At 40.2% G+C, this 288,358-nt stretch overlaps 1 protein-coding gene across 1 annotated transcript; it reads left to right on the plus strand.

The window, feature by feature from the left end:
* The first annotated feature begins 26,634 nt into the window (after positions 1-26,634).
* plxna1b (plexin A1b) lies at positions 26,635-224,244 on the plus strand. The gene is made up of 32 exons (XM_053497844.1): positions 26,635-26,770; positions 60,417-61,786; positions 84,849-85,031; positions 130,591-130,728; positions 143,395-143,495; positions 146,032-146,155; positions 153,561-153,714; positions 154,211-154,310; positions 160,568-160,682; positions 175,814-176,014; positions 184,396-184,492; positions 184,607-184,797; positions 189,003-189,154; positions 192,417-192,537; positions 195,596-195,732; positions 197,921-198,088; positions 201,709-201,802; positions 202,509-202,748; positions 204,426-204,569; positions 206,558-206,792; positions 208,342-208,484; positions 209,779-210,035; positions 212,022-212,088; positions 214,551-214,697; positions 215,103-215,262; positions 215,363-215,466; positions 216,328-216,424; positions 216,875-217,065; positions 218,243-218,412; positions 218,600-218,812; positions 219,946-220,096; positions 220,740-224,244. Exons 2-32 carry the CDS (start codon positions 60,632-60,634, stop codon positions 220,833-220,835), a joined length of 5,646 nt encoding a protein of 1,881 aa, XP_053353819.1. The 5' UTR covers positions 26,635-26,770; positions 60,417-60,631; the 3' UTR covers positions 220,836-224,244.
* The last annotated feature ends 64,114 nt before the right edge of the window (positions 224,245-288,358 follow it).

Below are 288,358 nucleotides of genomic sequence, written 5' to 3' on the forward strand. Positions count from 1 at the left end.
ACAAAACTTTAACCCCAGAACAAACATCCTTAAGTGCTGTTTGGATGAGATAGAATTGCGTTATTTTCAAGCATAAATGTGATGTTGGCTGATGATTTCTTTAGAAAATATGTCTCATTTACATGAAATAAGCAAAATGTTTGTATAGACAAAAATTTAGGCTTTAAGAATTTCTGAAATGAGAAATGCAGCATTACTGGTAGGTCACATGACTGTAAAGTACAGTAGACACTCCCCTATGTACTGTACGTCAGATCTTTTTGCATCATTAACAAAGCAATATCTCATGAGAGGGAGTGCTGTTGTAATGAATATCAGCACAGCTGTGATGGGGTCAATAACATGACCATAACTGTGATTTAGCTTTTATCCAACAGTTCTACAAATAGCACTTATTGAAAGCAGTTTATGATTCTCAATGGGTTGTTCCCATCTTGTGTGTGTGTGAGCGAGTGTGTGTGGAGTCTGAATGTTCTCCCCATGCTTGGTGGGTTTCCTCTGGATACTCTGGTTTATTCCCACAGTCCAAAGACATACAGAGTAATCTAATTGATGTTTCCAAAATGCCTGTAGTATGTGAGCCAGTGTGTGTGTGCTTGTGTGCCTTGCGATGGATTGGCACCCTTTCTGGGGGGTACCCCGCCCAGTACCCTGAGTCCCCTAGGATAGCCTCCAGACCTCCTGTTGATGATTTGTTTGTTTATTTAGGCAGTTATTTTGCTCTGCCAACATATATCTTACGACTGATGGAACTAGTATTGAGCTACCACCTGACAGTTAGAAACTTGACAGTTAGTGTAATTAACTGAAAGAAGTTTTAAATTCTTACTGGTACTATGTAGCCAAAAGAGGAAGGAAATAAACCATGGAGGCCGCAGGCAATCCTGTAAATCTCGTTAAGTTTCTCTTTATGTCTCCACTTATTACACTTTTTTGAATAGCCTCAGCTAACTTACTGTTCTGGTATTTCAGTTTAAATTCTAAAGACTTCTAAAGACATTTAGAAATCCCGGCAGAACGCATTTTATTTTTTTTTTGTCCCAAAAAGAGGATATATCCGGGGAAAAAAGCTGTATGGTCACCCTAGTAAAATTGAAATCTAGTGTGCTATGTATGGTGTAGATTGCTTTGTTCCACACACTAAGTAGTGCCCTTATTCAGGGGTTAACGATTATTACTACACTTGTGAAGTAGGGTCATGCATGTAGTTAAACATCACAGTGCTGTTATACAGGGTGTGTGAAAAGTAACTAGGAAATAGAAATTGGTAATAATGTCCATATTCCAATAATACAAATTATGAGCAGGAGGTGTACTGGACAAAGCCTCACACACTAGAGGACTTGGAGGCAAAACATATACATGTATAATTTGTTTTAATAAATTAGTATTGGAAATATGGCATTTATTACCAATTTTTAATGCATAGTTACTTTTCACCCACCCTGTACTTATTTAATTCAATTTTATTTGTATAGCGCTTTTAACAATTGACATCGTCGCAAAGCAGCTTTACACAATCAAAAAAATTATTTAAGTTTGTATGAAATGTGAATGTGTATGAATCAAAACGATAAGACTGTCCCTGATGAGCAAGCCGAGGACGACGGCAACAGTGGCTCCCTGAGATGGTAATAGGAAGAAACCTTTAGAGGAACCAAACTCAACAGGGAACCCATCCTCATTTGGGTAAAAAACGGATAGCAGGGATTGATCTGCATAATACTATGTGAGACTGGAAGTTCAGTATAACAGGAGATGTGTTAAATTAATTACTTTCGTTCTAACAAATTACTTGGTAGGAACTAGCTGCTGTATAATGTTATATTTCACCCAACTAAATTCAAGTGGAAAGCAAATAGAAATGGTTCTATTTGAAAAACAGTACAGTACAAAAATTTATATTAGAGAGAAAAAAGGCAATAGCTTGGTTGGATAAGTGTGTACACTGTTTTATAATGGGCTAGTGACTGTACTCGTAATTTGCCAATCACATTCAAACTTGTTCAGTAATTAAGAAATACTTATCATCGATAAAGTAATTCACAACATTAAAGACATTGATGGAATATACAGAATGGCATGCACATTCTTATGGCGAAAAAAAACAAAACAAAAGGTTACATTTTTAGACATAAATCAGAAAGTGTGATTTATGTATGATGCAAAAAAGACACCTAAAGAACACCATACATAGTAAAACATGGTGGTGGCTGCATCATCCTATGGGCAGATGACATTTACTCCAGTGTGTTGGTGACTGGTGAAGAAATAGTCGCTCTATTACCAGATTCTGGGGAAGACGCCAGCGACTAGGATGAACTTGGCATCGGAGGCTCTGCCTCTGGCCTCTGATGGGAGACTGGCTTGGATTCCTTTATAAACTTAGAGTGAAAAGTCTTACCTGCACTAATAGTACTTACACTTCTTGATTCATCTTCTGTGTTCTTATCTGACTTTTGTGATTGTATCTGCCTCACTGACATTGTCAAGATAGGAAAAGTCACAGATAGCTCAAAATACCATTCTATTTTGCGTAACAAACTGCAATTTAAACATCTGTGTTTGTCATCAACACCTAAAACACTGACTGAACCTACAGTAGCAATTAACAGATTTCTTCAGCTGTTGTTGAGCAGAAGAATCACCAAACTGGCTTGGACACTTTCCATAAAACTGTGAAATTGAAAATTTCTGTTATACAGTATATATCCTGTTGTAGGCCGAGTCTGTGCCTGAAACTCAATAATTGACTTAGAACCCTAATGAACCTTACTTGTGTGATGAGTCCTTCTGGCACAAAATCCCTTTTCCCACAGGATATAATGCAGTCTTTGCCAACATTTCTGTATATATTACTGACCTGATGGATTCAGATGGGACAACAATGAAATCCCAAAGATACTTATTTATTAATAATTACATTAACTAGCCTCCCATGCAAAACTAATCTATTCCAGATACAGCTTTATTAGTTTATGTGCATTAGCGATGTACTGTACCTGAGCATTTGTAATGAAAAATGCTCAAAACCAACACAAATGCAGATAATTTCTGTTTGTCTAATGCTTTCACTGTTGGATGGTTGTGGTGTTGCTCCAGAGCCAAGCTCGAGTGGCAAATTTACCCTGCCTTTGATCTTCCACTGATGATGAGTCGACAAGCTGTGCAAATATGATTTTCTTTTTAAAACATCCCCCTGTCACTTCCTGACAGTGCGGCCACTCCATCAAGCCCATTGCGACCACGAGAGTATACCTCAGCCAGGTTTTTCAAAAAATAATCATTTAATTGTTTAAAAAATAATAATTATATATACTGTGTGTATATATATATATATATATATATATATATATATATATATATATATATATATATATGTACTTGTATGTTAAATCAGCATGAATAATTTCCTTAGCCAATCTCCCTAATGTTGTTGTAGCTAGATGGGAAAATGACTCAGCCATGTTCCAAAATCTAGTAGTAATCAAATCCAGAAGAATGAAGCAAATTTGGAATGGGATCTTCAATAATTAAAAATGGGTATTATAGTCTGGTATCAGAAATGAAGCATGATACAGACTTGTATAGTGGCACTGTGGTAATAACAGTGTACTAACACACAGTAACACACAGTAGCAATGGACACCAAAGAACTTGGTGTGTTTTTCATTTAAATGTATTATGAAAGTCAAAATTGAATGTTTAATGTAACATAAATGAACATTTGGTTTAACTTTAATGTGAAACTGCATAATAGGTTTCCAGTGTGAAAGATGGCTGATGTGTCTTGGAGGAATTTGAAAAGAACCTCTGAGTAGAAACAGGAAAAAGGGACATATTTCTGACATCAAGTAGACCTGACATCATGACGCCAGTCCTCCATGGCCCTGCCCACTTCTGGACAGCAAAAGGGTTGTTTAGTACCAGAAGCCGGTGCCAAAACCCACATTCAAAAGCAACCACGAAAGCACTTTTAGCAAGGAAACACATCTGATATAGTTATATCATCTTATGCAACACTTTGTAATTGTTACCAAGTAGTTAAGAATTACCTCTGAAACGTCTGTGTTGTGTGTCCTGGCTTACTTTACGTACAAAGCTAACTAGTTTTAACTTTATTTTAAATCCCCTATTTAATTCCTGATTAAGGGCACTACTTGGTGTGTGGAACAAGAGATTGTAAACTACACCCTACATAATGCACTATTTTTCTATTTTATGCTACTTGGGATTTAACCTCAGAACAGTTATTCAGCTGTTATTAGAAATGTCAGTATTAGTTAATGTTACTCGCAGATCATTTTATGAAGCCTAATATGCAGAATGTTTCATCTCATTTGCAACAGGAACACTGAACAAGATAATGCTACCAAAAGCCACCAGATCCAGAAGGAATCACATAATACTACACCATCTGAGAAACAAATCAAACTTTTGCAAATTAATACCCTTATAAACCTTCCTCATCCATTTTACATGCTTGTTTTACTTTTTAATAAATTATGAAGTACACAACATACTGCATATGAAAATAATCATCAGAACAGAAGCTATCAGCTGCTAATTTGCGCTTTCATTTATTTTTTTCTGTGTGACAAAGCATCAGGTAATCCGGTAGATCATCTAGTAATCATTGGGTAATCTTTCTGTTTAAAAAAAAAATCTGTTTTACTTGGTCTCTCGAAATAGTCAGTTCATTTACCTGAGGAGCTCTCTCCTTTAGCTGCAATTTTTTGTTTTGCAGAGCTTATGTGGGCTTCTAGGTCGCTAGCACCTTTATTTGCCGCTGACACGTACTGTAATGTACGTGCCAGCTCTACAGGTCATGCATTTTGCTTCAAATGGATCCCGACCGAGACGGAAACGTAAGAATTTTCTTTGTAACTCATCTGTAAATTTACATTTGCGTTTGGGGATCCATATGCTACCCACTGACAGGTAAGCTGCTTCTCTCTCACGTGGCTGTTGCTGAGATGCTTAGTGATGAGTCATTCATGAACGATTCATTCTTTTCAAACTGAGAAGAACGAGTAGTCACAGAGAGTGATTTGTTTTTCTTTTTTTTCTTCTTTTTTTTTATTTTTTATTTTATTTTTTCCCGATTTTCTCACTAATTTAGTTGTGTCCAGTTCCTCCCCGTCACTAGGGGGCTCCCACATTGGAGCTACTACTACCACTCAGTCTGGAGGGCCGAAGTCTATCACTTGTTTCCACCGAACCACGTGACGCCAGCCAACCGCATCTTTTCGAAACTGCTTGCTCACGCACCGTTGGGGGCGGCGTAACACACTCGGAGGACAGCGCTATCCGCTGCTTCTGCTTGCATGAACTCACAGACGCCCCTGATTGGCTGTAGAGCCGTGATTAATGTGGGAGCACAAGGTACCTCTCATCTCTCCCCTCTGAGAGAGCTTAGCCAATCAGACCTCTCTAGACCTCTGGCTGCAAGAGGTTACAGCATGACCCGGGAATCGAACCAGCGATCTCATGATGATAGGACGAGCACTTTACCACTGCGCAATTTGTTCATTTTCTACTGGGCGCGCATGAGCAAAGCAACGCAAAACCAGCATAGGTTATGTGCAGGAAACAGAAATGAGTAGTTTACCTTTGAGTCTTCTAGTCTAAATTGTTCGTTCTTTTGTCACATAGACGCTCAGACTAGACTAGACTAGACTAGACTCGGTCCCAGGAACGACCCGGACTAGAAGACTCATGAGAAGATTCTGTTTCCTGTGTAATGCATTGCATAGCGTCTATGTGAGTCTTGTGACAAAAGAACGAACGATTTTGACCAGAAGATACGCGAGGTGAGCTGCTTATTCTGTTTATTATAATATGTCATTAGCTGCATGTAATATTTTCATTACTGGAATGATATCTATTTTATATGTAAAATTTGTGTTGGGGTTTTGATTATTGAAAATGTAACATTTTATTTCATTTCTGATCAAAAGAACGAAATGACTAAACTAAACAAAAAAAGATTAATTCATTTTGATGAATGAGATTTAAAGAACCGAGTCACTAAAATGATCCAAACTTCACTAGTGGTGCTGAGGGATTGAGACACACTGGCCAATGTTTGCGTACGTACATGACCAACCAAAGGCGTAGCAAAATTAATGCAAAAACATAAAAAAAAAGCATACAATTAATGACGAATGTAGAAAGCAAAAGCCGAATCCTGGACATTTTACGAGATTTAAAAACAACTTGGCTAACCACATTTGTAATTGAATCAAGAATCATTGATTTAGAAACTTGTGCTTTTTAAAACAAATGGTGTACAGTATATCATGCACTTCACTTAGTAACTAATTTAATGATTGTAAATGAATCATATGAAATAAAATAGTATTGTTTCTAATCAATTATATTAAAATTGAACATTAAGAATGAGTTTGGTAGAGAGGCACTTTGGGACGTTTAGCACTAGCTTACCACGAGTGTTCTGGGGCTGATAGTGTTACGGTGGCCTGAGGGGGCCATTAGGGACGGCTGTCATTCCTCTTGATCAGTTCAGGTTGGAGCAGAGTTCGTACCTTACCACTAGAAGAAAAGCGTGGAAAAGACATTAACCTGTGGCCCCCAGCACTGCTTGTGAACGTGTATACGTGTGATCATCTGTCACTTTTCTTCTGAGTGAGCGTGTGTGGTGTGTGTATATAAGAGAGAGAAAATAAGAGAGAGTTTGTCCTTCTTCTAACTCTTTGGTGGGTATGATTACACAGCCTGAGGGCTGTACAAACATCTAACTCACTGTAAGCACATCTTCACACACACACACACACCTAAGCAACCTGATACATCTCTTCCCCATATCGTTATAGGAAGTTATTTTGAGATTAAGTCATTCCCACAGTGTTAGTGCTTCTCGCCTCCTCCAGGTAGAGGGCTCGAGTGTGTTTTCTACCTTAGGCAGAGCTCACCTTTTCTAAGTAAACCCTACCCTCTATAGTTGCAATAGCCCAAGGGAAATCAGGCTCGTTTTCCCTGACTTCATCCCAAAATTAATCCTCTCTAATAGGACAGGAGCGCCCAAAAGAGCTGATCAGAGAAATGGAAGATTATTAAAGCGTTATAGACCTTGACTGTTTGTCATTTTTGTGTGTGTGTGTGTGTGTGTGTGCTGCTGTGTGTTCATTGCCACCTTTCAGACTAGCAGGATAAAGAGTAGGTAGATGACAGTGTACTCAAACGTGCTTATATTCCAGGATTTATACATTTTGTGTGTATGTGTGTGTGTTTGTGTGTGTATATGAAAAGATGCAGAGAGAGAGAGTGCAGATTGGTGTAATGTCTTGCCTCATTGGGGATGTGATGTGTCGGCAAGCAGATGATGAGTATTAATGAGCAACCTTTCTGTGTGTGTGTGTGTGTGTGTATGTGTGTGCTCTATTTGGCATGCGAATAAGGGCTGCTGAAGTTCATCAGTATGATTGTCTTGTAGCTCTGATCAGATCAAAGGCATGTTTCTTTTCATCATTACCCCAGCTCTCGCACGGCACTCGCTTCCTTTCTACCACTCAATTACCAACTTTCTATTTTAGCATTCCATTTTTCACACGTTTTTTTTTCTCTCTCCCTACCCTCCTTCCCGCTTGATTGATTGTTCACAATACACTCATCCTGATTTTCCATTTTGCTTGCATACAAGTGTGCATTAGATGCCCTGGTTCTCCTGATCTCAAATACTCAGGTACTTTGTCTTGTGTTCTCATGGGGCCGCTCCACCTATCACATCCGTTTCATATTTCATCAACACATCCCAAGAATTTCTCTAGGACTAAGCAGCACTACTTCATCTCCAGCCCTGACACGTTTATTTCACACAGTAATTTGGCATGGTGTCCGCACAGCGCTGGAAGTCTGTCATGACGGCCCCTGTGCCAGCATTACTTCGGGGTCCTTCCCACCCGCCTCTCGAAATTAAATGTACAATTTGAAAGTGCGTATACTCCCATATCCTGACAATTTCAGAAGCAGTGAAGCAACAAGTAAACAGCAGCTGAAAGCGAGCAATGCGACAGCTTCATTTCACAAACCAACTACAACAGACCATAATAATGACCTACACAATAAACACGCACAGCTAGACATGCTGTTAGCAGATCAGCAGGCTTTCAATAAACGTTTGAAGGCTATAATAGTTTCATACAGTAAATGAACAAAAAATGGTAGTGACCTCCTTTTTAGAAGATTGGACGAGTCACTCTAAACTTTATAAAACCTTTTTTTTTTTTATCCTTTTGGTATTAAATCCTTGAGAAGACTTGTCAAAAATGCACTGAAGCAGATTTGTCATGTTTTTTTTTCAGCAACTGAGGGAGGTGAAACTCTCACATAAAAACCCTTATGTAGGATTAAACACATGGCAAGCATTAGTGTGTTTAAACTACTGTAGTCCACATGCAAATGCAGATAATGCAGCACAGCTATGGGTAGTGTACTGTACTGTATATAGGGATGCTTTCATTTTAATCATGATTTTCTAATGACACCCTAATGATACATTTCATTATGCATTTCTATTAGATAATGACATTTATTGGTGAAGCATCCAAAACTGTATTATTCAGTATAACATCAGAAATATTAAGCTAGTTTTGGGTGAAACATACTGTAACTCTTGTAGTATTATAGGATAATCAAGTGCCTTGTTTATTATCTTATTAAAAAAAAACTAGTACAATAAAACATTTAAGGAAAATAAATGCTGCACAGCCAAAAAAAAAAAAAAAAAGTTGCTGGTTGGATTTAAATAAGCAAATGCTCCTCTATAATGTGACAGGAACTTCCAGGATTTGGCCGAAACAGCTGTGTGGCCATAAGAAAACCACTTGTTAATTAGACTAATCAGAAAAAAGGCTTCAGCTTGATAGAGAGCATAAAGATTGGAATTTGGAGTAACAGAAAAAGGTGATGTTGTCTGATGAGACATACTGTATTAGGTCCAGATAGCCTATTCCAGGAACGTCAGGGTAGGAAATGAAGTGCTAGAAGCAATCATAAATAGAGGCCACTGTACAGGCCTCTGGAGGCAGTGTTATGATCCTGGGTTGCTTCAGTTGGTCAGGTCTAGGCTCAGCAACATTATGTGACAATAAAATGAAGTCAGCTGACGACCTGAATGTAATGAATGACCAGGGTATTACATTAATGGAATTTTTATTCATTGATCTAAAGAAAGAGTGATTCTGGAAATATGACTTCCAACAACACTTACATTGACCTCAACAGCACTGAAGGTTCAGGGTGTGCTGGAGAAGACTTTAGTCAACATCAATACAAGACCTTAGTCACAAACGTGACGGTCACACACATGCATAATCAAAGCTGAATTTGAGTGCACCTTTTTTGGCCCTAAAATTTTTATTTTTTTATGTCAGTTTAATTTAAAGGATATTTCAGCATAAAAGTAACAAAAACAGTAACAAATAGGCATTATATTGTTGTTTTTAATAGTTCATGTCAGTTCCCACTCACGCTTCATTCTCTCCTACGCCAGGGGAAGGTGGAAGCTATCACATACTTCCGCCGAGACACATGAAGCCACAGATTTTTTTTTTCAAGCTGCTCCTGGTGCAGCATTACAGGACAGCTGAATGCACTCGGAGAAAATCTCTAACTGCCCTGTTCTATATACATGAGCTCACAGATGGCCGAAATTTGGCTAGTGCAGCTCTAATTGACAGGGGAGATAGTAATGCCATCAATCCTACACATAGAGCAGGGCCAATTATGCTCTCTGGGTCTCCTGGCCACAGATGGCTACGGGGTGCAGATTTATTTGGTTTTGATGGTTTATATTTATAAAAGGTGGGGTTACTATGCTTACACTTCTTGCTGTGTGTAAATATGGATAGGATTCCCACATTGCTGATTGAAGTATAGTAGTTTCAGCATTTTGCCTCCAGAAATGTCTTTACAAAAATTTGTGTAATTTGCACAAAAGATTAGTGATGAGCACTCGCGCATTGTGCTGTCCAGGATTAATAACTGGAAGGCTACGTAGGCTTAGCAAAATTGTTCTCTAGACAATTGACTAATGGCTCCTCTTAGGCTTTATGAGACTATTTTCCACACTCATAGGTCTGAGTAGCAGCTTTTTATATCAAACAGAAGTTAGGGTCTAAATGAAAACTCTGCAAGATTCGAATTTTCATTTAATTGAGATCTATACTGTATACGTTTATCTATTGCGATATAAAAGTACTAGTATTATTAATATAAGTATATGCAAATGTCCCGGCATTTTTGATGTACATTAGGGAGAAACCGAACACTTGGGTCATGTAGGACACTAGATGTACGCTTTAATGTCATCCATTTCAAGGTCACACTCCCATGGCCTTCATCAGCATGAAAGTGCATATGTCAGCTCCTTTCTTTCTCCTCTTTTCTCTTGTTCCTGCTCTGCTCTTCAATTATTCAGCTGAAAAGAGAGTTGGCCCCTGCGCTTTAATTACTGCACTGAGAGCCTTGGGAGGAAGGAGAGAAGCAGCAAATGAGTCCGCAGCCTACAACCACAAGCAAACATGGCCTCTCAGGCACAGCGGGACATTACAGATACCTAACGCTTATGACTTCTTCATCTGAAATACACTGCAGACTGCGGAGTGTTAGGAAAACTAACACCTAGAACAAATCCAAGAGCTTCAAAATGCAAAGGAAATACAGCCATACAGCACTGTAAGATGATTTAATGTGCAGTTGAGATGTTGTTTAATGCATCTCTTGCTGTGTTTTCAGCACTTGCTTTGGTAGCTTTTGCAATATACAGTGTTAAACATGTAAAATAGTGTTGGTGTATTGTTTAAATATCAATAGTGAGCTTCATACGTAACGAGGAATCTATGAGTACTGGATTGCATCACCCTGTCGATAGTTGACCTTGTCCTGCTAGATCCATTAAAGCCTTACTAATCAAACTAATTTAGAGACAGGCCTACAAGGGGGAAATGTTCTATGCTTTCAAATCAATGCAGAACAATAGCTCCTCGGAATAAAGCCAAGATTTCAGGAAACTGAACTTATAAATCATATGATATGGACAAACTGTCAGACTTATATAACACATTATACTGTATGTGTGAAGATCTGAAAACATCCATCATACCTGTAGGAGAAATGTGTAGCCTACATATTTGCAGTTGAGTGAAAGACTTTCAAGCAATTCGAGGGTTAAGGTACTCTCTTTAGCACATGTGTCCAATTTATTTATAGCAGATTTATTTATCTCACAGCAAGACAGTATAGCCAGCGGTTTTTGACCTGATCACTTCAGAAAGATACACAGCAAGAAAGGTCAATAATTCATAAGTATACAAGTCCTGACATTTCCCTGTTTCGTTTCTCCATTTCTCTCATTGCTCTCCAGGCGTCCTCTCTTCTTTAACATTCTTAAGCAAAGTCTCTCCCCTGATCTGCTTCCTCAAGTAATAATTACACCACCACATTTAAAAACAAAATCTCTTCAAAATTACCTCAGGTTTAGTTTCTTGTTCGCTCACTTATGAAGGTTGAGTCATGCCCTTCTTCCTCTTCTCCCTTATTGCTGTCTGACTCTGTCTTTTCATTAATTCCTTTCAAGTCATAAAACAGGTTGTTATCTAGTCATCTAAACACTGCTTTAGGATAATACAAAAAAAAATCTTAGTGATGTTAATTTAATATCTTTTTAATCAGATCCTCCGATACAAGTGACTTACTGGCAGAAGATATTTTTTAAAACTAAGGCAATGATGTTAATAGAGCAGGTGTAGGAACTCATAACACTGGTTAAGCTAGCAGGCTAGTCAGTCGTAGCTCAATGCCATATCCTAATATGCTGTGTATAAGACTACTTTCTCATTAGTGATATCGTGAGATAAAAAAAATTGAGGAACTTGTAGCTACATTATGACTATTATGAAAGCACAACTGTTACACTAGATTTAGAGTGTTCCACCTTTTCACTTTTTGAAATGAAACTCAAGGACATTTTCACAGAGTTCTATAGAGCCCGTAATAACCTCCTGAGGACTCTACTGTTGTGTACACTGCATATTCTCCTCACTGAATTTCATTTATTAACACCTGTTAACTCTGAACATAAGCAAGGTCCTCAAACTGGAAGATATTTGGCAAAACAACAATAATTAACAATCCTCATATGAGGATTAGGATAGATAAACAATGTAATTATAAGAAAATGTCATGTCCACATATACAGTATGTGGATATTCGGTTCTCAAAACATCGTGGTGGAAAAAGTTATCCAGTGATCTGGGGTTTTGGATGAGTGAACTGTAACTGCATAATGTGTGAGAACTTCTGGCTTGGGCACCAAATAAGTTGACTGGTTGTTATTGCAGATGAGGGGAAATACAACTGATATGTGGTGCACTGCAGAATCATTGGCACCCATGTTAAAATTGAACAATTAAAAAAAGAAAATAAGATAAAATAAGCAATACTAATATTATATACTGTAATATTTATCTATTTAATTAATTATCTATTTATACCGACCGATTAGGCATAGCATATAAATCATCTGCCTAATTTTGTCTTGACCAAAACAGCTCTGAGCCATCAAGGCATAAACACCACCTCTGAAGGTGTGATGTAGTATCTAGGATCAAGACTTTAGCACCAAATCCTTTAAGTCCTGTAAGATGTGAGGCAGGTCCCCATGGATTGAACTTGTTTATCCAGCACATCCCATAGATGATCAATCAGATTGAGATCTGGAGAATATGGAAGCCAGGTCAGCACCTTGAACTCTTTTTAGTGATCCTAAGACCATTTTGAACATTTTTTACAGTGTGACAGGAACCATTATTCTGTTGAAAGAGAGCACTGCCATTAGGGAAAACTGCTGCCATGAATGAATGTACTTGGTCTGCAGCAGTGTTTAGGTAGATGGTATGTAACAATGTAACATCCCCATGAATGGCAGGACCCAAGTTGTCCCAGCAGAAAATTGCCCAAAGGATTCACCTTGGTCCCATCTCTTCCCCCGGTAAGTGATGCAGACACATCCAGCTATCCAAATGATTCATTAGACCACTCCACCTTTGCTCTATGGTTAAGTTCTGATAATCACTTTTTGATCCTAAAAGTACTGCAAAATTAAGTTCTACATACTGTATATGAAAACGTTTATAGGAATTGGCTCATAAGCACGTTGTAAACTCACACAGTGACTATGAGGGTGAAGTAGAGAAACAAGAGCCCAAAATTAACAGTTTAGTTGATTATTTTATATGTCAAGTTTCCTTAATACATTTAGTCTATTCACAGCATCATTAGAACTAGAATTGGAATTGGGTATTTTAGGCAAATGAGACCAGAACTTTCTGGTCATGCAGACTGGCATAAATATATTTAGTCACATTCTGGGACTGCATACAAAAAAAAAAAAAAAAAGATACACATTGTAACTTGTGGTTGTGGTCATTAATGCTTTGGGCTAATTTGGTACCTAGTAGTTCAGTGGTAGTTCTTTATGGTCATAATCACTGGTTGGGATACACTAAATGGCTAAAGTTGAGTGTAGTGTTGAGTTCACCCTAAGCTTCCTAGCCCAGCCAGACTAATTCTTCATTGTCCAAATGAACAAATTTTTTTAACAATGCCCCAAAATCTGAGGGCAAGCCTACCCAGAAGAATTGGATGTGCGACACAAACACGGGTGTAATGGTCATGTATCCGCTAATGTGATATATATATCAGGATATTTTTTACCCCAATCCTGGTTCCCTTTTTCAGTAGGTCCATAGACAGACTTGGTCAATGACATGCTAAACATGCTTTTAAATCAAATATAAGAAACACAAAATCAAAATTTTGCAGTGACCATCCCCTACGAATACCTACAATATAAAGAAGTTAAAAATGGGCAGTTTGGGAAGAGTTTACCAAGGTTGTTTACCAACATGTGTCTCTAACCGTAGACATTAGAGGAAGCGATTCAGTTTTGTTCGTTTTTCCAAGTTGTTGTTACAAATTGTTCTAGACACTATGTCTTTGTAGGAACAATTGGTCAAATATCACATTGGAAGATAAAGCTTTCAAACACAATTGAGCAGAATTCATGAAATATTTGATTTTTTATTTTTTTTACATAAGTACTGTAAATAAGAAGCTTCTTTTCTGCAATAGTAAAATCAACCAACCAACCAAACAAAGATCAAAAAGTCATTAGCCCTAGAAAGCTATATAAGTCACCTGGCTATTTTGAGAATGAGATGATTTCCTCAACATGTGTATTCCACTAATTTAACATAACATTCACAGTCCTTACTTACCCTGGCCTTGCCCCTTCACTCTCTTGGACCCTTTCGAGCCACAAGGTTCAGCTTTAGTTACATTGGTAATGTGGGCCAAAAGTGGCCTAACTGTAAAGACTTTTATTGAACAATACCATGCAGTAATTTGTTAGAGAAACCACTGATGAAGCTAAAATATTTGTCATAGATCAGTCTCATACTAGCACTTTACTCTTGAATGCTTGCAGCCATGCACTTTTGTAGAAACAATGGCATTACCTGAAAACAGTTTGTATTAATTAGTCATACAATATCTGTATATATTAACAGATATATCATTTTTATAAGGGGTTCCGGTTATTACAAAGCCCACTGTATGGGACAAAGAATGTTTTTACAATTCATAAAACTTTTTTCTTTTGTAAAGTTTAAAACATCAAATATAAATTTTAACAGATATAGTCTTTTTTTGTCCTCAGCAACATAAGGGTCTAATGTATTAGGGACTAATGTATTATGAGCCAATAGTGCAACTTTTTCAATTTTTTATGCCATTTGGAATTTGCACCAAATGTTGTCCAAATCCGACCAACCGTGTCTAATGCTTGTGCAGAATTTCAGTTTGGTGCCAAAGTTAGCCTGACTGTTAGTTCTGGTCCATATCATATCTGAGAGATGGTCTCGTCAAGGTTGAGTTGGATTAATTTGGTTTCATTACTGTTGTTCCATAGCAATATGTGGGTCAGATGAAAGTGGAAAGTGAGGTCCATATGGGCAAACACTTAGTTGCTAGTTAGGTAGAGACTCATCTTCCATGGAAAAGCTGCTTCCTCTTTTTAAACATACATATTTAAAGCAGATAAATTAATAGCTTATATAAAAGCATATAAATACCTGTGTTGCTACGCCCTACGACTTGATATACTGAAGTTTTTAAAGTGAGTGAGGTGGAAAAGGAGAGCCTATTTTAATAAATCTTGGTGGGACAAACCTCTGGGGGAAACAGTCATGGCGCAGGGCCAAAAGCCAACTCCTAACCACAGCGATGATGTATGAAATATGATCATTCTGACTGCTTACATGTGTTGTGTTCTCTTTTGTTCTCTGCCTTGTGAACATCATTAGTGTTTCTAGGAAGCTCAAAGTAAACAGTTGAGCGAGGAAGGCAAAAAATAATGGTGAGTAGGTGTGAGCGAGTGAGTCAGAAGCCTGGGAACTGAGTCTCACTGCGTCACAGGGTAGGGCAGGGAAGAAGATTACAATATTGTAATCCATTACAAAAGACACTTTGGGGGCTCGAATATTTGACTGTTCCAGCAACAGATCTGTCTGGATCCTAACATCAGTCAAGAAATATTTGATGAGTGGGCTATAAAAAGGTCTTTTGTGCACTAACATGCAGGGGTCAGTCTCAAACCAGTACTTAGCCTTTGAACACTTGCTCTTTTCTCAATGACTGAGTCTTAATAGAATCACTGGGCTTAGTCCCAATGAGATTCTTCAACACGTGTCCTCTTAAGACCACAGCTGTTCAAATATTCCACCTGTTAAAAGCATGTGGTGTAACCTGAGACAAAAGCACTTTGTTTCTAAAACTGACCTTCTGGGAGATGGCTTATGGTTGAGTAGGCTTTAGAAACACTTTAAGGAGTTGTTCCCAAGAGGACACAACAAAATGTAATTAAGTTAACATTTAAATAACATTTTTAGACAGACAGAGAGACAGACACACAGTCAGAACACACTGATCAGCCATAACATTAACACTGATTATCAGTTATTTACCAATAAACTAGTCACAGGATCATAGGCACCCAAGGCTCACCCATGTCCACGGGGACCAAAGTCTAAACCATCCTGTCCAATCCCAAAATAGCCAAAAAAGTCAATGCTATAATAGCCTCCAATCCTCCAATCTGATCAAGTACCCATTGAATACCTTGGAAAAAAGTTCAATCTATGGAGGCCCCATCCCATAACCCACAGACCCCAAAGGATCTACTGTCAACGTCCTATTGCCAGACACCAAAGTACGAGAAGCCAACCCCTGAGGGGCCAGAGCTGCCCTGGTGGCACAAGGGGAACCCACAAGCTGGGTGGGTTTAATAGTAATGGTTTTAACCTTATGGCTTATGGGTGGACACTCAGTACAAATATTATACTGTACTTTACCTTATCACTGGTGTTTTCTAACATGTAATATTTTACATTTAAAATGATAAAGGTTTATCATTGCTTCTTATAGACCATTTTTGGAGCTTTAATGAGCTTTTAAAGTAATACCACACACAAAAATACATGCAGCTCCCCCCATGACAAGGAAAGGTGCATTTCTTTCTTTCTTTCTTTCTTTCTTTCTTTCTTTCTTTCTTTCTTCATTTATTTATTTGTTTGTTTGTTTGTTTGTTTGTATTCATTTTTCATTCTTTTTTTTTTTTTAAAGTGAAAGACCCTGACTCCCTTTTCACCTAGGACAACAACTTTTTTTCCACTTCCCTTTATGGTCATCGTTTCCTTTTTGTTTCCTGGAACTTGTTCATTTCCTCTTCTTGTTTTTTTATGCGTAAAAGTTTATCATATCCTGCAGGTCATATCTGTGTAATTCCTTATCCAGTCCCTTATTTGGAGATTTGCCCATAATATCTTCGTGCATTGTGCTTTGCGATTGTGACCCATGCCTGTCGGACCTAAACTTGGATTACACGGAGTACATGCCTATCATAACCCATGCCTATTTGCCTTTTCACTCTTGCTATGTTCCATAACCAAGATTATCATATTGTGCTCAGTAAACACAACATCAACTCTATGTACTTGCGTCCTGTGCCTTCCATTGAGCATTAACCTCGAAGAGATACTCTCAGTGTTTGCGATTAGCGGGGGCTGTTGGTGTATAATAAATCCTTGTAATGCATAATTAAACTTGCTGAAGAATAACCCTGCTTTAAAAGCTTAGCACTACTCCATTAAAACAGAGCAGCTAACAGTTTGAAAATACACACAATTTTAAAGCACACTGGTTGTCTTGTTTAATTATTGCATACCTGAAGAGCCTTACACTTATAAAAGCGTGCCTGAGGCTTAGTCCTAATACATGCTATGAATACTTCAGTTTAATTATTACAGCACTGGTCATTTTTTTTTATTTAGATTATTGTATAATGGGATGTTTATATAGTTGTATGTATGATGGTTTTATATTTTTTATTAGTTATTTTACATTATATCTATGTTATTAAATAAGAAACACTATATGTTTTAGAATGACTTTGTAAAGAATCATATATGTTTTTACTGGTTTAAATCATTTCGACTGTTAAAGTATAGTGATAGTGATGCTATATTTCAGTATTTTAGAAATCCTTTGCCTCTATTTCTGATATCTCAGAACTCTGCATCCAACAAACCCATACATATTTGTGTGTGTGTGTGTGTGTGTGTGTGTGTGTGTGTGTGTGTGTGTGTGTGTGTGTGTGTGTGTGTTTTTAATACCTGGTTTAATCCCAGCAGGCCCAGACAGTCTCTCTTTTCAGATCTGAGCCTAGCTTTGTGGCTCTGTCTCCACTAACAGGATTTCACAGAGCAGAGCAGTCTTAGCTGAACGATGACCTCTGTGTGTGTGTGTGTGTGTGTGTGTGTGTGTGTGTGTGTGTGTGTGTGTTGTTCGATAATGACTTGCTGCTGTGATTGTGTTGTATTTTTCTGCTGATTTTAAGTGAAATGCCTGCTGGTATGGGCCAAGGTTATTACTGTTCATGAAAACATGCCTATAACATCATCAAAGTCAAAGGAATATAGAAAATGAGAGGATGCATGTCTAATAGATTATGCGACGTGCCGGTTTTACAAAGTTAACGGTGCTTCGCTCCCAAATGCAAGCCGCGCATGCTGCTAGAATTAACGGGTTGATTAGACTTCAAATGGTCGAAGAAACACAGCATGTTAAGGGCATTGTCAGGGAGGACACCTTGAACATGTTTGCCCATTAAATCATGTTACACACTGTGCACTGTGCATTTCTTCATCCGTCTGTACAGATCAGACGAGTTTGTCCCCAAAGTGCACACATAAACAGATATAATTACTGACCAGAAACATGTTAGCGGCCACACATCACTCACCAGATATCATCTGTGTCTGGTAGAGAATCATCCTCACCGAGAGTGACCACAGAAGTTTTTTCTTACATTTCAAACCACAGCAAACACAACAAATTATAGCAACATTTCTTTATTTAAAACCCCTGAACGAGCCAGCCTCTGTAACGTTCTAGATAGCATCCTATTTTATGTGTAATGTGAATGAGTAAGCAAATAAATAGTTAATGTCCTTCTTATAGGATTTACTTTTGTTTTTAAGAAGTGATATATTCCAGAAAGATCAGAAAAGTTTGCAGAACACATTATCAGAATGGATTACAAAACTAAGATGCATTTACAGTCCTGCTGAGAGTCAAACTGGGGTAGATCCTTTAAGCTCCATCTCATTATAAAGTTGAAATGTTTTTGTTTTTTTTCGGAACCCAATTAATAACCATGGATAATTATCCTTTATAACCAGCACAAGCTTTTTATTGATTTAATGCACACCTTATACACTACCACTAGGCCAAAAAAAACAAAAAATGTTGCATACTCAGAGATTTAGTTTAAGCCCCTTTAGCTTTGATTACAGCATGCATTGTGGTGGCCTCATCATTTGTGAAAAAGATTCCTCATGCTCACAGAACCACCCTGGAGTCCTGGAATATATCTGTCCCATCAGGGAGGAAAAACTCCATTGATTGGATACGTTGGTCATTCAGTACATTCAGGTCGTCAGCTGACTCCATTTTATTGCCACACAACGTTGTTGAGCCTAGACCTGACCAACTGAAGCAACCCCAGGTCATAGCACTGCCCCCAGGGGCTTGTACAGTGGGAACAATACGTGATGTGTGCATTGCTTCATGTTCTAACTTTCTTAGCCTTCTTACTCTGGAATAGGGTCAAATTGGACTCATCATACAATTCATTCATTTAGTACACAATCAATCTGAATAAAGTATTGGTATTTTATTACTCTAGTGTATCAGACGAAGGTGGAGAATTTCTTCACTAGACCCTTCTTGTCATGTGTATTCATCCTCCTCCTAAACACACCCTCCTCTTCCTTCTTGTCCATCAAAGGAGATGTGACAGTGTTACCAACCTCTCAGTGATCCATTGGAATTGGGCTACTGTGAACTGCTGATTAAATTGATGCTTTTGGCAGTGGGGTGGAGGTCAAGTGTTTAACATACATTATATTATATTATTTAGATAGCGTTATCACTGAGTCTTTTCACTTTCATGCCTGTGGGAGTGGGTGGTCAGACATGAAGCTCACAGGACAAAGAAAGTCAATGTTCATTACCACGTGAGCATATTTACCACATTCATTCATTTTCAGTTGCCACTTTACTGGAGAATGTGAGGAATCTGAAGCTAGAAACATGACCTAAGGTCGGAATACACTCATTTTGCAACTCACTGTTGGATGGGATGCCAATTTTTCACAGTTATATTTGGTAACTGGTAAAGTTCACTGTACATTAAATTATAGGTTTGTCAAACCAATTAAAATATAAATTAAAAAAAATATCAAATAGAAATCTAGCAATTCCCAGGATTGTTAAAGAGACTGAAAAGAGTCTGCTGGAGTGGGATTGGGAAACCTCGAGAGCACATTTTTATTGGTTGTACTAGGCAGTTTCTTCGGATTGATTTTGATCAGCCATTGTGCTGTTCCTGTCAAACAAATGTTGCAACCTTGAAGGTGACTTCAGCAATGCACCGAGAGCAATAATAGAGTTAATGAATGTTTCTTTGTTGAGTCACCAATGTACTGTAAATGTACAATATGCTTTAATGTATTCATGAGGAAAGCTTAAAAAAAATCTTGATTCTGTTACTAGCATGTTGATCCAAAGCACTACAAATACCATCTGGCTTTAACATAGAAATTCATGGTAAGATGTTTGTTTAAAAAAAAAAAGACAGAGAGAAAAAGAAGAAGAAAAAGCAAATTTAGAAAAATGTGTTTCTTATTCAAAAGGATGAGCGCTAAGAGGCAGGTTAATACAAAAGGCTACTTTGTATGAGAGTGAGTTAAAAATGAGCAGCACTCTGGTGATATTAAAACTTCTCTTGGCCCCACTATCTTATCAGAGCTTTCCGTTCAAGGCTACTGTCTCCCCAGTCACTGCTGTGCAGGTGTGAACGTGTTACATCAGTTCATTTGTAACTGCGGTGCGAGCAAAAATGGATGCCCCACTTGTGATTTGCACGAAAGAAAAGCAGCATGCAATGAGTCTTTTTTTATGATCTTACTGTGTACCACTAAGGAGGGAAAAAGTATCTACAAATAAAATTTGGACCAATACTCTAAGGAAGGTGAAAGTTTCTTAAAGAGAATCATTACTGGTGATGAGGCATGGATTCATCACTATGAGCCTGAGTATGAAATGGAAACGCAGACAAGGAGAAAGCTCAAAAGTCAACCATAAGCTGGAAAATTGATGCTTACAGTTTTATGTGATTCTCATGGGCCAGTATTGGAACATCATTAGGAAAAAGATTCAACAATCAACAGTGCTCATTACAGTCAAATGCTTATTGAAGAGCTGAAGAATAAACTTCAGCACAGGACTGCTATTCAAGGGCGTTGAGATCTTGCATGACAATGCACATCTGCAGGATTATGCTCACACTGTCGACATTCTGTGATAACTTTATTTTGAGGATTAAAGCATCCTTCCTATAGTCCTGATCTTGTGCCATCTGACTTTTACTTGTTTTCTCCCCTGAAAGCAGCCCAACGAGAACAAAGATTCGCTTTTGATGAAGAAGTGAAGACAACGGTGCATTCGTGGCTTGCAGCTCAGCCTAAAGCATTTTAATAAAAGAATACAAAAGCTTGTTGACAGATAAACAAAGTGTACTAAAAAACAAGGGGATCATGTCGACATATTATGTATTTGTCTTTTGTAAAAGTTAATTTTTAAAAATCCGGAGTGTGATACATTTTCAACTCACCCTCATATTTGTTGAAAAAGAGTGAAAAATCTGACTTTCCCACATTTTAAGTGTCTTCAGACTACAATATACAATATACAATAGCTTTTCTACTGTATTATAATGTTCACTAGCAGCGTAAACAAATTAAGATTAATTTAGGCACCCTTACATATACAGCTCCATTTATACTTTCAGGACAGTCAGGTCACATTTGCTAGTTTTCACATTCAGGTCTCTGCATTTCCTTCTTGTTGGGTTTTTGATGTTTGGTGATTTTTGTTTTTAGTTCTAGATAGCATGTCTTTTTTAAACAGTTCATGTTACATATGATGTCATCAGGTGTCATGTTGTTTTAGTACAGATTTCATTTTATAATTATTATTTTTTTTAATTACTTGACTCGCATTGGATGCCTGTGATGACCCACACTCTCCCAGCCTCCCCAGTAACCTTATACGAGGATTTGAATCATTTAGACCAGTTACTATGGAATATATACCCTGAATATTATGAGAATTGTTGTTAATATTTAATCAGATGAATTTGTTCTAATGTACGAGCACAATAATTTTATTGTTTTCATCCATCATGAATAGTGTTGTTCATGATGAATGAATATTAAAACATTATTGTGGTCATGGTAGAAAACAAATCACTGCATATATAGTCTATGCCATAGTAATAAAGAAAGATTATGTGCATCAAAATGCACATATTACGTGTAATTACAACATGTACTCTTTGTGCCATACTTTTTAAATGTAATTTTAAACTGCATTTGCCACTCAATGTCATATTCTATTCAGCGAACAAATCTAGGAAGCCAATTAGGATTTTGCCAAAATGGAATTATGAATTCAATTATTAAATTTGAACAAATGGAGTCCTGTGTTGATGAGTGTGGAATGAATAACAAAGACAGCAGATGGATTTGCCTAAAAGTGTAACATTTGGCTAAATATCAGTAACAAGACAAACACATTAATCTGACACAATAAAACAAGGTTTATTATAACATTGACCTCTGAATACAGATAATAAAACAGTGTAATGCTATGCTCATGTTATTTATCCCTTTTAAGCCATCAGACATTATGACCTCATTAATATCACTAAATATCAGTAAAATAATAGCCTTTTTTCAAGAATTGAGGTTACGAGCAACCCTAATGAATCTAAGAATATATTATATTCCTTAATCTCTACTTGCCATCAATGATGTTATCAACAAACAGAGATTATTGCAGATGGTATGACTGTTCATGACAGTGAAGTGTAGATGGTTTTGGGTGGTATCTTCTGCCATAACAACATTTATCACTACGCTTGGACAGGCCTAATAGCATAAACGCTTAAATACGGGAGAGCAGGGAGTTGTGGGTGTTGCCAAGGGTGCCATGTTGCAGCAGGAGGGGATATCTCCGCAGCCCCCAGATGATCACTCAGCTCTCATTCCCTCCCTGACATAAGGCGGTGTTTGTTCTGTTCCCAAACCTCTTTGCATTAATAGTGTATGAGTGCTCACTCACACAAAGCATGCAAAAGCCTGTGTTGAAAAATTCTCTTTTCTGCCTTGCATGCTTCATAATAGAGAGATGGCTTTGATTCAGAGAAACATGCCACGTTCGTTGCTGAATTCTAATGCGTTGACAATGTTTGCCATGACAGAGCTTACCAATAGATTTCTTTCTTTGGTTTTTATTTAATTATATATTATTTGTAAAAATTTTACCCATATCCTGGAGTCCAAAGACTTGATAGCATTGGATAGTGTATAACACCGTCTTGCAGTACACTTAAAATGTGATAAGCAGTAATATTCCTTTACTTTGAGATAGCAGTTTTCAGTCCATCATGAACAGCCAAGCTTTGTATGCACTCACTTTGTTCTGTGGACTTTGATGCATTAATAATGATAGACTAATTATGCAAAGATCAAACACACACGTGAGTTCTGTGTTTAAAATTGGGATAAATTTATTAGCTCAATGGTCTTAGCATGATTAGGCTATTCACTTTTACTTAAACAGAATCCCTGTAATATATGACAAAATTTTACAAAAGTTTAGATGCAATTGCAACTAATTAGTCAAAATAGATATTTTTTGACATATTTGATATTTTATATTTATTATGGTGAAGACTACTACAGTAGGTTATTATATTAGTCATATATACAAAACATATTGCCATAGATAAAATAGGAAACATACCTAAATGCATGTTAGCATTCCTGTAGGAGGGAAGTAGTGCTCCCTGCTAGTAGTGTGTACATAGGGTGGCTGTTTTTTTGTTTTGTTTTTTGGGATACCTGACTAATAATATACACTATTATGTTATAATGTCATTAATATAACGATATACATTATTTTATATAAATAATACACATACAGTTATTCAAAGCCCTTTGATACACATGCAGTATGAATGCTCTATCCTCTACACCTACTTCAACTGATTAGTATTTATTAGATATTCATCTAACAATTAGTCCATGGTCGACAGGCCACATAAACCAATAACAAAATGTTCATACATGGTAAAGGTTTCTGTCTGTGGACATTTATTTAGCATTTTTGCTATCCATCATCAGTGATTTGTTTTAGCGAGAGATACAGTACAGCTGCTCCTTCAAGTGTGTTCCTTCACAGGAAAGTCTTCAGCACATACAGACTCACAGTTTCTCGTTTATGTGACAAGCTGCATTTTTTTCCTTATTAACTTCAAGAGCGAGAGAAAAAAACAGAGAAGCTGACTGGGGAACGATTACATTATTTGCTATAATCTAACTGAGAACTGGGACTTATTTGTCATGTGGAAGTCCCAAACGTACCTGTGTACACATAAATGTCATTTTTAAAACAGGTAATATGATGTTAACTGTGACAAATTGATGTAGTATAAAAGAAATAAAACATTTCAGGATATGCTGTTATACATCAGGCTGTCCTGTTAGTGATTATTTTCCTGAAACGGCAGGCCCCATCATGGTTTACTCTGTAGTTATGACACTGTTAGCAGATTAAGATTCAGATAGAACTGTTTTAGTACATAAAAAGGTAGTGTGAATTGTATTCTGTGGAGACCAGAATGTTTAAAAATTTTTTTTTTTTTTCATTTCTTGTGGTTATCTCTAAAAAGGGAAGCCTTTTACAAGTCCACATAGGAGCGCTAAGCGTCCCCCAGTGTAACTGTGAAACTTGATTTATGCTATACCTGTTATACCCTTATTTTTTCACATAAATTGTGGAAAATCAAGTATTATTTGGATGGTTCTAGGTGCATATTGCTTTTGGCAAAAATATATATATTTATAAATCATGAAACTGTGTTTTGTGTGTGCTTGACTGTTCATGTGCTACTTGCCACATGCAGCTGGTTTAAAAAACTGCTTTTGTTTGAATATGAGCAATACACCATGGTGGTGCTGAAAAATGTTCACACTACAGTAGGAATTCAACAAAATGTTCTCAGTTTGAGCAACCACTTGATTCTGGTCAGGCTTGCAACAGATGCTGAGCCTATTCCAGGAGCAATGGGGATGAGTTGGGAATACACTGTGGATGGGATGTCAGGGTATGGTGCACACACTCAATCACACTACTAATCCGCCTACCAGGCAGAAGAAATGGGAGAACCTGAACAGAATCCACAGAGACATGAAAGGAACATGCTCAGAAAGAGTAGCCCAAGCTGGAACTGTATGGCACCCATGCTACCTGCTGTTTCACCGTGCCAAGCCAACAAAATGCTATGTACTATAAATACTCGGACCATTACGTAGAAACTTTGAAAATGCTGGGTGCTTTTTGTTCTCAGCTGCCATAGTTCAGTCTATGTAGTGGTGAAGGAGGGGGCCTGCAAATGCAAGATAGGAGACGTGTAAGTGTAAGGTGGACAGTGCTATTGTGCTGTATGGTGTGGTAAGTTGTCATTTTTGGGCAAAACAATTTTAGACATTTCACCACACTACACAAACCTCAGTCCTGCTGTACTCTGTCCTGCACATTTAAGTGGTTCCACTGCTCTAACATGCTCACTATAACTCAGGAAGCGCTGTTAATTAGCTGATTTGCTGCATCAGGGGTAGCACAGTGGTACAGCTGGTAATGTTGCCGCCTCACTGCTCCAGGGTCACTGGTTCAGTCCTGATTTTGGGTTACCGTCTGTTTGGACTTTGTGTTTCTGCATGGTCACCTGTCTCTGCATCGGTTTCCTCCCATTTTCCAATAACATGCCAGTAGCTGGATTAAATATGATTAATTGCTCAGGTTGTGAAAGTGTATGTGCATAATGTCCTGCAACTGACCGGCATCCCATCCAGGATGTATTCCAGACTCGTGCTGAGTGTCCCCCAGCATAGACCCCAGATCCAATGCGACCCTGAGCAGGATAAAGCTGTTAGTGCGAGAGAGCGAGAGAGCGAGAGAGAGAGTTAGATTAGGTGTGTTAGGGCAGGGAAAACATTAATATGTGGAAGACAGGAGGCACTGCAGTGTAGGGAACCTGCAGGTGGTTAGGGAGTTGGTTGACAGAGTTCAAGGATTAAAACTTGTGAATATTTGAATATGTTAAGTTCAGTCTTTTTTTATTCATAACACACATATTACTGCACAATGAAATTTTTTATTCTTTGCATATCCCAGCTTTTGTTAGTATCCTGGGGTCAGAGTGCCGTGTCAGCCATTACACAGTGCCCCTGGAACAGACAGGGTTAAGGGCCTCAGAAATCAGTAACTCAGATCCTTAACACACTGAATCACAGGGGCAGTGCTGATGAGGGTGGGCATTCAAGCCCCAGCACTGTCACTGTTCAGCCCTTGAGCAAGTCCCTTACCCCTCGGTGCTTTAGGGCCACTATAGTGTATCAGGGCTGACCCTGCATGCTGGCACAGTGGCGGCTTAAAGGCGCTCGAGCAAGACTTAACCCCTTGTACATGTATCATGGCTGACCCTCTGCTCCAACCCCAGTTTCCTAAAAAGATGTCATATGCAAAAATATATAATAATTTCTCTATGATTTAATATATACATGACAAATAAAAGCTTTGGTGCAGTTCCTACCTCTAACCCTAACCATGCTGTTGCACAGCTTGTTATTTTCTCTTCTCTAATACACCCACGTCGACTTTTAATTATCTGATTAGTTGTATCAGGTGTGTTAGAGGAGAGAGTGAGACAGAGAGAGGGAGAGAAAAGGTGCAGAACGGGGGCACTCCAGGACCAGGTTTGGGAAGCACTCGTTTAGTGGCGTCTTTGCAGCGCTCTCTAGTGGACGCGCATGTTAGTGCGCAGGCGCGCGGCCAGGATCGAGGCTCTGCCCCCTTTCCGCCAGCCAGAGCCGCATTCCAGCCCGTTCATTACGGCGGGGAGCCGAGCTAGCACGCGCTCAGCACGGCGGATACGCTCTCGAGGTTTGAGGGAATTTTAGCTATGGCGAGGACGCGCGCTCTGAGGATCACTTAAAAGAAAGTAAGTTCATCACCGCGTTTGATTGTTTCCCTTTTTCCCTTTTATTTACAAACGGTAGAGGATTGCGAAACGCGGGATCGACGAGGAGCCGCCGGAGTGTATGTGCTTTTTCATGGGGAGAGTTTGGTTTGGTTTGGTGTGTGCGCGCGCTCGCTCGCGCTCGCCTGCCTGCATTGCTCTCGTGGATCTTTATGCGTTTAACGCTAGGCATAACCCATTGGCTTTCGCGGTGTGTGTGTGTGTATATATATATATATATATATATTTAAGTCGGACTAGTTTCTGAAAGTTTCATGATGCTCTAGTGCTATTATTAAAGAAGGTGAAGTTGCTGCTTATGGAGACTGGAGGTGGTTGGAAATCTGTGTATACACACACACACACGCAGAGAATGGGAGTTCGAGCGGAATGTTGTTCACATTGCTTGAAGTGCTGAGAGAAAAGCATGCAACTCGTAACACTGTCTCCTTGTGTTGTGTCCAGGTCTCCGGTCATTAAGCCGCAGTCCATACACCGCGGAACACTGATTAAGAACGTGACCTTATACAGTATTTAAGAATGTTTTTGTTCTCGTGGAAATCCTGCGACGGCGGATCTATCGGAATAGAATAGACGAAAATCACCAGCAAGTATTACTCAGTGCAAGAGGAGAATGCGAGAGATGAAAAGGCAACTCCCGAAGGTGTGTGTGTGTAAGGGCAGTGCTTGTTGAGAATATTGCTGTGGGAATGCTCTCCTCTCCAGCAGGCAGTTACAGAGAACACTTCTCGCGGCCATATGTTGTCTGAAGGGGCTTTTCCCCCTCTATAACCCCCCTCCCTCTAACAACCCCTAATACTTAACCCGACTAAGGGGAGAAGTTATCTCAAGGGGGGGTCGCATTGCTCTGAAAATAAATACCAGAATTTTTTTAAACCGATTAGTGGTACCGTTCATGTGTGTGTGTGTGTGTGTGTGGAAGGAGGCTCTGCGGTTTTAGAAAAGCCTGACTCGTGTGTTTGGGAAGATCTAAGCCGCCTCACACACACTTTCTCCTCGACAGAATTCCTGGATGCCATGTCTGAGTGAGTGAGGATGTGAAATATCAGCGCTGGCTGAATGGAAACAAGAAGAAAAAGTTGCACGGAGGTGGTGTGATGATGTTTTGTTGGTGTGTGTGTGTGTGTGTGTGTGGCTGCTCTTTTTTTTTTTCTTCCCCGAGCCCTTTCTCTCAGCCATTCAGGATGGTGTGAAGCTGCGTTCACTCACACGCTCAATGTTTAATGAAACACAGCCGTTGAAAACCGATTGGCCTCGTCATGTTCAGTCCCTCCCGCCCCCGGAGCGGCTCTGGTCCCGCACCCGCCGCCATTCACGCAGGAGGGACAGAAGAAAGCGCGCGCTCATGCGTGACTGAATGGTTTGTTCTGCACGAGGCACGAGACTAACGGAAATCCCTTTTCGTAACAAAATAACGACCATGATCAAATAAATCCGTCTATATCCACTGAGCTTGGGTTGGCGGTGCACACTCTGAAAGAAATGACATTCAGGCCACGTCGCGTCGGCTCGACCTTCCTTCGGCGTCCAGAGCGTAATTGGTGTGGTCACGACGTCTGAGAGAATGAGTCATTAATGTCCACGTCCTGCCGTATCATCAGCGCTACTTCAGGCCTGAATTCCAGGGGACGGACAGGATAAATGTGTGAAGTTTGTTCAGTTGCGCATGCGCACAGCCGCTGGTAGTTGGCCATGGTGTCGTGGCTAAACGGCGGCCAAACGCTAACTAACCGCCGGGCAGAGCTTGAGCTTATCCCCGGCCAAAACTCATTTATCTCTGCGACAGAAGAAAATGATTGGAAAGAAATTGCTCAAGTGGGACGTAATTACGGCGAAACCGAGATATGGGCATTGCTATAAATTGGCCACAAAGGGAGAAGATTAGGCTTTTGTTTTGACTCAGGCCTAAATGCTTATGAGAGAAGAAATGACAGGATGTGGGCGAAATGAAGATTATTTGTGTTCTTCCAACTCTGACACTGCGCTTAATTTCCCTATCAGACCCTGAGCTGCGTCCTCCAGAGGTGATTTTAACGCCTGACACAATCCTTGTCCAAAAAGTTAGTTTTTTTTTTTTTTCATGGATTAATTGAACGCCTCAGAGTCTCTTTGGTTGTTGACTAAGCCAGACTGTGTGTGTTCCTGCCTTATGTGGGAGTAAGATCTTGGCAAGATGGCTGCTGTTACGGCTGGCTTGATTGGCAGACATTTCTAACTGCTATGACAGTGTCCTCCTTCAAGCATTTCTCTCTCCCTCGTCTTCTCCCTCCTCCTCCTCCTACACCTCCTCCATCTCCATCCTCTTCTTCCCTCACTTTACTGCACACGCTGTTGTCGCATTCTGCGGTTTGTATTTTCCTATTTCCGTTTGTTTGGTTCACTTTGGTCTGTATACAAGTATAGGCATCTCAAATCGGGACAAAATTAAACAAACATTTGCACAAAAAGTCCAGAAAGTTCTTGCTTTATGGTGTTCTAAAGCAGCACTAGCTCTAGGCCACTTAATCTGTTATGAAGTATATATAGACACAAGAACATCAAGCCCCTTTCATATATTCACTGCTTCAGAATCTAATGGCATCTGAACGTTTTGGTGTCACGTCTGAATAAGCACGATGGTCACCCTGGTACCGTAAAAAGGCGACACGGCAATCGCAAGTCTAAACTGTATTAATCAATAAGCATGCGCGAGATTACGGCATGCTGACGTAAAACTGACAGAAATCAAATGTAAAAAAAAACCCTGCTATTTATTTAATAATAAATAAATATTCACGACAGGGCCTTTGCTAAAAGGAACACTACATTTTAAATCCGTCTTCGTGCTCTAGGCCTGGCTTGCATTTCACGTTATGGAAAAATCTAACCAATCATAAACCACTGTATTCCTGTCACCACGGCTTTATCTGTCGCAGTCATGGTTATGTCTGAATGCAGTCATGAGGAACATTAAAGTGATAGTCATCTATGTCTAAATAACAGGTTGCTTACCCTGATAACTTGCCCATATCTGAATAGATAGCCCACCTGGCAAGGAGAAAACTCCAGTGTGCTGCCATGATCACCAACACATTTTAGAATCAAATGGCAAGTTATATTAAAGCAGAATCTTTTGATTTAATGCATGAGTGAAAATAAATTGATATCAGCTCAGTGTTGGATAAGCTATTTAAAAAATAATGCAGTTATCCTAGCTACGTTAAAGTGCAAAGATACAGAGAGCTTGGAAATATTTGTAAAGCACAGGTGGAGCTGCTTCTGACAGGGTGGTGGTGATTTTGCCAACCTAGACCTAGTAACCTAGAATAACACTTGGTTATAAAATGGGAGAAAAAACTATTGGGTAACCCATCACCATTCTTTTGTGTGGCGAATCTTATAACAAAAATATAATCCAAAATAAATGCTTAAAATTTTTTTTTTTTAAATTTCTATATGTTTGCATTTGAGTTGGTAACATTTGTATTTGAGTCCCTCTAAAATCGTACTGGTGGCATGCTCTAAACGATTCAAACATCAGCAGGCAGCACACCACTTCCTGTGTGGCAGGAGCGAATTATTTGCTAAGTTTGTTTAGAATTACAACAACAACCAAAAAAGAGAAATACCAAATTGGGATATTTATAAGCCCGTAAGTATGGTGATATCGTATCTAGTCCTTGGTAATCTGTCACGTTATGAGGAATGTCCCAATAAACTGTTTCTAATGAAACATAATAACCACAGTTAAAAACCTGAGTAAGTTACTGTATTTCTATTGTATTTTCCAGGTTTATAAGTAGTGGTTTACATTTCTAAACAGTCATGAGGCATTGTTCAAGTGATATTAAACATGTTGACTGCTATAGAACAGGAAAATGAGTCAATTGACCTGTAAATTTAACAGCTTATAATCTTTTTTTGTTTCCTCCGTGCTAACTGCTTTCTTCATTATTCTAATGTAAATATGTAAATAATAACACTGTTGAGAACAGGCATTTAAAAGAAACAGTAGCAGAGAAAGCCTATTGCCAGTAAGGTAATTAGTCTGTTTGTCCAACAATAAAGAGCACAAGTTGTAAAATAATGCATTTTATTCATTATGAAGATGATACATGCTTACATAAATCTTATTTCTTTAACTGCCAGTGGGTTCCTGTTTTTTTTTTTTTTTTTTTTTATATAAGCTCACTAAACCCAAGAAAGAAAAAAGAATAGGCTCCACCTTATACCTGATTAACTGGTTATTGGGGATGGATAAATGAATGACCATAAATTTCTTAATTTAGAAATAGTAAGGGTAGGTGCTCTGGGAGTGGAACTGTAGTATGTTACCTATACCGTCTTACAGATGTAACATTGAATATGTTGTTTTTGGTTGGGAGATTTTTATTTTTATAGTTTATTTAGGTGGTAAAGACTTATTGCTTGGCTGATTGTTTTAACTTTATAACTGAGCATTCATTAATGTCAATGTGAGTGCCTGTGTAATGCATATACTATTCTGTTCATCCTTAAAGCAGGGTCCAGGCATTGATGGTTTAAATTAGGCTACTAATTTGTTTAGCTTCTTTTTTTATTGTGAAGTAGAACAGATTTAGTTTGTTGCAAAGCAACTTTTTTCAAGCAGGTAGAGCCAAAGATCAAGAACCCTAATGGCATTTAAAATGGTTCTCTTTGAGCTGGGGTTGAGAAACTCAAAGGCAGAAATTCCATACTATGCTACTACCTTTCGGTAAAAGAAAACTGCTTCCAGTTAAAGCCATGCTCACCTCAAGGTTAAATCTAGATACAGATGTGAATATTAGGAGCAACAAAAAAAGATACAGATCTAGAGAGTGGCGTTGTATTACGCTTGTATGAAGGTCATTTTTAAGTTTGCTGTTCTGGCAGATTTGGAGTTGATAGCAAGCCCTGTGATGGCATATGATGAAGCCAAGGAAAGTACCATGTGGAAGCCACAAAGTGAAGTGTGGTAGCTGACCTGATAACATGTTATGTGTAATCTAAGTCCAGGTTGAGGGTAAGAACCTGCCAGATGTACTCTGGCTCCCCGAGGAAAGGAATGTGAAAACAACAAACCGAACAGGATGGTGGAAAAGTCCTCCTGTTTGTCTTGTGTAGTGTTTCACTGTTACTTCTCCGAGGTGCATTCAAGTCAAACCGGAAATTTTGGTTGTGCAGAATAACAGAACAAAGTGATAAGTTTTAAAACCTTCTTTTATTTCTCTATATAATCTCCTGCTACACAAATGCAAGCAGTGTTTCACTTGTGCTCCGATACCATGAAGGTAGAAAGTTTCCCCAGTACGCCGGAGTTATGATAGGACTGCCCGCTTCATGTCTTAAACACTGGCCACCCAGGAACCCCTTTAGGGCGTTTTCACATTAGAGCCCTAGGATCGTTTCAGAGAACACTTGTCCCCAAAGTCTGGTTTATTTTGAATGACCAATCATTCCAGGCTTGGGAATGGCAACCGAGTCCACTTAAATAGGTGGTCTTGGGCTCAGCACAACACACCCTGGCACAGATGGAATTATATATGGAAGCCTATCGTACCTGAACACTGCAGTTTAAATGCTGCGTCAGCAGTGCCACTGTTCTCCCTTTTAAAAACCTTTCTTCCAGAAATATCTTTAGTATTATGCATAACACGAAGAATAATGTACATCCTTGTTCTCGTGTTCTCTTTGTGTTTAATCACAAACCATGTGGGTGCATACTGCCACTGGCTGCATTGGTGAGTGTACAATGCTCAAGTGTACCAGAGTACACAGTACAAAAATAATGTGATTGCTGGCCAGTTGGGAGTGAGGAGGGGGAGCACTGTGGGAACTGTGAGATTGGTACAAATCAATTGTGCGTAATGTGAAAATGTCCTAAATGTGGAAATGGATTGGAGCAAACTCGGAACTCTCATGAAGAGGTGACAGAAACTCTGAACCGCGTTCCTGTAAGCTGCAAGTGGTGCAGTGGGCAGTATGACATGTCCTGCGCTGACCTGCAAAAACCGAACGCCTACAGAGATCAAACCAGGATGTTTTTTCTTGAGTGTTTTACTCACTGAATGTTCACAGGAGCTACTGCAGCGGGATCTGAGTCACATCGTCATTCACAGACTTATAGGCTTCTTTAAAACATTTGCCTCATTCAAATGTTTTACTGCAGTTAAGAGTCTCATCACTGTTCTGTGCTTGAAGTCTTCTATAAATGTCGATCAGTTTTACGCCTTCATTCACAAGAAATTACATCACGCAGCACCATTTCGACCCCCCCTCCCCCCATACTGTTATAGTTACTGCAGTCTGTATTAATTCTGGTCAGTTTATTTTGCGTAAGGGGTGATGTGTATGTGTATACTATGTATTTGGCATTCTAAGATATTACGATTTTGGATGTTAATCGTGTTAAGTGAAGCAATGAGACAAATCCTAGCTGGTATTCCTGGGATAGGCTCTACTGTCACCACTCTGAAGAGGAAATAAATGTGGATGAATGAATGAATGAATGGTTTGTGAGGTTCTATGGAGAGATTTTATTTGTTTTAAGATTAGTGTTTAGAAGCTACTTAGAAAAAAACTAAGAAGAGTTTTTTTCTTTATTTAGAGCAGCTTGATTATCTAACAAAATCTCTATTTTATTGGATTAATTGGGTCACAGCCCATCTCCTTTAAGGCTGTATGGACTGCGATAAAATAAAAACCTTATTGAATTTTCCCTTTCGTTTAGCTTCTAGGATAGAATCTAATATTGGTAGTATACTGTGAGGTGAGAGCTTCTCATCATCATGTCAGATGTTTATGGAGAAGCTACCACTTTCTCTCCCTCACACCACACATTCTCTCTCACTCTCTCTCGCTCTCTCTGTCCTTAGGCATGTGGTGATATTAAAACGCATTTAAGAGGACTGCTGCTTCCAGTGTGAAGTGCTGGGTCATAAAAAGCAAACAAGAGTTCCCGAACATACGCATCAGCACACATGCGTACACATGTGTATAACGCCAACTGTGCTTCTCCCCGAGGCGCTCGCTATGCAGGGAGATTGACCTCCCATGAGGGCACATGTTCAAAAACACCAGCACTGCAGACGCATACAACAAGCTCACTTTATTCACACATGCTGAATGGACAGGTTACGTGGAACACAGGAGGTTTTTACAATGCGGCGACTGTGAAAGAATTTAGCCTTTTACCGCAATAGCATGTTTATCATTTAGTGCTCTGCAGTGCAGAGGCCGTGCAAGGGCTGCATTTTTACAAAACCATGTAAAACAAATGCGTGCAAACTAAGACAATCCAGGATCCACAACCCTGCAAAGTGTTAAAAAAAAACACTCTCCGGCGAAGTGTTCGGTGCTTGAGAGCGGGGATGAGTAGGATGTAGATCTGGACACCTGTGCCAGCTCGCCCGCTGCCATGACAGCGCTCGTAGTAGTTATGTATTATTAATACCCGGCTTTCTCTGCTGTTATTTTTAGCTGTTACACATTTTCCCATTCTTCAAAAGACTCCCTGCCGTTCTGTCGTCCAGCAGGCTTTGAGGAAATATGTTTGATGAAGTCCACGTGTTTGAAAGAGTGCTTGAGGAACGGACGCTTCTGCAGTTCGGCTATCAGCACTCGGGAGTGTAGATTAGAATTATAAATGGAGTGCACTTGATTTGGGCTGTAAGTAGTGTGTTTTTTTTGGGTCAAAAGAATTTGGTTTAAATAGTTGGAGGGGTTCAGAGTGCAGAGTGACTGTGACTAGTGCTTAAACATATGCCTCACTCAACAAGTGGTGTGTGTGTAGGGGGGCTTAAAAGAAGATTCAAAAGGTATGAGCAAATGTCACATTTGAAGAGATGACACAGGCTATTGAAGTAAGTGTGTGTGTGTGTCTCTGTGTCAAGCATGTTCTGGCTTGAGCTGCTTTCTTTCCAGCGTTTCTGCTGTTATTCTATGCCTAATGTCTTTTTTTTCCCCCAGTTATTTTTCTAAACAGTCACTCCGTCAACAATCTATCGCTTGGGCTCTCTTGTGAATTTAATAAGGCATGTCATGTAACTGCAAATCTGTCCATCCTGAAGACTGTCTTTTTAGTTATAGCTTTAACTCTGACTGACGCTAAAGACGTCTTCGCACAAAAAGCTCCACTACATTAACCATTACGCACGTTTTTAATCCGTTTATGTGGAACGTCCACCACTATTAAAGTCCCCGTGTAAAATGTTGCTATAGAAACGTTTAAGAATGAGCGCTTTAATATAAGCCTTGCAGCCGGAGCCGCCGTTATAGAAAATGAGCATGCTTTGTCCAATTAAAATTGAACTTTTTATTAATTTATTATTTTTTTTTTCCTTTTATTTATTTGAACCCTTTTCTATGGGTTATTGCCACAGGGTTTTATGCCAGGTGTCTTTTCTGCCACAACACACCCATTTCTCCAGGGTGGTGACTGGGGATCCACTGCTTGTCCAGTGGCTAAGTATTAGATATGGGTGGTGCCTGGAGTCGAACTTATGCCACAATGTAGTGACGAACAAGCTGGATTGAGAATGTCATAGGTATTCTTTAAAAACGTAAATAATGTTTAATACCATTTATTCAAATTACTAAGCAGTTATTAGATTTTAGATCTTATAGAATTGTATGCTTCGGTTCCGAAATTGCTGTTTTTCCAACATTCCTGATTTTGATTCAGTGCGGTATGGGAGATTTTAACCATACTTTAAATCTATTTACTGATTAAAAAAACAAAAACACTAGCAATGTTTACATCAACCCGATTAAAATCATTCACATTAGAGATTCCAAATGAACTGTTTCCAAATTAACCGATGTGATAAGATGTGTACTTCCATGTTCAAAGCATTCAATCAAAATATAACTTTTATACAAAGTGGTTCTGCTCGCTATGAAGCATTTAATCTATGACTTTGAAATTGTTCCGTTCTTTTTTTGACAAATCCTGCCTTCTGCTTAATGATTGGCGGCAGGAGTTCAGTCACATCTATGATTGGTTTGATGCTTCACTACATGTGATGTTGAGCCAATCAGATCCCCTTTCTCAGCCAGAGAGCGAAGTGGCGGATGAAAGTGAAGACTAAAAGACAGTGCTTCAGCCAGAATTGACTGAGAATGGAAGCAAAATTTTCCCTTTCGCAAACACGTCACCTAATGTTACTCCCACATAGGGCAACATATATAAAGAATATACAGAATATACAACGTCTAGGATTTACAAATATGACAGATAATCAAAAATTTACACCCGTCTAATTACCATTATAACATGTATACCAATTGGGTCGGATCGGGTTGGAGCATTCACATGAATGTGAGGGTCGTGATAAAACACTTATTAAAGCGGTAAAAAAAAATCTCATGCAGGAGGTGGAACAAGACCACTGAAATGGATAAATCCAACCATGCACACTAAACTGCTGGACAGTAAGCACTAATGGACATACAATTCAGCAGGTTCATAAACTGACTGGTATCTAAAACACATATCCAAGTCAGGGTTAATACACGTCTTGGCGATTCATAGCGCATCGTGATGTGTAGTTGGTATCTTGTAGGGAAGTAATCTATATCTGTAGAAAGTTTGCATTAGTGCTGTGAGCTTGTGAATGATTTTGTTGTAATTGTTGGCTTGTTGTATCATTTTGTAAATAATGCGTATTCAAATCATAGGAGACTTAAAGCATGTGATGTTACGGCTTTGAGCGACCGAGAACCGTCCACAATTTAAATTCTGGACAATTTGGTGAACTTTGGCAGAATATGAGGTAGGGGTAGCTCAGCGGTTACTTATCTGAAAGTCCCAGGTTCAAGTCCCAGCACCACTACGTTGCCACCGTTGGGCCTTTGAACAAGGCACCTAACCCTCAGATGTAACATGAGATAAAATGTAAGTTGCCATGGATCAGGTCATCTGCCAAAGGCCATAAATATATATGTATTTGGGAAAATGTGGGAGAATGTAAGTCAGTCGTGCGCATGAAACTGAAACAATTTTGGCCAAGAGCAAGCTTGTAGCTACAGAATAGTTGCAGTTCGGTTGAGCTAAAAATGAACATTGTGTAAGCTTCCAAAGTATTCAGTGGTTTATTGTGAGGATACTTGAAGGCCATATCACCCAGCGCTAGTTTCAACCCAGTACCTTGGCTTGGTTTGTTATGAACAGTTTCACTACCTAGCCCCAACAGTGACGCACACACTTTACTGCTGAATCACCCCAGCTCACAATAGCGCACAGTAGAAAGCCTTATTCATTCTCTTAACTGTCCCTCCATCAATCTTTTCCATCTCTAGTATCCTTCTTTTATTCATACGACAACGTCTCCAGGTCGTCGTTTTTGTCGTTCGAGGACATGTTTTCTAGGCAGGGGCGTGTGTGAGTCTCGAGCCGAATTGATCAGTAAGTGAGAGCCTGATGTTATCCACAGAACGAGTGCACGCCATTACAACACCAGCACACGCTCTGAGCCCCGGTTTCACAGCCTATCTCGTTTAGAATCTCGCGCACACACTTTTTCTCTCCACAACGATCTCTGTTGTGCACTGTTGTGCACTTCTCCTGCAGTGTGTAGCGAGTCTTGAAGTGAATAATTCAGCAGCTTGACTCCAGCGTGGGAATGCTGCTAGCTCACCAGTGGCCTCTTGCGCAGCAGACAGACTGATAGAAACCTGCTGAAATGTGACAGATGCAAACCTCATGGCTATGAATAACCAAATCAATTGAGCATGCATATGATTACGCACTGGAATAGTGACAGAGGGAGAACGATGCGCAGCATTAATTTGCTCCGAACGCCTCTTTCGGTAATGGATTGTATCTCGTTTGGAATTCCGGATTCCAGCTACGATTCTGCGCACGTAGCAATTACGTAGTGACCTTAAGATATCCGCTTTGTCTGAAAGGAATTCACTGGCTCATTAGTGATGTCACTGGTTGCCACGGAGCTGGCCAGGGTATTTAGGCCGAGGTGAAAGGTCATTGCTTTGGCTCTGACTGATGAAGCGCACACGAATGGGTGTGCGAACACGCTCCATCTTTCCTTTAGGGGTTTCTTTTCCTGTTGTTGTTGGTGAGATCTGTGCACGTGTACGCGATCACGCTTAGTATTAGCCCAGATTTCTATGCTTGCGCCGTCTCTAAGTCGCACTGGAACGAGTGTGTAAGCTCCAGCTGCCTTTCTTTCTTCATTTATTTAGCTTGTTTACCTTGTGCTTGCAGAGTGGACTGGCAGTTTTTCTGCAGTATGCTTCTAGCTTGCCCACTCACAGACCTTTACATATGGGATAGTGTCTGTGTAGGAGGATCAAGAATGTGTGTACATAATATATATCGCGATAGTAATGCTATTTAATGAGCTGGGGTATATATGTCCCTAAAGTCGATTTGCTACTCGGATCAAATTGTAGGTACTTAGTCCGGACGTAATCCGGTGTAATCTCGATGCCAGTAGTATCAGTGAGTAGTTTAATCTAAAATTCCTGCCCTTTAATGTTATCTAGGTTCAATCTCTTAGCTTGTCTTTGGAACAGAGTTATTGAAGGTGTGTGTGAGAGAGAGAAAGAGAGAGAGAGGGAGGGGGGTGTAGGAGGCGCAGAGTCGCTGCAGGCTTTAGAAAAGAGAATCGGAGCATACGCAAATCCCACTGGAATGCAGCAGCACCCACGCCATCTTGGCCGTGCCCCGTGCCCCATCTGCTACGCCTTTGACCCCTCCAAAACCTCAACCTCATCCATCTTTCAGTCTTTCAGACACTCTTTCTTGCTGTCCCCTTGTTCGCAGCTCTTTTTGTATCAGTAACCGGGCCAGCGTTCGATGATGGTGGGCTTTGTCCCTCATTGTGAATGAGTGTAGATTAGCCTTTGGTACGTGTTAAACAGACCCCATTATCCAAAGCTAGGAGCTAAAACCTAATTGCTGTATCCATGTTTCGCTACGAGGCATAACTTATTTAACCATGCTAAGTGCTTCTGTCTTGTCCTAATCAGCTGTAATAATCAGGATCCCTGATGGTAATGTGCTGGATATAGTTTATGATGACTTTTTAGGGCTAATTTGTTCCATTAGGTCTATTTGATGTTTTGGGGCATAATGGTCTAGCAAGAGGGAAAGGCCTAGTCGATCACGTTTGAGTATAAGATGTGTGTATAATCAGGAATGTTTTCTTCAGTGCCTTTAGCTAGCATGACTGACCTGCCACAAGATGCCTGTTACTGCTTAAAGTTATTGGCTATAAATAAGAGTTCTTATTCTTCATGAATAAACATGCATTCAAGTCAAACCGGGACTCATGGAGCGAATGGAACACCTGATCGTTAAAAATATGATGGATAACTTGTCGCTAACTTGAAGAGACGCATCTATCTGTGGGAGCTGTCCACACAATCATTGACAAACGTCACTTGCACAGTATTGTCACATCCCCCCCCATACAGTCCTCACCCTGCGTGTATATTCATATACATCTACTTATATGATTATATGACTGTATAGATCTTGAATTGTAGTAAGCATCTCTACCCTGAAGCTAGCTTCTGGTCCAGTGAGCTGCCTTGAGCTTTATATTATTATAAACGCGTTTGATCGGATTAAGCGCCACAGAGGATCTGCTACACGAGCCGAGCCGATTCATGTGTAGAAATCTAACTTGTTTTTCTTGTGTTTATAACCTGATGTAATGTATATTTTTCTCAGCGCTCGGTTTAGTCCACTAAAATCCTCACATCTGGACTGCGGCTCACCAGATGATGACCTCTGCTTTAGTCTCTCCACAATGAATGTTAAAGACGAACATTTTTTCTCTCTCTCTTTTTTGCACAATGTGTGTCTGCCATTTTAAGTAGAAACACACGTGTACGCTCGAAACTGTGATGTATGGAGCAGACGTGGCCGGGGTTGTCGGTATGCACGGCATCAGAGTCTTCCCTCCAGCTTTCGTTTGCATGCACGCTCTTTCTTTCTTTCTCTCTCTCGCTCGTGGCACCCCGCGTACCGGCGATGGGCTAAAGGGGAACAATTCCAGCCAGCCAAACACCACTGCACCCCATGTGCTTAGTTTTGGAGGGGGGGAGGGGAGGTTTTGTGTGCCAGAGGTTAAGTCATCCCCCACTTTAGATTCCTTCCCTGCTGGGCGAATCAAAAAAGTTTTAATAACATTATTGACTAATTAAATTCTAATTGCTGCGCTGTGCTTTTCGTTCGAGGCGATTTTCTCGGCCTAAAAAAAGATCCCTCCATGTTATAAATGGTACTCTGCAAGTCTGCATGCAAAGCCCGGTATTTTTTTCCCCTTCCTCTTCCTTGTTTAGAACCTGAGCAGGGGGCTTCCTGGCTTCATCTCTGCTTTTTACGGCCCAGCGTTCTGCCCTTTGACCTGTTAACCCCCCCTCTGTCCTCGTTCTGAATAGAGTAATCCACTTGTGCAGTCTGAAAAACAGGCCATGACTGTACCAATCTGATAAAGAGCGTGTAGCGACAATGATACAGAGTGAATTTTTATGGAGATGAGATTAGATCTGAGAAGACACGTGATCACAGAGAGCTGGCGTTGGAGCTTCACGACTGCAAGCTTTTGCTGCCTCTTTTTTTTTTTTTTTTTTCTTCGCGCGACGGTGCTTCTTTCTCCCGGATAACACTCGTTCTGGTACTTCATTACCTTTTATGTCAGATGCCGAGTGATTTGTAATTCAGTTTCCGTATTGTTCAAACCGAGTGCTTGTGTTTAGTCTTTTTAGAACTATCTACCGTTGCAGTCGAGATCACCTTCAGCGTCGCCGTCGTCATGTTCGTGAAGATAAGACGCAGGCGGCAGGCGCTGCTCGAACCCGAACGAGGAGTCTGCGGCCTTCTAAATTTATCGCCGGTAGCCGGGAAGACGAAATGCGCGGCCGTGATACCGATCCTAAATTAGCCAGGGTTATTAAAGATAACACTTCAGTAGCTCTGCGAAGGTTTTGATGTTCATCGAGAAAGAACCGGAAGATTAAAAAGATTGATCGTAAATCTTTCAGCGCCATAAACATCGGTACTGAAACGTACTCTGGGCTCACCTAATTGTCTGAGGATTTATCAAGCGCTGACAAGTCTCGAGTCATTGATGAATAATTAAATGCATTTGCCCGAGTGTGAGTGAGCGATAAAAGAATCCCAGGCCTTTTTGTTTCTGGCTTGCGCAGGAGTTTAGCGCTGTGGAATCTCGCGGATCTTGTCGGATCGTCGCACGTTTATTCTATTCTCTGCCTGTTTCCTGATGACTTGATGACTCAGTCCCTCCTTCCCCCTTCTTGTTAACAGTCTGACAGGTTTTTTCACCCCCCCCCCCTTTTTTTTCTCGCCATCGTCAACTGGATGAACTAGTCTGACCGGAGTCAAGCGGAGATCAAGGCTAATCCTTTTAGTTCTTGGCAATAATCCCATATAAGGTTTTCAGAACTGATACAATGTTCTTCTGGAGGAAACCGGCGCTATCCTCGCTAACTGCGCTTCAAATCCGGTTAGACAACGTATTTATTTTTGCTAAACGCGCGGTAAAAATAAGCTCCTGCTTTAAGGGTAATTCAGTTTGAGTGTTTCTGGTGGGGTGATTCAGTTATGGTTGTAGTTAGTGTTGAAAGCAGATGGCGAAACAGGTTTACGTCCAGCTCTTAACAGTATCGGTTTATGTTGCTTTCAAGCTTGTTACATACCTGCTACATATGCTGTTACATCTGTGTGTGTTTTTTTTTTTGTGTCTCTGTTTGTCTGTGTATCTTTTTCTCTCTCTCTCTCTCTCTTTTCTCTTTTTTTCTGGCTCTAAAACGACATCCTGGAGACCCGTGTCCTCCACATTCTGTGTGTATTGTTGTTTTTTTCCCCCGTCCTGCCAACATCATGCGAATTAATACAGGGAAATCACGACGTCTGGCTTCACCGTGACCCCAAACGAAAAGTGATGTGTTGATGATGGATAAAGAGGATAGGGTGCGAGACCAGGTCACGATCTGCCTCTCGTCTGTCTCTGCTCGGGTGTGCAGAGTTCCTCTGCTCTGCTCGCAGGACAGTGAGGAATTTACTAAACCTACGCCCTTGCTTTCTCTGCCAGAGGAGAGCTGAGGCGAACAGGGGAGAGGGGGAACAGAGGTGTGTGTGTGTGCGCGTCTGTTTATTGCTAAACATGTGTTTTATGGACTCATAGGCTGCAGAGGAAGATAGCTGGAATGAGCGATTGAGGGAAAGAGTGAGTGATTGAGCTGACTTAGATTTAAATTAAACTCCTCGTGTCACTGTATCTCTCTCTCTCTCTCACTCACACTCGCTTACACACACACACACTTTTTTTTGCGCACTCATTCTTGTTCTGTGACTCTCGGTGTTCTAGAAGCCAAACAGCTGTTTTGGGTTTACCTCCTCTCTCTCTCTCTCTCTCTCTCTCTCTCTCTCTCTCTCTCTCTCTCTCTCTCTTTTTTTTTTTCTTCGGCTCTCACTTCTTCATCCTCATGCTCTCTTCTCTTTTCATCACTCTTTCGGCCTCCTTTAGCAGGACAGCATATGGCTCAGTTGATGCTGATTTCAAGGATTTAGAGTTTAATTTTGTAGCTTAGACTGCTGATTACTGAAGATCTGGGCTTCATCATCAGCTCAGTGCGCACATTGATCTCAGAATGAGCCGCGTTAAACATGTTCCCGTTCTGAGGAACTTGTGTGTGTGTGTGTAGCATGGGGATGGCAGCCTGTGCTCCAGAGGCAATGATTAGCATAATATAAATATATCATTTCAAAACCAGGCCCGCATTACATTTTTCATCTCGCCAACGAGAGCTCTTTACCTGCTCAGAGTGTGTGTGTGTGTGTGTGTGTATGTGTGTGTGTGTGTGTGCATACCCTAAGTGTGGTCAGTAAGTAATTGGGCTGTGGCTCTGTACCTCAGCATGTTAGATTGGAAGTGAAAGCTAGAACAGTGCATATGAAGATAAAGTGCAGAGCATCAGATTTAATTTGAAATGGTGAAATATTATTGATTGATTTTTTTTTTTTTTTTTTTGCTGCCCAGGTACATAAAATTCACTAGATGGCATTGCATCAAGACACTGACTTAAAATGCTTAAGTACTTGAATACAAATTGCTATATAATTATATAAAAATGTGCTGCTAAAAACGCCCCTTTAATGGAGTTTTCTGTATTTTCTAGTCAAGTTCGAAAGTAGCAGGAAATAAAAGTAGAACTTTATCAGCAAACACACATACAGGAACTGGCGGTGTTTATGAGACACTAATTTCCCTGCCTGCAAAGTATATGCAAGCAAATACTTAACATCATTCATTTCTTTTATGGTGTTTGGCAGCGATGTGTAAAAGTGCTTGTGATCACGCTACGGTGCACCCGGTGTGTTCGTAATTACTGTTGAAATAAAACCGTCTTCATCCGCTTTCAGGGTGCACTTTTGTCATTTTAAGACCCCCCCTCCCCCACCCATTAAAGATGGATATCCTCCTTAACCCCCATGCCCCTCTCTCTGACCCGCCCCTTGTGTTGACACCCTGTATGCCTATTGAGACGCTTTTTAAAGAACGTACTTGGACATCAGGAGCTCTGTTTTGGCACGTGGCGGTTCTGATGCTCTAAAGCGTTTCCATATCGGGTGTAATTGCTTAGTAACGTGCCTGAGTACGGTTGCATTTCCCGTTAGTATTGTTTAGGGATAAACAATATCGGAATTTGGTACATTGGGAAATAAGAACATACAGTATGTATTGCGATACGCTTCTTATGATTCTTTTATTAAGAGTTTATTGTTAAGATTACCGCTTGTGCATCCGAAACGTTACATTTTGTTAAGCTCATCAAATATGTCTACAGTCCATCAGTATTCAAAACCACATTTAAAGCTACAGAGACATGTACCGATCAGCCATGACAGTACAACGTTTTGGGGGAAAAATATCCATTGTTGCATATATGTTTGTTCTTTAATAATTTACCCAAACCAGTGCCAGCAAATGGGAATAGATCACTAGTATTTACATTTAGGCGTTTGGCAGACGCTCTTATCCAGAGTGTGCTTTGAAGTTTCCGCCATTGATTAGATACTTGCACTGGGTTACAAGGTTACTAACCAAGTGCTATCAGTCAAACACAGTTGTAAAGGGGATTATTTTTTTGAAAAATGTATCGTATTGAACTTAGCGTATGGTGATCAGGCAAGTGGAGCATATGTAATGTTGACTATAGTTCAGTGTTGTGACGAAGTATACGGATATCACTCATCACAGTTAGCTAGCTGGTTAGGATTTGGCTAACAAAAGAGAGATGTATCCGTCCCTTCTTCTCTCAGTTCTGTGTGGCAGCGGTACATTGTTTATGTAACTGTGGCTTCTTAGGACTGTTGTTATATTGTCATTTTAACTTTCCAGTTACATGCACCTATCTATCGTGCACTACACACGCTCCAGTATGCACACGCATCATAAATAATTACAGACATCCACACATGTTTGCGTGTGCGTTTTTATTTTTTACTCTTAACATCGGTTTCTTGTTTACTTTCCTCCTGGCTGTTTTCATTGAAATGGATGTGTTGCTATGGCTCCAGGAAGCTGGCCAATCAGAGCGCAGGTTGCATTTCTCTGCTGGATATTGCAGTGAAAAATCAGCTTCCTGATTGCACCGCTGTCAATCATTTGATTGGCAGAGACGTGCGGAGGGCTGCGGTACCGTGACCGGAGTCTGCCTCCTGAGAAAGAAGGCGCGTTGCAGACACTGCTTCCGTCTGCGTCTGGCTCCGTCTCAGCGTGTGTGTGGCAGGAGCTGTTACACCTGGAGCCAGTTCTATGATACTCTAACCTACAATGAATTTTAGTGTAGAGTCGTACGCGCGTGTTTTGTCCTAGGGGTAACAACAGTAATGCTTGCCTGTCATGCCTGAGTCACAAATTATAGCTTGTCACTACTTCTCCTTGTGTGTGTGTGAGCCTGTATCGCAGGTGGTTTTCTTTAACATTGAAATATGCCATGTTTGGTACATGGTTTGCCGTGAAGGCCTGCGCATATTGTATATACAAACCACTGTATACAAGGCTAACTTATCCACTCTGTGACATAGCATGATTATAAGTCCGATTTTTTGCTCATATGTGACACATATCGGATATGTTTTATGTCCGTGTAAACAGGAAAAAAAACGCATGCATTCCGATATTTCGAGATCGGTTTCAGGCCTCCTTTATATGTAGAAATAAATCAGATATGTGCTAATGTGATTGTCGTGTAAACAGACGGATTGGATTTTCGGATTGGAGTCATTGTGTTCTGTATGTCATTGAAACTGCGACTTCTTCGCTATTTAATGGTGTAATGTTATTCTTTAATAAAAGCGCGTGTGGAATTATAACATCGCAGGTGCATTGGAAAAGGAAAAGCACCCAACCCTAAATAACATTAAAAAGTCAGTATTTGGTGAATAAAGCATTTGCACAGGCTGAAATTATACAGGTTTTTTCCTCCTCCTCCGTTTTAAAACCATGGTGACGTTTCGCGAACTTTGCATATATCGCAGAGCGTCAAGCATACTTCACCCTCGTCTATCTTGGCTAGTGTGTAGCGCAAGAACCTCCCTTTAAGTATGCGCGATGTTTTAGATGGTATGGCAAGTGTAAACACGTGTATCGGATACGAGTCATAGTTGAAAGAACGTGTAAACAGACGGTCAAAAAAATTGACTACAGGCAACAAATCAGAATTGGGCATCGAGACCTGCAGTGTGAACGTAGCCTGTGATTTCAGTGTGTGTGTGTGACGTAGCAAGTTGTTTTAGCGGCTGCTGAAGAGCTCATAGTTAGGATAACTCGCCCTTAATCTACTAATCAGGACCGTACAGCTCGGGGAGAGGTAAGGCGGCAAAACACACATTTACTTGTTACCTCGTGTCCTTTAAAGGCCACACTGCGTCTCGCTTTATTTGTTATAGAAATAGGACTTTTCCTGTGTGTATATGTGTTGTTGTTGGTTTTTCGGCTGCTCCCGTGTGCGTGTGTGTATATATAGATGATAAATATAGATGTGTATGTATATTAAAACCAGTATTTTACTTGAACTGAGATTTACATGCTTTTTTCGGCTCTCTGTAGCAGATTATGGAATATTCCTTTCTGTAGATGATGTGTTTGTACAAGTATGCACTAAGAACAGCTTTCCCTTTGACATGTACTGACATTGGTGTGCAATTTTCTGACCCGCAATTATGGTCATAGAGGATGGGTTCAAAGCGAGGTCGTGGGCAAGCCCTGCATGTAGGGAAGTGAAAATAGAGATGAATGTATTGTTGATTTTATATGAGAAAAGTGTAGTAGACGATGTTACTGAGTGCTACTTACAGATTACACGGCACAAGGTTAATGTACACCTCTGTGTTTTACATTTCTCCTGCTCAGTATGGGCGCAAATTGATCCTTTGGTACATTTGTAGCTCTTCTCCATTTCCATGCTCTTATTCATAATAATTCTGTAAAATCTACTGGGACGGTGCAGTGCGAGAGCGAACAGGCCGAGAAGAAGGATAGAGAAAATGATTTTGTTTTCTTACCCAAGGACATCATGATCCGCCTTGATGAACCAGTCAGCTCCTACTGTGTGGAAAAGCTAAAGTTCCTCTAGTTCTGTGAAATAGAAAAGCATTTCGCCCCTTTCTCTCTCTCTCTCCCTCTCTTTCCCTCTCTCCCTCTCTCCCTCTCTCTTTCTCTCTCTCTCTCTCCCTCTCTCTTTCTCTCTCTCTCTCTCTCTCTCTCTCTCTGAGACATACCCACACAGAATCTACAAAAGCCCAAAATCTGCAATTCAATTAAGAGATTAATTTGTGTTTAAGATGCAAATGTACCCTTTCTAATAATGAGAATGCTAAAGAGTGACAGAGGGCATATTTGGTGTGTTAGTGCACTTATTCATTATCTGAGTCTCGCTTTGTCAACACACACATGCACACAGGAAATTAAATTATTTGTCTGTAAAGGTCAGAAAAGGAAAGTTTTAAGATTGGTGTAGGAAGAATTGGGGAAATTCATTCTTCTGTATGATTTGGATGCGCACACACACACACACACACACACACACACACACACACACACACACACACACACACACAGACACTGGTGGACCTGGTCACACAGCCAGTCAAGAGCATGAATCGCGCGTCATCGTTCCAGCTTGGTTTACTGTATTAAAGGAAACAGGGGTGGAATTGGGATCACTCCTGACTCGTCTTTAATGAGCGGAACGGAGGTCGTGAGAGGTGAGACGAGATCCATGTGGTATCATGCAAACAGTTACCAGCGGATCAACGGGTATCTTGTTTAGAGTAGTAGTCACTGCACTTAATTAGTGCTAAACCTTCAGTGCATCAAAAACAACGAGCAGGTTTTTATTTCGGATTGCATTAAAAACATCTGTTATGTAAACTGCAAGTGACAGCATGAGACTTATTCTAGTTATTAATAGATAAAATGAGATGTAAAAATAACCATGTTTCTACAAATCCTGCATTGTGATCAGTTACAAGAATTCAGGTTTATCTGTGATTGGTTAGGCATGGGACATAGGAGCCAACCATAGAGCCTGAAGGCGGGGCTTTTTAGGTAGCTCAGTTAAACATCTCGCCAGTGAGAAATGGCGGTGAGATCCGAGCGGAACGCTGTGCGTGGTGAGTGATGTAAATGTGAACACTCAGCTCACCTGCCCTTGTTGTTCTGAAAGCAGTGAGGTGCACAGGATTCTCCACACACTAGGTACTTGTCGCACTAGACGCTGATGCTGTTGGGTAAACGCCACACTTTACACGCTGTAATAGCGGAGTTCCACACACTGCTCGAAAGCGAACCCAGAAGCGGCTTGGCACAAAATCCGTGGGTTCTGTGTGAATTACACAACACGGGAAAGTCGAGCAATATCGAGGGGGTCTCATTAACACCTTTTCAACGAGATTTGTGTGAGAACACGACTTGTGGTTCCTCTGGATCGTTGAATGTTTTTGCTCCAGGTTTTGCTGATTTATTTATTTCTTTTTTGTAAACCTGGAACGATTTTAATAGACAACTCACGATGTGTTACCGTAAAGAGATACAAAAGTTTGGGCGACTTTTGTTGTTTCAACAAGGGATACGTTTTCTAACTACATAGATTTCATTCATCAAAAAAGGAAAAGCTTATAGGTTTATAGTATAAGCTCGTAGTCCCTCCCTTTTAAACACATTTAACAATGTTTATGAATGTAGCTGGCACAATCTAGCTCTTGACTACTCGCGCTGTGTAATGAGAAAGCTGGGCCAACTTCGTGTCTCGCTATAGCTTATTGAAGTCACGAGGCGTAGTTTATAGTGCGCATTTTCATCGCAACTGTTTCAGCCGACCTGCATCAGCATACACATCTAGTTGAACCTGCTTCACAACAATAAGTGCTAGCGAATGGTACCGTTTGAACAGCTGGGTTCATTAGTTTCATCGACTCCACGGCGCACACTGCAGCAGTACAACACAGCAGTGTTTACTTAATGGATTTATGCTGCACTATATAACATTTATACTGTCCGTAGCAAGAAATCACAAACACCCAGAAATAAAAAGTGCACACTTCAGCTGTGCCATTCACATCAGGTGTGAAAAAGCCAATTTGATGAGGCCGTGTGGTCTGCTTGGTGTGGAAGCCCAAAAATGGTATGTTAAAAAAAAAGCTTTGCAATTAATTGTGTAAAATCATATATTGTGATTTAGACCTAAACAATTATTAAACTACAAAAACCTGCAATTTATTTCAGCTCATATATACGCATTTTTTCAATTTATATAAAGCTTTGTTAATTATTTAAGTATTTGTTTATTTTAAATAAATAAATATTGACACATCATTTTAAGATTTGTGCCATTAATTGGTGTTAGCTATTTAATAGTTCAATCTCGTACATCTCGTTACATGGTAGTTATAGTACGTGTCAAAATAAATGTCATTTTTATTTATTTATTATTATTATTTTAATCATCAAAATCTGCAGCCTTAGTTTAAAAAAAATAAGAAGGAGAAAGGAGATGGCTATGTAATGGCTCATATCTCACCAGTGGTGGCGTAATAGCTGAGGCTAGGGGTTACTGATCAGAAGGTCGGGGTTCCATCACTTCCGCCCTGGTGCTCTTGGACCCCTGAATAAGGCCGTTAACCTTCACAGCTCCAGGGGCGCTATACGCTGGCCGACCCTGCACTCTTGACGCCAGCTTTCTAACAAGCTGGCATATGCGAAGGAATGAAGTGCATGTGACAAACCAAACATGTCGCTTCTTCGTTTTTGTTTAACTTTTCAGTTCACTACTCCTCTGGAAGCGTTTTTTTTTTGTTTGTTTTTACTTTTTTAATACTTTGAACTGAAATTACATATAAAAAAATAAAAGAAAAGAGTCACATGACTTGTTGATGCTCAGAGTGTAAACGCACTGAGGAGAGAGGGGATGGAGACTATACTTAGTAACACTGCATGAGCTTCTATTGCATCAGTTCCTGGTCCAATAAATGTCTTAACCTAGTAGTTGCAAAGTCAGGTAATACATCAAAGCTGATGAAATATGATTAAATGCAGGATTAATCTCTGTCTGGAACACTGCAGTGTTCTCGACTGCATGCTCTTTCAGCACTGGAGATCAACCGAAGGGAAAAAAAATAAAATAAATGAGCTTTCAGATTTTTCCAAGTGTAACTTGGCTACTATTTACGTTTGCGCGTACATGTCAGAGTGGTAAAATCTAGTACCATGTTGAATTGTGTTCATATCAAGTCTTCTGGAGCTCTAGCCCTGCTGTTGGTGCCTGGTCATCTCACTCTGATCGTTGTTCCATCTTAGAGGGGATGTAACCTTTCACTATGAAGGAAAAGATAAGGATGTCTGTTGTGATGAGGGAAACTTGGGCTGGAAGAAATCGTCCTAGGTTTGTCATAAAGTTGGTCTATGTATATGTTGGGATATCAGTACCAGAAGATCTTCAAATGATATCCAGACTCTTGACCAAATCAAATCAAAATTGAGATGCATGTAAGTACATTTCCAGTAGGTCCTGGTGATTGTAAATTTTCCTGTTCTGCACACCGACCGTGAAGTTTGTCAGGTCAAATTCTACAACCTTTGCTCCATGTGAAACAGTGTTCCAGAGTTCAGCTGAGACTCTCAGGAAGTTTCTGCAGTTCCATCTGACCTAAACTACCTAAAAACCAAAATCTTTCAGAGTTAAAGCTAACAAATATCTGTACAAATCTCTTTCTTTCTTTCTTGCTATATTGGCTAGTTCTTGCGGAAAGGAAAGAGTTAAATGTGAACTAAATACAAAGAGCTCAAGATGACGTACTTCAGTGGGACTGCGGAAGCTTCATGAGTTTCAGCTGTACTTTGGAATGCATTTATGTATGAAACGAGGGTTGTGGAATTCAACTCTGATTACCTGCATTGTACTCGCGTTCCGGGTGACACACTTCGCGGCCTGTGTGCAGAGCGGGGGAAACTTGTAACAACCAAGAGCTATGCTAATGTACTTGGATGCATCTCACTTTGGATTTTAAGACAGACTTAAAAAAAAAACACCCCGATCTATCCCTTCAGTGATGCGACTCAAATAGACTGATTACACTGAAATAGACATAACAGGTTTGGCTTGTTTGATTTTTTTTCCTCTTTTTTTCCTTCTCCCTCTTTCTTCCTTCCTCTTTCTCCCTCTCTCTCTCTCTCTCTCTCTCTCTGCATTCCTGTCCATCTTCATTCCCAGCGGTGTTCCATCAGTCCCTTCTTTGCTTATCTCTCAGCTCATGTTTCTCTCTCCCTCTCTCTCATCACCCACCCCTTTCAGCTATCCAATGAAGAAAGACCCTTTCAGTCCGTAGGCCTCGGCACAGAAAATAGGAGTCGCCTCTGTCTCTCTCTCTCTCTGTCTCTCTCTCACGCGCATGCGTGTGTGTCTGAAATGCTTTACCGCTCCTGTACGTGTGTACCGACCGTCCGTGGAAACCAGCCCGGAAGCCCGGAGAAGAATGCGTGCGCTTGTGTCTGCGTGAGTGAGCGTTCAGACAGGCCACTCCTTCGCTTGTCTCCCGTCCTCTCCTCTCCTCTCTCCATTCCTTTGCTTTCTTTCAGACAGATCCACTAAACAGGACCCGAACGCAAACGCCGTGGCAGGTACGGGAATCAGGTCCACAGCTCAGGGAGTTCCAGAGGGATGAGGCTGATTGATCGGCGCTCAGCAGGACAGTTTCATGATGATCGAGGGCTTTTGGTTATATTTATTCGAGGCCCTGCACCAGGCCTGTGCGCGTGTTTCGAGCGCGAGAGGCAGAGGTGCATAACTGGCCTGGCTTCCAGCCGAAGTGGTGGAGATAAGCCACGGAATGCAAATGATGCTTGAATGTGTGTGTTGTGTTGAACACGCTCACCGTTCCGTGGTGGAAATGCAAATCTCTCATCTGGACAGTGATACATGTGCCTCGATGAGGTCATGTGTACATATGTGAGAGAGAGAGAGAGAGAGAGAGAGAGAGGAGGGTTCTGTAGATTGACCAAAATGACAGGAGAGGCAATGGGGCAGTGATAACAGAGTAAATGCTAGGGTCACCCCTAAGATTGATTTTTAGAGGATGTCTGTGTCTCTCGTACTCGCCCTCACAGTGTGTGTCTGTCTCTCTCTGTGTCTCAAATTCAGATTTCTTTCACTCTATCTGTTTCTCAGTTCCCCCCCTCTGTGCCACATACACAAACACATGGTATGAGTTTACTGTAATGAAAGTTGGGAGTGTGTATGTATATATACACGTGTGTGTGTGTGTGTGTGTGTGTGTGTGTGTGTGTGTGTGTGTGTGTGTGTGTGTGTGTGTGTGTGTGTGTGTGTGGAAGGCTGCGGTTTGCAGATCCGCATCCCAGCGGCAGTGTTCACATCACATTTTTCATTCGTTTCCCACTCTCTGACGGTCCTGTCCTCACTCCCCTCGGGCCTTGTGTCTCTTCTGCACCACATGTCCATAAAGAGCGGCTTCTAGAGCCCGGACGAAAGCGGCTTTGTTCGCCAGCGATGAATGAAAGCCTTGAGCGTGATGCACATGATAGCCGAGTGAGATAATGATATTACACAGATTTGAAGGGTCAGGATGAATAGTGCCCTCCTTATGCTCCGGCATTTCTGTCCGCACAATAAAAAAAAGAGAGTTCAAGCAGCTGTAACTCGGGCGCAGTATACGCACACACACACACAGAACGGCACACACACACACACACACTCATTTAACGTAAATCCATGTGAGGACAAAGACAAAAACAATTCTAGAAAGAGAATGAGGTTCAGTTGATGCTTACATGTACGTCGGCGTGGGCGGCGTGTGTATACAGTGGTTTGTGGGGCGCACACACACACACACACACACACACACACACAAGTATGCATGTCCTATTTGTGTGCGATTGTGCAAGTTCACAAATGGAGGATAATTTTGTCGAACCAGACGCACACTTACAGTCTCATTGTTCGTTTTCTTGCTCTTGTGCATACTTGATGCGGGAGCTGTTCCTCTGTGGTGGATGGAGGAAGTGCAGACGAGTGGAGACGCTCTGTAGGGGACAGAGGAAGAAAGTGGACATAGAGGGAGGAACACCTATTCAAATCTTTTCATAGCCTTTATTTTCATCTCTGACTCTGTAGATCTTTGTTCCTCTGTTCTTCTCGTGGACACCATGTACGCGCACACACACACACACACACACACACATAAGTAGTCTGTATTTTACTAATATTCATTTATTAGCAACCATTGGACTAGAAAAAGTTCACCTGAGCCACATGTGTTGGTTGTAGAACTTAAATAAAGTCTTAAATAAAAACATTCAACATAAAGTTTAAATAAAATCTTAAAAATAAAATACTCAATTGTTGAATCAAAGTGTGATACAAGTCATCATTGTTTTTATTTTATTCTTTCTTTGAAGAATAATGAATAAAAAAGTTGAGCGCTTTTTATCTTAAAGACTTTCTGCGTATAATTAGGCTACAGTAGGTTACAGGTTTTAGTACATATGTCATTATTATTGGTACTTGGTTTTTACTGGAGTTTTACTCTGCACAGGGGGATTTGTCTTTAGGGTCTGGCAACCCTGCACAAAGCATGTGGCCAAAAGAGTGTTTGAACAACCAATAAACACAGCAAATTAATCCACGTGTTAGAGGAAATATAATATGTTTTTGCTCCCTCGGGAATGGGCCCTAATGTAATGCCATACAGCGGCAGTAATACAGAGGGGCCCAACACAATGTATACACACTTCAAAAGGTGTCATCTGTGCCCTATTTAAATACTCTACTAGAATTATGGTTGCAATGTGTAGTATTATGTTCCCTCTGAGAATATCAGTAGGCACACCATCATCGCTGATACGATCATGTGTCCGGGATTTTTTTAAGATCTATTTTTTATGTTGAAGTGTGTTTTGGGACCCTCTGTATTTTATTTCATGCTATAATGGTTACGCTTGGCACTTAATCTGTGATTTACATATGTGCTGAAAGTTGTGGAGCGATCCGTACAGATTTCGCAGATCAAATCCGATTCATTACACTACTAATAGCTAACGTTGATGGCTCACTTAACATAATGACGCTTGGTGATCCAGTTAAGTGAAATATTTCAGATGAGTACATGATGATAATGATGAGTATTATTATTATTATTATTATTATTATTATTATTATTCTTTTCTCATGGAGTGACTAATGTAGTAGGTTGTGTTTGCGTTCTCTGTGAAAATAATCAGTAAGACATTTGCCAGCATGAGTCGTGGTGTTCATCACGCACAAAATACATAAGGTGTATTGTACAGCATTGATTATTTTTTATTTTTTTGTTGATAGATTTAACGTTTTTGACAACCACAGGTGTTGTTGATTATTTCACCAGACCTGAGCGTTAATGAAATCAAATACTCATACTCTTGCTTTATTTAAAAATTTTTATTCAGACCATCAAATCTCCTACCTCGGCATACGAACACCTCCGAGTGGTGCATTGGTAAAGTGCTCCCCCTATCATCGGGGGATCGTGAGTTTAATTCCCAGGTGATGCTGTAACCTCTCGCAGCCAGATGTCTAGAGAGAGCTGATTGGCCGAGCTCTCTCAGAGGGGAGGGATGAGAGGTACATCACGGCTCTTCAGCCAATCTGGGGCGTCTGTGAGCTCACGGAAGCGGAAGGAGCGGATAACATTGCCTCCAAGTGTGTTACGCCGCCCGCAATGGTGCGCGAGTGAGCAGTTTGAAAAGATGTGGTCAACTGGTGTCACATGGTTTGGAGGAAACACGTGGTAGTAGTAGCTTATAGTGGGAGCTCCTTAGTGACGGGAAGGAATTGGACACGACTAAATTTGGGGGGGAAAACTTCCAATTTGTTTTAAATATAAATTTGCTTCAGCATACGAGACATTTTTGGCACACGAGTGACCGAACGCCGCCTACTGTAAGTTGTGTGTATGCCCGGCGCTGTTCACAACAAAGGGTTTACTTCATTTTACACATGTCTTTTCTAAATGTTTTGATTGTTTTATATCCAAAAATATAATAATTGTGTTGGAAATTGGTAATATTTTTAGGTGGCTGAAACGGATTATCTGCATTTATATTATTTCCTATGGAGAAAAGCGTTCCACAATACAAATGATCGCCTTAAGAACTAGCCTCCTGAATGGATTAAATCCGAGGTACAATTGTAATGATGACTGCAATGGTGAATAATTCAAACTTCAAGCAGTTATGTTTCCTCAGACAAAACAGTGTATATATGCTTAAAAACAGTTTTATGAAAGTACAAATAGTTAACTTTCATGTCAAAACAATCTTTTCAGTTTAACTTTACGTTTTTAACCAAGTTAAAAAAACATTTATTTTTTCAGAATAACTTTTATTCACCACCTTTATGGCGACACAAACTTGTTCTTCGGCACAGCTGCATATTTAGAAATGTCCGTCCGTCCCAGCACCAATTTGTTACCCCCTCACCCTTCGTGCCTCAGAGATGGATCAGAAGGGCCTGTGTTACTGCAGTTAATACTGTACAAGATATCGTTCAGCTCTTGTGTATGTACACAGGGCACACGGTCTGATCTGCGACACGCTGTGTGTCACACTGTAATCCAGTTTACGACTGCAAACACAAGTGCTACTACACAAGTGTGTGTGTATGTGTGTGTGTGGGCGTAGGCAGACAAGACAGCTGCCCTAAATATCCCTAAACAGATGCACTGATGTTTTGTTCCATGTGACTCCCCATCATCAACGCTTCTCACACACACACACACGCCGGTCATGCCGGAAGGTATACAGTAGTTGTGCCCTGGAGACTTCTCTCTGTGTGTGACAGATGAGGACAGCGTTCAGTATTTTTGTGTGTTTCTCCCCTGCGCTCGTTTAGTTTAATTACCGGGATAGTGAGCTGTGTAACGACCGTCTCATTGCTGACCAGCCACTTTCTGCGTTTGCCACGTTCATCTCCCTCCCTTTCTTCCTCATCGCTCGATCGAGATGTTGTGAATCTTATTAGGCCTATGGAATGCTGCAGAGGTTTACGATCTTATTAACTGTGTGTGTGTGTGTGTATGTGTGTGTGCATATATAGAAGTGCGTTTGCATTTCTGTTTGTCTGTGAGGTTTGAACTGCTTCGAACTGGTGTGTGTGTGTGTGTGTATGGAAAAACACATTGTTTATCTATATAGCTCTGTATGTGAGCATAGCATATAGTGTTACAGTATGTGTGTTTCTGAGCAGTATTTTTCCCTCCCTCCTTCTCTCTCTCTCTCTCTCTCTCTCTCTCTTTCTCTCTCTGAAGCGAGTGCTGTAATTGATATGCCACAAGCAATAAATCAGCAGCCGGCCGTGCCACCACACCCCATTATCTAAGGAGACAGGTTTAGCGGCCTGTCCAGGGGCTCCGTCTGGGTATATGAGGAGTTTTTGTGAGTGCGTGCGCATCGGGAGGGGCGGTTCGAGTGCTTGCGAGAGTACCTGGATGTTGAGCCAGGGCGACGTCCTTAGGGTCAAACAAATGGAGAAGGGGAAAGGAGGCCAAATAAAATCGTTCCCTGCCAAATTTCAGTGTTTCCCATCCCCTGTCCTTCGTCCTCCAATTTGTGCCCTTGTCATCTATTATCTTTTTTACTTTTCATCAGCCACTTTTTTTCTCTCTCTCTCTCTCTCTCTCTCTTTGCTTTGTATGAAATTTCATTTGTGTTTTTGACTCCCATCTAGACTTGCAAATAAAATGTGCTTAAAAAAAACGAGGATGGAAATTGAAATTTGGCGAGTCTGAAGAAGCAAGAATGCCTTTATGGAAATTGAAGAAGGAGAATTTGATATATATATATATATATATATATATATATATATATATATATATATATATATATCCAGGGAGGAGAATTGACCATTTTCCCAGCTGTCAGTCATTCTCCAGGCACTGTAGCATAGCGCGGGTTTGATAACTACCCCGAATCCGTTTCTCTCTGCACACCATTGTGCACTAACTCCGCTCGGTATAAATGGTTGTGTGTGTGTGTGTGTGTGTGTGTGTTTGTTTGTTGGGCTCGAGCGCTGATAGCATTTCGCCCATTACTGTGCCAGATAACAACGCGAGTGCGCAGATGCAATTTGTTGTGAAATTTACGGTCTGCTACGTCAAGACTGATCCTCTCAAATGAAGAGAAATGAGTGTTGAGACAATCTCCTACAGGTTTCTGCCTCTCCCCATTTCCCCCCTCTCTCTCTCTCTCTCTCTCTCTCGCTTATACACACATTCGCACAGTCACGTTCAGTGCGCAAATGGCATGCCTAAATGAGCTTGCTGTCTCTGTGCTCTACTGTTGTTTTTAAATTGACATCTGTTCTCAGTACATGATGTGATTTGTACAGTTGAGAGCAAAATTAGATTGTGTGTTTTTTTTGTTTTGTTTTTGTTTTTTTTTTTCCTGGCGAGCCCATTATTTGATTGTAGTTGAGTCTGCTTGTATCAAGAATGTATTTACTGATCTCAAATCGAACATGTTTAGTCAGGTCGTTTGGATTAAAATCTTAATCCTATCGGTTGCACATGCTACACATGCGAACTGCAGTGGTGAGCAGAAAAGCATCTCGGGGTGTACAGTAGGGATGGGAATCAACATGGGGACCTTGCAATATGACGAGATCACCATATTTAGGTGCCGATACGATAGGTAACACAATAGGTAACTGGATAAACTGAATTTTTATCCCCCCCCCCATCTCTAGCATAGAGCACACGTAATAGAAATCCGAAACAGTTATTGCTAGACATCAGAAGATGCATGCACTTTTTCTAACAGTGTGTGTGAGTTCCTGTGAAGTACTCCGGGAGTTGTACTCTCGTTTCTCATCTGAAGCTTTTGAACCTGTATCCGCATGATTTCCCGCACCGCACAGCTGCCACACGGTCCTCTAATTAAATAATAGTCTAAGTGATGAGGGGTACTTGATGTTCCTATTAAAGTGACCAGCGAGTTAATATGCAACATTAAAGCTTTATTCTTAAAATAATGCTATACTATTTTTTTTTTCCACATCAATCCTAGACGGATGTCACATGCTTCCCATTCCATCTTGTCCTGCTGGCTATCGCGCGTCTTTAATGAGGTTGTATCTTCCTCTTAAACGCCATTGTGATGCGCTCCAATGGCCCGGCGTTCCTCTGCTTTTTCCGCTAAAGGAATGCCATCAGTCGTTCTCTCTTCCTCTCTCTCATTCGCCGGAGCTGTATAGAGTGACGCCACTTCCCCTCCTCTCGTCCTTGGGGATGATGGACAGATAAGAAGACCCTCAATCAGCCGCCGAAGGGAAAGAGGCCTCCGAGATAAGAAACAGGCAAAGAAAAGAAGTGCGAGAGCGAAAGAAAGAAAAAACATTCCCAACTCCTCTTGGCTTTCTTTCTCCTGGTCAGATTTGTCTCGTTATCTCTTAGATTTCTCCCGCCCCAGCTTTTAGTCCAGTTTAAAATTTCTCCATTTCTCAGTTTGTTCCATTTCCTGGGAAGAGTCGCTGATGTTAAATACAGCACTAGAGCCAGAGCTTCGACTTCAGATAGACGGATCGCTCCAGCACTCACATCTTAAAACAATCACCCTGTTCCCGAATATCAGAGCTTGATGGCCTGCTGGATTGTTTCCTCAGTTAAAAAAAAAAAAAAACTGGATAAAGTCCAGTTTTTTTTTTTTTTTTGCCCAGTGATCTAATGAGACTGCATTGACCCTCTTCCCCTGAAGAGTCTCGGCTCACTAGCATGGATATTGAATATGATGGAGGATATGAGGCATGGCATTTAGCTGCACGTGAAAATACAGGCCGAATCTAATGGATCATTTATACACTTTTGACATGCAAAATGATTAGTGTCCATGGCCTAGATGGATCAAACCAATTCACAGCGAAAGCGGTTTAAAAATAATGTCAAGTGGTGTGTTTTACTCCAGCAGAGCCCTCCTTTTGTGCTTTATGCGCTTTGTTAGTCCTGTTTAAGAGTGAACAAATCATACATTCCATTGCAGTCCCACGAGGCAGTTAAAACTGTATTAACACAGATGAAGAGAAATGCATGGGTTTATGATGACTTCCTTTTCTTCAAGCAGAATCTAACGCTGCACTTTAGATTTCCACCTAGTTAAGAATAAAAGGTTGTACTGTAAACTAGGGCTGCACAATTCTTGCTCAAATGCGAATCATAAATTTTCACAAAGTACTTTTTCCTTATTTTAGAGCCTTTAAGTGAATAACTTAACCATGAATAGAATGTCACATAGTTTGTGGGTAGTGTGAAATTAAAATACATGGTTTACAGTATAGAATTCATTGTTTACAGTTTACGGTTTACAGTGTAGAATTTGTCTTAAGGTTTGTTGCTAAATCTTACTTACTTGCGTTTAGTTTAAACAGATCAAAAGCTTACTTACATAAAATTAGAGTCTTTATGTAACAGCTAGAATCAACACGTCAGGTTTAATCAACTAATACAGTAAGTTATTGTCATTCAATTACAACTGAACGTGCATGTCTCTGTTTAGACAGCAGTGTGTATTTAAGTTTATAGGTGTGTGTGCATGTGCTAAATGCACTGCTAAATACTCACTGCTAAATGCAAGAACTGAATAAAAAAATGTAATGCTCGGACACCTGCACGTTGAGGGACACCGAGAGCACCAAAAGCAGCCGATCAGAAACAGGACGTCACAATGTGCTCCCCTTTCAGGGTCTGATTGCCTGGTATTGTCCTCCCTCTGAACAAGCGTTGGGATACTGAGCGTGCAATAATATTGGAACACCGTAAAAGAGGAAGTGATCGTGTTGTATGATGGAATCATTCGCTTCATTGAATCATAGTCTTTTGTTTTGCACCGTGTGAATTTGGTGTCAACCAGAGACTAGAATTCAGGGAAATGCATGCAATTATGAATCACAGAAATGAGATGCATGCATGTATCAAGGTTTTTTTTTTTTTTTTTTGGCAGCTCTAGTGTAAAAGGGATTTTCTACGTTGTCTGAAGGTTGCAGTGCTAAATTCTTTCTCACTGCTGTGATATGCATATAAGGAATAAAAAGTGCACTAATAGTGCAGTGTTCTGCATAAACTTCTTTCTATATCCTGAAGACTTTTTCTGTTTCAGGACACGGGTACAAATCGAGCGCAATTAAAATTCCCTTTTGCAAACCGCCACCAATTGAACACGTACTAGTTTAAACAGAATGTTAAAAAGAAGCGTTTATTATTAGTATTAGAACGTCTGCTGTACAAGCTCCTGTGTATGAACTGTTACTATAGAAACAACGAGGCATTAATATTAACCTATCGTCCATGTTCCAGCCAGAACTACAGTGCAGAAATCCTCCTGCTCAGGAAAGATGCAACACTCGTGTAATTATGGTGGAAAAAGGATAACTACCGTAAGAGTTCATCCCTTGCTATAGATTATGACTTTTGGAAGTGTCGGTATTCACATCCGGTTTCGGTTGTCGCATCTGGACCCTCTGAACATTTAAGGGACATCGTTTTTAGAGGAATCTTAATTCTTTTTGATCAAACAATACTGAAATAGTAATATTTAAATCAAGAAATATTCCAGGTGCTGGTAGTCATAGACATGCTGACCAGTGCAGGAAGGTGCAGAAGTTTTTCGTAAGCTTGCATATCACTGAGAAGGGTTTGAGAGAGAAAGAGAGAGACGGGGTGGGTTGGGGAAGCCAGGGAGAAAGAGAATACTTAATCTGCAAAAAGCTTCTCTCAGACACATTGTGATAATGGATGTGTTATGAATTCATTGAAGAGAGCACCATGGTGTGTCTGCTGTTGCAGGGGTATCCGATGATGAGTTTATGTACAGTGCGTCTCCTAATCCATCCTGAACCTCTTCACCATCCGTCTTAGTAATTAAATGTTGTCAAGGTTTCGCCCCCTTGGACCACATTAATTTGAACCATTTATTTAGCATGGATGGTGTCGTTGCTTCTATCTGCTCCTTGCCTTTCAAGTGTGATGCATAATCAATAGGAAATGTCACATTTGTACTCATGTGTTTTTCCTTTTTTTTCTCCCCTTGTCTTGCAGGCCCTGTGAATGTACAGTTGTTGCATATGATGCGCTAAATGACTGCTCTGAGAAGAGGAGAGAAAAGGACACCGGATCAATAAGAGCACTATTTCTGCAAGCTCCTGTTGTTTTGGATTTATATCTCTTTCTCTCTCTATATCTATAAGGTACAGTGGTAGTCAATAGGAGACTGACGCAGAGCCCGATCTTTGCCCGTGTGGAATAGAGCTGATATGTGGTCTCAGCCAGGGGCACACTGTGCCCTCATAGGGCTGCTTACCCTCTCCTTCATCTTTATTCCTAGTGGAAGAGCTACGGAGCCTTTCCAAACCTCCTCCCTGACAGAACATGGCCTGACCCACTTAGCCATTCATAACACCACTGGTGAGGTATATGTTGGTGCTGTTAACTGGATCTACAAACTCTCAAGCAACCTGACCATGTTAAGGCATCACATGACTGGCCCAGTTGTGGACAATGAGAAGTGTTACCCTCCTCCGAGTGTCCAGTCCTGCCCCCATGAGCTGGCTCCCACCAACAATGTCAACAAGCTGCTGCTGGTGGATTACAGCCAGAACCGACTCATCGCCTGTGGAAGCGCATCACAAGGCATCTGCCAGTTCTTGCGCCTGGACGACCTCTTCAAACTGGGTGAACCCCACCATCGCAAGGAGCACTATCTGTCCAGCGTGGCCGAGTCAGGGACCATGTCAGGGGTCATTATTTCTGAAGGGACACTCAGCAAGCTCTTCATCGGCACTCCCATCGATGGCAAATCCGAGTACTTCCCGACCCTCTCGAGCCGCAAACTAATGGCCAATGAGGAGAACGCGGACATGTTCAGCTTCGTCTACCAGGATGAGTTTGTTTCTTCGCAGCTCAAGATCCCTTCAGACACACTGTCCAAGTTCCCAGCATTCGACATCTACTACATCTACGGCTTTAGCAGCGAGCAGTTTGTGTATTACCTAACTCTGCAGCTAGACACCCAGCTGACCTCACCAGACGCCAGCGGGGAGCAGTTCTTCACGTCCAAAATTGTGCGGCTTTGTGTCGACGACCCAAAGTTCTATTCCTACGTGGAGTTTCCCATCGGTTGCACCAAGGACGGGGTGGAATATCGCCTGATCCAGGACGCCTACCTGAGCAAGCCAGGCAGACAGCTGGCTAACTCTCTGGGGGTGTCCGAGAATGAGGACATCCTGTTCACCGTCTTCTCTCAGGGCCAGAAAAACAGGGCCAAGCCCCCGAAAGAGTCGGCGTTGTGCCTCTTCACACTGAGACGCATTAAAGAAAAGATCAAAGAGCGGATCCAGTCCTGCTACAAAGGAGAAGGCAAATTGTCTCTGCCTTGGCTACTGAACAAGGAACTCGCATGCATCAACTCGGTAAGTCCACACTGTGATGGAAAAAAAGACTGCAGGGGTAGTACCATTGATTTGCATACAGAGATAAATAGATGCGTGGGTAGTTGCTCTCCAAGGAACTGTCCTACATTAACATCCTGACATGAGCTCAGAATGCAGCTGTTCTGTAGACATATCTATTTCTGACGCGTGCTGTTTTGACTGGATATAGGCTACTTAGAAAAAACAAAAAACAAAATCTTTGTGCAGTTAACAGCATGACTCAGCTCTGCATTGTTGATAATTAGGAATCAGGATTTTAACTTAGTTTTATTAACTACTTGAAATGACTGCGTGGGGCCTCATTATGCTGAGCTCATAACAGATTGTTTATTTTTAGTAAGTCAGTGAACAACATGAATATTCCTCCCTGTATTCTGGTTAGGAATGCCGTTTCTGTTCCTCAGCCTGGCACACTTTGTTGTTCCCACCTGTTGAATTCCGCATGCCGTGCTGTGATTTTTCTAAGTGCACTCAGTCCAAATTGTTGACCTGAAGTGCCAGTCACTCGGGAAAGCAGCGGCCGGTAACGACGTGATTTTGGTCATAAGGAGATGAAATCAGTTGGACGATCCAAGAACAGAATGGCTGAACATGTGATCGAGTGTTGTACTATCGTCTGAATGAAGGTCTCTCGTTTACAGTGGCAGCCACTTAAGCCATAATGGACGAAACATTAATGCGATCACATTAATGCTGAACTCTAAATCCCCAAGCAATGAGTTTAATGCTTTTAAATATTTTATTTTGATTACACCATAGTGATATTGAACTCTCAGTCCTGATTGGTCGGTAGGTGGCGATTAACGTTCTGCAAGGATAATATTAATGCGCTCGGTTTAATGTTTTTCTTGGGTTTTCATACTTGGGCTAGTCAGGAAGACAGTGCACATGAAAGGATTTATAATTCCCCTCCATTTTGTTACAATTTAAAATCTTTAAAAACATTTAATGAACACAATTAGCCCATTGCTTATAACATTAGTTCTCTCATTTTACTTAAAATTAAATGAAACAAAAAAAGCTACCTGTTATCTACCATAATTTCTGAATGTAATGTAATAGTTCAGAATGTACCTCCTGTAGGATTATAAAGCAAGAGCAATGTTTTACCTCCTCAAACGCTTCCAGCGTCTCAAAACTCAACTTGACATGGGGTGTGTGGCTTCTAACATGTGGACGCGGGACTTCTATTGCACACAATTTTTCGACGAATAAGAGGTCAGTGTTTTGGGACTTGTATAATGAGTGGGTTTTAAGACCAATTCGCTCACAGTTTGCTGAAAAAGGCGGATCGGAGGCTTTTAACGCATTCAAGGTTTTATAATGTAACTCCATAAAAATGCTTCTGCACTCGGTAAAGAATCTTTTATATCGGAGACTGATGGGATGACCACCGGTCACGCCAATCAAACTGAAATCAACCCAGTTCTGCTTCCTGTCTGAATAACCGGTTCATCTCTATGATAAATGTAGAAAACATCCCTATTATAAATGTTTTTTTCAAAAAAAATTTGGAGTCAGTGTGAATGCGTGAATTTCCACAAAAGAATCGCGATTCATAACTAAATCGATTTTTAAAATCGATTCATGTTTTCCCTTCTTCCTCCATCTCTCTATTTCTCTCCCAAACACATACACACACGTACACACTCCATCTTGAACCCCTTACATCTAATTAACATGCATATAGCTTACTATACGTATAATTCGATCTGACTTCGAAATGAAGTCTTGCATTTCATTCTTTTATAATAATAAAAAAAAAAGATGGTGCTTTGCTATGGTACAAGAGAAATCGAAGCACAGTGTTGGTAACAGCTCTTCGCTTCCCATCCCAACCCACGGTCTTTGACGCTTTTTCTAAACCAGTACGCCCCATTGCATTTTGCTCTTTGCATTTCGAATGGTTTGATTTCTTCAACCTTTTTCATGCTTCATCAGCGCTGCGCCTGCATCACGACGGCAGCCTTTTGTCTACGGCACTGTCGTTTTGTTAGTCCCATTAATTTTTTGGAGACTTTGGGGTAGATTTTTCACTTAACCAGGACCGTAGGCTTTTGCTCACACATCCCCTCTCTCTCTCTCTCTCTCTCTCTCTCTCTCTCTCAGCTTTCATTATTCAGTCAGACAAGAAACATCATTAGTTCAACTGACTAGATTTCTCAAGTCACTCTTTCTCTTTTGCTCCCTTGCTCACTCACTTAATTCATTTAGAGGATCTTGATCTCGTCTTCTCTGCCATCACAGTCCTTGGGGACCGGGCTCGGTTGTCGTCTTCTCTTTCATTCACCCTCTTAATCTCTTTTTCTCCATGCTTCCCCCTATAAACCCCCCTGCACACACACACACACACCTTTTTCCTCTCGTTGCCCGCGTTTTTTTTGCGTGAGATTTAACTCGGCGTTCAGAATTTCATGTGATTTTGTTGTTTTTGTTTTTTTTGCATCTGGAAATGCTGGGTTCATTTCATTTCTTTGTACATTTGCAGTTTTTCAGGAGCGTTTGTTTCTCGCTAGGGAAATAACCACTGTGTGACATTTTGTCACAATATATTTTGGATGTTAAGTATGTGAAGGCAGTATAGGTGGGGGTGGGGGAGAAAACCCCTTAAATCACAATACTTGAAGGCACTTCCCGATAGTTCAGTATTTTAGGCTCATCATGAAAGGAGAGAGCAGAGGGTGTAACTTTTCCTCCCCTTCTGCCAAATCCGTACTCGTGCCCACCCATCCTTCCCATCTGCCCTTTCCCTACCTGCAAATAGTTTCTAATCAGTCCTGGAAACGGACTTTCTCTTTAGCTAGCCGACACACCGTCCAACAATTGTGCGACTTGTCCAGGCTGTAACACGCCAGGAGCGATCAGACCAAGTGCATAACGTCTCCAATAGGTCAGAGCTGAGGAATGCGAGAAAAGAATTTCCCTTCCTGTAGCTGCTGAATGTGCCACGTTACCGAGCTTAGGCATGATGGACTGAGGAGGAGCTGTATTATTTATTAGAGCTCGTGTCCACTCGGTGCTGTTGTTCTTCATTCTCATTCCTACCTGAGGAATCCTCCTTCCTAAGGCTTCTGCTCGCAGCTTTTTCCTTCGGCCCCAGAGGGGACGCGCAGATCCCCGGCTCTGACCCGGAGTGCCACGTTTGAACGGAAATCTTTGCACTGCCACAGTGTTTAAGGTCTGCCAAAAACAAGTTATTTCAAGAAGGAAAAAGGAAAAAAAAGCGGTTCAGCTTGTGAAGGATAACGTACAGACTGATGTTTCGGGTCGGTGATGTACAGATGTGTAAAACTGCAGTCAGTCTTAAAAATAAAAATAAATAAAAGTATAATTTAGTAGTTATAGCAGTGTTCGTGTAAACGCGCCTCGTGTTCCCGAACCCCGTGATCATTAAATTATCCATCAGCCGCTAATGCAGTGTATCACATGACCAGGATAAGAGTAGAGTTGAGTCCAAGACCAGGCTTCATCAGTATAGCAGAGCAGGGCCGAGGACGCGCGGTGCAGAGACAGCCATGATGGACGGCTCTTCAGAGGAGCTGAGTACGCGTCAGGACTGACTCACACATTTCCCACGCCGTGTGGAGCGTGTGATGTCCTGACCGCCGCAGTGTGCACCCGCAACACCACGCCGAATCGCGCACATCAGACCAGCGGGTATCGGCGCGGGGTTTAGCTCGGACTGCAGCGCTGTAAATTACCCAGTCAATAGGTCAGAGGTCAAGCTGTGCTGCGCAGACCTCCTCAGGCCACTGACCCATAGATGAACCTGGACTGAACTCTGATTAGCAAAGCACTGGAGTGTGTGTGTGTGTGTGTGTATACACGTCTGTGCCTGAATGTGTTTTATCCTCCATGCCTGAATGAGTATGTGTATGAGTGTCTTTCTCAGTGTATATCAGTGTGTAAATGCATGAGGTCCTGAATTTATTTTTATACATGTATGTACAAGTGCGTGTGTGTGTGTATTTGCGTGCGTGTGTGTGAGACTCTTAAAAGTGTGCGTGTCTGATTGCGTAAATGTGTGTGTGTCTCTCTTTGCATAAGTCTATATATATATATATATATATATATATATATATAATGTGTGTGTCTAAGTGAGTGTGTCTGCATCTGTGTGTGTGTGTGTCTGTGTGTGTGTGTACACGCAGGTGTGCATGCTATAGAGTGGAACATGATTAATTGCCTACTCCGTACAGCTCCCACTTTGGACCCTTCTCGCGCGAACACACACACACACACACACACACACACACACAGGCAGGGATTGTTAGTTTATTATTAGACACATGACCTTCTTGCAACAGCAGTGTATAGGCAATTCCTGTTACCCGAGAGAGAGTGTGTGTGCGTGCGTGCACGTGTGTGTGTGAGAGAGATGGAGAGATGCAGAAGGATTTTGGGATGCAGGTGTTTGTGTGTTTGCACCATCATTTCTTCTACAAGGCAACAGATTTGTGTGTGTGTGTTTGCATGCAGTTGCAAGTTGGCTGCTGAAGTGCTTATCTGCTTCTCACACACTCTCTCGTGTGCACATTTGGAGCTTTAATCTGTTAAATTGTTTTCTGTAACACAGGCCACTCAGCTAAACGCTCCAGATTACACTTCTTTGATTGCATTCAAATCCATACTTTACACACTCACACACTGATGGGGTCTTATCTCACACAGCCGTGACTACACACACACACGCGTGCACGCTCGCGCACACACACACACATGCAGTTATGAAGATGAAATACCTGTCCTGGCTCATCTATTCCGAGTCCTGTACTTTTTCACAGACTCAGGATGCTGGTACTTGTACAGATTTTCCCTTTTCTCTCTCTCACACACCCACTATCTCTGTTCCTATTACACGCACACGCTCACACACGCTCACGCGCGCGCACACACACAGATGCCGCGAGGAAACAAGTAGGCAAACGGAATGATGATAATAGAAAAGTGCAAGGCGGCGATAGCTGCTCGTTCCATCAGGAGTTAATCTAGATTTGCAGCGTCCGTGTGTTACACTCGTGCTCCGGCACGCTCATCAGAACAGCAGCTCTAATTCCTGTTTACTCTCTTATTCGATTAGATTTAGGCTCATAATGATATCATCCCCGCATGATGTTACATCACCACAATATCCAGTGATGTCTATCGCTGATTATATTACATTATTATTTATACCGAATAAAAAACCTGCATGTGTGCCAGTGAGGGGTAACACGCCCGAATGTGCCAAAAGCAGTGTTTCTCTCCTCAATAAGATGTGAGATGGAGCGATTATAAAGTTTCCAATAGTAAGAGACTCCTCCCGGAAGCCCCGCCTCTTTACTCCATCTCTCAAATTCTTTCGAAAATAAATGCACTGTGCAAAAAAAAAAACACAGACGTGCAAGACGTTAATAAATGCGCATGGTTTTAATAAAATATCTTTCAGAAAGACGTGGTTATGACCACAATATTATTTTTCTATTTTTACGTCTAGACTTAAACCGGGCAATAAGCAGCATCAGATAAACCACTGGTTTTTAATGATTTAATCAAAATGTTATGTTGTGTATATGTATACATGTAATAAACATGTATATTTTCCCTATAAGATCGATTAGCGTGTGACCGGAATCTGACATCTTTTTTATAACCAGTGCCACCCTTGACTGGCACAACAATGAAACATTTGCTCCATCATCTGGAGACTGAAAGTTTAAATCCCGCTACAGCCATCTGTAGCCATGAGTCCATGCAGCAGATGGGCCGTGCTCTCAGGGGGAAGAGTGCGTACTCGCATCAGTCATAGCAGCGCTAGCCAATCATGGACATCAGTGCTTCATACGGCAGTTAACACAGCCCGTGTCCTAGAGGAAGCACACAATAGCCTTCAGCCTCTCTGTTGAATAAAGAAAAGAAAAGAAAAGAAAACGTTTTTAATTGTAATCAGTAACCTGGAGAAAATTCTATAACCTTGTGCATTCTTTGGAAAAAATGTAGAAGCTGATTAATAGTAAATGTTTTATCGCCAAAATATGATTGAAGTTTTCATTAAAGCAGAGTTAATGTGTTTATGCTAAAAATTATAGTCTAAACAACGGAGCAATGGAATCAGCCCAAACCAGCAAGAAATAGCAAGTCAGGTTTTATTTTATTTTTTTTGGGGTGGGGAATTGATATCAGCCAAGAAAATTGCAATCGGTGCATGTCTAATAAATATGTGGGCAACTCCATGCAAAGGTCAACCTTAGCATTAGAGGGAAAAAATGGGAATAATTCATAGGATCCTTATCAAAGCTGATGCACTAAAACTGCTAGACAACTATATGGATTTCCACTAAACTTAAACAGTAACGTTTACAAAGAACAAAGAGAGAGGCAATAGGAAAAAGAGTGGGAAAGGACCAGGAAAAAGTCTTTAAAATGACCATTTCAGGTGTTTCATGTTTCACTGTTTAAACATGTTCGTTATGTGGTTTGTAGAGGGATGACTTGGAAACGGTTGCATCCATAATGCCAGTTTATTAGAAACTCTTTAGTCCAAAAACATTTTCAAATCTACAATTTTGTGTTCCAGTCTCTTACATGGTTCAGGTATAATGCTTTATTCAGGTAGAACAGTCTACAGTAAACCTGTTCTATCCTATAAAGGTTTGTCCATCGGTCAGACGCGGGATGCTAATAAAATGTTAAATATTTCCAGAAAAAACGCTAGGGAGCATAAGGATTGGGCTTTGGAGTCATGGAAAAAGGTCATGTGGTCTGATGAGTTCAGAGTGATCCGGGTAAGATGGGAAGCCATCATGTACAGTATGTATACAGTATATAAACAGTTTTCTCTGTATTACTGTCTAGTCCATTTCAAACCCACTGAGTTCTCGCAGTTACCTGAGGAGTGTTCCACCTCTTCTACCCTCCTTAAACCTTCAGCGGTAGAATTACTCATTTTAGGCATCAGCCTTTTAAATGCATTTACCATTTTCTGTTGTGCAATTTTTAAAAGGAAAAGTCACAATCAGCTATCGCACTAGTCTGGTTCTGCTTTCAGGTTGTCATTACAATCCTGTCTCTCCACACATGTATAATCCTATAAATCTGAATGAGCTCAGTTTTATTTCCTTGTTCTGCGAGGGCTGGTCCTGGAGGTTGTTTTGCTCAGGGAGCCAGTGAACAATTAATAAAATAAAAAAAGCTCTTATTCGCTTGGGTGTTTCATAAACAGATGAGAAGGATTCCTAATGTCCTAATGTACAGTACACATCCCTCAGCAAAATAAAATGATGTTCTACAGAGACGGATGATCTAACCAGGATATAGCGTGGTACTTAAAGACATTTCTATCGATCAGACTGTACAGATTTCGCATCACAGCCGACAGGTTTTGCTAACAAAACTATAGTTTTGTCGTAGTGCGCGGGAAAAAAAACTGTGAAAGTCACTGCGTAATGATTGTTTGATTTAATGTCTACAAAATAAATGACTTGAGCCTGAAAATGAGAGGAAAAAAATCGTTCGGAACATTTAAGCTCTCATATTTTTTCAGATTCAGTACATCAAAAGTTTTCTTTTGTACATTTTTATATCAACATGTCACTGAAAAGTGTAACAAGACCCAACTTTATACGATAATGATATCATCCCTCCATCACACGCAAGCACAGTTTATTGCTTTCAGCATTTTATTTGATGTGTGTAGCTGCTCAGAGGAAGCGGAGCATTAACCCTAGCATTAACAATGTGTTTTGTGTTTACTTTGTTGCATTAGCTTGCCGTTTCCACTTTCAACCAGCGATTCACTGTTGCAACATGACTATTCAAAGACCAGCCGTGATTCTGTTGTTTTGGAACAGCAGTCTGTAAGCAAGCTTGAGATCTTGGTGATGAAGCAGTGATGTCCCAAACCTTCTGGCCTCCAGACCAGCAGCGTGTTGGCGCTGGAACCCAATCGATTTCTGTTCGGCTGAGAGCTGGCCCCTTTTTTCCTTCTCCCTTCAGCACGAAGGTGTAGAAGAGTTTCAGATTAATGACCAGCTCCTGCATCTTGATTGTAGAAAAGCGTAAATGAGTCTGCTCTCTAGGGACATTGAGTGTTAATCTTTTAAATGTTAACAGTTAGACTCCAGCTTAAAATATTCAGTCCTAAATATAAATCTGACCCATAATATTTGGGTTATTTATTAAGCTCTTGGAAAGTTTATTATTATTATTATTTTTTTTATTCCTGAACTTTCTACGCACAGAATAAAACTCAATCAATGACATTATTTTTAAGCTTGCTTGTTATTGAGTTACTGAGGTTCGGGTTAAACCCATTCACCACCGCTGTTATAAAAGAAACCACCTGAAAACTCATGGACACCCAATTGAGATTGGCCGGGATGCATATAGTGCCTCAGGAGATTTCTACTGTTATTATGGAGTTCTATGCAGATTAACTTGGCTTGCGTCATATTTTAAGATAAGAAAATTTCATTAGTCTTGACTAATTATTTAATTTGGAGTTTCCTTTAAGCCCTTTTACACCAGACCACAGCGGCACAGAGTCCAACATACTCAGGTTAATTAAAGTAGCCTTTTCCCTTCAGATGCATGCTACACACACACACACATACACACACACACACACACACACACACACACACACACACACACACACACACACACACACACACCCACACACACCATACACCAAAGTTAATCAATTCTGCCGACAGTAGACAGACACCAGGACACCCAGTATAAGCCTTGCCTTCCCATGACCCAGTCACTGGTTCTCCAGTTGTTCTTCCACTTTTGGTTCTAAGTACCAACCACTCCATTTCTGTAACTCCCTACACAACGTTTTTGGAGATGCTCTGACCCAGTCCTTTAGCCATCACAACTTGTCTTTTGTCAAAGTTGCCCAGATTCTTCACACGTGCCCATTTTTCCCGCTTCCAGCACATCACCTTTGAGAGCTGACTGTTCACTTGCTGCATAATACATGTATACCCCCCCCCCTCCCCCAATCAAAACCCCCACCCTCAAAGGTGCTGCTATAATTAATGAGGTAATTAATGCTATTTCCTTTCACCTGTCAGTGGTTTTAATGTTCTGGCTGATTGGTTTATACACACTATAAGAGACTGTATCAGTTATTGCGGGCAGTGTAAATTGATATTGCAAGCAGTGCATGGCCTGTAGTCATCTAGTAGTCTACCAATCTCATCAGATCTATTACTAAATTACAATATTATAATATTCAAATATTTCAAATATTTAGACTGCCTTTAGGTCATATTAGGTCATAAATTCTTCACACTGTGCATACGTGACATTCCCGGTGTAGAATAGTGTTTAGTGACACCACATAAGCCCCCCCCCCCCCATAAAAAAAAACAAACAAACCAGCAACCGTTACCAACAATACAATTTTCTAAGCATTTATTAAAGTGAAACAGGCTCAATATCTATGTGAGCTGATGCAAGTTAACTGAAATATAATGCACGCTTTAAACATCTTCTGACTTTAATAAGCTCCCGTTCGACTCCGACCCAAGCCAGTCCGCTCATTAGACATGACGAGTGCCAACTGCAAGCTTTTACACACACAGCAATTTATAAACGTGAAATATGTGAAACAAGAAACCACATGTGAGCTTTCGCTGTGTCATAGATGACAAGTAAGTGAGCTTAGGAGTGGCAGTAAAATTAATCCGAGTTCATTTTAGACATCAAGACAAATTACAGTAATGCATAATGAATATTCAAGGTAGAAGGCCTGTACAGTAACTCCAGGCTTACTGGGAAAAAAGTTTTAATATGCTAAGGAATAATAGTTACAAAATAATAAGAAAATAAAAATAACAAAAATGGTAGAGTATATAAACAGAATTGAGTTTTATTACTGTAAGTATTAGTAACAATAGTATAACTGTAAAACATACAGATGAAAAACAAGGTGTGCATAAACAGCTAGTTTTATCCTGCTGTGTAATGGCGAATGAATTCAGTTCCCCTGCTGATTCCAAACATACAAGAATCCTACGTAGTAACAGCATTACCAAAGGTGTCTAGACCTCAGTGTCCCCAGGTCTCCAGTTCCAAACTTAGTGGTTTTATTGTTTTATTGTTGTACACTCAGTTTTATTGCAATATCTTTCTGTACGTCGTAATTCAAGTTGTCTCACATTGTGTAGAAACTGGTTTTTGACAGCGACTGTTCTTTATCTTTTTTTTCCTTTCTTTTCATTCCAAACTGGAAGACATATCTCCAGGATAACGTCACAGTGAAAGCTTGTGCACGCACACGCGGACACACACACACACACACACACACACACACACACACACACACACACACACACACACACACACACACACCCCCAGACCCAGACGCATGTACCCACTGCCTCACACACTATGGTCCTTTGAAAGGCCTGAGCAGAGCCACTGTGTGAAATTTGGTGTGTGTGTGTGTTTGCGTGTGTGGCTGTATGCTGCTGTGACATTCTTCAGCTTTAGTGCAGTTTGGAAGCTGTTTTGGTCTCACAGTTCCACGTCCACCTTACAAGCCAAGCGCTTACTGAAACTGAACGGATAAATCAATATAGTATTAAACAATTGGTGATTGTGTGGAATGTGTTTTATATTACTCTCTCTCTCTCGCTCTCTCTTTGTGTGTGTGTGTGTGTGTGTGTGTGTGTGTGTGTGTGTGTGTGTGTGTGATGTAGCCAGGTGTATTTGCTCGAAGCTGTACTGCTGTGTATTTATAGTGCTTGGCCTTCCTGGGCAGACACATAATAAGCAGTCTGTGCCTTTGAGAAAACAGCGTGCATGCATTAATGCTTGATTATGTGGGGTTGTGTGTTTGGGTCCACCCCACATAAGCGTTCATTTTAACTGCTAATTTGGCATCAGTTTAGTCTTAGTATTGTGGCGAAAATAGACAAGTCGTTTTCTTCATTTGTTCATTGTTGGTCTTTGTTTGGATTTAGTTAGCTTGGAAAACTATAGCAGATTAAACACCTTAAAAGGGAGCAATACATTTAGGTTTAGGCATTTTGCAGACGCCCTTATCCAGAGCGACTTAAGGGCCTAACAGTGGCAACTTGGTGGTTGTTAGGTTTGAACCTGCGAGCTTCTCACTCATACAGTCTTCTAAAATGATTTCCAGATCCTTTCTCCCCTCCCCCCCTTTTTAAATCAAAAGCTAGGTTTTGTTATAAATATATTGTCATGAATCATGATTCTTTTGTGTGGGGCATGTATTGACACACTGACTCCAAAATCAATAATAAAAAACCTAAACCAAACATTTTTCATATTTATACCAGATGCGCCCCAGTCTATTGGCCAGTGACTGGATTTGGCTGTTTTTTTGCTCGAGCAGCCATGACCGATCTGCCTCAGATATAACCGATTCTGTGCCGAGCGCACAAGATTCCAAGTGGTACAGTAATGCATTTTTATGGTGTTACATTATCAAAAGTCGTCCATGTTCAAAAGCCCCCAATCAGCCTTTTCTTCTAAACTCCGTGAGCCAATTAGTCTCCAAACCCACTGACTACACACTCTTAGACTAGACAAACACCAAATTAGTAATGAAGGTTGCACATGTTAGAAGGCACACATGACTGTGAACTCCCATCTTAACTTTCACAAATGGTCAAGTTGACTTTGGATTCCTTCGAGTAATTTAAGTCGCTGTTTCTTTATAATTTTACAAGTGACTCTACGCTCCAAATTATTCACAGATTGGCCTTGGGAACAGAGATACTGTACGTGCCACTCTGTAAAAAAAAAAAAAAAAAAAATACAGCTTTGTTTGTATGATATCAAATTAAATGTTAAACTCTTGTATTAGCAGTTTGTATTGTTTAAATTATGCATCTATTTTTATTTATTTATCTATTAAGGGGGATTTTTTCCTGATTTTCTCCCTAATTTTTGTTGTGTCCAATTCCCACCCGTTTTTAGAGCGCTCGCCCATCAAGGCTTGAACTACCAGTCAGGGCCGAAGACTATGAAATGTTTCCTCCAAAACATGTGACGCCAGCCAACTGCATCTTTTTCAAACTGCTTGCTCACGCACCACTGGGAATGGTGTAAGGCACTCGGAGGACAGCGCTATCCGCTCCTTCCGCTCGCGTGAGCTCACAGATGCCCGTGGTTGGCTTAGAGCCGCGATTGGTGCAGAGTGCCTCCTATATAATTAATGTGATGCAAGTAGAATTGGGCCCTAGGGATCATGATATTGTATCAGGTGGTCCTTTGTGATTCCCATCCCTAATGTATAGGCTTTCTTTTTATCATTTGTTATTTGTTGGTTACATATGTAAGTTGTGGAATTTAATTATTATGCCACGCAAGTGCTTAAATTGGGTAAGGAGTTCTTGGTCTAGATTTCTAGTATAGCATCAGCTTAATAAGATGCACAAAAAAGGTTATCCTGGTTGTAAATGAGTGTTGCAGAAGTTGGAGTGAATGCTAATGTTACCAAATAAATAAAGAGTCTGACAGCATGGATTTCCAGCTGTGAAGTGTTGGCACGAATACCCAGATCAGAGAGCACAGACTCAGACTCAATCTAGTGCTGTGTGCGCACAAGTACCACACTACTGGTTTCCTGCTGCGTACACTCAAACACAACGTGTCTTTTAATTCTCTCATAATCGCCTTTACAGACCGATGGCACAAGTGTAGAAGACAAAAATCCTTTGTTCAATCTACTACTTGTAATCAGTTTTCTTCTTTGAATGAGATTTTATGATATTTTATGAACAGAATTATGACTTATTGTTTAGTTTTAGTCATGGAAAAACTAGTCACATTTTTGTCTTTGATCTTTTCATTATAAAAGCCGTTTAAATTCCGTATTTAATTTGCCACTTTCTATTTGCTGGCATGAGCTGATAAATTAAATGTCTTGCTCTACACTGCATACATGCTATTACAGTATATACACTATATTCATTCGAATTTTGGAACAGATGCGCTTCCATTTCAGCCAACTTTTTGGTTTAAAACCTTCTTTCCTGTATGTTTTTACCTTTTTCCTGGTTGTCTGACTTAGCTTGGCATTTAGCCGGCTCGGACACTCGCGCTGTAAAGGTCAGTGCTGAAGTTCAGCCAAGAAAAGCTAAAAAGAGTGGTGCTAAAGATGCTTCTGCATGTATTTAAGAAAATTAAACTACATAATTTAATGTTCATTATTTCTAATTAGCAATAATTAGATAAACGCTCTCTGTATGAATTATATTTTTGTTTCTATAGTTTTTTTTTAAATGGATAACAATAATGTCAGTGTTTCACTCTTTAAAGCAAACCACCATTCAAAGTGCAAATTAGAACCAATAATTCAATCCTTCCAGCTATACCCATCTATCAATGTACACTAACCAGCCTGCAAAAAAGTCACCACCTGGATTTCACTCAGCAAATAGTTAAGAGCCTGACACTAGATAAATACTGCAGTGATTAATATGATTTCAGTTCTTTAACCCTAACTGATGCAGTGAGTAACTTCTCATTTCTTAAACAACTACATCAGAAGAAATAGCCTGTGTTTATGGCAAAGATGTTACTCTCTTTCAGAAATGTCAAATTATTGGCCTGCATCAAACAAAGAAAACAACTAAGGAGATCATCTTTGGAAAAAAAAAAACTAACTGTAAAACTTACGGCTATATTTAATAGTAAAAGTAAGAGCATTTCCGCACAAATAATCCAAATAATCCAAACAGCTGTGTAGCTTTAAAAAACACTTATCAGTGAGGCTAATTGGAGAAAAGGCTTCAATTTGCTAGGGAGCATAAATAGACTGTGGAGGATTGGAAAAAGGTCAGGTTTACCCGGTTTCTAAAGAGATGGGTGCATCACTTCGTCTGCCTCCCAATGCACCCATCATGCCTAGTCCCCACTGGACAAGCCTACGGAGGCTGTGTTATGATCTGGAGTTGCTTCTGTTGGTCTGCTCTAGGTTCAGCAATGTTAAATGCCCAAAAATGAGGTCAGCTGACTTTCTGAATATACCGAATGACCAGGTTTTTCCTTTAATGGATTTTTCTTCCCTGGCGGTACAGGCATATTCCAAGATTACAGTGCCAGGATTCATCGGTTCAAATTATAAAGGAGTGGTTCAGGGAGCATGAGACATCATTTTCACACATGGATTGACCAGACCTTAACCAGACCGCATTGAGATTCTTTGCCATGTGCTAGAAAAGGCTTTACACAGCGGTCCGACTCTCGCATCATCAATGCAAGATCTCGGAGAGAAATAAATGTGACTTTGGGCTGGGTCAGGACAGAACCACATGTTGAAGAAACTTGCATTTATACTGCCTCAATTAGTGCATATCAAGCAGAGGATGTGTAAAGATGGACCGAAAGTAAGCAGTAGTGAATGAAGCAGATGTGTAAGAATAATGACTTTACACTATGCAACACCCACAGTAATACAAGCACATCACATCGACATGCATCATGTTTATCTGGCCCAGCAGCACAGTCAGGCCAAATCCCAAATGCCTTCCTATTCACTACTTCTGCACTCTACCTAGGCCTTAACGTAATCACCAGCACTACATAATGTATAGCGCATGCCATTAGAGAATCAACCAGCCATAAAAAACTGTACATAATGTTCCAAAAGCACATAACTGTCTTTACTTAGTCGCTTCTGATTTACAACCAGGCTGCAAACATTTCTGCTTTTGTGTTCCAATTTCTCCTTCCACACATTCTCAGTGTCAGGTTTGTCATTTGAGCAGTGTGGAAAATATCCGAATAAGAACTGATATAAGATATATGAACTGAATTTAAGTTTGCATTGATGTTAGATGAAATATCACAATACATGAGGCTGTCTTCATAATGCACAATATGCATCAAGGGTGGCAGATTTGGGTAGCGGTGTAATCTCACAGCTTCAGGGTAATGGGTTCGATCCTGAGATGGGTATTGCATACTCTTGTGGGTTCCTGGTTTCCTCCCACCTCCCTTAAATATACCAGTATAAGGATTCTCTGAGATGCATTGTTCCGGAGGGAGTGTGTCTGTGTGGTTTTCCATCCAGAGTGTATTGACTAAGTGAACAGGATGTATTGTGATGTTCTATGGGTTCAATAGTGTGGTAGCTAGTAAAGGTTTCGATTGTATTTTTTTTATTCACCCTCATAAACACATTGTCTACTGTATTTACAGGGTTTATACTGTATTACATTATTAATTTGGCAATGTAGGCAGAATGACTCAATTTGTACAAAATTGGTGCAAGAAATTATGTTAAATACTTTTAAGTGTGAGTGACGGCAGGCATTACTGGGGTTATCAAAATATGATGGACAGCTTACAATATTCTATGAAATGCTTATTGTATTGTACGCCAATTGTATGGGTCGTACTCGTCATAACGTTCGGGTGTTTCAGCCACCCACATTGCCATAAAGTCCAGCACAGCCTTGCCGTCTCTAACAAGAACCCCTGGCAATAGAAGAGCTTAATGACTTTAAACATGGTGCTATTATAGGGTGCAATCTTTGTCAGAAGTCAGCTCAGGAAATTTCAGCCCCGATAGATCCGCCCTGGACAACTGTACACGCGATTATTGTGGAATTGAAGTGGTTAGGTACAACAGCAGGTCACCCATGAAGCAGTGGCCCATGCATACTGGAATGGACCACTTGAATGGGGTCATCGACACGTGTGTTTGTGTGTGTTGCGTAAAAATGGCTTATCTTTTGTACAGGAGTGTCAGTACTAGAGTTTCAGACTGCCCCTGGGAGCAGCATCAACACTAGTTTGTGCATCTGGAGCTTCAAGAAATGCTTTTCCTCCAGTGGCCAATCAGGTTTACATAAGTTTTACATCACTATGCGTAATACCAGGAGCAGGCTGGAGTGGTGTAAAGCACGCTGCTACTGGACTCCAGAGCGGAGGGAACTCTGGACTGATGAATCACACTTCGCTGTCTGGCAATGTGACAGATGAATATGGGTTTGGATGCTGCCAAGGGAACATTACCAACTGGAATGCCAACAGTAAAGTTTGTTGGAGGATGATAGTGGTGTGCGGCTGTGTTTCAGGGTTGCAGTGAAGGGTAATGATATTGCTACAGTGCAGACAGATACAGTCTGTTTTTAGACGGTTGTATGCTTCCAGAGGGGGCTCAGTGGTTAGCCCTGTTGCCTCGGGGGTTTTAAGTTTTTCCTATGTAGCGTTTGTACTTTTCTATCTGCCTCTAACGACATGCAATGTAGGCTGACTGGTGTTTCCAAATTAGCGTAGTGTATGACTACCTATCCACCAAATTCTCCTGCCTTGTGACCTGGGCTTCATTGGACAGGTTCAAGTCCTCCCACAACCCTACAAGGACATGCAGTTTAGACAATAAATGCATGCTTTCGGTGTTTTGGATGCATTTTTATTTGATAAAACGTGGCGGTTCCTTTATAATCCTACAGGGAGTAGATCCGGTATTTACACATTTTGAGCTCGGAAGAAGTGAATTATTTGCTTCAAAGTTTGTTGAGAAATAACAGTGTAATTATGGCAGTGAAATCCATCTTTTTTTTGCTTAATTTAACTTGAAGTTAAATGTTACACTGTTGTATTTGAATTTAGTTTGTATTGTTTTTAAATACTGCGCTTGGTTTTTAAGTGAGAAATTGTAAGAAAATCATAGAAAATAACGTGATATCAGATCTCAATATTTATAAAAGTCGTGGTACTTATGGACTCTCAATTTTAATGTAATTGTCACCCTTTTATTATAATATCATCATATCAGGTGGTGAGTAGTGATTCCTAGCCCTGGTTTATAGCGTGTCCGTAACAATACATACACTCTTCCCTCTGGCATGTCGTGTCTTGTGAGTGTTCCGAGTCGCTCGGGTTCCGCGTGTGCTCAAGTTAAGCGGGTGCGATATTGCCATGACACTGGGGTTAGCAGCGTGTTAGTGTTTGTGCCCGCACAGTGACACGAGGCCCCAAGGCGCGTTTCTTTTTTTTTTTTTTTTTTCTTTCCCCGCTATTGAGATTGCGAGCCGCTGCTGGACTTGGGTTTTGACCCCTGTGCCAGAGGGAGAAGCGGCTGGCCCGAGCACAAACACACTGATTACTTTGGGAATAGACGTATAGCACATGACATGTAACTCAGGGGCTGCCTCCAGACTCCACAGCCTCCACCAGACTTACTGCCGGTGCGCCGGTTATGTAAGGAAAGGTCTATTACCAACCGGGTGTGTAAAGAACTTAGCACCTCCGAGTGTGCTTTAAACGTGTGTGAAAAAGCACTTAAAACATTCCTCTTTCTTCTGCTTGGTTCAGTATTCGGTAATTTCTTTATGAACACATTTTAACTCGTCAATCTCAGTAGCCTTGACTAGGAGCAGCCTTTGTGCTGTTTATAGAAAAGACTATATGAAGTTAAAACTTTGTGTGTGTGTGTGTGTACTGTAGCATCATTACACAAGAGCTCACTGTCCTGTTCTTGCTGGTCTCTCACTCGGGTGTCTTGGATTTTGGCAGTCCTGTGGACGTTACTGTAGGGAGTGGATAAGGATAGTTGTGTGTGTGTCTGTGTGTGTGTCTGTGTGTGTGTCTGTGGGGGAGAAAGAAAACAACTAGCCTTTTGCTTTGTTGTTTTTCATAGGCCTCATGTTCCTGTTGACACAAGACACACACGATTTCACATGAGGGACTGGAGACACACACACACACACACACACACACACACACACACACACACGACTTTACAATTCAATCTAATCCTTGTGTGTTCTATTCAGCCATAACTTATTTTCTCTACAGGTATCCAGTCACATGCTCTCACTGTGGTGTGTGTGTGTGTGTGTGGGGGAGAGAAAAAGAAGAAAAAAAGACAGGCTAGAGGTGTGCCATACAATAGCATAGTTTTGGCTCTAGGCCAGTTATGTGCTGTTGTGTAACCTGGAGTGTGTGTGTGTGTGTGTGTGTGTTTAGGCCATTGAATGGCAAAGAAGAGAAGGAGATTTACCACTCTGCTACCTGTAGTGTATTTTGTTGTCTTTATTCTCTAAAGCGTTGTATTGGCAGCCTTTAGGCCCTGACTAAGGGAAAGTGTGTGTGTGTGTGTATGCGCTTGCATTTGTCTTTGTCTTTCTCTTTGGATTTAAGGTCAGGTTGTTAGGTAATAAAAATAAAAGAGTGTAAAAGGGAAGCTTCAGCATGTCTCTGCCTACATACACTCGCATTGTGTTCTTTCTGCTTTTACATTATGTCTGATCTCTGTGTGTGTGTGTGTGCGTGTGTGTGCATGTGTGTGTGGATGCCCTCTCTCTGCCTGAAGTGCAGTTTTCATTTGAAGAATAGTTTATAAAACTTGAATTTATTTATTTACAAATTTTCTCTAATTCAACTTTAAATTCAGTAGGCCACGAGCAGACTTTTTCTTTATTTTTGAATTAATTTGGCCCTTGTGCTAACAAGTCGAACAGTTTTATGAGAAGTCAAGAATGATCAGCACTCCAGTTATATGAAAACTCCCGTTGGCGCCACTGTCTTATCAGCGCTTTCCATTCGAGGCTACTGTCTCCCCAGTCACTGCTGTGCAGGTGTGAAGGTGTTACATCAGTTCATTTGTAACTGCGGTGCGAGCAAAAATAAATGCCCCACTTGTGACTTGCACGTGGTCTGGAAGTGTACCTGGTACCGGAACAACTAATGGAAGAGCATGAACAGATGCGTATGGATATCTGCAAACACAATGTAGACTGATACTCTAAGGAAGGTGAATGTTTCCTAAAGAGAATCATTACTGGTGATGAGACCTGGATGCATCACTACGAGCCTGAGAGTAAACGGCAGAGCATGGAGCAGGAACATCCTCAATCGCCGACCATGAAAAAGCTCAAAAGTCAACCATCAGCTGGAAAATGGATTCCTACAGTTTTCTGGGATTGGCGTGGGTCAGTATTAAAGCATTATCAGGAAAAGGTTTAACCATTGTTCGTTACAGTCAGATGCTTTATTGAAGAGCTGAAGACTGAACTTTGGGTAAGATGCAAAGGACTTCCTTCCAAGTGCATTGTGATCTTGCAAGATCCGCACACTCCTCCCCACACGGGCAACATTCTTAAAAAAAAACTCTTTTCGAGATGTTAAAGCATCCTCCCTATAGTCTTGATCTTGCTCCATCTAACCTTCTTCTGTTTGGAGCCCTGAAAGCAGTCCTTTGAGAATGAACGTTCACTTGTAATAAAGTGAAGACGAAGGTGCATTCGTGGTTTGCAGCTCAGCCTAAAGCATTTTTAATGTGCTAATACTGTTCAAAAGCTTGTTGACACACAAGTGCATTGAAAAGCAAAGAGGCTAAATTATGTATTTGTCTTAAAAATAGTTCTAGAGTGTGAATAATTTTTGACTGTAGTATTTATTAAATGAGGGCGCACTGGCAGTGCGTGAAGACGGATTCTCTGTGTGATCTATAAAAATGAGGGAAAAGTTCCCGTGGAGCTATTCGGCAAACTTTTAATGCCTTGTTGGACGACCAAACTTCCATTTCTCTTTTTACCCGATTGATCATTGTGCCTCAGGCTGCGAAATGAGAGCCGAGTGTTATTCAGATGAATAATTGAAATGTGTAAAGGCAGGAACTTCCTGCTGTTTTACTAAATGATCCATTTAAAAGTGATTAGGTTTATCTTATCAGATTCGATATCTTATCAGCATTGTTTAAACGTACACAGGACTATCGATGTGTTTTTACACAGATAGTAAATAATGTGTGTGTGAGAGAGTAAGTGTGTGTGTATGAGCTTTGGGGGGTGGGGGATTCAGGGTCAGGCTTGAGAGCATTGATAAGCATGGGTAAGGATGAGCTTTCGATGGCTGTTTCCTGTTTCGCTCTCACGCACAGCCGGGATGTGTTAAAACACACGCCTGCAGCTATCTCTTCCGCATTGCACAGCTTTCACAAAAATAATTTGTGGTTATTTTGACTGATTTCGAGATCGCGATAATTAAGTGCGATTTAGGGAGAGCATGCATAGCCTTATGCCAGATGCACCACTTAACAGGAACGCCTGAGATTGAGCTGCGTGCTTACAGGAGCGCCTCGAGACGGAGCCGAGCGGCGCTTCTCTCGCGCCGGAGTATGACGAGCATATGCTAAATAGGCTTGAACCAGGGTTACATTTTATATGATTACCTAACCTTGGATCACAGTTTTCACCGATCTTACAAAACTTGAAGGAGGGGGGATTTCTGCTTCTGTCGCCTTTTGGCTGTGTTTTTATTTATTTATTTTTACAAAAATAAAATGAAAAAAAAAAAAATAATCCTTGTTTCCGGGACTTGGCAATGCGTGACTTCTAGTTTTATATATTTACACTGCTTAGAAAATCATCGTTTTGGTTAGAATTAGATTTCCAAAAGTGAATGACATTTTTTAAACACATCGTCACGACCCGGCTGGACAGAGGGTCTGAAAGACGTCTGCAGTACTCTGGGGTCACGTCCTCTATCCATGCCTTCTTCATCGCTTCCTGATGATTAAGGAAATTCGCCACAGAAGTTCACAATTCACCTGAGAGGTCTCTAGTTTTAGCCGTCCTGCCCTGGCTTCAGAAAGTGAAAGTCCTGTGTAGTGTTTTGTGTGCAGGGAGAATTATGACGTGTTGCCTCAATACCTTTAGCCAACATTGTATAGATAATAGGGAGGGGTATCACCAGGGACCACTCAATGCAATATTGTGACGATAAAAAAAAAAAAAAAAAAAAGATTTTTCAGTCAGTGTGGCGATACATGAATTGTCAGGCAAAAGAATCATGATGCACCATGAAATCGATTTTACTTTCCCCATCTCTAATATATAATAGCAATAGATGTTGATGCATATTGTAAAGGCTAATATATTTACCTAGATATCTGCAACAGGATGTTTATTAAAGCACTTCTGATTATAGATGTTTTTGCCACAATGCTGTTAAATTCTTAAATCTTGGTCAAGCGGTATGAATTCAGTTTCTATAACAGGCCTGGCAGTCGTGCCAGCTACAAGTCAAATCACAGGTTTATATCCCTGTGCCCGGACTAATTACAGTAAGAGCTCATTCACAGGGATTGTAGACCAAACACTTTACACAACCAAAAGCTTAGAGTGAATATAATTATTGATTATGGTCTGATTGTTCTGTATGGAGAAGTGGGATGAACGTGGAAGGAGTTTCCAGAATCAGTGCTTTTTAACAATCAGACGTGAAGATGTAATATGACTAGATTATAATTTTTTTTATATTAACTTGATCTTTGTCTCAAAGCATCTTTACGCAATCAGAAGAAAATTATGGGAATGTGTATGAAATGTGGAAAATGTGTATGAATCAAAGTGATTAGATTGTCCCTGAAGCCAGTTGAACTTTACGGCAAGATTTAAATGTGCCTTATTTATTAAAATTAGATTTCAGTCGGCCTTCAATTCCATTTCCGGTCATTTTTTATGTCCTGAATCCTAAATTCAGTAAGTAAAATCCTAAGTTTGTTTTTTTTTCAACCATGAAAATAGGCTTAAAGTAAAGAATAACTACTTTGTTTTATATATATATATAAACCTTTTGTGTCACCCAGCCATAATCACAGCCAGATCTGCTCAACATTAATTAATTTCTGATTTGAGACTATCGATTGTTATACACCATGGTATATATGAAGGGCGTTCAAGTCAAACCCGGACTTGTGATGAAATGTTTTTTCGTGACTGTAGGTGGTCATTCAACAAATGGAACACCTGATGCTCGAAAGTCGACAAATAACTTGTCACCAACTTGGGGAAGAGACGCATATGTTTGTGGGACACAATCATTCGTCCACATTACAGGAACTCGTCTAGGAGTTATCGCCACATCCCCCGTATAGTCCTGACCTCGTTTCACATGTTCATATTGGGATTATATTGGGAAATACAGGTCGTTTTAACTCTCATGACTGTGTTCTGCTATTCTGCACGATCAAAAGCCCTGGTTTGACTTGACTTGGTGTTTAAGAATATTAATACATTTTTAAAACGTGTTTTTATTTGCATCTTTTATATAGATACAGAAATGTGTCTAAAATGTGCTATGCAAGCATCTGAGCTAAACTGTACGGATTAGATTTTAATGACTAACACTCCACCTTGGTGTAAATAAAGACAATATAATATCAGCCAAAAAAAAACATTCAGTCTGCCAAGTCGTAAAACCCAAACCGAGCTTTGTTTCAGGATCATTTCCAAAATCCCATGACGCTTGACACTCGGCACGTACTGTATACAGTCAATTGTGTGAGATGTTTAATATAAAAGCCTCAGTGGTGTAATAGCTAGTGCTCCAAATAGCCATATGTTAATTTATCCAGGGTGTACTAGATAAGAGGATGTGATTGCATGTCAAGCTTTTGTAGGAATCTGTTTTTGCCCTTGGCCGTCCTTGGTATTCAGGCCCTGAAGACAATTTTTTTTTTTTTTTTTTTTTTTTAAGGAAATTTGTTTAAACCTGAAAAAAGTTGTCTCGAAGAGCACACAGTATCAGCAGGAAGCTCTGTGTGTTTCAGCTAGAGGACGTAAAACTCTGTTCGTGTATAATTTAACACCAGCCTGAACGCAAACGTGCAGACATGAACTTGCAGCTGTCAGTAACAGATGTTGCCAAAGATGTAGGCACCATCAAATGGTAATTGGGTATTTTTAGTAAACAAAATAATGGGGGTTTGAAATGGAATAATGCCGTTTGGGAGACGGATTTTGGATTTCATACCCTTTTTGTTCCGTCCTGTTACATTCCAACATGCTGTCCTCATAAGACCTTAAGTCTTTCCTGAAATACAGCTTAGACTGGACTTTCCTACTTGCCAGAGTGACACCAGGGAGTGTGTGTGTACATACTGTACCTAGGCATCTCAAAGCTTTGTTTTAATCGCCGTGACCTGCTTCCGTTCCCACCCTGATGTTCCTTATCGTGGAATCTTTCTTTCTTTCTCTCTCTCTCTCTCACACACACACACACACATGCAAATAAACACTATAATCTTATTTCTTTGTCTCTCTTTTTCTCATTTTTACAGCCCCTGCAGATTGATGACAATTTCTGTGGGCAGGACTTTAACCAGCCTTTGGGTGGCACCAGCACCATCGAGGGCATCCCGCTCTTCATAGATAAGGATGATGGTATGACCTCGGTGGCAGCATACGACTACCGTGGCAACACCGTGGTGTTCTCGGGGACGCGCTCCGGCCGCCTGAAGAAGGTAAGAGACACCGCACCTATTCTGCTTCATTCCCATGACTGTGCTGTTTAGGAATGTGCCTGCAGCAAGGAGGTGTTTTCTGGAGACAGGACTTTTTCATGGCTTGGGTGGTTCCCAGACATGCTGGATGTGAAAGAAAATGGGCTGTAGCCATCAAGGTCTTAAAATATTGTTTGCTTTGGTTTAGTTACACCTCGCATTTCACATAGTGAGTGAACATCCGACAATGCCTGATTGAATGTAGCTCATTTCATACGGTAGTGACACACCCAGTTCGTCACTTCTTAAAATAGACCTGTAACCCACAACTGTATCCTACACGTTAACAAGTGTATTTGTGGCTGGACTGTAAGTGTTCTCGTTAAAGTTTTTCTGCGGCTGTGGCCAAATGTGACATGAATGCAATCAGTCTGTCAGTGCAATTTAACCGACTGTGTCTAATGTCGAGAATTTCATTCAGTGCCAAAAGTGTCTTAACTGTTAGTTCTGCTCCGTGTCATGCCTGAAGGTGCTCTGACATATGCAGCATTTGAACCCGATCCCTGGTACTTATTTTTATTTTTTTTCTTTTAGTGAGATTCATTTAGGCAAATGAGAACACGGCAATTACACTTGGCGGCGGCCCAAAGCAACAGCTTCGAAACCATCTAAGGGAGGTGGTTTTGGTCTGGTACAAAGTGAGCTCAAGCGCTGCAAGAAATCGATCCAAGTCTGAATCGACCCACCTGCAGTAATCAAACCAAATTTGTCATATACACCAATTAGCCATAGCCTTAAAACCACATCTAGCCGCTCTGGTTCGATCCCATAGATCTACTGTAGTGACAAATAGCTGCGTTCGTCTGTTTAAATTTGGAAGACATGGCATCATGATGCACTGTGGGAAGAAATCTGGCAGAGGCAATGTTCTGCTAGGAAACCTCGGGTCCTGGCAGTCAATTGAGTGTTAATTTAACACATACCACCTACCTAAACATTGTTTATGACCAGGTGCACACCTTCATGAAAAAGGAATTCCTTGATGACAGTAGTTTCTTTCAGCAGGATAATCCAGAAGTAGTTTCAGGTTAGGAATAGTTTGACAAACATAACAAAAAGTTCAAGCTTGTTGACTTGACCAGCAAATTCCCCAGTTCCTATTCTTCTTGATCTTCTGTGGGACGTGCTGGAAACACACACGTTCAATTCATGGAGGCATCACCTCGCAACTTAAAGGATCTGATGTTGATATTCTGGTGCCGGACACCACATGACACCTTCAGAGGTTTTGTGAAGTCCATGCCTCATGGGGACATCATGAGGGGACCTGCACAATATTAGGGTAGATGGCCAAAGGACAGAGCTGTCTGTATGTTCTCTATATTTAGACGGACCTAGCAAATGCTTGTTTTTATTTCTCCCCCGCTGCTTTATTTTTAACTAATAGATGTAAAAGAGTTCCATTCAAATACATGTAGTCATGTGCACCCCTCAGTCAGCATTTCTAAAGATTTAGTTTGGTTAATTAAAATTATGTAAACCAAAGCGCAAACAAACCAAAAGTATGAGTTTGCTCAGATTTGGACTCCGAAACTGGACCACCGTCTGTGACGGCCTCGTGCTCACTCGAAGGCCGAGTTGTGGTTGTGTTCTGATGGGTGGATTCGGTTGTGGGCTGTGAAAGTGGTTAGTGTGTGTTGCCACTGGGCTGTCCTGTCATCTGCCATTTTATTGCTAGTGCTGTGCTGACCCGCAGAGTGGCTTTTATTTCGCTGCGTTCATACGTAATGTTTAATTACACACATGCATCGATCAACCATGACCACCGGTGTAAGATTACTTTAAGTAAGTCCCCACTTTTGCCTGTGTGTTCTTTCTAACACAACCAGCATTAACCTTTTTAACAGTTTGAGCTACAATAGCTCTTCTATTGGGTCGGACTACACGGGCCAGCCTTCGCTCCCCACCCATGACCTCATTCCAAGTTTTTTGGACCACTTTTGGTATGTCCGGACCATGGCAGACTAGGAATATCCCACAAGAGCTGCAGCTTTGGAATTCCTCCAAAAAAAAAAAAAAAAGTGTGCATAAAGAATTAAGTGGCGAGGCCCAAGACTGGCCCAGTATAGTCCAGTTTAATAGAAGAGCTACTATAGATAGAATTCCTGAAAAGGTTGATGCTGGTTCCCATAGAGGGGTGTCAGGACACACCGTTCATTACTGTAGGGGGGGACTATTCTTATTTCTTTCATTTTACATACAGTACAGGGTATTTTAATGTGTTGTATTTGTACATTATTTATTTATTTTTGCTCTGCAATTCACCAATTCAATTAAATTCCGGACGAGTGTTTTTGGCAGCGCTTCATTTCGACCTGTCCTGTTTTCCTCCAGTGAAGAGCATGACGATGTTTGGCTATGCAGCTGGTAAATCCTCATCGCCAGCTTCCTCAGAATGCTCCTACATCATTTAAGATGCGGTTCGAGAACGAATCGTTTCGATCCCTGCAGTCCCGATTGCTCCGCGCATCCTTGAGGCATTATTCATACGTTGGAGGAACAGGAAGAGCGGCGCGCTGTCTCCTTGCATTCCGTGTTTAGATTGACATGGCTCATATGCTACAGCTAGCTGAGCACTTTATGTAGCAAGTGGATATTTCCATATTCACATATGGTGGCTCGCATGCTCGTTGACATTTTCATTATGGTTTTGTGCGCGCACGTTTGTGTGCGCGCGCACGGAGAGGAGAGATGGGTAGAGGCAGAAGGGAGCATTGAAGCGTCACATGATAAATTCACTGAGATGTGAAATGGAGGACAGGCTGTGGCCAATACCCAGGAGCGAAAGCGAGCGAGCGAGTTGAAGAGGCTACTAGAGAGATTTCAGATGGAGATGGACTTATAATGGAGCTTTGCATTTTTGTGAGCTGCACTGCTGCTTCCACCCCTCGCTTTTAAATATGCCTCTTTACTTTTAAACACACATGCACGCCATACAAATAACACGTCCTTTTGATGTTTTTTTTTCGCCCCCTTCTCATTTTGTCCATCCAAACCCTTCTTCATGTCTATGCAGAGTGCACTTTAGCATCAGCGAGCTCTCTCCCGCGCTCCCCTCGCGAGTGTCGTGATTGTCTGGCCCTCCGAGGGCTCTTCAATCAGGCTGAGAGCGCCAGAGCTGCGTCTGGGTGAGGGGCACGCGAGCGGACGCAACCCGGTCAGACACGGGCACCCGGTGAAGCGGGGGATAAAAGACGTCTAATTAACTGAATTTACATATTTTAAAGAGTAATGTTTATGCAGAGTCACTTGGACTCGGTCGATGACGGTTTCGCGAGTCAGGGTTAGTGTACCCTCCAATTGTCACAGGAGGGTTTTGAGTGTTGGGTGGAGAGGGGACAAAGCAAGAGGAGGATACTCTTCAAGCGCTTTGTTGGGCTTCCGGTCAGCCGGGGGACAGATGGATGGTGTGGACTGTACAGTACAGCACAGCAATCCAGGAAGGCGGAGACGGACAGGAACGCGCACACACCCTGCACTTCAGTCAACCAGGCATACAATTATACCGCTACACACACCATGTCTGTCTGGCAAGTTTCATACTAGTTATATCTTTTGTCTTCTCTGTAGGTTACTGTCCTCACTGTCCTTTCTCATCGTTATTTCAATCGCTTCCCCTCTCTCTCTCTCTCCCTCTCTCTCTCTTTCTCTCTCTCTCTCTCTCTCAGCATTTGAGTGGGTTGAATAGGTCATTCCGACACATTGTTTTCTGGCTAAATGGCTCCGCTGTCATCCTGAATTACTTCATTCAAGCACACACTACCTCTGTCTAGCTATACGACGCCACGACCCCTCCCCCCCCAACTCTCCGTAATAAGGTTGTTAATTATACCCCGTGTTCTCATTCATATTAATATGGTCTGCATCTGTCTCTCACACTAATCACATGTGATCTGGAACTCCTGTCACCTCGTAACGGATGGCACAATGCCACTGTCCTCGAAAGTTCAGACGCATGTATAAAATCTGATAAAACCCATAAGATATTAAGGACATTCCCTGTAGACCTGAATTACAGTGCAGTGTACTGTTTAAGATTCGAGTAACCCCTTATTTCTTCATATTTTTTTTCCAGATAGCCACATGTTCTTGTAGTTGTAAAGAACGGCACTCCAAGCTTCCTGAAGGCAAGTTGTTGGCTCTCAATTTCAACCCAGTCTCTGTACCTGACCAGTTTCAGAGAAATGTCGTGGTTGTTCTTGTTAAGCCACACAGTGATCTCTGAATCATTCAAGCCTAAAATCCATTCAACGTAAGCATGAACCAGTGAAAAACAGGTTCATGCAGATGATCAGGCTGGTGATTAGTATACTGCTGAGGCTGAATGCTGAGTGGTTGGAACAGATGAGAGGGGAAATGAGGTTGCTGCTGAAGTTGTTACATGTTTTAATTGTAACTTGAGCCACTTTGCCACACAGTAATATATTTGTTCCCATTTCTTTAATTTGATCTATATATTTGAATTTAATATAAAGAAATGGGGGATTGGTCAAGACACTTGCACAATACTGTATGTAAAGTGATGTGCAATAAACTCCATAAATAAGCAAAGCTCACTGAGAGAGACGACTGCATAGTGAAAGGATGTTTCCGGTAACGCAGCTCAGCCACTGCAGTGCATCAGCTTCCTTATTCCTCTTTTTTGATTTTAGCTATGATTCTCTATAGTGTCCAAATCGTGTGTGTTTGCTGTGTTTGCTCTGATGTCGTTAGCTGTGGAGTTAGGAGCAAAACACTGAATGCAGAGGAAAAGCCGATTATTTGTGCAGGATTGCCAAGGATAACAATTATTGCTTAAAATAGCTCACTGTGTGGCACGAGTGTTTACAGGTCTCTAAATAAAGGCCTCTGATAACCAGTACCAGTTCTACCGGTGGTATTATTACAAGAACTGCTCTGATTTAAAACCGCGGATCCCACTGTTTGTTAACTTGCGCACAGTGTTGATTTTAACATGCTCATTCGCCAGGGATGCCTTCATTGTGGTTCCTAATACTGGCTCCGCAAGGCCACAAATGACCACGGATAGGCTTATGGGAACTCTCTCCATCCCGATCAAAAGCTCATGCTGGCTAGATACGGATCACTACAGGTCAACCCGGTAATCCGCGTTCATACCGAGCTCGTCACCATCCGCGAATTGGTAGCGGAACAGTGAGCTGGGCTTAACTCCTCCTGTCATGTGGTGCTATTTCTGTTCTTCTCATTCTTATTTGTCTTAATTGATGGATCTGTTGAAGATGAACTTCTTCCAAGTCATTAATATGAAACAAAACGTCGCAAAAATTTTCCTTAAATTTGTGCATGCAGTTGAACTAATGAAGTGATTTAAATCTAGCAGTGTAATCTGTAGAGAAATTTGCAGTAGCTCATTGCTAATTATAATTTGAAGCCTGTCACTTGAGGTTTACATCATTGAGTATTATGTAAATTTACACAAACTCAAAAGCTCCCGTAGTATCTGAACAACTTTTTTTTTTTTTTTTTTTTTTAAACTAGAATTTCATGAATAACAAATTTCTTATGTAAACTCTGTGCGAATATTTAAGCATGCATTTGTTCATGTTTAGATTCGTACATGAGGCGTACGTTGTTCTTTTCCCTTCTTTGAACTGGATATACAGGGTGACATGGGTACGAGTGATTAAATATAATAGAGAGATAAAGCTAAAGTCATACAGTGAAGTTTCGATTTGCATAAGGAATCATTCGCCCTAATGATAGTTTACACATTAAACATGTTAAATTTATAAAACTGTGCAGTTGGCTTAAATAAGCGCAGATGGATTAATCAGTCTAAGCCAGTTCAGTGTAATTGTAAGAAATGATATTTCCACACATTTCCTGGTTTTATTTGTTGCCGTCATCGTTCAGGGAGACCGTTAGCCATGCGGATGCAGTTAAAATTGATGATGGCGGCCATTTGAAATTTACCAATAAAAAAAGTGAAATGATTGTATTGGTAAAAATTTGGCCGCTTCCGCGGCGCATCTTCAATCTCGCGTATGCGAGTAGCTCATATAGCCGTGCACCAGCTGGTGTCGGAGAATGCTGATTCTAATGTCCACAAAAGCAGATCCCGCACAGAGCCCCAAATGAATCGGCCTTCGCTCGGTGAAGCAGAATGAAGTCAGCAGTGTCCATCTCTCTTTCCTTTTTAATGATGCACTCGTTTACCCAACACACCAGAGAACGAGGGGCTAATCTGTCAAGATGAAGAGACGTGCAGGGAGTAATGAATAATGGATGAGGAGTGGTTTGCTGCACGGGGTTTGTTTAACAGAGGGCTTAACAACACAGGGTGCCTGGTTACAATAGATCAGTAGAAAAAGCACTGCTCGGTCCAGTTTTGCTTCACACCTCATTCCTGGACTCCAGGAATCTTTTTTTTTATTTTGCGTGTGTGTGTGGGTGCACGCTGGCGCACCCAGAGTCCAAAGCAATTACTTAAATGATACTGCTCTGTGACAGAGTCCAAAGGAAAGGCCATAATTGGAGCTGCAGAGGTAAATTATCCTTGGCCCAGAATGACACACACGCACACACACACGCGCGCGCGCACATTTCACTGCTCAGACGTCTACGTCTTCAACATTAGTGTTTCATCCTTTAACTGACACTTTTTGAGGCATGAGGCGTAGCAACAGCACAGCAACTCACACTACGACTCGTCCAGTCCATCATGCTACACACTACAACTACAAACCGTCGATGGGACGATCATGGATCATAGTCGATTTTTAGTTGATTTCCTGTGCATTTCTAGTGACGATTACGGAAAAATCGCAATCGATTTTAATCGTTAAAAATTTCTAAAACGCACCTCTTTGTGTGCACCCGGGCAACTGCTGTGTAGCAGAAAGGCGCACACAAAAGAAATCAGAGCAGCACACGTGTATACTGCTGATAACTACTGCACATGCTCAAAACGCGGTTGTGCAAACCATGTATCTCATGTGACGCGTTCAGTTTTCCCGGTAAAAGGCCAGGAATGTGGGTTGCACTTTGGTTGTAGGATGAACGATGCAAGTAAACCACCAACAAAGAAAAAAATCTTAACATGAAGAGAGTGATGTACAAAAGTGGTTTAAAGGAGTACGTGTAGAATAGTGAATACTAGTCGTCATGTTTTCTACTGTAAATATATTTGGTAACAGGTGCTTATGCGAGTTGTCCTGTGATGTACAGTACCAATCAAAAGTTTGGACACACCTTCTAATTCTGTGGTCTTTCCTAATTTTTTCCCCCCACAATGTAAAATTATGCTGAAGACATCCGAAATACGTAATAATCTTCTCTGAAAAGTTGTTTCTTAAGATGCATCAGCTACTTAGTGTATAATACATTTCTTTTATGCAGCATAGGCAAGATTTGGTCTTGCTTTCCCATGATGGAATGGTGGAAATGATGGGAAGGTCTTCATGAGAGCCAGTTTCATCATGGTGCTTGATGGGTTTTTCCCTATGGAATGGTTACCGACCCACATCGCTACTGCCAATCCAACATTTCTTTAAAAAATGTTGTTCCTTTAAAAGATGTTTATTATTTTTTTTTTAAGTTTGCAACCACATTAGGACATTTATCAATGGCAATGATGTCATTCCTTTCACCTAGATGTTATACCCAACCAGATATTTGTAACGCTCATCATATTTAAAAATCTGTTTCTCTAAACAAGCACAGCGTGACCCGATTACAAATGGCGTCCCATTTATTATATACAGTGTGGCCCACGCTGTACTACGCACATTACATAGGGTACTTGGTGTTATGTAGTGCGCAATGCTATGTAGTGCACTAGGTTTATTAAATTACTATTTGAGATTCACAACTAGGCTATTTGATTCAATTATTTTCTTTAAATATCTGTTACATTTAGTTAAAATAAATAGATAAACAAACAAAAATTAAATAACAAAAAGACATCAAGTAACATTTAAAATTTTTTACAGATTTTATATATCAAATGAGATTGACATCACATAGACAAAAGATTTGGAGGCTTTTAATAAATTTTTTTTAATTTTTTTTATAAACCCTTAGTAATAAGAGAACAGATTTATTGTTGAGGAAAACGTATATAATCTGATTAATTTCCGCATTCAGATTTCTTTATTCTAAAAGCTTATGTCAGGTTCTTAAACCAGCTTCCTGAGAAACCAGCTTCCAGCTTCCTGTTTTGGCCTCAACATCAACTCGTCCATCTGTGTTTTGGATGCTGCGCTTCTCCTGGGCATCTCCTCAGGGGGACACGGTCTGGAACGAACTCCCAATCCCATAAATCTCAGCGTCCTCTCCAAACAATGCCAAAAGCTTGCTTTATTACCGTGGTGTTCAGGGCCTTGTAGGAGACAGGTGTGTGTGTGCGTTTGCGTGCGTGTGTGCGTTTGAGCTCATTAATTGTAGTCTCAAAGTTGTGTTAGGGCGCCGACCTCCTGTCCTTTATGGGGGAAAGTTCAGTATACAGAGGAGAGAGGTGCGCGATGTACTGGGATTAGATCGGCAGGTCAAAACTCCCAGAATTCACTACCGGGAAGCTGAAAACGAGAAGCTTCTTCCTGCCACACTGTTAACTCTGTTCACCAGGACACGAGCGTGTGAGTGTTAGATATTAGTGACCTGCCCGTTATTAGTTTTTTTCTTTTTCCCCAGAGTCGACTTTCTCCTTTTGATAGCTGCTATACCACAAATTGTCTACTTTCGTCTCTCTCTTTCTCTCGCTCTCTTTCTCTCTCTTTCTCTCGCTCTCTCTCACTCTTTTCCATGTCTGTTTGTCTGTGCTTTAGTGGAATGTAGCTCATTACCTTGAAGCGTACCAAAATGACACTTAATCCTAACAGAGATCGAATTATCGTTCCTAATTAATCTAAAAAATAAAAAGGCTTCTTGCTGTTTAAGCACTTTTATATGTTAATCTGTTAATACTCGGAATTAAAAGGAATGCCCTCCTTTTTTTATTTAAATGAATCGTATTAATCTCATTGGATTAAAAGCCTAGCTAGTTAACACGTCTTGAGCAATATGTTTTTTGCCGCTCTGTTCTTTCACATCAGTCTCAACAGAGTTTATAATATGAACTATTCGAGAGATTTACATGTACTGAGAAAGGAACAAAGGCCAAGTGCTTCACTATGGCAAATACACGGCCAAAATAAGAGTCTCTGTCTGATGTTAAATAAGCAAAGGCTTAAAAATATTTTAATGGTTGGAATGATTGAAATGACTAACACATTTTAATGACTGCAGTTACCTGGTTAAGCATGGAGCAAAGAAAACAACTAAGGAGAGTGCTCAAATGACTAAAATCGTGTTAGGAACTGTCCAATGCATTAATAAAACCTGGAAGGATGGTGCTGAAGCAATAACTTCTTGAAAGGAACGTGGAAAAATAAACCGGTGATTGGAGATCATTGAAACATTCGAAGTTGCATGATAAAAACAATGTGTCGTGAGGAATACAATGTGATGACTTACAGGATTGGGACTAAACAGCTGTGTCTCCATAAGAAAACCACTTGTAATCTGTTAGGGAGCATAAAGAGTGGACTTTGGAGCAATGGAGAAAGGGTCATGTGACCTGCTGAGTCCAGACTTACCCTATTCCAGAGTGATGATTGTGTCAGGGTAAGAAGGGAAACGTATAAAGCAAAGCACACATCGTGCATAGTGCCCAGGGGACATGTCTGGAGGCAGCGTTATGACCGGGAGTTGGTTTAGTTCAGGTCTAGGTCGGAGCCGTTATGTGGCAGTAAGATGCAGTCAGCTGATGATCTGAATGTACTGTACAGTACGGAATGACCAGCGACCCTGATTTCTTTCAGGAATCAAATTGTGAAAGTGTGTCTCTGGGAGCACAAGAAATCGCCTCCACAGAGCCCTGACCGTGAATCTATTGAATATGATGTGCTGGAGAAGACTTTACTGAGTGCTTCAATTCATTATCAATACAAGATCTCAATCTAAAATGAATGCAGCTCTGTTTGGAGAGAAATGTTAAGACATTGCATAAGGTTGGTGAAATGATGGCCAGGTGAATGACACTATAATCAAAACTAAAAGCAGTCCAAGGAACTATAAGTGTGCAATTTTTAAAACTGTTATTTATTTTCGACCAGACGCCGTCTGTCAGTGAATTGTTTGTATATGCCAACACTCCATAGGCTGATGTAACCTGAATTGACAAAACTTAACAATACAGGCTTAGGATGAGACGGGCGTGGAAGGAATGAGTCATCCAATGAAGTTTCCTCCAACTTTCCGCTACAATCAAACATCATTGTGTATTCATTTTGCTTTCAAGAAGCCTTTGTGGTATAAACGCGCCATCACAGCCACATAACCATGTCATAATCCGTGGATCTCGGATAGAAATGCGAATTTACAGTTCCTTCTACCGCCGGCTGAAGATGCGCCTCCTGCCCGCGCTCTCGTTTTGCCCGCGTGTCCTTTTGGAATGTGTGTGTGGCAGAGAAACGGCCGGCGTCGCCTGCACACATGCTTTGTGTTCAAATGCCTGCACATGCTTTTGCATTTGTGGTTTCCTGCCAGGCACGTGAGGAGTTCTTCGACTCGGTTACCAGTCAGAAATGTGTTTGCAGCGCGTAAGTGCGGTTATCACATGGCTGTCATATGCCACGAGTTTCGTTCGCTGCTCACACGGTCATGGCCTAGATACTTCCCCTACACACACACATTCTCACACGTGCACGCTCACTCATACTGAAAGCTGTGTCTGTTGTGCTGTTCGGGGTCATGCCCGGAATCTGATAATAAGATGCCTCCGTGTCCTAAATTAAAAAACACACACGTGCGCACACGCTCTCACTGTATCTTTTCTCTGACCTTTAAGTCATTTTTTTTTTTTTTTTTTTTTTGCAGTTCTGAGGGGAGCAGTGCAGAGTGCAGCTGCTGAGAGCGAAAGCGTGTCGTCTTTTCATTTCATCTTTTCATTTGTGCTAAAATATTCATGATTATCCTGTTCTGACTGCCCCCATGCAGGGGGCTTTTAATTCTTCACACACACACACACACACACACACACACACACACACACGCATATACACACACCCCTGCGTGCTGCTGCTGCTGTCAGGTCTGTACTTGAGCTCGGGTTTATTTCACCCTCAGTGCTGTTTATGTTAGACATTCCTGTCCTCGTTCTCCTCTCTCCTCACATGTCCTCTCTCTCTCCTCCACTCCCCTCCCTCTCAGCATTCTGTCCATCTTCGATGAAAGACGATGAAGGAAAAGAACGATTGGGTTTCCATCCGCCTCAAGCCTTCCTGTAGTTCTGATATTTCAGTCTTCCCACATACATCTCTCTCTCTCTCTCTCTCTCACTCCCTCTCTCTCTCTCACTCTCGCTCGCTCGCTCTCACACTTTTTCATCTCATGTTCTCTAACTCTTTCTTCCTGTCACCCCCCCAACCCCCCCTTCCCACCCTAATGTTTCTATGGTAACAGCAAGGATAGTGGTGTTGTCAAATCTGCTCAGGTAGACTTCCACATGACTGGATTGTGTGTGTGTGTGTGTGTGTGTGTGTGTGTGTGTACACATTCGTGCATGTGCGAACTTGAGTCTTGTATGACCCTGTACCCAAGCAGTTGACAAAGCTCCACACATTTTATGCACTAGTGTTGTGTGAGATACACACATGTATATACACACACACACACACACGTTTGAGAGTGTGTTTATATGTTAGAAAGCGACAGAGCAGCCGCACAGCTTGGTGACATTTACACCAAGACTCTCTCAAGTCTATGCAAATTAGGGACAACGCTAAAATTATAACATTATAACAGATCTTAATTTTTTTTTTCCTACCTGCAGTTAGTCCCCATATGGTGCCGCTAAAAAAATAAATAAAAGACGCTTTCATCCCGTCCTGTCATCTCTAAGTGTGTATAGAGACATTGTGAAATCGAGTCACCTGCATTTATATAGCAGCGAGTGGAAGCGCCTAAGAGACAAAGACAGGACAAAAGCAGAAAACCTGATACTACAGATCTTAGACGTTCTAGCCCGCGAGAATAAATGTGCTTTTCAAAGCTACACTGAAGGATGCTATAAAATGGAATAGGAGAGCGCTAACTACAAAATTTTGGACTTGCCCCTGCTCCACCGTGTTTGGGGAAACTTCCCACTCCATGGAAAACTAGCAGGTGTGAAGTTAAAAAAGAAAGAAGGAAGGAAGGGGAAAAAAAAAAGCTTGAGAGGAAGTAGCAGAGATTGTTGGTGTCTGTGGGGAGCGCACGGAGTGTAGCGCGTGCATGGGTCGCTAATCCAGTGCCGGCCAGATGTTACTATTAAGCGGTATCTTCTGACATGTAAATCGAATTCGAATGTATCTTATGCAAATGTGGTGTTTAGGAGTCATTATAGAGTGAGTACTTTTCACCAGTCAGAGCTACAGTAGGCGTCCCAAACCCGTCCAGACGAAGACAAACCCCAGCAGAGTGAGAGACGCTTCATCTCTTGCTATTGTTCATCTCAAACGGTTGAGGATCTCGGTTACCGACTGGAAGGTCAGGGGTTCAAGCCCCAGTACTGGTTGAGTCCTTGAGCAAGTTTCCTGTATCCTGACTGATCCTGTACGCTGACCACAGCTTCCTGAGATCTTTTGATTCGATCCGAGTGATTGTGAGTGATGTGATATGATCAGTCACAATTCTTACGAACCTCTGCTGGGGTTCGTCTTAAAGAATCTTCATCGTCTATAGCGCTTATCCTGTACAGGGTTGTGGGGACTTGTGGTAACCTATTCCTAAAGGCTTTGGGCACAATGTGGGGTACACCCTGGACAGGGTGCCAATCCATTGCAGGAAACACACGCATGCGCACACGCACGCGCACACAATGGGCAATATGAAAACACCAATAAACCTAACCTTTGGACTGTGGGAGGAAACCGGATACCCAGAGGAAACCCACCAAGCACGGGGAGAATGCAAACTCCATGCGCACAGACCCAAGGCAGTAATCGCACCCTCGACCCTTGAGGTGCGAAGACACAGTGCTAACCACTAAACCATCGTGCCGCCCACCTGATTTTATTTTGTATTTTATAAAAATAACAATATTAACACTTTTTTTTTCTTTTAATAACACTAGGCTTCTTTCTCCTCAACTATGATAAACATATCCATTATTTCCATGTTGCCCTTTTTCCCAGATAAAAAAAAAAATTGCCCACGTCTGCATGACCGCCAGATTCTGTGCATCGACGCGGGATGTTTCATTATCCAATTGTAATGCATACGAATTAATTATTTCACCTCTCATCCCCATCATGCATGTTTTGTATCGGAGTTACTCCCGGCTGTGTGTGGTATAAAAATGCACTAGCAGCAAGCTTTACTATCCTCATAATTAGCCGCGTGTGCACGCGTGCGCACGCGTGTGCATGCGCTCGTGTGTTAATGGGTTAAAAGAGAAAATGCACTCGCAGCAAGCTTGCTCGTCCTGCTTTATTGGGTACTTTTTCGCCTGCTCGCATTTTCTGTGCAGCGAAGTGTGCGCGCGAGCGTGTGTGTGTTCTCGTGGGGCAGATAGAACTGCATTCAGGCTTGACTTTCGCCACGCAGAAAAAGTCTTTACAGCAGTCTGCAATCTCAGACCTATCACGAACGGGCTCGCGTACACACAGCATTAATATATTAAACACACAGAAGCCTCGGGGTGGACATTTATAAAGATTAAGGCCCACACAGGCCCGGACGCTGAGAACGCTCGCACCGGCTGGTTATTATATCGCTAATTCACGTTGCCTGTCGGCTTTTCCGCGGTGCGTTCCATGCCGGCAAGCAGTCCGTTACAGCAGTACAGGGCACGCTACATAGAATATCAGATCGAGGTGTGGATGAGGTTTCCGTGTTAATAAATAATTAAGTCGCCGTATGTCATGGCGTGTACATGCAGTATATTTAAGCAGCTTTACCTCATTTGAGATCGATACATGGATCCATACAGCATGAAACTCTAGGAAGTCTATTGACTTGTATTATGTTTCACGATGATCTCCAGGATATCAGGTGACTCCTGGACGCACCAGAAACATGCGAAATAATTGAAAACTGTCCTCTGAAGAAAAAAACTATGAGAGCACGGGAGGGAGGGAGGAGGCAGAGCAAATGTTGCTTTAATTTGATTCACTGAACAATAGTCAGGGGACTGTATTATGCTCATGTAGAGGCATGGAGTGCAAGGCAGCTTAATAAGGTAATATCGCTCTCTCTCTCTCTCTCTCACGCGCGCGCACACACACACACACGTACAGTATGCACATACACATGGCCCGCCTTAGAGAGAGACAGAAGGTTTGGGAAATAAGGAAGCAGTAGGGGAAAGAGAAGACACAGTCTGCTTTCGAGAGAGACAGAAGGTTTGGGGGGAAAAGGAAAAGGGAGGAGTGAAGTAGTTTCTGAGGCGCGGATAGCTTTATTTAGTGTGGAACAGGAAGTGAGCCAGAGAGAGAAGCTGGGTGAGATACAGACAAAATAAGACATAAATAACAAAAACCCGGCTTTTTTTTCTTTTTTTTTTCCTTTCCACAGCGCGCAATAACAAAGCAAATTCATTTCCAAAACATTTTTGGTGTCAATTACTTAAAAGATTTTAGTTTTTTTCTCCGAACGCACTCAACTATTAATTAGACTAAAACGTTAACGCTACAGTGTGAAGCAGCGATATTTATTTGCATAAATCACTGAAGGTGAAAATTGTGTTGCTTTATTAAGCAAAGAAAATCACGAGGAGGGGATATCATTTTATCATAACCTAGATTAGTTTAGATTTAATTATGCGCTATTTTCAAACTTGCAGAAAGAAATCGCACACTTGGGCCAAGCGTGGGCTTCCTGTTCACTATAGCGTGGAATCGTGGAATGTCCCGCTCCAGGGAAAACCAACACCACCACAGTGTCTTAGTAGACTCGATAAGTCTAGCCGTAGAGTCTATAAGTCACTGGAACTTGGAGCGCCATGACCACTCTAATGGTAATGATGGTGATGATGATGGTTATAATACCACCACCCCAAAAGGTATTCAGGTTGAGAGCGAGTGGCTGTAGAGACCCTAGCATGTGATTTTTACAGCATTCCCATGCACTCAGTGACACCCTGTGTATGAGTCAGAAGCTACTTTCGGTTCACTGACTGAACTCCAAAAGGACAAGTGGACTCAAACCATGCCAGAGAAATCCAGACTCACCAGTTTTTATCTCGTCATCTGTCTGTAGCGCGGTACATAAACATTATGTAAATAGGCAGCAATCGCTTTTTATGATGAAATGTATGCACCACATTTCTTTTCTTATTTTTATGTTGGAATAAACACATCTTTAAGCCTAAAAGTGAAAACTTCACAGATCTTTCCAAATTTAGGAGAGGCTGGGTCTGAGGTTGGACTGTCCCAGAGACGTATAGAAATAGCCCTCTCTACTGCTTAACTACGTTTAAATTCATTAAAAGCAAAGGCTAAAAACATCAATATCCTGGTCATGACCTGGGCCTTCTGAAAGATGTCTTTGTGCTGTTTGAAGATTTGCTAGGAGCAAACGTGGCCTAAGTGAGCATGCGCTTAAAGGGGACCTATTGAACAAAATTCACTTTTTAGTCATGTGTCTCTTCCCTGCTTTTTTTTTTTTTTTTTTTTTTTGCTTGGGCGTTTAACAAGCCAATTAGATTTTTCTGCAAATGTCACCTAATATACAGTAGGATGCTAACCTTCCCAGGTTGGTGTTAGCCGAGTGGGCCTGGCTTAGCAGTAGCTCATTTACATAGACACTGAAACGGTTCATTTGAACGAGGAGTGAAATCTTGAGATACGAAAATTGTATTATCTGAGGTGCATTTCATTTAAATTAACCTCTGACACTTGTGTTAACTTGTAAAGTTATAGCAAGATATTTAATCTTTAAGGCCACTAAACAAAAGTTATTAGCTAAACCTTCGCTCACATAATTTGGTGCACACACCGTGTTATTATAAAAGTATGGGGGTTTGTCACTTATTGAACGTCTCAGTTTTATGCAGGTTGAACACTGTTTATGGCTTAACTGTCTTTTTTAACTAGCCTAAAAAATCTTTATAGATCATCATATCTGTTCCAAATGGTGCACATCAAATGACACTGTTTAAATAACAGGCAAAAGATATATAAAAAATATTATATGCATGATAAATGCACAATGCATAGGGTGTGTGTACACATATTTATCTCTCTCACACACACACACACGCGCGCACACACACACACGCACGCACACACACACACACACACATATACATATACATATACATATATGAGTGTGTGTGTGTGTGTGTGTGTGTGAGATAAATGTGTACACACACACACACACACACACATATATATATATATATATATATATATATATATATATATATATACATATACACATATATGTATAAGTGTGTGTGTGTGTATCCCAATATCTCGCACCATCCCAAGGCACACACTATGGAAAATGTAACCCTGGAGTCCAATAAACCTTATCTGCATGTCTTTGGACTGTGTAAGGAAACTGAGGTTTTCTCACACAGGTTACCCACCAACCACGGTGCGAACATGCAAACTCACACACACACACACACCCATGGCAAGACAAACCCTTGACCCAGGATGTGCGAAGCCACAGAGCTAACCACTGTGCCGATGGTATATATTATTATGTATTAGTTAAAAAGTCAGCGTGTTTGCCCTGTGCATTTACTGTGCATCAGACGTGACTATTTTGCCCATGTTATTTCAATAGTGTCATGTGATGTACACCACATGGAACAGACGCGGTGAACTGGTAGCCCCTGGGCCAACGGGCAGCATGTTGCAACTTTTTTCAGTCACCCGCATGATGTTAGTCACATCATCATTTACTGTATCTCCTGTACAAACAAGTCAGAAAACATGCTTAATGATCCTAAAACCTTCTATGTGCCCAGAAAATGCAATGAGATTAGATTTAATTAAGAGTGCTGGCGCCTCTAACGCAACTTGTTCGTGTGTTTATTTGCTCTATCTGAACCTCTGCGAAGAATAACTATAAATAATGCTTACTGTGTGTAATTTCCCGAACTGATGGCGGCACGTCTAGCGAAGAGTTAATAAAGCTCAAGCAGACACGAGTACTACAGTGACCCAGATACATAGCTATGTGCATCAAGCAGACAGTAGCTGATGCTCCACCTGTTCCGATTCTACCGTCAAGCTCACTTCATGCTTAAATATTCAGTGAAGCGTGCCTCGCTCTCTTTCTCTCTCTCTCTCCCTCGTGCTCTTGTGCATATGTGCCCGCTCTCTGACTGCGCGGCGATGCACTCTAAGTGCTCAGGAGGAGGAGAGCTTCATGGCAGTGACTGCTCAATCCCTAGTTTCATTAGAGACCAAGCCATCTGCAGTGGCAGTCCACGGTAACTGGGGCCCAGTGGAGTCCTCCGTCAGAGCCAAAATGGCTGTGTGACTGTTTGTCCACCCTCTGCGGACAGCGGGGGCCGGGTCAGGGGTCAAGGCCACGAGAGAACGAGCGCACTGAGGGATGAAAGAGGATTTAATGCTCGAAAGGGTGTGTGTGTGAGTGTGTTAGTAAAAGACGGGATGCCTCTTGGAGCTGTATTTGCTTCTAGATGTTTATTCTTTATTCATCCTTGTATTGTTTTTTTTTCTGATAGAGATAGGCGTGGGGTGGCTGGTCTGCAGTCAGTAAAAGCTGCTGCTGAAGATGCTGAACACGGAGAAAAAGTGAATAGAGAGATGGATAAAGGATGAGGGGAAAGGGGAGACAAAGATGGATAGACAGACAGACAGACAGACATCAGACAGACTGGCCTCCAGAAAGACACCTGATCTCTTCCTGTGGCAGAACTCTTTCTGCAGAGTATGATATATTGTGTGTGTGTGTGTGTGTGTGTGTGAGAAAGAGAGAGGATATTTTGGGATCAAGTAGACATCCTGTACACCGTCTGTATGTGGCCTCTGCTCATATAATTTTAGATTACACTGTATGCGGACAGTTTGTGGCATTGTTGTCATTAGTTGTGTTTACATGCTCCCTAATATTTCTTTATGAATAAAAATAATGATCCAGTCAGAATTGAAACACCCCAGTCAGAACATTCTGACCTGATCCGGCACAATCAAGATGAATTTTCAGTCAGAATGATAGGGGATTGTTTAAACCATCGATAGTCTATTCAATAGGGTTATATTAACCATTTAAACACTAGATCAGATCATTGGAGTAAATATATTCTTTCTGCACGTTTGCCACACATGGGGGTAACATTAGGTGAGGTTTTTTTTTTTGTTTTGTTTTTTTGTTTTTTTACCTTCCATTTAAGATCGGTAAACTCCGCGAGAACAGCTCTCACCAATTTGAATTATAACTCAGATGGTGGTTGCATGGTTTTTGGATGGTTCAAAAATGTAAAAAGAAAAATCTAGTATCAGCAGATTAAACTTATCACAGCGAGCACAACCACTTTGCACATGTCACAAAAGTTACGTTAGAATTAATTGAGCATGTAAACGCTCATTAAATCACTCAGTTCACCCATATTTTAGTTGAATTGAAGAAACATTTTTCATGTATACGCAGCAACTGCCAGGTTGTGGTAAGTTCTTTATTTGCATTAATCAATACTGCACCAAATGCTAAAATTGGATTAAGAGACTAAACAAAATAAAAAATATATCTAGAAATGAGTTCTGGATTTATCACCCTGGAATTCATCCATTTCCGTAATGTTTATACAATCAAATGAGTGGATTTGACCTTCTGGTAAGAATTAGAAGGTTAAGGCCAGATATATACTTGTTTTAACATAAAAGTACATGCACGCATGATGGCTGCCTCACATGTCCTGCAATCACTTGGTGTGCGTCCAAATAAATAACCGCTTTGTGCCCATACGTGTCAGCAACATGCAATATGCATTTAAACGGTTGGTGCAGCATAGCGAGCAGGTACATCAAAATGGTGGAAAGTTTCGAGACGTTATGCAACCAGGTCCAAAAAGTATCTTTAGTGTCATTATGCATATCATATCAATGCATATCATTGGCGGGATGCACGGTAAGTAATGTCTTAAATGTTAACATGTCTTTATTTAGAGCTGTCTGATTAAATTCTCCCATGTGCCCCCTGATGGAATCGTCCGGTAACATGTGTAGCATATTGGCAAGTGCACTAAAATTGTACTCAAAGTGTACTCAAAATTTTGGACATGCCTTCTAGTTCGGATTTCTTTATACATTGTAATACAATGCTGAAGGCATCCAAAATCTGCAATAATCTCATCTGAACAGTGTTGATATTGAGATGTTTCTGCTACTTATGCTCTGTGAAGCCTTCATAATGGCTCTAATCTGAGGTGCTGTTTGTTAATTGGTGATTTTTGAAATATGCTCATGATGTTGCCAGTTGACTTTACGACCACATGGTTTAACTGCAAGAATATTTCTGCCCTTAGGCCCACTTTTTTGTTTGACCCTCTAATGGGGCAACACCTGTGCTGGGAAAGTAAATAAGTAATTTTTCACTTTTTTAAAATTTTTTATTCAAGATGGAATCTTGTTTGATTATATTGATATTTAAGAAAACCAAACAGTAGATAATAGTTAATAAACCAGGCCTTAAAATCAGCACGCACCAGTGGATGTTGTATGAAACTCCTTGTTTCATGATGTCTAAACAAATGTTAAAACTGTGTAAATCTTCCACAGTTGTAGCTTCGTTCTGAGATCACTCCTAAAGTGCGTTACACAAAGAGCAAGTCTTTCGCTCATGGTGATGAGTGGGTGGAAGGATTTTGAAAAATGTGTGTGCAGGTGTTGGAGAATCTGTATACTTGTCTGACAGAATTTTGGCATAGAGAGCAGCACCATCAGGTAGAGGTTAGAAAGGCGCACTGGGACCCATTCGAGCTATCTCACATTACGTCATTTACATTCATGTCTGCGTCTTTTTGAAGATGAAATGCTCATACATAATTTTCTTTTGATTCTGTAAAGCTGCTTTGTGACAATGATCATTTGTTAAAATAAACTAATAAAATTGAATCGAATTGATTTAAATCATACCTTTCTATCCAGCTAATTCTGATAAGTGAGGTTTATTTGCTTCATCAGAACGGAGAACCAGGTGTTCTGATGTGATGGAACAAGCGAATGTGTCTAAATGACGATTGATGTAAAACAAATCCTTGTAGAAACAGCATGATTTATTAAAAGGTAAGATGTCTTTACTGCTGATGGTTTGAGGGGCCGTGTTGATTTCATGTCAATTGCTCTAAGAGTCAAGGCATGAGAGTGTTTTTTGTTTTTGTTTTTTTCCTTTCTGTTCCTCCCACAACCTTCTTTGTTGTATGTTAAAATTGCTAGTTACAATCAGACGTTTCTTTTTTTTTTTTTCTTTTCCCCCGGGTTTTATAGAGGGAGCGAGTGATGAGATACGAGTCTCATGGAACAAAAGCGAGAGAATACATTAAAAGTAACGTGCAGTACAACTCCATTAAAAGTCTTACATTACAGTAGATACATATCAGGTGGCTTGGCTTTGCAGATTAAGCCTGTTTTACCCCAGAATCATGTTTCACCTGCTCCGCTTTTTTTTTTTAGTTTTTTTTATACTGCTTGCTGCTGCTGCTGCTCTAGCTCGAGTATTCATCTCTTCGTACGGGAAATTTCTCTTTTATTTATTATTTTATTTTAATCCGTATTATACCATATTATAAACATGCTTTGCCACCCAGATGACATCAAGACTTCGTGGCAGTTTTATGACGTGAACTTTATCTATGTACTGTTACAACAGCATCCAGGCCGACACGTTGATCTGACATCCAGTGCAGCTTTTGCTGTGCTTTCAATAATTCTGTTTATTTGACTGTATTATAGCTGTCAAACACAAACAAGTACACTGCTACTGAAAAGACACAAGTTTAATTGTAGAGGAAAATGATATTTGCTTACACTGCATGAAAAACGCTTTTGGTTTATTTTTTTGTTCCCTAACCGTTAAGTAAATAATCAGGTTTTACATACACTATGTTTGATTATTAACATTAAGGAAAAGACACATTCCTAATGTGGATATGTTATGAACCACTCACAAGCAATTATAGGAAATAATTGGCTATATACACCAGGCCTTTAGGTTTTATTCAGAAGCTAGAAAATCCAGCACTTTTTATTCACATACTGTAGTTGTGAGATTTCGATTGTAGAAATAATTAAGGCTGAATTATTAAAATCGTCAACGCTGTTTAATTAGTGTTTCACAGTTAATCATGTTTTAATTGTGGTTGCATTTCTTGGCTTCCTCAGTTGATTAATCTCTAAGTTAAAGATCACAAAGTGAATTTAAGATTAGTTAAAAAGTTGATGTTAGTAAATTTGTTTTTAATTGACTTCAGAACGTTAAATCACGTGCTTCCCGTTTATTTGAACTATTTGACCAGTCGCACTGAGCTCCAGTGATGTACTGGTGTCTGCTTTCTCTGCTGGGCGATCGAATCTTTTCACTTTGCTACATTGTAGTTCTAGATGACAAAAATCAAACCTTTCCATTTATTAACTAAATAAACAACTGCACAAGAACGATGAAAACTAAAATGGCACCCAAGTGGCATAACTAAAGCAAATACGCCATATCATTTGGATTGCTGGGTAACGCTACAGCCCACTGTTGCCACTCTAACTCTTATCTGTCATGGTGAAATTAGCCAATCGTAGGTGTCTGTGAGCTCATGCAAGTGGAAGGGGTGGATAGCACTTTATTCCTTTTTGTGATGGTCTTTGCCCCTTTCTGGTTGGTAGTTGATGTTGCCTTGATGGGAGACTGCCCTAACAGTGATGGGTGGGGCTTGGATATAAGGAAACTAGGAAAACGGGTTGAAGGTTGAATTTCCACTCCTTCCAAATTTAGCTATTTAGTTTCCTAAAGCCTTATGGAGAAGGCCATTCTCTTCATCATGACAATTTTTGTAAATAACATCATAGCAGTCCTCTTTAAGTGTGGTGTCTGGCTTAAACATTTCTTAGTAATCGTGCTTCCATCAGCTACACTCAGTATCCCAAAGAGATATTTTTAACATCACATTTCTGGATGGACTTTTATCCCAATGAAATGTAATGTTTGTCTCAAATATTATCACTAATCCTGCACGACTTTTACAGTAGAAATGATTTTGGACTTTTTGACAGACCTGGAACAAGTGTAGCGGAAGCCACAATCCATCCAGCAGCTGAAGAAGCCTGAGCGATGAGACTTCTGAACGGCTGTAATGAAAAATCTGACAACATCTTTTTCATTAGAGCGCAATAATGGCAGAACTACCGAATACAGGATAAAGGACAGATTTAGACCTGCAGTAACGTAGAACTTCCTTTATTTCTGTCTCATCCGGTTTGTTTTGCTATATTTTCTGTCCCCTCCTCCCAATAAGCAGAAAAACTGCTGCATTATGCTGCACCAGTTTCAAAAACAGTAATCTTGATCATCTTATCCATTACAGTGCGAGCCTGCAGTATAGTCTTTAGCAGACTGTCTAGCCTGCAGGTGTAGTCTGTACTGGCATCGTCTTCCTTCTTCCTTCTTTTTCATTAAGTTCTGATTTTGTAAGTGTTCTATGTAAAGCAAACAGCAACAGACGCCGAGCGGTCCCGAGAGTACGATACTGGCCCAAAATGCAATGCGGCGTGACAGAACTCCACATTCCCTGTAGAAGCGAGCATGCATACGGGGTTTATTTGGGGGTTGTGTTGAGGTGCGATGCTCTGATTTGTTGTTGGCAGCTCTTGCCGAGTTGAAATGAGTTGAGACGTGCGGGCGCGCGCAGGTGCGTGCGCGCGTGCATGTCTATTGGTTGAATGGCTTTTCGATTGCTCGGCTCTTACCAGAAGAGGCCTGTAATCGGTTGTGCCCTCTCTTACAGGGTAGGTCAAAGCTTTCAGCCGCAAGGCACTGAGCGAGAGCTCCCTCCGGGTGTGTGTGCCTGTGTTATTATTACAGTTTCTTCAGCTCCTTATATCTTTCTCTCAGAGTCCGGTGCTCACACTGGCCTGGGTGACGGAGTGTGGAGAATGGAGGGCACATGAGAGAGGGATGAACGGAGAAATAGCTTCTGAATCATACTGATTTCTCTGAGCTTTGCCCTCTGTTGCATCATCTCCCCGATGGGTTACTGAAAGGGGTGTGTGTGTGTGAGAGAGAGAGAGAGAGGGGAAGAGAGAGAAATGGTGGGGATATTCTAGTACATTTAACTAAAGGTCATAACTCGACAAACTTGACTTTGGGGCAGATGAACCTATGAACACTCAAGCCTGTTTTGCCCCATCCCCCCTTGGTGTCATAATAAGAAATCCTCTTCCTGGCCAGCACAAAAGTCGCACACACATATTTTGTTGATTCCCTTTAGCTTTGATTTTGGCCCACATTCGCAGTGGCCTTCATCGACAGCTTTATCGTAATAATAAGGTCATAGCATTTATTTCAGTCCAGAGTCAAAGGGATTTTCGGCCGAAGTCTTGTAATGATAATAGAAGAGTCGAAACACTCAGCTGTGTCTTCTACAGCACATCCTAAAGATTTTCACTGGGGTTAAGGTCAGGACTCTGTGGCAGCCGTTTCATGTGTGAAAATGACTCCTCATGCTCCCAGAATATTCCCGTGTCATCAGGGAGAAATGTGCAAAGATGGGATGACCTAGTCATTCAGTACACCGTAGAGACTTGTACAGTGAGCACTATGCATGATGGGTGCATCGCTTCATGTGCGTCTCTTCTTAGTAGTGTCGACCTTAAATCATCAGAATACAGGATTTTTTTCCATTGATTCAAACTCTAATCTTTATGCTTCCTAGCAAATGTATGGCTTTTTTTTTTCTTTGTTTCTGATTAGTCTCACTACCAAGTGTTTTTTTTATGACCACAGGAATGTTTAGTCTCATACCTGCGTGTTCTCATCTCAACATGTAATGATGTAATGTTTTTACTTTCACTATTAAACATATCTGCTGATTTTATACGAAAGTACATTTACAAGCATCATTTATGTTTGTTTGTTTTTCGCTTGCATTCCCTGCATCAAGTTGATGCTTCAGCACTTTACATTGAGGTTTTAATATGTAAAGTATTGGCCAGATTCCTGATTCAATTCCAGAAACTTGCACAATCTCCTTAGTTGTTTTCTTTTCTTGATCCAGGACAATACCTTTGATTTTCTGAAACAAGATCCATTCAAGAAATAAGAAGGTCCTCACTGCATCAGTTAGGGATAAAGTATGTTCGCCAACTGGACTGCGATAATAATTAAATTTAAGTGATGTGTAAGCATGTGTGAAACAAATAGTACAATTAACCCCCCTACCCACCCCCCCAAAAAAAATTATAATAATAATAATCTAATTAAATTCCAACTTGTAATGAAACCGAACAGGAAGCATCCATCTTTTCTTAGTCTGGAGAAGTGGCTCAGTGGAGACCAAAAAAAATCTACTTTTATAGATTCAAGTGGAAATATGATTGAATCATAATTATAACAAATTAAATAGGTTATTTCTGTGAAAAACAAAATCTGCAACCCTTTTAACGACGGTGTCCAGTGGAAGCGCGGTAATTAGACTAAATTAGAAGCGGAAATATTCCCAAAGCATAAGTAGATTACTGAAGCATGCCTTGGTTATTTGTATGAGCCAGGATTCACAGACTTCCTAAAGAAAGCCTGTTTTTAGAATGCAATATTAATGTCCAGCAAGTAGCCTTTTGTACTTACTGTTTCTTTAATTAATAAAGTTGGCAAGCAGCCAGATGTTTAGCCTATTTGAACTGAGGTTCATTCCCCCCAATTATAGTGAAATGCTTTTTTTTTATGTATTGCATTGCAATGATGCAATTAAACAAGCAGGATGTGACATAGAGACATGGAGCACACCACCTGCATCATCCCAGTCTTATCCATCATCATCTTCTCAGCCGAATGCAAACACGTCTTGTAACACTGACACGTTTTCTTTTAAAATTTGAGCCATTTCTTAGACAAGGTGAAAGCATTTAAATCACACAGTGCTGAATGGGAAGCTCCTCATGTACATTACCAGTCAAACGTTCCTACACACTAAAATTTCAAAATCATGAAATAACCCACATGACATAAGCTCATTAAATAACAACAGTTTTGTTTTTATTTTAGTACACAAAGTCAGCTGTTCTGGAATAGTTCTTGCAAGGACAGTAATGTCAAGTTTATTTGCAAAAAACTATCACGCACAATGATGAAACTGGCTCTCATGAAGATCATTCCAGTAAAGCAAGACCAAAATTTACATCTGCTGCAGGGGAGAAGTTCATTTAGTCTCACCAGCATCAAAAATCACAAATGAACAGTACCTCAGTTTGGAGCTGTTATGAAGGCTTTACAGAGCATAAGTAGCAGGCACTTCTCAATATCAGCTGTTCAGAGGAAATTATTGCGTATTCTAGACGCCTTTAACATTGCTTTATAATATGGAAAGAAATTTGAACTAAAATGTGTGTCCAAACTTTTGACTGGTAGTGTACTTGCATTGGTTTATAGTGTAGTATAAAATAAAAATCAGGAAAAAACATGGAATTATAGACGGTGTGTACAAATCAAAAGTTTGTACACACCGTCTATAATTCCATGTTTTTTCCTGATTTTTATTTTATGTGCTGTATACGAGTTAATGTCAGGAAATGAGTTAACAGCAAAATCTGAAGTCTAAAATAGCACCTTGTGACACCTCGGGTGCGTTTATTCCTCTGTTGTGCCCACATTTTTACATCCTCAGCCATCTCTCCATGACGTTCGTATGGTGGAGGAGTAAAAATGAACGGCTGCTGTCCCAGACCCGCTTTCTCACAGCCCGGTCGGGGTTATGGATGATCCGCTTCTGCTTGCAGCAAAATGAGATTTTCATCACAGTGACAAACACACTAATAAAGGTTTCATCACATCATGAGTCTGTGCCATCTTAATCGACTCCAGTTAGTTCAGCTTTGCCTCGGAAATAAAGCTTTTTTTAGGCCACAGCCCCTCGTGGAATGTGATGATAATATAAACGATAGTTAAAGGTATTAGCCGTATTTAAATAGCATCATTTAGCATATTGATATTACACGTTGTAATTATCTGCCAGGATGAATTGCTGTTTGAGGCAGAAGAGTTTAATAAAGTCTGGTTTAGGCTGCTGAAAGATCATTGTGTGTGCACACGCAGTCTGGGTGTAGCGTAGCGTAATATACAGTATGTTTGTGCATTTATGACTTGCTTAGCTGTGCGAAATAGGCTAAGGTGAGACAGACTTTCATTCGTCTTCATCACTTGTTCTTTTTCCTGTTCAAATAGCGAGGAAATGCAGTTTTTGTGCCAGCAGGTCAACGATTAGAGCCGACCACAGGACAGAACCACTCAGAGAATGAGAGTGCGAGAGGGAAAGAAGGAGGGGAGGATAGAGAGCGATTAGAGAGAGTAGAAATGAGGGAGAGAAACGCATTTGTGTTGTCATTTGTAGCGTAAACACCAAGGTTTGTTTCCAGGGTCTGATTGCGTAAATTAATACACCATGCACTTTGAGTGTTTTCTTCTGTCTCTTACTCTCTGTCTCCTCGGCTCGCTCCTGTGAGGGTCAGGGTAGTGAGGAGTGCTATAGCGTTTACAGTACGTTTGGGAAACGGCTGTGTCTCCCCCTCAGGAGCATGAGCTAAAGATCACTCCTGTCCCTCCCTCCTGCCCTATTAAAGACTCCCAGTGCTCCTGTGACATCGACTCACCAACCCCCCGCTGCAAACAGACGAGTGCCGAGCAGGAGTATGTGTGTGTGTGTGTGGTATGTGTTGACTGATAGAAATGGCTAGTTTTAAAAAGCTTTTAAGGTCAAGAACGGTCTAATTGCAGCTCTCCAAGCACCCATTTTCTGCAATGGATTAGAAGCGGATTGGCCGTTTCTTTTTCATCTTGACGTCTCACTGAGGTGCTCTGGTTGTAACATATTCGAAATAACGTTTCCGTCCGCATGCTTTAGAAGGTTTAAGCCAATTTTCAACAAGGCGGCAAAAGTGAAATGTTTTTTTTAGTTCATTTCCAGTAATTAGTGCACACTAATTCAAAAGGCCATGTCCCAAAGCACATGCCACCAGTTGCTATCATGGGGATACCATAGCTACCATAGAGTGATGTGCTGTGGCATTTTGATTTATGAGGGGATTAAGTCCGATTGACAATTACAGTAGACTTTAAGCGCAGTATGGTGATAAGACTCTTAGCTGCAGTAGAACACGAGACGCATCTGTCCGTGGGAACTGTACTCACAATCATTCACCAACACCACTTGAACTCGGCTGGGAATTATTGCCGCATACCCTGTATAGTCCTGACCCTGTTCCAAGCTATTTCCACATGTTTGGGCCATTAAAGGAGTTCCTGGGAGTCCATCGTTTCAGACGTGAAGCAAGCGGTTTGATACAACTCGGGTATCTTAAAATTCTACGTTGATGAAATAAGATATACATGATTCAATTATATGTACCTTACACAGTGACATATTTATTTATTTTTTTTACATATCCCAGATTTGGTCTTTGATCCAAGGCTCAACAGTGGCGGTGCTGGGGCTTGAACCACCAACCTTCTGATCAGTAACCCAGTAACCTACAGCCTTAACTGTAAATAACCATTAGTGTAGTATAGCTGTGTTCTGTTTTTCTGCGCAATCCCAGTTTGACTTGAACACCGTTCGTCATATCTAACACGACTCGTAGGGATTTTTTTGAAGGCTGTAAAATAGTGCGTGTTTATATTGCTCCAGACCTTGACAACAGTTCTGTTAATGAGGTATTGTCTGTGAAAAATTAATATATTAATGTATCCTTTATATATAAAAACAAACCACCACCACCACATAAGTTTCTTAGTTGGACGATCTCACTGAATTGCCGGGATCCATTTTATTTTCCGACGGATGAATCTGTGTAAACTGCGTTAGCCCACTTGTTGACAATTATCTGCTGGACGAGTTAATGAGAGGTAGATGAAAGAAATAATGGGATTCTTCTGCTTTAACAATAAGCCGCATGTCATTTTAGAAAGGTGCATCCGACATCTCATGTAGCTAATAAACCTGCCTATAGGCGCCCGATCGTCCGCTCATAACAATCAGTTGGTTTTATTTGTGAGGAAGATTGAGCTTGGAACGTCGCCTCTGTGCCACACACACAAGCCAATATTTACGCCTAATGATACTTTGTTATGCCCCTTCCATGCGTTCCTTTGGCTAATTTTGTCGTATTTAATTAGCTTCTGTGCTTGCGGCTACGATTGTGTAATGAATGTTATTATAAGTAGCATAACAAGCTCTGTGCTTTAATGGATATCTAAATTGGCTATTATGCAGTGCTTTAATATTAATACTATAGTTCTACTACTACTATTACTAATAGTAATAGGCTTATATTGATAACTATTTAAATGGTAGCTAACCATACCTAGCCATTTTCTTCCATCTGTGTAGGCAGCAAAAAAATGATTAGTCATCCTGGTTACCCTAGGAGATGGGATATTAGAGTAGAGTAGGATATTAAAAGAAATTAAACAAAAGTTGACCCAAGGTTTAAGGTAATGCGTAAGTCAGTAGTCGTGTTAAAAACCATGTTAAGTTGCTAGCACCCCAACAATAGCCAGCTTGTAACCAGAAAAGTTCTAGTAAAAAAAAAAAAAAAAAAACAGAGCGCTATTATGGAGTTACCATAAGTACCATAGTCTGAGTTGCTGTGACACATGTGACTTTCATTTATGATGGGCGTTCAAGTCAACGGGGACTTGTGATGAGATTTTTTGTGAATGAAGGTGTAAAACTGACATTTACAGAAGACGTAGAAAGCACAGTACTGTGAAGAGATTCTTATTCACAGTAAAACATCTGTTTTTTTTTTTTTTATTTAATTAAATTTTTTGGGTTGTGGGCTTGGGGGAATTTTCTTTCTTGATTTTCCCTAGTTTAGCTAAATCCAATTTACTAAGCTACTACGTCTAGACAGGGAGAGCCAAAGACTAGCACGAGTTTTCTCTGAGCCACGTGACGCCGATCACCTTCACCTTGTCGAACGGCAAGCTCTGTATTGTCACACACCGTTGGGTGCAGCGTAACACGTTTGGAGAACGGCACTATCCACTCCTTCCAATTTCGAGCCCTCACAGATGCCCGTGATTGGCTGTATAGCCGTGATTGATGTGAAAGAGCTAAGTACCTCCCATTCCTCCTGTACATCTGTGAATGACGATCGCGGCCGAGGTGGCTCGGAGGCCACTACAGTCATTCCTGAACATGAACATTTACTGAAAGGAACACCTCAACAACAACAAAAGTGCTTAGTCACCCTGGTGACTTCCTGATCTACATATGACAGTACAGAGAGTAACATATTAAAAGAAACTGAGACAGAATTTGACGAGAGTTTAGAGATAATTTCATGAAACAGGAGAGTCATGTTAAGTTGCTAGTGATACTACAACAACAACAACTGAATAATTAGCCAGCCTTTGAGGAGAAAAGTTCTAGAACAATTAAAAAAAAAAAAAAAAAAAAAAAGGTTGTGTACTAAAAGTTTTTAGTACTGTTTTAGTGACGGGTTTTGTTTGATGTTGTAGCTGCTAAATGCTAACATCAACAAAACAGAAAGATTCTTACAGTAATGCTTGCTTTTAGCTAGCTAGTTAGCCTTGCATGCTAACATTAGTGTTTTGCAGTTGAGGTGTAATAGAGCCAAATTCTAAAATACTCGAGGTTCTCTTTACTTTATCTGAGATATTCTTAGCTTCCTTTTTTTCTTTCTTTCTTTCTTTCTCTCTCTCTTTCTCTCTCTCTCTCTCTCTTTCTTTCTTTCTTACTCTCTCTCTGGGTGGTCTGAGTGTAGAGGAAGCTGCAGCTCTGTATTGTCTCAGTGTAATGGGCTGGGACAGCTCGTTCACCCCACACTGTTGTGTAGGACACAGTGAGGTTGGTGAGATATGAGGCCTTGGCGAGGACAGTGAAGTGCACACGCACACACGCAGACACACACACACACACACACACACACACACACTCAGCTGTGTTAGGAAAACACACACATGCACTCGCCTGAATGAGCTCTACTATGAATCAGTGCTACTTTAGTGTCTATATGCAAATGATACACTTCATTTTATTGCCTAAACTCTGAGCTGCTATAAATGTACTAGTTCTGTCTGCGTGTTTGTGCGTGTCTGTCTGCTTGTGCGTGCGTGTGTGTGTGAGAGCATGTGCATGTGCTTGTTTGTAAGAACAGCAGCACCAAACCTCAGCATGCTGCTTTGGGAACCATCTGTAACATCCTCTTTTTTTTTTTAAGAATTGATCATTTGCACCTAATAGTATTTTAATCTTTTTATATGTGTGTGCGTGCGTGTGTGTTTTTGTGTGTATGCCCCGCCTCCCTTGTCGTAACCAGCTGTTGGCAGATGCCACAAATGAGCAGGCCCTCGTTTAGGTTGTTAATTAGCTAATAGCGACCTGTTGCTGGGCGACGGGTTTGTTATTAGTTTAGCTGTATTAATACTCGTAGGACATGGATTGCCCCTGGGCACATGTGCCTGTGTGTATTTACACACTTGCTCTCTCTCCCTTGTGCGTGCGTGTGTGTGTGGCTAGAGAGTAGCTTGAAACCATGTTTTTGGTCTATGCAGTGACAACAAGCTCATCTTTTAAGTTTTCTTTTATGTCTTACACTTGGTCTGTCTCTCTTAAAAATAATTTCTGTCTTTTTTTTTCTGTGTCTCTCTTTTACAGTGTCACACTCTCTCCCAGTATTGGTCTATCTGCTTCCTGCAGGCTGTCTTTGCAGCATTATTAAATAGCCTGTCTCGCAGTGTTTGTCTCTCTATTGCAGTGTTTGTCTCTCTCTTGCAGGGTGTGTCTCCTTCTCTCTCTCTCGCTCCCTTTTTCTCTCTTTCTCTCACACACACACAGTGTGTCTCACTTTTTCTCAAGCGCTGTTTGTCTGTTTCCCTCGTGAATGCAGTGTTTCTTTAACAGCCTCACTCTCTTTATTGCACAGTGTGTGTCTCTCTCTGGGTTCTGTTGCTGGTCAACTGTTTCTCACTCTCTTTCTCTTGTAGTGTTTCTCGCAGTGTTTTTCTTTCTCTCCGTTTGTCTGTGATTCACTGGGCCTGTATCTCTCCGAGTGTGTCTCTCTCTCATATTCCTTTTCCCTGTCTGTCTTCTTATTTTTTTCCTTTCCTGCTCCCGCTTCATATGTGTGGCATACTACGTGTGGCATTTCTGTATTCATTGGTAATTGTCTAATCAATCGCTGTAGCTCATGACTGGGCTTTGTAATTCTAACTGACACAGGCTCTAATCAATCATGTACAGCGTGTATTAACTCCTATATCCCCACTCCACCAGCCCTAATCACTGTGATTGATCTTTTTATTGGCCGCGTTCTAATCCTACAGCTAGCAGCACCGCCGTCCAGCATCTCGGCCACTTAGCCAGGACAGACCGGTTGCCGTAGCAACCTCTTGGATTAGGCTCTGCATTTCTCTCTCGCACTCTCAATCCATATATACACACACACACACACACATGCGCGCACACACAGGGCAGTAGAATGCATGTCAGACACAGTCAAATGATTTCCCTATCCGTCCTCTGGCTAGCTTAGCGTCGCAGTCAACAAGATGGATTCGGCGTGTGCTCGGCCCCGCTCGTTCATAGTTTCATCATTTCCTTTGCGTGTCTCTGACCGAGCCTTCAGAGTGCAACGGGGAGAATCTCAAGAGACCCAAGCAGAAAAATATGGCGCAAACATTACAGCATGTCTTCAGAAAGAAGAAAAGCAAACGTCAAGCAAACTTCAGGGTGAAGATACCCGAGTCGGAGTCTGAGAGTCATGAGAGGAAATGTTTAGGCCCGTCGCAACTGTTCTGTAAAACACATGGCGTGTACGTTAGGAAAATGTGCCGGCCACATGTGTAAGCGAATTAGCTCCTTCCTGAGTGTGCCGTGCTGTCTCCTTCCTGTGCTCGCTAATAGTTTTGTGTCTGCACTCTTCAGGCTTTGATCATAAGTAAAGCTGGAGAAAACCCTCCTCGAGTTATTCTTGCAGCACCGATACGAGGCCCTAAGCAATCGCAAAACGTGACTTCAGAGTCTCGTCGGACGACCTGCTCCTCTCTAAACACTATAGCAGTTTTATTTTTTAATAATCAGTCATGCAACTGATTATCTGTCTCTAAGTTCGACACGTCTTCACATCACTGCTAATAAATGTGTCAGGCATGTGCCATAACCTCGTTTTAAGTCATTCTATAGTGGCTGTAATGCTGGGACGGAAATAACAGACCATCACCACTGTCTGTTGAAGAGGGTCAGAGCACATTGTTGTGCAGAAACTCTTTATACGCTTTATAGTGAAAGGAAAATCTGGCAATTTGCTGGAAAACACAACTCCACTTTGGGTTGTATGTAGTATTTATTTATGTCAGGTATTGGAAATAAAGTACATCCATCCTATAACTGCATAAATGAAAACCAGTCATATGATATCAATCAAAGAAATCAAAGATAAAATCTTTTTTAAAGCGTAATACAGGCCAGGTTTTAGCTCTGCCCACACACAGCATATATATCTATACATCACAACACGGTATCAAAGCATTCAGTTCTACTTATGTCACGATTGAATTCTCTTTGAGCAAAATCTGTCATGAATCTGTTTGCCGAGAGATGAAAACTTCCTGTTCTAGTCTCTAGAGCAGCTAATGAGCACTAGAGCCGTCCTTTGAAGAACACACACCAGACACAGAAAATGGCTCCTGAGAAGACGGCCTTTGGCGCGGATTTTACAAGAAGCAGAACTGACAGGCACACGGCTTCATCGGCTGCTAACATGCTAACTAAGTTTGACGTGTGATTGCGCGTGCTGCCCCTTCTCCTAAACAGAACACGGCACAGAGAGCGAGAGAGAGAGCGAGAGAGAGACGACTCTTGCTATGTGTCTCTGACCCTTGGCCCTGTAAGTCACTGACTTGCCTGTTCCCCTTCCTGTTTCACCTGAGCAGCTCCTCCCAGACGCCTCAGACACTCATGAACTCGGGGTAATTAATCAGCCTCCATGCTGCAGCTTCACACACCTGTCAGACCCCAGTGACCCGTGTACAGTCTCCAAGCTTTCAGTTAATTTGAGACGAAACATCCCGCATCGGGTTTTTTTTCTCCCTATTCCCCCCACCAGCAGAGGTGGTTTCCTGTGCCGTGTCCGTCACTGTGTAGAGCATGCGGTCAGAGGTCTTTCTCTAAAGCTGATTAGATTGTGGAAGCAGAGTGATGCTGCTGCAATGCACCAGTCGATGCACTCACTTTACACTTAATTGGCAGCGGTCTGATTCTATTGTGGTCTCTTTGCCACGGCTTTAACCAATTACACTTTGATCTTTCTTTCTCGTCTGTCTCTCTCGCTTTCTCTTGTTCAGTCTTACTACTTGTTATTTCTTGATTCTTCATCCTCATGTATTTTCCGGTCATATCCCTAAAGTATGAGGGGCATTCAAGTCAAACCGGGACTTTTGATGGTGCAGAATAACAACACAGTTACAAGAGTAAAAACTACCTTTATTTCTTTATATAATTCCCTGCTACACTATTGCACTTATCCCAGTGTCTCACTAGTGTTTGGATGCCATCAAGTTAAAAGTCCTAGTCCAGAGCTAGGATCGGACTACCGCCTTCATGTCTAAAATGCTGACCTTTCAGGCACTTCTTTAATGGCCCTTTCCTTTAATGAAAAAAAAAAAAAAACACGCCTGGTTGGATCACCTGCCAATCAACGCCGCCTGCACACTATAGGAACTCTGCTGGGAGTTATTCCCACATCCCATGTACAGTTCTGACATGTTTCGGCCATTAAAGGAGTTCTCCGGGATGAGTGCATTAGTGCAGCAAGGGAATATAACTGTGTTCTGTTATTCTGTCCAAGCAAAAGTCCTGGTTTGACATGAACGTCTATTGAATTATACATCACCACTGTAAAAAATAAACACTAATCATGTAATGTTAAATAGAACTTACTGCATTTCAACAGAAAACAAACAAGTGACTAGGAAAGTTTAAGTTTCCAGATGTCACATTTTTCATCAGCGATAGTTAAGCACATTAACAATCAATAATCTATTCATCATAATTAATGATAACCAGACACACCTTTCCCCAATAGTGTAAGTTTTATTTAAGCAGTTTTAGTGGCCCAGGCCGGCGTTTCCTCGATGTATTTGTGTTGACACAACACTGTATTAACACACTGACCGTTACATATACATTTACTTCATATTTAAAATGAAGATCATATTTTAGTGCGCACAGAGCACACATACACACACGTAAACACCAGGCCTGTCTGTAAATGCTTTGTGAGCGAGCTCTATGTGAAAATAATGATTGCGGACGAGGAAGTGGACTGTAAGCAGGCCGACTCAATCTCTTGTTCACGAAAGGAAGAGGAAGCAATTGGATCTTTGGATTTCAGAAATCTCCTGGGAATGACGTGGAAAACATAATACATCCAGTTAGGGCCAGTCTTGGGGTCAGATGAGAAGAACCAGACTGCTTTGAGTTTCGAGGGGGACTATATTTTCGTGATTGAACCACTCTGTGCACGGATGATGAGCAGAAAGGCATTTCAGAACGCACAGTGGCAGACAGGATACAACAAAAAAACGGCTTTGCTCTTGGCTTTAAAATCTGTGGAATCTTATTTTACCCATTTAAAATAAGCATCTTTATAATGGAATCTTAAAAGCCGTCTTGCTTCTGTGTGGACTGTGCTTGTTTTTTTTTTTTTTTTTTAATTGTCATTATGGTTTTATTTATTTATCAATCTATTTATTTATTCTTCTTTCCCCTTGGTTTCAGTAGTGTTCTGTGATTGTTTTCAGTGTGTCACCTTGATCTGCTCTTTTTGGTTCCGAATGTAGAAAAGTGATGTGTAAATAAAGGCTTATTCTCTTAAAAAGATCATATTAGGATGGTTGGAAAAAGGCAAGACTGTTTTTTCTCTCATTTTAAAGAGACCACCACAGCCACCATAGCCTCGGGCTGACAGGACTGGAACCGCGTGATGTGCGCTCATCATGCGACTTGACTTGAGGTGTTCGCCCCTTGTCATGTGCTTGATGTGTGCCACAACTCTGTTCTGCTCTAGTATTGTGCAAAACCAGCTTCCTTTTTTAATTGCCTATTAAAAGGCAGGTATAAATCACAGTCGGCGTGCTCTGTCCTAGCCGGCGCTGGTGTTCCATTAGGAGCTTCTTAGTTTCTTGGGTTCACCCCGCATTTACACCATCTTGTCATTTCCCGAGCCTGTGCAGTGGTTTGCGGTGAGGCGGAGGTGTCTTCAAACTTCTCACCCTCCAAAGTTAGAGCAAGCTAATCGCTTTGCTAATGAGGCTGTGTATGTTTAGCAGCTGGATTGCTTGTCCGTTGGGTCAGCTCGCTCTCTCTCTCTAATGACTGCAGAACTGAAGCATGGCATTATATAGGCAGGGATGCCAAGAGTGCCTCCTGGTGCACACACACAAACGCACACACGCTGTGTCCAGGGGTCAGTGCCCTCCATGTTGCCGTGGCAACGGGCCAAACCTCAGCCGGAGCATCTGTTTCACACCTGGTTGCCAGGCGACCACCCAGCTGTCAGAATGCCGCTCACGCTGCATGCCGCTGTTCGGTATGCTAATCTCTGTTTGTGTGCGCGCACACGTGTGTGTACGTACAATGTTGTGGCTTCTGCTGCTCTTCTCTCAGTACTTCACAACATGCAGTTGCTGCATATACTGTCACTGGGGTTAACTGTGTGTGTTTTTGTGTGTGTGTGAGAGGGAGAGAGATGGAGAGAAGAGAAACAGAATTTATACAGTTCTTGCACCTTGGCATTTTCCCTTGGCCTCACACTGTATGACAGTGTTTTTTGTGTATTTGTGAGAGAGAAAGAGAGATGCGCGCACACACACCTGGACCTCTCTGTAGTTCACACTATATAGGACCCATTTGCTTTATAATGTGTGAATCTCACTGTTGGCCTTCTGGACCGTGTGTGGGGGTGGAGGTGGGGGTGTCGCTTCGAATCAGCATTTCTATGGTTCTATGGTTGTGACTCAGCCTTATATCGGTTCATTTGTTTATCTCACTTCCACCGTCCTACACCTTCCACCCGACTACTTCCTCATCATCAGTGCATCATAATTCAGGCTTTGTTGCAGTGTTTAGTTTGGCTGATTTTAGCTTCATTTCCTTGATGACCAGGTAATTACACATTTACATACAATATATAACATGAGACAGATACATAAAAAGCAGAAGGGTGGATTTGGTGGTTTAAAGAGCCCTGACTGAACTCCTGTTTGGAAGGTCTTGAGTTTAAATCCCAAATCTGTATCTGTGGTGTTGGAATCTTAAGCCTGAAGCCTTGGATCATGTCTGTTCTGGTTCTTCACTTTAATTCAGTTTTATATCTCTGGACATTTTGCCTCTGATATCACAATATCCTGTCCTTCACCTGATCATTCCCTCTACATAGTGCACTAACTTTGCCCTTTATGCCATTTGGATTCAACCCTGGAGCTGTTAGCGATTGATGAGAGCTTGAAAAATCATTTTATGAAATGTAGAAGCGTAGCATATTTCATAACATCCGTCTCAATTGCTAGTAAACGCCACCAAATCCAGAAGGAATCACACATTTGTAAACCATATGAGGAAATCATGGGGCAATAACAAATCAAACTTCTGCAAATTGATGTCCTTACTACCTTTATCATCCATTTTCACACGCTTGTTTCTTTTTTCAATACATTACGAAGTCCACCGCAACATGCTAGATATAAAAATAATAAGCAGAACAGAAGCTAGGTACAGCAGGTGATCCGGTAGATAATTGTGTATTATTCATTTTTTTTTTTTATTAATTGATTAAATTTTTTTACATACTTTTGTACTTTTTCAACATACATCTCGAACATAATTATCACCACAAATGTATAGTGACCTGATGTCAGTCAACAGTACTTCTGCCATCCAATGTTGGAACTGATTTACAGAATTACGAAGGTAGTTTTAGATGACCAGAGATGACTGTGCCAAACAAATCCCTTCCCTTCTTCCTTCACCCGTCTAGCTCCGTTCTTTCTCTCTCATGCCAGTAAATAATCTCCTCTTCACCTGTGAGCTCACACACGCTTCATTAATTTCAGCAGGGGGTTGGGGTTGGCCTGAACAACAACTTGTTGGACAAGTCGAGAGCTGCTTGCTGGACAGGGCCGTGTGTTCAGAGGATTAGGTGGGAGGAATGGTTAAGACTAATGGGAGGAAACAGCCAGAGGGTGCTGGGTGTGGTTAGAGTGGTATATAATGGGCATGAATGAATGATCGATGGTTGTTGGGCTCCACCAGGACCAACCCCTGTGTCTCTGTATTTCACACTCCATCTCTTTCCACCATCAAGTGATGTGAACGATCAGCTGTGGCAGACACCAGATCCGTCATGAGCGTTCAGTTGGGTGAGGAATGAAACCGTATATGTTAGTAATGTAGAGCGGTGTAAATGAGGAGTATAACTGGCCACAAATAGTTCAAATTATATTTATAGTGAACAAGAGTGTGTGTTTAAATAAAGTTATGAATAGGAGACGATATTGTCAGTGGTTTGCCAAACCGCCCCCCCCCCCATCCTGACCCAAACACGACCTCAAAAATAAATCCATATTTCTAAACAGTCTGGCCTGTAAATCCACGAATGAAAAATGCTTTTATTTATAAAGTCAGTGCTCTATAAATAATTATACAGAGCCCATGCGGACCACGTGCTGTGCTCAGGGCAGCGTATCTCTGCTGGGGTCTCCAAAAATATCGTTCCGACAAATATTAACTTGTGTAGCAAAATTCTTGATTGTTATTCAGACTTCAATATAAATAGGAAATCATGCAGGGATTATATTAAAATATAAAACAATGTGCCAGGGGCCTCAGAAGAAAAAAAAATCTGATTGTGCAACATGAAATTGGGTGGTCCTGATGTCCTGATTTAAAATAATACCACAGTATATATATTATTTTTAAATTATATATATATATATATATATAATTATAATATTATTATTCTAATAATTATTTTTAAATCAGGCACACCTGGCACAGGTACCCGTGATGTTCTATTGTTCGCATGGAATTTAATTTAATTTAATTTAGAAACGAGCATGGTATGTAAGCAACGGACTATTAGACAAAAAACAAAATGTAAGCTGCTGGATGTTTCATGCAAAAAAACAAGCAGGTGCAACAGTCTGTAGTAAAACTAGAGTAGCTCTGCCGGATGCTTAGTTAAATTCCTTATAAAACTGCAGAAATTGTACCTAAGACCAAAAGGTTCATAAAGCATCGTCACACCAAATACTCTCTTTCATTAATCCTCTTAATTATATATTTTAGGCATCTGTGCTCTACTAAGATTTTTTCGATATCTTCCGGCGCAAACAGAGTTCAGGTTTAATTTTTCCCCTTGTCCAGCTTTAACCTCTTACAGCTAGCACGTCACACTGCTCTCTAGTCTGGGAGGGGTGCATCCATCAGTCAAAACATTGCTCTTGTGAGAGGCTTAATCTTAGCCTTACCCTTCAGTTTAAACTCCTCGCACCAAGAGCATCTCACTGATTGAGTAGCATCATCTTTCTTTCCAAATTTTTTTTTTTCAAATTTTATAACATTCCATTGATTACATGGTCATCCACTATCCCGACCCACTATCAAGTCGTCTCGGGCGACTAGTAATCCGAGTAAACAAGTTTCTATAGTAAATACTTTTGATACTACGTTATAGAAGCATGTTCAGCGAACTTTTTGGAAATGGAACAATCACCCACAACTCAATCAATCTGTTAAACACATTATTTTAAGGTGGTTGTTGTGACATTTAATCAATAATTTCCAGGTTTTGGAAAGCGCGGCACTCAGTCGCATTAGACAGAAAGCTCGTCAGAAAGCTCGACAGGGTGTCTCGTGGAGACTGATTAGGAACTCCAGTGTAGTTCTACGTGTTCAGGAGTTCATTAAAGTGTTATCTTCTGCAAATTTCTCTTCTTTTTTTTTTTATTTAAATAAAAATGACTTACTTTCTCTGAGCCTTGTGCTTATTTTCTCCAGTCTGTGTAAAGAGGTCACGCCTTATTGAACTCTTGCTAAAAATCTGAATACGGATAAGAATATTAAGAGAACTAGACGGATACAGATTGTGTGACTCCATTAAATTATTATTGTTGTTGTTGTTATTATTATTATTTCTTAACCGAATCCAGACTTTCTGAGCACATATGTCATAATGATGCAACGGCTATTGAAACAATAGACAAATGTAGCGCAATGTTTATTTTCACCGGACGCTGTGCTGTAGACAGGGAGCCGAGGCTGAGCGGATCTCACGCTGCGTTCGGGAGGAAGCGGGATCGCTGCCGTAGCGCTCAGAGACGGGTGCGGCGGCTGGAGTTACACACCGCCTCCTGATCATGTTTCCACCAGGAGCAGAATAAAATGAAGCCTTGCAATTCAAACAATTGATGGATTAAGGCTGTGTGTGTGTGTGTGTGTGTGTGTGTGTGTGGTGTTTTATTTCAAAAGCAGGATGTAATTGTGCCTGGGTGCACTGGGTGGATTTGACCAGTCGGATTCTTTCCTCTGCTGTTTATACAAAGTCAGCACACTTAAATGTACACTCGTGTGTGTGTGTGAGACATGATTTGCATCTATTCCTACAACTAACAGACACATTCTCTCTCTCTCTCTCTCTCTGGGTTGTAGTGTGTGTCTCTGGGTGTGCAGCAGGCAAAGAGAATGCCGTATGAGATTATGGGTCAGAATAATAATAATACTCTGAGGTTAGCGTTATTCCAGGTCTCATCCGCAGAGGCGATGCCCATGTGTACAAAAGTCTCGCTCTGCTCTGCCCCGATGCCTAATGTGAGCACGCTCTTTCTCTCCCTGATGAAGTGACTACAGTCGATGCAGGTACGCATTAAGTGCATGCTAGGTAATGATAGCACTCCCAGCGTAATATCTGGGGAAGAGTGAAGGAGGATATAAAATCTGTCACTGTTTAATTATGTCTGGATTCCTTAAGCACTAATTTGAGGCATCAGTGGCTCGGTAATCGGCTAGCGTTCCCACAGGAAAGCTTATCAGTTCTTTTAGTGATTACAGATTAAAGATTGCTCTCTTCGCATATCAGCCATGCTCCGAGTGTGTCTTCCTGTGTTTTTTCCGCGCGCTCCTATGCCAGGGTACGATCGCATGAGAGGGCCGGCGTTGTTTGTATAGACAGTCACCCTGGGTGTACTGAGTAGATGCTTTATACTTGTAATGCCTCTCTTCCTGTGTTGACTTGCAGAGTGTGTGTGTGTGAGGAAAAGGAAGCGTTTAATGGGTCTTTCGGGGTTTTGACGTCAAAAGTAAATTGGCATCTGTGCGGCAAGGTTCCTCTATGGTGGTGTTTTTTATTTATTTTTATTTTTTTAAGGTTTCATTTAGTTAACTGACACATGCTTGAGTCATAGTGTGCCTCTGCGTGTGTGAAGTGATGGTTGTTGATTATTATGACGGTGTACGGAGGATTTGGATGCGTGTGTCGTGGCTGGTACGCCCACTGCACGTGTGTTTATCTGCGTGCATGTTGCTGATTCAGGACCCGCGTCGCGCGGCCGTGTTAGCGTGATTGATTCGAGGCCGTTTGGGAAATGAAGCGTAGCGTCACACTATCGTGCCGGGAAAAAGCCATTCCCACTTAAAGCCTCTTCACATAGACTTTTCACATCAAATAAATGTGTGGATTTGAAAATATCCTCATTTCCTATACGTACTCTCGTATTTTAAGCGAGTCCGGCCATCATACGGCGATTTGGGGATTTTTTCTTCTTCTTTTTTTTCTCCAGCGTTGTGCTCCAATGGAAATCTCCTCATCGATAAGATCCAGACTTTTATTCCCAAGACAGACAAGCCACAGGACGGCGAGCAGTTGATGAGCTGTTTGATAAGCAGACGAGCAGCTTCCAGACAAAGCAGATGTAAAGGAGACTGTTTATTTGTCCACATCAGTTCCCTGCTCTTCCAGTCTCCAGGAATTCATTTAGACAGTAAACCTAAGCATGGCCTCCAGTGTGCTTCAGGACACCAACGCTAAATGACAAAAAGGGAGCGGTTTTAGATATGCCATGTTCTCTGTGTGTGTTGTGCTGTGCTGGTTTAAAACTGACACCGTGTAAGGGTTCACACTATATATAACTCCATTACTAATCCAATTCCAGTTTATCAGTAACTGCCCAAACCAGTTGTTTATCCAGCTTGCCCAGTAGAAATGTTTTTTCTTTTTTTCTTTTCTTTTGTCCTTAACCTTTGTGATAGTTTTAGCTACTAGAGTGAGTAAAATTCACAACTGAGGAAATGGCAAGTCTCATTTTTATTAATAGGTTTTTTCCCCCTTTTTTTGGGGGGGATTTTTCTCCAATTTTCTCCCTAATTTAGTTGTGTCCAATTCCTCCCCGTCACTAGGGGGCTCCCACAATAAGGATACTACTACAACTCAGTCAAGAGGGTCAAAGACTATCACGTGGTTCCTCCGAACCACGTGACGCCGACCGACCGCATCTTTTCGAACTTCTCGCTCACGCACCATTGGTTCATTCTGTTATATGAGAATTGTCCTCTTTTTTTTTTTTTAGGTTTTAGGGTCCCCTTGTGTCACCGGGGGTGGTTCTGGCCACTAGGCTCGGCACATGGGCTGTGGTGTCTGGCACTGGGATGTTGGTTTTGGGTGCTGTGGGTTGGAGGGTTGGAGGGGTTGGGCGGTTTTGGGGGTTAGGGCCCCTGTGGATCGGACTTGTTTGTTTTTCTGCATTCCATGGAAGCTCAGTCGGATTGAGATCTGTGGGATTTTGAGGCTGGGTAGGCATCCTTGAATTATGTGCCTGTTAAGCCTGACGAGCAGCAAGCTGTGATGCACTGAGTGTTTTGATACCTTTCCATTATAGCCAGAATTAACTTAAAAACAAAACAAAACTGGTATATGCTAGTTAGTTAGTGTGTATGTTTCACTTCAGGTGTACAGCTAAAGTAGAATTTCATTTTATAACTGCCGTATAGTCGAAGCCAAAAGCTTAGAAATCTAAACTTTTTTCGCACTTCAATATCTATTAAACCAAGACGTTTTATAGTTTGCCTGGAGCTATATATCCATCAGCCTACTCTAGAGTTTTTGCAGTAAAATCTTTCTCTTCCTACCTGCTCAGATTTTTCTCGTTAGCAGTGATGTTGGCTCTGAACGTATATATTTGTGTTGCGTCAGCAGAAATGTGCATCAGGTTTCGGCTGAAGGGCTGTAATGCAGCGAATGTTTAGGAATAATTCACGCTTTTGTGACGTTTGGCTCAGGGTAGTGAACAGGAGCCTCTGTCGAGGAATGTTAAAGTCTAATGGAGTTCGGTGGTTTTTTCTGTGCGGAGACGCACTCGATTTAACTCACCGCTTAATTATCAGGTGTGTTTCAGCAGGGAAATCGGCAATCTACAGGACTCCGGTCCTCCAGGAGTGGAATCGGGCACCCTTGGGAAACAGCCTGTAATTATGTGTACACACACACACACACAGATGGAAAGAGTAAAAAAGATGGAGAAGGACAGATAAATAGCACTACATAGCTGAGCTTATGGCTGCTTAGCAAAAACTATACGAGTGATGGATGTATTTAATATGCTGGTGCTGCCAGCATCTCTCTTCTCTCCTGTACACACACACACACACACACACACACACACAGCTGTGCTGCACATTGCCTCGAATGCAGAGTGTCCCACAAGTAATAGTGCAGTCAAATATGTCACATTTAAGCAGAAAGAATTTATTAGCAATGTTTTAGCGATGCAAATTTTTTGGACTCGGGGCTGAGACGAGCTTTAACGACCTGCTTGTTTTCTTTCTGGAACAGATGGATTTTGGTCTTGCTAAGTCTTTAATTGAACCAGTGGCTTCAAAGTGCTTGATATGATTGGCCACCATGTCTCATTTCATCGACCAGCGGCAGCGCTGTTCCAAAACAATGCCTGTGTTTGAACAATATTGATAATTCTCTGTAATTAGTGGAAAATGACATCAGACATGTGGAGGACTAACACTACTCGATACGATGTATAGTAGGGAGGGCACATTGATTGTGCGACAGCATTAACAATCCTGGAACAACCCCCGTGCTGTGCGCTGGCCGGTGCGCCCCCTGCAGACCCCGTGGCTGGATCACTGAGCGGGTGTTATTTGTGAGACGACTCTCCTAACTGGGAATTCTGTTCCAATCACCTTGTGCTCTCTCTCTCTCTCTCTCTCTCTCTGTCCTGGTTCTCTTCATTACTCTCTAACATGCTCTGAATAACTTCCCTGCCTTCTCAAATGATGCGTTAGCAGTCAGTGCTGTAATTTAAATCAATTTGTACAATTACGTCCGGGCTGATTTCCTCCGCTGACCTTTCAGTCTGAGTGATTGACCCCCAGTGACCTTTGTTAACTGTCGGGGAAAAGGTCGCACCACGGTTTGGCACGCCTGCGTGCATTTCCAACACCCCTTTCCACAATGCACGTGCCTGTGTTTGGGTCGGAACAATGCGAAACAGAAGGGGAATTTGCCTTATTGAAATAGAACTATCCATAGTCCTCCCGCTCCCTTATTTTAAATTAAATTATGTATATTCAATTATAGCGAAGTAAACAAATGTATTACTCTGACGTGCTGCCAAGTGGATAAAGATAGAGTTTAAAAATTGATGCAGTGACCTGAGCAGCAACCTCATTTCCCCTCTCGTCTGTTCCAACCACTCAGCGTTCAGCATCCGCGGGAGAGTATATTGATCATCTGTTATCATCTGTACCTGTTTTTTACTGAAACATAGCTCAAGTTACATGCTTTTTTAGGATTTAATGAGGTTGATAGCTCATTGTGTGCCTTAACAAACCAAAACATTCCTCTGAAATTGGTCAGATACAGAACTGAAATTGAGAGCCAAGGAAGTCCTTCAGGAAGCCCAGAGAGCTGTTCTTTAAGACTGTATTAATAAAATGAAAGTCAGTCTGGATCTTTGGAGGCAAATATGAAGAAATGAGGGCGCTCAAGCTTTTCGTGCAGTTCTGCACAAGCACAACATTACATTGAGGGACAATAGAACCTTGTTAAAGGCTAGTATTTTTTATTATTATGCCACAGTGCACCTCTGATTGGTGAGAAGGTGATTCATTTTCTGTAACAGAACAGCTCTGACAGTAATTGGTCTCTGTCTTTGTGGCACTCGTGTACACGCCGAATACAAGAATGTCGAACATTTCTTAATGTATCAGGAGCGATGTAACACGCTGAGATGATTTCTTCCTTTAGCATTGTTCCGGGTTCATTCCGCTAGACTACTGACTTCACACCCCAATGAAACAAGTCCAGCGGTTTTGGACTTCAAACTTCTATTGTTAGTTTTAAAATCTTCTTGTGTCTGAAATAAAAAGAAAAAAAAAACAAGTTTAGATACAGAAAAATGCCAATTGATCCAGACATTTGAAACCGAGTTTTCTATTGCACTACTTTAAGATTTGAGGGGGAAAAGAGACGCTGATGAGAGAATTCGCTGGTGAGAATTAGTGAGTGTGGCGATTTCAACACCCCTCCCTTTCCGTCTTCACCTGCCGTGTCTGAGGGAAAAGAAATATCAGACGGTCTGGGAAAGTATGTAGAGGATGAAGATGAACAGGTCCTCTGCTTGAACGAGAGGGAGTGTGAGCCTCTGCGTGTGTTCGGCGGTGTGAGTTCGGGGGTGTCTGCGTGTCAGCTTGGGTGTGTGTACCAGCACTAGCTTTATTGATTTCTGTGCTGAGCCCATAATCGAGCTTTGCTTGTCTGTCTGACAGTCGAGTGTCTATCTGCTTTGTTTGATTCAATTAGGGACTGATGTTGCTAATCCTCCTCTTACACACGCATACACGCACGTGCGTACACACACACGCTCTCACACACACACACACGACACACACAAAGGCAGCCAGAGAGATTCACATTCTAAACATGAGGGATTTGAACAAGTCGATAAAGAAGGGGTCGAGCATGCTTTCCTTCTCTTTTTTCCTCTTACTATCCAGAGAGAGTGAGACAGAGAGAGAGAGAGACGACAGGTTTATGTTTAGTCAGCGGTGCAATATCGGTGCTTTTGCAGTTTTGACACTCATTTCTGTTTTCCGCAGAGGATTTTTGATACGCAGGCATGTTTTCGAGGGTCTCATAATTAACCAAGTTCTTTTGCATCATTGCTTTCGTAAATATGCCTAGTGTATTTGTGTGTGCGTGTGGTTTTTTTTCCCCCTCCATCCTCATTTCACAGTCGTGCTTATAAGATTGGTGTATGCTTTCTCCCGCAGATCCTGATCAACTCGGTGAGTTCCAACAGACCAGCGCTGCTGTACGAGAACGTGGTGGTGGGGGAGGGCAGTCCCATCCTGAGAGATCTGCTCTTCAGCCCTGACCAGCACTACATCTACACACTCACCGACAAACAGGTATACACACACACACACACATGTGCACATCACACATGCACATCACACATGCACATCACACATGCACACACAAACTGTTACATCCGTTCACTTCCTAGCCGGTCTTTTGAAGTCCCCATCAGACGGCTTTAGTGCCCCGCGCCTCATTAATGTGCCTCTGCATCTGTATTTATGTGAATGTCTGGTTAACCAAGTCATTTCTTTTTGCCCAAAGCATAACCTAATTTACACACACACACACACACACACACACACACACGCGCGCCCGCGCGCACACATGGTTTCAGCAGAGGTTACTGTAGGCGTGCTCTGTACATCATGGTGTTGTCTGCCATGGGCACTGAAGTGTTACTCGGACAAGATTTGAGCCGACACCGCAAGAGTTCAAAACACAATTCTTGTTTTACTGTATTTGTGAGGACCCTCTAGTGATGTAATCAGTAATACAGCCATGCAAGACCTAAACCTGCGCTGTACTTTAACTTGGGTAACAAATGGAAACATTTTAGCTTTTTCAAATAATTATCATTATTGTTTTTCAAATAAAAGTCTTTTTCACACACACACACACACACACACACACACACACACACACACACACACACACACTCACAGACTTAAGCCTTCTTCTATTATTTAGAGCTGTGCATGTGTGTATGTATACTGCCTAAAAAATTAAGGACACACTTGGTCCCAGTTTGATTTGAACGGCCCTCGCAGGCTATTTTAGTCAAACCAGGATTAATGATTCCCTTATTATTATTATTATTATTATTATTATTATTATTATCTGATATTTTTTAGCAGTACGTATATTTACATTTAATTTCTTTGTCTATGTATATAATTCCACTGTGTGTAAGTGTGTGGTGTAAAATGCCTGTGTGTGTGTGTGTGTGTGTGTGTGTGTGTGTGTGTTAGGGCTGTCAAATTATTTAAGAGCTGCATTCATATTTTAATTGCTTTAAAGATGTATTATTTAAATGCATTCTGCTATTAATAAGACTGTAGGGTTTTTTCTCCAGCTGACAAGACACTGAACATTAGCAGTTATCTACCGTACCCTTCAGAATTATTGGCACCCGTTATTAAAACGAGCCGCACTGATTGTAAAGAATAAGCACTGCGCGCTAAATTTCCACTTGAACGTTAAGGAGAAGCTATTTGTCTGGTTGTTGGGGGTAGGTATACTTTTGAAATAATAATGTATCAATGCTTTCACATTCTAAGATTTTCTGATCCTTGTCCTGATGCACACTTCTACCCTACAGTTACGCAGAGATCATAAAGCAGTATCATTCATTTCATCATTTTACACTCGGCTTTTTATTCTTAGCAGTTTAACTACATTAATGTGCATCACAAGATGTTGGCATAATATTTCGGCCCCCCGTGGCGCGCTGTTAAACGTTCCCTACATTGGGTACAGGTTAATGGCACAGGTTGGGCGCTGAACATGAAGCCGTCCCAACCGAGGACGATAAAGGCTGACAAAAGCTTTTCTCCAAGACCTGTGAAGCCAGCATTTGCATTTTTAATAATGCATCTAATCACGGTACAGTGCAGGGCGCTGGAAGGAAAGTGCTGTGTAACCTCTTCTGCATGTATGAGCTCACAGATGCTCACGATTGTCTGGCAGTGCCGTGATTGACAGGGGAGAGAGTTTGCTATTTCTCCAACTTGGAGAGCACAGACAGTTTGGCAGACCAGACCCCTAACCACAGGTGACTGTATGGATTTGAGCTAATAAGCTGAACGCTTTTCTGATGCACCAGTTGGTGCAGCTGTGTGCTTTCTATTTCTAATAATATTGCTAGATTATTCTACTGTTACCTAATTTCTCAATCTGCTTCAGTTCATTTAACTATAAGGTCAGCTCCAGACGTATTTGCACTTTGGTAAAGATTGGTTTTAAAAAATGCAACTAAAGCGTTTCTGTTTTATGTGAAAAGGACTGTTTAGAAAACCTTACATGGTCCTTGATGACATCTCTTTAAATATAAGAGGAGATTTCCCTCATTTATTCATCAACAAGGGGAGGATTGAAGAGTACAGCAATGGAAATAGACGTAAGTGTGTTATATCACGCAGTGGAGTGTGTCCATAACTTCATAACTCGGGTAATAAATTTAGAAAAATAGCTATATGCCTGAAGATGCTCTTATGGACTTTTAAAGAAAATAAGATTTCTAATTATAATTTAGACTTTTAAGGGAAAAAAATGTCGAGCATGCTCTCGTTTGCTTTCCTACTTTATCAGCTATGGCTGTGTAGGTCAGAGACTCGTAGCACAGGCTATGTGCATACTGAGATTTCAGATGACACTGCTGTCCCGTCTCGTTGACGTATCGTTCTCGAGACCACCTTTTCCAACGTTCACAGGCGAAGTTCCTGAGCGCACAACGATTGTGTGCTCGCTGATCAAAATAAACCAGACTTTGGAGTCAAGTGTGCTCAAAACCGATCCCAGGGCCCTAATGTGAAAATGCTGTGAAACAACCGGTCCAGCCTTGACGAGGGTGTGAGTGTATTTAGTTAACGAGGATCACTATAGGAGATTTGCAAAAGATGGAAACGTTTTGGGGTGACCCAGTCTCCATGTCTCTAACAAGACAGTACCTCCATACCCGTAAACAACTTGGAAGGTGTGCCAGAAGAAACTTATTTTTTTTTCCCTGTGATATAGACACATTTAAGGAGCTACTGGGACCAGGTTCTCTGGTCAGTTGAGACAAAAATAAAGCTTTTTTGGCAAGAAACACTCCACATGGACTACATAAAATACCAGGAGAGTTTGAACTGAAAATCCGTCTCCCTCTGCCAGCCAGCTCCAACTGGGTCATGGTCGGATCTTCTAAGAGGACGGCGCAGATGAAGTGGTTCAGTGCATACAGAATGAAGCGTTTGACGTGGCCGTCCCAAACTCCAGACCTAAACCTTATTGAAATACTGTAAGTGGGGTGATCTCAGAAGGAGGGTCCATAAGAGAGAGAGAGAGAGCGCGCTCTGGAGACATTGTGTATGGAGGAGTGGCAGTTTGCTTGCCTTACTATGCATTATGCAAGTAGTGAAGAGGAGGAGAGTCTAAGGAATTTATAATTATTATTATTATTATTTAGTTTTTTACATTTCTATAGGTGGTTCAAAGTGGTTTTCTAGCACTGTAGCCTTGCACCTTCAGGGTTAAGGGTTCGATTCCCGCCTCGGGTCTGTGTGAGGAGTGTGTGCATGTTCTTCCCCCGTGCTGGGGTGGGTATTCTTCAGGTACTATGGTTTCCTTCCACAATCCATGACATGCAGATAAGGCTAATCGGTATCCCCAAATTGCCTTTAGCGTTTGAATGAGTGTGTGGTGTGGGCATTTGTACCCTGCGATGGACTGGCACCATGTCCAGGATGTAACCTGCCTTGTGCCCGAGGTTTCCTGGGAAAGGCTTCAGACTTCGTGCGATCCTATATATAGGATAAGCAGTATAAAAGTTGATGTAACTGAATGGAGTTTACTCCCGAGTGGCACACTCAAAGATGGCACAGCTGTCCATGGAGTCCAAGAGAGCAAAAGCCGGCAGTGCCATCTGAATTGGAAAGGCAGCGGGCTTTTTCCCCTGTCAATCATAGTGACACTGGCCAATCATAAGCATCTGTGTGTGTGTGGCATGATATATTTAACACTTTAACAAAACTTTTTTTGCCAAAGTGTGTATGATTTTAAGAACACTATTCCAACAGTGGCATTCTGACAGCACTAGTGTATACAGTACATGATTCCCGATCTCTCTCTCTCTCTCTCTCTCTCTCGCTCGCTCGCTCCATGCACTGTTAATTGTGCAGTATTAATATTCATCGAGGCCCTGTTGGCCTTTGCTCTGTTTTTCTCCTCTTCTAATCAAAGGGGATCACACTGCAAACACTCGGCTCACGCATGCCAATGTGGACGACACGCGCGAAGCACGCGCATGCACGCACTGCAGAATTCTGCGTTATCTGTGTCGAATCTCACACACTCCCGTATTTCGGGAGATTTTCACACTCGGGCTGAGCCCCTGCTCGTTTAGCTGCAATCCTAATGAGGTGATAAATAGCTGATAATCAGGACTATAGACGCAGACTGTATATATCCCAGACTTCTCTGGGTCATGCAGATCTATCATTTCACGTCATTTTTGGGGAGTGATTGTTTGGGTTCTCTTCATCAGCACCAAAGCTCATGTTGCCCTGACGCACTCACACACACATACACACACCCACACACACCTGGAGCACAGCCAAGCTCATTAGCATACTTGGCCTGAAACTGTCATTGTGCATGTGAACACTTCACTGTGTATGTACACCCTGCCCCCCAACACACACACCCACACACACACACACAATTTCCTCTTGCATTCTAAGTGCACTGAAGCTTTTGAGTATCTGTCTACTTTGTGTGTGTGTGTGTGTGTCCACACTATCAAGTTGTAGATTTAGGTAGATAAGAGGACTGGAGGGCCTTGGTATCGAAACACTCAATCACATTTAGAGGGCTTGCTTCATTCTCTACCATTCAGGCTATACGTGCACACACACACACACACACGCACACACTCAGACACACTCAAACACACACCTTGTAATACTAGACTGTTGATTAACATGGTATAACCTTTTCTGACTGATGAGGTGTATACATGTAAATGATCACCGTATTTGGCTCAAAGCTCATACACAAATATCACACACACACACACACACACACACACACACGGTATTGACTTTCTCAGCAGGAGATATGGTCATTGTCATGTTAATCTTAACTGACTTGGCCTTAGAAAGCTCTAGAGAACTGAAAAGCCAGATGGCAGATATATTCGTGCAGTGGTCATTAAAGAGGCGCAGACGCGTACATGCACACACTAACTCGCGCGCGCGCACACACACACACACACACAAACGGCATATGTGCATTTTTGAATGGTGCTCCAGCGCAGGTCCTATTGATGTCATTTCTGTTTATTGACCCATTTAACAGCTTTTTTCCTCCCGCTTTCCTCTTCGCTCTCGTGTCCCTTCGCCACCCGCTGCGCCGCACGTCTGACCTTCATCACCGACGGCCAAATGATCAATTAATATTAATAACCGCATGATAAATAATACATATGATCATATTAATATTAACATTAACTGACCGAATGCCTCGAAGGATCCGGATCTCCATTTCATGGCTTAAATAAACAACAAACAATCAATAGATATTAGCTTCAGTAATCACTCCCTCAGCGTGTTTGTTCTTCTCCTGGGAGAAAATGATGGACTGCTCCCTCAAGAATACGAGCACTTTGGATTGATGAGACAAAGAGAGAAATTCACTTTGTTCCCCCCCTTTTTTTTTTTTTTAAACTCCATCGTTTTCTCTTACCCACTCTCTTTATCTACTTCTCTTTCCTCCGTGCCTTTTTCTTTCATTGGGAGCATAATGGAAATGCCAGCGTTTGGAGTCGTGGAGCAGCCCGCTCCTCAAAAACTCCATTTAGTGGAGTGACAGAGTAATTTAGCACTGGCCTCGTGTTCTGCAGCAGTTAATTAAAGCGAACCTGATGGGCCGATCTCACCAGGGCCCGGAGCTCCGCGGCCAGGCTGGGGGTAGCGCAGATCAGATTACAGCAAGTCAGACGCGCGCCTGAAATCACACATTTCAGGCAAATCCAATGATGCAGCACTTACCAGAGTTAATTTATTACAGTAGATATCTGTTATCGACAGAGGAGAACAAAAACACACCCAATTATGATAATGCACTATATGAAAACTTTCATGCAAGCCGAGCAGGAAACGGGAGCAACACGACTTCTGAGCGTCTCTCTCCTCGATCGTCTTTTTCTTCCTCTTTTCTCCCGAGTCCCTTTCGAAATAACCTACATGTGCTGCTTTATGAGACTCTTCATTTCACAGGGTGTTTTTGGGAATTCTTTAATAATTGATATTGATTTTAATAATCATATCTGTTGTCACATTTTCTGGCACTTAATCTATAAGAATGTATATTAAAGATTCCCAAGCAGTGTGCTTTGGGAAGCTGTGTAAAGTACAGCATCAATTCTAATCGAATTGTAATGGTTAAAAAAAAAAATTGCGGTTATTAGCAATAGACGACAGAGAACGGCTGCTGTGGGTACAGATGGGTTTATTCAAACTGAAATATAAATGTAAACCGTGTAAGTTATCATAGCGTGGGCAATACGACAGCATTCACAAAGTGACAATAAATAATCACAGCATGGCTGTTCTGAGAGTTCTCTAGCATTGTCTGTACCTCTTTCCTAAAAGAGATTTAGACAAATTAAAGGCATTCTGTTTGAATGCTTGTGCGTGAATGCTAAGATTTTCCTTTCCATCTTAAAAGATTAATTCATAATGTAATAATGTGCCTATGTACAGTGTACCTGGCATTTATATCACTGTTGGGTTTGGCTTAGACTGGAAAGACTTGAGTAACCTTAAATCATTTAGGTCGTGAAAGGTCCTGTATTTTCACAGATTCCTTAAAGTTTGTCTGTGAATGCTACAGCTGAAATACTTCTTATGATGCAGATAAGCGCACTCCTCCTTCAAACCTGCCTTTTCAGTGTCTATGAAAAAAGCTGCTGCTGAGCTGCCACCCATCCAAAGAACAGCAGTTGGGGGGAGGGTGTCTCTCATATGAGGTCACATTAGGAGGAGAAATCTAATTGGTTAATACATAAATAGAAAAAGTACAGGAACAACAAATTTAAATTTTCTTGTGCAAAGTGGAGACAATGTCTAAAAATGGTAAAAAACAAACAAAAAAAAAGTAGTGTGAATTTCTACTTTTAAGTTTGTCTCAGTGAAAGTGTTCTGGACACCAATCACCCTTTCCCTGTTATCTAGAGGAATAATTCACTCCAATGTACTATCTAAAGTTGCACGATCGAAAACATATGCAGAGATTCAGCTGAGTTTGCATAGCAATTATTCTTCTATTAAACAGATAGTTAAACTGATTACCCACCTTGTTTGATCAGACAGAGCTAATTCAGAGTGGCCTCGTTTTTATATTAAATCAATGTGATTATGAACATATTAGGCTGCATGTAAATAAAGCTAATGTAGAATTAAAATGGCATAGGATCAAAAAGCTGATGAAGGTGATAATCTGTTTTATCTATCGTAAGCTTCAACCTGACTTTAATCTTTTACTGGCAGCTGGTGCTTTAAAAAGACCCAATATCATATATCGTAGATTTAGCATTCATGTATTGATTATATGGATTTTTCCTTTGGTTGATTTTTTGCTTACCCCTAGACTCTAAAGGACATTAGACTAAATTAAGGTAACAATTTGCATTGATTAAGTAATCTCAGTTTAATTGTGCTATTGCCAGACTAATTCAACTAGATTATCCATGAACATGGTACATAATGTTCAGATCAAATGCTAATTAAGTCGAACCAACTTGATAGTCGAACCAACTTCAAGGTCTAAAAAACAGAGAGGCACTATTAAAATCCAAACAATGAGGTTCGGCTCATGAGGCAAATGTTTTATATTGCACCACCCAAGCAGTCAAGCTGTAAATCTTTGGTTTTACTTAAAAATGACCAAATCTTCTTTACGTCTGCTTAATTTTTGGCAACCCATCATTATTAAAGTTGTTATATTGACTCGTGAGGTTTGTACAGTTATTTAGCTGGTTTTACAGGATCTTAAATTGAATGGGTTTAGTTCAAATTACTCAAACAGTTCACTTCTAAGTAACCTCTATAATAGAGAAATGTTATTCTTTAGACTCCAAAACCGATTTTTAATTTTTTTTAATGTAGGTATGTTAGGATTTGAGGTGGTAAAATGTTGCAGTTCCTCTATGATCCTACAGGTGGTGCATTCTAAACTGTTGGCAGGCAGCACAGCATCGTCTGTGTTAGGAGCAAATTATTTGCTAAATTTGATTTGGAGAAAATCTGGAAGAAAAATTAATATCGAATCGGGATACATACACATTTTTAAATATTCCTACTTTATATTTTCAAAATTGCACTTTTTAATTTTTATTCACACATTCTTATTTTATTCCATTTTTTTTATTCAGTGTGTTTTTGTTTTTAACTGCCTTACACTTATTTACATTTGTTTGCCAGTTGTGCAAGCATTTCTCTGCATGTCATACTCTGTATGGCTGTGTATATGACAATATATGTGATATTTATAAAATCATAATACTTTCAGGATCACAATACAAAGTGAATCGCCACATTTGTACGTACTGTACTGTGATATCGTGTCAGGTGATCCATGGTGTTTCTTATATATGTAATAAATCTTCTTTATATTCTATTTATTTTAATTTAATGTTTTTTGAGAGGGTTTATAATTACTCTGACTCGAATCAAATAAAAATTTTATTTGTCACGTACACAGTCACACACCGTATGATATGAAGTGAAATGTTTGTACGATGCTGAAGACCTAAAAATTTTTAATCAACCAAATATGATTTTTGTCAGATTGTATCATGTTTATAAATTAAATATGCACTGAAATGGAGCTTGATCTTACAGATAAAAGTCCCGACTCCCCTTTTCGAGAACCAGTTTGTGTGTGTGTCACTCCCTTAGTAGTGCAGGAGAGAACAGAAGAACTATATTTTTTAAGTCACAGGGTGCATAGAGGGCCTGCAGTCCCTTAACTATTAGCAGTTTTTAGGTATCATGAGTTGGGGTATTGCTCAGTCCTGTGTACATAAATATCAGGTTTAATATTAATCATCCTACCATTATCAGAAAGGTGGACAGATTGGCTGTCTGTCTGTCTGTCTGCCTGGTCTTCGCCTATCCTCCCACTTGGCAGCAGTTGGGATCAAGCTGTGTATGTGTGCCTTTGTGTGCATCTGTGCGTCCGTGTGCTTTGCTTGCCTTTGTGTTCTTCTGAGTCTAAATGTTTTACCATTCTCTTACTGGGTTGAGTTTATTGCCAGGGAAATCCTGCACAGCGGAGTCTTTATAGGCGCGAACACGCGCTCACGCACACATTCCTGCGTAACATGAGCAGCTGGTGAAAGCATTAAGGATTGCAGAAGAAAAGGTCAGCCACTCAGACTGCACATCACTGACATGCAGATATGACAGACTTCACTTAGCTGGCTTTGGAGTACCGCAGGGTGGGGAGATCAGTCCAGACATACACAGTGCAGACTGATACAGTGGGTGTAGTAGCTCATTTGCATAGACACTGAAATAGGACTTTTGAAGGGGGGGTGAAGTGAATGGAGTGTGAGGAATTAGAATCTGTTGGGTATTTTAGCTGGAGAGATTGGTGACCTGCTATAACGCAAGTAATAACAAAGACTAACTTGTTTCCTGAATGCTCTAATACACGGAATCTGACTAGAAATTATGCTGTATTGTATACTTCCTGTAACAATAAAGATAATACCATAGGGGCCTTCATATGTCTTGGCTTTGGTTCTCTTATGTTTGTCATTTTAAATGGAGACTTGTGACATGTGCAATCAAAATGAAGAGCGATAACGCCGCTACCTTCATGCATTGCAACGCACCCGTTTTTCGGAATGCCACAAGTGCATCACCACCGTCATGTTACAAGAACCAAGCGATCAGCTTCACCTTTTCCGTTTTCCTGGATAAGTTGGTAAAATAATCTTTATCTTCTTCCTGCTTGAGGGATGGGTTGCACCCCACATGCACTTTTTTTATGTGTCCACAAATAAATCTAGTAGCACAGCTATTGTAAGGAATGTTAGATGCTGGAAATCCATTTATATCCTGCAACCTCCTCATCGCCATACAGCTCATAGCTAAGGGGTTGCTTAGGAACAATAGGCGCTACGGAAGCGGCAGTGCTAGAAAGAAGGAGAAAGTGGCTCAGCTGGCGTTTTTGACAGTTTTTAGACTCGGTATTCATCAACAAATTAAAAATCATAGTAAGTGACAGGTTCCTGTGGTAGAAGTGGAATAAACTACTAAGTGCTCTTTTATTGAAAAACGATCCACTTTATGGTGATAACAGCCGTTTGCTGAACAGAAAAGCTAAGATCTGAGGGTGATTTCAACCAGTTATCCACGACCCCTTTATGTATATATGTCGTGTTTGTGTGAATTTGATTGCAGGATGCTTAAGTATAGATGTGACAGATAAAAGCCTAAAGGAGGCGAGAGAACTTTTTCAAGGTGCATGCGTGTGTGAATGTGTGTGCACATGTGAGAATGTGTACATTCATGCATGTGTGTGCGTGCGTGCGTGTGTGTGTGTTGACAGGTTCATTATCAAGTGATGTTTGATGTCTGTCATTTCACTTGACTTCATTTGGCTCCTGTCACGAGTGCCACGTTGATTTCCACCACTAGCAAAACAGGCGATTAGGAAACGGCTATATTTCCCAACATCAGGAATCTGCGTAGGTGTGTGTGAATGAGAGGGGAAGAGACAGTGATGACTTTAGATCTGCATGCCATTCTGTGCGTGTTTTTCTTTTTCTCCCCCATCATGTCAGAGACACACGTGTTCTGGAGCTCATTTAGGCACTCGGAGAGAGTTTAGAGATGATTAGCACACAACACACTTAAACAACCTCTCGAACCTATACCTGATCACTCTCCATCCTGAACTTGCTGTTCCTGAGAACCCATCTGTTCTCACTTCAGTCTATCTGTCTGACTCTTTCCCTCTACTTCTCTCTCTCTCGCTCTCTCTCCATTCTGACTCAACTGTGTCTGTAGCCATTCAGTCTCTGGCAGACTTCCAACTCATCTCTCTTGCCCAGTTTCTCTCAAGCTGCGCGTGTGCGCACAAATGTGTGTGTATGTGTGTGCACATCTATACTGACCTAAGGGGATGGAGTTTAGTGTTTTTTTGCAGTCAGATTAAAAGGATTCTCTTTCTCACCACACACACGCGCGCACAGTTTTCGAACTGGCCTCGAGACTCAATGCAATAACGTCTCATGCGTTTAGCTTGCACATCTTTTATTAGACCTCTCATTTTTTTCTCTGGTGCCTTTTTAAACTTTTGTGATGTTTACTTCATTTGGGAGGAGCTGCAGGAATTTACTTTAGGTTTAGTTTCCTGCCAGATTTATCCCTATTACAGTACAGTGGTATTGACTAAAATTGTAATTATTACATTAATTAGTTAATTAATTTATTTACTAAATTAGCCAATCCTATTTCCAGCCATGTTGACCAAGCTCCGCCCGCAAACTTATGGCCGTTCAACTAGAGGAAGCATGCTAACTAGTTACTAATAGCGACAACAGTCATGGCATCACTTTCGTGATCGCTCCGCGATTCAGCTGCTTGAAAGCTAATCCTCTGTAAACGTGCAGCTTCTCCTCACAATGATTCATGAGAATGTGAATGGGGCTATGGGTGTCCATAAAATAACTGATAGGATGCCAATCCAGATACAAACATACATTCGGGACTGAAAGGCACTGTTTTTTTTTTTTTTTAGTTTTTCTTTTTGTCTTTTTTTTTTTTTTTTATAATGGTGTTGTTTGTAATATATCTAAATTTTTTTCCGTTTTGTATGCACTAGTAAGAAAATAAAATGATTCACTTATTGCACCTTAAACCGAAACCCATAAAGTAAACCAATAGCAAAATGCCTGGCTAAAAACATACACCATAAACACGTGTAAATATTTTAAACAACAATGTTACCTCAGTATACGAACGCTCCGCCTCACAAATTGTCACATTAAGAACTAAAATATTGCAAAGGATTTTCCTCAGCATACGAAGCATTTCCAGCATATGAGCGAAAGAACCATGTCTGCGTCCTAGGAGCTGTTCAAAACGTTTGTGTCAATGGAAAACCAAGCAACGCTAGTTTACAGATTTTTGGTTGTGTTTTTTTTTTTTTTTTTTTGCATTTTGCATTTTGTGCAACATGTAGTGAAGACATAGCACCATGGGTCCCAAGAAAGTTAGCAAGGTAGCAAGAAGAAAAAGGAGCCCCACTTACTGTTTATTATTTTTTTTTTAATGGAGTGACTTGAATGAGGACGGTCAGATCGGAATTCATGTGAATTTTGGCCTCTGCTTTAACCCAGATGGTGCGAGCAAAGACTTATCGATGTGCAGATGCGTGCTGTTTCAGAAGACAGATGCATCCACGTTTGAATCAAATAAAAGTCACATGCAATTATGAACGTGAAGCATCATGACATGCAGATCTGATCGGAACAAAACATCGGGATTGAATAGTGCAGATTGTGGACGTAGTCTTTTTTTTTTTCTTTTTCCACTGTTTAATAGAAAGTATATGATCATGTGCATTCTTCTTCCTAAAACATGCATTTCTTTGTCTAAAGCGCCAGGTTACCCTTGTGGATGTTCACGAGATTAGGGTTCACCATGCTAACTGTCAGAAAACCCAGCAGGTCATGAGAAGCAGGGTCACTCTTCACATATGCACACAGTCACACCTGTGATCTCCCCATACAACCACACACACACACACACATGCAGGCAGGAGAAAATGTGACGCGCACACCCCAGTGCACACGAACAAATGAACGAGCCGCATGGCGCCTCGGGCTGCCCTTACGTCACCTAATTGCAGTCTGTGGGCACATATAGCGAGAAATCAGTGTACAGAGCAGCGTTTACTTAGATGACCTTAATGAGTGTCATATTTCTTTCTCTGTCTAGGTGAAGCGTGTTCCTGTGGAGAGCTGTGATCAGTACACGACGTGTTCCGAGTGTCTGGGCTCCAGAGATCCTCACTGCGGCTGGTGTGTCCTGCTCAACGTGTGAGTATACAGCGGATTGAATTGAACATCATCAAAGCCTTATCCCCAGTATAGTAGAGTGTACGTTCCAAAAGCAGCCATGTGGTCTGAATGACGCCTTCCTTCGACGGCGCGCTACAAAGGATTATGTATGCCGTAACAGGAAGCACATGGCTTATGAACTGCAAATCTTAGTGCTGTCATTTCCACATCATCGTATAAATCTGTGTCTGACAGGCCGCCTTGCCAGTGATTGAATCGGAGGGGGATTGGGTTCGACTGGTAGTGTTGTACTTGTGCGTGAAATTGCCTTTGAAAAAGTCTCTCTCTTTTTTTTTTTTTTTTTTGCCTGGTGATTTGAACGGGAAACAAAACAGGTTCTACATTCATACCAATTTTTTTTCAAAAGGAAATGAGTAATGTAGTTAGGTTTAAGCTGTCAGATGCATCATGGAACTTTATATTTAGCTCTGTTTGTTTGTTTCTGCAATGCTAGAACGATGTTTCGGCTTTATAACTTGAGCACACAGAGCAGCGTCAGCGAGCATGCTCATTAAAATGAGATGAATTGGCTATGAATTGTGCACTGTGACTCAAGAGCAAAGGGTAAAGAAAGTATATGGCTCAGTGCTCGCCGAACTGAAACGCGCCCTCTTAAGTGTGACTGTTTCAGTGCACACTCACCTTGCATGACAACACCTTTGTGTGAGGAAGTAGTTCATCGCACTTTTCGTTGATTTTAATGAACACTCTTACTGAGACTGTACTGTGTAATGCTCTCAGGTTGGGTGCCCTTATGCTCTCGATTAAGGATTAGAGATGGAGGAAAAAATCAGTTTAGTTACATACCGCGATTCTTTTGTGTAGCAGTTATCGCCACACTGACTTCAAAATCGATTATTAATTTCTTATTAACTTTTAATTTATATATGTTAGCATTTAAGGTGGTACAATGCTGCCAGTTCTTTAGAATCGTTAAGGCGGCACACTCTAAACCAGGCAACGCTAAATGGCAGACCGTCGTCCAGACCAGTTCTATCTGGACCCAGATGATTTTCTGATAATTGTCAATAATTATTAATATACCAGTAATATAGTGCTTTTTCCTCAAGGTGGGTGAAATGTAAAACTTCAAATATGAATGAACAGATGTTTATTTTTCAAGTAAAGCGTGAGTATGAAACAGGAGTCGTTTGAGCAAACATATCCACAGCAGTCCGAAGTCAGGGCATGTAAGATATCCTAACTGAGAGTACGGTATAACAGAGATTAATTAAGTATTGTTACAAATACAAGGATATGTACAATGCAATCATAGGTTACCCTGTCCACGTGTTTAACAAATATCACATATGCATAATGCACAATGACAGTGACTGAATATATGCAGATCTGAATCCTAACATTAACGTGAAATTCGGACCTTAGATCAAATAACAGTTTATTTACCAGATCTTGTTACATTTTAATTCAGTACCCCTACTCCAAACTATTCACACAGTATATCCCCCTGTATGGATGAATCAAATTTGCCAACTTTGTTTAGAATTATAAGAACTTACATTTTAATTCGGTATGTTTATAAAATCGCGACACTTACTTAATTGCAATAAAAATGTTATTGCCACCTTGGTATCATGATATCCTGTGAGAGGGTCCCTGGTGATGCAGTAACATGTCGTATTGGAAGCAGGTGCTAGATGCTCTCACTAGTCATTGAATATGTCCAGGTCATTTCATGTCCTCTGTCCTTCATTAGGCTTACCCTGTCATAGTGTCGCATGATATCAGATTTTTGTATCGGAGCATTTTATTTTTATGAGCCCAAGATGTATCCCTCAAAAAACAACAACAAAAAAAAACAAACTCTGACTTGTTGATTTCTGACTCCTTTGCATGAGACGAGAGCAGCCCAGAGACGTTAATTAAACTTGATGCAAATATACAGAAAGCGGTTTCCCTATCGCTCCATCTTCCTTAAAGGGTGAGCATTAGCATGATTTTTAATTGAGGGCATGTAAATGGAAATTAAAAGAAGGCAACACGGTAAGCTTCGTTCATATCTACTATCTTCCTTCAGTAAACTTCTGACGAGTGTTTCTAGCCTCAAATACCAAACATCAGATCCTCGGGCTACCGGGCAGACTATATGATTAACATAATAGTCTTAGTGCCGGTGTAGCGACTTCATTCTCTCTCCCGTGAGCTAGGAGTACAGTAAATGCAACATGCCCTTATTGAGTTAAGTGACTTCCCCTGTAGCATTTGCAATAAGCATTTAAAATAGGTGCGAACTCGAGAGAGCTGAACCTTACAGATGCATATGCACACGCCCGATTCTAAATGAGGTCATGGTGTGCCTGTAAGCTGACATTTCGAAAGCCTGACGTTATAAAAGTTATTGCCTGCGAAAGACTTATCTACAGAAATTACTGTCAATTTTTTTGGATTGGACACGGAAGGCAATAAAATCTCTGTTCAGACATACAAGCATCATTCGGTGACGTTACAGTGCAGTGATTAACATGTTGCATGATCTTGTGTGTCTTGTGTGCAGCTGCTCCCGTAAGGACCGGTGCGAGCGGGCAGATGAACCCTGGCGTTTCGCCTCCAGAGTGGACCAGTGTGTCGACCTGACTGTTCAACCCAACAACATCTCTGTGACCATGTCTGAAGTCCAAGTATGAAAATTTGCACTATGATATATTTAAGGGGATGGGGTTTGTTTAAAAAAAAAAAAAAAAGGAAGTTATCACAGTATTAATCACCACTCACAAGGAAATATTTACTAGGAAATCAGAGGTATAAAAGCAACTCGCACTTGTGAAGTACTCTGATTGTTTCACTAAATGACTGACATGCATGAAACAAAGCATGCAGTTCACCTCATTTTAATGCCGTATATGACCTTTATTCTAAGCATCAATTATAGTACGCTTGATTGCACTTGTGCATTAATAGGTCACATGATATCTCTAGGCCATATGGGGCTTTACCCATGCTAGGAACCCCCTCGTAAATGCATTTTAACACTTCTGAAGCTGATTTGGCTGATTTACAAAATAAATAATAATAATAAATTAGGTTTTAAAATATGAAATACATATTTCATATTTAAAAAAATTTTAAGAAGCCACTGTTCACCTCGATGGCAGCTTTGTGCACATTGGCAGCCAACAAGTGCTCTACAGATATTGGCAATCCTTCAAGACTGTTGGTGACGACCTCATGAAGTCGGTTGAGAGAACGCCAACAGTGTGCAAAGCTGTCGTTAAAGCAAAAGATGGCCATTTAAAGAACCTAAATATCCAATAGCAAATAGCCAATCGCATAGGGTAAGCAACCTTTTTTTTGCTTACTCCATAATTCAATGTGCTATTTTATAGTTTAATGTATGGAGTATTGTACTACAACGTAAAACAAATAGTAAAAATAAAGAAAAAGGCTTAAAAGAGCGGTGTGTCCAACGCATATGATTTAAGGTAAAGTAATATTTATAATGGTGGCCATTGAAATCGAGGTATTTTAATGACGTTCCTAATTTACAATAATAAGGCTTGTAAGGTTGTAACGTACATACTCAAACAGAAAATCTGATTTGGACAATTATAAAAAAAAAAAAGAGGTTATAACTTTTTCCAGGTTGCTCTATCAAAAAAAAAAACTATATATAAGGATTGAATCAAGCTCTCTCTTAGTGTGGGAATTTTTTTAATCTATTCCCCAAACCCTAATTCATCTTAATGATCTTTCATCTACAGTTTTTTTTTTTTTTTTTGTTTATATGACAAAAAAGATATTCCAGTAACTGCAATGACCATTCTGTTCCAGTTTGACCGTCAAAACAAACATGCAGTAGAATGTTTATATCTGATACAGTATTGTGCTGTACCTACAGCTGTCTGTCTATCAACACCATCCAAAATCTAACACTAATCTAATGAGAGCTTATTATTTGGGTGTTATCAGTGACATTTAGGATTTTTGAAAAAAAAAAAAAAAAAAAGTCACCAGAAAGTAATTGTTTGTACACTGAGTGTGATCTGATCAGACGAGCCTAAAAATTACATTATGCGTTTTTCATTTTATATAAACGTACAACACACACTATTGTTCCTCCCACTGAAATAGAAGAGTTGTGCTACCCGAGAATCCTAAATTGACCTAAATTGGTAGAGCAGAAATCTGGGACATGCTGTTATCCTGTACATAACACACTCCGTGCAATCAAAAGTACAAAGGTTGTTGTGATTTCATTTATTTCCAGACTGCATTGTATTTCAGAAAATTGCATAATGAGCCGTGGTATCACTAATTTAGAACTCCAGGTTACTGCTTGCGAGTAGTTATGTCTGGCCTCATGACACATTTCAGATCTTTTACTATGAAGTCAGCATTTCTTCTGTGTAGCAGAAAGACCAAGTCTTAGTGGCACTGTGTGTACCTCAAGCCTGGTCCCATGGAGGATGTACAATGTGTTCCTTAATAGACAGCCTGTAGAAGGAGTGTCATGCAGACATAACTACCACACTGAGTCCTTGCCTCTAGCGGCAGTGAATTTGCAGAAGACTTTGATACAGCGAATTTGTGGGAATCTTTTATAGCAGCGCCTCATGCAGACACAAACACCACCTTGAGTCCTTGCCTTAAGCAGTGGAGAATATGGGAAAGACTTTGATACTAATGATGTACCATGCCTTCTTTGATGTGTCTGCAAAGTCCCTTGAATTGTGGTGTGCTAAAAGAGAGGAATGGCCTCATCTCGTTTTGCTGATTCTCGAGACCGGCAGAAATGACCAAGGGCAGCGTAACCTGCTGAGACTCTGCTGCATCGTGTTCCCCTACCGGTGCTCGTCAAAATCAGGCCAAAATTACAAGGACAGTTTGTGCTCTGTCTGCAGTCAGCAGCCCGAGATACAACACCACTGTCCTAAACGCTTCTCCTTTCTAGGAACTTTCCATTCTAAAAGCGTTGAGTCCAGTGCACTTTTGTTAAGGGCTGTAGAACATGGCGCCTCTCCAACACAACCTCACGTCCATTAATGGTCTCTCTGGGAATGTTATGCTTGCATGATGGAATGATGAAATAAAATGGTTCTTGATGGATCTTCCAAATGTCAGAATTACAGTAAGTGCTCGCGATGGCAGAGAACGTGCACGCAGTCTCAGACAGGGCTCTAGGTATAAACTGCCAGTCGGTGCCGGTCAGTAAGTGAAAGCGGCACCACAGGTGATTTTCTTGCGAGCAATAGACCTGTTAAAGTGCTCTTTATTTTCCTTTTTTTTATACACACGTGAAGTTAAAATGTGCTTATAAGGGTATTTTTCTGATCGTTCTGCCTTTAAAGAGACAATATGGAGATTGTTTTGACTACTAACAGCAGCACAAAGTAAATAATCTTCTGTTTCAAGGTCACTTCAAGGGGATGGTGGTCAACATAATGTTTGGGGTGCTGCTTGTAGGTGTTAAGGCAAAGTTAAGAGAGGCTTTGGATTTATTATGAGTACAAAGTCAGGGTCACTTTTAATGCAAAAATAACCAGATGGAGAAGGTCACAGTAATCTCATTTTAAACGTGCCCAAAAACGTCATGTTTTGTGTTTTCCACTTTATGCAACTGAAACCTGTTACTCTACCAAAAAGACCAAATCTAGAACAATTGTGCAAATTATGGGCAAACATTTCAAGTAAGATCACTTTGATCTTTGCTGTCTGGTTATTGACGGTACCTAAAAGACGGTTCTGGCCTCGACTGGTGTTGGCAGCTGTTTCTCTGAGGACTTGACCGTTCAATAGTTCAGGATTGGAACTTCATACAAGTTTACCTGAGTTTTCAATAACTAACTGGACTCCATATTAACATCAATTCACATAAATGTTATGCTGAACTGCCTGCCACCTAACACACAGTATAAATGCAGATCAATTCCTGCTCTCTGTTTTACCCAAATGAGGATGGGTTCCCTGTTGAGTTTGGTTCCTCTCAAGGTTTCTTCCTATTACCATCTCAGGGAGTTTTTCCTTGCCACTGTTGCCCTCGGCTTGCTCACCAGGGACTATCTGACCATTTTGATTCATACACATTCACATTCCATACAAACTTAAATAATTCTTTTGATTGTGTAAAGCTGCTTTGGGATAATGCCAACTGTTAAAAGCACTATACAAATAAAATTGAATTGAATAGAATATAGAGCTGTAATCTGAATTAGAGCTGGCACGACTGCAACAGGAAATGAATCCACACCTGACCAATAGGAGTTGGGAAATCTACAGCACTGTGGTATACTTATCATTAATGTACACATTAGTAATATAACTTACTAAAATCTTTCTTAAATCTCCAGAGCAACAAATATGTCTAAATCTGCGTCTTAAAAGATCTATCTATGGCCATGCCGAGGATTTCCACAGCTCTAAAGGGATTCCTGTATAAAGCAATTTTATCTACTGCCCCCTTTTCTTTTAAGGAGCTTTAATGTCTCTCGTCCTTAAGGGTAGAAATTGAGCTCTGATGAAGGCTGCCTTAGATTAAATCCCGTCCTCTCAACCGGAGTAATTTTTTGCTAAGCATTTCATCCGCAGTACTTTCAATCAAGTGTTTGAATAACCCTTTTTTGCTGGAGCGGCTATGTGTATGAAGGCAGAAGAGCTGTTTTCTTCCACCTCAGCTTAGCAGTAGTATTAACCTGGTGTTACTGTGCACCGTGCATGCTATAGAATTCACTGCTTGTGTATAGTGCTGTAGTTGTAAGTGAAAGGTACTGTAATTAAGTGCATGTAGCTGTTACTCTGAACCAGTAAGAGAACCAGGATAGAGCACGGTGTTGCATGGTGAGTGTATAGTCAACATACAGCTGAAAAGTCTCCTCAGTCAACCTCGATTCAGTTGTCAGAGGGCATTCCGCATTTATTGTCGAGTTGATGATGGTGAAAACAAAAGGCAGGGAAAAAAACAAAGGAAGTGTAAACAGGCAGACGGGGGAGGATGGAGGGAAAGACGCATGCCGCTGTGTTTAGCGCACTCAGCAACCAGATGAAATCAGATCGCTGCTTGTTTAAAAATTAATTATTAAGACCGTTTTTTTAATGTCGGCAATATTTAATGCCGTCTCCTAGATTGCTTTTTGATGTTGGTGGCTTTGGTTGCATCGTGGCCCAATCGGAATTATCTCCGGTCTCAATCTTATTTGATAAGACGCTCTTGTCCAGTGAGTGTGTGAGACGGATAAGGAAAGCCAATACTAATAGGTAATCATCTAAGTGCCGCATAGCCGTGCTCCGAACATGTGCATTAAAACTAAACTCCATCTGTGGTCTCGGTGTTCAACACGAACGCTCAGACGTCGCACTTTTAAGAGGTTTGCTCGAAGCTCAAGAAACTGTTGCTTTTGCTTACACATGCTTTTTCTGTCATGTCAAAAGATTGATTTCAGCGCACAGATGAACTACTTTCTCTGTCAGTGTGAAAAATGTGAGAACATTAGTGCCGTATTTCGAACCAATTCTGCCTTAACCAGGAATGTTTAGCGACAGTAAATCAGTGACGCCCAGACCTCCAAGTAACTTATCAACACCAGATCGGTTCACATCGGTGTGCTTTTTTTGAGGGGCGTTCAAGTCAAACTTGGACTTCTGATTCTGCAGAATAACAACACAGTGGAAACTACTTTTAGTTCTTTGTACTGCTACACACATGCAACTCATCCCAGCATTTCACTTGTGCTTGGATACTATCGAGATGAACATTTTCTCAGTACGCCAGAGCCATGATCAGGCTGCCTACTTCATTTCTCCATGAAACCTCTTGGAGTGAGGTCAGGACTATGTGAGAGATGTGGCAATCATTACCAGTATCCTGTGATGTGCAAGTGGTGCGCTGGTCAGTATGAATTTGTACATTGTTCTGCCAAAAAAAGAGCACTGTTGGTAATCAAACCACAGGTTCTTGTTTGTTGTGCTTTTCCTCTGAGAGCGTTCCATTCGCTGAATGTTCACGGGAACGACTGCAGTGGGCTACGAGCCACGTCAGCCGGGATCGTCATTCATGCACGTGGTGCCTTCATTAAAATGTTCGCGTGAAATGTTTTACTGAAGCTAAGAGTCTCATCACTGTACTGTGCTTGAAACTCCTGTAAAGTTCCACTTTGACTTGAACACTCCCTACAGGTTCCTTTTTCTTAAAGGTCCCATATTTTACAATTTCTTCACAAAGTTAACTTGCGACTCAAATCTCACCAGATGTTTGACGGTTAATGCTCCTCTCAGATAATGCATATTTTTTATAACTTAAATTCCCTCTTTTTTTGTACTCTTCCAAGTGTGCCATTTCAGTGTCTAAATAAAATGAGCTTCTTCCAAGCCACACCCCCAGAGAACAGCAGAGCCGAGCAGCAAGTGGAGGGGAGGAGATCATCTTATACGAGGTCACAATAGAGGAGAAAATCTAATTGGCTTGTTTAAGCTCTGGCCAATACCAAAATAGAACAAACAGCAGGGGATGTTTTGTCTCATGCATATTTATGTTGTACACACACACACACACACACACACACACACACACACACACACACACACTGGAGACCCATCTAAATGTCTAAAAATGACAAAAAAGTGAATTTTATATAACATTTTCCCTTTAAAGAGACGCACTTGCCAAAGTACACATTATACCCGTCCGTTGATCGGTAGTGAACGTGCTCGGTCGCCTCTTACAGGACTGACTCAGTAATCTTTAGAGCTTGAGTTCTCAGTTTAAATACCAGGCGAAAAAAACCTGCACTGTGACCGATTTTGAAAGGGAAAATATGCTTATAAATTCTATAGCCACTTTCGACTGATCTTTAATAGTGGCTTTAATGATGACTTCCCATTTCTTTCTCCTCATTAGCTGTTTGACTAGCTAGTGCAGAAGAAAGCTTCAAATTAATGATGTACCGCTGTAAGATACTTCTAGGAAGCGAAATATCTTTTTAGAAACAGGCTACAGTTTTGCCAGCATTCTTCTGATTATCATTACACTAGAGAGCATGAATTACTCCTGGGAAAATACTTTTTTTTCTCTCAGTTTTATCTGTTATTGCTCGGCAAGAAGAAGCGTGGCATACAGGAGCACGAATCCAGACTAGGGGGTGTGTGTGTGTGTGCCGTAATAAGCAGAAATTCTTTAAATTTAACCAACCGATTGGTGTTTATAGCAGGCTGCATTAATAAAGAAACTTTTATAACTTTTGTCTTGTAACATTATAGTTAGCTAGCTACCTTACCTCTTTTATTTATTTATTTTTGAAAGCAGACACTTTTTTCTTTTGAGTGGAACCGCTTCTTTACAATCTTTTGTCCTGAATCCAAATAACACTTTTAAAGTCGCTCTGGTTGCACACCAGTAAATATACAGAGTTTTCGTCTTTTCTTATACAGACCACCCGCTTTTCCCAAAGTTCTTCTTCTTCTTGTTCTGAGGAACGCTGAAAAACATCACCTTTAGCTTCGCCTCTTTGTATTTCCTCACACTCCGGCTCCACCGTGCTCCATTGGCATTGTTCAACTAAATTGTTACCTTGAAAAGTTATCTTGTTCAGAGACGGGTTTTTTCAGAGACCTGCATTCTGCCAAAGCCTCCTGTGCTAAGATTGGCTGGTGGATCTTATTCACAAGCGCTATCTCACAAGCAGTCAGTAAGCTCGCAGTGAAGATTTAAAATAACAGTGCATGCTGGGTAGCGCGATCGTGATTGAACACAGGCGGATAGAAACACGCCAGTGATTGACGAGGGAAATGGGAAATGGGAATCGCGTTATATTTTTCTTCCGTAATGTGACGGATTTCTGAGTAAAACGGGCTGTGATGTGAGGGGAAAACCAGACATTTAACAGAATAGAGGTTTATGGAAGGGGGGGAAAGTATAAACAATAATTATTATTATTATTATTTTATGTTTTTTTTTTATGACTGATTTTTCTGTACACTGCTAAGATGCTTGTTTGGCTCCAAACCATGCTTATAGCTAGCATTACTCACATTGTTTTAAAACTAGAAAACTCAAATTCTCTGTGTTAATTACATTTTTTCCCCCTGCTTCTCTAGTTGGTTCTCCAGGCACGGAATGTACCCGACCTGTCCGCAGGCGTGAACTGCTCTTTTGAAGACTACACTGAGACTGAAGCCAGAATACAGGGCTCTCGTATCTACTGCCTCTCCCCCAGCACTAAGGAGCTCATCCCCATCACTCGCCACCAAGGTAGGGGGGTGTGTGTGTGTGTGTGGAATGAGAAATGAACATCAAGAGGAAATCCAAAGGCAACATACAGAAATAATTGAAGCACAGATAATAATAAAAAAAAAAAATCCTGACATCATTTCAAAATCTTCACCCTCTTAATCTTTATCTGACCGATTAGAACCGAACGCATTTCCAACCTTCTGGTCCGTCCCTGATTTGCGGTTGAGAGTCGTTTGCTAATAGTTGCCGTATTCTCGCTGTCTCTATGGCGATACGAGCGTGGTGTCTCAGTGAAGATGGCTTTTTTGATTATGTGAGGATCCTACAGCGCAATTTTGATCACATCCACGGTAATCATAGCACAATCAAAGCCGGCTATTTTTACCACCGCAATGCCCTGCTACAGAGGGAAGAAAGCACGATGCGTTGCCTAGATACCTTTCTTTCTCTCCATCACCCGTGCTCACTTTCTTGCTCCCTCTCTCTCTCTCTCTCTCTCTCTTCCTCTCTCCAGGTGATAAGCGCGTGGTGAAACTCTACCTGAAGTCAAAAGAAACGGGAAAGAAGTTCGCTAGCGTGGATTTCGTCTTCTACAACTGCACTGTCCACAAATCGTAAGTGGTTCTCCCTGTTCTCTGTCTGTTCTCTGGGGGTCGTCAGATTTCAGTAACCATGGCAACCCTGTAGCGCTAGGATGATTGACAGGTATTTGACGCTCTTTAAAGGGTAAAAGAAAATGCAGCACGACTGTACAGACGAAAAAAATGAGGATCTGATTATTGCCTTTTGTTTACAGAATAACATGAAAAAATATATATATATTAATTAATTAATATGTATAATCAAATACACATTCATTATTATAGTGTTCACTGGCACTTCCTAAGGGAAAAAAAGCTCTTCCTACCAGGGCAGTGTTTAAAATCTCATTCGAGGATGTAACCGCTGTGTAGTCTAAGAGGGTTATTGTAAGAGTCCAGATGGTTTCAGGCTCTCTTGGGGTGTGTGTCGTGTCTCATTGCAGGACAGATGAGACCCTTTGCTGTCTCCAAGGGGGATCTGACACACAGCCTCTCTCTCTCTCACACACACACACACACTTGAGAAAATGCAATGTCGCAACATCCAAGTAATATAATACTCTCTTTAATAGATAAGAGCGAGAATGTGTGTGTGTGTCAGGCAGGCAGAGAGGAACGACGCAGGGCACCGAAATGTGAACACACACATTTGTATGCACTCATTATCATCGGCGTGTGAACTGAAAGTATAAACACGGCACGCTTTTAAGCTGGGCTGAAAGGTATAGAAATTGCATGAATTTCACCCCTTTTTTTTTTTTTCTAAAGTTTTATCAGAAAAAAGAGGCGCCGGAGTCGTGTATACACACGCACGCACACACGTACACACAGAGCCCCTTTTATTTATTCAACTGATGAGGTCTTGTGCACTTGGAAATGCCATAAATTTGCATATTAATATTAATCTAATTTGGAGCGGTGCCATTTTGGGGTGAGGTGGAGATGGGGGCGGGGAGGGGGGGGGGCGGAAAATGAGAGACGCTGAAATGGAAAATCACACGCAGTCATGATCGTCTCTTAATTAAACTGAGCTGGGGCTGTATATGCCTGAGCATTAGCTATTATGGAGCGCCCAGGATGCCAGGATCTTCCTACAGAAGACACATTCATTTCATTCCAAATCGCACGCACCGCGCCGAAAAACGCGCTCTATTGAAATCGTCGCGCGGTTCTAAAGCACCGTGTGATTTGGAGGTGGGACGGAAGGTGGAAGAGGAATGAAGGGGAGAGGCCTGGATTCAAGAAGGGAGAGATAAGGAGAAAAAGATGGAAGTGGAAAAGAGGAAGAAGAAGAGCCTGCAATGAAGGGGCAATTACTTCCTGGAAAGGGCTTTTTGAGAAGCGAACACATTTTTGGCACGTGTAAGAGCGAGAGTGCACACGCTCACACTTCCCTTAAGAGCACTTGCCATTTAACTTGCCAGCAATTTACAATTTCCCCTCTCACTTTAAATCAGTTACTGGAAAGAAAAGCCTGAGCTATGTGTAATGAAAGTGAAAGAGGGGTTGGGGAGGAAGGTATTCAAGGTGTATTGTGGTCTTCGCTGTCGGTGACGCGCGTAGCAGGCCTGGGCAGCACGGCCATTTTAATATGATAGAAGAGGATTTAGAAAGGATGCGAGAATAAAGGCAGGGGAAGAGAGAGGGAGAGAGAAGCCAGGCCCTAGTAGAATTTAGCTTATAAAGAGCTCGGTGCGACGTGAGGGGATTATAATGAATCTGGTTCAGAGAGGTGACTGAAATGAAGCGCCAGAAAAATTAACCCTCACTTCAGACTGGCACTTGTGGGAACAGTGGGTGTGATGGAGCTCGACACACTCCGGGGTGATGCAGAAGAGGCACCAGATTAAACCCTGTTGAGAGGGAGATGCGCAGGAGGACAATAGGATAAAGATTTGTATTCCACCAGCACGCTACCCAGGGAAGTAGCAGATGTTGGCAACACGGGGGGACATGTCCGCCACTCTAGCTCATTTTCATAAAAGTGTGAATTTGACACTTCTTTTCAAAGATACACATTAGGGAAATATCAAAACACAGGGACAAAATATTCAGGACCTTGTGCTGCCATTATCGTCATAAACAAACGCGTCGGTGTCGCACTTAGTAAATACAAGGTGATGGGTTTAACCCGATCGAGCAATTAGCTCGCAGAAATCTTGTAACTGTAGATAAACGGAAAGTAAAACATGGGAGGAGCGGGGAAAGTCAGAGAACTTGCCTTTCAGGGTTACAAAGCTTAATTAATGGATCCTTTCATAATTAGTTTGGAATAGAAAGAAACGTAACAGAAAAAAAAAAGCCACAGACTGTGCAGCAGAGTGTGCTACAAAAGCTGCAGTTGTGCAAACATGATCGCAGTTTTGCAAGTCATGGTGGTTTCAATGGCCAATGCATTCAGATATGCTGCATCACTGAGGTTCAGACAAACCGGAGAGCAAAGTACACATGCCGTCGGCAATGCAGTCAACTCATGGCTGGGGTCAGAAGACCGCAAGAAGCAGCTCCAGGAGAATCTTGCCAAACAAACAGGCTGCCTATCTGACAAATGTTTAATAGGGAACTAAAACCTATGTAGCTACATTGCATACATTACAGATGGTCCCTGAATTGCAATCGTAAATCCAGAATGTATTTAAAACTCTACAGCTAAAACCCCAGGCAAACTGAGACGCATTCTAACGATGTCCTCAAAGAATTGGGTAATGGAAAAATAGCTTGTACAATTTGTCATGAGGCACAGTAGAAACCGGAAAGGATGCCACCATGATGGAGAGTTTTTTTTTCATTTTTTTTTTTCATTAATTTAATTTATTTATTTAAAAAAAAAAAAAAAAATTGGTGAGGACATGGCTGAGACAACATGCAGGGAATAAGGACATATCAACAGCCACATTTATGGTCCGACATAGTGATACCACAATTCAATCTCACTGGACCAAGTGCGTACGTAATAGGAAATTAGTGACAGCATGATAGATACGTTGAGAACCTGACAGGGACGTGGCTAAGAACATGATAAATGCACATTTTTTTCCATTTTGCCTTTTTCCAATATTTTTAGGGCACAGTGGGAACTTCCACGTCAGTGTGTGACAGGGCAAAAAGTACAGAACATCATAGCTTAGTCGAGTCTAGAGCGTATCAGTTGTTTACCCTTGTGATCACGTGTCTGACTGGGAGGTACAGCCTCGCTGGCTTTACCCAACATCACTGGTCAATTTCACAGCGCCTATTGTGAGCACAGGAAAAGATGTACGTCCAAAATTGTATGGTGGTGGTGTTGTTTTTTGTTGTTTTTTTTAGGTCGAAAAATCCCAAGTTGAACGATCGTAAGTCAGGGTCTGTATCTAGTTCCAGCTTTTACAGGGGTAATTTGAGTGGCTGTATTGGAACTTTAAATTTTAGAGCTGTCAATGCAAAGTTTTAGTTCAGGTTCAGTTGCTTTGTTTAGTTTTTTTTTGCCTGCAAGCAGTTAGAAGATCTTATGCTGCTTATATAACTGCTAACCAAAAGAAAAGAAAAGGAGAAGAAAAAACTCAACTTAAAAGCTTTAACATTATTACATTTCTAACAAATAGCAAATTCAATTCTATATTAGGTGTCCACCAAGTATTCATGCTGAACATTTAATAAATTGGTTATTAAGATTTTCTGTTAATGAAAATTCCTTTTTTTTTTTTGCATAAAGGTATGCTTATTTGCTAAATTTATTTGCTTATTTGCTACATTTTAATTGTAGTTGAGTTGATAAATATTAATCATCAGTTTATCCTTTTTAATGCATAATGCAAGCTGCCCAAGAGAAAAGTGGGACTGAGGTCTTCTGTTCTCCAAAAAGGCCAACAAATGGCTGGAGAGCTTACAGTGATGGGCAAACGTATGGGGGAAAAAAAAAGGGAAATTTTATAAAATAATGACAAAATAATAAGAATAATTTGTTATATAGCAACTGCTTTGCATAGATTGACAATCATTATTTAGTATGAAGTCCTTTATTCTTCAAAGCCTCAATCTACAGTATGCCTGTTTTATTGCTTTCTGGAGATCATGTACAGAAGATGGTTTCTTGACTTTTACTACCTCTGCACCATTGCTCAGCAGTTTACTATCATTGGGTTTAGGTATGGAGATGACCCAGGCCATGTCTCCAGAAGCTGAACACCATTGTCGCATAGCCAGTGTTTACTAGTTTCTCAGTTAATTAGCGCTCTCTTCAGTCAGATAGGCTTGAACTAATTAGAGAAATCAGTGAGAACTATATTACATACCATATGTTGTTTTAATACATTTGGCCACCACTGTATGGTATTTTCTTTTTTTTTTTATTGTAAATTTTTTGTGTTGCAGCTGTAGTTTGAGCCATATTGTCATCAACAGCTAAGTAAGAGTGCTTTCAAACTACAGACTTTGACACAGCCTCGATTACATTTAACCCCAAAGTCTGATATGTTTGCGTGATGTGAACACTCCGTACTGTGCCCAGGCAAGGATCAGAGCATCGTGCTTGAGTCCACTTGAAAAGGTGTATCCAAGCACAGTATGGTGTATATGTACACAGTTTAAATCAAATCGGAAATCCAATTCTAATGTTGAAATAAAAGCCAGGTTCCTAAACATGAAATTGACCGCTGTTCGGAACTGGACGTCATAAACCCCGTCTCTCACCTCTGAAATCTCTGTGCATGTGCCAGTCTCATTCTTTGAACTAGAGTAGGTACGTAGGCGAGAGGATCGCTCCTGACATGTTCTCTGAAATATCAGTAAAATCAGGCATAGTGCAAAGGAGAACTGACACCCTTGGACTCTTCCTTTCGTATTTTTTAAATTGGATTACTTGCAATCCAACTAGGTGCATACTGCCACCTACTGTACCATAGAGCCTAAATAGACAAGTGTACTCTGGTACAGAACAATCTTACTAATTTTAAACCTTTCAGTGGGTAAAGGTGGGTGTAATCATCCTCAGGCACGGTACGAAGCAATCATGCTTAGTGTTAACTCTTTCTTTTTTTTGCCCAATATTATGATTTATGCTTGCGTGTGAGAGGGGAAATGTTTTTGTCAAACAGCTCTACAGGAATAAGACATTTGACCACATGAGGACATTTGGCTGGTCGCAATCTAGAAAACTGCCTTTTTTTATTTACAAAATACTTTTCTAATCTAAGCTTAATGTTGGGGTGATTTAGTGATAGAGTAGCACTTATTTCATGCATCAACAATTGTCAGCAACCTGTTGAAATGTGACTTACAAATTAAGGATACTAAGGCGAATTGTTTTAAGTGCATGTTTGCCGTTCATTTCCCATCGGTCTTCCCTGGTTCTTTTTGATTCCCTGATCTCCTTGGGTGGATAAACCCACCTGGCTCTCCAGAGACTCAATAATAACATGGAGACAAATGGAGCCTCAGTGGGAGGCTACTTAACAAACACAAGCACGCTGGTATCAGTATACGCAAATTCAAATATATACACACACCATCCTCTCTCAAACAATAAAACATGTCGGACACGAGAAGCGTCCTTTAATAAATTGCTGGCTTTGAATTAGGAAGCAGGGATAATTTCCTTGACCGACCATTTCTCAAATAATTGGGCAGCTTCTCTCAACACAGAAGCAGATTGGTCAATTAAGAGGATCATGTGATTCAATTACGTGGCCGGCCGTCTTTGTTCTGAATGTTCATTTAATGGCTGTAGGCGAACAAATCGCTTGGCTGAGGTGATTAATTTAAATGAATGGTTTAGCTTTTCCAGCCAAGGCATTCATTCTGCTGTGGATGTGGGGGTTGTGTGTGTGTGTTTGTTTCGTCTGTGTATGTCTAAGTGTGGGGTGAAATCAGAACAGCTCGAAACCTCTTATATACTATTCATCAGATCTCTCTCTCTCTCTCTCTCTCTCTCTCTTTTTTCCCCTCTTTCTCTCTCCATCTCCCCTTCTCTCCATGGGAAATCCTACACTATTTGATCTATCTCTCTCATGTCATCACTCTCTTCGTCTCTGTCTCGCTCTAAACCATGGGTGTCTTACTGAAAGCTCATCTTTGTGTGGGGATGAAAGAGCAGCTTCACAGAAAAAAGGTTGCCTTTAAAAGAAAAAAGGGGGAGAAAAAAAAACCCGAAAGGCACAGGATGAAAGACAGGGACAGTCATTTACGCATGATGGACAGACCAGGAAAGGACAGTTGACACTTAGTTCTTTACTCAGTTTAACGATAGTTCTGTGCAAACGGTTTTGCCCTTGCTTTTTATTTAAGGTCTGCGTGTCCCTAAACTCTCTCCGCAGGTGCCTGTCGTGTGTGAACGGCTCCTTCCCGTGTCACTGGTGCAAATATCGTCACTTGTGCACGCAGAATGCGAATGAGTGCTCGTTCCAGGAAGGCCGGGTCAACATGTCTGAGGTAAGTCACATGACTGACTAAACACTGGCTGGTATAGTAATGTACAGGCAAATGCTATCGGCCTACGAAGTGAATGGCAGTTCCCACATCCTAACTCTGTGTGATGCGATGTTCTCGGGAATGGCCCGCCTTTGATATCGACGACTACCGTTTTAACAGGTCCAGAACGTTCTTCTGCACCTTGATGATGATGAAACCTGTTTAATAACTGAAAGACACAATGAAATGAAATGAAAATCTGTTTTATATTAAAGGTTCATCTCAGTGGCTGATCTACTGTAGAACCTTTCAGTGCTTATGTATAAAGAGTAGGGATGCACCGAAATGAAAATTCTGGGCCGAAAACGAAACCGAAATTTTTGGATGCACTTGGCCGAAAACCGATACCGAAACCGAAAATGGCTTCATTAAAAAACATGTTTAAAATATTTTTTTTGTTTGTATTAAAAAAACTAAAAATTAATTAAGCAATCAAACTTTTATTGATAATAAATAACAGTAATAAGGCTGTTTAACAATAACAAAACTTGCTTCCAAGTGCTTCCAAACCGCCGACAAACTCCGTGTTTGATGCGTGATGACAGCGCGAACGAGACGGGAGGATGGGAGAGGCGTGGCGACAATTTCGGCTTTTATTTTCGGCGCTTTCTTACGTTTCGGCCGAAACCGATAATGCTATTTCGGCCGAAAATTTTCGGCGGCCGAAATTTCGGTGCATCCCTAATAAAGAGAGTTTATAAATTTCTTTATAACGATTCTCCTTTCAATTCTTGGTAGGACTGGTTCAGATAAAGGGACAGAAAGATGAAAATAACCAAGAATTTAACTGGTTTTCACAGCACAACTTCGTCAACTTAAACTGTTCCGTTTGAGGTTAAAATACACCCTGATCAATCTGTGTGTCAATTTTTTAAATAATAAAATGGACGATATTTTTTATGTTTATTTAATATCCAGTAGCATTCTGAACATACTGTTCTGTTTTTACATTACTCGCTTTCTACCATGCCATTTAGCTACCCCACTAATAGTGTTGCCAGGGGCCTTGCTTACTAAAAAGATCGATGCAACAATGCTTTAATGCTTTAGGCTGTCCAGCTGAGGAACATCTGCATCTGAAAAACCTCACTGAAACGGATCAGATTCCAAATCTTCACCTTTGATGTTAATATCAACTGCAAACGCGATCACGCTCGTCAGCCGAGCCGAACCGTAACAGCGCAAACGTGTCACATACTCTACTGTACAGTAGCCACAATGAATTCTGCGACTATTTAGTTCGACTTATGCTGTGGCCCCGACTTTTATATCTCGTTAATACGACACTGAACATTGATGGAAAATGTAAAGTGAGAAAAAAAACACTTGGTCTCTAGTGAAACTAGACTTTGAGATGAATGACACTGGTGTATGTATTTTTTTTTAGACCCCTATTAAACACTACTGTAACTACCTTATAAAAGGATCCACTGTAAAGTCAAAGCATCATGTAACCCTATAAAGTTTTAAACAGTTAATCAAAGCATCAACTAACACGTTAGCGTTAGAATCACTAAGCACATCACTAATTCTTTACTCTTAAATTATGAAACGTTTTATTTATTTTATTTTATTTATGATTGTTATTGTTCTAACAAAATTCAGTTCGAGCACCTGTGCAGGTAAGATAAATGTGGACAGCGACAAGCAATATATGTTTTTTTTTTTCCCTACTTTATTTCTGTTCTTTGTGCTGTGTATAGATGTATTTGAAAGATTTGTCCTTGAACTATAAAATAAGTTCTCGAGACGAGAAGTACAACTTGTAAAACCGTTCACAGTTAATCTTTTAAGGCCTTTGTCAGTAAACTCCCACATCTAATTACATCTACAACAGTTCAGCTCTTAAATCAGTGGAAATGTTGGCTGGTTCACAAAAAGGCTTTTTGGTTCCCTGGATAAGCACCAGCTCCGGCACAGTGTTGGTGGAAAACACACACTCTGATACAAACACACACTCACACACACACACACACACATCCACAGAGGCTCGGCTCTGCACCATTCTGATCTCTGCACCATTCTGCTCCAGCTCTCTCACTTTCACTTATGTGTGTGAAGGTATATGATATTTCCCAGTGGGTATACACATGGTGTGTGTGTGTGTGTGTGTTAGAGTGTTGCCAGAACTAATTCTCCTATCTCCTCAGCCTGGCATGTGGTCTCTGATTGGTTGTTTGTATGTGCATAGCAGCGGTTTAATTGGTCAGAGGGGATAAAACCTCTGTCCAATTACGCTTAGGCTTTTCTTCTCCTGCTGCTGTCTCTTGCCCAGACTGCAAGAGAGAACAACAGGCACAAACACGTCCGTCTCCAAGGTCCTGTCTCGAGGTTGCTCCTTTGAATCATATCCGAGTACGGAGACGTGGCGTGTCATGTCATTTAGGCGTTCGGCTAGCCACATACTCCCAAAGTTAATCCATCACTCAGACATGCACACACTCCTGTAATGTCCGTACTCTCCTTCTGTGATTCCCATTTTTTCCGGTTCATGTGCTACTCGAACCCGACCAAACCCGACCTCCCGCACACCCCCTCCGGCTGCCCCTCATAATCCACCAGTGACTGCGTATGGACCAGTGTGTTTGCATGTTTTTGCGGCTGCTGAAAATATTTAGCTTGCTGTGCTGCAAGCCACGCTTAGACAGCGAACAAATGAACTCTGACAGGAAGCTCAGGTTCAGTCGATGCAGTTCTGAGCTCTTAAAGAATGACTAACTCAGACGTCCCCCCTCTCCCTCACTCTTCCATACTGCAATCCGCCCATTTATATTCCGTCCACGTCCCTCCAATTTTTCTTCCCGCTCTTCGGATTTACTTGACAACTCTCAAGCTCCCTATCAACAAAGCATGGCTGCTGAGCTATCGGCCCATCTGTAATTGGTTCAGGTGACAGGGCTGCGCGCCGGGCTCTTCCTCGGCCGGACATGCAGGAAAAAACGCAGAGCACGAAGGCCGATTGTGCAGCGTGCTCGCTGACGAGTGAAAAGAGAGAGATGGCGAAGGAATCAGAATTGGGGCTGTCTCTCATTTTTCAACAAGTTTTAGCCTACAGAAACGACTTACATGCTGCAGCTTATAGGAGGCATTCAAGAGGTCAGGACCAATACACACATGCTCGTTCACTCGCATAAGTGGAATTTGCTCAGAGCCTGTCACACGCCGCTCTGCCATTTGAACCTATTGCGGAGGAAAAATTTGTTCTTTTACTGTATATGTTTGGGTTTCACATTTCTGACCTGAGGTAAATATAATTTTTTTTTTTTAAATCATCTGTAGTTGTTGTACAGAGACAGTGGGAAAAGAGTGAGTTCGAGGGAGGGATAGACATTATAGCAAAGGGATTTGAGTTTAATGTTAAAGTATTTAAGGAGATTGAAACGAGTATCATGGAATAAAATCATCACAGCTTCTGTAGCAGGCCCTCTTATCCAAACCTATTCAATCTCCTGAATTATTCCAACCGTCAAGAGTCTCAGAAAGGACTGAACATTACAGACTACAGTACAGTGTGTAATGTATAATCCCCTTTCTCTTCTTATTAGTGAAGTGAAATGTCTCATTTAAAAAAAGAAAAGTGAAAAATGTTTAAAGGGGAACGGAAGAGGTACAGTATGTTAATCAGATTCATCTCCTCGGTTCCATGATGAGTCCATGGCGTGACTGAAAATGGCACATGGCAAATGACACATGGCGACACAGGTACATTTTAATTGAACATTTGTTAAAAATAACCTGGGTTTTGGCTCCGAGTGGCACAGTGGTAAAGTGCTCGCCATATCATCCGGAGATGGCTAGTTCGATTCCCAGGTGATGCTGTAACCTCTTGCAGCCAGAGGTCTAGAGAGAGCTGATTGGTCGAGCTCTCTCAGAAAGGAGGGATGAATCCCGGAAAAAAAAAAGTTCCCTGGGTTCTCGCTAAACATAAGAAAGCACTTACAGTTACAGAGATATTTAGGATATTGACGTCGATACGTACACAAGTCAAAGCCCAAGGCCAACAAATAATTTTAATGAAAAAATATCTTTGATTTCTAAACAGTCATTTGTTTATAAAAGCTTTAGGCTTTAAACAGTGATTGTTATTCCAAGATAACTTAAGACTATCAGCCTTAATAGGAGTCCTCCCTCTTGTTTTCTCCCAGTGTACTCAATATGGGACATTCAAGTCAAAACGTTTTGATGAAATTTCTTGTGAATCTAGGTGTAAAACCAAATGACATTTACAGAAGACTTCATTAAAAAAAATCAGAATGGTGCAAACATATTAAAGAAGATATGATGTTTGTGAATTACTATTCCGTCCAAGATGGGTCTAAACCCACTGCAGTTATTCCTGTGACCATTCAGAGAGTGGAACGTCTGATCCTTGGAAATCAAGAGATGACTTGGCGTCAACTTGCGGGAGACACACATTTATTTTTTATTCACAAACACCATTACATGAACTCGGCTGGGAGTTATTGCCACGTCCCCTGTACAGCCCTGATCTTTCTTTTGGCCATTTTCACATGTTTGGGCCTTTAATGGAGTTCCTGGGAGGCCAGCGTTTCAGACATTGCGCAGGCAGTCCAATCATGGCTCCGGCATACTGAGGAAACTCTAAATTGATAGTATCCAAGCACTCTGAAACTGGGATAAGTCCATTAATGTAACAGGGGATTAAGCTTGATTTACCTTCTTCTGCATACATGAGCTCAGTAAGGTTAACTGATCAGTGTTGGCCTCTCAAATTTATTTATTTTTCTCAGAATTTTTATTTTCTCGGACTCCCATGCAGAGACCACTGTACTCAGCTTCGCCAGGAGATCACAGGTTCAAATCCCAACAATTCCAAAGCCATCCATGGAGGGAGGGGCACCTTGTTAGTTTCTTAAAGTGATACATTTTTACTTAAATAATAAACAGTGGTAGAATTATGGTGATTTTTTTTATTCAAGCTGGATTATTATTATTAAAAAAAATTTGGGATCTATAAGATGTGATGTTTGTTATATAAAGCATCACATTTTTATATCTGATCTGAAAGGCTGAAAGCCACATTATCCATATTATAAATAACTGTGCACTCATCTTCATCTTCAACTTCATCCTTATCGATTTTTTTTTTTAGCCGGCTTGGGTTCTTTCAGTGAAAAATCCCCCTTGTTTTTCTCATTTCAAAAACCGATGGTGGCGCTGAATTTGATTGCCGGCTTAACCTTTTCCTGCATTTTGTCTAAGTAGACTCTCAGGCAGATGCTAAATTTGATTGCAGTATAGTGAGAATAGTTCACAAATTGTATAATTGACGACATCTACAACGAGCACAGCCATGACTGGAATACATCACACATGGCGAGCGCGAGAAGTTCCTTTGCAACAGTGCAGCTGTAAACTTTACTTTTTATTTATGATTCCTTTTCTTATTATTATTTTTGTATTAGCGCGGTATGCATTTCAGATTTCGGGCTGCTTTCCATTGAACCACCCTGGGAAGGGTAAAGGAGCGCTTCATGGTGTGCTCTCTGTTAGAGCGAGCGAGAAAAGAAAAGATGACGGAATAGGAAAAGAAAGTGAGTGTGGGCGTGCAAAAGGGTGTTTTTCTCTCGCTTCCTCCGAGTGAAAGGTTCGTGTTGAATGTAATTGTTTGTGTGTGCATGTGGGTGTTTGTGTGTGTGGAGGTGTGAATTCTTCTGTCCGTGAACTCCTCAGCTTGGCGTGTTTACTCTGGCATTAACCCAGACGCTCACACCACTCCCTACAGGCACACTGCAGCTGTGTATTTGGGGGAAGAGGGGGGATGCCCCCTGTGGAGATGAGTGCCGTGTGTGTGTGTGTGTGTGTGTGTGTGTGTGTGTGTGTGTGTGTGTGTGTGTGTGTGTGAGAGAGAGAGAGTGTCTTATCTGAGAGAAGCAGAGCTTACACTGAAGGGCCAGAGGGTGAGCAGGCAAGGAGAGGTATGGATGGAATATATCAGTCTCCTCACACTATGTGCATCTTCAAAGAGTTTTACTCCTTTCTGCTCTTCCTCCTGTATCACTTCTTCTCCTCCTTCCTTATCTCGACTTCCTCTCCTTTTCGCTCTCCTCCTCTCTCCTCTTTCCTCTCCTGCTGCTAGATGAAACTAATTGCAGTCATTTCTAGCACTCAGGCCCCCACTCATTTAGTGCCATTATATCTGTGCCTCTTTTAACAATGGAGGATGCACTGATTTCCCCTTCGGATTCGTCTCATTGTAGCAAATTAAGCAACAGATCGAAGAGAGTGTAGACAGCATCGAGCGGACTTCTATCATTCCTACTTTCTTTCTGTCTGCTTCTCTTTCTCTCACGTTTGTGCTCTCTCTCTCTCTCTCTCTCTCTCTCCACCCCTCCCTCTGTCTCACTGTCATTAGCTCTGAAAATTGAGTTGCTTTAATTTATAAAAAAAAAAAAAACGTAAAAGAGAGAAAGAACAGAGATAAGAAGTGAAAAGGGGGCGAAAAGGAAGAAGGAGCAGATTCGCCTGGTTGCCATGGAGACGTCGTTCTTCACCCCGTCTCTGGCAGTCTCGCGGGAATCTCCCATAATTCAGCGGGTTTTTGAGCACCCAGAAGTACGACGAAGAAAGCAGTCTCCCCCTTTTTACTCTAATAGAGTCCAGATGTGGGTGCGTGTGTGTTTGTGAGGAGGAGAGGAGAAAACAAATGTGAGCAAGCGAAAGGGGTGTGTGGGGGGAGATCTATTCAAAATGTCATCTTGGCAATAACAAGAGGGAGATTACATTATAAGAGTGACGGCATTTATTTTTCCAAACGTTCGGGAAGAGGGGTTGGACCGCACCGAGGGAAGAAAGGGGTGTGCGCGGTGAGCGGACAGGGAGGGCAGGAAGAGGAGGAGGAGGTGGCGGCGGCGGCGGCGAGGGAGACGAGCGTGATGGTTGAGAAGCGGCTGTCCCGAGCCAGCTGGAGCGCGACCGCTCTAACAAGCAGGAGAGATCAGCGGAGGAGCGAGGGAGAGAGAGAGGAGAATGGGAAAGGGAGGCGTTGGGGAGGAAAGCCGCCACTCTCGAGCCAGTTGGAGCGCTGACGGACTGTGACGAGACTCTGCAAAGACAGCAAAGCAATGAGAGTAGAACTTTAAAACCGCTTTCTTAGAAAGTCAGTGCTGTAGTTTTAGTGATTTCACTTCTAGAAGTAGGGGCAGCTAAAAAAAAAAATCATAGTTGAAGCAAACACTATGACATCACTATTTTAGGTTGATTTATTAATGCAGTTAAATGCGTATGAACAGCAAAGCATGCATCAACCCACTTTTTGGTTAAAAACCATGTTGCATGCATGATCTATCGCAAAATGAACACTGTTGCAAAGCAGCTTGCGAGTTTGTACAGAATGATCAACATGGGTGAGGAAAATCTTCCTGAGAAGGCATGAGGAAGGATCCTTAAGAGGAACCAGACTCAAAAAGGGAACCCATAATTTGGGTGGTGCCGTATAACGTGACTATAGATGAAATCCTTCTCTGTGTGCTGCAAGGTCAAGAGTGCAGTTGTATAACAGGAAACATGTTTTAGTTAACATAACATATCAACTTCGCTGAGGTTTTCAACTGTTCACAGATGGAGACTTGGGTACAACACTGTCAGAGCAATTGCAGTCGTAAGCAATCATAGTGAAACTGTTCGGATCAAATCCAGTCCAAAGCCGTTTTCATGGTTTCTAAGTGGAACCATCCTCAGCAGTCACATCTTTCTCTAAGCATACCATATACTGTAGGCACATCCTCAGCAGCAGTGAGTGCTCTTCGTGTCATGAGAACTCCAGCCAGGATGGATTAAGCAGGTCCATGGCAGTAGGGATCATGGTCACTAGTATAGATACAGAATATATTTATATATATATAAATATATAAGGACGTACCAAATCATCAGACCTGTTGTCTCTCGAGGCTGGTGTGAGACTGGTGGCTGAATTAAAGGATCAAAGCAGCACAGAAGCTCATGTCTGTCAACAGAGCTCTCCTTTATAGCCTATCGGAAGACCTTGCATGAATACCCAGGCTGCTGCAGCATCTGGAAGCTTAGAAATATCTGAACAATGAGTGAATCTGAATCTGCCTCTGAGCTGGCACGCACCTCGATAAACGAGCTGGATTGGATAGCGATGTGCAACCAGTAGCTCAGAAAAGACAAGTGTTTTACATGGCACTAGTCGCGACGGAATTCAGTTTCACGCTGCAAGGATTAAGTTACATTTTATTTAGCTTTAAAAATATCTATAAAGCAAGGATAAAAATATCTGCGAGAATATTAAGGAGCCGAGTTAAAATGCGGTTCCTCACACCTCTCCAGTTCATGCACAGTAATAGGAAAGTGATAATGTTATGATAACTGCAAGTGATAACTAGTGAAAATATTAAATGACTAGCCTGTGTGACACCTACTAAACCTTGGGGTTTGAAGATCATTCTGGCAGTGGGACAGATGTGGCCTGATTACATAATATCAGAACCTTTATTCTAAGAGAACTGGAGCTCTGCTTTTCTTTCAGTGGCCTTTGCTCATGTTTTACTAGATTAATGCTACAAGTTCTGTTTTTCGCAGATTGGTTGTACTCGTTGTGTTAGCATACACACAGACGAATTTGTTAGTACTATGGTTGTCATCAGAGTCAACGTTGTGCTACTTTTATTTCTCCACCTACACAAACCTGAATAAAAAAGGCAGAAACATACTAGCAATAATTTTTAACACCGGTCTGGAATCATCTGCATCACTGAGGCTTGTAGTGCCTTTATAATCTCTTTACATTGGTATTTTTAGTTTTTTTTAAATATATATATATATTTTTCATCAACAGCCAGTTAAAGTTGTTTTTTTTATTTTTATTGGGCATTATTGGACAGCAGCGTTGCCCAATGCAGTCACTTTTATTGTCGTTGGCCATGTCGTTCCAGTTACGACTCTGGCTGGCGTACAACTAATCTAGAATGTCAATTCTCTCTGCGCTAGTCCTTGTTTTTTATTATGCGATCAAAGAATAGCCATAAGAGATAAAATTAAGATTTTTCAAAAATTTCCTGGCGGTATGTTGACATTTTGAGAAGACCGAGCACAGTACGGTGAAGAGACTCTTAGCCGCGGTAAAACATTAGAGAGGCATAAACGAACGTTTAAAGAAGGCCATGCATCTGATCCCAGCCACATACCACTGCAGTCGTTCCCATGAACATTGAGCGATGGAACACCAGATCCTTGAAAATCGACAGATAACTTGTCAGCAACTTATGAAGAGGCGCATCTGTCTGTGGAAACCGTACACACACACACTAATTTCCCAACCCCACCCCATCACGTACAATCCTGACATTGCTCCAAGCAAAGAAGTTCTTGGGAGGCCAGCGATTCAGACCTTAAGCAGGCAGTCCTAAAGCATGGCTCCAGCATCCTGAGAAATTCATGAATGTATTTTTCTATAACAGTTAGAGGTTTGTGGTACCTATAGCCAGCGTGGGTGATTTCAGCCAGAGCCAACTCATGGCCTGCACTGTAGAAGCAGCTGTTCTATATCTTTATTTTTAGACACGCCACTCATTTTGATCTCCTTCATATTCTCTCGCGTGCGTCTTTTCTCATCTCGCACCACCACTCTCGGATGAGAGACGCTCTCATCTGCCTACCTCTTTCCTGAAAATAGCCACAGACTGAGGGAGAGAGATGGAGAGAGGGCTTAAGAGAGAAACTGGCAAACGGTGGAGTAAAGAGTTGAGGAGGAAGAATAAGTTAGGATAAAAAGGATGAATGTGCAGAGCTGCTGGATCACAGAGAGGCAAGATGGAGGAAGAAGGTGCGAGATGTTGAGAAATGTGTGCGGCTCAGCGTGCAGGTAATGAAGCAAAGAAAAGTCGTTCCCTTCACCTGTTTAACACAGGGAATTTGGATGGAGCATGCATCATCTGAATAACTGATTATGTCTCTGGTAAAGGGCTTATTGTTCCTTCATAGGTTTTTTTTTCTTGATCCATGTGCAGGAATATCTCTTCTGCTCTTTTCTTATTCTCTTTCCTCATCTTTCTCTTTTTTTCCTCCTTCATTCTGTAACCGTGTAGTTTGTTGTTTATGTTGCTTCTACCTTGCCCTTTTTTTCTGTTCTTCTTTTCATTCATCTACTTTTCATCATTCACGCTTTCTCTCTTTTTCTCTCCGAGATGCAATATTCATTGCTAGGATGCATTAGGCAGCTGGAAGTGAAGGTCTAATCCACTTTGAATAATTAAACCAGAGGATGGGAGACTGTCACACTTCCTGTCAACGGGGAGAGAGAGAGAGAGAGAGAGAGAGAGGGAGATGTGATGCTGCGGGTACTGAAGGACTATGTCAGTGTAATTGCCCTGCGTCTCTCTCTGGCCCTCTTTCTCCTTCCCTTGGCCCCTCTCCCTCCATCCATCTCTCTCGCATGCTATTATTAGTCATGCTATCTCCAATTCTTGTCCCTGCACTGTATCTGTTGTCTCATGGTTGTAAGTTTCCCTTAAAGTGAGCAGAGACAGGTCATCTCTCCTCCGGCTTGACCAGAGCATGTTTCACTCTAAATTATTAATTTACTGACTGCATAATGAGGCTTTAACATTTAAACAATGTTATTAGATTAGTCGAGTCATCATAATGACTCAAGTCGGATCAGTGAGGGGAAAAAAAAAAAGTCTGATTTGCTTCATTAAGCTTATTCAGACATATCAGTTTCAATCTTTGGTTAATCACACGAGACCTTTGGCTGTGCTTGTTGTAATAGGAAAACGTGGAATATTGTTGGGAGAAATCAAATTATGCGTCATGCATTACTCATAGGCCCAATTACTCCAGTTTACTGTTTGAACACTCAGATGGTTTCCGCGTAATGCGAAACATCTATTACACTAAGCACCGATTTTCGACAGGCGGCACTGCACATCACCAAAACCTGCTTTGCATATATTGTGGAAATGCTGACTTTAGTTGAAGTCGTATCATTTAGGAAGTTTTCCCTTGATGACAGCTAGACGTTTAGACCAGAGCAGCAGCTTGCAAAACAGGAATTCGTCGCAGTCATTACAGCTACCTGGGGAGGCATTTCTGCTGAATCTCGAGATATTTTACAACCGTTGCCTTAAAATGTTTTAACACGCCGACAAGTAGCTCGGTTAAGTGTTTGGCTGACATTTCCAGGTTGCGCATGTGAAATTCGGCCTGCTCGTCCATCCTTATCGTGCAGTCAACAAGGGGCAATAAGAGATCAATTGGAGCAGATGATTTGACATGGCTGAAATGTCAGTAATGATTGATCAGAGCTTGTGTTGCGAGTGTGGGCAAGTTTTCCTTTTTTTTTGGCGGAGACCAAATGTGTCCCCACAATGATGGAAATGCTGACAGTTCAGACTAAAACTGGCTTTTACAAGGCAAAAAAGGTTTTGTTACTAAGATTAGATTAAGATGTAGAATCGCAGGAATCAGCTGCAGGAATACGTAACCAACTCACAAGGATAGTAAAGTACACAAGTGTGAGTGTGTACAATAGCGTGGAAAAAAAAATCCAACATTTGCTCAAAAAATCTCAGCAGTTCCTGCGAATGTAAAACAATTACTGCAATATTCAATAAAGTAAGTCACCTTAAAGAACATCTGTCAGAAGTTATGAATGAGTGCTGTCAGACGGCAGTCAGGCCAACAATTCAATCCACACCGATTACCAAATGAAATAAACAAAATTTCATTTCGACGCACATCGCGTTGTGAAATGACTCGGCCGCCCGCGATAGATATTTACGCCTGCGTGTATCTGGATGTGTTCTTTTACACCGTACGTTAATTCAGTTGCCTGTCAGTTTATTTCCATCTTACAGATGCTCTTCTCACGCTCACTCGTTTCTTCAATTTCTTTCCATCCATCAAAGTAACTCGCGCACGCTTTCTCCGCTCACACTCGCGCTCAGAGCACCTTGTTGCCTAATGAGCTTGCCTAAGCCATTCCACCAAATAGAATATGCCAGAAATAACATGAAAAGGCAACATGAAAGGGATTGGAAGAAGGAAAGAGAGAGGGAGATTTATTTATTTTTTTCTTTCCTCCATATCCGCACTTTTTCCGCCTGTTTGATGGGTATCTGAGTCAGTGTGTCTTCAAGGATATGGAGGATCGCTTCGGGTCTCGGTGGCGCACACCCACGCGAGCCTACTCTTAGTTTCTAAATATTCCATCCTGCTCTTGCCTGGGTTGATTAGCCAGAATAAACAGATTGATTTCTTGAGCACAACCTTAACCACGGCCTAGTCCAAATTGCACTAAGCCTTCTAGGTTTGTTTTTGTTTTTTTTTCCCCCAGGTTCCTCTGTAACGTTCGGGTTAGCCGCTCACGGTGGTCGTTTGCTGACCCCCACACGCCTCTTTGATACTTGGCAGACTTTGATTTGTGTTGTGGTGCCTTTTTATTTTTTTTTCCCCTTGCCCAGTCGCCCTTGGCCTTATCGGTGCACTGCACGTCGTCACTGACGTTAATTATAGATTAATCTGCTCTTTTTTTCGCGCCCACGCTGGCCAACCAACTCATTATAAATGTGTGGTTTCCCTAGGAAAAAAAAACAACAAGCAGGCTTTGAAAAACATTCATTTCCCTGTATTCGCTTTTTCATTTATGAATTCACTTTTATTGATTTGTTTACTTGTCTGCTGTCTGCCAGCATTCAGTCATAATCTCAGGGTGTATGTAGTGTCCCCCTTTTTTGGTCATTTGATTGTTGTTGTAATTGCCTGATTTTGGCAGGAACTATTGTGCTGTCTGTGAAAGGACTGGTTGAGGGATAAGCAAACCAGCCTTTTTTTCCCCCCCTTTATAAACTCCTGCAACATCAGAAGCTGAAATGTTTTAATATGTCCATCCTTACCTTTTCACATGTAGACCTTTTAAAACAAGTCAGCATGGAAGCAAGTTCTGACCACCCAGTAATGTGGTTAACCTTGGACGCGGTGTGTGGTGAATGCTTCCTATTTCTACGCACTGGTTTGACCCCAAAACAACCTCAGTTTGAACATGAAATGTGGTGCTGGATGAACGGCTCAGAGGGAGGAAAAAAAAACTTGTGGAAGATGAAAGGCATTCGTTTAGTCTGAGGTTTGGTTGCAGGTCAGTCAGTAGGAGAGCATTCCTTTAATGGAAGCCATGCCCTGTTTAGACACCTGTTAGATTTCTACCAAGCTCGTTTTCCCCTCTCATTCCTGTCATCCCTCCCCAATGCACATCATCCTCCCCTCTTTCCTCTAGACCATGCATACATCTGCAATATGACCACAGCCTTTTTACAGACTGATCAGCCTTTCCAAGTCTGTTCATACTAGAGGCCTTGCATAAATCTGAGCACATTATCTGCAAGGATGGAAAATGACGGAATGCTTCCTTTTTTTTTGTTGAGGTAAACGAGTCTCTGCTTCGTTTCGTCTTGCAAGTTGTTCATTGCAAATTAGAGTAGGTAGTGGTTCAGACCATTACACTCGTTTTAATTTTCTCCGTTTGCTCTGTATAATCCCCTGTCTGCCATTACACACAGCCTAAGCTGAGTAAGCCAATGAGCAAACACACAGATGACAGTAAGCCAATCAACAAACATTCAGATGTTTAATGGTTGGAAGGGAAACTGTTGCTCTTACATACCACCGCTTAACGAGAGGGATTAAGCTGGAGGTTTGTTTATTGTTTGTGTGTTGCGTGGGTGCTGCGTTGCATTACAGCTCTTCTTTTCCTTACTCCAAGTTTCCATCTCCTTTCTTGCTTTATTAACATTCTCAAAAAGTACTTGTTCGACAACACACACACACAAACACACATATACACCCAGTGTCGTGCACATACTGGAAGAATATCCACCCACTGGTTATGACCTGGTTTGTGATGTTGCGCATTCACTGATGCAGAAACATCTACCTATAGCAAAAAAAAACTGTAGTGACATCACTGAAAATAAAAAAATAATGACATCATCTCCCCTTCTCTCTCATTCGATTTTCATTTTTCTCGCTCATATAAACACACGGCTTGCTGGCATATAGCTTCAATCTGCACTTTTTAATCAGTGCCTGATGTGCTGGCTTGAAAGAATGAAAATGGAGGGAAATTTAAAAATGGAGGGAAAACGCCCTCTTCTCTAGCACCTCTTGTAGCCTGGAAAGAGTTCTCTAAACATGTGAAAAGCTTAAAGGTACAATTTGTTATGTCTGGGCTGAGGTGTTTTTATTTATTTTTATTCTTGTACTTGCCTGTTGGACATGTAGAAAATGATTGCAAAAAACTCTTATATTGACTTTCACAACAGAAAAGTTTTCATCAGGTGTGCAGGTTTATACGTAATGCATTTCACAGTGGTGCACTGCATCTCAATGCTTCACTACCTCTCGAATCGAAGTTAAATGATTTTTACTAGGCAGATTAATTAGTATCCACAGATGATGGCCGATCGAATCGAGTAGTTAAAAAAAAAAATGGTGCAAAGCCGTTATTTCCCTCCCACCGGCACGACACACACACTTTACCTCACAGTAAAACATGTTCACAAAAACAACTCTAACCAGAACGGAATAGTATCATATATGTGTGTGACGCGTGGACCGAACACAACATCTCCCAGTGAAAATATTCACCAACCATTCGCTGTCAAGGATGTACACACAATGTGCTGCATTAAAAACTATCAGGGTAACGATTATATACTCATTAATTCCTTTAATTCGCATTCAGCGCACTAAACTAGCCAACTAGCGCAACATACTTCATTATATTACATTAGCAACTCCCTTTTTTTGTTTTTGTCTTTTTAATTTCCAGCCAAAACATGAGACTAGACAGTGCTTTCGAGCTTTAACTTGCCCCATGGGCTCGCTAGTGTAATAATAATCATAATTTTGGCTCTCAGTTCAAGCCCTTTTACATAAAACACAACTCGCAAGCAATACAAGTGACGACAATAAAAGCAGAATTGGAAAAAATGAGAAATACAGCCTTTCCTGTATTTAATTGCAGGCCAGCGTTCAAAATTATAAACTGCACCTTTAAAATCTAAGCAGCTCGATAGCTGCCGGACCAGTATTCATCATTCTCTTTCTCTCAGGATTGTCCTCAGATCCTGCCCTCGACTCAGATCTACATCCCGGTGGGAGTCACAAAGCCCATCACTCTGGCTGCCCGGAACCTTCCTCAGCCGCAGTCGGGCCAGAGGAACTACGAGTGTATCTTCCACATCCAGGGAGAGACCCACAGCGTCACGGCCCTGCGCTTCAACAGCTCCAGCATCCAGTGCCAGAAAACCATTGTGAGTACACGTATACACACACACACACACACACAGACACGCACACGCGCGCACCCTCTGACTTATGACAGATCATCCATCTTACTCCGGACTAGAGGGAGGCGATGACGTTTTGTTCTAACATACAATGTGTTCCTCTTCTTCCTTCACATTTTCAGGCTCAGTAGAGCGCAGCCACACACACAGGCACACACCGAGCATCAACAAATCCCTCCTTCTGCATTATGTACCAAGCACTTTGGTGCGTCTTTTGTGTCGGTTGTGTGTAGGCTCAGAATGCGGAGGATCATTGCACATTAAGAGTAAACAGAATGTTAATCCACTAAAGTTAATCCCCTGTTTTTCCCCCCTCTCTCAGTGTAAGGGGGAAAAAGTGAAAAAAGAGGATTTGACAGTATGATTGATATAGATTTATAAAACCTGGACTCCTGTACAACCGTCCTGCTTCGTTCCATCTAGATACTCCAACAAGCCTGCACAGGGGTCTCAAGGGTGGAATCTAAGACAAGAAAACTCGAGTGCAGTGTTCAGAGACGCCCACGCGCTTGTGGTTTTATTTAGAACACACATTTAGGCAGGAGTTTTAGTATATGGCGGGCGTCTGTGTGCGTCTGTGTGTGTGAGAGAGAGATTTTAGTGGATGTGAACTTTGCACGCTTTCATTTCCTCTTTGCCTCCTCTCACTCATGGCATCTGCCTTATGTCTAGTCAAATACCCTTCAGTCCTGTTATCATGGTTTGGGGTGCAGGGAGCAATAAGGGTGCATGGGAAAAACTCTCTGACTCCTGTGAGAGAGAGAGAGTGAGTGAGTCAGTCCAGCTGGAATCTCTCAGCCTGGTCGCTTATGGGACATGTAGTCCTATAGTGTTCTTTGTAAAGCTTGCTGAGACACAAGGACAGATATTAACACTACTTTTTCAGCATTATCATGGCTGAGATAAAAGAGGGCGCTTCCCCTTTCTAGTGTTTTGACACCGGACACAATGGCTGAAATTGCCCTGGGTAAAAAGAAAGGTGGAGATGAAGGAATAGTGGAATTCTGCTGATAGTGGGCAGCAGGTGTGTGTCTGTGCGCCTGTGTGTGTGATGGGGAGAAGCAGAAGCAGAGGTCCCTGATGAGAGCCAATTAGAAGAGACACAGATAAAATGATGATGAATTACAGTTTGGGAGAGGAGAAGAGTTCTGGCAAAGGAAGAGGAGAGAGAGAGAGAGAGAGAGGGTTGAAGTAGCGACGGCGAGAGCAGCAGAGTGTTCGCTGAGAGGAGCTCGTGAATAACTGAAACAGAACCGGCGGATAGGATGGAGGACCTTTAGCTAGAGAAGGAGTCGATACAGAAGTAGTGTAGTGAAAGCAGATGTGTCTGCACCTGACATCTGTTCTTCAACAGTGGATGAGTGGGATCTCTTCTTTCTTTCTCTAAGTCACACATTCGGCCTTTTGTGGTAAGATCAGGAAGTATCTAGAGTAGGCACAACCAAACCGTTTCCAGTTTAAGTCACTCAGCAATGACATCCGTCCCACATAACATTACGAATACACATGCCTAAGTTTCCCTATGTTGTCAGGACTCCTGTGTTGTACAACTGAAACCACACGGAACGTTTTTAACTGCTTTTTTTTTTTTTTTTTTTTTTAAATAACCTAAAATTATTTTTAACCTGAAGTATTATTTCTTTGAAGTACAGTTATGTGCAAATGTTTTGAGCCCTTCTCATTTTCTCATGGTATATTCAATGAAATTATGTATACTCAGTTAAAGCAAATAAAAATATCTTGAATATAGTTGAATTTATGTATACTTTCTCAAAATAAGGTTACAACAAATTAAATATAAGATGATTATTAAGCTTATTTCTAATCAAATTCTTTTGATTAAATGTTTTAATCAGAAATTACTTGTTATAATAGCAGGTTAATTTAGCTAGTTTTAGGAACTTATTTCTGGAAAGAAGTAAAATTCTGTGCCAATGAAACAATACATTTTCTCTTACAATCTTTGTAGCATTTAACCAGAAATAAGCATAATAATCCTATATTTGGTTTTGTTGAAAATGGATTTTAAGAAATTAGACATAGGTTTAGCTAGATTTAGGACAATTTAAATTCTGAGATTTTTTTTCCCTTTTTTTGTTCCTTAAGACTGCCTAAAAATGCTACAATACAAGAACTCTAGGTCTATAATATCCTATACTGTATATTACAGCACCATTGAGGATAATTTAGAACATACTGTATTTAAGTAATTACAGTTGTTATTGGATATCCATTACACATATGCTGAGAAGAGCCCTGAGACCGACCAGCTATTTAAATGCTGGTGTAATAAACAGCTGAAAAGCAATAAGAAAGAGGGTCAGAAAGTGCAGACGCTCTGGACACTGTGCATCTATCAAGAGGACTGGCAATATGAGTGGTTGAATCCCATGTGTCAGGAGATGCAGTTTAAAGCAAACGTCTAAGCTTTTTACATCCAACATTCCGCACATTACAGCTATGTAATTGGGTTCGTCATAAAGCCCATCATGCACCAAAACATCATGGTCGATGCACAATGCATTCTGTTCTTTATTGCATTTTTTTTTAATTGCTTTATATGATTTGATCCCACACAACTCATTAGTCCAACAGAATATTTACTTCTACGTTCTGTGGAAGATAATTTAACTAGACTTAAAGTACTATAGGAGACTTGAGTAAAATCTTAGTCATATATTGCTGATCATGATGCCATGGATATAAAATGCAACATATAACCGATATCTGAGTTTGTAGGGTGACTAGCTAGAAACTGTGCACCGTGCACACTTTCAATAGTTACTCAGGGGCCCTGCCACATCTGTGTAAAGGACACTTTGATTGACATGGCGGTGTGCCGGATGCTGCTCCACTGCGGTCTGGTAAAAAACGTGCTTGAGAGAGGTTTTAAATTGAATGAGGTGCAAATGAAATTTTAATAAAAATAATAATGGCAGTTTCTGACAGTTCACATCGACCCCATGTGCATCTCAGGTGCACCAATGCTGGAGAGCCTCTAAAACAAGACTGTATACGATAACTACAGTTATTAGAATTGTGATGCAGATGGCAAGCATTTCTTCACAAACGTAAGCAGCGTGCATGATAGCAGTTAGTGTAGAGCGAAGTGTGTACACAACTGCACTGATTTATGAACGTCTAAGGAAAAAATATATAATTTATTTTACTTACACGACACACTATTATTTTTCAATAAACACAGAAAAGTGATTTGTATTTGTAACTGTACGTACTATAATGAAATCTCGGCTGTATGTGTACATTCAGGGAACATGTGATGGAGATATCTCCTTCTCATCCTTCTGTGTATTTGTATGCACATTTTGTCCTGGTTATGTCCACCCTTACTCTTCATGTGGAAAACTTCATTAGCGCATTAACATCGTCATTTACATTATGTACTTTTTCAATTACAGGTCACGCTTTCTTCTCCACTGAATCGTCCCCTGGCTCTTTTGTATTACCCGTTACAATTAAACCTAGTTGTGTTATGAATGATTAACTTGAGGACTGTATGCGACTGGATTTGGCAGCCATGCACTTTCAACCGGTAATCTCTGATCTCCAACTGGTACACTTTAATCTCGTGCAAAGCAAAGCTTGGAGGTCAGGGAAAGCCTTTTACACGGTCAGATGTTCACGTTAGGTTTTTTTTATATTTAGGAAGACTACTTTAGGGGATTTCCCGTTGGTATAGTAATATGTCTGACTAAAATCACAGCATTTAAAGTGGAAAAGCGTAGAAAATTGCTATAAATTATTTTATTCCAGTTCAAGTGAAGGACACGAATACACTGCTATACACACAGAGTGTAAGAGCCACTGATTTAAGAAAGACAATATACCAATTAGAAACACTGACCTTTACCGCTGATTGTATTTTTAGAATTCTGACTTTTCAGTCACAACAAAGACGGACAGATGGACGGATTAATGGACGGATAGCTGGATAGATGTGTTATGACTGACACCATAAGAAATATGTATTTTTGAGTCCGTTAATCATTCTGTTGACATCTCCATATATTCTCAGTTCGGATTAAAAAAATAATAAATCATGCAGACGTTTCAAGCTGCTCTTGAGGAAATTTCCCTATTTTTTATGAGTTTTCACCACAGAAAGAAGAAAGAAGAGACGACAACACAAGAAAATTTGTTCTCCGTTAGCTCATTCTCATTCTTGGAGGGTTAAAGTTGACCTAGATAAACTCAGCCCAAAGCGAATTTCTCCTTCAAGTTAAGTGCCTCTTTTTCTCGCCAGGTGAATTGTATTACTATTTGCCCTGATTGCTGCATGAGTGTGTACTTTACATTCCAAATTAAGGAACAGCATCAGAACAGCTGGTACTACCCGACTCAGGGGAGTGTTAACTGCCTTAGCAGTGTACTCCACCACAATGGGGCGTATGTCTCTATAACCTACGGGAGACACGAATTAGCATATGCACATGGTGAGGTAATTAGATAGGCCCGAGCTTAGTGACCTGTTTTCTGCGAAACATAGCATTAATGGAAGGTCGTGCCGAACCCAGGTAAAAAACGCTGTTCTGTAGGGTATATAAAACACACAGTGTTGAACGGGATATATATCTGCATCTGCAAAGCATACTCATGGATATATTTTCTTTTCCCTTGTTTCGTTTCAAAGTGTAGGTGTGCATCTGATCTCTGCAGGAAGGCTAGTGCACTGAGCAAAGTGTATTTTTAGTTCTTTATGCAGGTCTTTCAAAATGACTAATTATCTGAGTGTGACCCTTGCAGAGAGCATTCCACTCCCCTCTCCCCTCCTCGCTCCAGCTCTCTCCCCCTCACTCCCTCGTCCCTTCTCCCGACACTCCATTCCTCCTCATCACTCCCTCCCTACTCTGTTTCCCCATGATCTATGTTTCTCCAAGAGAGAGGAAGTGCAGGATGACTCGAGAGTGCCCTCTTCTTCTCTCCCAGCTTCATTAATCCTTATCCTGCTTATTTATTTGCCTTTTCATGCTGTCACTGGCTCTCGTTCGTGTGTGTGTGTGTGTGTGTGTGTGTGTGTGTGTGTGTGTGTGTGTGTGTGTGTGTGTGTGTGTGTGTGTGTGTGTGTGTGTGTGTGCCTTCCAGACTAATTTACCTCAGACACTCTCCTATGTCTGGAGGCACTAGAAGCAGATAACATGAGATAGAAGTCTAGTATTTCCTTTGTTTATCTTGCTGCTGTTACACATGCTGGTTATTAGCACGGAATTGATAGTTCCATATGCTATTTTGCGTTTTGAAGAATGTTCGGTCGTACGTAGCCAGTATCTATACAATTAAGGCTCATTTACATTAGCATTTCCTTATTTGGCAGACAGTTTTTTAATGCAACGTGGCTCCCAGTGAGACAGACTATCATGGGAGTTTAAAGCTATACCATGTGAGGCTTATATATCTTTTTTTCTTTCCTTTTTTTTTTTTTTTTTTGCTTTTAGAGCTCAGCAGTGCCTCTCTGCCAGTCCTGGGAGGTGAACTCACAACCTTTTGCTCAGTAGTGCAGAACCTTGACAGCCCCAAGAGGATTAGAAATGCTTTTGGATTCTTGGTGTATTTTTTTTTTTTTTAATTATTATTACTTTGGCCTCAGTTGGCTGAATGATTTTGTAAATTGCTTTTGATAAGAGCGCCAGCTAAATTATAAAATGTAAATGTGACTAGTGACTAATGGTGCGTTCAGGAGGAACTCGCGGATTTGTGCTTCCGACGTAGTAAGCCAAACGCGCAACATGCTCGTACCGTTCAAGTGGTTGATGTCGAGGGAAAAGGCGACCGGGATGTATTGACTCCGAGCACATACTAGCTCATGACTAAGGCGAGCTGCTACTTGGCCTGTTAAGACAGACGTTAGGTTGAGACAGTCTAAACAATTTGTAGAAACAGATTGTTAATGTAACTAGTGCTGCATTTCCTGCACGAACATGCAAAAAGTGTGATTGCTCAACAGCGGGCTGATAACGAACGTTTGCCAAACGTCTGACCCGTCATATCTATAGGGATAAAGAGGGATGAAAAAATTACAAAAAAAGGGGTAACCTTCAGTTTTGAAAAACGATTCTAGTGCATACAGTAAGTGCCATAATGTACTGTTCCTTAAATGACCAGTAGGAGATTGTTTCAAATGTGGGTCAATCTCCATAGACCTTTTGGAATTTACCAAAGTTGGATATGATGTCGCTGGGATCCTCTTCCACTGCTCCATAATGATAACGCAGAGCTGCTGAATGTTGGACACATGGCACTTCGCCAGCTTCAGCAGGGTTTAGGTTTGGACACATACATGGTCACTGAGGACCACAGAAAATGAAAAATGATTTTGCATGGTTAAAGATGTAAAGCTGTTATTACTTGGGGTGTACTCACTTTTGTTGCCAGCTATTTTGACAATAATGGGTGTATGTTGAGTTATTTTCAGAGGACAGTAAATACTCTTATACAAGCTGAACATTGACGACTCTAAAGTACAGTATATCCAAGTTCCATTTCTATAGTATTGTTCTTGGAGAAGATATACAAAAATTTTTACTGAAATTAGGGGTGCACTCTCTTTTGTGAGTGGGTGTATGACTTTAGGATGAGTTCAATCAAATGCAAAGAAACATTAGCATATAAATTAAGGTTTGCTACACTACAATTTTAACTACGCTAAAGCTAAGCTAGCTATCTTATGGTAACTGTGGTAAGTAAGCATGTTCCATCCAACAGCCACACTTCACCCATTTTCCCATTTACGGATTAACTGGGGTTTAGGAGGAGTTGGCTCCTCACAAGATGGTGATGACCAGAGCTTCCACAGTCGAGCTTTAAGACCGCTCAGTAGAAAATCTATAGGTGACATTACAGAGGCTGTGTCCAGGTTTTTTGTAGTCTGTGGTGGCAATTTTTTTTTTTTACAGAAACTTACACAGGAACACACCAGAGTTGGAACAGTGTCCGTATGTCTAGGAACAACAGCTGCACAAAAACGTTAGAATGGAGATAACAAAGATAAAACGTAAGGGTAGAACAATAGTGTGAACGCTTGAGCAATCACACTAATTATGTTTAGCCTCCATGCCTAGACGTTCGTGGTTTCTGTTATTTTAAAATTAAAATTCAGCTTATGTGAATGCTATAACAATGAGCTCTTCATATGGATTATTTGTAAGCACGCTAAGCATCAGTATGCATTGTGTAGGATGCAGCTCGCTCATCCTAGCCGTTGCATGCAGGCGCTCAGAATTTCCATGGTCGTGCTTTTTTCTCAGCCTGATTGGTTAGTTGTTAGAACACTGAATAAAGCATGATGTTGGAAACACCTCTAACTAGGTGTGAGAGGAACAAGACTTCCATTTTAATAAGCCAGAGGAAGTGTAGGAGCGGGGAGCGAAACATGGGGAAGGAGGGCTGCGTGAACACGAAACGGATGTAGCGTGACCGCTGAAGGACAGAGCGAATCATCCCCATTACTGCATCCCTTCCTACGGCCCACGTCCCTGTGAGATCCTCTTGATCCTGAGTCTCCTAAAGGTTTCCACTGAAAGCCACAGTAAAATTTAGAGCTGTGTGATTGAACCATTTTTGAGTTTAGTGGATCTTTTATTGGTTGAATTGGAAATAAAAATCGGAAAAACTTTGATTCAATCTCAGTAAACTTTCAAATGATAAATGGCCAAAAAATTACAAATTTCTTTATATATACCATTTTTTTATTTGCAGAAAATATAAACCACATTCATCTTTCACATATACTGTGACAGAGAGAGAAAAAAACTTATTGCTGCTTCTTCTTTAGAATTCATTTACAGTTGGTGCAACACTGCCACCTATTGGACTGGAGTATGGAGCAGAAGTTGGCTGGAAATAAAGATTTTATCTTTTTTTTGTGAATCTTGCAAAACAAAAAAACCAACACCACGTTACATGGTGTTTTAATAAATATTGAATATTTAGATCTTTGTTATATTCCAAAACAGAAAAAAGCTGCTTGAGACGGATCAGACATTTACATCAACAATATCAAACTGAATTGAATAAAAAATCACAATGGCCAAAAATTCAATGGTCAAATTAATAGTCTGTCGAGCTCTAGTCTTTGATTTTGTCTTAATATAGGGGCAGTAGTGGCTCAAACAGTTAAGGCTCAGGGTTACTGAACGGAAGGTCGAGGTTCAGCCCCGCCAGGATGCAACTTAAACAAGGCCCTTAACCCTATCTGCTTCAGGGGCGCTATATCCTGCCTGACCCTGCACTCTGACCCCAGCTTACTACCTGGGATATGCAAGAGAAAAAAAATGTGAGAAATAATTGAAACCTAATCTTAATAATGTGAATCTTTTTTTATTTTGCAGTATAATTATGAGGGAAACGACATCAGCGACCTGCCGGTGGAACTGTCGGTGGTTTGGAATGGAAACTTTGTGATCGACAACCCCTACAATATAAAAGGTACGTTTGCGAGTCTCCTGCAGTGTAGCAGCTGGCCAGAAGAAAGCTCGGCACGCAGGGTTGGGCGCGTACTTGACGTAACTCCTACTGCTTTTTCGCCTTGTGTATGCGCAGCTCACCTGTATAAGTGCTACGCTCTGAGGGAGAGCTGCGGCATGTGCTTGAAGGCAGATCCACGCTTCGAATGTGGCTGGTGCATGCAAGACAAGAAGTGCTCGCTTAAGCAGGAGTGCGCTTCACCCGAACACACATGGATGCACGCATCAACCGGAAACAGCCGCTGCACGCACCCCCGCATCACCAAGGTGAGCACTGCACACTTATCTTTACACTCGGGGTTGTCAGATAGATTTAATAAAACTGCATTCAAAGTTTAATTAGTTGAAGTATTTCAAATGGTATATTACATCGTATAAGCACATATACGAAGCAAATATATTTGCATTATTAAAAGCACTGCAAAGTTATTTTCTTAATCATCTTCTAACTGTGAGCTGTAGCTTCTGTGCTGAATTTACCCCCACTACTACTTCTCTCTTTTGACTGTGTTCACATTCTTCTATACTTGGTAGAGGTGATGTCAGACCTACAAAAAAAACTAATCAGAATTAGCCATCTGCTCCCATTTTACCACAATCACAGAAACTCGAATCACTTCTTTCTTGCTCACTTAGCGTCTTTGTGCCTTACGAGGCTTTCCCACATGTCCGAATTAGATCTCAGTGCAATTTTGAGATTGTAGGAAATCATAAGGTCGGTACAGCATGGTGCTGGAGAAATCCTAGACATCAAAAAAAAACTTCAAGCATGCTCACAATTGTGAAATGTAGTCACTGATTTAAAAAAAAATAGCAGTGTATGAATTGTAGCTTGTGGTCCAAAATTATTATTAAAATTATGCTGAATTCTTTGCTTGGTATTAACAACTTTGAGAACCTCTCATAAAGGGGGTGGAGCAAATCTGCTTCTAAAATGGAGAAATCTAACTATATATAAATAGTAATAATAACTATATAAATTACTAAATAGTTAGCTTTAATAGAGAGGGTCTCAACCTTATTCCCAGAGGACTATGCTCTGCATATTTTAGCACTTTCCTGCTATAGCACACCCACTTCAATTAAGAAAACGCTGTTAATTAGTTGATTAGTTAAATCAGGTGTGCTAGGAGCTGAGAAAGCAGTGTGTCCTCCAGGAACTGAGGTGAAAACCACTGCCGTAATAAATACTACAGTACGTATGACGTTTATGATGGAAGTGCGCAGAACTAGATTTAGTAGTTACGGGTATCCAAAACAAACGTGTCCATGTCACCATTAACACGTGACAAATCCTAGTAGTTCATGCAAAGTCTTGAAAAGTCTAATCTAATTGTGACGTGTAGTTTGTAATGGTTGGAGTTGTGATGGTTCTTTGGCCTGAGTTTGCAGTGGTTTGTTTTGGAGTTCTAGGTCATTGGTAAGCACATCTTAACATTTTGTAACTAATGCATATTAAAGTCATAGGTGACTGCAATGTCGCAAAAAAGTCTGGGAATGTCTGGATGCTCTTAAAGTGTAAACAAAACTCTCTTGAGTTACAAATTTTGGCATTTTGGACCGAGTGGCGCAGTGGGAAAGTGCTCGCCCTATCATATGGAGATCGCTGGTTTGATTCCCGGGTGATGCTGTAACCTCTCGCAGCCGGAGGTCTAGAGAGAGCTGATTGGCCGAGCTCACTCGGAGGGGAGGGATGAGAGGTACTTAGTGCTCCCACATTAATCACGGCTCTACAGCCAATCAGGGGGCGTCTGTGAGCTCACGCAAGCGGAAGGAGCGGATAGCGCTGTCCTCTGAGTGTGTTACGCCGCCCCAACGGTGCATGAGCGAGCAGTTCAAAAAGATGCGATCGGCTGGTGTCACATGGTTCAGGGGAAACACGTGATAGTCTTCGGCCCTCCCGACTGAGTGGTAATAGTAGCCCTAATGAGGGAGCCCCCTAGTGTCGGGGAGGAATTGGCCACGACCAAATTAGAAAAAAAAAAAAAAAGATTCTGCATTTTATCTTATTGGGTTTGTAGTTGTTTGTGCACATCGATACATCTTTGCTCGCACCATCTTGGTATAAAACACATTTTATTTGTGTGGCCACTCATTCATTTTATACAGTGCATGTGATTTTAGCTCTAAAGGATGGCAAGCAGTTAGTCTGCTGTATTTTTTTTTAAGTCCATAAGAAGGAAGGTGCCTCATTTAGCTGTTTTAGCAGCTATTGCAAGCACTGCTATGAAATCCCTGCACTGCCAGTGCTGACTGATGAGGTCATCGCTCTACTCATACTCATTCCGATACGTATCCGATCTAGGACATATGAAACTGACTCAGATCCAATCTGAAAAGCATCAAATTTGTGTGTTGCGTTCAGACAGCCATAAATATATTTTTTTTAATCTGACCAGTGTCACATTAGGGTGTTAAATCTGAGTCACTTCAGGAACGGAACCTTATAAGAATTAGCAGAACTCCTACACTTTGAGATAAAATCTTCGATATTGGCATATATACTGTACAGTAATCTACATAATCAATATGCTTGCTAAAACACTATTTATATACAGAAAGTCTAGAGAGCCAACGACGTCCTGGGATTTCGTCTGAGATGCGAACCTGATGCGTTATGTTCTAAACTCAAACTGCACTAAAAAAGATCATTGACCCGCCACTACATTATAATCTGACACCACGGTCAGATACAAGGTTCCTTAAACACAGTACCTTGGAGCTTGATGTTGCTCGGTGGATTAGCTAATGTAATCTAGTGAAGTTTGTTCACGAGCACACACGTTCAATAGCCAGTGTAGTGTTCTTTTGATGTTATGTAGTAAGCGCAAATGTTCAGTGAGTGTGAAACTAAGGATGGATGGCATATGCAAATAGAGGAAACTTTTCGTTCAGCACCTTTATTAGAATTAAGTTGGGCATAAATGTGAGAAATGGGATGTAAAGACAGATCTAAAGGTGTTATGTGTGTGTGTGTTGTGTCATAAGCCTCAGGTGTTGTGGGAGCAGAGTGTGAATTCTTGGAGTTTGGGCCTCAAGCCATCTGTTGCTATTGGGAACAGTTGCGGAGTCTGTATGTGTGTGCTTAGCTGGAGACATAGGTCATTGCAACTGTCTAATTTAGCACTGATTCTACCCACTGAGACACCGCAGTCTGTCGTCAAGGTGTGAGGCCCGCCGTGTCCACGGGTGTACGTCTCTGTCTCTGTGTACACACGAGGTCCGGGCATGCCGCAGCGGTGGTGCCTCTCATTTCCATCACTCAGCTTTTTTCAGTATCATTCCTTCCACCCAACCACCCACGCGCTTACACACACACTGACATACATTTCTTCTTTGTGCATGAAGATTTGCTTTCCTATCCTAATTAAATATTAACTGGAGGAGGATTTCTGCACTGAAAAAACTCCCTTCCTGCCAAACGAAGGTCCTGCTTTGTTGTGTGCAGGGCTGAGATGTGACTCGCCGGATTAACTGTTAATTTCATTAGCAGCAGAAAACCAGGGACAGACTGCAGCACTACTTTACAAACAGCCATTAGAGAAACTTTCTTTCAGGGAAAATTCTCATCCCTCTGTTCTGTTCTTGTGCACGAAACCGCCCTCCTGAGACGAATTCTCTTCCTGTTATCTCTCCTCTTATTTATTCTCTCCTCACCTTCTCTTCTCTTCTTTTATTTCATTTTTTTCCTCCTCCTCTGATCTCCTCTCTTCACTTTCTCTTCAGTGCACATGGCATTTTCATTCTCGCTTCTTTTATTCCTCCTTTTCTCGTCTTCCCTGCTCTTCTTCTCTATCCTCCTTACATCACCTTCTTCTCTACCTCTTTCCTTCTCTTTACGATTCACCTTTCCTCTATTCTCCTCTTCTCTCCTTGCCCTAACTCAGCATGTTCTCCACTTCTTCTCTCCTTTTTTTTTCTCCTTTTCTGTTTTCCTGTCCTCTATTCTCACCTTACCTCTTTTCTCCCCCCCTTCTTACTTTGCTCCTTTCGTCATTCTTTCTTCTACCTCTCCTCCACTAATTTCCTTCTCTTTAGCTCTTCTCAATTCATATATTCCCCCCTTTCCTCCCGTACTCTCCCTCCTTCTCCTCTCCAGTTTGTGTTCTGCTCACCCGGGCCTAATTTAAGGTGTGCCTAAGGACAGATGAACTCTTTGTCGTGTTCTTACACTCTCGCTTCTCCTCTTCATCCCCTCCCAATTCAGCTGGCACATCGTAGCCTCTTGCCACACATCTCGCGCTTTCACGCGCATTCATCGTCAGTTCTTTTCCGTCGCACTAACATCCTCCTTGGTGCGCTCCAAAGGTGTGGAACAGAGAAAAAGAAAAGAAGCTGTTCATTGAGCTTTAACTTAAGAGGGCTTTTGAAGTTATGCTGTGAATGCAGCGCTGTGTGTGCGTGTACATGTAGCACGGGTGCACGGTTAATGTAATGACTGCTTGCTAAAAGCACTTCATTCTCTGCCGCAGTTGTTCCCGGAGACAGGGCCGCGCCAGGGAGGCACCCAGCTCACCATCACCGGAGAGAACCTGGGCCTGCAGTTTCGCGACATCCAGAACGGCATCCGGATCGGGAAGGTGGCCTGCCAGCCTGTCGAGGAGGAATACATCAGTGCTGAACAGTGAGTTGCCTCCGATTCATCACCTTTCTCCTTCCAGTTTTTCATTTATCGCAGAACAGTAATGTAAGGTGTGAGTTGCTGCATACTAATTCGCCGACTCTGGCCCATTAAGTAATGGCTGGGATTGCACCCTTTGTAATGTTTAGCATCAGTCCATTGTAATGGCGGCGTAATAACGTGATCTAATGTGTGAAAGATAACCGTACTTTGATAATTCTCTTACTGAGGAGCAGAACGACCGTGACGGCCGTTTAACCTTGCCCGGAGGAGCTGATTACTTCCCGCTATTAAGATGAGCAGGTTTAATTGAACCTGATTTGTCGTTTCAGGATCAGGCAAGGTGAACAACCATACCTTCAGACTGTCCGTCAGTGAGCGAGGGGTGTGTGTTAATGTCAGAGGTCACTGCAAGTTCATTTAGACAGGAAACGATACATTAGACAAGTATTACAGGCATGCGCACACTTAGTTTTGCTGTACAACATGATTTATTAAGGTAGCTATGTGTGAATCAGAAGCTTTTGTAGGCGTTCACACACCAAAAAAAAAAAAAATAGAGACTGTCGTCTCTGACCAGATTTGTCATAATCTGGTCGCTCTGTAATCGCCATGGGGATGCTGTTGCCGTGGTAGCGGTTGTATTGGAACATAGAGATGTGCGTCTCCGTGGGCGCAGCGCCATGGCCACCTGCACAGGGGAAGGAGGCAGGGGAGCTGATAACCCGGTATAGGAGGAGGAGATGCCCTGAGGCATGATGGGAAGGGTGGACATATTTCATTAATCACAGAGATGCTAATACACACACACACACATGCACACACACACATACACATCCAGCTAATTAACCCACCAGTGAGAACACATGCAAAAGGTCCATCTCTCTTTCTTTCTCTTCCTCTGTGTGAGTGTGTGTGTGTGTGTGAGAGAGAGAGAGAGAGCCCTCAGGTACAGTACCAACTCAGCTCTGCTCTCCTCACTATCCTGTCTTGCTCCTCGATCACTGCTGAAATGGGTTTTCATTAGAGCAGAGGGGGGCCTTAGGCTACTTCCAGAGCTCTCCCAGGTCTCTGTCATTCATTTCTCATCCGTCCATCTCTCTCTCCCTCTTCCTCTCTCTCTCTCTCTCTCTCTCGCTCTCTCTCACACTCCCCTGCTCCCTGGCGCTCTCTCTCTCTCTCTCTTGCTTTCTCTCTCTCTCACTCCCCTGCTCTCTGCTTCTCTCTCTCTCGCTCTCTCTCACTCCCCTGCCTCTCTCTCTCGCTCTCTCTCACTCACCTTCTCTCTCTCTCTCTCTCTCTTTCTCTTGCTCTCTCTCTCACTCCCCTGCTCCCTGCCTCTCTCTCGCTCTCTCACTCTCTCTCTCACTCACCTTCTCTCTCTCCCTCTTTCTCTCTTGCTCCCTCTCTCTCTCCCCTGCTCCCTGCCATTTTCTCTCTCTCTCTCTCTCTCTCTCTCTCTCTTTCTCTCTCTCTCTCTCTCTCTCTCTTCTCTCCCTCTCTCCTCTGCCTCCTCTGCATTGTGTTAAACTGGCCAGTGAAATTACAGACATGCTTGTTGATGAAGGGCTTTTACATTTCATCAAAGATAAGAGGAGAAAATCACACCCTGACATAATTAAAAGATTTTAATCACAACCAAATTACATTACTGAACAACATATGACAAAATGAAAGTATCCAATGACCTGCCTCGGCTCCCCATGTGACCTGAAAGATAAAGTGTTTCTTCTCACGTTCGCTCTGTTTGTATTACAAAATATTTAGCAGGGACATGTCTGCCCGTCTATTTGTCTACCTATCCATATATCCATCTATATATTTTCGAGCAAATTGAAAAGTGCTTGTAGAAAATAATCCTGTTTTGTTTGTGCTGCATTTATAGAAAAATATTTTATCTTAAAGCACAAAAAGCAAACTAGATTATTTAAAAGCTTTTGTGGTCAGGTCTGGACTAGAGAACATCTAAAAGGACATGAAAGAAAAAAAATACATAGAAGAAAAATGTTCTCCTTAAAAACTATTTGTAGGAGAGAGGAAAAAAAAACATTTTTTGTTGCAAGATCTTGCGAAAGTGACTCCTATAATTACAGGTCTTTTAGACCGCGCTTAAAAACATGAGGATGAAGTCCCGCCTTCGTCCTCTGGGTTCCAACCAATCATAGACGAGATTGAATTTCTGTAACCAATCATAAAGAATGCCGGATTCTCTAACTTCACACAAGTTTGTTACGAGATTCTGGTTAGTTTTGCAATCTGTCTTTATTATTTAAATCATCATTAAAATATATTCACATTATTATTTATGAATGACTTAATTATACATAAAAAGAGGTTTAGACAGACACAGAGATTTAATGATTAACAAACTTCGAGCCAAACTGGGCTAAAAAACTTGATGAGACCCGGCTGTGTGCTCTAGGCTTCTAACCAACAACAGACACGATCAAATTCATCTAAACAATCCTAAAGCAGAGTGATTTCTTAATCTCAAACAGGCTTCTGACAGTTTTGCAGTATTTTCTTATTATTATTTTATAATCCTTTGTATTACTATTATTATTATTTTAATTATCATCATTATTGTGTCAATAGTTGTGAATAATGTGGTTTAGACTTGCACTAGATTTAATAATTAACAAATTGTACTAAACTGTGTTAAAAACACAATGATTTAAGCCCTGTCTTCATGCTCAAGGTTTCTAACCAATCGCAGATCAGACTGAATTCTAACACTTCCCATATTCCTAATTTTGTTGATCTGTATTCTAAATATTCTGTTATATCTAATGTCTATCCACTTCTTTATTTTTTCATTTTGTGTTTTCGTTTTAATTTTAATATATTTAATTCTATTTAAAAATTTTTTTTTATTTAAAACTTAAATTTTAAGAGTTGATTTCATATTGACTTCATACCGACTTTGTTTTCCATTGACCCAGATATACTCAGGACACAATTCTCAGATTTTCATTTTCATTTTTTTTCTTTCATACATTTTTGTCCCCAATGTCCCTTACAGGGCTCACAAAACAAAGATGTTCTCAAAAATTATGCATAAGCTCCATATGAATGTGTAAATGAATATAAATTATACTTGATTGCTTTTGAATGTACTGCTTCATACAATAATATATTAAGAATTTCACGCTGTGTTTAAACTTGTATTTCACATCATTTTGATGGAGGAATATTTTTAAGGCGTTGTGCGATTGCTGTTTGAAAAGGCGTGAAAATGTGGTTGTTTTCACATTCTTGCCTGTAGGATCGTGTGTCGTGTAGCAGACGCTACAGGCTATCGGGTGCAGGAGGCTCAGGTGGAGGTGTGTGTGAGAGACTGTCAGCCTGAGTACAGAGCGGTCTCGCCTAAAGCCTTCACATTCGTGGTGAGTACATGACTCTCTTATGCTCTTGCTGTGTAGCAGAGTAGTACTAACAACAATATATTTTATTTATGATGTGTTTTACTATATATGAAGCAGGCAAAAGTTTGGACACAAGTTTGGATTTACTTTCTACACTCTAGAACAATACAGGATTTTTGACTATGAAATAAGGCATTACATAATTAAGTAACAACAACAATGTTTATTTTAAGACATGAAGGTTATCTGTTCCCGAATAGTTTTATGTATATATATATATATATATATATATATATATATATATATATTAGTGCTGTCAAAATTAGTGCGTTAACGCATGCGATTAATTTGAAATATTTAACGCATTAAAAAAATTTAACGCAATTAACGCGGTTGCAGTTTTTTTTATTTCCTGTTGTGGCCGACGTGTGTTCAACGTGCAAAGAAGTATGGATAAGACCAAGGAAGGACTTTTAGACGGAAAGTTTCAGTATAAAACTCTGCCGGATGGTTCTGTGGATAAAACAAAAGTAATCTGTACATTTTGCAAAGCCGAATTTAAATACCACAGAAGTAATTCGTCTTTGACATATCACTTAAAAGCAAAACACCCCACCGCAACAATCTCTACAGGGCCTCGCCAATGTAAATTGCATTGATTGTTTTGAAATTCAAATGACACAAATGGCACATACCTGTGTTTTTATTTCTGTAATAAATATGGCTTTCAAGCCAACAGTTAATTTGGAGAATATTGGTTTATTGCAGGTATGTTGTTTACATGAGAAAATCTGTGTTACTAGTTAAACAAAAATTCCAATAAACAATCATATTTGAATTTAAATAGTTTCATTGTCTTGAGTTGACATTAATTATTTACATTTACATATCCCAAAAGTTTCAGTCTTTTAATTGTGATTAATCGCGATTAATTGCAAAAAAATTGTGCGATTAATTAGTTAATTTTTTTTAATCAATTGACAGCACTAATATATAGTTTTATAGAATAAAAGTACAGTGCTACCTTGGCATACAAACAATCAATTCTTAAGGCTAAATTATGTAGTGCAAAACCTATTTTCCCATAGGAAATAATGTAAATGCAGATAATCCGTTCCAGCCACCCCAAAAGTATTACCAATATTATCAATTTGCAACATTATCTAATCATATTTTTGCATATAAAAGCATGTAACTAAAGTAAAATATAAAATAACCTTAATTTATGATTCTTCTTGGCAGTGGCAGGTTTAAAAATGAAACTAAAAGTTGGTACCATTTTTGGGACCCATGGTACTATGTCTTTACTAAATGTTGCACAAAATGCAAAAATACGCACCAAAAAATGTTGGCTTTCCACTCAGTTTTGATCAGCTACCAGAAGAATGTACAACCCACTTGGTCACTCATATGCCGAAAAATACCAGTACCACTGTAATGTCAAGTGCAATTACAACCCCCCATCAAGTATCATAATGAAACTGGCTTTTACGCAGACCATCTCAGGAAAAACGTATCTCTGCTGCAGGAGAAGTTCATTTAGAGTTAGCCTCAAAAATCACCAATTTACAGCACCTGAGATTAGAGCCGTTGTGATGGCTTTACAGAGCATGATAAGAAAACATATCTTAATATCAACTGTTTAAATACCAATCATTGCAATTATTACACATTTTTTCCAACAGCGGCACATACCAAAAGTGTTTTATTTCTCTTATACCTATTAAAGAAGACTGAATGCTTTTTATAAGCAGTATTTATTCACCTTGTCATTTACATTACAGCAGCTGTAAACACTAGTTCTGCATGACACCCAAACACACAGCCTCTCTTTTCAACACAGTCTGGCAGTTTTTCTTTTTTTTTTTAATCGGTCATTGAACAATGTTTTGTTTCTAGCACGGATCTGCGCCTCTCGAGATTTAAGGGTTAAACTCAATCTGAGAGTCGGTGTTGGATGCTGAAATTTATTCAGAGTTGTTGAATTCTAGTTCTCAATCTAACTGTTCAGAAAGCAGTCATTGATTTTTCTCTAACAGCACAGCTCATACGGTGCTGCCGTCTGTAATTCAGGTCACAGGTTTATATTAATGCACATGTTCTACCATGGCAAAGTCTTCACAAAGCAGATTTAGCTGTTTCTCAAGAAGAGGACAAGGTGATTAAAAAAATATCACAGGAGAGAACCAAAGTTATCATTACTTTTAAACCACAAACATTTATCTGCTAGCAGAATATGGGAATGTAGAAGTCACTAAATGCTCGTAATAATGTCATTGCTTGTAAAGCACACGTCACGTGTCTATGGTATCACCCCCCCCCCCTTTTTTTTATTTTATTTCCTATTATTTGGGCTCAGTCATGCTTACAGTATATAGTTGGTTAAAATGAAATAAAGTTAATTTCATCATATTGCCTAAGGTGGTGCTGAAAAAGGATATGACACTCTACACTGCACAATCCTGATGCCTGTATATATTCATTAAAACATCATAATGCAAAAGAAAAAAATTTATTAAGAAAAAGCTAAAAATGCTTTTGGTTTGAAGGTAGTCGGCAAAAACAGAAATGTCTTATTTTAAAGAACAGAATATATTTTGTGCAAAAAAAATATTTTTAATTAAAACAATATACTCGTATGAATGTGAAAAGAATGCGATTAATAAAATAGGAAATATTTCAATTTTTGTATATTTCCAAAGTGCATTACTGTTGTAGAACCACTCATGATCCTTACAATGCTTTGAGAAATATGCATATTAATTTATTAAATAAATTAATATTCATTTATAACATCAAGTTTTCATATACAGTAGTCTACATGATGCCTTTTTTCCTCTGCTAATATAGACATAGAGCATAGTGTTTACATACAATTTCTTTGACTAAATGCATTTTATATAATGATTAGGAGGAAAAAAAAACCAAACTTTACCAAAACTTAAATTCCACAATGGTATGATGTGATAAGTTGCTGGCTGTTGATGTTAAATGTTCTGAATATTATGTCTGTATAACCAAATGTACTTGACTATTAAATCTTTTCTTTCTCGTTTGCGGCGTATGTGCGCACCCTCAGTCTCCGTACTTCACACGGGTGACACCGTCCCGCGGCCCGTTCTCTGGCGGGACAAGGATCACAATCCATGGCAGCCACCTGAACGCCGGCAGCGCCGTGTCCGTGAAGATCGGCCTCAATACCTGCCGCTTTGAGAGGTAACCCTCACCCCACCTTACACCAGTTCTTGTTATTCCGTTTTCTTAGGTGAAGGAGCAATATGCTGCTTTATGTAGAATTATCCCCAAAGTGCATGGAAAGCGTGCTCAGAAAAAGAGCATCCAGAACGTGTGATGTGTTAATCGCATAATATCGGACTGCTCTGACAGCTGGGTATAGGATAGAGATTAGTTCACAGGATTCACAAGTGCACAATGTGATTTTTTTTCTTCTTCTTCTTTTTTTTTTTCGTGATGAAAGTGTGATGAAGGAAATGTTGCTTCCACCACCAACACTTTAAAATTTCCAGCATCTGGCATTCAATCTTAGCTAGGTCGGTTTATCCTATGCTTAAAGCGATTCCTCCTAGCTTGAAATCCACTTGCATACACACTATCTGCATGCTCACACACTGTCTGACATGTTGTAAGGAGCGACAGGCATGCAGGAGGATTTGAAGGCACACAGAGGGTAGCTTGATTTGGGCCTGCCAAGTGGTGTGTCTGTGTGTGAGAGAGAGAGAGAGACAGAGAAAAAAAAAGGGTTTTGTGTACTTTCATATCTGGGGCGGCCCCCCATGTGGGCTCCTGCAGCCAGACTCCAACAGCGTGCAGGAGGGAACCAGAGCCTTTCGCCTACACACACTTCATACCTCACTGAGGCGGATGGGCTGCCTTTTTTTTTTTTTTCCCATGAATAAGATGAGGGCTTTTAAGTGTGTGCATGTGTGTGTGTGTGTGTGTGTGTGTGTGTGTAAAGGGCTTTTTGTTTAAGCAGTCATTCATTGGCTTATCTAGCCCCTGCAACATCTTCATGTCATTTCCTTTCCTATCTCTAGTTTTCACTCTCGTCTGCTTCTTTACACCTCTTGCCATCCTTTTTTGCCTCTTCTGTCTCTCTCTCTCTCTCTCTCTCTCTCTCTCTCTCTCTGCCTGCACTTCTGACAACAACCTTGTCAAAATATGTACAGAACTCTGTGGGTATCTCGGCTGCGTGTTGTGAAAAATGGTTGCCAGGGCAACACGGAGAGAGGATCAGTATAAGAATTCCATGCACACACGCTCGCACATGCTGAGACACACTCTTCATCCGAATCAGGAAGATGAGAGAAGTGTCTCGCTTTTGTTTTATTCCTTCCTCATTATGCATCCTATAAATTCTGCCCCAAATGTTCCGTAGTAATGCTCTGCGAAAGACGCGCCCGTGCACACTTCCTAAATCGACCCTTCTGCTGTTTGTACTGAATGGGAAGATGCTGTAAACTGTGTCATTCTCTTATGCATCGATGCATACAAAATTACACAAGACGTTTATATCGGGTTCTGCATAAATCGATTTGTTATTTAAAAATGCTAATGGGAAACATAACATGCAAAGGAATTGCAAATCAGAATTCTATCCTGGTGCAGAGCAAACAAACATGAGCTATAGCTAAATACTGCGTTCTTATTAAACAGCCCTCGAAAATATCACAATAAGGCAATTTCACACTTTCAAAGCATAAAATTAGAAAATAGCTTTCTGTCTACTATAGCGTAATATTATATTACATAAGGGTATAGTATTACATTATTTAGTTACTAGATGCCTAGTAGTATTTGAGTGGCACACTGAGTGACTTCAGTAACTGCTTTGCTGGAAGCCATCTAGCGTAAGATTTCACTCTTGGGGCAAATTGATTTGTATTGAGTTTTTTCTTTTTTCCCCCACTTCTTAAAATTCTGCTTCATTTTTAAAACACTAACAATAAAGTGTGCCATAATTGACCTGGATTTATTGAGAGCACATCAACTGATAGGACTTTTAGTATTTAAAAAAATGTTTTTCTGTTGCCATACATTAAGAGACTAAGAGTAGAATTAACAATTTGAAACACGTTTTTTTCTACAAATATGTAAATACTGTTGAAATTCTAATAGCATCTGAACTGTTGCATTCATTCTGAAAGCTTTAATGGAAGTACTTTAAGCATGGGGTTTTTCATGATGAGAATTGTGTACTAAAAGCAGCAAGTGGTTATACTAAAACAGATTTAAAAAAAAAAAGAAGAAGATACATTAAGAATTGATTTCGAAGTGCATCCTGGCACTCTACATCGACATCCAGGTGAAGCATGAGTTCCCTAAAGATTCTCGCCTTTCTTTTCAAGTGTCTGAGTGTAATGACCTGTCTGTGTGTGTGCTCCAGGCGCAGCGCGAGGGAGATTGTGTGTGTAACTCCAGCGGGCTCGGCGATCGGCGGCACACCGGTCATGGTGGACATTAACTTTGCAGAGCTGAGGAACCCCGAGGTGAAGTTCAACTACACGGACGACCCAACAATACTGAAGATCGAACCCAACTGGAGCATTACCAGGTACGCAGATGAGGACACACGACCGGAAGGATAGACAGCTCCACTGATAACCAGATAGCAGAGTGGGCAGTAAAGTTATGGCCATATGTTTTCAATTATTAGTGTTACTAAAGCACTAAAGATGTGTAGATGGAATGTAGGAGCTTAATCTGCTTAGGACGTGTGTGTGTGACTAGTTGACCGTGTGGGTGTGTGACTGAGCGAACACAGACTTCACTGCATTTCAGGCCGTGTAGAACATCCACAGTCGTCTCTTTCTCGAGTGTGTTCTCGTATGTGAGGAATGTTGCATGCTTGAGAAAGAGCGTGAAGATAGGCAGCCATGTCTCCAGGGATCACACCAACATCAGAGTTGACAGGGAAAAAATGGCCGCCAGTGGGAGCGTGTTTCAAAACAGTGGCATGCTAGAATCCTGAAAATGATTGCAACCCTGGTGCCATCCAGGCGCAGAGTTTAGTCAGTAGTGGATTGGAGCGAGGTGTGAAACAGCGAGAGAATGAGCATGCGAATACATTCGCCTGGGGGGAATGACCTCTTTAGGCCTCATATTTGCTGTTGCTATGATCCCATCAGAGCTTTTCTTGACTGACAGGCTAGCAATGAGTTTACTTCCCTCGTCTGAGGGAGCAGCTCACTTTTCCTGCTGACTTAAACAGCTGTAATATCACACCTTTCTCCTGACGAGGCAAGTATTGGCTCGTGAGTCACAGCCAGGCTCTAGTTAAGCCTAACCATCGTCCGTCGGCGTGCACTTTACACACTTGTACTTTATGCTAGCACCTTTCTAATTACATCACTTATCAGCGGTGGGCTGCAGTGGCGTTTTACACATGAAACCATAAAATTGCCCACCAGAGAATATGAGGGACAGAATGAGGCTTTTAGACTATATTTACCCTTCTAATTACCTATCCGTATGTGTGAGTGTAATGATCAGTAATTGCTAAATCACTGCTTAATCACAATTAATAGGTAACCAGAGGCTAATTATCTCATTAAGACATCATATATTGGCCACTATGCTGACCCACATGGGTTAATGACTAATTCATACATACAGCAGACAGCATGATATGAGAACATTATCTGTTTTTTTAATAGAGTATGAATGGGGTGGGTTATGTCTAGTTTGTCAGTTTAAGTGAGGTACTGATTTAGACATCTTCCCTAGATAGTGTCTTGTCTGATCTGCAGCCATTGTACAATGCCTGGCTAAAAAAGTTACCATTCCAAAAGCGCCAAATTATTGGCCTGCCTCGAGCAAAGAAAACAACAAAGGAGATTACTGAAATGACTGGAATTTAGTTAAGAACTGTCCAACACATTATTAAAACCTTGAAGCATATGAACTATTAAGTTATGGAAGAACTGGGGTTGGAATAGAAAACAAGAATGAAGATCGCCTAAACGTTTGGTGCAGTTGCATTGCAAAAATTGACACTCGACCTAATAACAGCATTTGAACATGCCCAATGTGATGAGAACTCTCAGGATTGGGACTAAACAGCTGTGTAGTCATAAGAAATACTGAGAAATACTAACTTAGTTTGTTAGAGAGCTGAGATTGAACTTTAGAGCAGTAACCATGGCGTGTCATGGCCAGGGGTAGCTCAGTGGTTAAGGCATTGAATTACGTTTCAGAAGATCCCAGGTTCAAACCCAGCTTTAACCCTCAACTGCTCAGATGTGTAATGAGATAAAAATGTAAGTCGCTCTGGATAAGAGCGTCAGCCAAATGCCTAAATGTAAATGTGTTTGGGTAAAAATGGAAGCACATGAAGCTTTGCATCCATCGTGCATAGTGGCCACTGTACAAGCCCCTGGAGGCAGTGTTATGATGTGGGGTTGCTTTAGTTGGTCAGGTCTTGGCTCAACAAGGGTATATAGCAATAAAATGAAGTCAGCTGATAACCTGAATGTACTGGACCATGAGGAATCATTTTCAGACATGAACCGGCCACCATGCTGTGTCGTCATCAAAGCTAATGGCGTCCAAGTCTAAGTGTGTGGGTCTTTTTGTCAGCCTGCCAGTGCAAAAGGTGTCCAACTACTTCTGTATACTGTATGTCATCCACAGGCCAAATGCAAATGAACTCAAGAAGCTTAAATTATTTTGCTATTTGTAAATTATTTGAGTTTTACACCAGTTACTATTAATGTGACCTGAATTAACTAATTTAAACACATTATAAGCATTCATTTTCATGGTTGCTTTTTTTTTCTGTGGAATTGATTTGAGTGCACAGAATTCAAAGTATTGTCAAAATACAAAAAAAAATAAGGAAGTTTATTCGCTAATAAACATGTAACAGGCAAGTGTTCTTATGCTTGTAGGTTACAGTATGCATCAGCAGAGGAAAAAGTGGAAACATCTAAACATCTATTTTCCAATATTGCCATAAAATCTATCACTCTATGTCTATTATAACATAATATGAACTAATTGAACAAATAGTTTTACAGGACACTGTATGTGAGCCCTTACCTTTAGTGACTAAATAATATTTAAGGGATAAAACACTTAGGGAAGTGCTGTTATAACACTTATCAAGATGTGTTAAAATAATCAGTGACAGGGTGGCGTGATGTCATTACCACCCTGAAGTTGACTCATTTTTTTATAACAACATGGTCCAAAACCCAGCCTTTTATTTTTCTCCTTTTTGAATTTAATAAAACACGCACAAAAAAAAACAACTCACAGCTTGTCATGTTTAACAAGACCCGAAAGTGCAAACTTTTCTGTCCTCCATCTGTGTCTGGGAGCGTAAGATAGCACAGCTGTCCATGCTCTCAGTGAGGGACATGTTGCTTTTTCTCTCTTATTTAACATGTCGCAGCAACAGTAACCATTTATGGGTGTCTGTACGCTCATGCATGTGGAAGAGGGCGGATAGCGCTTTCCTTCAAGTGTTAGACTGCGCTCTAAGCAGCAGTTCAAAACGATTAGTTTGGATGGCTTCAGGCACCTTAAAAAGAGATTCTAATGGTTTTCACCCTCCCTGGCTGGTGGCTGATATATGATAAGGGCCATGACTAAATTAGAAACTAATTAAATAAATTAGTGTGTGCGGGTCTTCTCTTGTGGTCAAAACATAGCGAGATTTACAAAGTTCTGGAACACAAGGCTTCCAAAATGTGAACCCCCGAGTATGGGAAAAAAAATATATCAACAGTTATATGTTTTTCTTTAACACTTTTTTTTCTCCTTTTTTTAAAATATTATTCGTCTTCGAATATGTCGAACGTCTGCCATACAAGTCCCTGTAAATTAACTGTTACTATAGAAACAAGCACGTATAAAATCCTGGCTAATCAAATGTGAGAATTCATAAGCACTGTGGTATAAATGTACTTAATAGCTTCTAAGACAATATCAGATTAATGTCAGTCTCTTATAATGCACTCCAGTGCTCTAGTCTGGTAAATACACTCGACTTGATAAGTTGCTTTCAGAATAATGTGTGTTTTATGGAGGTCGGTGTTGCTGTGAGATGCTGGAGTGGTTAATGCAGAGACAACTGTAAGCACTAGAAATAATCAAGATCAGTTAGTTAACTAAAACTTCTAGACGATGGTGTAAATCCTAGTTTTTCTAACCTTGTGTGCTTTTCTTTAGTGGTGGAACTCCACTGACTGTCACTGGGACTAACCTTGCCACTGTGAAAGAGCCCAAGATGAGAGCCAAGTCAGGAGCAATCAAGTCTATTAATGTAAGTACACACAAACACACACACACACACACAGATATATATATACACACACAGTATGATAGTGCTGAAAATATAGTTATCTCCTCTTTGCAGCTTGGGCTCCAAAATCCCCAGTGTCTTTCTTTTTTTTTTCCCTATTTGCACAATAAAAATACAGCATTTCCCCATAGAAACAGATCCGCACAGGGGGTGTTTAATTGCCCTCGCGGTAACCCTGCCTTAGGCCCTTTGCAAATGTGTGTTTCCGCAAGTGTTTGAGTATGGATGTGTGGCACTGCATCTCCTTTAAGCAGTTTAACCTTTCAAATGTCAACCGCTGACAGAAAATCAGGTCTAAAAGAGAAGTTGCTGAGGTCTCCGACTGAGCCCCTGCAGGGCTGGAGGAACCTTTCTCCAACACGACCTACGCACTTTCATCCCTCCTCTTTGCCTCATCTCTGTTCTACTCAGTTCATTCTCCCTATCTTCTTTCTTAAACCTCTTTAACCTTGTCACACGTCACCCTTTATAGAGTCCTCTGGAGTTTTTTTCTCCTCTCTGTTATTAAAAATGACCTTGTTTTAATATGGTTATATTGATTCGAATTAACATCTGACCATTTTAATACCTTTCATTGAATGTTTAGTGTTTAATCCATTTTTAAGAGTAACTATAAATAATGAATTTCCAAAGAGGTCTGACATCTCTCTCCCCCTCTGGCTTTTAGAACTGTACTGGGGTCAATAACACGGTAATGGTGTGCCTGGCGCCCTCAGTGGCAGGTTCAGACACGGAGAGAAGTGTATCGGAGGTGGGCACCAGTCCAGATGAGATAGGCTTCATTATGGATAACGTCCAGACCCTGCTGGTGGTCAATGAGAGCTTTGTGTATTACCCAGACCCTGTGTTTGAACCACTTCCTCCCACCATGCTGGAGCTGAAGCCAGGTTCACCTCTCATTCTCAAGGTAAGGGTTCAATACCATTAGAAACACTTTACTGGGTAATTAAATGATTGTTTAATACTAAAGGTCCTTATATTTATTAATTGAAATGTAATAGATTTATTATGTCTTGCACATGTCTCTCCCTCGCTTTACACACACAGAGTTTGCCTTATTGAAATGCCTAAGAATGTTGGCATGGGTGGCAGTGAAGGTCCGAGCTGTTGATCTGAAGATTGTGAGGCGTGCCAATTTTTACAATTTAGTCATATTTAGCGGTTTATTTTAAAGATAATGGAGCAACCTGGAAAAATATGCTTTTCAGCTTTGGATGTTGGATAAAACAGCAATATGACCAAAATGATCAAAATGCGCTTGGCGAAAGAAGGCAGTTCACTGATGGAAAGGACAATAAAGGCAATGGAATATAAGACTTACATAATAATAATAATGATAATATCACATAAGACTTACATAATAATAATAATATCACATAATAGATCCTTCTCATCAGTACTAGACAATCGAATAAATTAGTATTCAATGGCAAAGCTTTAGACGTGAAGACCCTAGACTTTCATGACTTTCTGATTTATTTATTTATTTTTTGGCAACCTGTCTCAGTCACTGATAGCATCTGAAAGACTGTTTACTCTCCCCAGCATTCATTCCTCTCCTCTTTGAGCCGGCAATGCTTTAACCCATCTCCTCTGGTGGGACTGACTTTATTCCACCCCCCCCTCCTTTCCCTCTCCGCCTGAACTTCAAAGCCCTAGTTTGAAATCCCGTTGTGGTATTTTTAATGGAAAAATATTTCTTTTTCCCCTGAGCCAATTCGAATGTAAATACCGTAGCAAGCAGCACCGTGACTCCCATAACCAACTTTCTATAGTTAAATCAAACTCCGTAATGAAACCTTTTTGATTACTACTCTCCTGCCAAGCAGCAGAGCCCCACCCCCCTCTCACCCTACACTGAAATTAAAAGCAGCAAATCAACCCAATTCCATTAAATAATTGCAGATAAATTAGATGTGCATCAGATTTTCTGTGCAATTAATTTTTTTCTCCACTTTGTGCAAGGCCTCCTGGGTATAGCATGAGGTGCGTGTATATATCAGTGTATGTGTGTGTCAGTAAATCAACATGTGAGCGTGCACGTGCTTGCGCGTGTCACTATTTCTGGGTTTTATTTACACGTTTAATTGGATCCCCTCTGGTGGTTAATATCTCTGCACACACACTGCCATGCCAACCTTTCTCAGGCTATTCCGCCCCCAGGCCTGCCTTGCCATGAGCCCCCTGGGGAGGCGGGATATTGGATATTGGCAAAGTGACTATATCCATGAAAACATTGGAATCTAGGAAATTCATTGGCTCATATAGAGGAGCTCTTATGTGATTAGCTCTTTTTTTTTTTTAATCCAAATCATATAAATGTAAAAACTAAACAATTACAGATTTAATAAACTCCATCTTGCGTAAAAAAGAGTGACTGAAGCATGCCAGGTTTTGTAAGGATCTCCGAGAGGTTGAATGTAGGGCTTTTAGTTAGAAATTTAGTTAGGAGTGCAACTGATTTTAGCTGTCTTTTTACCTGAAGCTGAGACGTTCACATAATTAACAGCTGACTGCTTAATTTGTTTAAAAAAAATTGTACATGAAAATACAGTACTTCAATCTTTGCAAATGTCTGTTTTAGGGGAAAAACCTGATCCCGCCGGCTCCTGGTAACGCCAGGATGAACTACACCGTTCTGATAGGAGACGAGGCGTGTGTGTTGACGGTGTCAGAGGCTCAGCTGCTGTGTGAATGGCCTGACCTCACTGGTCAGCAAAAAGTCACTGTGAGTTAACACACCGCCATAACAGGCTACACCATATACCTCTGTAACACTACCATAAGTTTACACATGAATGGGATTGAATTCCTCTCTAAAGCTATAGAACTGTATTCCCATTATTTATTTTTATTTATTTATTTTCACATACCCACCTTAGACTTTTCTCTCAACACTACTGTAGGAAAGGGGTTAATTTAAAAGTGCCCTCAAATGTCTGCATTTCTTTTTTAATGTTTGCAGTTTTTAGTGCATAATAGTGTTGCCTAAGGTGCTGATCACAGTAATGTCATTTTCTACTGGTCCTATACTGGAAGGTAATCTTAAGAAAAGAGATAAAAACACAATGGGCTGTTCTCTTATGGGAAAATAATCAATGGTGTAATGGTGTGAAACACCCCAGCTAATGTTCCAACCCTAGATATAATTATTTACCTGTAATGACGTATCCCTGTTTCACAGCAGTTTGACAACTGGAATTTAACTGATTTAAAAAGAAAAAATTTTAATTGGCATACAGTTAGGGAAAAGTTATCACTTAAATTATAGCTAGTAAAGAATTCATAGTGTATTAGAGCAAGCAGGTTAATATCGACGCTGCTGCACTACAGTCCGAGCTCTTCAGTTGCAGAAAATTAATCAATACCTTCTGACCAGTCAGTTGTAAGAAATGTTTTTTTGGTATTAAAAACTAATAAAAGCCCAGAGCACTGTATAAGAAGTATTTAGCGAGCGGCTTACAGTAGTCGACTTTTCCTCAGGTTTTTATGAATAAAGAGAATACCTTGCCTAGACTCTTAATAAATGCCAAATCTTCACTCGGTCCACATCCAAAATTAAACAAACTGTTTTTATACCTTATATATACACACACACTGTATATATATTTTATACCCGATTTATTTATTTTGCTTGAACAGACTGTTTTATTTATTTATTTTATACTTTCTTTTTTCCACCTCTTATGAGAGTATTTATCCTCTCTTGCATCTTCTCAATTCTTTATAGTTGTTGTTTAACCTGCATTTATTCATCTTAACCTCTGGTCAATTTTCTTTCATATTCAGATGTGATTTTAAATGGCTTTGTCTATAGAGATTTGAGAAAAGTCGATTGTATTTGCAGCCAGTAATGATCAGTGTGCTAGGAGACAGGCTGTGTTTTTTTTTTTTCTTAAACATTAAATTCCATCCTTAAAGCTGGAGCTGCTTTTCCTTTTCTCCCCTTACGGATTTTATACATTAATTTTCTTAATCTACCATGGGTATTAAAATAGCATGCTGCTATTTTTCCCAAGCTGTCTGCTCTCCTTCTGAGCAAAAAAGCCCTGAGGAGGGTAAAAGATAGATGGGGGGAAAGGAAAGGGAGAGGGGGGTAGACAGAACAAAAAGGAACGAGAGCCCCTTTGAGACCTGCAGGCCCAGATGTTTGTCCTCGACCTATATAATCTGACCTATATACGAGTTGGGTGAGGGAGCTGAACATCTAGGGTGCTTTTTGTTTTTTGCTTTCGCCTCACTTGGCTCGTTTGCCGCAACTGTTTTCTTCCTTTTTCATGCAGCTTAAGTTCCCTGTCCTTCTGTTTCTGCCTTTAACTATTCAAATGTACTTAAATATCAAGCTTTCATGCTACACTATGCTCCTTTTCACTCGTTTGTGCAAACTACATTTCCCACTATGCACCTCTTCCTGGTTAAATTGCCAGTGCATTGTAGAGATGTGCTAGTCCCGAGCCTAACGTAGTTTGTAATAGCCTTGTGTGGTCGGGGCCGTTTAATTAATGTGCTCTGTGTGGAGGTGTGAGGTCTTAGTGGGTTTAATGGGAAAAGCTTTAGTCTGCGTGTTCCTGGTAATTACAGCTGTTAACAGCCACTTACTACAGAACACTCAACAGAGACATTAAGTGAAAATGCTGAAAACAGAGGGAGGTGCCACACTTCACACATTTTGGTTTTTAAAAAAAAAAAGCGTGTTTGTATTTCTGTGTGATGCAGGTACGTGTTGGAGGGTTCGAATTCTCGCCCGGTACGCTGCAGATCTATTCGGACAGTCTGCTCACCCTGCCCGCCATCATCGGCATCGGGGCCGGAGGAGGCCTGCTGCTGCTCATCATCATCATAGTCCTCATCGCATACAAGCGCAAGTCCCGGGACGCCGACCGCACACTCAAACGCTTACAGCTGCAGATGGACAACCTGGAGTCCAGAGTGGCAATCGAGTGCAAGGAGGGTATGACCACTTCCTGTCTCACTTTCATAGACTGCAGTGCTTCACCTTATTATTGATTTTTATTCCTTAACTTTTTCTGTATTTTGTTTTTCCTTTTTTTATTTTATTTTTTGTTGTTTTTTTCAACATGTTTTTCTATGGCTCTTGTTTTTTTTTTTTTTTTTGTGGCTCTATCTGACTTTGTTTTTTTCAATAGTTATTTTTTCCTTGTTTTTAATTTTTCTTTTTCCGTCTTTTTCTTTCTATAGATTTCCTTCCTTTTTACGGCCGTTTTGTGTTTGCTTTCATTTTTTCTTCTATAGCTGATTTTTTCTTTTTCGTTATCGATTCTTTAATCCTCTCTTTCCCTTTCTGTTATATTCCTTTGTACGTTTGCTTGTTACTGACTGACTGATCATGAAAAGCTCCTTCTAATGGCAATTCTTGGCAAAATTCCTCTCTCTCTTTATCTCTCTCTCGCTCGCTCCCTCGCTTGCTCACTCGCTCTCTCTCACACTCTTTTATTTCCTTTCTCTCCCTCCCTGTCGATGCAATGTGAAGGGCGTGAGACTAGGCAGCCGTTATCTCAGTGTGGGTCTGCCCCGAGGCGATGCCCTCGTCCGTGTCCCAGCCCTGAGATTATGCAGACATGCAGACCCAGGGAGAGGGATGAGAGACGCAGGAGAGAGAGCAAGTGCTTATGAGATAACAGGAGGAATGATCTCTAGGATGAACAGAGATTGAGTGTGAGGGAATGAAAGCGAGTGTGCCTTTGTCCCATTATTGCCACGTTCTCTGAAGTCCTGTCTCTACGTGCAGCTTTAGTTTTAGTACCTTTTATTTCTCCTTTGTTCGTACACTTTGGTTACCCACTGATTTGTTAGTCATGGCAGTAAATAATGCAGGTGCTGATTGTTTAGACAGGTAAGCGGTGTACGTCTGAGAGGAACAAGACAATTGTCAAAAGATCGCTTGTCTTCAGGCAAAACAAATACTAATACATTCCAATGAACCCTCCCTCTCTTTTTGCTCTCGGTCTCTCACCTCTCTTGCTTCTTCCTCACTGCCTTCCTCATTAAGTTGCCAGCGGAGTCTCGGGCCTGTCAATAACCCACAATTCACCTCTCCTGTCCAGACAGGGTGTCAAAGGTTGACATCCACGCCTGCTAAACTCTTCCCCCTCGGCTGCCCCGCAGTGCCTGAAAGAGACAGGCACACGGTTGCCCACACTCCTGCCTGTCAGAAATTATAAACACCCCCTGCCAGATCCTGTCCTCCCTACAAACAGGCATCTGCTGCAGCATCCTAAAGGAAGTGCTAAATCCCTCTGACAAGAGGCTGCACTTTTAGTGGCCTGCTGCTATTAATTGGTAAAGAGAATCTAGTCAGGACATATTTTGTCTTCTTTAGACCATGTGAAGGGCTCGGCTAACTGCGCCTGACATTGTAGGAACAAACTGGTCGGTTCCTGTTTGCTTTATTGCCCGTTCGATCTCTCCATCTTGTGCAGGCTTTGTGCACTGGTAACATAACTTTTGATGTACAACTCTGGCCATGTGTCTGTCCACAGCGTTCGCTGAACTGCAGACTGATATCCACGAGCTGACCCAAGAGCTAGACGGGGCAGGAATTCCGTTCCTGGACTACCGGACCTACGCCATGAGAGTGCTCTTCCCGGGCATCGAGGACCATCCTGTGTTGAAGGAGATGGAGGTATCTTGCACGGTGCACACCTATGCACATGTTTATGCTCCTAATAGAATTTTTCCAGCCAATTGATTATCAAATGGAGTATCCATAAAAATTGCAACTATTAATAGGATTATGATTTAGATTATTAGGCGGCATATAAACGTGGCTACTGATATACCACTCCACGCGGCTGTCTTGCTCTCACACGCACAGATAGCACATCTCATGATGCATAATTGGTAGAGTAGGTGTGTTGCATCGGCTTTCTATTCATATCTCTGGTGGAATCAGCTCTTGTGCTATATGGATCAATTTCTTATTATGCTCCTACTAAGTTGCAATCCTGGGCTCTCCAGAGACCGTCACACACATTTCTAAATAAATGCTCTCTGAAAGATAGCGGCGCTTTATTCCACTGTTTAGGAGCTGTTAGAACGGGGCAGCTGCTCTGAGTGCCGTCTCATTTCCCCTGTGTATTATGTAGCTCTAAGATCTTGTCTGCGAAGCAGAATGGCGAGTATAGATGGCTAAACTCTTTAAAAAAAAAAAAAAAAATCCAAATTGAATACAATCAGTGCAATATTCAGGGTAAGCACAAAAAAAATAAAAATAAATGACGTCCAGGCTATTTTTTTCCCCTAAACTAAAATATGATCTCTGTATTGAGATATACCTGATTGCTTAATCCATGAGCCTAGTCACTTGCACAGGCTGGAATTCAGCATGAATATCAGTGAAGTATTAATCATATTCTGCTCCATTCCTTTGGTCATTAATTGTTTTATGGAAGACACAGTGCGAATGTGTAGTCGCTGTGATCGTTGGTTTACTTGAAAACTGGCCAATTAGCAACACGAGCTGTAATCTATCAGTCAGGCTAGATTCGATTTAATAATGACCCCATTCGAGCTGGGTCTCTTTATTATGCTGACAAGTTAAAAGTGTTTCCCGGCCTGTTTAGTCTATGATGCTTGCTGCAAAAGCCAAATGTTCTGGTTTATTAGCCAGACTGAGTCAATCGCTATCAATAAAACAAGCTCGGTGTGAATTGGAGATCAAAAACGACTCTAAAGCATAACGACTGGTCTGGGCTCTGTCGAGAACGAATCAAAGACGTGCCGGCGAACGCCGATCGGCTCCGAGAAGCACAAGTGTGTGTGTTGTGTGTGTGTGTGTGTGTGTGTGTGTGTGCGTGCAGATGGTGCCTTGAACAGTCCAAAAAACAAATCGATTCGCAAAGTGTCCTCGGTAGAGCCTTTAACATTGAAAATGATGCATCACCTCATGCTCAGTCGCTCCTGTCCTCTTCCATCAGGTGCCGGCGAACGTGGAGAAGGCCCTGACGCTGTTCGGGCAGCTCCTGAATAAGAAGCACTTCCTCCTGACGTTCATCCGCACCCTGGAGGCCCAGCGCTCGTTCTCAATGCGCGACAGAGGCAACGTGGCCTCGCTCATCATGAGTGCGCTGCAGGGGGAGATGGAGTACGCCACAGGAGTCCTCAAGCAGCTGCTCTCTGACCTCATCGACAAAAACCTGGAGAGCAAGAACCACCCCAAACTGCTGCTCCGCAGGTACCCGGAGCATCTGGATGCACGTTTTTAGTTAGCTGCTTGGTGCACGCTTTAATGTGTTAATGATTGAGGACATGTCAGGTCTTTTGTCGCTCTCTCTTTGCCTCTGTGGCTGTTTACGCCAAAATCCCTTCCTTTCGCTATCTCCGTCTTCACTTCTGTCTGAGAATATTACACACCTGAGCACACAGGCCCCCCAGAGAGAGAGAGGGGGGAGAGAGAGGGAAACGCACTCGAAGGGACAGGCTTGGAGAATGAAAAAGAAGAGAAGGGAACAAGAGTTATTTTAGGCATAGCAGGAGATGAACGGATACGGAGGAACAGAGGAGGAAATGCAGCGTGCGAGAGTGGTCATAGGGGACGGATACACTCTTTCTAAACAGAAAAACGGTCATTACTGTTCAAAGGTGTGGAGAAGAAACAGAATTGCATTGCGTGGGTGTGACGATAGCGATTTTTAAATGTATATTTAAGCGAAAAATTATTACCGTTCTGTGTGTAGGTATACAGAGAGAGAGAGAGAGATGCAGCTCTTCCCTGGACTTTTTTCGTTTTTATCCAGTATGTCTAACATTTGTACAAGATATTTAAAAAATATGTTGGTTGCATAAGTAATCACCCCCCCCTTCCATTATGGTTACACAGCTGCAGTGATGCATCTTGATCAGCTTTGCATTTCTAAATCCTGATATTTTTGCCCATATGTCTTGAGTAAAACTGCTCGAGATCTGTCAGATTAACTGAGGATCGTTTTTTTTTTTTTTTTTTTAACAATACAGACTCTCAGTAAGTTTGAGGAAAGGACATCTGGGTTCTTTGTGTAGCTTAGACAGAATGCTTAGTCATTGTGTCGTTCAGAGGTAAAACCTCTATCCCAGTTTTAAGTCTCTTGCAGACTAGAGCTGTGCTCTTTTAAGATCGTCCTGTGTTTGGATCGTTTCATGACGTACAATTTAAATTAAATCCATTTCCAAGCAGAAACACTAAACAATATGGGAAAAGTTGGTATGCGTTCTGTATATTGCCTGAAACGCTAAAAAAAAAAAAGCACCATTTCTAGCCGAGCGCTGTACGCTCGTAGATCAGTCCAGTATTCTGACAGCTCATGTTTTAAAGCAGCTTCAGGGAAAACTAAGTGTACTCTCCACAAGAGCTTGTGTAAGAGCGTGTTTTGTTCAGGTGCTCCTGTCTGCGCGCACTCCAGCCATACTTTTCTCCAGCAGAGTTAGAAGTAAAAGCCGTGCCTGAAGTTCAAACACACACACACAAGCAGACACAGTCCTCACTCCCTCATTTATGTTTTGTTCTCTCCAGTCGTCTGCGCACCGCCTCACTGTTTCTTCCCCTCATTTAAACTTAGCGCTGCCTCATTTCTCCGCGCGTTTCATCTGTCTGTGGGTGAGCGAGTGAATAATTAAAAAGAAAGGAAGGAGAAAACAGTTTACCCCTCTCTCTCCCTCTCCTTCCACTTCTCCTCTCCCCCTTCGTTAACAGATTAGTGCTAATAAAGTCCGCTAATTACTTCGTCTGTTAATTAGCTTCATTCCGAGGGACTCTCGCGCGCGAGGGTTGTTATTATGCGGCAGGTTTCTGCTCAACTAGAAAAGTTACCGAATTACTCTAATTGGTGCATTTTCTTAATGAGGATTGGTAGTTTGCTTTAGCGAGCAGGGAGAAAATGAGCAATTGGCTTAGTAATATTGTTCATTCATTCGGGCGCGCGTCGGTTAGCAGGCCGCGTCACGGCGCGCGCGGCAGCGGATGGCGTTTGTTAGCGCAGGTGGTGGTGCTGGTCTTTAGCTCACTGCTGTCAGAGTGAAATTAAACTGCCTCCAATCGTCAGGAGATCATACACAGAGTGTTTAGGAGTCCTGAGGCAAGCCATTACATCGTTTCTTGAAGCTTGAAGTAATGTTTATCTGACATTAATTTCTTTTTTCTCTCCTTCCCCCTCCCTCCCTCCCTCCCTCCTTCCCTCCCCTATAGGACGGAGTCTGTAGCCGAGAAAATGCTGACAAACTGGTTCACCTTCCTCCTGTACAAGTTCCTGAAGGTGAGTGAGCGTCCGCGTGTGTTCTTGTTTCGATTCTGTGCGTGCGTGTGTAATGCATGCGTCTACACTTACTGTTGTGTGTGTGTAAATGTAACAGCTTGAGGTTTCTAGTGTTTGTGTATCCTTTACTGACCTTGAATGTCTTGCAAAGGCTTATGGGAGATTGAGTTCAGTGACAGCACCGGATCTGCCATATGTCCCTGGCAGCAAGACTTTCTCAGTCTCTCAACCATGAGCCACGCACATGCCCATGCCGCCAGGACTCTATATATAGCTAATTTCCTTCCCTGCGCCCGACTTCCAAATATCTTCCTTTTGTAGAAGTGAGTTATTAGACGGATAAATACAGGAATCGAAAGAAGTGACTCCTCAAGGGATGCTGAAGTGTGCATGGATATTTAATGATGTTTGAGGGGCATTGGACCCAGCCTGCTGTACTTACTTTCTGTATGTTTTTACCTTCTTTTTTTTTTTTTTTTTGTGATACAGTCATGGAGCGTACTTTTATTTTGTGCTTTGACATGTGAGGACATGAGTTTAACTAAGCATTTCAATCATGTACTGTAGCAGCTAAAGTGAGATTATTATTCATGATTCGCATTAAAGCAGCACACACACACACACACACACACACACACACAGACACTTTGCTGATATGAAAGTGAGAAACCCAAATCCAGACTGTAGCTGTCAGAGTGTTTGTGTCTGTCTCCTGTCTGTTGCTGCTCATCAACAGCTGTCTGTTTAATTAGCCTCGATGCTAACGAGCCCAATGAGGCGGAGACATATGGAGGGAAGCGGGAGGGGAGATGCTCGAGAAACTCCGAGGGTACGGATGCCACCGAGGGGCCTCATTTCACTACTGGGGCATTTTCTATTGACTTAGTAGTTGTTTATTAGCAAGTGTAACGCGAGGTCTGAAAACCCTCACAAAGCAGTGCATGATGTGTGAGAAGTTATTAGCTTTAATTAATTGAATTGTTGCTAATTAATTGTGGATAATTTGCCTGCCAATACGCACCCTGTCAAGTGTGGTTTTCTCATCTTGTGATAAGAGATGCTCTGTAAGCAGAAAAGGAAACCTTTGTCTCGGGGAGGACAAACAATAGACTGAACAGAAAGGACATGAAAGGACAAGGATAAAGACAGTTAACAAGGGAGAGCAGGAAAGAAAAGGTAGAACTTGTGAAAGATGAGAGGAGGCAGTGCGTAGGAAGGAATGATTGAGAAAAGTGAGGGAGCGAGGCGATTTCGGCTCTCGTCTCATTGCCGGTTTGACACATTTCATGCTCTGAAGTGCTTCCCCAGCACTTTCCTCCACAGTCATTAGCCTTCTATTAACCCCTCCATCAATCGGCACCCGCCTCCTTCACACAGACTCCGCAGCTCATTCAGACTCGCTCTGGGCTCCGTCCGTGCAGAATAAGGGAATGCTCAGGGGAGCAGCGGCAGCTTACGCTGCTTTCGCCCTGTTTTTGTTTTCCCTGACTACGGGAATTACTCATGCATCCCGAAGGACTCTTTTTTGATAGATTGCGTCCTGTGAGTTTATGCTGAACTTGGACAGCGAGCCCCTCAATAGCCACTCGCCCTGCAGCTCGGCACAGAGGAGACGAGCATCCTCGGTGTATAGACAAGCAGCAGAAATCATTAATCCATAACAGAGGGACTGGTCTGCAGAACAATACCCATCAGTGATCCTCTCATTCTCTCCAGTGGGCTACGAAAACACTGAAGCAGCAGAAATCGTTTCCACACTGTACTCTTGGAACGTGTGTCTGTGTGTGTGTGTGTGTGTGTGTGTGTGTGTGTGTGTGTGTCTGTGTGTCTGGATTTAATTGGTGTTTAATATACCCTGCATTTAGATGGTGGGGAAAACAGTTTAGAGAGAAGTGAGAAGCAGCGATGGCTCTTGGTACCATTCCAGAGCCGCTTAGACTGATACCTAAACTTACCTCTGCACTCAGGAATGCCATTTTGCATAATGCAAATTTTTATCTCTGCATTACAATTATATATGCGATGGCCTGCGAAAGCCCTGTACATGGTTAAATTTAACATTTGACATTTTCCGGCGGTCTTTCCAAGCCGAAAATCTTTTTCTCTTTTGCATGTGTGTGCCTCAAGCGCAACGAAAGGTCTAGCATTTTAATGTATTAACAGTGAAAAGGGACGAAATCACATTTAAAACATTCACTCCAACTCCATTACAGTACGCCTTGCCTACTTCTACATTTATAACCTAATTTGTTTATGAGGGGGGAAAAAAAGGACTAACTCGTTTTTCGATTGTAATCTTATTGCTACTATTATCTACATCATTTACATCGGCGTCATTTAAACACGAGCCTAGTCACACTGTTAGCTGCCTGTGCTGAAATAATCAATATTCATATGCTGTCTGTATTGTCTTAAAGAAAACCAGACGTGGATATAATGTGCACGTGTGTGTGTGTTTACAGGAGTGTGCGGGAGAACCTCTCTTCATGCTCTACTGTGCAATGAAGCAGCAGATGGAGAAAGGGCCGATAGACGCCATCACAGGAGAGGCACGCTACTCTCTCAGTGAAGACAAACTGATCAGACAGCAGATCGACTATAAGACCCTGGTCAGTAGCTTTTACAGCGAGAGTGTGGAGCAGCAGTAGCTCTTCGCACACAGCTAGAGATGCGTGTTAAAGCTGCTCTCACGTCAATAGCACACCACTCTGCTCTTTGATTTCAGATTTGCCTGAGCCGCGGTGCCGTGGCTACTGCACTAGAACTAGCGCTGAGAAACCTTACTATTTATCAGTTACTAAATTCCAAAAAGCACATGCTTATGTTAACATGGCTTAGATCCTTTAATTTCTTTAACTATTAGCTAATTTTGGAAACGTGCCGCTTAGTTTCATATGAAAATGGAAATGTATTGAAAATGGTGGTCAGTTTAATTGGTCTGGTCAGTGTAAATAGTGGGTTGTGTATCTTGATTGTTAGGAGTATTGATTTGAAATGGTGTCCTCTGTGCACAGACACTGCATTGCGTCAACCCGGAGAACGAGAACGCATCTGAGGTCACGGTCAAATGCCTGAACTGTGACACCATCACTCAGGTGAAGGAGAAACTCCTGGACGCAGTCTATAAGGGCAGCCCATACTCTCAGAGACCCAAGGCAGGAGACATGGATCTAGGTAAAATAAAAGTAAAAAAATCTGTACCACAGCGATCAAAAAGCAGCAAGTCCCGATTTCCTGCGGCTAATTTTGATCGTTCCTTCACTTGTGTGTGTAGAATGGCGTCAGGGCCGAATGGCGAGGATCATCCTCCAGGACGAAGACGTCACCACCAAGATCGATAATGATTGGAAGCGTCTCAATACACTTGCCCACTACCAGGTAACCACGTCCACAATCATGTATTTATTTCATAGCTAGACATTCATAGTCACAACCAGTGGCCCAACACCTCCTGCACCACTAGGTTACTATGGCAACATTGCAACAACTTAGCAGGTTCACAAGCTGCCAGGTAACCATAGCAACACCCCCAACAGGGAAGGATAGCAAGCCTTTCCACTGCAGCAGGACTATTCAACCAGCAGCACAAATCTGCCCTATTCCAGCTTTTCAGAGGCCCGTGTGAGACAGATATTCAATCAGTAATATGCAGCTAATAAGATTATAAAAAAAATAAAAAATGTGATTATCACAACACGCTTCTATTTATGCATCCTGGTAATTTGTTAATAATCTGACACGGTGAGAATAGACATCTTCAAAACGAAACATCAGTTGGAGTAGAGTGAAGTTAATTCCAATCCAGTTAAACAAGGTGGATCGTTCTTTCGCAAAGCTGTTCGAATCACACCAGGGGGTATTTACCTGAATTCTCTAAGTGTGAGGTTTGAGTCACAAAAGCAGGATGCACAGAATTATCCTTTTCCATCAAGTCAAATCTTTCCATGTAAATGTAACCTTTGCTGGAAGACTTGTGCATGTCATTACCTTGTATATTATTCAGCTACGACACTCAGTAAGTTTTTCGAAAGTTCGTCTCTCCAAGGTGATTAGTAGGAAAATTATTAGTTAAAGGTATTTTGATAGACTTGACAGATGCTCGTTTGTTTTTTTAATTATAAGAAGTTTTAAAATAGTGTGTTTATTGTGGAACAACTACTAGGAGGACGGATTTATTAATCTATTGAAAATCTCTCTCTCTCTCTCTCTCTCTCTCTCTTTCTCTCTCTCGTTGTGTAGGTCACAGATGGCTCAGTGATGGCTCTGGTTCCTAAGCAGAACTCTGCTTATAACATCTCCAACTCCTCTACGTTTACAAAGTCCCTCAGCCGATACGGTTAGAGCTCACATTCTCTCTCTCTCTTTCTCTCTCCCATATATTTCACTAACCTGTGCGATTTAATATTTGATTGGCTGCTGGAGTAGCACAGACTGTCAAGCTCTTGATGACAGACATTAATTCCTGAATCTGAGAGAGATGGTGCAAGTGAGAAGGAATGTGAAAGAATGGCATGTTACATGAATGACAGCGTAAGAAGTGTTGCCTCTTTAAATGCGACAGATTCTCTCCATCACCGAAAAGCTTTGCGTCACATTCGAACGACTCGGCCCCATTTCTTTTAAAGCCGCGGCAATAGCGATAATGGCAGCTCTTCCGTCATGTCTACTTTATCCCTCATCGTTGTTTTGTAGTCTTTAAATGTTTGACCGATTTGAATTCTGTCCTCCGCTGGTTCCCTCCCGTCTTTGTAAGTAATTCCCTTCTTTATTTTTTTATTTGTCACAGAGAGTATGTTGAGGACAGCCAGCAGTCCTGACAGCCTGCGCTCGCGGACCCCCATGATCACACCGGATCTGGAGAGCGGAACCAAACTCTGGCATCTGGTCAAGAACCATGACCACTCAGACCAGAGGGAGGGAGACCGCGGCAGCAAGATGGTCTCCGAGATCTACCTGACCCGCCTGCTCGCAACCAAGGTAGATAAGACGCAAGGACTCGCACGCAGGCCCGTGTTCCTGTCTTAACCCTAGGTTTTCTATGTCTTTTATGTAGCTTCTCTCTATAGCCAGTTCATGTTGACCTTTGCGTGTGAAAGGCTAGTCCCTGATTAACATTTAGCAGCAGGTCCAGTCTGACACGCACCACTGTATCTTAATTAGACCGGTGACCTTTGCTTATCGAGCTGTTTTGGGGAAAAGAAATCTGGCTTTTCTGCTCATCTGCGCTCCTATCTCCTGTCAGTATAGCAGTCTCTTATTGAGATGTCTCTGCTTTAACTGCAAAGAAGCCACATTTCCCATAATCCTCTTGGGGCCCCACAGGGGTGCTATTTAATCATTAACTGCATATGAAGCTCCAGGCAAGTTAGCTCCTGTTTTTCGGCCGCTGATGCTTCGATGGTGATCTGCGTGTACATCAGTTTCCTGATGCTCATCCGCGCTGCATAGTTTAGTGGTTTCCTGTTCTAATACACTATTTTAAACTTGACCCATGCTTCTCAAACTGTGGCTCAGGACACCAGGAGTATTCAGGGGGGCTGGAGATTGTCTAAATTTGTTCCAGTGGTGAAAAGCTACCATTATTATGCCCTATAAATAATGTCGACTAGAATCTAATGACATGGTGTTAAAAGAATGGTGGAAATTTTAGAAATAGAAATATTCTACAGCCTCAAAGAAGAGCCAGAATATACGCATATTCCAGGATTTCATTGACCGCCTTTAGCTTTGATTGCAGCACACAGTGTGGTGGCCAGTTCATGTGTGAAAACGATGACTCATGCTCCAAGAACCACTCTTTCACATGAAATATGCCTGTGCCATCAGGGAAGGAAGACTTTATTGATGTTATACTTTTTTACCATCACCTTTAGTGAGCACTTAAGTGATTTCCCTTCATGACTTCTTTCTGATCACATTTCTACCATGAAGTTAAAGGTTCAGCACTGGACAGTTCATAACCCAGTTTCAATATTTTTAGTCTGGTAATCCCAATACTTTGGCCCTTTCTGAAACTCTAACCTTTTAACCCAGACCGTGTATTATTGTATACATTCAAAGAATGTGTCTACTTAGACGAGATAAGGTTAGTTTTTTTTTTTTTTTTTATTAAATGCCCCTTTTCTCATTTATCTTTTTTGTGTGTCTGTGACAGGGTACGTTACAGAAGTTTGTAGACGACCTGTTTGAGACCATCTTCAGCACAGCCCACAGAGGCAGCGCACTCCCTCTCGCTATCAAATACATGTTTGACTTCCTGGATGAGCAGGCCGACAAACACCAGATAACAGACCCAGACGTCAGGCACACGTGGAAAAGTAACTGGTTAGTATCGGTTTGTGTACTCGCGGGGTTATACGGCGTGGTCCGACGGTGATTGGGTTTTTAAATATGTATGGAAGTGTTTGTTGACCTAATAGCGTACAATAACAAGGACTTGATAATGTGCCGTGGTTAAGTGCTTTGTCTCTGTCTCTCCTCTCTGTTGTGTATTCGCTCCCCGTCTCCGCAGTTTGCCGTTGAGGTTCTGGGTGAATGTGATAAAGAATCCTCAGTTCGTCTTTGACATCCATAAGAACAGCATCACAGACGCGTGTCTCTCTGTAGTAGCTCAGACCTTCATGGATTCGTGTTCTACGTCAGAACACAAGCTGGGCAAAGACTCGCCCTCGAACAAGTTGCTCTACGCTAAAGACATCCCTAACTACAAGAACTGGGTCGAGAGGTAGGTCGTCATTTATCCTTTGGAATAGAGAGGCTCAGCAGTCTGGGTCCTGGGATGTGTTAGAGATGAGTTAACTAACTTTTCTAAATATATATCTGATGGATATTCAGTGGTGTTAGTCTGTAAGGCAGAGCAAACATCAGCGGTACTGTTACCATCTGATTCATTACAGCGTAAAAGCAAAGAGCTCTGAGTCAGAACCTTAGCACAAAGGGCCACAGTGTATCTGATATACTGTACACTTAGGTTTTTTTTACTTTCAAGATCTTGTGTATTACAATTTTTTTAACTCTAAGGTTTAGCAGTATTTGACTTAAAATACAATCCCACTTTTTAAAGTTTTGTTTAATGCAGTCATGGGTGCTAAGTAACTAATCGGATGCTGATAGTTACTGATAGTCATGGGTGCTGAGTTACTGATCGGAAGATCGGTGGTTCGATCCCCAGCTCCACCAGATTGCCACTGTTGCACCCTTGAGCACGGCCCTTAACCCTATCTGCTCCAGTGGTGCTGCATCATGGCTGACCCTGTGCTCTGACCCCAGTTACACTGGGATATGTGAAGAAAGAATTTCAGTGTGCTGTAATGTAAATGTGACAAATAAAGGCTTAACTTAACATAGAAGCAAGTAGATAGTCTGTCGGCAGGCTAAATTAAAGAGCTCTTTTGTCAGTCAAATTGCCTCTTCCTGGGAAAGTAGGTGGTTTGGCCACAGATTTTAATGAAACATGCCAGAATGCTAGAAATCTGGCTTGTGAGACATATGAAGGTTAAGAACCTCATGTTTATGTAGACTTGTTAGGCGACTAAATGTAGAACATCGGATCCTAAACATAACATTTATTTTTTCTTGGCCTTCAAATACATAAATATGAGCAAATCAATTAATACTCGAGCAGCGAGGTTTGTTCTGACGGGTCTAATGAAAATCCATTACGACTCACTTTTCTTTTTCCACCATGGCTGAAAATTCTATTATGTTTCGCAAATAGCAAGCGGTCAAAAAGTAAAAAAAAAAAAAAATGCATTAAGAATTGATTTTTCATTACACTTTTTAACCCTTACGCTGGTTATTGATTTTCTGTATTAACATAAATATGCTTCTCTCTCTCTCTCTCTCTCTCTCTCTCAGATATTATTCTGATATCTCTCGGATGCCAGCGATCAGTGATCAGGATATGAGCGCGTACCTGGCAGAGCAGTCTCGCCTTCACTTGAACCAGTTCAACAGCATGAGCGCCCTTCATGAGATCTACTCCTATATCACCAAGTATAAAGACGAAGTAAGCGCTCGCACATGTGCACACAGATTAAAAAGCTGAGATGCCACACCATAAGTCGAGCAAATTATTATTATTATTATTGTTATTGTCATATTGTTCATTTAAAGACTAGTGCGAAAATAAGCTGTAATCTAGCAGATCTCGTACATTTCAGCTAACAAAATCTATGGGAGAACAGAATAAGGAGGACGTGTCCTGTTGTTATCCTGCAGTAATTATTGTTTTTGGACCTATTGGCCAGCAGCATTTTAGTCTCTCCTCTCACTGAACCTTTAGCCAAATAACAGTCAGTCCTACAGCTCTGTTATTGCACCTAGTGTGTGTGTGCGCGCGTGCACATGTCCCCGTGTGTGCATGTATGCTGTGATTTTGTTTTTCTGGATAATGTATCACAGCTGGCTCCATTAGCACTGCGCCTCATCATGTGTCATTATGCTGTAAAAGCACAAGCACAAGCGCGAGCACCCCCGTTGTATTTCAGCTTTAATAGACATGTGAGCGCGGATCAAAAACAGAGGCAGACAGGACAGATTGATCGATTGGTGGATGGATAGATAGTCCTCAGTGCATTGTAGTTTCACTTTAAGTGCTTTCTTTCTTTCTTTTGTTCTTTCTTTCTCTCACACACTGCCTCTCTCTGTAGATCCTGTGTGCGCTGGAGCGGGACGAGCAGGCGCGCAGGCAGAGGTTGAGGAGTAAGCTCGAGCAGGTGATTGACACCATGGCTCTGAGCAGCTGATCAGGGCTCCGAGAATTCACGGCACACAAACTGAAGTCACACACTCCCCCTGAAACACACACTGCAAAGAACTGGAGCAGTACACTGGAGCTACTACAGAGCTGGGCACACACTCTTCGTCTGTGTGCGTGTAATGTGTGTGTCTGTGAGAGTGTGTGTGTGTATGGGGCGGTGTGTGTGGGTGTCGACACAAGGACGCATCACAGAGATCATTTCGATTGTTGTCATTGGTGTATAACCTTTTTTATTATTATTTAGTTGTAATTTGTGTGTGCTGGACCTCTTCACACGTAGATACATATACACACACACACACACACAAACACACTTTTGGCCATCATTTTTTCCGAAGACTCAAGAAGGATGAATTCTGGGATGCCTACACTCCAGCCATGGTATTGGTCAGGTGTTGTTATGACGCCCCCCTGAGGGTTCGCGCGGAAGAAAAGAAAAAAAAAAAAAAACGGACATTTTTCAAGTTGTGTGATCTGTTGTTGATTATTTTTATGTTGTACAAATGTAACGGACTGCCCTCTCTCTGCTCTCTTTTGCCACTCGTGTTACTGCTGAATTTGCACAGTTTACAGAAAACAGTACAAAGGACAAATCGTCAGATATTATATATGTATATAAATACTGTTCCATTTTCAGCCATGTGAAATCTACCATTGAGATTTTTTGCTATGTTATCACTGAAACACAAATAGAGTCGACAAAGAAGAATTAGATATTTAAGCAAAAGAAAAAAAATTACATAGGAAGGATAAAAAAAATAAGAAGAAAATGAATAAAATGTTGTCCTGTGCCATGTTTTATTTGAATGTCGTTTAGTGAAAAGGCATTTTGTTACATGGGAATGTGCTATGATTTTGTTTTTAATATGATCTTGCCTGATGACTGAAAAAACAAAACAAAAAAAAAACCTTGTTTGGAGTAGATAAATAGTGCAGGTAAGCTAGAATAATCCAGAGATTAGAAGTCGAAGAGCTCGCTTTTGGGCTCTGTGAACCAAATGCGCTCGTCTCACTTCGTTCACCACAATGTGTGTGACGCTGACGCTCTTTCTCGAGTTTTCCTCATGCACAAGGCATGTGGAGGTAGAGCAGCAGATTTACATGAGCTCCTTTTTCTCTTGGTCTTGTGTATGAGAGAGAGAGAGAAGCGTGAGCTCTTAATTCGTCACTGCTTCAAACTCTGATCAGAGAGCGCGGGTGAGTGAGCGAGCGAGCGAGTGAGTGAGTGAGGGAAGGATGAAGAAGAGGATAGAGACTGAGAGAAAGAGGAGCTTTAGCCTCAGCTCATTAATGAGACAGGGCTAAGTAATCCTGTTACCCTCTGGCCTGACGCCTCCAGTGTGTGTGTTTGATTTAGCCTGCTTCTTTATAGATGATCTTTCTAATCTCGTATGAGAGACGTGTTCTCCGATGAGAGGCTATCTTAGAGTGTTGCTTTTCTTTTTTTTCTCTCCCCTGATTCTTGCTTTAATTTGCTTGCTTAAAAACCAAACTGTGATCTGTGGTGGATTTGATTTGGTGTTGATTTTGTATTGATACATTTTGTTATCCTGCCTCTGAATGTGGTTTACCATTGTACCTGAACAGCTGTGTTTTTGCTCATAATTTCTCTCCATCAAATGTACATGGGTGGTGCTGTGTGAGGTATGACTATCCTAATTTATGTGAATCAAAAAAAAGAAAGAAAAAGTCACATGGCAACCCCCCTGATGGTGTGCCTGTACCCTTTGAGAGGGATTGTGTGACGTGTTGTCAGGCTTTTTGCTGGAATATTTTGAATGGGTCTGTTATTGTTAAGATTTCCCCTTTGGTTATGTATCAGTGTTGTCTTCTAAGTTATTACTTTTCTCTTCCATTCCCAAAATTCAAACTATGGTACCATCCGGTTTCTCAAACATTCAGTAAATCCTTTTTTTTTTTTTTTTTCATTTTTTGGAATTTTTTTTTTTTTTGGACCAAACCATCAGTTAAAAACAGGTTCAAACAGGGTTGCTTTCTGCCTAAAGCACGTCAAGCCCTGACTCGAGTGCGAGGGCAAGCTGTCAGCGCTGGTTAGCCGGCCAACGTCCGCTAGTTCTGACACCTTCATCCATTTTTAACCAAGGTGAACGTGTAGAGAGCGAGAGAGATAGAGAGACAGACCGATGGAGAAAACTGCTTACCTCACAGATGTGGCCACACACTGGGCTGTGTGCTCGCATACGTGTGGGTATTTTTTATTTCTTATTTTTTAAATAGGCCAGAATCTTCACTCTGCCATAAGATCTGGCTTAATGGAAATAGATTAGCTTTGTGCAAGGAGGCCTGAAGCCGTTCCGCTAACCACTAGCTGATGAGCTATCAGACTTATGTAATCAAATGAATTTTACATTAGTCGACATAGCGCTACATGGCTCGGCCTGTGCTCCTCACTCAGCCAGAGCGAATTGAGATTCTGTTCAGCTGTGGCGAGACTCGAAAGAACCGCTTGGTGATTTGGCTCGGTTCGACCCGCGGTGAGCTGTGTGTTGAGCTGATGATGGTGTGAAGATGCATCCAGACATCTCAGGATCTCCCTTTAGTCTTCCGTGTTGATGTTGCCTTGTGAAAACGTGGATGATTGGAGAACTGCGAGTTAGTTAAGTTTACAAACTTGTGTAGTCTTGTGAGAGTAAGAGGCACTGTAACACAGACTTTTGGGAGCATTTTATGTTTACTTCCACATTGTGCACCCTATGTAGAGATCAATGGAGCAATCCTTTATTTTTCCCTCACCGCTCATGCCGATCCGTATGAAAAGGGTGATGGTAATAGCGGTGAGTTTTAGCTGGGTAAAGAAAGCGAGCGTGCACTCACTCCTTCAGACTGCTTTCAAATAAAAGCTCCTCTCGAGTGGGTGCTGCTGATCCTGACCACCCCCTCTTTCCCTCCTTCCTGTGCCCATTCTGTCTTCCTTCTCTCATGGTTCGTTTTCAGCACACTTCTTTCTTGACTCCCTCCTACAACTAGTCTTTCTGTCCATCACAGCACTTCTCTGCTCCAGTGCTGGCTTCATCTTTGATGCCATTCCTGCCTTTACTTGTCACAATTCCTAGCTATCTCACATCTCGACTCTTCCTTGGTTCTTTTTATCGTTCTCCTGAGCAGTAGCTGTCCTTTTTCAGCCGGCCCTAAAAATGCCCTAGGCTTGAATGAAGTAATAGTAAATAAATCGCAGGAAGTCACGCCAGTTGAGTTTTAATGCTATGATAAACTAGATGATCTTTTTTTTTTTTCACAATTTTAGACTTGAAGTAATTGTCACGTTGACCGGTAAGCATCCATTGTGTAAATATTCTGTTGTTTCCTATTTTGCAGATTTACTACTTGTAAATAAACATACATCAAGATGAAATTAAACAGTTTTTGCTAAATAATGCTTTCAAGTGTATTTTTTTTAACTTAATCATTTGTTGTAAAACTAAATATTGGACGATAGTTAAATTTGGAACTTTTTAAAGGGATGTTTGTATGGGGGAATGTGAAAAACTATATGAAGAATGCTACAGTTTTGGTTTACGAATGTTTCCAAGATCCTTTTTCCTCTCTTGATGTAAATGTGAGTTTACTGTCATTACATACTCGTACTTATCTAAGCTTTTTGCGCATCTATTTGCCTATGTCAATTAAGTTGCTTTTGGCAGACGCGTGGAATAAAACTAAAATAATTCTTTATAATTATATATATATATACAAGAAAAATGTTTTACAGTCTTATAGAAAAGCATGCTGCTTTCAGGACGTGTTAAGGTTTGATAGCACGACTTGATGGATAAAGTTCTTAGTCGGTCTTTTACAAAATTGTGATTATACTGTAAATGCCTTTTTACACAGTGCAAAGTGAGTCAGCTGTTTTCCTAGCTAGGTTAGTTCACATGATATTCACCATGAGCAATTAATGTAAAAAAAAATTTCATAGATCATAATATTCTCAACTGATGTGTTGAGGTAACCCTTTTATTGCCCGGTTTAATCTTAATTTCCTACTAATTGATTTTAAAGGCAAACCAAAAAACAACTGACTCAGAAAACAACCCCAGGCTTGATGTCCACATGCAATGGGCAGAGTACAATGCTGAGAAATCTCCCCTATAGCTGAGTTCGCCTCTATCTCCGGCCCACTCTCCTTATTACAGCTGTCTGATCTTGCTTTCCTCTATGTCCAAGCAGGTCAGCTCCCAGAGGAGTATGGGCCTGTCCTCCTGATTATAGCCAACATGCCTTAGAGTGCAAGACAGAGGCAGTGAGAGAACAATATGAAGCTTAGAATTGCTTTTGCTGAACTGGTTAAAAAAATGGCACAATGTAACAAAAAAAATAAATACATGACTGCTTGTGCTGTTCGAGAACATTATTCAGTGGCAGAGCGGTGTTCCTCTAACGGCAAATCCTGTAGTGCTTTATTCCTCTTAAACCACATCCTTTATTTAATTATAACATTGTCACATCATACATTTTATTCATTTACAATTACATTTAATGTTCCATCAAAGAAGTTAGTTACTGCAGGGTTTTTTTTTTTTTTTTTACTTACAGTATACCAGCTATAAACGATCACCCCACTCACCTGCCTCTTTTATTTTCTTTCTTTCTCAGACTTTCTTATTTCAGAAGACTTGTGAACTTGCTAAATAAATTTATTAAAGGTCTAAATATATCAAAGGTTATAATGTTCTTTGTTTAAAAAAAAAAGGTTTTCATCTTTTTTTTCCCTTTTTTTTTGTAATTATACTGGGTTATGTGGAGCCTCCTCCATACAAGTCCCTGTGAATTAGCGGTTACTATAGAAACAATAAGAGAATAGAAAGAACAGATTAATATGAACCTGTGAAGTGCATTACAGCCAGTACTGCTGTCAGAGCATTGCTGTCATTGAAAATTTATCAACACCTTAGAATCAATCAGAATCAAGCATGCCACATTGTTATGCTGTACAGATTTTGACTGTGTTCGACTGTACTAAACCGTGCTGGCGTTATAGGCTGGGTTATATACAGTATTGTGAGCGTGTCATTACTTCAACATTGAATTCCTGCCATTACTTACAGTATATATCGCAATCCAGACACTACTGCTTAATGATCTATAAAGTCAGTTAAGTGATAAACATTTATCAGGCTAAACATAAAATAAGCAAGTTGTTATGCATAGCACTGTGTAATATGAAATATTAATTTGCAGTTTGCTGAATGGTACTTACTGTTTGATTTCTGTCTTGGTGTAAATACAAGAGAAGATGATAAACAATCTTATGTTATACACACTGGGAAAAAATGGTACTTTTTTAAGGCAGAAAAGTAGGATTTTTTTTGGGGGGGGGGGGGGGGTGTTCAAGTAGGTAGACTGAAAGTGTACTGCAGATCAAGCGAATATGTTGCATTAAAAGCCCATGGTGTAACATCTTCTCAAGTATTCTATAGCACTGGTGTGTAACTGTGCTTCAGAAAGCCTTTGTTCCTTGTCAAAATGCTGTTGTATGGAGACTTGAGGAAAACATGGACAAATCCTAAATTAATGAACAGTTTCTTTTGGACTCGTTTCAAATGACAGCTTGATTTACAGCTTTGCGAGAAGGAGATAAGCCTTGGACATGGCTGGCAACATCACTGACAAAGGAGCAGCACTATGTGTCTAATTAATTAAAGCAGTGTGGGGGAGGGCCAGCATCAAATACCATGAAAGAGCAAGAAGGTTAGGCTGATCAGTGAACCCTTGTGCCGTGTTGTGGTACAGTATGATAAGCATATTCTCGGAGGAAAAGTGTTAATTACGCACACACACATACACTCGCTATCTGTCCATTTACTGATAGCACTTCTCATGCGAAAGTCCATTAAGCGCCAAGCTCGTATCTTACGCTATCTCCGGGCCATGTGTCTTATTAAAGATGAGAGCAGAAAGAGCGCATGCTTTGCATTAACCTCTGTGATTCATAATTCGAGTCCTGTTCTTCACTGCGTTCTTTAATGTCCTCACCACAAGCTGTGCCCAATAGAAATTGTCTAATTGGGGGGAAAAAAGTAATTGTGTTGAAACCACTCAATGACTGGCTGGGATGAGGCTCATAAGAGGGTCAGAGGGAAGAAATGTGTATAAGGTCCAAATAGTAAAGACCTCATGGGACTCTCTGATCTAGCACCTTAATGCGATTACAAATGACTTCTGTTCATATATTTATGGCCCTAACAGCATGCTTCACTCTAACCTCCTACCTTTTAATCTGTTGTATATCTCAAAACTAAGGGAAGGTTTATCATGGTTGCTTATTAGTTTAACAATAATAGTGAATATATTGCTTGCAGAAGTACAACCTACTTTTTTTTTTTTTATCCTAGCAACACTAATAATTAATATGTAATAATATCTTGCTGTAATAGCCAATAACGTTGTCAGGACTAAAGTTTTTTTTATTTTTTTCATATGAAAACTTTCAAATGAACTTCTAACAGGGGCAGCCAAGCGCTCCAGTGCGCACACATTTATCACACTCAGCAGAGGCATGTAAGCCTAATTTTCTCTCCTCTCTTAGAAATATCCAAAAATCCCAAACAAGCTGGGAGCCGAAAGGTAGAAGTTTAGAACAACATCCCTGTTATCAATTAATCATAAAATTTTAGTCTGAGGCTTATTAGCATTTTTGAGCTCGTTTCAGCAATAATTCAGCAGACATGCAAGAAAATATTAGACACGTGAAGAGCATAGACTCCCCATGTGGTGTTTGCATGTGGGTCATTCCACTCCATACACAGTGCTTTATTTGGTCAAGTTGCTTTGCCGACATGTTATTAAAAGACTGTTACCACCAGTGTGATGTGCTTAATTAACATGCATAATCATTTTCACACGTTATTTTGCACATGGTCTAGGACAATGTTCGCCCTGTTATGCCACAATGTATAATTATTTTTACTGCAGAGGAACAGAATTTTTCCCCACATTGAAAATGCTCATGTTTGGCGAATACTCCATCTGCATACTACCTACTAATTAATCATTACATTATGACTGAAAAAAGCAATGTATAGGTATAAAACAGCAAGATCAACAAGTATTTTATTGAATCACATTCAACTTAGTTAACATTACTTGTATGCTATATATAGATTAAGTACAGTAGGTTCAGATTAGTGTCCAATTAAATTAATTCAATTTTATTTGAATACTACTTTATAAAAATTATGAAAATGTGTATGAAATATGAAAAATGTGAAAGATTAAAAGTAAAAAAAAAAAAAAAGATTGCGTTTAAAAGATTGTGAAAAAAACGTAAAGGATGAGGACGATTCATCATTTGTAGTGACCTCATGCTCCACAATATAGTTAGTGCTAAAGCTATCCATGTGTGTCGAAGGAGAAAGAAACGACCAGATTACAGCGTGGAACTTGAAAATGAATGTCCCTGACCCTACCTCAGTAAAAGATTTTGCATAAAATGGAGTCTCCTTTGCCTCCCCAGAAATCCTGAACTACGTAAAATTTAATGATGCATGTTGAGATAAATTTAGCTAACTTTCTATAATTAACTGGTTATATTTAAAGGTCATACTGTATGTTATGCTCCTTTTTCAACAGGTTTGCATAAGTCTTAGAGGTCTCTACAATGTGTCAACTTTCCAGCTGAATCAAACTCAACTCTACGCAAAAATTATTATTATTATTTTTTTTTCAGATTTTGTTTGTGTTCATGCAAACTGGCGACTCACCTGAATGTCTAAATATAAGTGAAAAAAGAATTTTCCATTATACTGTAGGTTTCCTTTAACATACAGAACAGTATTTAGCCTGTTTTCTTTGCTAATGCGAGACCAGACTAGCACTAATTCATGTAGCTAAAATAAAATAATGGCAGTTACAAGTTTTTCTTTTTTTTTAATTCTAATTAATTTATTTTAATCTGCGTAATATTTGTCAATATGTGTTTTTTACGGTGGCCCTGAAGTGCAAAACAAATTAACAAAACTGAAAACAAAATAACAAAACCCAAAAGAAAAAAAAAAATTAAAACCAAATTAACAAAACGGAAAACAAAATAACTAATATCTGACTGGCTGAGAAGTGCAATACAAATTAACAAAACGGAAAACAAATTAAAAACCAAATAACAAAACCCAAACTATTTTTTTTTTTGGCACTTCACGGCCATCATAGTTTAAAGTGAAGCAGAACACACAAGAAACAAAGATAAAAGAAACAAGTTCCTACTTCCTGTATATCTTGAGTGACAGATGTCTCGTCCAATCAGTGGTAAGCATTTCATTCGCTAACTATACCTACGTTTTCCGGTTTGTATCGGACTGGCCGAGAAGTGCGATACAAATTAACCAATTAATTAAATTTTATTAAACTAATAAAATTAATATTTTCCAGCATTATTTTTTTAAGTATAATTTCTTTATACATACCCCTCCTCTAGCTAATCATATGAAGTTTTTAAGACCTAGTTGTGCTACAGCTACAGGTACTTACCAGCTTTTATGAATTGGGCCTTCGTGATAGTGATATGAATATAGAAAAAAATATCTTTGTTTTATTTGAACAACACAATTTAAATTCAGCTTCTTCTTTTTTTAACTACAAACCCAAGTTAATTTAGAAGAGTGAAAGCAAATCTGCTGTGCTTTAAATAATGTGTCCCAAAAGTCTCCAAATATAATAAAAATGATCACTTTTCAGCATTTTACTTTTTTTTTTTTTTTTTAACATGTACATTTGGCCCATGTTTTACCCACTTTCTCTAGCGGTTAAAATGTTTCACCCAGCAACAGATTTTTAAACCCTATAGTTGAGTGGCTTCTTATTTCTCAAACAATCATGTGTTCATGGAAAAGATGTCACTGTGTTTCAGAAGGTTAAAATTGTTGGCCTGCATCAAGTAAAGAAAACTTCTGGATTTGATTACTTGAACTGTTCAGGGCATTATTAAAACCTGGAAGGATAGTGCTAACCCATTAACTTCACAGAAGAAATGTGGTTTGAAAGAAATGACTGTAATGCAAAAACACTTAAACATTTGGCAAAATGACAGGAAAAATCACAACTATATTTAATAGTGAAAGTAAGAGCATTTCCACACACAGTGTGAACTCCCAAAATTAGGACTAAATAGCTATGGAGGCAGTGTCATGATCTGGGATTAATGATCTCCAAATCTGGTCTCAGTAATGTTATGTGGCAATAAAATTAGGTTAGCAGAATATAATGGATGACCAACGAATCACATCAACAGATTATTCCTTTACCGATGAAATGGACATATTCTTAAACAATCATTTTAGAATATGTATTTCTTGGTTAAGGAGAGGATATTACTGTGTTTCAGAAAGTAAAAATATTAGCCCATGATAAGAAACAAAAACAACTAGGGAGATTACTGAAATGACTGGAATTTGGTTAAGAACTGTCCACTCAATCGTTCTCTATACTACTTATTCTATTGCAGGAAGCCTGGGACCTATCACAGGGGACTCAGGGCATGAAGTGAGGTAAACCCTGGATGGTCTATTGCATTAGACACCCACACACACATACGGTCTATACAGTACATATGTAAAAATCACAACAGTTTAACAGTGAAAATAAAAGCATTTCCTCATTTAGAGAACTCACAAGATTGGGACTAAACAGCTGTGTGGCCATAAGAACCAAAATGATTGTCAAGGCTGGATCGGGAAACTGTTGCGAACCACAAGTGCAATTACATGCAACGCCAGATGTGTTAACACAAGTTTATGTGAGTGGGAGAGACACATGTGTGTTTACAAAGAAATGGCGTAATCAGGTAATGGTGTTTACACAATAAAGTTACTTTTTGTTAAATGTGTTAATTTCCCCTGGGTGCTGAGACTTTTGGGACACACCGTAGAACATAAATTGTCAGTTGACTGATCAAAAACAAATGTTATCTGTGGCCATGGTGTATGTCCCTTGATTCACTTTTGTCATTTAATTTCAGTGCTTTGATACAAAGTAAAGATTGTCCACCTTGTTTCAATGCACATCCCAGCTGGGGAGACTGTAACACAGCAAACACTTTTTCTCTGCCTATTTCTGTCTATTAAGATAATAAAATTGTAGTAAAAGATGACATATTGGCACAGATGGTAAATATACTAGATATACAATGTGGCCCAAAAGTCTAGCTCTATAAACATCTTTAGCATTTTTATTTATATGATTATTTTTTTTATCTTATATAATTATTTCAGATTACAAGTTACTTGGTCTGTGAGTGTTGTGCAAGACAAGCAAGATTTATTTTAAAATAAATGTTAACTTAATAATTGAGCAAGATCTTGATATCTGTACATAGTACGCATGTCTCACTACATGTACAGTATAGACAACGTCCATGAACGTGTGCACTGTTTACTACAACATTGTGACCATGTGTGTGCGCAAGACTTTTTTATTTTATGTTTAAGTAGTAGTGACTGTTTATTCGTCTAATGGGAATTTTTTTTTATTTTTTAACTGTAGCAGTGCTGGAAATCATTTCCGTAAAATCCTTAAAAGAAGGCAAAAGCAAGTGTCATTAGGGAGGTTCCTTGTTAAAAAAGCTTGCAGACAGAAAGTACTGTAATTATGCACACAAGCCATGGGTTACCTTTATAGAAGTTTAAATGGATCCAGACCTAACGGCATTTTTTTTTTTTTATCTCACCTTTTTTCTTTGGGATTTGATGTCAGTAGTGTATCACAGTCAGTCCAGAACAATCGTCGCACTAAAAGAGTGAATCATTCCTGCATGTAACCACACCAATTCTGATCCATTAAAAAATGTTTTTGTATTTATCATGTCCAGGAAAGCACATCAAGTCATAGGTTGACAATTTGAGCATTTGCGGTTATTTATACCTTTAAATAAATTTATACCAATTGATACTTTTGGGACAATCTGCAAGTTTTCAATACAATATACTGCATAATACGGTGGTGTAGTGGTTAGCACTGTCACCTTGTACCTCCAGGGTTTGGGTTCGATTCCCGTCTCTGTGTGCATGAAGTTTGCATGTTTTCCCCGTGCTTGGTGTGCTTCCTCCGGGTACTCCGGTTTCCTCCCAAAGTCTAAAGACCTGCAGGTTAGGTTAATTGGCATTCCCAAATTGCCCGTAGTGTGTAAATGAGGGTTTGAGTGAGTGTGTGTGTGCCCTGTAATAGATTGGCACCCTGTCCAGGGTGTACCCTGCCTCATGCCCTAAGCCTCCTGGGATAGGCTCCAGGACCCTGCGACCCTAAATACAGGTTTTACGCGGTATAGATGATGACTGAGTGAGTGAGTATACTTCATAATTCCAAAATTTTCAAAATCATATTTAAAAACTTAAATATAAAATAGAGTAATTTTAGACTATTCCCCTTAACATATACACACACATAAAAAAAGACTTTCATTTCTTGTAAACTTGTGTCATCTTCAGAAATGAATGGGATTGTAAAAATACATGACAAACAAGAAATTGCACAAAAATCAATAATAAACAGAAATTTAACAAGACAGAAGGAAAATATATTGATTAAAGAATTTATTATTACAACCAGTTATATTCAATGTGGAAAATAACAAATAATGCTCTGTATCAACATCATTCATTCATTTATTCATTCATTCATCTTCTAAAAGGTTTATCCTGTACAGAGTTGCAGGGGCTTGGAGCCTGTCTTAGGAAACTTTGGGCACAAGGCAGGGTTCAGCCTGGTCAATTTATCACAGTTCTCACAGACACACACACAAAGTTGAGAAGATCAATTAATCTAATTTGCATATCTTTGGACTGTGGGCGGAAACCGAGGTACCCAGAGGGGGCGGGGGGATCGAACCCTTGACCCTGGAATGAATATGAGAGATCATAGATATGACATTTTTGTTTGGATGAAATAAAAAAGTATATTAAATACATATTTTGCACATATTGTCTATTTGGGAACAGCTATTTATGAAGTCTCTATATAGGGAATACATGTAATATAAAGTAACAACCTAGAGAAATAAAGAGGCTCCATATTCAGGAAATGAATAATAAATGAAAAGCACACATATTATGTATATTTAGATGGAAATGATGGAAGTTTAGTTTGGGTTTGTGTGTGCAAGAGAGGGAGAGAGAGAAGGAGAGAGAGAGAGAGAGAGAGAGAACAATTTGTGTTGCTTTATTTTCCCTTTAGAAAACGAAAAGTCAAGGTTGTGAGCACACTCTGGACGTCTTCTACGGTCTCGAACTGAACTGACCATGAATTTTTCATCAACTCTGTTGCGTGTACTCCTTCTCTTTCTTTCTTTCCATCTCTCCTCCTCTCTCATTCGTTCTATCAGCACACACTCGGCTGTGATTTTGATTCCGAGAGAGCGAGAGAGGAGAGGATGAAGGTGAGGACAGAGCAGACTCACTGCTGCATGAAGTGTGGTTCAGCGCTGGTGTCCATGGTAACCGCTTTCTCCTATCACAGCAGAGCATCGTTATAAGAATGCACACTACTTTACAATCCAGCAAAAAGAAATTGGTTGTCTGATGTGCTATTTACTTATTTACTGAAGAGTGACTGAGGAAACAGTTCCAAGGGCTGCTTACAGAATCACGAATTTCTGCCAAGAAGTGTGTGTGTGTGTGTGTGTGTGTGTATGTGTGGGTGTGACAGTTTGTCAGTAATCTCAGTGTTGGTTTTTATTTTAGTGTGACGTGATTGAGATTAACGAGCTTTAATGTGGTTTGAAGTCATGAAGCGAAGCAGGGAATTCATCATTTTATGGTCATCATGGCCTTGTCTCCTGAGTTAGTGCACCATGGCGTATAGGTGAAGCATGTATTATCTATTGATCCCATCATTTTGAAGTCGGTAGATTTGTATTAAACGGCCCACATGATGTAATGGTGCACATAAGCGATGGTGTGATGTCATTTTCACTCTTTTGTCTAGATGTCATGCTTCACTGCTTAATAGAGAGAATGGACATTCAGTGCTTCATCTCTCATTATGAAGTAATTTCTGTTCACCCATCATCCATCTCTCTCTCTCCCTCTCTCTCTCTCTCTCTCCTGTCTCCACCTCTTCACTCCACCCCTCCACTCTGCAGGAGCCCATTTGTCAAGGTCTGGTGCAGACATAGAACTTAATGCTGTGTGTGTGCGTGTGTGTGTGTGCGTGTGTGTGTGTGTGTGTGTGTGTGTGTGTAAATGAACGATCGGGGCACAGGTGTTCAGGAGGAAGGGAGCAAATGGGGATAGTACCTCTCTTTTTCTCTCCTACTATCTCTCCATCACATTGATCTTGCAGTCAAAGCTCAAAGTTGAAACCCCCGCGTTTCAATGACACATTGTCCATGCTGGTGTTGGAGGAAGTCCTTTTACAGTAGCTTTGTTTAGATTTCTTTATCCTCTTCTTACAAAAGCAGCCCACATTTTCACCAGTTACGCGCCAAGCCATTATGAAATCAGTTTTGGGGAGTTTACTAATGAATGGTGTAAAAATAAGAACAACTGTGAAGGATATTACAAGTTGTACTTCTGCCACTGAGAAGCTACTTGGGTATCCAAAGTGCAATCCATCTATACATAGCACAAAGACAAATGAAGCATGAAATGTTTCTTTTTTTAGTTGTTTATTCTGAGAGAGCAGAGGATTTCACATGAAATATGGTTGTGTTATCACCAAGGTGAGTGCACTGCAGGCTGAAAGTGGCTCATCTGTAGGGCATTTATCCTAAAAATGGCCCAAAAGCAAACAATGTTAAATGTCTTTTGTTATGTGGCTGCTATTTTACTTCTCCATCGACTGCCATCAAAATTCTTATTCCTTGGCCTCCTGATTCACAGCTGCATTATACTTACTTATTTTTGCAGTCGTGAGAGGTATTTATCGCAGTGAAGTTAGATTAGGCACCAAGGGAAAAGATCTCTATCTCTTTGTCACTCTGATGTTATAAGGTGATGGGCACGTTGGCCCGTTCCAGCTCGTCTCTCTTGCTCCATTTCTCCGGAGCAGGTTCCGATGTGTTTCCGGGTCAGGCGTTGGCCCGTGTTAAACATGACAGCCCGCTGTGTGACCATCATTGTGGGAGAGATTGAATCATGCAGTGCTGATTTAGCAGGAATAATACCCTTCATGTAAGACAGTGATTTATTAGAGTTAACTGCTGTTGCTTTTTTTGATAAGAGTCTTAAAATTTTGATCAGGAAATTTCTCTGACCAGAGACACAATGAAACTTTGATGAATCAAACGACCGTTGCCCATTTATCAACTCTTCAACGAGAAACGTAAAACTCGAACAGAACCCAGACCCTGAAGCGCAGGGGCGACGTGATTCACTGATTTTAACACTTGCTGCCTTTTAAAGCAATGCTGGAGATGCAGATGTGTTTCTTTTTTGTTGTTGTTCAGTTTATCTTCCTTCTTGCTCTGTGACTGAGAGAAGATTTGTTTAGTCTTAGTAATGCACAAAGCTATTTGGAGCATGCATACACAAGAACACACACACACATGCACATCACTTTACATAAACCTCAAGCACATTCCAAAAATCTCTCTCTCTCTCTCTCACACACACACACACACACACACACACACACACGCACAGAAAGCAGCTAATGGTGTTTAATCAATTTTACACAGAGAGAAACTTTGAGATTGTGTTTTGCTTCTCTGTCAAATTGGTTGCAAATTGTGTAAATAATGTATCTGAGGCATTCAGAGATCACATTTCTCTCTCTCTCTCTCTCTCTCTCTCCCTCTCTCGATCTCTCACACATTCACAGTTGCACACATTAGACATTAAAAGGTGTCAGATTGAAGCTCAGTACGAACCTCAGTTGGGGGTCTCTGTCATTAAACTGGCCTCCTGTCTTGATATCTGCCATCTAATTTTTTTTTTCACGATTTTTAAAGAAACTATTAATGATCCCAGGCCTACATGGGGTTTAGTCAAAAGGAATCATGAAATGAAACTTCTCTACATCTTTTAGATCTCGTCGTCTGAATTTCCTCCAGCTAAAAAGTGATTGGGGAGCCTTTTGAGGCCGAGGATTCACATTAAGGTAAAACTGTAATGCGATCAATACTAGAACTTGCAGAGAGCGGATGTAGAGAAGTCAGAGTCTGTTCACCGACCCAGTTTCAGAAGCAGCTTGGAGAAACCTACACAAACCTTTAATAAATCATTCATAGCGTGGCATGACACGTGGATTAAAGATTAACTGAAGTATTTTGTATCATTCAGCTCATCTCATCACTATCACTCAACGCCAGAACTAATTGAGAGAAGTTACATAATAATCACTAATGTGAAATTTTAAAAAGACAAGTTATTCTTCTTCTTCATTAGTTTATACAGCCTGTGAAACAAAGTGCTAAATGCCAGTATTTTTTATAGCACAGCGCGTGGACAGTAGTTTGATCGTTTCTATAGTAACAGCTCATTAAGAGGTTCTTGTGTGACGAATGCACTGCATAACTGAATTAAAAACACAGTTATTTAAAAAAAAAAAGTAACATTTAACAGTGACATTAAGGAGCTTTACTTGAGAAGTTTCTTCTTGTACATTTTTGGAAGGAGCCTCGTCGGTAGGACGTTTTATATTGAAAAATGACAACTTCTGTGGCATAAGAGAGTTGATTAGTGTTATAGAAAACTAATCAACTCTGGAGTGGTTATGTCAGTAGACAGACATTATTAATGTTGTTGGCGATCTTTCGGCTGCTCCCGGCACAGGGTCGCCACAGCGGAATATCCGGTCCGCACAACAACTTGGCACAGGTTTTACGTCCTCCCATTTTATCCAGGCTTGGGACCGGCACTGCATCCAGTGGCTGGGGGGTTTGGGCACTGGCTGGGAATTGAACCCGGGCCTTCCGCATGGCAGACGAAACACCTACCACTGAGCCACTAGTGCCCCCAGATAGGCATTATTAATACCGAAAGGAAATTATATTCTTACCGTGGCCGGATCACAAAAACAAACAGAAGGCATGCACAAGGATAAAGGTACATAATAATACAGTACATATAATTACACAGATAAGAACTGATCAAATAAAGGGCCTACGTATGTACATTTGTACCAAATGTTCTGGTGATTTGGTTTAATTACCTTCCAATAACAACACATTTCTAAGCATTTTATTCTTTACCTAATCTATGTAGGCAGAATACCTGCACATCCATTCAGTGTATGATTTTAACTCTACACATATGCTAATGTGTACTGTCCGGGACGATTTGGTTCTGATCAAGCTGTGATTCAGTCTAGGTTTAACTAGTGCTGGGGATTTTCTTAATTAAAAGAACAGACAGCACAGCACTAAAGACTCATCTTGTAGCAAAATATTTAAATATCACTTTGGAGATATGGAATTTGTACAGGTTTGAAAAGTCAGATGAACAAAGTTATTTAAAATATACAGTAATTTAGCAGTTCATCTTAGGCGATAATATGCCTGTTAGAATGATGTAATTTTTAACATCAGTATGTTTGACCGGAAAAGTGGGAACTGGGACATTTATGTACTGTATAGTCAGCAACATGCTAGGTATCTAACTCAGTCAGTGTTTTAGATTAAACAAATGCTTATTCCTGTATTTAGATTTTGTTTATTCGATGCTGTGTCCAGCCATGTTGATTTGATTTCACTTTGTAAACAGGAAAAGAATTAAGGTTTGTAAATAGAACTAATATAGAGAAATAAAGAGCTAAATAATGGAATAAAGAGTTTACTTCTATGATCTGGGCTTTTTATGTCACCAAAAAAGATCCCCATTTACTCTGTTGAGACAGTAGGTTTCAGTGCAAAAAATAGTAATAAAAGTTAGAAGTTGTGCAAAAAGTATTTACAGTAACATCACCAGTAGCTAATATGTAATATGCAAATAATGTATATGAAGTATTCTTTAAATATTCCTTATTTGAAAGAACAACTGTTCGCACTATTTGCTAGTAACAGTGCTGGTACTATCCTTAAACAACTTAGCATGTAAACTTGTATTTCCAAGTTAAATTCATAATAAATGAAGAAAAGGCTTTTTTTCTCTACATAATATATTGAACATCATACAAAATACCGAACTGATGCTTCAAAACCGAGGTATGTACCAACCCATAATATTTCGTGTACCGTTACACCCCTAATTCGATCTCCAGCAGTTCCCAGAACAGTGATTTGTCCTGTAAGAGAGTAGGAAAGAGTGATCAAATTACCGAATCTTAACTGAACCCTTCTGACCCAACCTGATATTCATTGCACATAATATGTTCGACAGCTCCATACTCATTTTCACTAACACACAATATCCAGTATTAGCTTCAGCTGAGATGACCATGGCTTATATATATAATGATCTATAGCTCCATCATGTGCTCTATTATCCTGCCTCCCACATCTCTGACCCCTCCGCTATGGTGAGAACAGGCCGCTTTCACATGCCCACGTCCATTTGTTGAAAGGACACGGAAGGTGTTTTTTCCACGGTGAGGATCATTCATCAGCATTACAGGTAAAAAGGTTTTTCCGCGTTCTGTAAATATCATCACGGCTGTATGGAATACTTTTCTGACTGTGTGTGTAGCTCATAAATTACCCACTTAGTCTTAATTTCGCAATTGACAGTTTGAGATTATTTGGCTTCATTAATTCAAATAATTGTAGATTTACCATTGGCAAAAGAGGAGATTGTGCACTCTTCAGTCCTGACAGTAATAGTAACAGATGACTTATTCTCCACACAATGGCTGATTCTCTTTTATTACTGTCAAAGGGAAAGTTCAGTGTTTAACTATAACCTCAGGTGTGTTTTTATTCTTTCATTCTTTTAGATCTTATTTGAAAAAGATTCTGTTTTAAAGTCAGTCATCAGTGTTCATTGTTGGAACACGTACCATGACTCACTGGAAAAACTGAACCAGCTGTATTGTCTGGGATATCTATCTTTCAAATTAAAATTTTTCGAGCCAACTCAATAGCTGCATTTTCATGGACTAGGAGGAAAGTTTTGCTTCCTTTGTTGATCATTAAACTCAATGAGTACAAGTTTCACCCACTAGTCAGGACTTTCACCCTCTTGCTCCTGGAATCTACAGTATGCTCCTGGTCTTTAATGAAGGAAAGGTGCTCTAATTGGCTTAAAAGACTGCAAGTTCAAGCATGTTTAAGATGTAACCAATCATAAATGATACTGACTATTTGTAACCAGTCATAATGCAGAAGGTAGGATTCGTTGTTAAAAATTATTTTCAGACATACTGTAAATACAGGTAGAACTTATTTAACCTTAAAGTTAAAAAAATAATAATAACTTTTTCATTGGTTATACAGTATTCCCAGCAGATTAAAGACTTCTTAAGTCTTTTTAAGGACCACTTTGCGCATGTCAAAATAGATTCATTCGAATGAAATCCTAACATATAAATCAGATCATTGTGCATGTTAACAGTTACACTGGAATCTCTAATTGGAATGATTTCAGATCAGATCGAAGAAATATTGTCCATGCAGAATAAGGTCCAAAACAAGCATTCCAAAGTTATTACCACATTTTCTCTAACTTTATTTAACCTCCTCTACATAGACAACTGTACTGCTAAATGATGCTATTATGGGCAACTTGGCAGTATTAATCTAAACCAACAGCACAGTAGAAATCTAATAAAGTTACAGTGTCTATTTAAAGCAGAACTGAATACAGTATGCAGCATTTTTGGTCAGGGGCCATCAACTGTCAGACCGCGGTCTAGACACACACATTCAAGCATTTCAGCACCCCAAATCAAGCACTCAATAAAAATACTGTGGCAGACCCGATAATCCGACAAAAACAAACTGGTCACTATTCAGCGCCCTGTTCTCGAAACATGAAGCAGTTTGGCTTCTGTGACAGTTGTGTATGTTTACCTGAAGGCAGCTCATCAGACCAAAGACTAGCTATAGGGCTAGAGACATACGTACAGTACAGTGAGAAATGGAGAGCCTTCTCAGATTTTTTCACAAATCTTTATTTATAATCTGATCGATGACCTGATAATATCACCTTGTTTGTGTAATGAATACAGAAGTCTGTGAGAAGAACATAACACTTAAAGGTGAAGAAGTATACATTTATCTTCCCTGTGTTCAATTCAAAACAGATCTTTTTAGAGTCCACGATACACATCAAAAGTAATAATGTGAAGTGGCACTCTGAAACAAAATGTAACTTGTCTTTTTATAGCCATAAAGTCACCATTAATAGTTAAACACTGAAATGTAACTGCTGTTGCCATTCAGCTGTGTTAGCTGCTAATCAAGGAGTTTTATTTAACTGGACCTCCACAGATTTTAGTAACAATAAAAAAAAAAAAAAAAGTGAGATGAGTTTTGAGTGAGAAGAGTTGGCATTTAGTGCAGTGTCATAATAAATGTATGAAACTGAGTATTCCAGTGAGGATGTGCTGCACACAGAAGCATAGAGGGCAGGAATAGCTGCAGGCTTTGGCTGACCATTTAGGAGCAAGCAACTCATCATCTGAGCAGTATTCACACACACACACACACACACACACACACACACCTCTTAATGAAAAGTGATGCTGAGTATTTGTACAGTGTGACTGCAGAAGTCGATTTGTGACTTGTGTGATTTATTGTTTCAAGTAAAAAAGTCTAAAATGATACATGCTGTAAACTAGGCAAAATAGGACAAGTGGTTGAATTCTACAAAAGAAAGATTTACCCTCTGACAGAAGTCTGGATCCAGGTTTTATAGTTTTGGTTAATCATAAACTTCCTGTGGATGTTGAATTGACGTTGAATTCGTTTACTGTATGTGTCCTGCTTTTATCATTCTTTCCATAGTTACCGTCTTGGCATGCAGCGCACATTTCCACATCATTTCCACATTTTCCTCTGGAGAAAAAACAAGATTGAGCTCTTCAGCAAATGGCATGTTATTGCTAGAAGACCGAAGAAATTGACCAAACGTTTCTAAGTAAATAAAAAGCAACAATTTGTATCACCAAAGATTTTCTCACAAAAAAAGTGTAACTAATATTAAGGCATTGATTTTTTAAAGCTACAACAGGAATTTTTCTTCCTTGTTATACATTCATCTTCTATACCACTTATCCTGTACAGGGTTGCAGGGGCCTGGAGCCTATCCCAGAAGACTTTGGGCACGAGGCACAGTACACCCTGGACATGGTGCCAATCCATCGCAGGGCACACAAACAGCGGGCGATTTGGGGAGACTAATTAACATAATCTGCATGTATTTGGACTGCAGGAAGTAATCCACCCACCCTAGGCGGTAATCAAACACTCGACCCAGGATGTGCAGGGCCTTAGTGCTAACACCTACACCACCATGCTGTGTTTAAATATTCCCACAATACTTACGAGGTTCACTTCCTCTGCTCTCACCAGGTTTCAGCTGTCACAATGGCTGACTCGCAGGCTGGCAAGATCCGGATTTCAGCATTAACTGAGACTGAAAAAGAGGTTTCAAGAAATACACAATGAAACCAAACCAAATTTGATTTAGATCAATTTTAATTTTAAATATTGGAGCTCAATCAGTTTGTAACTGGGAAATGACATTATTTTTAAATGGCACTAGTTGAATGTGTTCACTTTGTTGAACCTTCCTCCGTGAATATGAATCAGGGTGACCAGTTCTGTGCCTGCTACAGCTGCTGTAAATCGGTTGCTTTAGTTACTACAATAATGTACCTGCCCTAAGACACTCGACAAAATGTTTTATTAAATTTCAGACATGGCTTCGAACAGTACGTGGCCTATATACTATATATATTATAGAAAAACTTGAATGGTAAAGTCTTTTTTTTTTGGTGACACAACAGAGCAATGCTTCTTCACAAAACCTGTCTGTGGGTGTGCATGGCCCACTTGTTATTTCTTGGCTTTGTGTACAATCTGTGCTAGCGGTGGAATTTTCTATACAGTTGTGCTCTTTTTTTTTTTTTTACAATAGACATGAAACACAACAGTCAGTTTGGTGAGTTACTTGTTTCAATGCCCACCAGTGGAATATGTCCACTTCCGCAGAGATGTAGAAAACAATAATGGTACATAGTGTGTGTGCCTGCTCAGGATGCAGGATGTAAAGGGATGGATGGAGTGGAGCAGAACATAGCAGGACAGGGAGACGAAAGGCGAAATTCTCAAAGGTTGATTCTTACAAGTTCCAAATTGTAACTTTAAGTAAAAATAAAAAAAAAAACTTAAAAATTCAGCCAGAGTAATAGTAAATCAATTTTAGATTATTTTTGGAGTATATTCTAAAAGAGGAAGTATTATGTAAAATTCACTTTTTAGTCATTTTTAGACAAGATATCATTCTCAACAAGATATTCTTCTCTGGCCTGTTGCTCTGCTCAGCTGTTGTCTTGTGGGGAGTGGTTCAGTAGTTTACATAAACACAGAAACCGCACATGAGGAGTAAAACAGACAGAGCTTGAGGTATGAAAAATTATCTGAGGGGTATTTCAGCTAGGACTGCACTGTGGTGTATTGGCATCACCTTGCACCTCCAGGGTCTGAGTTCAATTCCTACCTCGAGTCTGTATGCATGGAGTTTGCATGTTCTCCCTGTGCTTGGTAGTGGGTTTCCTCGCACAGTCCAAAGACTTGCATATTAGACGATTTGGTGCTGTAGTGTGTGAATATGAGTGTGTGTGCCCTGTGATGGATTGGCACCCCATCCAGGGTGTACACCGCCTCTTGCCCTAAGTCTCCTGGGTAGGCTCTAGGCCCACTGCAACCCTGTATACAGGATAAAGCGGTATAGACAATAAGTGAGTGAGTATTTCAGTTGGAGCATTAACAGACAGTTTACAGACAGACAGTCATTGTATTAGATGATAACGTATTGTGGAAATGTAACACTTCAGATTACTATCTTTTCTGCTTTCCTGTTTTGAATTTGTTCATCCTGGACGCAAACATAAAAAAGAGAAACCAGATGTAAACGAAGATAAAGGCATAGTGTTCATATTCTGTAGTATTTTGCATGGGCTTATGTGGTGAATGCAGTCCTACTGTATCTAATACTAGATACAGTAACTCCTCCTAAGACTTTATTTATTATACACATTAAAAGAAGTCCTACAATTTACATTATACCCACTTTTTAAAAAAACTCTCTTAAAATGTAAGTAGGTGGATTGGCTACACCAACTGCAATTACTGTACAGTACTGTAGGTGTGACTGAAAGTGTGAATTTATTGTATGTGGTGTCCAGCGATGGACTGGTGTCCCATCCAGGATGAATTTTGCCTAGTCTTAGCAGGATAGACCCTAAACAAGATAAAGCAGATCCTGAAAACCAATGGATGTCCTCTGACACTTAAGCACAGATTACTCAGTAAACTGAAAATAGGTCATGTATCATGTCGGGCATGAAAAAAGGGCTATTTCCAGAGCTATTATTATTTTCTTTCTTATGATCAGCTTGTCCATGGTATGTATTTGCATACATACATATTTAAATTTTAATACAGGTGTCTTTTAAACACGGGGTTATGTAGCACTTAAGCACTCAGTAATCAGCTAAACTAACAGATAGCATAACATGCTGATTGTCTGCCCCTGGATAGTTTTCTCCATGATTACTGTAGACAATTTATTTGAGGGAGAAAACACAAATGAATATCAATGAATAATAATAATCGTAAGTCTAAGTTATTTTTATTTAGGTACACATTAAGAGTGTGATCTGATGACCCTGGAACCGTGAGGCAGCGACACTACCCATTGCTCCACCACACTGCAAAATAGACTTATATATTTGTTTAATATACTGCTAAATAACCATATAGTGAACATTTGCTTTATAGGTACAGTAAATACATAAAAGTTCCATAAGTAAGAACATATCAAAAATAACTAAAATGGTAAACTATACTCACTCACTCACTCATCGTCAATACAGCTTTATCCTGTATTCAATGTCCCGGGGGGCCTGGAGCCTATCCCAGGAGGCTTAGGGCACAAGGCGGGGTACACCCTGGACAGGGTGCCAATCCATCGCAGGGTACACACACATACACTCACTCATTCACACACTACGGGCAACTTGGGAACACCAATTATCCTAATCTGCATGTCTTTGGGCTGTGGGAGGAAACCCACCAAGCACAGGAAGGTCAACTATACTGTGCAGGGAAAAAATATTTCTTGGCTAGGGGTAGCTCCAAGGTGTTGGACTACTGATCTGAACATCCCAGGTTCAAACCCCAGCACCACCAAGTTGTCATCGTTGGGCCCTTGACCATGGCCCTTAACCCTCAACAGCTTGTTGTAAGTCGATAAATGTAAATTTGTAAATGTAAGTCGCTCTGTATAAGGGCATCTGCCAAATGCTGTAAGTGTAGTAGTTCTCATTAGCAAAAAAATGACATACCCATGTGTGACATAACTCATTATAAACTCATTCAGCTACTGTACAACTGTCCTGTATTCCGAAGTCAAAATATAAGCGTTTCCCTGCCATCTGGATTTAACTGCTGCACTGTGCAAATTATGTTACATTGACAACATTTGTTCTTAGGTTCATAGTTGAAAAATACTTTGATGGAAAAACAGTGCATGAAACACTTTTTAGCGTAGAATAAGTGTAAAGAATTAGCATTATGGATAACTCTGTCTCTCTATAGCATTAGCCTGCTTTATTAGCATTCAGGCAGCACTTAGGCAGTGAAACTTCAAGTGAGTGAAGTAATTAGCCGCTTCAAGGTGATCATTAGCTGGAGCTGTTAGCACAGCTGTGGCGCACCGCACTAACAATCATAAAATGCACAGTGACAACATGAGCTGAGCCAGGAGGAAGACGGGACAAAATATCTTAAAAGGGGAAATAGAAAGAGACAGCCTATTTCAGAGATTGCAAGAGAAATGAGAGAAAGGTTTGATGCTGCTTAATTGACTTGTTTTTCTACCCAGGTGCGATATCTCTCATTTCTCAAACACGCTCCATCTTTCTTATTTACTTCCTCAAATGCAGGATTACTATTCTAGCTGCGTCGAAAATCGATCTAAAAATTTATAAACTTCAACCTCTCTGTAAATTTTTTTCCTTCTTTATTTTGACAGCAGCTCTTGTTTCTCTTCCTGTCCTTATTCTAGAAAGTTCTTCTTTTTTTCAATCAGACCTGCACATTGACATGCACTTGTCAGAGGTGTTTTAAAGAGTTCTGTTCCTGACTCTCAGAGGAAGGAGGGGGAGGATAGAAAAAGGAGAAAAGATGAGAACGTAAAGATGAAAAAAGATGATGGATAGATTTGTGCAACCTGTAGGTGAAAAAAAAACAGCATTGAGACCATTTCTCTCCAAGACCATAACCCATATGAAAACATTCATGGTTGTCATCTGTATGTTCTGTAGCTATACATACTGACACATTGATATTCAGACGTCTCTACATACATATTTTAGTAATGTTGCATGAAATATTTTTAAAGGGCAATCTGAACAAAAAAAATTCCAATTGATTTATTAAAGATTCAGTAACACTTTTTTTGTAGTTACATGACTATGATGATAAATGGCAATCACCAGAAAATGACTAATCACATTCATGGTATTGATGACATTCATTGATTGCTAAAAATCTCACAAAGTGCTTGTTGGGTTTAAGAAAAAAAAAGTCCAAATTGTTAAGTTCTAAGATAAATTAAAAGAGAAAAATTATTGCTTCTTGCCTCAGCTGCACTGAGTCCAAACCCGAGAGAGAAGGATGAATGCATAAGTACACATGACATGTCTAAAGATCTCTGTTTATCATCAGTAAAGAGAGCATATTTAAGCTTTAGACCAGGTGCCCTGTGTCACATACATCCTGTACATCAAAAGAACCAGTCATTAACATGTAAACCATAGAGCGACCTGGAGACAGGAATAGGAAAGAGGAAAGGAAATACATTAGCATTTTTGGTTAAAAGAAAAGGGGGGGGGGTCAATTAGGCACAAGCAGATCAGATGTATATTCGACTGGATACAGGCTGTAGGATGTAAAAGGAGTCAGCAAGTGCCATAAGGTGTTTGGCAAGGTCATATTATAAATCCTGACAGTGCTGAAAACAACTAAATGATGACTAAATGGTGAAACAGCACCTCCTAAGTGTGGTGTATGCCAAATCTTCCAGTAATGCAGCTCAGCCACAGCAGTGCTATCAGCTAAAGTTCAATTCTATCCAAAACCTTTAAAGAATGCTTAGGCTCTGTCTTCTATAGGCTGTTATCATATCATAACAGCCTATAGAGCTTCACTGAAATGGCGGTTTCTGATATGCGTAAGTGTTCTTTATATTTCATATAAACCAGGTATATTATAGTAGAAAGATCTTAATCTTAACATCTTTATTTCCTTACATTTCTCGTGTGCATAAAAATGCACATTTCCAGTTCCAGGCCATGCATTAGAAATTTTGGACAAGAGGACAAAATGTTCCCAATTGAGCCACTTGTTCACACACACCTATAGCTCTAATATCAATATGGGCACTTGAACATCAGTCGTATAGTGACACACAGGTGAATTCACTTCCAAATGTTTAAAGATCCAGTGTTATAGTCTGTTTCAGGGTGTGTTCTGGTTTGCATGTTAGGATTCTAAAGCACATGAATAAAGTCGGTTAAATGATTTAAAACTCATCATTACCTTTCTATTCAATATTGAGGGGTTAATTATTCAATATTGGTCAGATGTTTTTAACAATTAAAATATTGCCTAATGACTGCACTTTAGAGTCAAAATGATCAAAATAATACTATAATAATATAAACAGCGTTTTTTCCCCTCAGGTATAGCTTATATTATCATAACTATCTTTGCAGTTGTATACCATGTCTTGTGCTGCTGATTAGTGTTTAGGTTTAGATGAAAGTCACCTGACTTTTTTTTTGCAGAGAAATCTCTGATAATTTTCAGTCCAATCTTTTGACTGGTTTTTTCTCAGGGGAGAGAATGGTACGTTCGTTAAGCATTTCCTGGCTTATTGTGGAGCTCATACAGTTTTTTAATACATTTTATTTTGCTAAACGTGCTCTCCTCTAGTCACAGTCATCAGTAACATGATTGGCCAAGTGTTGTGACAGTGTAGTTTTTACAGTAACATAAAGCGAGCTCAAGTTGCCGATGACAAGTTGTAATGTGTTTTAATTATAACAGTATATTTTTAAATAACATAAAGACCTATACATTTTATTTGCAGTTATATTGAGTAATTAGTAAATTATCCAGGCGGCACGGTGGTGTAGTGGTTAGCACTGTTGCCTTGTATCTCCAGGGTCCAGGTTCAATTCCGGCCAGGCTCTATTCGTGTCTCTGTGTGCATGGAGTTTGCATGTTCTCCCTGTGCTTGGTGGGTTTCCTCCCACAGACCAAAGACTTGTAGATTAGTTCAATTGGTGTTCTCAAATTGCCCGGAATGTGTGTATGTGTGTGTGCCCTGTCATGGATTGGCATCCTGTGCAGGGTGTACCCCGCCTTGTGCCTTAAGTAAGAACACCAAGTCTCCTGGGATAGGCTTCAGGCCCCCGCGACCCTGAATACAGGATTGAGCAGTATAGACGATGAGTAAGTGAGAGAGAGTAAATTATCCAATAAATAAATATAGTAAATTAAATAGCTATTAATTTTTGAAAGAGCACCAATACCATAATACTTGCTAAGAATGTCAGCGATTAGTTGCAATATCTATAGATTTGTATAATTACCTTATTCACCTGACTATGTTTCTGTAAATTTGAATCCAGTTGACATAACACATATAAAACATAAAAATATATAAAATGACGACTTCATTATTAAGTATACAAACAAAAGCCTATTAATATAGTTTTATTTATTACATGAACTTTTGTATTGAGCTATTGCAGGGTTGATTTTTTTTAATTAACTAGATTTTCACGAAAACCACATTTCATGTTTATATGCTTCTGCAAGCGCTTTACAAACAAATTTATTCATATCCAGTTTGATAAATGAGGTCTAATGCTATCCTCATACAATTACAAATGTAAGGCTGATGTCATATAACAAGTTTGTTTATAAAGATATAATATGTTTCAGGAACAAGCTTTATTGTCTTTGCACCGCATAAAGCACTTTAGAGTCAAAATGACACAGTAATGGTTTTGGAAGTTGAACTTGAGCCCGTATTTAAAAGCATTTTCACCGCTATGAGCTCCATTTAGAGCCACTCAGGAATCATGCACATTCTGTACGTATTAGATTTATTTTGGGAAAGCAAAAATACTTAAAGAAACATTATATTATATAAGAAGGCATCTTTTACGAGAGACATTCAAGTCAAACCGGGACTTTTGCTTGTGAGACTTGTGAGAGTAAAAACTGCTACACTAATGAACTTATCCCAGCGTTTCACTAGTGCTTATATTCCATTGAGGTAGAAAGATGTCAATGTCCTGGAGCCATGACTGGACTGCCGGCTTTATGTCTGATATGCTGGCCTCCCATGAATTCCTTAATACGGCCCCAGCCCAATTCCTGTAATGTGCAAGTGGGAATGTGAATGATTGCCTGTACATTTGCCACAGACAGATTCTGTCTCTTCTGCAAATTGGCAACAAGTTACCTGTTAACTTTCTGGGATCAGGCATTACACCTGCTGGATATGGCTCCAAAGCCACCTCAGCTGTGCTTGTCATTTACGGATGTAAACTTTAAAATGTTTGCACAATTCAAATGTATCACTGTGGCTAAGAATTTCATCACTGTGCTACTGCGCTTAAAGTTTTACAACTTAATGTACTAGAAATTTTATCACAAGTCCCGGTTTGACTTGAGTGAGTCTCCGATTTGAAATGGCATTGTGAAGTCTGTAACATTTAAACATTACAAGGAGATGAATGTTGTCTCTGAAGATACTACGGCTATACTTAATTCATTCATTCATTCATTCATGTATTTATTCATCACTTCATCATGGGTCTGGAGATTATTCCAAGAGCTTTGGATGTTGGTGGGAATACTCAAGGGATTAAATGTGAGTCTATTAAACAGCACTACTATCCACACATACAGTACACAGTCACATACTCATCCACACTTTTTTAACACAGCCAATCCAATCACTCTCACTCATCATCCGTATCGCTTAATCCTGTATACAGTGTCATGGGGGGCCTGGAGCCTATCCCAGGAGACTTAGGGCATGAGGCAGGGGACAGTCTGGACAGGGTGCCAATCCATCGCAGGGCACACACATACACACATTCACACACCCCTTCTCACACTACAGGCAATTTGGGAACACCAATTAGCCTAGTCTGCATGTACCCGGAGGAAACTCACCAAGCACGGGGAGAACATGCAAACGTTATGGACGGGAATCGAACCCGGACCCTGGAGGTGCAAGACGACAGTGCTAACCGCGCTGCCTATATTGTAAGGTATAAAAATCCCTCATTATGAATTAAGATAGTTTTTTTCCTTTATGGTAAATGTGATTGCCTCAATGGTTTTGAATGGGCTTTGAACTAATAATCATTAGGCTTTGAGTCTAAATTCCATGACTGCCAAGTTGCTAGTGATGGCTCCTGATAAAAGTGTTGAATAAATTGAAAGGTAAAAGGACTGCTGTCTCTGTGTTTCTGTTCATGCTGCATACAGTATAATAAGCACAGAGATCCATTAGTCAGTTATTCCTAATGTTTTTTCTTTTTCTTTTGCATGATCAAGGTGTTTTGATGAGATACATTAGGAGAGTCTTTTCCTTTGCGGGCATGGGCTTCAGAATTGACTACAAATGCTTTTACATGAAAGCTTACAGTGTGCACTTTACCCTAACTAGTAATTGTGACATTTCAATAAACACGCAATTTAATCACAGACATCACCAAACTCGTTATGTCTACATGCTTTTTTTTGTTAGAGTTGTGTGTTTTATACTAAGAACAGAGAAACAGTAATGGAAGAAGAAGCTTTGAGGTCAGTCTCTCTTGATCACTCCCTATCTTTAAGCACAAAAGCAAAACTACCTTCTAGGGTGCACTAGCATCTACAGAGCTACAGAAAGCACAGAGCGAAACTGACAAACCCGAGAGGGAACATGCAGATTAGAAACGACGACTTGTGGAGATGGAATGTTTCAGGGAAAAGAGAAGTGCAAATCATCATTTTGCGAGAAAGTGACAGGACAATTCAGGACAGACAGGACTTGCATTTATTACTCCCAAGTGTGCTTATGCATGTTGTGCTCGAGAGCAAATAACTAAGAAGTGTCTCTAAAGATGGAGTGTGTGAATGAAAACATGAGATTGGGATCTCTGTGTGCCTCAGCAGCAGATGAGCTTTTGTGTGAAGTGTACGCTAGGGAGCGCATGTACACGCACACACACACACACACACACACACACACACATGAATGTTTAGTGTTCTCTATGACCATCATGCCTGTTTTTGCCTTCTTTTAAATTCAGGAACAAAACTGTCCACGGAACAGGCAACAGTTGCAAGAGACAAACACTGATCACAGGGGGGGATAGGAAGAGAATAAGAGATGGTGAGAAACTGAAAGAAGGAGTGGGGACAAGACAAAACAAAAGGCAGAAAACAAGAAGAGATAACAGGGGTTAGAGAGGCAGGAGGCAAAGGAGTGTAGAGAGCTGATAGAGATTCTGTTCCACGTCTCTCCGTCTCTCCACAGATCCTTCTATTCTAGCTGTGGGATGGAATGGCAGTGTTGCTAGAAGACCCAGAGGAGGTGTGTGATTTTACTGCCGTGTTGATGTCCTAATTTACATATCATTATCAAAATGCAACATAAATAATAATTAGAATGAAATTTCATTTATAAAACAGTGCTCAGGGTCAGAAAACTCCAGTTTTGCCTCAGGCAGGGGCGTGATTGCGGTGTAGCAGTACATAATGCATGTTTTATTGTCCATACACAACCTCTAGACAACACACACAGACAAAAAAACGCAAGATCACATGCAGTACTTTTTTTTTTCCCCACTCCTTTGTCAATTTCACCCAGTTTTTGAGAAAGAAATGTATAAAATAAAGCAAAATGGTGAAACTTGTTATATTTAAAAAAAAAACACACAATAAATGATATATTAGCACATTTATCTAATATGTAACAAAATAATTATTTGTCAGCCAGACAGACACTAATAGCTTGAAATGACCTTCTTCTATTGGCAGATGCTTATTTCACGCATTTATTTTTAAAGAGAAACAAGATTATCTATGTGCCGTTAGAACAATGCCATTTAAAGCTTGAACAAATATGCTTATTAATTTTAATCTTGTTTCATCATAATCTCATGGTAAGAAATAATTATTAAACTATAAGAAATATGTTCACCTGATACTATATATTTCTTGAAGGCAATGTGTAATTCGACTCGGATCCAGATCAGTGTGATATAGGGTTTTTACATCACATATCATGGAGCAGCTTCAAACTTCATCCCTCACTAACAACCAGCAGCCACCCATGCCATCTCCCCCTATGAGAATGGAACTAAGTTCAGTCTCTTGCTGTGCTGTATTGGTTGGGTTCACACAGACTTAGCCCTTGCTCACAAACTCGTCAATACCAGCCAATTTACAAGCACATGAAAAATCGACCCGGGATAACAGGCAATTTCTCTGCTCCACTGCAACATTCAGAAAGAGAGAAAAAGAGAGAGAGAGAGAGAGAGCAAGAAAACATCCTTGGTGTGGAGGGTGAGACAGAAAGTGGATAAAACAGGGGGGAAAGTAGCTCTCTTTATATGCCTGCAGAATTGCTGGCCGTCTGCTGTGTAACATGTTTCCCTTTTGTATGCTACACAGCTTTCACACAGGCGCAGCATTGGCAGTCTTGGCTCAAAGAGAAAAGAAGCCCACCAAGAACCTGCAAATCTAACGGCATCAATTCAAGTGATGCTTTCTTTCTTTGTGCCTGCTGTCATATCTGCTGTCATATCCCAAACTCCAGTGTTTTTATCTGAATCCATTATAATAAGCAACGGTTGACAAGAAAACATAAAAAGACTGATTTCATGATTGCTGTGCCATTTGGTCTGTGTAACCCTTACAAATAAAATACAAAAGACATATAATTATAAATGATCGTTTTATCAACTAAATGAAGAAAATAATCAGTTAAACAAAAGTTTTCCCATATTTTATCCCCAATTCTGTCCCGGCCAATCTCCAACCAACACCCGGTTCTCTCCCATCATACAGTACTATAGCTATCATAGCTATAGGCTAACACAAACTTCCTCTAAAGCTCCTTGGACTCCAGACAATGGATGGCTATGCCATTGACAGGATTCATTTGCGAGATGTCTGGCGATAGAAAAAAAAGCTTTTTTGCCAAACCAAGATAATACACAAAATGTAGTTAAATAGCATCCATGCTAATGACATGAGGACATTAAGGATATTTTACTTTTTTTTTTACTATTTACTTTTAATCTATAATTTGTATTTGAGAGTTTACCTCATTAGTTAATCTCAACTTTGCAGGGTTGCAGGGTGACGCCTCCATGGTCCAAAATTTCACTTGTTTGGGGAGTTTGTTTGGAGGTTGTATCTGTGTCCTTGGGCTCTTTGCTTGCTGGGCCCCATGTGGCAGCAGGCTGTGGTGCACTGGATGTTCTGGTGCCTTTCTATCGTGGCTAGCATTGGCTTTTCTGTGGGATTGGACTGATCAGCGTATAATAAAAAACACCTTGTCAAATCCAGTGATGGTGCAAACAGGTATTCTAGCTCAATTCAAGACCAGTGGATAAAGACTGGAAATTTAAAAATGCAGTGTGCATAATATTTAAATCAATGATCTAATTTGAAATACACAATATTGCCCGGAGTATTCCCTTGTCTGCCTTTGCATGCATATGACCTTGAGTAACATTGAATAACATAATTCTTAATCCATAGGGTTTAATATGATGTTGGCCCACACATCGCAGCTAAAACTGCATCTGCTTTTCTGGGAAGCCTTTCCACAAACTTTATGAGTGTGTTTATGGGACTTTTTGACCATTCTTCCAGAAGCGCATTTGTGAGGTCAGACACTGATGTTGGACGAGAAGGCCAACATCAGTGTCTCCGTTCTAATTCAACCCAAAGGTGTTCTACTGGGTTGAAGTCAGGACTGTGTGCAAGCCAGTCAAGCTCTTCTACACCAAACTCACTCATTTATACTTTGTACACTGGTATGCGGTCATGTTGGAACAGGAAGGGGCCAAAATTATATTAAACCCTATGGATTAAGAATGGGATGTTACTCAGGTTCGTATGCATGTGAAGGCAGGCAAATTAATATTTTTGGCAATATAGTATATTTCATATAACTTACTCTGTTTGTAAACCAAGTCAGTGATTACAGCCATGATAAAAACTAATGTATGAAATTCCATTCTATGGAACACACATAGTGTCTGAGCTACTGGAATGACTGTATATCTTATAAACACTTAAGGACACCAAACAGAAATCTTCCCATAATGGATTCTATACAGTATCTGGCATTTTCAAAATGGCTGACACTGAAGTAAGAACGCTAACTAGACATGAGTTATATAGCAGCTAGCAGAGAGTAAACCAGTCAGCCTGGAGCATTCTGGTTGACAAATATTTCATCAGCATGGGGACGAGAGGATCACTCGCACTCTCTGATGATTTATTTATTTGTACTTATAAAATAAATTATATATCCCTATATATGATTTTGATGATTAATTTATTTATAATTATGTTAATTATGTATGCAGTGTGGGGTAAGAGACCTTATTTTCTGGGGCAACAGCTTTTGGAACAGCTTTGCAATGATCACAGACACGGGGGGCTGATCGGGTGTGTATACGCCTGTGTGTGTGTGCGTATATGTGTGTGTGTGTGTGCGCATGCGTATGTGAGTGTGTGTTTTGTTGTAATAATGATTTATTCATAGCTCACACTGGACCTTGGACCCATGAGACCTCTAGAGAGAGAATGAAAGCGAACAACAATGGTCGTAAGGAAAATGAGATTCAGAAAGGATGAAGAGGATGGGGGAAATCTGATATGGGCATTTAAAATAAAAATGCAGCTTTTGCTAAAAAAAAAATAATCCCTACTTCTGGTTTAGTTATTAATACTGGGGTTATGGTTATTTGGAAATAAGCATACAGTATATCTTAAGATTTATAATACTTTTTTGGGGATAAAAAAAAACTTGGTATTTGTGTGTGTGTCTGTCTGTGTCTACAGTAGGTGCACCTCTGAGTACTCAAATATCCACAGTAAACATGCGTCGGGTTCAATAAGTCCTTAACCTTTCGTGTGTAAACCATGATATCTCTCGATAGTTCTCAGCAAAAGAGCTGGTGTTAAATGAACCCCTACAGAGTGTGTTATGGTCCTGCACAACACACTGTGAACTCCAAATGAGCTCAGACCAAGTTCTTAACCCTGGGTTAAATGCATTGGCTAGCGGATGCACTCCACCACTGCGCACACACACACACACACACACACACACAGACAAACATACACAATGCCCCTACCCATAGAAACTGGGAAGAATACATACAGACAGGTTAAAAAAACAAACAGAAAGTACTTCAGTAAAGTAAAGTGAGGATACATCTCTGGAATACGAATTTATCCGAAGAGCTCGCCTCATAAAATGGCTGAACTGTACTCCATTTCCCAGCAGCCACAGCCATGGCCTTGTCACTCTACTTACGCACACCTGTTTCCAGTCGCACCCTCAGCATAAATAATGCAGACGTTACTAAATCTTGGTTACCTGTACATGTTGATGGCTCATGCTGCGTCCCCCTGGTTCATGCTTTGTTCATTTATTCAATCAGCCATTCATCACTGCTGCTGGATGACAAAACAAATACAAATGCAGACAAATCAGGGGCACGATATCGAATTTAGTTTTTAAGAACGTTTATAAGAAAGGGCATCTATTTAGGACCAAGGTCTCATAGGGATCGACAAAGTTGTGCAAGTGGAAGTGGTTTACCTTCGTCCTTTATCACATGTGTCTGAGTCAGTGGTGCTTTAAATTAGGCTCCTTGCTTAGTTATAACTCGGAAAATAAAGGAAGATGTTGGAAAATGAACAAATGGGGGGAGGGGGTGGGGGGGAGGGTGTGCATGTTTGAGTGATGTTACAGAGTCCCGGAGTGGTTCACATAATTTTATTTCTAATTTGTGTCTCTTTTTTAAATTGTATTATTATTATTTTAAATTAGTAATAATACGATTAAATCCTATAAAGGGCATGTTAATTAACTAAAGCAAGAGAATGAATTGTATCTCCTGCACACACATTTACCAAAACATGGGAATGATTCTGTAAAATGAGGAAACAAACTTGAAAAAAGTTTGAAAAAAAAAAAAAACCCAATGTGATCACTCTGGGTGACACAAACGTAGAACTGGAATTCAAACACATGGTTGGGATTTTTACTTGCTTGGATTTTTTTTGTAATTTTTTTTTAAATGTTCTGAGGTGTATAGATTTCATTAAAAAAAAAAAAGCTTCTTGTTTAGGCCACACACACTTCTAATGTTAATCCAGATACAAATATGAAGAGATACATAATGACATCTGATTACACTCCTACTCTGGATGTGTCCTGGAAGGACTAACACTGTTATTTCCAAAGATTTTCCTTCAGTTACAGTTTTTTAGAGGAGGGTGGAGAGCGCTCTTTAAGTCAGTGTGAAATTTCCCTTAGGTATTCATTTGGGTTGAGGTCTGGTGATTATAAAAGCCATAGCATATGATTTCATCATTTTCATCCTCATCAGACCGTTCAGCGAGCCCTTGTGCAAAGCTGCTAAGCCCAAATATTTAATGGTACAACCCTAAATCCCTCCTTTTACTGGCCTGCAGTGTGTCCCTGCTTTGATCAAGGTCTTTGAGCTTACTTCTTAATTTATGGATTTTTTGTTTACAAGTTCTCTTCCCGAAGATGTTTATCGCAAAACAAGTCTGTAGCCTTAATCCTGTGGGCTCATCAAAGACTGATAAGAGACTTTAGCCAGGAGCGCTTGTCTGCACCCGTCCTCCCTACTAGAGAGAGAGAGAGAGAGAGAGAGAGAGCCCAGGCGGATGGACAGGTAGATATCATCTGTGTGGTGCTGAGCTTCTGTCTGGCCCTTTGTAGTGTCTAATTCTACTCTCAGCTCTCCAGACACGACTAATAACACAGTCCATTGTGCTGCTCGTGTCTGGGGAGCTGCAGAGATGTTTGTCGTGAAGTGATAGACAACGAAAAGATGTTTGTTGTGTGTTTTTTTAGGAGAAAAGCGACAAGAGTAATAAACATTGAAGTGGCTGGAATGAAATCGGTTCAGAGAGAGAGAGAGAGAAAGAGATGAAAAAGTGTGTGTGCGTGTGTGTGTGTGATTTTAGCTATTTATGTGTGAATGCATTTAGCTAAAGAGAATTTATAATATTTTATTAAGCCAGTTTGTCAGACTTACAGTAGTTGTCACTGGAAATCTAACTGTGTAGCCACAGTATAAGACAAAGCCTAGTGCACTCCTAAAACATTAATAATATATTTATTTATTTAAGTCTGTGTGTGTGTGTGTGTGTGTGTCTTGCTGAGGTTGGAGATTGTGTGTGAAATCTGTCAATATGTGTGAAATGACAGACTGGATTGGCCTGACCATTGCAGATAGATTTAGTAGATTGTATGTTCATAGGATATGTGTGTGTGTGTGTGTGTGTGTGTGTGTGTGTGTGTGTGTGTGTGTGTGCGTGTGTGTAGCAACAGGATCTAATCCGGCCTTGAGGATCTTCTGCTGGAGTTGTAATATTTCTCCCACTCAAGCCAGTGAGACATAGAGATGTTCTTTGTGAATATAAATATGATTATTGCAAAAAAAATTATAATAATGATAAAATCCTTCCTCTACAGCACCTTGACAAGATTTTTTAGCCTTTAGGTTATGTATATACTGTATATCCTTACTATATATATATATATATATATATATATATATATATATATATGTGTGTGTGTGTTTCATAGGTTATGTACATTCGTAATAAGGAGGTCAGCTAAGCTGTCTATCGCACCTGTGATAAAAAATATATAGAAAGAAATAAAAATACATTTTTCATACACTCAGCTCTCTCTGGCATCCCAGAGTGCACTGCATTAGTTATAAAGAATAGGGAGCAAGGAAAGAAGTGGAAGAGTAAACAGACTGAGAGAAAGCGAATGGGATTGCAGGGGAGTGCCAACAGTTAGAATCTGTAAAGCTGTTATGCTCAGCGCAGTATGTGTGTACATTTATCCAACTGATCATTTTTTTATCCATAAAAACATCCTATTTATTCAGAGTTACCCATTTTAATGTGGTAGGACACACGGGAAAGAAGGCATTAAACTGTATTCTTGCTTGAGTGATACCCTCAAAGATACATTGTTTGTTTGCGACATTTTGCTTGCAGTGCCAAAGCATAATCATTTACCCCTTTACAGTTTTCTACAAGTTGTAGCATTAAAACCTGCAAATAAAATAAGGGGAAAAAATAGTGTTCATATAAATTATACTGTAAAAGTATTTACAAAGACAAAACATGAAATGATCGTGTACATTATCGATGGCACATTCATCGATTAAAGGCATTTGTTTTTAATTGTTAAAATTCCTAAAACCAGCATGTTGCATTTTTGTCCCCTTCACACCCGGATAACTGTTGTATACCAGTAACATATGGAAAAATTGAAGAACACTCATGTGTATATTGCCAGTAACTGTGCTTGCTCACAACATGTTTGTGTAAAATGTCTGGACGGTGACCTGTTATACAACCGCCCTTATACATGTAAACCAGAAAAATCTTAACATGAACAGCGTGATATGAAAAAATCTGTCAGAATGAGTATGTGTACAATTGTAAATACTAGTTGGCCTACAATGACCGTATACTTCTGCTTTGACAGCTGTGTTGTATTTGTAACAATAAATATGGTAATAAATGCTTATGCGAGTAATCCTGGTTGACGTACATATGTGTAATGTACTCTGAGTGTAATATTAGTAAACTGTAATTTTAGCATGAAGTTAAACCAATGATTAATTCATCATAGATTGGTTAACTCAACCATCCCCATCACTAGTATAAGTATTCACCTCGGATTATATGGAAACCTTGAATTAGTTCTGCTGCAAACAGTTGCCATAATTTACTGTAAGTAGGTAAAAGAGCCGTCAAATTAATTGGAAAAAGAGTTTACTTGTTTGCAAATAAAATGTCATGTAATCTCAGTATAATACACCAGTTCATGGTTTGTCATAGAGTTTATTAGAGAACCTGTCTAAACAAACAGCACCACGAAAACCCAAGTAGCTATTAAAAAAGAAAGAATTGGATGTATAAATGTAGTATTAATGTATAAGAAATATATTAATTAGGATTTGTTAATAAAAACTATCTATAGTAATATTAAATTTACAATATTATGGCAAATTTATAATTATAAATTATTACTTAATCAACCCTCTGTATGTATCCTTCACTGATGATTTTACACACATGACATGACATTATGCAAATCTATACACAATATAGTGTAAAGCCTGAGTGAAGGCTGTTATAGCAGCAAAGGGGAACCAGTTACTGTAATATTAAAGACTTTGGTTTTGGAATGTTAAATGGTTAAATGTCCACATACTTTTGGCCATACCGTATACCGCAAATGTTTTCAGCAAACAGTTTCAAGATGTTCCCTTGAGGTGAACTGAGTGACATGTTCAGGTTAGAATTTTAGTAAGTTTTTGCTTTAAATTTTGTTGTATGTAAAAGAAATGCATGATGAAAAAGTTAAGGCCAAGCAGCAAAACCTTCAACAACAAAGCATTTTTGCAAACTTGTCTTATTGCCCTGATTAAAAAATGAAGCACTGCTCTTCAACTTTAACACTGTTTGCCATGTAGTTTTTTGTAACAAAAGAGAATGAGGGAGAGAAAGAGTTGGAATCCATTGGCATTAGGTTTATTAATAGAAAAAAAATCAATGTATTCATACAGACAATGTTTAGTACCCAAAGGATCAGGGCCAATATAAACACAAGGGCAATCCACTGCCTTAATCAACAAGGCAGCCAAGGAAACAACAAGGACCAACTTAAACAAATTATGTAGTTGGCAAGACATTGGAATAGGGAATAGTTTCATGTGTTTATTTACGGTGTGAGCAAGAACTGGAAGTGGAAAATGATTGTTAAACTGCAATAGTATTATACAAAGCCCTGGAGTGGTTATAGAGAGAAACAAAACAAATCCAGGCCGTGTTTTACAACGTTGTGCACTTGGAACACTGTTGCATATATACAAGACAATTTGTTTCCACATTTTTGTTAATTCATAGGCATAAGATACAATTCCTCCCCACATTTTAAATTTAAATGGTCACAATTATTGCATCAGAAGGAAAGGAGGCAGCAAATACAACAAAAACAACTTTTATGGTTCTTCTTATGATAGTTTTCTGTGTAAGTTATCTGTTTCAGGTTTCATATAACATACCAATTGAGAGCACGAAGTACGTTTTTTTTTTTTTTGGGGTACATTGCGAGCATAATTTAAGTATTTCATGTGCCTATTTTTCTAGTTTTTTCACATTTCTATGACTAAATTGTTTAAAACTAATTTTGTAATACTAGTGAAAAAACAAAAGCAACGAATATGACTGCCCCGAGGCTCCAGTGAGGAGTATTGACAGTATTGACAGGAGTTGCTTTTACAGTTTAGATTATTGCACAGTTCAGAAGACTTAAAATACTATAGTAAATACAACAGTGTCTTTGAACCGTGCTTTAGTAAAATTACTACGGTAAACTATAATAAAATAACAATACAAAACAGATACTATTTACTATACAATAGTAAATACTACAAGTTATTACATTGTGTAGCCAATTATTGTAGTAAATACTGCAGTTTACTACAGTGTGTAACCAGTTACTATAGTAAATACTGCAGTTTACTACAGTGTGTAACCAGTTACTATAGTAAACACTGCAGGTTACTACAGTGTGTAACCAGTTACTATAGTAAATACTTCAGTTTATAACAGTGTGTAACCAGTTACTATAGTTAACACTTCAGTTTATAACAGTGTGTAACCAGTTACTATAGTAAACACTGCAGTTTACTACAGTGTGTAACCAGTTACTATAGTTAACACTGCAGTTTACTACAGTGTGTTACCAGTTACTATAGTAAATACTGCAGTTTACTACATTGTGTAACCAGTTACTATAGTAAATACTTTAGTTTACCACAGTGTGTAACCAGTTACTATAGTAAATACTGCAGTTTACTACAGTGTGTAACCAGTTACTATAGTAAACACTGCAGGTTACTACAGTGTGTAACCAGTTACTATAGTAAATACTGCAGTTTACTACAGTGTGTAACCAGTTACTATAGTAAACACTGCAGGTTACTACAGTGTGTAACCAGTTACTATAGTAAATACTTCAGTTTATAACAGTGTGTAACCAGTTACTATAGTTAACACTTCAGTTTATAACAGTGTGTAACCAGTTACTATAGTAAACACTGCAGGTTACTACAGTGTGTAACCAGTTACTATAGTTAACACTGCAGTTTACTACAGTGTGTAACCAGTTACTATAGTTAACACTGCAGTTTACTACAGTGTGTTACCAGTTACTATAGTAAATACTGCAGTTTACTACATTGTGTAACCAGTTACTATAGTAAATACTTTAGTTTACCACAGTGTGTAACCAGTTACTATAGTAAACACTGCAGTTTACTACAGTGTGTAACCAGTTACTATAGTAAATACTTTAGTTTACCACAGTGTGTAACCAGTTACTATAGTTAACACTGCAGTTTACTGCAGTGTGTTACCAGTTACTATAGTAAATACTTCAGTTTACCGCAGTGTGTAACCAGTTACTATAGTTAACACTGCAGTTTACTGCAGTGTGTTACCAGTTACTATAGTAAATACTTCAGTTTACCGCAGTGTGTAACCAGTTACTATAGTAAACACTGCAGGTTACTACAGTGTGTAACCAGTTACTATAGTAAACACTTCAGTTTATAACAGTGTGTAACCAGTTACTATAGTAAATACTGCAGTTTACTAGTGTGTTACCAGTTACTATAGTAAATACTTCAGTTTACCACAGTGTGTAACCAGTTACTATAGTAAATACTTCAGTTTATAACAGTGTGTAACCAGTTACTATAGTAAATACTGCAGTTTACTACAGTGTGTAACCAGTTACTATAGTTAACACTGCAGTTTACTACAGTGTGTAACCAGTTACTATAGTAAACACTGCAGGTTACTACAGTGTGTAACCAGTTACTATAGTTAACACTGCAGTTTACTACAGTGTGTAACCAGTTACTATAGTTAACACTGCAGTTTACTACAGTGTGTTACCAGTTACTATAGTAAATACTGCAGTTTACTACATTGTGTAACCAGTTACTATAGTAAATACTTCAGTTTACCGCAGTGTGTAACCAGTTACTATAGTAAATACTGCAGTTTACTACAGTGTGTAACCAGTAACTATAGTAAATACTGCAGTTTACTACAGTGTGTTACCAGTTACTATAGTAAATACTGCAGTTTACTACAGTGTCTGGTAGTTACCACAGTACTCACTATAGTTTACTACAGTTTGTACTAATTACCATAGTAAATAATACAGTTTACTACAATACTACAGTATACTATTTTGAGTCAAATGCTGTAGTAAATAATACATTTTACTATTGCTTATAATAATTTCTATAGTAAAAGCCACAGTTTACGACAATGTGTAGCATCACAAAAGTAAATAATAAACACATTAGTAAATACTACAGTTTAGTACAGTGTCTAGTATTCCTACAGTAAATACTACAGTTTACTATACTGCAAAACTACAGTATACTATTTTGAGTTAAATGTTGTAGCAAATACTACATTTTACTATAGCGTGTAATAATTACTATAGTAAAAACTGCAGTTTATTACAATGTGTAATAAAAAGTTTTAAAAAAAAACCTTTAAAAAATACTACAGTTTATTAGGGTGTCTAGTATTACTACAGTAAATACTACAGTTTACTACAGTTTGTTGTTAATTACTATATTAAATATGACAGTTTACTACAGCATGTACAAATGCCTATATTAAATACTAATTAGTACAGTACCTTACTGTAGTAAAATTTGTAATTTGTATAGTAAAATATAAACTAAACTATAATAAAACTGTAATAAAAAATGATTGTATAATTAGTAAATACTACAGTTTACTACAACATGTAACCAATTCTTACAGTAAACACAGTTTACTACAGAGTATACTGATTAATATACAGTAGTAAATACTACAGTTTACTACAGAGTGCACTAATTAATATAGTAAATACTTACAGTGTATAGTATTGATACAGTAAATACTTTAGTTTACTGTAGTTTGTTGTTAATTACTACAGTATGTACTACAGTTTACTATGGCATACAGTAATTAGGCTGTTAAATACTACAATTTACAATTTTTTTTGAGTCAAGCACTACTATACAATATTAGAGTTTACTACAATGTGTAGCAATTACTTAATCCTAAGGTTTACTACAGCATGCTATAGTAAATACTGCAGTTTACTATGACATGTAGTAATTACTACAGTATGTTAAATCCTACAGTGTATTTCAGTATATAGTAATTACAGTACCATAGTAAATACTACAGTTTATGGTGGCATGTAGTAATTACTATGTTAAATACTACAGCGGCTAGGAATTACTATAGTAAATAATACAGTTTACTATGGTGTTAGTAATTACTATAGTGAATTCTACAGCTTATTGTGGTTTGTAATATTTCTATAGTAATTACAGAAGTTTAGTACAGAGTTTAATGATGTATAGTATTAAACATATAATGATTAAACCTAGCTCCTTCAGGGAACTTGCTCCACTGATGTTCATACTATTCCAGATCATCTTTTTCTTCTCTACATTCATGATTCATTTTTATTTAGAAAACGCATTTATGCTGACTGTTGTGACTGTATGTTGGCATTTTGTACTACCTCTCATGTAAAGACAACATCTTTTACAAGGGCATTTGACCAAGAATCTGCATACCTTAATGGATGGAAGGCCTGTGTTTAGAAACAGCTGAAACACTTTAACACACTAGCTCATGCAGTATGAACATGCAGACCCTCTGATTAAATCTGACATTCTTCCCTTTAACTTCAAAGACTTTTTTCAGTCCAGTGTCCTGGAGATAAAAAAAAATGAAAATGGTGGCTTACAGACATTGAATGACAGCAGTGATTTAAGATTTAGGAATTCACATGCAGCCAGGCTCAGTGACTCATTTGTAAGTGGGCTGCATGAAAAGAGAAACCTGAGTGGCAGGTAAAAGAAGGACAAATCATTTGCTTTGCAAAGGGAATGATCGACAGAGTGATTGATTTCTTTTACTGTTGTTAAAGCCTTTTTTTAACTTTCTTTGCTGAGATATTTTATTTATTTATTTTTATTTTATTTTGGATGTTTCATTTTGTGAAAAGAAAATGAAAAAGTAAATATTATTTCAGTGCAATTGAACATAATGAGGGCCTGATGTCAAAAGGCAGAGAGCTTAGATAAAGTGGACTGAAGTAACTTTCTAAATGATGGTAGAATTTTTTCCTTAATACCAAAGTATGAGAAATGAGTTTGTTGTGTTTGTTAAATATGTTCTCTGGTTTTAACCACACAGATTAAAATGCTAATAATAAAGGATTGTTAAAACTTACTTCGTCACTCGGCAAACATTGCACCATCTGCAGCATGTGGTCCTCAACAAAGTGTCTGTTATGAGAGGATGACAAGAAGCAAGTGCGTAAGGGTTTTTCTGGGGTGTTTGTGTGAGATTGATGACAGTAATCGGGCAGGTAGCCATGCAAAACTAATGTGTTTATAAGTAGCTATAAATATGTGCAAAAGGATAAAACGGCACTCGGCTCACTCTTGCTCACACTGTGCTTTCCCTCAATAGACGTTGCTTTTTTCTTTTTGAAAAAATAAAATAAAAAAAATATATATATATATATATATATATATATATATATATATATTTCAAAAGTTTGGGGTCACCTGCAAATTTCTTTGATTTTATTTAGTGATTTATTTTCTACATTCTACAACAATATTGGGGATTTCAAAATTATGAACACATACAGAATTGGGTTTGAGTCCCATGTTATGTTTGCAATGATCACAGGCTTTACTATCAAACCAACTTCTTTTATTAAACACCCAGTCAGCACATGTACTGGAGAAAAAGACCGTGACTAATAATGCTGTGTCCTGTCTCTAACTTCTGACTGTGCAACAAAACAAGACCGAAACCAATATGTTATCAGATATAACGTAACAGTAATTATGTAACAACAACAACAACAACAGTCAGTTATTTTAAGACACGGAAGTCAGGGTTTCTGAAAATAACAGTATTGTCAAAGGTATTTGCAAAACCCATTAAGCAACTGGCTCTCATGAAGACCATCCCAGGAAAGCAAGACCAAAACTTACCTCTGCTGCAGAGGAGAAGTTTATTGACAGTTACTGTACCAGTCTTTTAGCATTGCTTTACAATGTATGTAAATCATGTACAATGTAAATAAATCAGGAAAAACCATGGAGATATAAAGTGATCCCAAACTATGTGTGGTGGTATATATATATATATAAAGGATTATTAGGAACACCTGTTCAATTTCTCATTAATGCAATTATCTAATCAACCAATCACATGGCAGTTGCTTCAATGCATTTAGGGGTGTGGTCCTGGTCAAGACAATCTCCTGAACTCCAAACTGAATGTCAGAATGGGAAAGAAAGGTGATTTAAGCAATTTTGAGCATGGCATGGTTGTTGGTTACCAGACAGGCCGGTCTGAGTATTTCACAATCTGCTTAGTTACTGGGATTTTCACGCATAACCATTTCTATGGTTTACAAGGAATGGTGTGAAAAGGGAGTAACATCCAGTATGCGGCAGTCCTGTGGGCGAAAATGCCTTGTTGATGCTAGAGGTCAGAGGAGAATGGGCCGACTGATTCAAGCTGATAGAAGAGCAACTTTGACTGAAATAACCACTCGTTACAACCGAGGTATGCAGCAAAGCATTTGTGAAGCCACAACACGCACAACCTTGAGGCGGATGGGCTACAACAGCAGAAGACCCCACGGGGTACCACTCATCTCCACTACAAATAGGAAAAAGAAGCTACAATTTGCATGAGCTCACCAAAATTGGACAGTTGAAGACTGGAAAAATGTTGCCTGGTCCGATGAGTCTCGATTTCTGTTGAGACATTCAAATGGTAGAGTCAGAATTTGGCGTAAACAGAATGAGAACATGGATCCATCATGCCTTGTTACCACTGTGCAGGCTGGTGGTGGCGGTGTAATTGTGTGGGGGATGTTTTCTTGGCACACTTTAGGCCCCTTAGTGACAATTGGGCATTGTTTAAATGCCACGGGCTACCTGAGCATTGTTTCTGACCATGTCCATTCCTTTATGACCACCATGTACCCATCCTCTGATGGCTACTTCCAGCAGGATAATGCACCATGTCACAAAGCTCGAATCATTTCTAATTGGTTTCTTGAACATGACAATGAGTTCCCTGTACTAAAATGGTCCCCACAGTCACCAGATCTCAACCCAATAGAGCATCTTTGGGAAGTGGTGGAAGGGGAGCTTCGTGCCCTGGATGTGCATCCTACGACTCTCCATCAACTGCAAGATGCTATCCTATCAATATGGGCCAACATTTCTAAAGAATGCTTTCAGCACCTTGTTGAATCAATGGCACGTAGAATTAAGGCAGTTCTGAAGGCGAAAGGGGCTCAAACACCGTATTAGTATGGTGTTCCTAATAATCCTTTATATATATATATATAGTATTTTTCATTGCTATTTAAAAATTTTCTTATAAATGTAAAGAACAGAAAAAAAACAACAACAGCAGCAGCATCTACTCAGCCAGTATACATTACAGAAGGGAAGGGATTTTAGTGCAGGAAAGCTTACAATCCTTTTCAAGTCCCATTCAGCAGTGACTTAAAGACAACAGATCTGCAGGCTTTACTGTTCCTGACTTTCCAGTGAGCAATGAACTGGCATTACGTGATTCACAGACTCCTGTTTTTTTAGTCCAGCACTGTAGCTTGGTGTATGATTTAAGGTTTACATGCTCTAGTCCTGATTTTTGCAATGACACCTGGATTCAGTACAATTCGGCGGTGGGATTGGGGGGTTCCTATCTGCTCAACCCCATGTTCGTTTTGAGAGATGGAAGCAGGCAGTAAATCCTGTCTCCTCACGTTTTAGTCCCTTGGAGAATATGACTGGATCACATTTGGCACAGACAGAAGGAACGATTTCATTGCTGTGGTTCTACTTACCTAGGTAATATTGCATATTCCCATATCCACCGAAACTTCTTAACATTTATATTAGGGATAATTTTTGTTGTTGCAACAAAAAAAATTGTGTCTAAACCCAGATTTTTAATTATTAAGAGTTTATTTCTTTTTTAATGTCAAATATGATGTTTTGTTACTCATACAGGTCCATCTATTACATTACATTTATAGGATTTAAAGTGCAACCTTCTATGTGTGCGTGCGCATGCGTGTGTGTGCGTGTGATAACTTTGACAGTTAAAGGTCATGCGGAAGGAAGAGCACATCTGAGAATATGAAGCCTTTGATCACTTCACAAGGAATGAAATCTATATCTTTCTGTCCTTCACCTTAATTTATCACTTTCAGTCTTTGCCTACGCTCTGAGAGAGAGAGAGTGAGTGTGTCTGTGTGTGTGAGTGAGAGAGAGAGAGTGAGTGTGTCTGTGTGTGTGAGTGAGAGAGAGAGAGTGAGAGAGAGAGAAGGATGAAGGGGCGGCGGTGGTGGTGGTGTAGTAATTCTTAACTCTTAGGATATTACTCATAACAATTTATTACATTTTTAAGAACATCTTTATGCCAGTCTGCTATGGTTAAGAATTATTACATGATTTAAGCACCAATTTTATTAGAATTAATAATTATTAAAGCATGCAACATTAATAACACACAATTAATAATAATTGTGTGTTTGTGGGTAAGGAAACAAATCCCCCACCCAAAAAATCTAACAGTCTCTTGAAAAGCTTTTTTATACAGTAGGTATAGGTATATACAGTAATTAGCTGGCTTTATAAATATCCCAATAAAAAATCCTTACAAGAACGATAAGACAAATGTGTGTGTGTGTGTGTGTGTGTGTGTGTGTGTCAGCTTTATCGATGCATGTCACCATGGAGATTTATTTCCTTTTCAATGTCTGCGTCTAACAATCTGAAGAGAGTGGGAGAGAAAGTCCAGTTATTCACAAACCTGTCGCCTAATCTGACAGGTGAAGCTAATATGACACTGTGCTAAGAGAGGAAAGGAACGACGGATGACTGAGAGACAGGAAGGAAAGGAGAAAGAGAGAGAGAGAGAGATATGAAAAAGAAGTAGAATTTATAAAAATGGGACGCATATCACCTTATTTTTCCTGTAATGACTTATACAGTGACTGTCTTGTGATTATTACCGTATTTATTGGTGTGTTCATTAACAAACAGCATTGTGGCAGAAAGCACAGTTTTACAAGAAACCAGAATCTCACATGAAGTGTAGCTTTCCTGTTTTGTTGTGAGCTGTTTGTCATTGGTCTTGATACAAATTTGACTTAAAGAATTTAGATATAATTATGGGAAAAGTTACACTTGACAAGTTAAGACCCACTTAAGGAAAGCTGCAGTAAATTAGCCAAAGGGTAGTTTTCTTTTTATATATGTACAGAACACATTATGAAAGAAATACATCAGCATGAAAAAACTCAACTATTAAAACTAATGATTATATAAAATGTATGTTTAATAAAGTTAGAGACATAGGATTTTAGAGAGCAGACATTTTAAAATAAAAACTAAGATCCTGGTACCTGGTGATATGAATACTTTCTCTTTTGATGGATGTGAGATAGTAAACAATTTTCACCTGGTTAGATCAATAATCAACACAGAAAGGTCAACCATTCAAGAAATCGGGTGACAAATTATTCTTGGCAGAGCAGCGGTGAAGGACTTTGAAATGCAGATGTGTATTTTTGTGTACAAAGGTCCAATTTGTTCGAGCCATATTACAGTATATCTAATGAAACACTTTGGGAAATTTAGACAGAAAGAAGCTTCTGAATTACAGTATGGAATCAGTGAAGTAGTTATAACCAGGGCAGGCCTGTCTATTTCGGTACATTGCATAAAAAGAAATAAAATAAAAAAAGAGAAGAAATTATATTTTTATTTAGTATACTTAGAAATTTTAATTTAATAATTTTTAAATAGAATCTAAAACTATAATATTCATGAATGCATGTATAACAAAATGCCCAGAGGCAATAATTGGAAGTACAGTTGAGGCCAAAAGTTTATGTACAGTAATATACAAAAGTCTTGAGTGACCCCTTATTTCTTCAAAATAAATTAAATAATAATAAATGTAAAAAATAGAACAAATACTTTACTGTGTATTCAGCCTGTTTCAGTGACAGGCTGAAAAGTGCCTAAAGATACAATTTTAAAATTGATTGTTTATGCAGCAACCATCTTTTTGAGGGATTAAAAATATACAGGAAAGTCTGGCTCTTTGGAAGCTAAGTATAATTTTATTTTTATTTTTTTTACTCTGAATGTTAACTTTAACCACTTTTAAATAGAGATCTTAAAACAACTGAAAAATTGACTGATTTTAATTGTGTCTACTTGTTTCACAAGTCTAAAAATCAAATATTCATTAATCCAAATATAACAAAATGCCCAGAGGCGACAACTGGAAGTACAGTTGAAACCAGAAGTTTATGTACAGTACCATGCAAAAGTATTTTGCCACACCTTATTTTTTCATATTAAATTAAAAAAGTAGAACAAATGCCTTACTGTGACAAGCTGAAAAGTGCCTAAAGATACAATTTTCAAATTGGTCGTTAATTTAACAATCTCAGCAGCAACCTCATTTTGAGCCATTAAGTCTAAGTGGGAATAGAAGAGGGACGGCTCAAGATTTTTGCACAGTACTGTAGGCTACATCTAGACTAAAGATATTCAATCTCACAACTCCACACTTTATGTTGCTATACATTTCTTCTGACAAGTCAATTGAAGGTAATGCCTGTCTCTTTAAACAGTCAGTTTCTGAAAGATTAATGTAATCTATTTCAGAAGCTTCTGACGGGTCAATGGCATAATCCGGAGTGAATTAGGACTGCGCCTGTAACTGTAAAACGTCCTACTGTTGGAGAGAGTCCCATTTCGATCTTAAAGGCATGGGAAAATCCAAGCAATTTTGTCAAACGCTAAGAAAAATTCTGGTTTCTCTTTAGAAGTGACTCACAAAAAATTTTTTTTGAAGAAACAATGGTATGCAAATATAAAAACCGTAATACCAGACAGACACTGCATCAATCAGGAAGGAGGCACAAATTAACTTCAGGAGATGAAAAGGCTTTGGTCCCAAAGGTTTAACTGGGCCCTGCGACAACAACAAATGAACTGCTGATGGATGCCTCAGGTACCAGATACATCCATCATTAAGAAAATCCCATGATTCTTTTAATCCTACCCACCCAGGCCTGAAAGGCTTTCACACAAGGGAGCAGCCCCAACTCCAAGGCATTAAAAAACTCGCCAAATGTTTGCAGGTCATCACCAGGACAAAAATGTAGCCTTTTGGTGGATAAAATTGGAACTGTTTGGCCATAATAATCAGTGCTGTTAAAGAAGGGGAAAAAAATAAGCCCTTTAATCTTAATAATAGAATTGCGTCTGTGAAGCTTGAGGTGACAATATTGTGTTTTTGGGGTGTTTGGCTGCAGAAAGGACTCGTACACTGAAAATCGATGACATTAAAATAACAGCACACAGTATTTTTTTTTAGGGGGGGGGGGCATGTGGGAGCTACTGTATTATCTCGAAATTATCTCTTATTAAAATGAAATAGATACCCTAATTGACTTTAAACTGGAAAGGTATTGTAATATATATTTTTTTCAATATTTGTGGGTTTGAGGGTTATTCGCCTCTAAATTCACCTTTAAATAACTGTATGAGCAGGATATTCTACATGCTGTTCTTTGGTTAAGATGTGTTTTCTGAAGCTGGATTGTGTTTTCTTAAAAGATATGATACATTTTTAAATAGCACCTGCATATTTTTAAGTGTTCATGTCAGCTTCCATTTTATCAGTACTTCAAGAGCTAACAGCAAGCTTCACATTAACTTGATACGTATCTATGTTATTCAAGATTGTTTATTGGTTTTATCCACAAATTAAATAACAAGATAAATAATAAGCGCAGTTGATACATTTTTTAAAATGTATTGTTTTAAATAGATTTTTACACATTTAGAAATAAAAATGAATGTATGTGACATACAGTACAGGGACTGACTAAAGTTACATTTCAGCTTTTATAATTTGGACGCATCATGTGAAGTGATAGATCACTGTCAAATAACAATTGGCAGATTTGAAGGCGAGAAGGAGATTAGCGATGCTGTGCACAGAATGTCCATGTGTCGACACTTAACGACAAATGTGAAGCACATTCTACCTGATTGAGCGCCGTTAAAGCTAAATACACCCATCATGCTTTGTTTGTCATCTCTCTTTGCACATGGCTCATGAATGCCCTGGTTTGGAAATGGTTCCTGTGAAGAACAAATGGTGTGGCTTGGCAAGGAGCAGCAAGAAACACCACTCTCTCATTAATGCAGTGTGGTGGTAGCCATTTTGCCAGGGACAGTTGGTGCAAAAGTAGAGAAAATGTGCTGACCAGATCCCAATGAGAAGTGAGAGAGTGTGAGCAAAAGAGAGAAGGGGAGATGGAGATGAATAAGATGATTTTCTATAGATTGTCAGATCATGTTTCTGGTGTGGAGCTTCTGTGATTCTTACAGGCACAATGACTCACACTGGCCTTCTGTTCTCTGGCATTGTTACTCTGCTCATTTGTTCCTGTTTTTCTCGCTGTTGGTTGCCTTTTATTGTCCCTATTGTTCTTTAATTTGCTCATTTCTCCTCTTTTGTTGTTTTCTTTTCAATTTATTTCTTTCCCCTTGTTTCTTGTTTTATTTATTCCGCACAAATTGCAGAGATATGTACACACCTGATGATTTGTTTTTGCAGAGGAAAACCGGATCAATTCACACCGAGTTAGATAGCTGATTACCGGCTGTTGTTCTGAGTAGATAAGATAAAGTTGAAAGTTTTAACATGCAGGATCCTAATCATTCAGAATTCATTTCTAAGCCACCAGCATTTGATTGGCACATAGCAGCAGTATGGTATAATGATGTCATACGCCTAATCATTCTTGCAATGAGAGCTGCTGAAACACAGCTCCTTATGACATTTTTGGTGTTTATTTAAGCTGAGTCAAGGAGGCCTGAACTACACGATGAAACCAACCCATTTACTCATCAACTAGCTTGTGTGTAAGATCCCACTTCTCATGTTAACAAGCATTTCTTTGGAATATGGTGTTAAGGTTGCGCCTTGCCTGGAGCATCTGAGAGTTTGTGCATGTCGTTTTTTTATTTTATTTATTTTTTCATTCTTGTCTATGCGGTAATGAGCAAACATGCCCATAAATAACAGACGAGTTACCTCCATGCTTCCTCTGTCAGTGACACATTGTGCTTGTGTGTGTGTGTGTGTGTGTGTGCTGGTGTGTGTGTGTGTGTGTGTGTTATAAGAAAGTCTCTCCCTGCATGGCTCAGCACCGTTGTTTACCCATTTCTATCTGTCCATCCTCTGCTCATTAGGAGTTTCTCTCCTCTGCTCTCTCTCTCTCTCTCTCTCTCTCTCTCTCCTCCCACTAATGACATGTTTTCTGCTAACTAGTATTCTCTTAATGATGCTGTGATAACCGGAACTGGCCAATATTACACCAGGTTTTTATCCTCATTTTATAATAACAACCACATTGGACCATGCAAACAGCCTCATTAGAGCTCTGCATCAGTCTCTCACGCTATCTCTCTTTTTGCTTTGTGTGTACGTGCGTGCATGTGTGTGTCATAAAGAGCTCCACAGCGACTCTAATTCTATGAAATCTTTGGGATTTTATTTCCTGTTACAAAATACAACATGCTGCATTTTAATAGTAACATCACTTGGGAGCATCCCAGCTCACAGAATGTATACTAATGTACTGTATATGAAAGGTTTGAGGTAGAATAAAGTTACTCTGAAATAAAGAGAAGAACATTTTTGAAAAAACATCCAGAATAATACTGGTTAGCTTCATGGTGATATTAAAATATTTGCCACAGAGGTAACATTATGGAAATGTTAGTGTTGACATCTGACAGCTAGCGTTGTATGAGTACTCATGAATGATGCATATGAAACATTTTCACAACACACAGAAAACCTTTATTCCTAGAAGCAAAATATTTAAAAACCCAAACCTTAAATTGTTGACTGGGAGCTATTACGATGAATTTATTTGTGCTCTAATTAGGTTAGATCAGGGTTGGTTTATGGTTGTAGTGGTGGAGCTGTGTGTGTGTGTGTCTGTGTGTGTGTGTGTGTGTATTTGTGTGTGTGCGTGTGTGTGTCTGTGTGTGTGTATTATTGCTCCTTGGATGTCATGTTGCCAGTCCGTTTGTGCCTCCCAGAAAGTGTCAACCAACACTCTAATTAAACATGGATGTGGGGCAGGGAGTGTACAGATGGGGCACATGCCATGCAGCTCTTTCTCCATAATGCCAAGCTTGAATGAGCCATGCCAAGCTTTGCCAAACCATCCGAGGCCATGCCATCCCCTACAACTCATGCCACCCCCTAACAAAGCATGCCAACCAACACCAAGCTTTTCCAACTGATGCCAGTCTATGCCAACCTTTCTATACCAGGCCAGGGCAGAAAGAGAGAAGCCCAGCATGTATTCTCTTTAAGCTACAGCTAATTAGTCCAAAATGAGGCTGAATCTTGCCTTCACAGGCTCAGAGAGCATTAAAGAGGAACTGATGATGTTTTTTTTCCCCTCACTCCTTCATCTGATACTCGCTCTCTCCTTCTCCCACTCAGTTCCTCTTTATTTCTAACCCGGTGTCTATCTCTCTCCGCTCAGAGGGCACTGTGGATAGATCAAATGGGGGACATATTTCATTTTATATTTGTTATTCTGAGAAAAAATTGATTAGCCATTAATGCATTCAGTGCGAGGAAGGCTCATATTTTAATATTTTAAGAGCCTTTATCCCAGATTGCATATAAAGCTTCTGTAAGGTTTTTTTTCCCTTTCAGGAGATTGCTGTTTTTGATGTTTGTTATTCATCTCACCAAATGAATATTTGTTAACTTTATTATTTCATTATCACAGTTTCACATTAAGTCATTTTTTGTAAATATTGCATATCTTTAAATGTATAAAACTGGATATGTTCATCTTAGTATCTGAATGCAAAAGAATCCTTCATCATTTTATAACCTGGCCACTGGAGCATTAAATACTTATGATAGTTCAGTAGTACACCTTTAGTTGTCTTAAAGACATAGTGTAGAACATCTAAAATGTTTGAACATCTAGGCAAATTTTATAAATATTTTCATGTTTGTTTGTTTTTTTGCTTTGCTTTGCTACACGCTGAAGACATTTTAGTTTGAGATTGAAATTTGAATATGGGACAATAGATCATAAATGAAATTTTCAGTTTCTGAAATTTATACCCACTGTAGCTATAGTATGTGAAACAACTTGGCCCTTTTAGTGGCACACCACATGGTAAGCAAAACTATAGGGACAGATAGTCAGTAGTCGTTAATATTCTGTAGCATACTGTGTCCAGCTGCTTTAAACTGTTTGGAATTCTTCTTTAAGATTACGAAGCCTGTTCCAGCCATGCCACCACCTCTGCTGTGTTGGACCAATGAGTTTATATATTTGGGATCATGAACAGATATTTCCTTTTCCATCATGTAGATAGATGTTAATCCTGGTGCTGAAACTTTTTTTGTGTGTGTTTCTGTATGTATTCCTGTCTGGCGTTGAGCTACTGATGAGTGGTTTGCATGTTGTGCTATGGCCTCTATATTTCTGCTCTGATTGTCTTATTCTAATGGTGGATTGCTGATACCTTCACCCCTGGCATGTTGAGGTTGTTGGTGATGTCACCGACTGTCATGTTAGGGGTTTTCTTCACAATGTTTTTGTCATCAACTGCTGTTGTTTTTCTTGGCCAACCTGTTTGATGTGTGGTTGATAGCACACCAGTGGGTTCTTTTTTTCAGGACATTCCAAATTGCTGTGTTGGCTATGCCAATTTTCTTGCAAAGGCTCTGATTGATTTTCCCTCTTTTCTCAGCTTCAAAATGGCTTGTTTTTCTCCCACACACAGCTCTTTGGTCTTCATGTTAGTTCCTCCTTTTAAACAACAAATGCAGCTTTCATAGGCGAAACCCAGAGCTCAAACCAACAGTTGAGATTCAGAATTATTAAATGTTTAAACAGTCAATCTAACAGAGCACACCTGGACAACAAGAAACACCTGTCAGTCAAATGTTCCATTATTTCTTGTTCATTTCAAATATGTGGGTTCCAAGCAAGAGGTTTTTTTATATATATATCTACAGTAGCTGTTAATATCTGATAATGAAATCTGAGGTTCTTATTTATTGTCTTATATTTATCTTTCGATCTAAGACCCAAGTAATGAGTGTGAAGCAAAGGCAAAGGATTGAGTGCTGTTGTTTCTGAATAGCAGCACAGTTGTGATGCTGTAGTTGGGAGGAGGGAGCAGCCAGAGTGCCAAGGATATCACATCCATGCAGATATTCAGCACAACAGCACAAACTGAAGTGTGATATTGTTTTTATATGACAGTTCCATGACCATGATTTATTTTCAACAGATTAAGATTTGTTTTTTTTATTTAACAAGTATTTTGCTCTGCCAACACACATCCTTCTGTGAATTGCGGAACTAAATATCCGCAACAGTTGGAGTTGGCGACTGGCAGTTAGCTACTGTACCAACATTTAGTGTAATTACTAGTTCTAAAAATAGTTTTAAATTCTTACATGTACTATGTAGCCAAAAGGTGAGGAGAATAAAACTTGGAGGTGATGTTCAGTCCTAAGAAAATTATGAGATTTACTTTATATTTCGACTCATTCCACTTTAGAATGTCACCTAACTTTGACATTAAATCTATCGCATAAAAGCATAAAAAGGAACAACTAGCAAAAAAAGGATACCCAACTAGCATGAAAAGGAACACTAGTGTGCTATGTAGGGTGCAAGTTAAAATCCCTTGTTTCACACACTAACTAGTGGCCTTGTGTGTCCACATCATTGGGTTCTTGTAACTGTCTTTATCAGACACTGATTCTTGTCAACAATGCCAAAAACATACAAGCCTCCCCTTACCTGTAAGTATTCTTCACACCCTGACCTGCACCACATCGCCTTAGAGTCTCTAGTATGACTAGACTTTGGCCATCTTGTCTCAAGTAAGGAAGAAGAAAACAAGCATGAGGACATCTCTGTTCTGGCACTCAGCTGATAGACTGAACTTTCCCTGGCTCTCCAAATAGCTGAGTCTCTACGGATCTTCAAATGAAGACTGAAGACCTGAAGCACTTAAAAGAAGCATTAATACATAACCCTCTAATTGTACTGTGTTGGTTTCTATACCAGCCAGTTGATATTAGATGGCAAGCTTGAAAACTGATATCAATCAAAAGGTCGACAATACAGTAACTATTTATGATGAGCAGTGCATTTTATGTTGTCGATAGCTTAATAAGAATGATGTGATAGGCATCTGCTCTCCTGGTTTATAAGTGTTTTAAGTCTATCAAGCCATGAGTTTGGCTGAATACCAAACAAGGCAAATGGAACAATTACAGTATGTTCCTTTTATTAGAAAAACAGATTAAGCAATTCTGTCGTCTGTCCTTTTGTGTAATTTGTATTTTGTTGTGTTTGGTTTAGTCAGGCTTTTATTTAAGGTCCTTTTACTTTTAGTTTTTCCTTCAAATGTGTTTTTTAAATAAATATAATAGAGTACATAATACATCTTGTTTTGTGTTCAATACATCAACTGTATATCACTGCTGAGAGAATTTAGTAGATGCATCAATCTACAATACATTCTTGTTACTTTTCATACCTTTTTTCTTTTCTTTTTTTTTGTATGCTTGCTGCTTGCTTGTTTCTATAAAAATTCCAAATAACCTGCCTTACAAGTTTTGTTAACAGCAAATAACCTGGTATAAATGGCAAAAATGAAAGCTTTTATTGATGCAGGAGAAATTCACCCTGCGGATCATTTATAAAATGTATTCCAGGTTGTAGTAACTCCTCCCTAACAAGGTTTAACTTCATTGTATTCTTAGACTCTGACCTACTTGCACTAGCATGAGGATATGTTTTTGATGTTGATGGTAATGTTTTTGATGCGTTTCACAATACACTTTGGTATAAGAGCATCTGCCAAATGCTGTAAATGTTAATGTGTTCCCATGTTGTGTTTCCAGGACAGGTTCTGAATCCAGCATGACTGTGACTAGGATAAAGTGGTTACTGAAGATGAATGAATGCGTAGTGAGTAACACATCCTCCCACTCTCAGCTAAAACTGTGTGGGTCAGAGTTGTGGGTGATACGGTTGGACACACCTTTTCTATTGGCACCCCTGACTAATATGTCTGTCTCTTATGCGAACGATTTGACTGCAAAATGAGATATCTACTTTTTTACTTTTTTTTTTTAAATAAGCAAGGGGTATTATGGACTATTAGAAAATAATTTGTGCATTGTTTCTTTGAGTCACAGGGGTGTTAAAAAGCACAGTGTGAATTCTGGAAGATTTTGCAAACACTATAACTCCACCTCCCACAGTTTTGTCACAATGGATAAATCAGCCTACAACTGTGTTTTTGGCAATATAAAGATGCATTTCATTATGAATAATAGAGCTGGTTGAGTTTTAGCTAAAAAAAAAAGAAGTTTATCATGGTACAGGGTGCACCCAGGTGGCATAGGAAAACCTACACAATACAATGTATTTGTGTTGTAATGTTAGAGCAGATTGGTGTACAGTATGTTTGCAACCTCATAAAGTTATAACAGAGTTTAGAAATCTCAACTGGAGTATTGAACATAACCAGGCATACCAATTTTAACATCTTCCTGCACACATGTGTGTCTCATTATAGATCAAGTCTCTTAAGTGTTGAAGTTTTCTTTATCTTTATCTTAATAGTTTTTTTGTAAATTTCTCTCATAGATACAGTGGGGGAAATAAGTATTTGATCCCCTACAGACTTTCTAAGTTTGCCCACTTACAAAGAAATGAGGGGTCTATAATTTTTATCATAGGTTTATGGTAAAGATTAAGACAGAATATCAACCAAAAATCCAGAAAAGCACATGATACAAATGTTATAAATTAAGTTGCATTTTAATGAGGGAAATAAGATCTAATCCCCAAGCAAAACATGACTTACAGTAGTACTTTGTAGAGAAACCCTTTTAGAAAAGCACAGTGGGAAGACGTTTCTTGTAGTTGTTTACCAGATTTGCACACACCTTGGGATGCATTTTGATCCACTATTCTTTACAGATTTTCTCTAAATCTTTAAGGTTTCTTGCCTGTTGCTTGGTAACTTGAAGTTACAGCTCTCTCAGTAAATTTTCTATTGGTTTAAGGTCTGAGGAGTGGCTAGACCACTTCATGGCCTTAATGTGCTTATTCTTGAGACACTCCTTAGTTTCCTTGGCAGTATGTTTGGGGTCATTTTCATGCTGGAAGACCCATCCACAACCCATCTTCAGGAGGTTATCATTCAAAATTTTACAACACATGGCCTCATCCATTGGCCCCTCAGTGCAATCTGTCAATCTGTACCTTTAGCAGAAAAACAGCCCCAAAGCATAATGTTTCCACCTCCGTGCTTGACTGTAGGGACTGTGGTGTTCATCAAGTTCAGCAAGTCAAGTTGATGACAAAGAATGAATTTCTATCTCATCTGACCACAGCAGTTTCTCCCAATCATTCTCTGTTCATTGGCAAACCTCAGACTGGTCTGTACATGTGTCTTCTTGAGGAGGGGAAGCCCTGCTGCGCTTAAGGATTTCAATCCATGCAGGCATATTGTGTTACCAATAGTTTGTTTGGTGACTGTGCCTTCTTGAGACCATTCGCAAGCTCCTCCCGTGTGGTCCTGGACTGGTCCCTAATTTTTCTCATGATTATTCTTAGTCCATGAGGTGATATACAGTGGGATATAGGGCCATTAATGGTTACTTTGTATTTCTTCCATTTGTAAATAATTACACCAGCAGTTGTCTCCTTCTCATCAAGCTTCTAGCTGATGGTCTTGTAGCCCATTCCAGCCTTGTGCAGGTCTAAAATCTGGTTCCTTTAACAGCTCTTTGGTCTTGCTGATAGTGGTGAGGTTTGAATGGAAGATAGAAATTTTGTGGACAGGTGGCTTTTATACACATACCAAATTGTTATTAGGAGCACCTTGTTAAATTAATATGTGTACCACAAAAGCACATAACCAGTCTTTGAGAGGCAGAATTATTGTTGGTTGGTAGGGGATCAAATACTTATTTCCCTCATTGAAATGCAACTTAATTCATAACATTTGTATCATGTGCTTGTACTAGATTTTGGTTGATATTCTGTCTCAATCTTTACCATAAACCTATGATAAAAATTATAGACCCTTCATTTCTTTGTAAGTGGGCAAACTTAGAAAATCTGTAGGGGATCAAATACTTATTTCCCCCACAGTGTATCCATGAATTGTTGTGTGCAAATACAGCAAAACAAGTGCTAGTGCTAGTTCAAAGCTTATAAAATAAGAATATATACCAATTTCTAATAGATAGAACCATGTAGGCCTGCGGACAATAATTCCGAGGTAAATTTCCAGGTGAAAGTCTGACAATTGTGTTTATCTTATTTTACTGTCAAACTGTTTATATAATTCAATACTCAATATCTTTAATATTTTTCACTAGGCAATTTTGTGTTTTGCACTAATAGCTGGAATATCTTGCTATAGTGATGGATGCATTTTATAAACTATGCAACAGTATCTTGTTTCTTTAATCAAGGCAGCTTTGCAAAGTAAGCAAAAAATAATTACACAAGATGTTCTTTTAGTTTAGTTACTAATGCAGTTCAAGTTTTATCCCATTTACAGTAGTAAGCTTAGTGAGCTGAAAAATGTTCGCCTACTTAAGTGACACAAGATGCAGCTTGCTTCAAACCGAGAATTTAAAATGTTTTATTCAAATAAAACAAAGATTTATCAGAAAAAAACATTAATTAAAGCGAAAATGCAATTACATTTAAATGTAAAAATCTGGGAGGGTGGAGTGTAAGTATAAACTTTTTTTTGTTATAAATGTCTACATATCTAAAAATTTTCATGCTTGACCTTTAAGTGAGCATTTCTCTTTGCTTGTCTAGTTTCATGCCTGACTCTTTTCATCATTTGTAAATTTTGTTTATTCCAAAACATTGCCAAGGACAGAAGCTTATTTTTCTTTCACTTCTCTGGTGCAATGCGAACTAGAATGGATCTTTATTGCGTTTTTTTTTTTCTGATGTTGTTGGTTTTGTTATTTAGTCAGCCATTATGTCCATTACAGCAAGCTTCAGCATACTTAATGTCTGCCTTAGTGGGTTTTTTGGGTTATGGTGTGGGTTAATCATGACGGACAGGCTTTCCCAATTTCAAATCTATAACAATTTGCACAAGGTCACAAGTGCAAGTATAAGGTTTAACAGAATTCCTTAGTTTTTGAATGAAACAAGCATTCACAATATGAATGCTATGACAGAATGATAGTCTTAAGAGCCTGAAGTCTGTTATAGTAGGAAAAACATCAGTAAATATAAATCACTGTGATTTAAGTTAAAATACTTATAATGTCTATGGTAAGGAATTGGTCTGAAAATCTGGCATAAATGTTAACGAAAGAAATGTGGCCTTTTTGCTCAGTGTCTATTAGGAAATAAGAGGTTGTTAATCACATTTGTAAAGAATTAACCTTTAGGTTCAGAAGTGTTTAATTTCTATTTCTTCAGTTAACACACTGGGCTTCAATCATTCACTAGTGGAGATTCCTCCTACCCAGCTCTGCCAAAGCAATACCCCACAATGCATTTGGCCGCAACATTTTCAAGCTGTTTCCCCATTGGACCACCAATCTGTTCCCACAGCAGCCAGATAAGCAAAGGGTCTCTCAGGCTTGTGAGTAATGCACCTGTGTTTAATACCTGGCAAATGAAATACTGGGATGGTAAGAGGTGGAGGTAATTGAGTTAATTTTAGGTAATTAGACCCCCTTGCATGTGTGTCTGTGAGAGTTTGTAGCTCTGTGTGCATGTGCAATGTACATAATGTATATAATCATTTTTCTCCCCTCGTGCCTCCGTGCGTAGGTGCCAGAAGGATGCAAAGCCGCAACAGGCTGACATAATACACATGAATATGGGTGTGTGTGATTGTAGTGTGTGCAGGGCCAGCTGTTCAAACAGGCCTGTGAATAATGAGCTCTCTGCATGTCTCCCAGCCAGACACGCAACACAGCCAAGATGAGCAAACTGTGGAAAAACATCTATTACTGATTCCCTGAACCTTCTGAACCAGCAGTACTAATATAATTTTTCATCATAAATTGCAAAGTTACATTTTCCATTTAATGTTGATCTGATCACTGTGACATAGTGCACAGTGTACATAATACTGTAATTATGCTTATTGATTTACATTTGGAGCAATTTATTTGTTTTCATATGACTCTATTTTGTTTACTCAGTAAGAGACACTGGTGGGAAAGTACACATACAGTAGGGCTCAGTGTCAATTGTCCAACATCATAAACTGTGTTTAGTTTCATTAATTAATTTACACAGGTCAGTACTTCCACTTTAAAAGTGAAGTAAGTAATATTATCTTATTACAGTAGCACCTTTTGGTGGTGGTGGTGGGGGGGGGGGGGGGTATGTTAGGCAGCAATTGAACAGTCAGTTTCTGAAGTTTATGTGTTGAAAGCAGGAAAAACAGGCAAGTGTAAGGATCTGAAGAACTTTGTCTAGGCCTAAGATCTGATGGTTGGTCGACTGGGTCAGAGCATCTTCAAAATAGGCGGTCTTGTGAAGTGTTCCTGGTATGCAGTCGACATTGTTGCAGCCTCTTTCAGCAGGATAATGGGCCCTGGCACACTGCAAAAAAAGTTCAGGAATGATTTAAAGGACATGACAGTGAGTTTAAAGGGTTGATTTGGCCTTCCCAGATCTCAATCAAGGATGTGTTGGATGTCCCGGAGAAACAAGTACAATCCATGAAGGCCCCAACTTACGTTTTATAAAGTTAAAGGATCTGCTACTGATGGCCTGGTCCCAGACACCAAAGGCACACCTTCAGAGATCTCCTGGAGTCCAAGCCTTGATGGGTCAGTGCTGTTTTCGGCAGCACAAGGGGACTTATAGCTTTTTATGCCAGTCAATTTAATGTTATGATTGATCAGTGTATTTATTTATGCATTCATCTTTAGTAATCGATGGAGCACAGGGAATGAGTTAGGATTATGTACTGGATGGGATACCAGTCCTCTGCAGGGACCACACTCACACACACACATTCACACTGAACACTACATGGAAAAGGGAAGAAATCTGCAAAAATACACAAAGACAATAACCCAAACTCATAATCAAGCTGGAACTTTGAGATGCTGCTATATTCAGTGTGCATTATGTTATTTAAGGTTTTTATGTTTGCCAATTAAGAAAAACTGTATTTTATATAGAAGATTTTTTTTTTAACCCAGGGCTTTATTTTTTCTTAAAGTATAGCCAAAGCTGCTCCTGCAAAAATTCCCACTCAATATTACCTGAATCATTCAGTGTATTTTATTATAGTGTACATGATTTAAAATTGTTGAAGTTTCAGTTTATTTATTTTTCATGTGTGTGTGTGTGTGGGTGTGTGTGTTTGACATGTCATCACTTCATCTTGTATTAATATTTGTGGACCATGACTAAAAATGAGTTCTTGTAAGTAATATTGTCGCAACTGCACCGATGCCATCAAAACCCAGAGCTGCTGATGCAGAGAGCACTTATTGTCACTCTCAGTCCTGCCTAATAAAAGTCTTTTTTCTCTCTCCCATTTTTCCCTTGGATACTCTGGGGAGGAAAATAATCGTCACTAGAGATATATTTTTAATCTTCCCCATTGCCTTGCTGGGCTGCTGAGCGTAAATTGGAATGCTTCTCCAATTAGGTCCATGAAAGCACTTTGCAGGGACGTGAGAAGTGGTGGCACTATGGCAACCAGAAAGTCATACATTAGTGAGATAATAGCCTACTGCGCCTCTTTTTAGGTGAAGCCAGAGTGGTTGGAGACACAAGAGGGAGATGATGGTAGACATTTTAACTGAATCAACTGTCTGTTTGGTCCTCGTTTACTTTCTCTCAGATGGACCGGGTACTAGCAATCACACACGCTTCAGTGATTGTTAGGTTGCTGATTCACTGCATCTAAAGAAGCTGCAACAAACATTTCTTGTATGTTTTGTAAAATGTAACGATTTTGACTTTTTTGTTAGTTTTTTAGATTGTTTTTTAGAGTAGTTTAATTAACCGTACAACAAAACCTACAGTTAACATTAAATCAGCATAACATGTCAGTAATTACTTAGTACAGAATTTACAAGTCTCTGGAGCTGAGATCTGGTGGCCGTGAAGGTCATTTTGTAGCATTGAAATCATTCTGCTGTATATTTTGAGGTACATTCCATATTCTTTGATTGGTTCGGTTGTGGTAAATATACTTTAAAAAAAATATCACACAAAGATTGTGGGCATCCTATGATTCAATTAGCTCAATAAATTAGCTTGAAAATTGTCATTATGTTTTCAAATTGGCCATTTATTGCCATGTCTCTTTTTTCCAGTTAAGCTTTCAGTTAAAATGATGAAAAAATGTTTAGAGTTAATAACTATTTTAAAAAGTATTTAAAAAGTTGAAATACTTAAAAAAATAATATATTTAATTGATTTAAGTTACTAACAGAACTCCTTCCTGTAACTCAAATGATTTGTCTGCAAGACAAGCGATCCCAAACTTTTGAGCGGTAATGAACAGTATGTTATTTACTCTGTCATGGTTTTCAGATTCTTTATGAATTTAATTCAACAATTTTTTCAAATATAATGTTAAACTAGTTATGAAGATAAGAAATGGTCAGCTAGGCAACTTATACCTCTTAAATTATGGGTCAAAAAAAGGAAACCATGTTACCTGCCAACTATATTTGTGAAGTTAGCAGTAGTTTACTTAACAGTCATCATTTCTACATCATTATCAGTCTACATAGTTCACAGCACACTTTTACTTTCTCCTACATCAACACCTTTAAAAAAGCTATTGTTTTAAATTAATAAAAAGATATACAGGGCTCACTGGAATGCAGATCCTGCACTATATGAAGCATTACTTGTTCTATTGAAAAAGAAAATAGTTTTTAGAATTTTCACATGAAATGTACCCCAAATTATAGAATGACTCATATTTTTCATAATCATCAAAGCATCCAGTAATCTCTACCACTCTGTGGTTTGACTTCCTGGAAGAGACCATTCCCACAAGGATAGAAATGTTTCTCCATGAAAAGGTGATCAGTCAGAATATTCCAGTTGTCATTACAGCTAAGAGGACAAGGAGACCTACTGTAAATCAGTTCAAATAAATACGCCTTTCCATAGCATAACCCAGCCACTAGTTTCTTCTTTAATTTGTCACTATAGATGTGCCATGACTGTATTGGGTCTTGCCCTGGCTTCAGAATTATAGATAAATTATACATGCATCTAATAAATTAGTAATAAATAGCATAAATTGTTTAAAATTAATAGCAATGTGCACATTTGTCTGTGTGCGTGGGTGTGATAGTTGGTGTGGTCTGGTTCTCATTAGATTTGCATATTACTGTATATGCACAGGTTTTTGTTTGGCATTGGTGGCTCAATGGTTAAACTTTTGGGCCCTTCTAACCAAGATTTCTAACCCTTTCTGCTCCAGGGGTGCTGGTCCAGCTTTCTTACTAGCTGGAATATGCAGAGAAAAGAATGTAACCATGCAGTAATGTATATGTGACAAATAAAGATTCTTGTTCTTCTTCTGTTTGGAGATTTGGCGGCCGCTTTGAAGAAAGTGCAAATAGTGCCAAAATGTAAATAAAACTATGTCTAGTGTATACTTTGCTATGAATTATACTTAAGGCTAACAATAAAGGTAAAAACTGTTCTTATAAATAGGAGATCTTTCAGAAAGGCAAGATTACATTTATTGCTATCGTCAATATCCATGGCTTAAGTAGTGATGACACATGAGAAAAAGGACATGAGTTCCTTTCAAGGGAAAATCCACTGGTTCTTACTAGAAACTGTGTGAAATTAAATAATGTGTCAAGAACACATTTCCCTTTAATTGTTTATGCAAAACCATGTTTTGTCTAAAATACTTCCTAAGTGACATTTGATTGGCAGTGGTTAAAGTGGATAAAGTGCTTTATCAGCACACTTTATTTTTATTTCATAAACCTGTTGTATGAATCAGATATTTTTCCAGCCACCTGTAGTTTTTGTAAACAGTGATATATCCAGCGAAAATTTTTCACTTTTATAGATTCCAGTTAAAATTGCAAGATTATGCTCAAGGCGTGATCATGATTACGTATGTAACTTTTAATTTTTAAGTGTGAAAAGTTTGATTGTTACCCAGTGATGTCAAAACATATCGGACATGTGTAGGCTGGGTACACCTACTGTACTAAAGCAAAATCTGGTCAGAATTATGTCCCAAGGGAAATAAACCTTGCTAAGCTGCGGTGCTGACATTTAGGCTCCTATTTCTTGCCTGTATCGATGTCTGTTCACATTTCTTCTAAATAAATCTAAAACACCAAAAAATAGGTAAAGAAGTCTCTGCATCATCTCTGGGTTAAGATAATAAAGTAGTGAGCCACATCATTTGCAATAAATATTTTTTATTTATTTAGCTGAAGAACCCTAAACATAAAAAAGGCTATAATTTTGTTGACACCTGACCATCACATCCACAAATATACCTTTGTATGATGTAAGGATGCTTGTGTTTGTTGTAACATTACAATTTCCTTTGATGTGGAAGTTCTGAGTACTGAGAGTGCTGAATAAAGGTGTAAAGATCCTGCACAGAGGCTCAACCCCACCGAGCACCTTTGCGATGAATTGGAATTCTAACCTCTTAACAGAGGTGCTCGTCCAGACTAATGCTCTCGTTGCTAAAAACCCAAATTCCCAAATTCAAATTAAATCCATTTCCAGAAAAGTAAACATTATGATAAAGCACAGAATGGGATGTACTGTATAAAAGCACATACAGTATGAGTGTAATGGTCAGTTGTCCACATACTTTTTATGACATAATGTATGTCTAGACATTCTTACTGTAAAATTTAAAAGCACAGTTGTGCTGTTGCTCACAGTAGCATGAGCTCTCATAATCATGATGGGGAAAAGACTTTCTTTAAAGTCTCTTAAGTATGTAAAATGAAGACATGAAGTGGTCTTAAGTAAAAAGACCTTAAAATTACATTATGAGTTCAAGCAAGCAACAGAATATATTCACAGCCTTTCTTAAATGGTGCTGAAAGCCTCATTTTCCCTGTATTATTATTACTGTAACAATAAGGGAATGTAGTTCTTGTGAGGCATGTATGCGTAATAAGCATGATTGAATTCAAGGTGACATATGGCTTTTAGTCAAGCCTGTATTTATTACTCTGAGCCTATTGGCCTCCCTCTACTCCTTTGTTCTTCACATGGTGTATTTCATACCGAGCCATGTTCTCTGTATGCATCGTCATCAGAGATATAAGAGGAAAGAGAGACAGAAAGAGGGAGAGAAATGCTTGTGAGCATAGCAGGGGATATGGAGGAGTGCTGCCGAGTTTGAAGTTCAAAGATCCTGAAAATCAATAGCGTCGGAGAGGAGGGGAGGGGGGAGAAATGGACAGAGAAAGTGAAGGGCTATAATAAAAAGAATGGATGTAGAAATAAGGCACACACTGAATTAGTGTTCAAAGCATAGTGTGTCTGGCCACTGGGGATCTACTCAGAAGGAATTATATCCACTTTTTTTTCTCCAGCTATTCTCATAGCCAAAAGCATTCACAAGCACACACTAAAATCCAATTACACTGAATAACAGCATGCATTATAACAGCATAACAGTTAGTCTGTCTAACAGAATAACTGATGAAAATGAAAGTCAAGAAGATTCCACTTTTCTACCCTGGAAAGCTACATAGTTTCTGTAGCCTTATAATTCAATTCATTGTCCTGCTGCAAGAGGAAGCTCAATTTACTGAGTTTTAAAGCATTTAGTTTGCTTTTATAAACTACAAAATTCATTTGGTTGCTGCCCTCATCCACAAGTTACAGCCATACATGCCCCTACATGCATCAGATCTGTCATCTAACATGCTCACCTTTCTTGAATCAATATTGTTGATTAATGCATTACATATTCTTATGTTTTTCCATGGCATCGATACATTATTATACATGTTATGAGAGTATAATAGACTTCAAACACAGATATCCGATGGATACAATTATATTTATCCCCTAAACTAGACGGGATATTAATAAAATGGCTTAAATACTCTTAAATGGAATACATGGTTGACACATACCACAGGTGAAAGCAATTGACTTATTATTAATTTCATCCCCATTGACACATCACTTCTGTCTATCTGGATTACTGGCCGCTGTTTGAAAAGTCCCAACAGAAACTGATTCAGGAAACAGTGTTCCTGAGCTCACAAGTAAGAGCTCCCAGACAGAATGTGTTATTTGACACACGCACAGACTGTGTAATTCATATGCATGGAGCTTAACATGTGCTGTATTCAAGCCCCTTGATGAGAAGTCTTGATTGTAATGGCAATCAGAAAATTAAAAGTAGCTACAAATTGCCCATATATAGACTTTTTGCATCTGGCTACGTCTGACAGGAGCAACCTGGGAATGTAAAAGTGGGAATGTTGCACCTCAAAAAATTTCAGAGTTGACTGAATCCTCATGAAATGTCAGCAATAATGCAAAAGCTAGTGTGCGTATTGGTGACAAAAGCATGTGTACACACCCTGAGGCATTCATCCAAAGCGTGTTTTCTCCTTCAAAGTATGCCCTTAGGTGCTTTCTATGCAAAGAGGGAAACAGTATCTACCCAGCAAGGATGGAAAACCAGAAGGTGAAAAAAGAAAGAAAAGAAAGCCCTGCAAATACAAAGGTGATTCAAGTCAAATCAGGACCTTTGATTATGCAGAATAACAGAACACAATTATGAGAGTAAAGACTACCTTTATTTCTCTATATAATCCCCTGCTACACTAATGCAGTTACCCCAGTGTTTCACTTGTGCTTGGATGATAAGTTAGAATATTTTGTCAGTATGCCAGAGCCATGAACACTAGCCTCCCAAGAACCTCTTTAATAACCCAAAAACTCCCAACCGTGTTCCTTTAATGTTGCAAACAAATTCATCTCTTCCATGAGTTGGTGAGAGGATATTTGTCGATTTTTAAGGTTCAGGTGTTCAACTTGCTAAATGTTCACAAGAATGACTACAGTGGACTCTAAGCCACCACAGTCAGCGTCATCATTCATGGACATATATCCTTCTTTTGTGTTTGCATCATTCAAATGTTTTACTGTGGCTAAGAGTCTTATCACCGCAATGTACTGAAAACTGTCTGCACATGTCAAGTTTGATTAAACACCTCTAATATTTTTAGGAAACTAAAAGAATAGCATGTACTAGTGTGAAGTGGAACACCACAATTGTATTTTTCTTTCAAGGGTCGCTACAGCGGGGGGCACAATATCTCAAACAATGTTGAGGTTGGCACACAAGCTCTGAAAGTGGGCAGATGTACACCTCATGTCTCTCAGAGAAGTATACCTACTGGGTCAATGCAGTTAGACAATGTCTTTAGCAACCCATACTGTACCTGCGTGTTGGAAATCAACAAAGTTCATTTAGTTTAGTTCATTTGTACAACCTACAGCACTGGGGCCTATTAAGGCTAAACTAAGCCAAAACAAAAACTAATTGCTTTAAGAGGTTTATGGACAACGCTATACAGAGGCTTTGGTGCCAGGATGCATTGGTAAATGATTAGCCAAATAAAAGCTGTATAACTTTCCACCAATATCACTGTTAAAGATTACTCTAAGTATATTATCTACAGCACAGGGTACACAACCAGTATTGCTAATAGCTCCACTGTTGATGTCTGGTCACCTCATCAACTACCTGCATTGCTAATAGCACCAATTACAGTAAACCAGACCTACTGGC

Source organism: Clarias gariepinus, chromosome 6, assembly GCF_024256425.1.
Source record: "Clarias gariepinus isolate MV-2021 ecotype Netherlands chromosome 6, CGAR_prim_01v2, whole genome shotgun sequence".
Taxonomy (NCBI): Eukaryota; Metazoa; Chordata; class Actinopteri; order Siluriformes; family Clariidae; genus Clarias; species Clarias gariepinus.

Coding starts and splice junctions, on each gene's coding strand:
- plxna1b (XM_053497844.1), top strand. CDS start 60,632: ATGTGGTCTCAGCCAGGGGCACACTGTGCCCTCATAGGGCTGCTTACC. Junction 146,156..153,560: donor TGACCATGTCTGAAGTCCAA/GTATGAAAATTT, acceptor CTGCTTCTCTAG/TTGGTTCTCCAGGCACGGAA. Junction 195,733..197,920: donor AATACCTGCCGCTTTGAGAG/GTAACCCTCACC, acceptor TGTGTGCTCCAG/GCGCAGCGCGAGGGAGATTG.